Genomic DNA, 288,358 nt, shown 5'->3' with positions numbered 1-288,358 from the left:
TAAATATGTAGTTGTGGTCATCACATGGCATCAACATATATTTGAATTTTTTATTGTATATATTCAAAAAAATTATTATGCACATTTAACATTTCTATTGTACACATTTGGCATTTGTCGAGTATTCAAATTTTGTATTGTACTAATGAGACATAATATATTTTTGTAACTATATGATTTATATAACATAATATATAGTTCATTTTTATATACATTAAACTTAGATTTTTATCCAACTTGTTCAATGTGTGCATGCAAACTTGTATTTTAGCTTATTTTCTTGCAATTAATCAAACACATGAATGTTCATTATTTTATACTGAAAATGTAACAAGTTTATCAAATTCATTATAACATATAATCATATGCCACTTATTTTGATGTAATAAGACATGAAAAGTAAAAATATGTCATGATTTTTGTATTTGTGTCAAAGATCGCAGTCTGATAGTGCTTAGAGACCCTTAGGGACACTTCTATCCAATATGGTCGATACTATTAGAGGAATGTTGTGGCTCAAACAAGGTTGGTTCTAGGGTAAACCCAACCAACCAAATCTAATGGAGTAGACAATTCGATCCTAGGAGAAATGGTTTGAAATATTCACAACCTTGCTCATTTTAACTCATCAACATTGTAACTTTTGGTAATAGGAGAGATGTAGATGCCAAATCCAAACAAAGTCAAATCTCTAAAAACTAAGATAGGTTTTTGTAGGCCTAGATAATGTGGTCTTATAGCACTTGATAGATCATCAATACCTCACACGAGGTCAGAGAAATGCCTAATCAAATATCATGGCCCTATGGTGCTTAGAGACCCTTAGGGATGCTTCTATTCAGTGTGGTCAATACTGTCAGAGGTACATTATGGCTAAAACAAGGTTGGTCTTAGGTTGAACCTAACCAACCAAAGCTAATAGAGCAAAAAATTCAATCTTAGGACCAACAATTTGAAATATACACAACCTTGCTCATTTTAACTAAGCAACATTGCAACTTTTGGCAATAGGCAAGATACAAATGCCAAATCTTAAAAAAAATGAATCTCTAAAAACTCATGTTATTGTAGATCTAGATAATGTGATTTTGTAGCACCTAAAAAATTATCAATACCTTACACGAGTTTAGAGAAATATATGATTAAATATCACAGCCTAATGGTGCTTAGAGACCCTTAGAGATGCTTCCATTCAGTGTGGTCGATACCATCACAAAGACGTTGTGGCTAAAAATAGGTTGGTCCTAGGCTAAATCCAACCAACCAAAGCTAATGGAGCAGACAATTTGATCCTAGGACCAATGATTTGAAATATACACAACCTTGCACATTTTAACTAAGTAACATTGCAACTTTTGGCAACGAGTGAGATACAGATTCCAAATCCAAACAAAGTTGAATCTCTAAAAATTGAGATGGGTTTTTGTAGGCCTAGATAACGCAATCCTATAGCACCTGACAAATCATCAATACATTGCACAAGTTTAGAGAAATGCATGATCAAATATCATAGCTTGATCATGCTTAGAGACCCTTAGGGATGCTTTTGTTTAGTGTGGTTGATACTATTGGAGGGAATTTTTGGCTGAAATGAGGTTGGTCATAGGCTAAACCTAACCAACCAAGCTAACAAAGCATCCATGTATTGCTAAGAAAATCCAACATTGCTCATTAGGTCCTAAGTTGGTCAAAAGTTGTTTAATGAGACAAAAGTTTCTCAATAGGTTAAAAAAATTTAGGATGGATAACTAAGTTATTAGGTTACTTAATACATCCAAAGAATCTTAACTAGGGTCTTAGAATATTCTTGATGGACCCATATGAACAAAAGATGTCAAGAGAAAAAATTGCTCAAAAGTTGCAAAGTTCTTGCAAAATTTGCTTGAGCAACTTTTGCAATTTTTGCAAAAAGTTACAAACGAAGGTTTGGAAAGTTGTAACTACCCATGCTTGGGCATATGAGCACTGGGAACATATTTTGAAAGTTAGAAGGTTTCTAGTCAAATTCCACATCTACTAGAGAGATTGAGGGGTGGTGGGTTGGTTGGTTTGAAGGCAACCATAGAGCATGGGGCATGGTTGAATGCATGGATATAGAGATGAGGAAGAGGATTCAAGTTGTGGAGTCTAGTCAAGGTCATTTGGTCATTTCCCAACCAACTTTTGCAAGAAATTACAAAAATTGCACTTTGTGACTTTTTACTAATTTTGTCAAATCAGTTGAAGATAATTGAATATTTTGAAGATAATCCATATTCAAGAGACAAATCCATATAAATTGAAGATAAGTGAATTTTTTTTTAGTATATCATCAAATTCACAAAAATATAGTTCAAGAGTCAAATTTATAACAATAGTGCACAATCTTTACATCTCTTATCAATTTTATATACCAAATCTAGCATCTAAATATGCACATGTTCAACATCTCTTATCAAATTTTTATACAAAATATGGTATCTAAATATGCACATGTTACATGTCTTCTCTTTTTTACATACAAAATTTTGCATCTAAATATGCACATGTGACATCTCTTATCGGAATTTTATACAAAATATGGCATCTAAATATGCACATGTTACATCTCATATCAGATTTATATTCAAGATTTGGAATCTACATATGTATATCACTATGAAGTTGCAACATTTCACATAACATATATGCAAAATTTTCAATTATTCTACCATATGTAGAATGATTCAGCTATATATCACACAATCAATCAAGGGAACCTTTTGGATCATCTCTAACCCTTAATGTAACAAGTATTTCCTCGTGATCAGATTCACATACTTTCCACAACTTCTTGTTAAGAGTCCTACCACGATATAGTATCAATTGAATATTTTTCACGACAATAAGGTTAGAGTAATGAAGAATGTGTTTGTATATCTCAAAATTCTCAAATAACCACATGGTAGAATTCTTGATCAAGGACCTATATTTAATTGTAAAGGCAATTTAATGTCAAAATTGTTACATTATACATGACAAATTGACTTAAGAGATCTTCATGGTAGGGGACAAAAGTATAATACCTTCTAAGCCATGTGCATGTCACAACAACATATCCTATAAGGTACTCAATATTCTCACCATCTATGATTGTAGCTATCAGTTTCTTTTTGGGCTCAATACACTGACATAGAAAGTAATATGTTCCTTTATGATTATTCTCATATGCAATAACTGTATAAACATGACTTTCATTATATATAAGGATAAGTTAATGGAAAATTTGAAAATAATATATTTTAACCAAGTATTAAATTGATAACTTAGTACCTAGTTCAACTAGGTTAGATACATGCTCAAAATCTATTGACGCTTCAACTTAGTTGAGCTATAGTGTTGTAGAGAGTTGACATGAATCAATTGGATGAAAAGTTCTACAAGACCATTGGTCAATCCACTCTTTTGATTCACATTTATCCCATAAATGATGCATGCACAAAGATTAAAAGCATGCAAGCTTTCTAGTATGAATAGCTAGTGACACTACATTTGAACTTTGAAATGAATGCATCTCACTTGATCCCATAAATGTACAACAATCTTGTAAATTTTCAATGTTAGGTTCATGTATCAACCAAAACTATCTAGAAACCATAGACTTACCTATATTACCTAGTATCATCATAGAATTGCACCATTGGACAATTGTTTCAGCATTTTGTAATATTGTGCCACCTTCATACTTTAATTCCTCTCTACTAAGGGCCCTTTTCACACATGCTCCAGCACCATCATGCTATCCCTTTCCATTTCCTAACTCAATGAAATTCCAAAAATGTTTCACTCCACTTGTCACATGCATCATACTCAACCATTAAAACATCCTTGAGTTCTTGAATTGTGTAGTGCAATTGTCTGACCATATAATGTGTTGATTGTATCTTTCATCTCTTTCCCTCAAATTGTCATAGAAAACTCAACAAAATCCTTGCACAAATTCTTATGAATGAGTTTGATCATCGCTAATATAGAAGTGATATTCTCTTAATACTTTTATGTCATCATCTGTGCTATCATGTGCACAAATAAATGCTATGTGTACAAAGATTGACACTTGTATAGAGCTGTAAAATATTGGTTGCACTTCATTTTGAGGTTTTAGTGTATATTTTTTAGAAAAACCAACAAGCAACACAATCATACCCAAGGGAAAACTATCCTTACAAAACTTGAATTGCTCATCTAACCATCTAGCTCTATGTGTACGACATATGTAGTTATAAACTATTTTCTCTCGAAATAATTTCATAAAATCAGCTACACATACATCACTTTTCACTAATTTACACCTCTTTAATTCTTTTCCATCTTTAACACCATATATAACTGACTTTTACTTTCCAAGAGAAACTAGTGTCTTTCCAATTTCATGTGTGCTATCTAGATGTACGCATCTATGCAACTTTTGCAAACCACCACATTGAGGGCAAAAACATTTCAAACACATGGTCTTATAAAAAATGCACCCATCATCTTTTTTACATAGTACACTTGAAATAAATTCTCTTGGTGGTGTAGGAGGTAATCGTAGACCACATTCTTACAATATTTTGTCAATATGTATAGAAAACTCAAAATGAACCCTACAACAACATGTAGTACATGTATGATTTATCTTAACATAGAATGGTTTTGTCATTTCAAAAAACCTTTGGATAATTTTAATTTGAGGAAATATTTGAAGAAACATTTCATAAAATTGTGTATGAGTCATATCCAAAAAAATGCTTTGCATGTCGCTCATGGCTTATTTTTTCGATTTGTCTTTTGACAACATCTTTTTGGTTTGGTGAAATCCTTGTGTTGTCATGCCAAAAGTTTTCTATTAATGCTCTTAGTGCATCAAAAATAACATTATCCTTATGTGGGATTCTACCTTGGAATGACCAAAAAGTAGTCTCATTAGAATTCTCATTTTTCTCTCACCTCACTAAGGCTTTGACTAACATTGTTCTACTTATCCTTAATGATTTACTTGTTTTGCTTACCATATGAATTTTTGCCATTTCCTTTCCCATTATGGTTGATGTGAGGACCTATCAACTTGTATTAGCATCTTTAGTACATGATTTTGAACCAATAGATTGGTATGCATCATAGAGATTTCTAATAATGCTTCATTCACTACTATTTTCAGATGTTCTTAACCCAAAAATTCACATTGTCTCTCTAAATTTTAGACCTTTAAGCATTTCAAAAACAAGTTGGCATCTTCCACTTTGATTTAAACTTTTGAAATAGTTATTCCAAATCTTTTGAACAATTCTCCTACAATTTATTTTTGACATTTTATCATGTATTGGCTTCAAAATATTTTCATCAATGTCAATTAGAGACTTTGATTTTCTACAAATTATTCTAAGAGATGTTGATGTACACACATGGTCTATATTTTTATTACTTCCATCATGTGCATTCATCATTTCAACTTGAAATGTCTCAATAGGGGCATTAGCTGATGTAATTGTATTTATCATAATCATTTCAATTGGAGTATGTTGAACATTTTTTTTCCTTTGTGAAATCTTTGGTGTAGGGCATTACTAGCTAAATCATTTGAGTTGTCTGCTTGAATGATGGTGTCAAATTTTTCAAAATATTCCAATACAACCTCATCATCTTGTTTAGTTTCACCAAGAGACTGAATACCTACAACAATTTCTAATATTCTACCAACATAACTTCTTTTAGATTCATCTTCCATCATCATAGCATCTAGAAATGTGCAAATCAAATTTTACAATCTCGTTCTTCTTGCATGATCATCACCTTCAAAAGTAATTTCTAATGCTTTCTAGATTTCATGAGAAGTTTGAAATGTATTTACTTGATTTCATTTATACTCTAGAAGAGGTGATAGTAGAGCTTCTTTGCCTCTCATGTTACACATTAATAGATCTCTTTCTTGATCGTTGTATTCCTCTAGCTTTGATTCTTCAACAATTGCCTTCTTAGCTTTTGTCAAAATCTAATATCTTAGATCCATGCATAGTAGATGAGTCTTAATCTTTTCCTTCCAACTATCATAGTTTTCCCCATCAAATCTTGGACTATCTTTCCTAAACATATTCATCATTGATCTCCCAAAGTTGTTAAGCCTTATCTTCAAAGACCTGATGCTCTGATACCAATTGTTAGAATATGTAGTCCACTAATATAACTGAGAGAGGGGGGAGGTGAATCATTCATCGAACTATTATCATGATCATTAACTTTAAACAAACTTAACTATTTGATTAATATAAATTGAAACCACAACAAGATACTCATGTACATTTAACACCAGATATGTTGACTAGGGAAACCCTTGATCAGTGGGAAAACCCCAGTGAGAATGGTACCAACAAGATAATGTACTAACATAATAATCCTTGTTAGAGGATAGACCCTATTAGGAGTCTATTACAATATTCAGTACATATGACTCTCTGTTAAGAGACTTTTAATTTGTGTTAGGAGATTCCAACCCTATTAGAAGTTGTGGAAGACAATTAGACCCACTATCCAAATAGCTTCAAGGTTAAGATCAATGATCCGACTATCCAAATGATCTCTATATTATTCCTTGCAGAATAATACAACTAAAATGCACTTCCTTCCTCTATCTCTTTCATGTCAACTAGACTTCTACTCCTTAACATCTTGTAACTCAGATCTCATATTGCACATTAAACGATCCCTTGGATCACTTACACACATTCAATAAGCATTATGCTTCTTCTCTCACTGCACACTAATACTTCACATTCCACTTGATCTTCTTCTCCTACATGACTTAAAAATAAGGAAAAAAACTCTCCTTTATACCATATCTTCATAATAATTCCTTGAGTCAGCCCTGAGGCTTTCCCAATTAATCAAAATAAGATAGTTAATTAATTCACAATTGCAATAGCACTGTTAGCTCATAGTCTATACAAAAATTCACACATGGGTTACCACGTCTTGTGCACAATTGATGTCACCACATAAATGTCCTCTATCACTATGTGACTATGCATCTCTTCATACATCCCAATTGAAAGATAGTGATAGATCATCAAAGCATTATTTTCGAGTACTCTATTTTTATGCTACTTCTAGTAAATCAAGTGTAACTTTCATACACCATTGACTCAATCTTAGTTCTCTTAACCACATCATTAGGACAACCTTAGGAACATGTGCTTCACTACGCATCATCTAAACCTTCCTCATCTTCTATGCATCATAAGATCTATGGTTGATATTCTTCTAGTCTTTATAGAATTACAGCTATGTTGACATAAATGATAAATATAGTCATGAATGCAACATATTGATGTTCTTCAATTCTTAGGATACTCCTCCAATGTAGTATCATCAGCACTCATGCTAAAAATCTCCCCCTTTAGAATTGATGGAAACATAGAAAACTGTACTCTACTACTGTTGTTGACATCTTCTCAAATCCTCTTCATTAAGCTAAAATCTTCTAGCTACCAACACTGGCATCAGTTGTTCATAGTTGATGCAGGAGCATCCAGAGGTATAAGGGCAATCCCGTGTCACCCAAAAAAATGTACTTAGACTTAGTTTCTATTTCATGTTTTTTCATTTATGGATACCCATTTGGGTCAAATAAAGGTTCCAACTCTCACAGTTCCACTATTAGTGTTCTAGGTTAGAGTATTTGAGCACCATAGGATACGCGAAAATGCCTAAAAAATAGGAGTATGTAATTGAGCCATCATTTTGGTGAACTCAGGGGTGTAAATGTGTCAGATGATTGTAATTGTAATTTAGAGCATTCCAAAAAAAGAATCAGGTCAAAAGTCACCATGGTTTGAAAGTTACTGCAATTTTTCAATTTCTAGAGACCTCCTAAGAATGCTTCAAAGTCAAATTTAGGGCATTAAATGACCTTAAACAGGGCCAAAAAATGGGGGATGAGAAAAGCTGGTCCATAGGGCTATAGAGCACTTCAAGAGCTTTTTAAAAATGTAAATGGTTCATCAATCAAAGCTACGGTTCAAAAGTTATGCCTCCCAAAAGTTCGATTACCATTTTGGGATTCTTCTAATTTTGCACCGACTTCTAACGCAGATTCTAGAACCTTCTATTTGGTCAGTGGATGCCAACTATAACTTTCTAGAACATATTCCTAATCTTTAACCCTTTGGGATCTATTTAAGGACATTTCTGGTATTGTAAAAGGTAGTTGAAAGTGGAGTTTGAGAGAAGGTACTAGGAGAAGAATTTATCTCCAGATTTGTGCTATTGTAAGCCTATAGGGCATGTGTAGATGTCCATTTTCTCTATATTGCATGTAATAGCCTATTTTCATAGTAAATAAAATTTTCCCTTTCCTGTTGTGTCCATTCTGAGTTGGGTTGTGTCCCCATCACGTGGGGGACGAGCGGTTGTGTCCCCATCAATAGTGAACAACTTACAACACTTTTTTGGCTACATATCTTTCCAATAGAGATATTATTCCACACATTTACATTTCCTTCTATGCATTAACATATTCTTCTACACACTTACATGAATCTTTCTAAATCTCCATAAAGAGATAACACTCCCCCATTTATATCTGAACAGGTGCCTCTTTCCTATATTCTCTCCCCATTTCCTACAAAAAAAAAATCATGTACATATTCTCTCCTCCATTAACATCAATGTCAAATGTGTCAATACAAGTACAAAATATCAATTTTTATAATATAGTTCTTCCAAATCTTCAATCATCTCAAGTTTCCAAAGACACCATTTAATACAAAATACCAAATACCAAGAGTCCTCAATGACTCATTACATACCAAATATTCCCCCATACAAGAAGTATCAGCATTCAGTCTAGTATAACCAAAGTTCTATGTATCATTGAATTGATCCACTATTTACATCATCTACTCTAAATTAAGCAAGGGCATAACCAATAGCATACCTCTTAGGTACTCAAAAGTATCCTTAGGCAAAGGCTTCATAAATATATTTTCAATCTAATCTTTAGTACTTACATACTCCAACCTTATTTTATTTTCTCTAAAAACATGATACTTGATGGATATGTGCTTTGTTTTAGAATGCAATATTGGATTCTTAGACATACTTATTGTACTTGCATTATTACAGTAAATGATAACAGGTTTTGTAAATTCAATCCCAATACCCTTCAACATTTTCTTCATCCACATAACCTGATTACAGTTATTTGTTGTTGCAACATACTCAGCCTCAATTGTACTCTAAGATATATAGTCTTGTTTCTTGCTCAACTAGGAAACTAATCTACCCTATCTCTAAAAACATGATACTTGATGGATATGTTTTGTTTTAGAATGAAATACTGGATTCTTAGACATGCTTACTGTACTTGTGTTATTATGGTAAATGATAACAAGTTTTATAAACTCAATCCCATTATCCTTCAACATTTTCTTCATCCACATAACTTGATTACAGTAATTCGTTGTTGCAACATACTCAGCCTCAGTTGTAATTTGATATATATAGTCCTATTTCTTGCTCAACCAAGAAACAGATCTTCCTCTAAGAAATAATGCTCCACCATTGGTTCTCTTTCTATCATCCATACTACCTGCCCAATTTGCATTAGTACTTCTACATAATGATATTGCTTAGGATTGGCTTGAAATATTGCTACAATCCCAACTACATTTTCTATATCTGGTCTAGTGTGAGTTTGATATTACAATCCTTCAATCATAGATCTATACTTCTTCTGCTTAACTATAGGTGTCTCATCTTTATAACCTTTGACCAGTTATCATCGATGTACCACCAAGTTTGCAAATTTCTAAACCAAATCTTTTCAACAAGTCTTTCAAATATGTGGCTTGTGAAATAAATATCCCATCTCTACTCTACGCAATCTACAATCCTAGGAAAAACTTCATTTCTCATATCATGCTAATTCCAAATTCATTTATCATCTCTTCAACAAACTTATCACTTTATTTATCATATCCTCCAAATATTATGTCATCCACAAGTATTACAATAATAATAAAACCATCATCAATTTTCCTTAAGTACAGATTACAATTTGTTGTGCCTTTACTGAATCCAAGTTTAGACTCTATCCAACCTTTCATACTAGGTTCTAGATGCTTCCTTTAAACCATACAGTGCTTTCTTCAATTTGCATACAAAATATTTTCCCTCTATCAAAGGGAATCCATTAGGTTTCTCAATGTATACTTCTTCAAGTTCTCCATTTAGAAAAGCTAACTTGACATCCATCTGATAAACCTTGAAATTCTTGTTTGTTGCATAAGCCAAGAACATCCTTACTGCTTCCATTCTTTCCACAGGTGCATACGTTTCCTCATAATCTATGTCTCCTTCCTATGAGTAACCTTTGCAAACAAGTCTGGCCTTGTTTCTCATAACTTCTCCTTGCTCATTCATCTTATTTCTGAATACCCACTTCATTCCTATCACATTCTTTTCTTTAGCTCTAGGAACTAATTCCCTTGTCTCATTCTTCACAATTTGATCTAATTCTTCTTTCATTGCTTGCATCTAATGATCATCCTTACATGCCTCATTTGTGCTCTTAGGTTCTAATTAAGAAATCAAACATAATTCCTCATTCACTATGTTCCTTGTCATCACACCTTTATCCTTACTCTTAATTATTTTCTCTAGAGGGTGGTTCTTTGTCATGTTTCTATTGGAGGTAGGATTTGACATCTCAACTCTTATCTCTTTGCTTGGTTCAGATATTTTTTCTTCTCTATGCTCAATAGATACATCATTCCACAAGTTATTGTTAGTCTCAAAATGAACTTCAACATTTTATCTAACAATTCTAGAATTATCCTCTTCTTCATTAGAATTATAATCTACCATCTTCTCTTTAGTACCAAATTTTTTATCAATCCTTACATTTTTACACTCAACTATTGTCTTAGTTCTATAGTTAAAACATCTATATGTTTTACTTTTGAATGAGTAACCAAGAAATATACCTTCATCACTTCTAGGATCAAACTTACCAATATCATCATCTCTCTTTATGTAACACTTACTTCCAAATATTCAAAAATACCTTACTGATGATTAATGACCAAACCATAACTCATAGGTTATCTTTCTCATGCCTTTTTTGATCTATACTCTATTCAGAATATATACTATAGTGTTAACTGCTTCTCTCCAAAATGTCTTTGAGAAATCATTCTCAAATAGCATTGCTCTTGTTGCTTCTACTACTAACTTATTCCTTCTTTCAACAATCCCATTCTATTTAGGTTTTCTTGGTGAAGATAAATGTCTTTTGATTCCATTTTCTTCATAGAACATGTTGAACTCTCTAGAGGTGAACTATCCTCCTCTATCTGATCTCAAACATTTAATCTTGACACTAGATTCATTTTCAACTCTATTCTTAAATTTCTTAAATTTCTTAAAAGCTTCAGGCTTCTCTTTAAGAAATGCAACCCACATCATTCTAGTGGAATCATCAAAAAAAATTATAAAGTACCTTTCACCGTAGAATCCTCTAGTTCTTGCAAGATCACTCAGATCTATGTGAAAAATCTCCAATTTCTCTATAGTAGAGAACTTCTTGCTAGGAAAAGACACTTACCTCTACTTAACCAAAATACATTCCTTGTAGACAACATTAGTAGAATTAATAATCTTAGGCGAATCTCTCACTACAAATGTACTGCTAACCTTCACAATATTATCAAAGTTTGTATGATAGAACCTCCTATTCCATAACCAACTATTATCAACTCTTGTAACCAAACATGTTATTTCAGTAGGATTCAATCAAAATACATTACCTCTAGATCAAGTTCCAATACCAATCATCTTACCATCATTGTCTTTGATAATGCAAGTCTTCTCTATGAACTGCAATAGATATCCCTTGTCTACCAACTGTCCAACACTTAAAAAATGATGTTTCAAACCATCAACAAAGTAAACATCATTAGTGTTAGTTTTAGCATCAAGATTAATAGATCCAATTCATATTATATGATAGGTTGCATTGTTACCAACTCTAACAATACCTCCATCGTCATTTTTGAGCTTAAAAAACTTGTTCATATCATTAGTCATGTGATGTGAACATCCACTATCAATTATCCAATCTAATTTCTTCTCAACTTGGGTAAGTAGATCTCTTTCTTCTCAAATATCTCTATCAAGATCATCTTCCTTGATAACCACAAATCCTAATTTATCATCACTTTCACTCTAATCTCTTTCATCAGATTCTTCATCCTAATTAGCATATAAAAAATTTCTATCCTTATCTCTTTTAGGCTTAAATTTTCCTCTAAATGTTTTCTCTCTTTTAGGACATTTAGATGCATAATGAACATATTCATTACAAATCCAACACTTAAAGATTTTTTTACCATCTTTCTCTCTTCTTACTAGAAGCATTATTCCTTCTTCAATCTTCTTATCTTCTTCAAATCTTCTACTACTCAAAAAGTCTCCTCTTGCACTTACGCTTCTTGATAGATTAGGTCAAATGTTCAAAGCACTGAAATTTATTTCAACTCTAGCTAGTTCACCAGACTATCTTTATTCTACTTCTAGAAACTCTAACCTTCCAAGAAATGTTTCATGTGTGAAATCTTTAATGTAGGGTACTACTAGCTAAATCATTTGAGTTGTCTACTTGAATGGTGGTGTCAAACTTTTCAAGATCTTCCATATAACATCATCATCTTGTTTAGTTCCACCAAGAGACGAATACCTACAATAATTTCTAATATTCTACCAACATAACTTCTTATAGATTCATCTTCCATCATCTTAGCATCTTGAAATGTGCAAATCCAATTTTGCAATCTCATTCTTTTTGCACGATCATCACCTTCAAAAGTAACTTTTAATGATTTCCAAACTTCATGAGAAGTTTGAAGTGTCTTTACCTGATTGTATTCATTCTCTAGAAGTGGTGATAGTAGGGATTCTCTAGTTTTCATGTTACACATGAATAGATCTCTTTCTCCCTCATTGCATTCCTCTAGCTTTGATTCTTCAATAATTGCCTTCTTAGCTTTCTTCAAAAGCCAATATTCTGGACCCATGCATAGCAGATGAATCTTAATCTTTTCCTTCCAACTATTATAGTTGGCCCCATCAAATATGGACTATCTTTCCTAAACATATTCACCATCGATCTCCCAAAGTTGTTAAGCCTTATCATCAAGGACCTAATGCTCAAATACCAATTGTTAGAATATATAGTCCACTGATATAACTAAGTGGGGGGTTTTGATCTACTATCCAACTATTATCACAATAATTAACTTGAAACAAACTTAACCGTGTGAGTAATATAAACTGAGATCACAACAAGATACTCATGCACAATTAACACCAGATATCTCAACTAGGGAAACCTCATTGGGAATGATACCCACAAGATGATGTACTAATATAAATATTTTTTGTTAGATGATAGACCCTATTAGAAATCTATTACAACATTCAATACATATGAGTCCCTAATAGGAGACTTTGAATCCCTGTTTGGAGATTTCAACCCTATTAGGAGTTGTGCCAACCTTGTTAGGAATTGTGTAAGGTAGCTTGACCCACTACCCATATAGCTTCAAGGTTAAGATCAATGAAACCACTATCCAAATGATCTCTTTATTATTCCTTGAAAAATAATAGAACTAGAATGTACTTCCTTCCTCTATCTTTGTCCTATCAATCAAAAATTTTCTCCTTCAGATCTTGTAATCCAAATCTCATACTATGCATCTAATGATCCCTTGGATCACTTACACACATTTAGTAAGCATTCTAATCCTTCTTGCACTATGCACTAATACTTCACATTCCACTTGATCTTCTTCTCCTAGATGCCGTACAAATAAGGAAATCAACTTTCCTTTACACTATATCTTCATAACAATTCCTTGAGTCATCATTGAGGCTTTCCCAAGTAATTAAAACAAGACAATTAATTAATTCACAATTGCAATAGCATTGTTAGCTCACAGTCTATACAAAACTTCACACGTGTGATACCATGTCTTGCACACACACTGATATCACCACATGACTATCATCTATCAATATGTGACTGTGCATCTCTTCATTACATCTCAAATGAAAGATAGTGATAGATCATCAAAACACTATTTTCAAATACTCTATTTCTGTACTACTTTCAATAAATCAAGTGTAACTTCCATACACCATTGACTTAGACTTATTCCTATTAACCATATCATTAGGACAATCTTAGGAAAGTGTCCTTCACTATACATCATAAGATCTCCAACTTCTATTCTTCCAGCCTTTACAAATTACTACTATGTTGACATGAATGGCAAATATAGTCATGAATGCAACACATCAATATTCTCCAATACTTAGGATACTTCCCCAATTTTTTGATGAATAGCTTTCAATAACTCATTCATGTTATTAAGCTCTAACTATATTCTCCATATGGAAAAATAACCCAATTGGTTTTTTATAACCCAATCAGGTTATACAAAACACGATCTAGTTCTATAAATTACTGCTACACAAAGGTAAATTGAAGGAGGGAGGGAGTGATGGAGAGAATAAGAAAGAGGATGAGGTTAGGATAAAGAGATAGAAGGGGATAGAAGGAGAAAGAGAGAGAGTGAATGGAGTTGTGTGTGTGTGTGTGTGTGTGTGTGTGTGTGTGTGTGTGTGTGTGTGTGTGTGTGTGTGTGTGTGTGAGAGAGAGAGAGAGAGAGAGGAGAAAGAGAGAGAGGAGATATGAGAGAGAGATTAGGGGATAGGAGGGGGATATTAGAGTGAGTGAGTGAGAGAGAGATAAAGAAATTATGGGATATAATGGAAAGAGTGAGAAAGAAGTGGAGAGAATGAGTGAGAGAGAAGTGGATTGGAGAAAGAGAGAGAGAGGATATGAGACAGAGGGAGAGAGATTAGGGGAGACTATAGAAACTATGTGTGTGTGTGTGTGTGTGTGTGTGTGTGTGTGTGTGTGTGTGTGTGTGTGTGTGTGTGTGTGTGTGTGTGTGTGTGTGAGAGAGAGAGAGAGAGAGAGAGATTAGGGAATATGATATAAAGAGTTAGAGAGAAGGGGATAGGAGAAAACTCAGAGAGAGGGGATATGAGAGAGAGAGAGAGAGAGAGAGAAGAGGATAGGGAAAAGTCAAAGGGGATAGGATAAAGATAAAATGAGAGAGAGAGAGAGAGAGAGAGAGAGAGAGAGAGAGGATGGGATGGGATGGAGAGAAGAATTAGAGGATATGATAGAAAGAGTGAGAGAGATGGGGATAGGAGAAAGAGACAAGAGGATGTGAGAGAGAGAGAGATAGAGAGATTTGGGGAAAGGATAGAAAGAGTGTGAGAGAGAGAAGGGGATGGGAGAAAGAGGGAGGGAGGATAGGAGAGAGAGAGAGAGAGAGAGAGAGAGAGAGATTAATGGATATGATATAAAGAGAGAGAGAGAGAGAGAGAGAGAGAGAGAGAAGAGGATAGGAGAAAGAGAGACAAGGATAGGATAAAGAGTGAAGGGGATAGGGTAAAGAGTGAAAATAAGAGAGAGGATGGGATGGATACAAGGATTAGGCAACATGATAGACACTTGTTTAGTATAATATATAACTCGATCTCTCTCTCTATCTATCTCACTCCCTCCCTCAATTAAACCTTGTGAAGTAGTAATAAAAAATTGGATCAAGTTTTGTAGAACCTGATTAGGTTCTAAATTCATTTTTTATTTTCATAGCCCAATTGGGTTATTTAAATCCATAAAACCTGATCGGGTCATGGCATGGTTAGAGCCAAGGAAAATAACCCAAAGGCTTGGGAGACTATTTTCCCTCCATTTTTTTCCTTTAGGCATTTTTTCATCTTCTAAGATGAATTATCATCTTTGTCTTCATCAGGTACACTAATGGTGAAGTGGGTATCTCTAAAATCACCACCATAATCTTACATGTCTTCTTAGCTTTCTAACCATATAATTTTTTCTCTTTTTGGACAACATTAACATTGTAAACCTTAATTAGTTTTACCAATACCTTGGCATTCCTCACAGACATATGTCTACCATTTTTTTAATAACTTTTGATATACTTAACCAAATTCAAAATAAATTACATATTACTGTGCTATACTTGATTATATACACATTTTTTTTAAAAGTTTCAATTTTCAACAATTTTCATGTAAGTTATGCTTAGCACGTGAGTAGGTACTAGAATTTTAAGATGTAGTCTATTCAATAATTCATAACAAAATAATACTCATCATAAAATTATAAAAAAATACACAACTTCTAGATTGACTCTTAACTATCATCCTACCAAAGGGATATGCAAAATACTAAATATAAATATGTCTTTTGTGTTGCACACAAAAATGGCTATGTTACATTTTCTATAAAAATTAGGAACTATTTTTCATGTGTGCAGAGTTTGACCCACTTAATCTTATCCATTTGTAAAAACTCTAGTAGTTTAGAAAGTAGATTTAGAGTAATACAATTTATATGTTTTATGCATCTTGTCATTTTTATTGGATGACCCTCAAATTTCTCATCCAAGTTTAGGTAACTTACCTGATTTAAGAAATAGGTGTACACTTGTACCCCCCTTTTTGTACACCATCTTTGTGCACTCAACCTTAGCTCGCATACAAATCGACACCTAAAGAAACTTAGACTAGACTGAGCATTAGGGAAACTAAGCCAAGCATTAGCCAAACTAAAAGCATTTTCAAGCTCCTAGTGCATGTCGAGCTCCTAATACATATCGAGCATAGTGGTTGTCGAGAAACAGAAGATGTCAAGCTCCTAATACATGTTGAGAAATCAGAAGGTGTCAAGCTCCAACAATGACCAAGCCCCTTCAATGACCAAGCTCCTTGGACACCCTTTAGCGACTAAGCACCACTATTTGGTGACCAACTCCATAACTCCTAGCCAAAATACTTCCAACATGCAAGATTTCTAAAAACCCAAGGATGCTCCTATATCACTTTGACATCATTAATTTTTATTTGTATTTTTTCCTAAAATAAAAATATTTTTGCATTCTTGACACTTTGACATTCCTCCTTGGTTTTCCATCTTATCACATATTTTTTTACTCCATCTATGATTTTCTTCTCATTAAATTTATGCATATGGTTTTCTACGGTATCAATTTTTAGCTACAACCTCTCTTCCTTTTAATTTTTCCTTGTGTATATCTTACATCTACAGTCTACTAGAGTCTCACCTTCTTTTGGATTGCACACATGTTCAATTAATGGATACTTTGAGGCCCATTCTATTTGAAAATTTCTTACCAATAGATCCCAATTCCAACTTCTTTTTTTCATTTAGCATCATTTTTTTCTTTGTAAATCATTTTTCCCTTTCTTGCTAATGCACCATCACCATCTTTTGGATTTTCATCCAAGTTGATTATATGAATATTTTTATGGCTTCTTTAGAAATTTACCTCAAGATCTTGGCTACTCTAGGTATTTAATTGAAGATCTTCTTCAAGTTCATTGTGATAAGAGATATAAAGTTTTCTAACTTCTTGAATATGTGGGAGTGACACTAGAAGTGGATGGTAATCTTGTAAATATACTTGTGATGTTTTAGCTTCCTAATTTTGGCCACTAAAATGTGATGAAAAGGTTTTCCAAGTGTGTTTGGTTGGTTTTTCTTGGCTTCCACCACATGTAGAACTCTTACCCTTGTTCATGTTCGATGTCTCCAAATAAATATATGTTGCCAAAAAAAAATTAACATGATGAAGAAGTGATAGACAAATATAGCATATATTTACCTACACTAAAAAATATAGATGTCCTATAAGGTCTCCCTGGTTAGTGGGTGACTCAGTGGTCACTAATCCCAACTGATAACTAGCCACTAATAGTCTAACTTGTACCTACTAAATAAGAAAAAACTAAAATTACAAAGCCCAGACACATAGGGGTCTTAGTTACTCACCCTTACCTCAATTGCAATTTCCACTCACCAATGTTCTTCATAGTTTGAGAAATTGAGAATTTGTTATCGATCAAAAATTAAAGAACCTTCTATACTATAAATATATTTATACCATACCTTTTGGGAAAATTTCATGGGAATATTATAGAACATACAAAATATTTGGTGAAGCCCACATAATAATAAAAATATCTTGTATAATTTCCAAGGCAATTATGGTCTATCCAATATGTGACCATGCATATTATAGTTGAAAAAATTGTATTAGTGTGGGACACACATCTACAAAATTGTGTGGTGAATGTTGTCCCTCTCCTAAAGAATCCTTTCAAAACCATGGGTAAATTTAGGTCATCAAAAAATTTCCATTGGAAATCATAAGCGAATGTATTTAATGTGTCATGTGAAAATAATAATTTTGATTAGCTATAGTGCATGAAAAGGAGAGTTGATAGCATAAATCCTGCAACAATCGGCCCAAGGGTTTGACCTATTTTTTGTAAAATTGGGGTGACATGCTAATGGGCTCCTAAATTAGCCATCTTTCTCACCACTTTTTATCCTCTTTCTAAGACATCTGATTGCACATAGGCATATATTTATGGTTTTAAGCATGTGAACTTATGGTTTCTATGTATATGATTATATGTGTATGAGCATAAGATGGAATGTCGATATCTGTAAAGACACAATACCTACTTAATTTCATGGATAAGAATGGTGAATATAATAGTTATACATGTTAATGGATGCTTTCTCTCCTAAGCTATGTTTTGGCTAGTTACCTCCTATAGTTGTAGGTTTGCAAGAGTGATAATTAAGACTAACACCTTTTCCTAATATTGATGATGTGGAAATATATATGTGTAAATGGTTGAATGTGTGCGCATTAATTATATTGTAGGAGTTGAACATGGATATTCAAGGAGGGGCATACTAGCACAAGAGTTGTCAAAGCCAACTAGAATTGCAGAATCTTCATAAGCAAGTCAATGCCTTCTTTTTCATGCAACATGCAAATTTAGTGTGTGCTATATTTTGGGATTGTTCATGGTCAATCATATTTTTGTTATGAAACTTTATGAGTTGTAACCAATCCTCAAGTGTAATTGTTTTTTATGGATGAATAGAATGTTCAACTTGAGTTTGCAAATTTTATCATGATTGTACTTTTTATTCACTCATTCAAGGGTGGTGGTGGTGGGGGGGTCATGATGGGTCAAGGTTGAATGGCTTCTTGATCCATTTTATTGTCAACTAAATTATGTTCTTTTCTCTATGATTGATATCTACATGTTCATCCCTACCTATCTCTACATTCATGATTGGTCTATCAAATTTTTTTTGTGGTTGTGTAATGGGTCCAAGACATCTTTTGTGTCTTTTTTAATAAATTTGAGTGGGATCTTTATTTTAAGGCCATTTTTGCTAGATATAGTCATCCTATAATAATCCATTATTCATATATCATAGTCATCTATTGTGTTCATCCAATGGTCTTCTATGGCATCTTCATGCATAAACTACATCCGTGCAAAATGTTGAACTCTACCAATATTATCAAAATAAGGATGAGGGGAGTTGTAATCTTCTAAGGGATACTGATCCCACTCTGAGTCAAAGGTCATGATACCCTATTTTTGTTTGACCTCAAATGCACCGATGGTGATTGGCCATACCCATGTTTTCTTATGTTGCTTTCTCAATATGTCATATGCAGATGTGAGCTATCTAGCAATCTCCAATAAAATGAGTCTATTTGACAGATACCTTAGGAGTTTCTTTGGATTCACCTATGTACTATCTACCCTTAGATAAGTGAATGTTTTAAACTAGATGTAGTAGGTGTCAATATCTATGATCCTTTCTTCTACCTCTACTGACATCCTCTTAGCATAATCATCCTCTATAAATCAAATGATTGCAAATATGAAAGTATCATTTGCTATTTGGTACTCCTTACTTTGATCCAAGAGCTTTTTCTTCACCAATTGGGGATATACCACATAGGGTCAAGAGTTAGCATCTTGCATGCTCCCCTTCTTGTATAGTCCTAGATAGTCAGTTGTTCTTGCTACTAATAAGTACACCAAATATAATGTCATGTAAAAATTGGGATTGACTTTAACTCCTACCAGCTTTTCATCTAGATTTTCACTGAGGATCATGGCCCAATCAATTGGCATTTTGGTCATTATGAATTGGACCATCCAAATATTAAGATTTTCAACTATTGGTAAGCCCATGAGTCTGCTCTAAAGTACAATGGAATATCTGATGTTATCCTTCATATACCCTCTAGTCGTGTCTACATGTCTTGCTCTACATCCCACTATTGTTCTATCAATAAAAAATAATGATTGTATGATCTCTGTAGAATTCTTCTCATTCTTCCTATACCATATTTTAGATTGATCATAAGTTGTCTTCATGTACTAATTAGCCCTTGAGAGATGGAATAATTTCTCAATATTCCTATGTCTTAGGTCTAGGACTATCTCCCCTGTGATACTTTTGACAACTCTTTCTTTTGACACATAGGTTTCTAACAATGCCATGATAAGCTTAGAAGACTTCAAAGATGTGGGATGTGATGCAACATTCACCAATTTTGATCTGATAAGTGCTAACATCATCAGGGACCTCTCTTTAGGCTTATTGCATAGCACAAGGAATGTGTTCCAATCTATGTGTCCCAACACAACATCTCTAATCTTTGAATGTCCATCCTAAAAATATGATTTCTTTGGTGCACCTTGAAACATGAAGACAATGAGTTTTGGAGCAATCTTTTCAATAAGTGAGGATGATGAGGAAGCCATTTTATCTACACAAAATAGAAAATCATTAGTCTGGAGAAGAAAGTAAACCCTAAACAAACCCTAATTTCAAAAAAATAAAAACTAGAACATCAAAACCTAGTAAAACCAATTAAAATTCCCCTAATAGCTTTGGTATGCAATTTAATGCACCTTAATAGGTTTGATAGGTGCATTTAGTAATCTTTAAAAGGTCATTTTGTGCACAATTGCACATATGTGCAAGTGTGCACCCTAATGGGGTGTGCACATACACATGTGTGCTACTTTGCACATTATAGAAGGCATGTGCAATAGGGGGATTTTGAGTTATTTTTCAAAATGCTAAGGGTGCACACATGCACACCTTGATGGGGTGCACATCTATGCACCATTACTTCTAGGTATCTTAGGTTTTGTGATTCAAAGGTGCGCATATGCACTCCTTGGATAGGTGTGCATCTATGCAGCTTTGACTAAGGAGTTTTAAGTTTTTTTAGGTTCAATAGTTTCAAATAAAGTTTCCCATGTGCACACCTTGGATAGGTGCATATATGCACACCTTTATGGTTTCTTAACCCTTGTGTGTGTGTGTGTGTGTTCTTGTAGGTTTTTCACACCTTCAAAGGTGTAGACATGTGGTTCTTGAGGGTGCGAAGGAAACAAGGTGCACATATGTGCATCATTACCTCTAGGTGTCTTAGGTTTTTTGATTCAAAGGTGCACATATATGTACCTTTGACTTAGGAGTTTTAAGTTTGTTTAGGTTTAATAGTTGCAAATAAAGGTGTACATGTGATCACCTTGGATAGGTGCACACATGCACACCTTTAAAGTGTCTTAACCCTTGTGTGTGTGTGTGTGTGTGTGTGTGTGTCTATTCTTATAGGTTTTGTGCACCTTCAAAGGTGCAGACATGTAGCTCTTGAGGGCCTGAGGAAACAATGAAGAGAGGGTAGGGGTCCTAGGCTTTTATAGACCCAAGACAATGTACACCTTTTGGAGGTGTGCACCTGTGCATCTCCAAAGGAGAAAAGTGTGCACTAGTGCATGTAGCATACTTACACACCTTGGATAGGTGTGTATGTGCACTAGGTGGGCTAGTGTACCTTTTAGCACAAAATTCACCCTATCACTCACTTTTTCTCTATTTTGACATCTACGTTTCTCATTTTGAGGACTAGGGCTTGACCTAGACTCTAAGTGGAGTTCCAAAATTGACGTAGGCCCCAGACTAGGGGTTTGGGGGGAAAACATTACTAGGGGGTCCCCATTTCTAGGAAGAAATGGGGTGTGTGTTGTCAAACCACAACACAAAATATGATTAAAAATATAGAAATTGAAAATATATAACAGAATTCAAGGTAGTCGATCATTAATCTAGCACAAAAAAAAATTCCCTAACCAAGACCAAGTATTTATTCAAAATAAGTGACCAAAATTCTCTATTTGTGCAAGTTATATATATTTCATTGTGTAGAATCAAAGACAATTTCAGATTCAGTAGATGGGCAATAGAATGTTCTACATCAGTAGTCCAACAGTAGTGAAATGCTCCATGCATAGATAACCTTTGATAGGATTCATGGTTCTTATGCATTGAAGTGAGAAATAAGTAGGAGACTCTTGTAGTAACTAGTTTATTTGATGTAATTAAATAGTAGTTTCCTAATACTCAACAAACATTATCACTATCTTAGTGGCTATGGTTACTAATGAAACTAGAACACTTGTGGGGGCACAACCCAAGACAAATTGAACACAAAAGGAAAAGGAGAATTTTATTATTATAAATGATATTCTATTACATTTATTATAGAAAAAATATGCTCAACTACATGCCCTATGGGCTTACAATATTACCATATTCTAGAGAAAAACCCTTCTCATAGTACCTTCTCCCAAACTCCACAAGAATTGCCTTTACAATGCAAGAAATAACCTTAAGTAAAAAAAAATTAGGTTTAGGGTTAGTAATAAATTTTATAATATTCCATTTAGCATCCATCACCAAAGAAAAAGGTTGTAAAAGACATGTCAAAAGTTGGTTCAAAATTAGAAGAACCCAAAAATGGTACTCCAACTTTTGGGAGCCATAACTTTTGATCTGAGACTCTAATTGATGAACCATTTACATTTTTAGAAATATCTTTGAGCACTCTATAGCCTTAAATATGATATTATCTCATTTCAAAAAAATTAGTCCAGTACAAGGTTGTTAAGTACATCAAATCTAACCTTGAAGCATTCTTAGGAGGTCTTCGGGCAAATTAAAACTACCATAACTTTCAAACCATAGACTATTTTTACTTTATTATTTTTGTGAAGTTCTTGAAATGATAACTAAAATAATCCCTCTAATGTACACCCTCTTACACATCATAATTATGTCTCAATTACAAAAGAACCCAATTTTTGCATTGGCACATATCATGAGGTGCTCAAAAACACTAACCCAAAAATCTAATAGTGGAACTATGAGAGTTGAAATCTCTATTTGGCCCAAATGGATATCCAGAAACATAAACACATTAAATAGAAACTAACAGTAAGTATATTTTTGGGTGATATAGGATTTCCCTTACACCACTTGATGCTCCTACATCAGACACCTAGGGTAAATTGAAAAGTGACCCTATCAATTTATAGTTGGTTGAGGAAAACCCAAATGGAAAACCTCTATCTTGGATAGCTAAATTGAATCTTCCACTAGTCTTCCCTTCAACTTCACTAGGTAATCCTCATGCTACATGCTTTTGGTACTTCGGCCCATAAGACTATCCAAAATTTCTTCAATCTCCTCCTTCTCAAATGTAGGAATGGGACATGTCTCTAGTATCAACTCCTCCTTTGCACCATCCTCATAATATTATGTTGAGTCTGTTGGGTGATGCGACGCGCTCCCCTGCCCACAGGTGGTTAATTATGTGGTGTTCCATGTTCACTAACAGTCATGGCTTTTTGGTGCAATGGAAAATGGGCCCCACAATTGGTATCAGAGCCAGGTTGTCTTTCAGTTATCCTCTACAGGAAAGTCTCACGGTTAAGTGGGAGTCTCACAGTTGAGTGGGAGCAATGGAAGATGAGGGTAAGTTGAGGGTTGACAGGTTTAATGGGCAGAACTTCCAGTTATGGAAGATGCAAATGGAAGACTATTTATATCAGAAGGATTTATGGAAGCCGTTGGAAGGAAAAGCTAAGAATCAGGGAACTATGTCAGAGGCTAAATGGGATCTTTTGGACAGAAAGGCACTCGGAAGCATTCGGTTATGCTTGGCACCATCGGTGGCATTTAATATTACAAAAGCAAAGATGATAGAAGATTTGATGAAAACCCTAGCGACACTGTATGAAAAGCCTTCCGCTTCAAATAAGGTATTTCTCATGAAGCGTTTATTTAATATGAAAATGGCAGAAGGTGGATCTGTTGCAGATCAATTAAATGAGTTTAATACTATTACTAGTCAATTATCTTCTGTGGGTATCAATTTTGATGAAGAAATTAGGGCTCTCTTGATTTTGTGTTCTTTGCCTGAAAGCTGGAATGGCTTGGTAATGGCGGTGAGTAATTCTATTCCTGGATCTAGTACCCTAAAATACGATGATGTGATCGGTGTTATTTTAAGTGAGGAAACTCGTAGAAAATTCTCAGGTGGATCTACATCAGGAAGTGGTTTAAATGCACAAAGCAGGGGTAGAACGACTGAAAGAGGAAGTAACTCTGGAAATCGTGGGAAATCAAGAGGAAAGTCAAAGGGGAGGAGGTCTCAATCGAGAGGACCAAATGATTGCTGGTACTGTGGGAAACCAGGGCACAAAAAGAAAGATTGTTGGACTCAAAAGAAAAATGAAGGAGATAAATCAGATGGAGACAAAGAGGCAAATGGGCCCCACAATTGGTATCAGAGCCTGGTTTTGGCCTGGTCATGGGTTCAAATCTCCCGGTGCCTTCCCGACCCGCGTAAGCACCTGGTATGTACGTTGAGGGGGAGATTGTTGGGTGATGCGATGCGCTCCCCTGCCCACAAGTGGTTAATTATGTGGTGTTCCATGTTCACTAACAGTCATGGCTTTTTGGTGCAATGGCAAATGGGCCCCATAGAGTCTGCAATATTGAAAATAGGATAAAGATTGATCCCATCTATCAACTACACTTCATATGCATTCCTTGAATCATGCTTCTTCAAAATCTTGCAAGGAACAATTTTTTTTATTTTCAACTTATTGTAGGTGCCCACTAGAAATCATTTCTTTCTCAAGTACACCATAACCAAATCCCCAACTTGGAACTCCTTATGTCTCCCATTTTGATTTTCCCTAGCCTTATACTACAAGTTCATCTTAGTAATATGTGCATGCGCCTTCTTATGTAGGTTCTTGACATGTTCAACAAATTATTCTGCCTCATCACTAGTCCTATCTTCTTGCTCCACCTTCCTTAACTCTGGTGCATTTTTTGGAATACTCCCATACACAATTTAGAATGGTGACCTACCATTACTCTTATTCATAGAATTATTGTAAGCTAATTCCTCTTGTGGTAGTATCAAATCCCATCCCTTGGGCTTAACTCCTACTAAACACCTTAGCAAATTTTTTAGACTTCTATTCACCACTTCTATTTGATCATCAGTCTACAGATGATGTGCAAAATAGAACTTCAACTCTATCTTTAACTTCTTCCATAAATTTCTCTCAAAATACCCAACAAATTTAGTATCTCTATTACAAACAACACTTTTTGGGAGACCATGTAGCCTCATGACCTCTCCGAAAAATAAATCTGCAATATGCATTGCATCATGACTCTTGTGGAAATGAATGAAATGTGTCATCTTGGAGAACCTATCAACCACTATAAATATTGAGTCATTACCCCTTTTTTTCCTTGGAAACCCAAGAAATTAGTCCATACTTATGTCATCCTAGGGCTTTGATGGAACAGGCAATGGTTGATGGAGTCTAGTATTCTATCTAACTCATTTAGTTGTCTGATATACTCGAAAACTCTGCACAAACTTCTCCATTTCTTGTGAAAACTAAGACAAAAAACAATGCTTACTAATAATAGAAATGATATTATCTTGACCAAATTTTCATGCCATCCTTCCACTATGCTTCTCTTTGATCAATCTCTCCCTCATGTAACTCCCTGGAATACATAGCTAAATTCCCTTGAAAAACATACAATCTTGGATCATGTAATCCGACCATCTAGTCCTATATAGAGTAACAGGTTATTTACAAGCTTTCCAAGCCTCTTCAAAATTAGGATCCTCGGGGTATATATTCTTGAGTTTATTAAACCTATTGAATTGTCATTTTGGACGATGCTTAATGGAAAGAATCCTTTCAAACTCCTCTCTTGAAAAGTTGATCTAGGATCAACTCAGAGGTTCTGAGTGATCTTGCAACCTACTGGAATCCACTCAAATAAAGATAAATGTATTTATTCATAAAGAGGCTTTTGTTGGTTTGAAACAATTTTGGATAAGATGATCAATTTTCTTGTTGTTTCAAAATTAACCACAAAAGAGATATGGTTTTTTGGTATTTTCTATTTTTTTATGAATGCAATCTAAGAATGAAACTATATGAATTCCTAATTTAACCAAGGGTTAGCAAAGCAAATAAAAAATATAAGGTAACAAGAAATGAAAGTAAATAGCATAAAAGGGAAATTCCTAACAAATATGAATCATAGTAACAATATGTTTGCAAGTTAAATCATTGAAAAGAACAGGTAGGAAACCAATGAAAGTAGGAGCATCACTTCCTCAAATCCACTAATGTAATCACGAATGGGAATTCAGTAAAACTGAAAGATGTTTCACTTCTTATCAAATCGCAAGGCCGTGGAAAGTGTGATCATGGGAGACGAGAAGCTATGTAGGAACAATAGGGTGATCCCTTCTCAAACTCTATATGTTAGTGAAATTTGTCAACACTTGGCAAATACTAAAACTAAAATATTGCACAATCAAATCAACATAACAAAACTATTGGCTCCATTATTATAATGAACAAGAATCCACAAAAATAACACACTCCAGCAAGAATAACTGCACCCAAAATGAGAGCACCAAAAGCATATGTTATTGCATCAAAATAATAGCCTTGAATACAAATTACATTCCTCAAAGTATAAGAAATTCTATCCTCAAATTTTGTTGAGAGTGAAAGATCTCTTTATGCAAACATATGCTTCTAAACTAATAAAACAAATTCATTTATGTACAAACTAACTCTCTAAATGGTGCTAAGTAGGGCTCCACCCTTGTTTTAATAAATTAATGGGTGCATTAGCCTTTACATATCTTTTTTTCAAAAGTAGTAGATAAGAAGACGGAAGTTGTAAGAGGATCTAGGAGTCACTGGAAGCTCTGAAAATGGAAGCATAACCTTCTCTGCCTATTTCTAGGTGTTAAAATATCATCAAAATGCATTTCAAGTGCATGGAAAGCTCTGAATTTAGAACTGGAAGTTAACTATCGGTGCACCTCTAACTTCTTCAAAAAATTTAGTGCACCAGCACACCAGTGCACTTTTGGGGAATTTGTGCAAGGTGCTCAATTTCACCAAAAAAATCAAAGTTCTCTTTTTTGGAAATGGTTTTTGGGTTTTTCTCAAACAAAGTCTTGTGTACATATGTTGCCCTTTTTTGATGGTTTATACCCTCTTTATAGCCAAACACTTTCATAGTCTTGAACTCCTTCTATCTGAAATCCCAACGCACCTATGTTGAATCTTGTCATTAATAGTTGCATGAAATGAGGAACCTATTCTAGTTCATGTGTCCAACCTTAGTATCTTTGATCTTTAGTGTAAATTCATGAATCAAAACTTATGTTTGACTCCTTTGAGATCTCTATTGTTTTTGATAATGAAGATGCTATGATAATATGTGCACTTGCATGTTATGTACCGCACCTTCCTATTATGCACACTTGTGCATTGTGAAGTCAATTCCTTGATCTCTTCTTCTCTCCAACTACTCAATCCTTCTTGTTCAAAGACCAAGTGGTCTATATTATCCAAAATTATCAAATGTTTGAAACTTTTTCATATTTTTAAATACGATTTTCTAGGCATTTCTAACAGGCTTTTTCGGAGGTCTTTTGCTCAAAATTTAAAGTTGGAACTTTCGTTGGTTCCTAAAATTGGGTAGATGAAGGCTCGCTATTTTAGGGATTGAAATTAAATTTTTAGTTCTTCTTTCCAATAGTATAAATGGTTTTGAATTCTAAGCTCTGGGTCAAAAGTTATGACCCTGACAAGTTAAAGATGCCTTTTTATCTACACAAAGAAATAAACATTAGTTCAAAGAGTTGAAAATATAACCCAAAACAAACCCTAATTAACAAAAAACTAGCCCAAATGCTCCAAAATAGTGAAAAATCAATTGAATCCCACACTAAGCCCTAGAATGCAAAATAGCTCACCTAGCACACCTTGATAGGTATGCCACGTGCACTGAATGGTCATTTTAAAGCCATTTTAGTGCAGTTGTGCACGTGTGCACCATGAATAGGTGCACATGCACAACTGCAAACATACGAAGCACGTGCAAGGAGGGGAGGAACTTAGTCATTTTTTTAAGAAGGGTACGCACATGCACATCTTGATGGGGTGCACATGTGCACACCTTTAACATTGCCTCAAGGTTTTTTGAAAGGTGTGCATGTGCATACCTTAGGGAGGTGTACACATGCACACCTTTCCTTAGGTATTTTAGTTTTGGACCTAGTGTGTACCCTTTGGAGGTGCACATTTTCACATGTGCACAAGTTCCCATCTCCAAAAGGACATAAGTGTGTACTCGCGCATTCAACATGCCTTGGATAGGTGCACATGTGTGCTAGTGCATATTTATGCACTAAAACACTTAGAATATTCTAATATTTCTCAGTTATGACACCTCCTATCTATCTAGTCAGAGACTAGGACTTGATTCAGACTTAGGAAGAGTTCCAAAAATGACCGAGGCCCCAAACTAGAGGTGTAGGAAATAAAAAATTTACTAGGAGGTCCCCATTTCTAAGAGAAATGGGGCATGTGTTGTGAAACCACAAAAAAACCCAACACTTTACATGGATTTTTGTCAACAATAATTGTCTCCTACTTAATTCATCTGCAACCCTATTAGATCTTCCACTTATGTGTTTCAATACAAATGTATAGCTCTATAAGAACTCTACCCATTTCTAATATCTTTGATTCAATTTACCTTGGTTATGTAGGTACTACAATGCCTAAAGGTCAATGTACAAGACAAATTCTTTTGGAAACAAATAATGCCTCCATTTCTTTAAGGCCTAAACTATTGCATAGAACTCCTTATCATTAAAAAATAAAATTCTTTGCATCTATAAATTTCTCACTAAAATAGGAAATATTCTTACCTTCTTGGCTCAACACATCTCCAATAGAACTACCACTAGCATCACAATCCACCTAGTAAACTAAAAATGGTTGTTCAATTACCTTCTTCTTTAGTAACTCAAAATTCCTTGCAACTCATGTAGTCCACTTGAACTCTTTTCTATCCCCTCTCATTATTTTAGTTAGGGGTGCATAGATGCTACTGAAATTTCTAATGAACTTCCTATTAAAACTAGCCAAACCATGGAATGACCTCACCTCAATGATAGACCTTGGGGTTGGCCATTCCAAGATGACCTTCACCTTCTCTATGTCTATTTTAAGACATTCAATTGATACAAAAAACCCCAAACAGACTAACTCTTTTTTGATAAATTTACACTTCTTCAAATTAGTCAATAATTTCTCTTCCCTCAACCTCCCAAATACACTGTGTATGTGAAACAAGTGTTCATCTCAAGAATTACTAAAAATCAAAATATCTTCCAAATAGACAATTAAAAAATTTCGTACAAATTTCTTTGGTACCTCATCCACAAGCTGTATGTAGGTCTCTATGCATTGGTTAGTCCAAAGGGCATGACTAACCACTCATATATGCCATCCTTGGTATTGAATGAAATCTTCCACTCATCTCCCTCTCTTATTTGTATCTAGTGATAGCTACTCTTGAAATCTATCTTTGTAAAATACTAAGCTCCACTCAAGCAATCCATAAGATTAACCATCCTTGGCAAAGGATTTTGGTACTTGATGGTCATCTTTTTTATAGTGTGTGAGTCTATATCCATCCTCCACTCTCCATCCTTCTTTGGTGCTAGCAAAAAAAGTACTACATATGGACTCAAACTCTACTAAATCATACCTTTCCTCAATAGCTCCTAAACTTGTTTGTTCAACTCCTTAATCTTAGTAGGAGTCATCCTATGAGAAGCCTTGTTAGAAAAACTAGCTCTAGGGACTAAATCTATTTGATGAATGATTTTCCTTACTACTAGCAACCCTTATGGATCATTATAAAAATATTTTGTTTTTAGGTAGTTTGCTGTCTAGTTTACAACACTTTGTAAATAAAATGAGATAACTCACTATCCCACTGTAGGAATTGTAAACCTTTTGGGGATAGTGAGTTCACTCAATGTACTATATGAAGGAAAAATCAAGGCTCTTCAAAATGTTGGTAAGCATTTTTAATCTCTTACCCTAGGCGAGACAAAGCAAGCCCGATTAGGGAAGAGTTGCATAAATAAGCATTTTACATTGCAAGACTGTGGATTTTGTTGCAGGTTGCTGAAGGAGGTTGGAAGAGGAGTTAAAGAATATTCTTTGGGTGAAAGGATAGTTCTCCACCAATCCATTTGGTCAACAAACAAGATAGGGCAGTAGGTTGTCCTTTGATTCCTTGTAGCTCTATTTTGGAGCAATTTGGTGAAATTGATAAAGAAGAAGGCTTCAGCAACCTATTTTGACATGATAAAGGATTAAATTGCAAGGGTGTGAGACTCCTTCCATGATACTACAAGTGTTTGGTAAGATTGGTCAAGAAGACCTAGTTTGATTGAAGGTTTTGAATGATCTTCATTGAGAATGGCAGCCTGGCACGTAGCAAGAAGTGAAAAAATCTCAAGATAGTGGAGAAGGGTTTAGGATTGGGGGATCTTTTCTTGAAAAATATCCTATAAATCCATGTGTTGATCTTGGAGGACACCCCAAGTCTCAAAGGTAGACTGGAAACATGAATCAGTGATTGATTCATCCCTTCTCTCCCTATTAGTTGGGTGCAATAAAAATTCATGGAAGGCAAGAGTGGTGAGTAAAGGAAATTAATTCTAGAAGATTAGTCATTTAGAGTCCATTTGAGTGGTGGAAGGAAAAACCCTCTATATTCCTGTTCATACAAACAAGAAACCCTTGTAAATAGGCATATTTTTGGGAATCTCTTGTACGGATGACCTGGGTGTTGTAGACCTGAAAAATATTCAAGGGGAGCTAAAAGGGTACCCAAATCATAAATTTTTTTGATTTCTTTTTAAGGGTTTGAGGAGATATAAGCCAAAATTCAGTTTTGGGGGCCTAATTTGTTATTAGTCCTAGTAGCCCTCTTAACTATGCAATCTGCAAATCGATTGGAAACCCAATACTCCAATCCAATTAGTGATCCTAAAAACTATTGAATGAGACCTAATACAAGCCTTGTAATTCAATATAGCCAAGAATGCACTCTTGAAAGCTAGTTGTGAAGAACAGTGCAATGAGAGCACTAGGGAGACCCCATGGTGAAATAGAGTTTTCAGTTGATTGGTGAGGATTAGTGTAATAAGGGAATAGAGAGAAGATTCCCTTGGAACATGGTATAGGAGAAATACCCTAAGAGGCTAGGAGAAAGCCTGGAGTGAGTTCTAGTAGTTGAGGCTAGAACCTTGTTCAAGATCCTCCCCATCATTTGTCCTCCAACTCTAAACTATTTCCAATACCAAACTGAAACTAATTTTCTAGAACAATCAAAACTGACAACACCAGAAGGCTAGATTACCATGTACCATGCACCTAGTACATACCAACTATTATAAAGACTCAAAACTGGCTATTTCAGTCTGCTAACTAGGCCTAGTTTAAGGCCATTTACAAAGGAACTCACAATCCCTTGACTTTTGGAACTCTGATGACCCAAAATAGTCTTAAGAGATGACTCAAATGCAAAGATTCTTTTTTTTTTTCGTCTCATGATCAACTTTGCAATGGTTTTTATAAAACCCTCCTTTCTAGCCCCTTTACCCTAGGGCTTTCTAGAAATATTACTTTGCAATATCTCTAGAATCCCAAAATGGTTCAAACACCTTCACTTTGGTTATATTAGATGACTTCCCATGTAAAATGAAACTCTTGTTTAGAGAAAACACTAAATCCACCTTTGGAGCAATCAATTTCGACTACCCAAACTTGTCTCCAACACGTGGGAATGAGGTTTTAAACTCATTTATACACTCAAAACCAAATTAAACCTCCCTTTGGATCCTTTACATGACTTGATTAAGCCCATTTTGGCTTATATTGCCAATGTTAGCAATTTTACAAAATATTGCACTTTTAGTGCCTTTTACATCTTTTAGAGGCTTCGATAGCCTTATCACATTATTTAATACCTTTATAGGTCTTTTCTATCCACCCCTAACCTAGGATTAATCATGATGTAGAGGATAGGGTGATGGACTCAAGTAACAACCCAAAATGAGAAAATTTGTAACAATGTGCCAAGTGACCCTTCTAGTTCCCGATGGGCAAATCCTACAAACAGTCAACTCTAAGATGTTTTTAGGCTTTAATAGGTTTTTTCTACCCTATCTATAATGTTCCCATCAACACCTTTCAGTTTCCATAACCTCCAAGCCAAAATGCATAATTCACCCAAATGTTGTCAATGCAAAAATTGCAAAGTTGCATTAGCAACTTTTGCAACAATTTAGCAACTTTTAGGAAATAACCATAAAACTATCTATATTCCTATATTCCTTTGAGGTTTTACTATTTCCAGACCTTTTCTAAGTCATATAATTGGAATCAAGTGAAAAATGTAAAAATTGCACTTTTTGTGCAAAGTTGCATTGTTGAAAGTTGTAAAAGTTGCTCAAATTTGCAACTTAGTGGAAAAAAGGTCATGGGATCGAACTGTCTACTCCATTAGCTTCGAGTGGCCAAGTAAACTCTATCCTCAACCTTGTCCTGTCTGCTTCAGTGCTCGAACATTCTCGGGCACGTTGAACCAGAATGTCCCCAAGCGTCACTAAATGCCAAAGGGATGCGATCTTTGACAAGGCATATCTCGGAGCTCTTGTTAGGTATGCATGTGATTCTAGTTCCTACAAGACCATGTTGTAGAGACCTACAATAACCTCTCTCACTTTTTGGAGATCACATTTCATTTTCAGTTTACAACGCCATCTCGGGTGATGCTGAAACTTGCAATGTTGGCTAGTACAAAGCTGCCAACTGCCAAATCTCTCTCACCTTTCGTCGTGGGATCGAATTGTCTACTCAATTAGCTCCGAGTGGTAGGGTAAACCCTATCCTCAACCTCCTCCTATCCACTTCAGCGCTCGAACATTCTCAGGCACACCGAACCAAAATGTCCCTAAGGATCACTAAATGCCATGGGGCTGCGATCTTTGACAGGGCATATCTCGGAGCTCGTGTGAGGTATGGATGCAATTCTAATTCCTATAGGACCATGTTGTAGAGACCTACAATAACCTCTCTCTTTTTGGAGATCACATTTCATTTTCATTTTACAATGCCATCTCGGGTGATGCTGAAACTTGCAGTGTTGGCTAGTACATAGTTGCCAACTGCCAAATCTCTCTCACCTTTCATCGTGAGATCAAACTGTCTACTTTGTTAGCTCTGGGTGGCTGGATAAACCCTATCCTCAACCTCCTCCTATCCACTTCAGCACTCGAACATTCTCGGGCACACCGAACTAGAATGTCCCTAAGGGTCACTAAATGCCACGGGGCTACGATCTTTGACGTGGTATATCTTGGAGCTTGTGTGAGGTATGGATGCGATTCTAGTTCCTACAGGACCATGTTGTAGAGACCTACAATAACCTCTCTTTCTTTTTGGAGATCACATTCCATTTTCATTTTACAATGCCATCTCGGGTGATGCGAAAACTTGTAGTGTTGGCTAGTACAAAGTTGTCAACTACCAAATCTCTCTCACTTTTCGTTGTGGGATTGAATTGTCTTCTCTGTTAGCTTCGGGTGGCCGAGTAAACCCTATCCTCAACCTCATCCTGTCCCCTTCAGCACTCGAACATTCTTGAGCATGTCGAACCAAAATGTCCCCAAGGGTCACTAAATCCCATAGGGTTGCGATCTTTGATAGGGCATATCTTAGAGCTCGTGCGAGGTATGGATGTGATTCTAGTTCCTACAGGACCATGTTGCAGAGATCTACAATAACCTCTCTCACTTTTTCAAGATCACATTCTATTTTCATTTTACAATGCCATCTTGGGTGATGCTGAAACTTATAGTGTTGGCTAGTACAAAGTTGCCAATTGCCAAATCTCTCTCACCTTTCATCATGGGATCGAACTGTCTACTCTGTTAGCTCCAAGTAGATGGGTAAACCCTATCTAAGCTTCATGTGAAGCTGATACATTCTAGATTCCTTGACAAAAGGAGCAAACAACATTGGTTGAGTAGTGATAAGAAATCCAAGTGCCTAAACCACATATGCTTAAACTTAAAAAATGGTTTACTACCACTGGGACTCCCCTTAGATTCAATACATAGAGAAATGGAAAAATGATATGAAGCAACCAAAGTGAGGATTTCTAAATTAATATTAATATTTGAAAGAAATCAATCATGAGAAATAAGAAACCTATCAAGTCTCTAGTAATTTGGTGAAATTCTTGTCCCTTATTGGTCCATGTAAATGCCCCATTAGAAGGAGGGATATCAATGAGGGTGTTATTATTCACAAAATCAGAAAATTTATCATTTTATGAAGAGGGGGAATATACCTTCAATTTTCTCAACCCGAGATAGAATGCCATTGAAATCCCCAAGCACAATAAATTTATCATCTTGAATGCTGGAAATAGCCTAAGAATAGGAATCCAAAAGTTTTGTCTTATCAACACATGTAGAAGTAGGGCCATATAAATTGTGCACTATGAATGACATGCCATAATTAGTAACAACTACTTGCCTCTAGTTAGGAAAAGACTAAATATATAGCAGTGCAAGATTTATGGTTCAAAAGAATACATGAACCACCCAAAGCACCTACAACATGAACATGAAATGAGTTTCACTTAGTCAACTTTGCAATTATAGAAGAATATGATTATTGAGACAATTTTGTTTTTTGAAGCAAAATTACATCAGCACCACTTGCATCATGTTAGATTAGAGAGCAGATCTTTTGTCTGACACTTCACGAAAGGTCCCTCATTCGTCTAAGGAGTGCCTTTTGTACTCCTTTTCCTTTTTCTATCTGTCAAATTTTTTTCCAGAGTAGCTTGAATACCAAGGTCAATTTTCTCCTTAATCTTTTAAGCATTAGGTTTGCTTTGTTGTCTCTTACAAGTAGACACTTGAATTGAATCAATCATGGGAGTTTGATGTGGAGAATAGCTTTGCAAAGGATCAAAATTCTTCTTAGAGTCCTTATTCGCAAAATATGACTTACTAATAGGCACCTTATGCACAACCAAGTCAGAATTAGTTAAATCCTTATAGAAATTATCAACTATTATAGGACTGTAATGAATAAAAGGAAACATTATTGGGGTTACATGGATTAGTAACTATCACTATTCCCTTAAATAATAATTAACACTGTTGTATACGCATAGCCAAAACTAAACAAAATTGTTGTTTCAAATGTTGTTATAGGGACACTAGATAAATAGCCTAATATTTGCACAACAAAAAGTGGGTAAAGTAAGACAAACCTTTAATTGATGAGAAAAATAAGAAATCTAAGGAGGAGATGGCTTTAGTACAACCAATTATATCACCAAGTACAAGATCAATCACATTACAAGACAAGAAAAAGATGAAAAAGAGTAGAAGAGATAAGGTAATATTAGATGAAGGTATCATACTTTCAATCTATGATCATACAAAATTGGATTCTGATGCTATGATAAATTATGAAGAATTGTGAAGGGGAAAGATGCAAAAGAGAAAGATAGGAAGTGAAGTACAAACAAGTATTATAAGATGTGAAGGACATCTTATTACAAATTGTTCTAGATGCACTAGCCAATGACAAACCTCCAATGATTGATCAATTAAGTTTACTCATAAAATAGGTAAATGCACCTAATGTTGATGTTAATGAAAATTTGATACAATTAGAAGAGAAAAGAATAGAGAAGAATATTATGGAGAAACTAAATGAGTCCATTACTGCTCAACAAGTTGAACTTGGTGGTATTACAACCGAGCTAGAAAATATTCTTAAGGAGATAATCCACCTACTCCAATAGTTATATGATGTACTACATTTAACACAATATATTTTAAAGAAAGTTGAAAAATATTGATGAGGATTTAAAGAATAGTGTTTCTAAGTTAACTGAGGTACCTTAGTTAATCCAGGTTGATTTAAGTAAAGACATGGACAAGATGAGAAGACAAAGTCTTGAATTTCAAACACTCTTAATACCTTACTTGGAACTCATACAAAAGAATGTTAATAAGGTTAGATAACTTATTCTTACTCCTAAAATGTCTATTATTTAACATGTGATTGAACTTTGAATGGAGATACATCCACAACACTTGGCATTGGATGGCCACTTGGTAAATATTAAGTCTATCTCTCTAATATTTGTAGACCACTATTTTGTTGGATAGAGTAATTTCAAACTATTGATTTCTTTAATGGAGTTCCTAATAAATCTCAAGGTTCTCATTTAGGTGACCAATTGCTAGGAGGTCCACGAATATTGCCTGATAAAGTCTATTGCCAATAAATATTGTATCAAAAATTCAAACTAATTAGGTATTGAAATAAACTTGATAAATAAATGATAGAGAAGGAAAAATTTAAACATCAACAAGATCATAAATCATATGATGATGACACATTGCAAATGATTAACTTATGCTTAAACAATGATAGAGTTTATTGTTAATCAATATTCTATCAAATTTTTGAATGGATTAGGTATTGAATTTAATTTCATACATGCACATATCTAATTTCATTTCATACACGAACATATCTAATTTAATGTCATGCATGAACAAACATGAACAAACACATCATATCATATGTCGTATATGAACAAACATATCATATATTAACCAATAATGTCATAAGTCGAATAATGTCATACATCAAATAAATGTCATACATCAAATATAGAATGTCATATACATCAAATGTGTATCGAATATGTCCACTGATGCCTATATATATACATGTCTAGATCAACTACATCTTTTCCTTCCCACGAGGGGAAGGAAACAAGTCTCTCGACATCCTTTGCCGTCGTGTGGAGGGAGACAGTGGAGATAATGGGGCCCTCCTAACATGCTCACCCGACCTCTTGTTGAGGCTCTTCTCCAACTCCAACTGATACAAAGAAATTAGATAGGAATCAATATTTATTATACATTGAAATCAAATATATGTACACACAAAATTAATTATTTTCTTACTGCCACCAAATAGTCACTCTATAAGTTCACCTCAAATGCTCGTGGACGATCAGGCATGATGAGACCCTACAAAAATTTAATAAATATAATCACTTATAAATACACATATCACCAACAAAAATATTATACCCAAGTAAATATCACCAAAGTCATCTTATAGCCACCAATTCCAACCCAAGTTTTGATTGTGGGTCCAAGATATTTAGAGCATGTGAAATTTTATCTAACAACTTATTTTTGGGTTTAGAGAGAAAATACATGTCATAAATGGTAAGATAAGGTCCAATAAATGAAAGGAATTATTTGATTGAAGTTGAAATAGAGACGCACACTTATAGATAAGGGTAACCTTGAGTTTTTAAAGAAAATGAATCAATATAGGACTTAAATAATAATTTGAAGGTCCATTGAGTGTTAGGAGAGTGTGAAATCAATGTAGGAACCCATAATGTATATTAAAATGGGGCTAAAATTAATACCAAATAAGTGTTCTTACTTTTTCAAATGATACATGTAGTCCCCACTTTATTGGAAGCATGTGTCCACCTCATGTACACAATAAAGTAGAAGAAAAAAAGAGAAAGAGGTAAAGATTTTGGGAAAACTACGAGGAGATTAAATATCACCAAGTTGAAGGAAAAAAGTTCCCAAACCAAGAATATTAACTATTACATTCATTTGCAAGGATACATAAAAGAACAACAAAATCCTAAAGCTTACTAAGATTCCAAGTCAACTAGTTGAAGAGACCTCACTCAAGAAAATGTCTCAATCTCAAGCATTATGTTGTAAAAGCTATAGCAAAACCTCAAGTGGTCACTTGAGAAAAGAAAGAGAAAAAATAAAAGATAAGAAAATACTCAATGATTTATCCCACTAGCATAGCTATAAGAGTATGAAAAGAAGAGAGAAGGGCCATGAATCCAAAAGTCTAGTAAGTTATCTTATCCAAGTTTATTTTGTATGAGAGGAGGAGGAGGACAAGAATGAAAGAATGTAGAATTTTGTTATGCTAGTTCCATTCATCCCAAAGAAATAGTGAAGGAGAGTTGATGGTGTTGATTCCAAAAACTATAGCTTCTTTGAATCCTAAGGATATGCCTAGTTCTATTATCAAGTTCAACATTTGACTTTGACCTATGAATAATATTAATTTAAAACACAAATTCTCCTGCACTTATGACTCTACTAGACCAAGGTGAGTATATCTAATCACCAATTATATCTTTAAACTTGACTATTATTTATAGAAAACATATAACTTCCATCTTGTAGGTCCTACTCCTAGTTGCAATCAACTTGGAATACAACTAATCTTCTATTCCTATCTTTACTTTTAATTTCATTATCTCCTACTCTTAGTCCTCATGCCTTTATTTGACTTTCCTACTTCTTCTCTACTTCTAACTTCAATATGTGCTCCTAGTTCTTCTTTATCTAATTCTTTCACTGCCACTTCTACTTTCACTCCTAGTTTTTGAATTAAAAGTAGCCAAAACTAGGGGGCTGACCCTTTAACAAAAAACTAACCTACTATTAGCAGATAACCATTAAACAAAACTACCCCTTACCACATAGTAAAACAAAAACAAGGTTTCGATCCATAATTAAAAGAGTATCAGTAGGCCTAACATACATACTGCTTGTGTAAAAACCATAAAAGCTATAGTAATATATAAACAAAGGTTAACATTAGAAATTTTGAGATTAACTATTATAAACAACAACTAAAATGAAGAAAATTCTTTCATACCTCCATCAATGGCTATGAGCTAGCCACAACTGCAGCCACTCCACTATTAACAGACTGTCGCAAATGAGGAGATGTGTCTGACATCATGAGCTGCATGTCATACAATACACGTTACATCTAACATGAAACATAAAATAAATATAATCAAATGAATTAAATTAACATGAAACAATTGTACCTATGTGAAGCTCGTATGATGTCTATGCTCCGAGTTTATGGTAAAGGATGAGGGTCCTGTGGAGAATTGATGCACATGCATAATTTTTTTTGTCAATCCTTAATATGATTACGTAACAAATATATGTATTAATTAAAATGATTAAATCGATACATACCTCAGGACTCGTGGAAGGGACAAAAAATGGGCCTGGAGGATCGTTGCTAGGCCCAGCGACACTCTGACCCTGAATTTTGAACAATGTCAATAGATACTAATTAATTAATCATTCACTATACATATGAAATGTGATCAAATTAGTAAATTATAATTGTAATTTACTTGTGTGTCAATGCCAAATGTGTCGTTCAGGAACTGATCGGTGATAAGCCCATCATCTACACCATCTCTAGCATGAGTGCCAAATGTGCATAGGGATCCGCATGAAGTGCACATGTGAGCACGATGCACAAAAAGCTCTCCCTCAACTAATGGGCTCGTGGAATGGATGAGGGTCTACATCAAAGCATTAATGGTCCCTAGAGTGCTGGCCTCTACATTTTCCTTCACAACTAAAGGAATAGTCACATGCTCGCACTATGGCTTGACCACAGGTGCCCTAACTACATTAGGGTCACAACGTGCTCCCGACCTCTCAAATGATGACCGCCCACCTCTACCTTCGGAGTCCAATATATCAAAATAATTGGGGATCTCCCCAAGGACAAACTCACAATATAATTTCTTCAAAAAATACATGGGGACCTCGTGATTGTTGCAAGGAGGGGCATCAAAAACCATCCACCATCTATCCCAAAAATTATTTCTAATAGCATCGTGTATGCACCAATGGATGGGGAATTATTTAGTACCCTCTCTAACAGTATTTTGCTCACCGAGTTTTCTAAATAATGCACATATACTACCTTCTGGTATTTCTTTTGTTTTAACATCTTCATATGACAATTTATTTGCATAAAATCTTTTTTGTTCATCCCTCTTAACTCGCCAAATATCTAACTGACCACTAACTGAGGCTATCTGGGTGTTAATGGATTCGAGGGATGATGCCAATTGAGCCCTCATTGGATTGGTTTTTTCGAATTCTTTCAACCGAGCAATGAGTCTTTCTAATTCAATTTTGCCTCTCACTATTTCATTTATTATATTTTGTTGTGTGCCTGGTGGAGGTCTTGCAATTGGTTCAAGTTGTGGAATTTTTTGTTCTTCTTGAGGAGGGTTTTGATTTTGAGGTTCTTGAGGGTTTTGATGTTCTTGTGGATTTTTTGGTTGATTATGGACATTTCTTGATAAAAAATCAATTGAAATCCAAATAAATAAACAAATCTAAATGAAATTTGTAAAAACTTTACAAAACAATATAAAAAACCTACAAAACAATATGAAAAACATATCAAACAATGCAAAGTTAGGTTTATATCACTTACGACCTGGTCGTGGGTGTGCTTGTGGTCTTGGATTTTGTCGACGAGGAGGCATTTTGGAAAATGGTGGTGAAAATGTTAAGTTTTCAACTCCCGTACGTGATGCTCGCTATAGGAGTAGAAGAAAATATTGATGAAAATGATGGGCTACGGGTCTATAGCCCATCATATATACTTTTTATGTTTTTCTAATAGTGTATACGCACTATAGCGCGCACGCACTATGGCTTGGGTTATTGAAGCCATAGTGTGTGCGTGCTATAGTACGCACGCGCTATTTAAAATAGGAAAAAAAAACTACTTGTCACCTTTTTGGCACCACAACTCGATGCATATGCCCTAATATATCCATGAAAACTTAAATAATACCTCAAATATATTTACCACCCAACCACATGGAGCCATAAATGGTGCACTCCCCTGAGCTAGGAGATAATACCATGATCCATACATGTTCTAAGGTAATCTAAGAATTATACCCCAAAATGTAATTACCAAACAAATGGAAAACTAGAGTAAAATGTAGAGTGAGGGGTTCAACCATATCTAAGTGAGTGTCATCATGCATTCCTATAGTGTTGGGATCCTTCTCTTGAGCCAAAGACCATCTTGCAAAACAAATTGTCTTCTCCTTGGCTAATCCAATAGGATGTGTATGGTCATGTAGTGTTTGGATCATTTCCCTAAGACAAAGGCTATCCTACTACATAGAACATCTTTTCTCTAATTACTCCAACAATACATCCTTATTATCTTAATTAATTTGAATTCCCAAACCCCCATAACACATTAATTTTATAAATATTTCCACTTGATTACAAAAACTTACATGTAGAGCCAGCCTACATAGGGCCCTGGTCTCTAACACATAAGATCCTCTAGCGGCCACTTCCAAGCCCCAGCACCTATGGTGAGCCACTCACCTAGGGAATTTACCCTACTCACAAATTCAAAACCAAATCATAGATGAGTTTAGGTAATGTCATTTCCTAGGATCACATACACCTAGTTTAAACAAGGCCCTAGCTCATCATATAAGCATCACAATACATAAAAAAGTCATAAGGAAAAAATACTATAAGAACATTTATTTACAATCATCAATTTTATACATCACATAACAATTTGACAACAATTGGGAGCATGAAAAATCTAAGAGGCCAACTAGTTAAAATCCCCTAAATCATGCACATATAATCCCAAAACTTAGAATAAAAACATGTAGTATGTAAAAGAAAGCATAGATTAAAACACATGGAAGATATGATAACACATTATTCATTTCCTCTAGTTAGCGCCAACCCTCTATTAGGAGATAATATATCTCCAAAAACTAGTAGCTAAATACCATAGAAAAATACATGATCTATTTTCACAAAAAGGAACTCAAAGTCTTTAAATAACTATAGGAATTGAATATACAAATATTATACATCATAAGAACATATAAATAGACTCTTTTTTATCAGATAAATAATGCAATCAATAATTTTAGTTCATACCTCAAGTCTTAAGAAGATTTAGTGGAAGCAGGAGCAAGGAGACAAATAGAGTAAATAAATCCACTTGAAATGCATCATTCAAACCCACTCCAATTTCACAAAAACCCAAAGTTGAAGAAGCATAAATTTGACAAAAATAGGTCTCCATCTTTTCCTATAGTCATCCACTACCACTCTCTTTTTTTTTCCTTTTTTTTTCCTTTTTTTTATGGGCTTAAAGTTTAATCTCTAAGATTTCCATGTACAAGGTTTTAGGGGCCCTTCAAAACATGTTTTCTTAATGAAAAATAATTTGAACTTGTGATTTATTTTAAAATGATCCAAGATAACTATTAGATTTAGATAAATCAACAAGATAGATCTTCAATATATCTTTGAACCTAAAATAAATTATATTCTATCACTTATATTTTTTCCCATTAAATATTTATGTCTCTTCATTACAACACAATAAAAGATAGCTATCATCTTGTATCTTTCAAGATTATACTATTACTACAATTTTTGATGCAACAAATCTACCAAGAAACTTTAAGTTAAACAATTAGATCCTCTTTTAAGTTAGCTAAATATTAAATAGTTTGGGAGTTGTACTCTCCAAAAAAATTAGAGTGAATTCGTGTGTAAAATAAAATCATGTGGTATAAATATACATACCTATTTTAGTTATTCTTGAGATATGAAATTGCCATTAGAAAGGAAGGGAATGTCTTCCAAATTTTTATTTCTATCTTTATCACATGTTTATTTCAAAATATAAGCAAAATGTTACAAAAAAAAAACTAAGTATATATGATCCATTTTTCAAATGTTATAAGGGAATGATAGATCTTTCAATGTCAAATATGTAAAAGATCTATAATCCCAAACAATAACAAAATTCAAATGAAATTGTTCATACATGTGGTTGATTATTCTCTCTCCTTGTCAAATTGTCTTTGGAATATCTATCATATATTTCTTTTCTTTCTCATTCCTCTTTCAATGTCTAATCTAGATACAAAACAAAATTCAAAAGAAGAAAAAACCTACTCCATCTCCCTTGTCATATTCTTAACTGATGAATGAGAACTTGAGCATATTGTTCCTGCCATGACTCAATTTCTTTGACGTTAGGAGTAAATGATCAAACCATCAAATGTAACATCATAAAAGGAGGTTAGTGTTTACTAAATTATTTCATGAAGTCATAGATACAATAATGGTTTTAATTTTTTAGACTAAAATATAAATAAATAAATTATGTAATTATGTTTCATTCATAGAATAGATCTCTAGTTATCTCTATTAGCATAAAAATAGTTAGAAAAGATTCATGACATACATAAATTTTTGTGTTAGTTCATCTAGACAATAGTCGTCAAAGAGGGATATAAATAATTTTGTAAAGAACAAGATAGCATTGTTGAGTATATGATGAAAAATAGCAAGTTAGGATCATGTAAAAAAATATTTGTAATTGAATATCATACAATAAATATTAGGGACAAGAAAAGATTATTTTAAGAACTATAATTAATCTTCTCAAAATAATTATTTTCTCTTTGATTCACCTATGATTGTCACTTCTTTAATCAAACAAAAGCTTGAAGTTTATCATCTACATGGATAAGGGTCTCATCAAACATGTTAGCATAATTTTGGTTGATGATGTAGAACATGGTACACAATAAAGGGATAATCACATGTCATTTATATATTTAATCATTCTAAGAAAATGAGATTATACACAATAAAAGATAACCACCTTCCTTTTATTTATGATCATTCTATTAAAACATGATACAACACAAAAAAAATGTAAATATAATCATTTCTAGGATTTCATTATTATAAGAAAACAAGAAACTATATAATTAAAGACAATTATCTCAATTTTATCTATGTTCAGTCTAACAAAAAAATTGATTCTACAAAACAAAAGATAACCATCTCGGTCCCTTTTTTATTTATAACCAATCTACGAAAATTACATGCTACACAATAAAAGTTAAACTTCTCTCTTTTTCTTATGTTCATTCTATGAAAGTAAGATACTAGAGGCCAAAAAGTGACCATCTCTTTTTTATATTGAACGATTCTATAATTAAGTAGAGCCTAAACTTTAGATATATATCACACACTCTACAATATAAGAAAAAATATACTATACATGGACAACTAGATAATTTTACCACATAAGGATTCTCTAGCCTATAAACATAAACCATTATAACTGTATTTTACAAGTTCTGTAACATTTTTTTCAAACAAATACATCATAATTTTCACAATCTAATAAATCCCACCATATAAAACATAATTATATTATGATAATATTAAACATATAGTCTTCTTCTTTGTCTATAGCATAATAATAGATCATTTATCTTGACTGAAGTTCAGTGTGACACCAAAAATAGTGCCATTATTTTATCGTAATATATGACAACTAAAAACAGTAAACGTCTTACAAGCAAATTATAATAGAACATAGTTATTTTGAGAAAGTTGGAAGGAGCAAAAGTGTGATTGCAGCAAGTAAAGAGATTAGGAGCAATATCCGACTCCAGGACCACACAATCCGACTTGTAAACATGTATCATCTGGATATTCATCGGAGATACAATCAGCATCAGCGGTGCAGCGGTCACCCATGCAGGGATTACTCTCATCTACACAGCAATATCCGAGTAACTGACCGCACAAGCCGATCTCGCAGCATACAATTTGCCCACAATCCACATGAACCCGGCAGTTTGGATTGTCAGTGCAGGGGCCAGGCAGTGTTTGGGCTTCTGCAATACCTGCCATGCCAACTAAACAAATTAGTACTAAAACCACGCAGAACAATATCATTGCCTTTGCCATCTTCTTTTATCTTGTCAACGACTTACAATCCAATGCAATTTATAGAGTGAAGTCGCTGCCAGTTTGGATCAGCCATCCCAAGCATTGCTTCTAATTTGGTGACATAATCGAGGTTTACGGGACCAACCGTCCCAAACAATCCTTCCAATTTGATGACTTAATCGAGATAAATGGGACCAACCGTCCCATACATTCGTAACGAGGAATTCGACGTTATCGATGCACATTTGTCTAGGCACGGAATTTCAGAAGTCTGCCCACTTAAACATTGGTTTCTAAGCTAAAAGTGTTAAATAGTTAAAGTTTACTTATTTTCCAAAGCTTAATTTGTCTTAGTGTGCCTCACGCATATTTCCCATTCACATGTTCATGTCAAATATTTGTAGTTATACATTTATGTACAAACAAATTAGAAAAAATATATTGATATTTTAATAGATTTTATTATTTTATTATTACAAAAGAGAGTAATTAGCGATTAGACATGGAATATTATATCTTATGAATAAATAAATTAATAGTTGAACTAAGTATGTTTATAAGAAGTTAACATATCACATAAGCATAATAGGTTGACCTAAAAGACAAGACGAAACACGATTTTAGATATCACTCTTCCCTATGAATACTCAACCTTTACTCTAAATCTGAAGTCTTGAACACTTACAATTAATTAACACTTTCTAGACTAAAATGTTGTTGGCTGCATAGTCTCGTGAGAGTAACAAGGTATGCTTCTCCAACCAAGTCATTACCATTTAGTGAAACACCTCGTTATGTTATGAAAAGTAAATATTAGTTATTAGATTATTATGTAGTGCCAAACCTCTTAGTATCAGAGAAACACCATGAGTCTACAAGTCGTTTCACAACCTTTTTAAGTATGTGTTGACAAATAACATCATTCTTGATGTATTATGGGTCATTTCAAATAATCATGTCGTTTTGTATGGTAATTAAAATAGTTTGTGCAAAATACAAGTTCAAATTCTGTAAAAATGCAAAATAAGGCTAAGACTGATGTAATATGTCTTATTTGTTCGATTTTTATTGATGAGGGTGTCCATAAAAAGTTTTGTTCTGTTTTGAGTATAATTCATAGCAACATAAAAATTTGAATATCATTGTGTATAAATATTTGGTTCTTAAATTAGACCATGTTAAAAAATAATTGAATATTTTTTCTTATTCTATTAAATATATTAGAAGAAATGTCTTTATATTTAATGTTGTCAAACTAAAGACTTTTGTAAGTCCCAATAAATTAATATTTTTTGTGAGAAAAATGGATATACTACCAAACAACATGAACTTCTATGCAAATTTAGATATGCAAGCACTCTTGTTTGGCAAAAAAAAATATTGCAAAAGTGAACCACCTACAACTTCTAATGGATTCAAAGTTTTAAACTCTTTCTCTAAGCTCTCTAATGACCACACAGTGTTGCAGCTCTCCACTAGATTCTCCTATTTGGCTATTGAGTATGGAAACCAAGATGTGGATGAAGTCAATACAAAAGGCTAAAACTCATCAACCCTCAATCAAGAATGGAATGAATATTTCTATTCTAGGAATAAATGTACAAAAAATTAACATCCTAATACATAAGAAGATGACCTTGACTAGTTCATCATGAGTCAAAGGCTACATCTCTTAGGACAAGGAAATCTAGGGTTCAATTATCATATACAAAAAGGAATATTTCAGGACAAAAATGCTAGGCCAAAAGCTACTGATTGTGATGGTTCTAATGATGGCTAGCAAATAATGGTTAGAAAGAAAATTTGAAAAAGATCTAAAACTCAAAGAAGATCATCAAATAGGGATTCTTTCCCCAAAGGGTTGAACTAGTTATCTAAAGCTAGAATCCTTCTAGGAGAAAACCCTAAGACTAGATGAAGGGGGGCTTTCCAAAAAGTGGTATTTCAGTAATAGATTGTCTGGATGGGCACAATCTAAGAGATGTAGTACAGGAAAACCACAAAATAAAATTAATAAAGAATCACTACAAGTGCCACAAAATAAAAGAATCATTGATGTAAAATCCAATTTGAGCATCACAATTAAGTATACATCAAGATCCCCAATCTCAAAAGAAAATAATAGGAAAATTTCCAACAAAAATACACTAATCATTACCAATCACTTTAGTGAAGAATGTTTTCTATAATGTAAAGCATTAGTTCTCTTTGCATTTTGGATTGGCCCTAGAGAAAAGCAATCAAATTTTATGGAATGGCTAAAAGCAATGTTTGGAAATTCTCTGATTGTTTAGTTTATTTACATTGCAAAAATAAAGTACCTAGACATAAATTAACCAACAAATCTCTACATTTCTATAAAGGTTATGGAGTTAACTTTATATAATGGCCATCCAATTTTGATATACTAAGTGTTAATAATTTATTGCTTCCTACATGGGTAGCTATAAAAAATGTTAGAGTTGAACTATTTCACAACAAAATAGTAAAATGAAAAGGAAATTTGATAGGAAAAATCATAGATTTTGACCCCTATTATAAGGATTCCAATTAAATTAATATTATAGTCAATATTTTTGCTAATATTCAAGAGTTGGAACCTGTTAGAATCATCACAAATAGATCAATATATACCCTGCAAGCTAAACAATGTACTGTGTGCTTCAAGAACATAGCTTTATATGATTTAGAATCAAGAAATAATTTTGGGTATCACTCTATCTCTTATGTTTATAGGAAATCAAACCTAAAAAATTGGTATCCTATAATAGCTAGGCAAAATATTGCATTAGGGTAAATTGACTATAGTAAAAGCATGACACTTGAAAATATAGTGGTAGAGGAAGAACTGATCAAGGTGGGAAGTAACTCACAAAATCTCAGAGAAAGAGAAATTATAGAGGAAGATATAAACCAAAATCTAGAAGGTAGGCATTTGTACAAAAAAAAAACAAAGGAAACCCCAAGCTCAAGAAATTAAAGAAAATAGAAATAAGATCAAGTCGACCTCGTATAATCCCTAGGAAGTCAACAAATGTTATTCAATTAATACAAAACTGAAGGAAGGAGAATTTTTTAGAAAAGGGTATGGACCAATATCCGAAAGAAAATCTTCTCGCAAGTAGATTGATTAGAGAAGAATAGAGACAAGACAAATCTTTAATAAACATGGATAAAAAAGGCACCAACAACATAGTGTTAGCAGAAATCTTAGCCCAAAGCTTTGAAATTATGAAATGAATAATAACACATAAATTGAAGTTATTAGAAACAAAGAGGAAAGGGATAATATGATGGAATAGTGTGCAAAATAGCAACAACAGGAAGCCTATATTTGAAGAAACATAAAAAAATATAATGACCTATAGTCGTCTAATAAATAAAATTATTTTCATTCCCAATGATATTTGTGATCATCTCACATTATGGCATAACATGCATAGTGCCATATGCAACCAAATCAAGAAAGTATTGCTCCTAATCCAAGCATAATGCATATGTCTCTAAAAGAATTGAAGCCTACAAATGTAAATATAGTTTTTAATTCAACAAAAAACATGGTTTCAATGAAAAAATTATCTGCATCATTGCCTAAGGACACAACCAAATAAGGAATCAATGACAAAAGGAATACCCCAGATACATAGGGAAGTGAAATAGAGGGAAGAGATAAATCATGAATAGAGAATTCTAAATGAGATAAAAACAAACGAAAAATGATCTCATCCCAACAAAGGAATATGCATTTATTTAGTCACAAAAAGAAAAAATATATAGATTCATTAGTTGAGAAGAATGTTTCCATCAATAATAAAAATATAAAGTGAAGTTCAATAAAGATAGATTTGGAAATAAAGAATGAGGCAAAACCAAAAATAAATATTAGGAACAATATAAAAAGGAACTGGGTTAGGATAACTGTTCAAAACTACAATTGGAAAAATATTATGTTTTCATTGATGTCAAACCTTATTAGTGAGACAATTGCTACCTAAGTAGAGTGTCAAATCAGGATGATTGATGAAGAGGATTTGAAAATAAGAGACAACAAGAGGACCTAGTGGAAAGGTTGAGTTACGTGGAACTACAAGGGGCACTTGATCAGTTGGATTTTGAAAAGATAATATGTTTTTTAATCATCACAGTAAGTGGAGAATATAGTTGAGTTGAAGCCTAGAAGAGATGATCAATGAAGGACCAAATCTATATGTTAAACCAAGAATCAAAGCAAAAGATTAAGGAACTTATAGTTGAAGTCAAGTTGTGCTAGTATTGATCAACTGAACAATAGAAGCTAAGAAAATTTAGTGTTAGCTGAGCACCAGTAAAGATAGAGCACCAAAAAACTTGGACTGTGAAAATTTAGTGTAAGCCAAGCAAGAAAGTTAGTAGTGACTGAGTTATCTAGTGATTATTGAGGCCGAGGAACACAGTTTTGGCTAATTGTTAGCATTCATTATTGTGCAAAGGAATTGAGATTCTTGGGTGATAAGTTTTGAATTCTTGAAACATGTAAAGCATGTTGAAGATAAGGATTGATGAGCTAGAACATTCAATGAAAGAAAAACTATATTTGATCATTTCTAGGCATGGATTCAAAGATAAGTTTTTAGAATTTTCTAGGAGGAAACAAAATGATGGAAGGATTTGATGAATTTGACCTAAACCTAAGATGTGAATCAAGTCAATACAAAAGGCTAAAACTCATCAGCTCCAAATCAAGAATGGAAGGAATATTTCTATTCTAGGAATAAATATACAAATAAATAAAATCATGAAATATAGGAAGATGACCATGACTAATTCATCATGAATCAAAGATTACATCTCATAGGACAAGGAAAACTGGGGTTTAAGTATCATAAGAAAAAAGGAATATTTCAAGACAAAAATGTTAAGAAAAAAGCTATTTAGCCTGATAGTTTTGATGATGGTTGGAAAACAATGGTTAGTAAGAAAACTTGAAAAAGGACTAGAACTCAAATAAGATCATCAAATCAGGGTTCCTTCCACAAAAGGTTGAACCAAGTATCTAATGCGAACAAACACCTTCTAGATGGAAACCTTAGACTATATGAAGGGCAACTTTCTAAAATGTAGTATTTCAGAAATAGATTGGCTAGATGGGGACAATCTAAGAGATGCAGCATAGGAAAACCACATAATAACAACAATAAAGAGTAGTACTACAAGTGACACAAAATAATAAAAAGTCTTCGATGGAAAATCCAATTTGAGCATCACAGGTACTAATACATTAGGATCTCCAATATTAAAATAGAATAAGAGGAAAATATCCAACAAAAGTACACTAATCATTAGCAATCACTTTAGTGAAGATTAGTTAATGTTTAAATGTAAGGCATCAGGTCTCTTTGCATTTTGGATTGGCCCTAGAGAAAAGAAATCAAATTTTTTGGAATGGTTAAAAGCAATTTTTGGAATCTAGGCAAGTATCTCAACTTTCTCTGATTATTTAGTTTATTTACATTGCAAAAATTAAGTAGCTAGAAATAAATTAATCAACAAACCTTTGTGTTTAGAATAAAGGTTATAGAATTAATTTTATATAATGGACACCCAATTTTGATATAGAAAGTATTCATAATTTATTGCTTCCTACATGGGTAGCTATAAAGAATGTTCGATTCAAACTATTCTACAATAAAATAGTAAAATGAATAGGAAATTTGATAGGAAAAATTATAGGTTTTGATCCCTACTATAAGGATTCCAATGAAATCAAGATTTTAGTCAATATTTATGATAGCATTCAAGAGTTGTAACTCATTAGAATCATCACAAATAGATCAATATATACCCTACAAGCCAAATGGTATGGTGGGTACTTCTAGAACAAAACTTTATATGAATTGGAATCAAGAAATGATTATGGGTATTAGTTTATCTCTTATGTTCATAGGAAATCAAACCTCAAAAAAAATATCCCATAAGAACTAGGCAAAATATTTGATGGCGAGAAATTTACTGCAATAAAAGCTTGACCCTTGAAAATGTTGTGGTAGAGGAAGTGTTGATCAAGGTGGGAAGTAGCCCAAAAACTCTTAGAGAAGCTAGAGAAATTTTCATTTCATCCAAGGAAAAAAAAAAGAGAGAAATCATAGAGGAAGATCTAAACCAAAATCCAAGAGGTAGGCATTTACACAACAAAGAAAAATAAAGGAAACCTCAAGTTCAAGACAATGAATCAAATGGGAATAAGATCAAGTCCATCTTGTATAATCCCTAAGAATTTGACAAATTTTATTCATCTAATACAAGACTAGAGGAAGGAGAAATCTTAGAAAAGGGTACAGGCTGATATCAAAAATAAAATATTCTCACAAAGAGATTAGTTAGAGAAGAATAGAGGCAAGACAAATCTTTGATAAACGAAAATAAATAAGACACTAACAACATAGTGTTAGCAGAAATCTTAGCTCAAGAATTTGAAATTATGAAATGAACAGTAACACATATTCAAGTTATTAGAAACATAGTGGAAAGGGATAGTAGGATGGAATAGTGTGCCAAATGCCAATAGCGACAAGGTTATATTGAAGAAACCCAAGAAATTATAAGGACCTACAGTCATCTAATAAAAGAAATATTTATAATTCACAATGATTTTCATTATCATCTCACATTATTGCATAACATGCATAATGGCCATATGCAACCAAATGAGGAAAGTATTCCTAATCCAAGCATAATGCATATGTCAATTTTAAAAGAATTGGAGCCAGCAAATGTAAATATAGTTTTTGATTCAACAACAAATATGGACCAGCCACCACTTGTAGGTGAGTTGGTCTGTGCCTTGAGGTTTACTTCCATGAGGTCACAGGTTTGACTCCCCTTCATAGTGGAGAAGGGTTATAGGCCAGTTTCCCTTACAAGACTTTCATGCCAAGTACCTACTCCGCTAGCCTAGGGTATAGCAATGGACTTTTCCCCAAAAGTTTTAGCTCCTATGTTTCCCTACATTGCGCTACTCTCACTTCACTACTCCCAACATTGTCATGGATCCCAATTCCTTGGTGGACCCTATGGTTGCTGGTGTGGCATCTACTCATTTTGGCAGTAGAATGGGGGTTAGATCTTCTACTTCTATTCTAGGTGGAAAAGTTACATCTTTTACGAATGTGGCAGCTTTAGAAGCTGATGTCCATGGTTTGGGGGTTATGTCTGTGGAGTGTCCAACTTTTTCCTCAATTGTGACTCCTGTCTCAGTTAGCACTCCTATTCGATTGGTGTTGGAGGATGATATTGCCAAATAAATTGCTCATACAATTGTGGACTTCTATGAGAGGGCAGCTATTTTCAGATTGAGGCTTCTAACCTTCCCTTCAAGCTCTTCATGCTTGGATATCTAAGCACTACACCCCATTGATTTATGAATCTATCTAGATTTACCCTGTGGGTGGGGTTTTTTCATAGTAAAATTTGATGTTGTTGATGACAAGAGGGCTATTTTGTGTAGGTGCTTCAATTGGGAGGATCGTTACCCTTTTTTGGCCAAACCCTGGCATGAGGGTTTGGACCCTGCATCTAACTCTTTTTCTCATATGCCTCTTTGGGTCAGGCTTCTGAATCTTCCCCTTTACTTGTGGTCAGATTCAGTACTTGAAGCTATGGGAGATGTCATTGGTGACTTCTAAATGGTGGATTCTAAATCATCTAATATTTTTCTTACTACTTACACTCGCATCCTCATGGTGGTTGATACTTTGAATGCCTCCCTGAGAAGATCAAGCTTGAGGTCCCTAATGGTTCTTGGATTCACACTCTAAACTATGAAGGAATTCCTTTCCATTGTAGGGCCTACTTTGGGACTGGACATATTGTTGCATGTTGTCCTATAGAATTGAGGAAATCAAAGAATAGACCTTCTTGGCGGTATGGAGCTTTGGTTTAGCATTACTCTATCCTTAAAGACTCTATTCATAAGGATTACCCCCTATCTGTGGTTGTTGTTGGTGTTAGTAGCTTTGCTCCATATGACCAAGCTATTGATTTGATGTTCGATGTGGATGTTGTAATTGCCCCTTCCTTTGCTAGTCAGGTTCTAGTGGGCAGTGTGGTTTTGCTTGCTTCTTTGGTTGGGTCAAATGGTGATGCTTTGGTTTGGGAGAAGGAGGCTTCTCTGGTAGAGGAAGGTTGGACAAAGGTTAAAGGTAAAAAATGCAAATGTTCCCAATAGTCCTTTGATCGACTTCTTAGATCATACTTTTTTGGGACTAAGGGGTCCTAAATGGTTTTATTGAGTTTTGGTAGCAGATGTGTATTGTGTCATCTATGAGGTCACCTTGGTCACATTATTTTGGTTGGTGACCTATTTCACCTTTGGTCTGTTGTATCTTTTGTTCAGGCTTCATTGAAAATATTTTGATGTTTAAAGGGTTTCAGGCACCCTTCAAAACTTGTTTTCCTTAATCAAAAACAACAAACATGGACTCAAATGAAACATCATCTACATCATTACCTAAGGACACAACTAGAGAATGTATCGATGAAAAAAGCAATACCCCTGATACATAGGGGGGAAAAAAAGATAGAAGACACAAATCAAGAATAGAGAATTCTAAATGGGATAACAAAAAAGAGAAAATGATGGCATCCCAACAAAAGAATATGAATTTATTTAGTCATAAGAATAAAAAAGATATAGATTTAGTAGTGGAGAAGAATTTTTCCATCAACAATAACACTATAAAGAGTAGCTTAATAAGGATAGATTTGGAAATAGAGTGTGATGAAAAACCAAAAATAAATATTAGGAACAATATAAACAAGAATTAGGTTGGGATAACAATAGCATACAAGAAATGATTAAAATAGGTCTAGCAAAAAGATAGAAAAAAGAGGAAAGCATGTCTGAAGTTATTATATTTTGAAAGACAAAATTACACTTTAACAAATTTTCAAGAGGAAGAAGAGAAAAAGGATCGCAACCATAACCTCATTCCCATAGAAGTAGAGACCCTTTTTAAGTAGATTGGATCAGTAAGCTAGGCTAAAATCCCTACTAATTGGGCTAATGTTGGAATGGAGAAGACCAACATGGAGATAACTCAAAATTGGAAGGAATTCAAAGTCCAAGAAATGGCAAACAACCAACAAGAATATGAAAAGTTACTTGGAGACAAGGGCCATAAAATGGAAACAAAGACTTTACCTAATGTTGAAAATGATAGCTGTTAAGACCATGGAATCAGCAAAAATATAATACAAGAATTGGAAAAAGAATGGGAAGATGGAGAGGGAAATGATTCTATAGAAGCCAATGTGCAAAATGTAGCTAGAAATAAAGATAACCTAGGTATTGAGGAAGATTTTGAAGGTATAACACAGCCAATATATGGAAAACAAGTAAAAAAATGAGGTAGGAAGCCTCTAGTTGAACTTGGAGAAGCTATAGGCTTGGTTGGATATAAAATAAAGATTTAGGATTTACTTCATATAGGGAAGGAGAAGTTCCTTTCCAAGAAGCCATGAAGCTTACTACATGGAATTTTAGGGACCTAAATGCCCCTAACAAAATGCGCTTTCTAAAGTGCAATTTATTAGTTTTTGAATTTGACATAATTTAAATTCAAATAACTAAACTTAATAAAATAGAGGGAGAGAAATTCAATAATAAACTTGGAATTTTGAATTCTAAACTATTAAAATCAACTCAGACATCTAGCAACATAGAGATTCTTTGGGACTCTAGCAAGGTCAAATATATACCTCAAGTTTCTAATAGTGATTGGATGGGGGGGGATCAGTAACTCTTGAAGTGAGTTAAGGTTTTTGCTCATTACTGTCTACGAATCCATTCCAACAATGAAAAAGAAAGTAGTTTGGAATGAGATTAGTAATTTTATGGAGGTTGATTCTAGGGAAAATTTCTTCATGTGGGGAAATTTTTATTGCACTACTAATTTTAGTGGAAATTTATGATGGATCCAAGTTAATCATGCAGGTAATGATAGATTTCAATAATTGGTTTGCAAATTATTATTTAATAGATATTCCTATTAGATAACTCAAATGGATTTTAATTGATTATCCTTTTGTCCTTTCAATATAAAAATAATTCACTCTTCTAAAGTGAACTCAGTTAAGAACCAAATTTCCTAAACCTTACATACACATTTATTTGATGGGACCACATTAGGCAATTTTTTACCAAAGTTCATCTAGACCTTATGACCCTTCTATGAGTGGCCTATCTAAAGGACTTAGAATATGCACTAGAATGGCATATTTTTCTAATTGATTATGTTCAAGATGAATTGAAATGACTCAAGATTATGTTTGGACATGAAGGGAAGTGTCAATTCTAGAAAACCCTAGTTTTAGAGGCTATTTGGTGAAGGTTTAGTGGAGAAACCCTTAGAAGAGTTGATCTGAAAAAACTAAAGACAAACTCCTTAGTTCTAGATCTTATGGAGATAGTTTTTTGAGAAGAAATAAAGATCATTGTGATTCAAAAATTCAAGAAGAGGGTGATTTTTGGTGTTTCGGCGATCTAAGTTATCAATTTGTGGTGATTTCAAAGACAATTGTTGGTGTTTCAAGGGATAATGTCTAATTTTGTCCTCTTTGTTGGCCTGGTTATTTTAAGGCAATTCTTGGTCATTTTTATGTGCAATTGTGGTGTTTTGGTCTTAGAAGGTGTACAGAGGTAGGGTATAATGAGATGGAGAAGGAATTGGGTAGGATTGAAATAAATTATTGAGTTTATTTTTGTGTCCTACTTTTGTGCTTCCCATTTGTTTATTTTATGCAAGTTTTGAGATAGCACCTTATAGAAAGCATTCAGGACAAATAGGGTATCACAAGAGAAAAAATTATGATAACTTTTTAGATCAATTAAAGGAATAAACATGTGATAGATTTGAGTGAGAGAAATTATAGACCAAAAGAATCCTAGGTGAAGCATTAATCGATAAAGCATATATGATTGCAAATGTTGGGACTCCAATTTCGGGTTTAGACCTATTCATAATTTGGTTAGGAAAAATTTTGTATCAATACTTTGGTCTAGTGCTTCATAATTTGACCTAGGTAGTTTTGTGGTTCCTAGTGTATTTATGGATGTCAATTTATTAAGGGTTTTTGAAGATAGATATGATGATCATGTGTTGAGGACTAAAATAGATGTAAAGAGCAATTTTTTAGTGAAAATGCCAGGTTATGATATCAAAGATGTATTTGGGTTAAGTAATATCTTACCACTATTGAAACCCATAGATATGAATGACCTCACTAAGGAGTTAAAAAGAGTAAAATAATTGGAGAGAGGAAATCTACGATCCCATCATTTGGCATAAAGAAGAGGATCAAATTGTTGTATTGAGGGGAACTGTATTGTCCCATCATTTTGTACAGACAAGAGGATCAAACTATATTGGACAGAGTTCTACAAAGCCTTTTCTAGTTGAGGTATTTTCTTTGTCTTCTAAAAGAACTTTCTACTCATTGTGCCAAGTAATTGGTTATCACCACAAGGAATGGGTGCCTACAAGTTATATGCATATCATTATCCAAATTCAGCATCCTGGCTTCACTACAGTATATTATTTTGCAACTTACTTAGAGGAGGATTTGCATTATGGTCTACAACTCTTAAATAAGACACAAGGGCAGTAAAAGTTTTACCATTATTCTTCGTTGGTGTACATAATTTTGTATAAGCAAGAAAAATCATTTTGTCAAAGTCTGAAATTGTTGAGGATTGCTGGAAAGTGGACCTGTCATGAGATAGGAAGGAAGCTACTTTTGTAAGATTTGAGAATTTTTTGTATCTCAAATATAACCAAGATTCTTATAGACCTCCGTGCTTTTTTAGGCCTAAGGAGAAGAGACTGTAGTTGAATGTTTTGCATAATTGTGGTAATGTTATACCCTACCCTATTAGAATAATTATCCGAGTATATGGATTCAAAGGACCTCCCCATGTGTTTTCATTTGAGGTGCCTTTGAGGATGGGGTTTTCATAGGTTTTTTGGCAAATTTGACATATTGAGGAAGATGATCTAGAAGGGAAATAAAAGAGGACCATGTATTCTATTACCCTAAAGATGTTATTGCCAAATAGTTGATCTTAAGTTACAAGAGGAATAAAAGGAGAAATGGTTGGAATATAAGAAATTATTACATGTGTTAAATGAGAGGGATCCTACTTATAATGAGAGGGGTCTTACTTATAATAAACTAATAGATATCAATCCATTTTCCAATAAGATCATAGCACTCGTGGAGAATTTGGATGAGATTATGGAAGCTCTCGAGGATAAGAAGGCCTTGTTAGATAAAATGTACCAAGACATCCCAGCTACTAGGGTTGAAATAATCACTACTCCTATTTTAAAAGGAGAAACTATAGTTCAAAACTTGGTACACCCTTTTGTGTTTATTAAACTTGTAGAAGGAGAAGATGGGGGTCAGCCTTCATTATGTCCAATGTGTGGTGTTTTCATAAAAGGGTCACAGAAGAGTTAGAGTCTTCTAATGATGAAGAGATTTTGGATGTCCCTAGTTCCTCAAAGGAGGAAGTTGATGAATCAAGAAGAAAGGATAATGATGTTTCTACTATCGATGTCCCTACATTTGTACCACTCATTGGCTCTTTAGGAGGAACAGAGATTATTGAATATGGCGATTCTCCACTAGATGCACCCTAATCACCACTAAGGAAGAAAGAAAAAAGATTTCATGAAGCTAGTGGGAATAATGAGGGAGGAGTGATCAAAATAATAGAGAAGGAAATTCAAATGAGTGTTCATCCTATACCAGTTGCACTAGAGTTTGACTTCATTGCATTCGAACCTCAAGGTGTGGCATATATAGATTTAGAAGAGGCTTGTGATGGAACTAACGGTTATGATAACTTTGTGATAAGCAAATATTTTCTATGGTGGATCTAGAAAACAAGAGTTCATGATCATAGGAGGATATGTGAAGACAGGATAGCTTCTCAACCAGACAAGCCTTCACATGAATGTGACGAGGAAATCAAGGAAAAAATAATGAATAAATTTAAATCCTTGACACCAGAAGAAGGGAGAATATTGGTTGCAGAGGTTAATGTGTTGTTTCTTCTTGATCGGGATATTAATCATGTTGTGGCACTAGATGCCATTAGAAAGCCCAAATATCCCTTATAACAAATCTAAAGTGGGGGCAAGGAGGGAGCATATAGGGTCACCATGGAGCTCATGTTATGAAGCTTTGGTGATATGCTCTTTGTCTCAAGGGAGAATAAATCTTAGGCACTGGTGAGAATGATTTTGCTATGAGGGGTAGCCTGATAATTAGAAGAGCGATGCAGACATCAAATGTGGAGGTTGATACTCTCATTTTTCTCTTTCTTTGTTATCTAAGGAAATGTAAAAGAAGAAAGAGGTATAAATATTAGAATATAAGAGAAAATACAAATAATTTTTTGGTAATTATGGTCAACTCCACAAATGCTTTGTTTAATTGCAAACTGTTTATCATCTTTTGGAGAAAAAATTGAAGAATTTGGAGTCTAGTGCCTCTACTTCCATTATTGTTGTATCTACTTCTAGGGAAACTACTATTACCCATCCTGCTCAATTTTCCTAAGTAATAATTATTTATAATCCTCTAGTTTTACCACCATAGCCAATAATTGATGATCTTTCATATTATTCTATTGATCCAACAAAAGTGTGGTGTCTTGAAAAATTTAATGAAACAGAAAAGGAATTGAAGGATGTCAAGAAAGACTCAACTAATAAGAAAAAAGGAACTTATATCTACAATGTGGTGTCATCTTAATTATAAGTTGAAAAAATTTTGGCTCATGTACACAATTTATATTCTTTATTGTTCACTGCAGTCAAAAGTTGTTCAAGTGATAGAACCAATTTCACACAAAATATAGATAAATGGATAAGAGTGGTAGATAATCTTGAGACAATGGTCATTGCTTCAAGGTTCCACCAATAATAACCAAAGAAACTACAACCCACATGTTCCTTAGTGACTGAGGTCCATAATTTCTAGTTGTTCCCAGAGGGAATTGAGATAAAAGGGAGGGAACTTCTTGCTAGTTTCAATTATTCCAATGATACTCTTCTTTTTTAGGATCAAAGATGAGAATTGGAATGTGAAGACATTATAGGTGTGGAAAGACAAGCAAATCACGGAATTAGTTCAAGAGTTGATATTATTTGTGAAAACTTTAACAAATATGTTAGAAAATTGCATTAATAATATTATAGCTACTTACAATTTTCATGAGATCTTCGAGGGAGATGGCAACCAAGATGTTGTCAAGTACACAACTTACAAGTATAGGGTTGATGAAATTGTGAGTTTCCCATGTCCATGTAATGAAGACTTTGAACATTGGGTTAGCATACATGTTGCAAAGGTTTAGAAGGCTAGTGGTTAGGTCCTAACTATTATGGTGGTTATGAGTGGTTCCATTTTAAGTATTTTATGTTGCAATTAGCTTTTTTTTCTAGCTATCTATAGTCATCAACCCACTAAATCAAATCTTCAACAAATTGGACGTGATGCAAAGGAGAAGGTGAGGTAACTTAATTGCAAGTGGTTCAAATTGTCTTATACATAGAATCTTGTGACTAGTTTTGTATTTGTCAAGTAAAAGAGTGATGTGTGTCTCCTCTAACCCTTAGCTTCTAACAATTATACAAGGGAACTAGGAAAATTGGATAGTTGAAAAGATAGTTGAAAAAAATGTTATCAAAGAAGGTATCACCAAAGAGGAGTGGATAGAAATAAAAAGATAAAGCAAATTCCCCACTAGGACCAAGCTTGAAGGCACTAGTAGTGAGCCTAATAAAGAATCTATTATAGAGGCAAATGGTACTCTTGATGTTGCAAATGTGGAGATCACAATAGTGCAGGTTGCCCCTAAACCTCACAATCACCAAGAAGATCAATAAGAAAACCATCATTAGTGAAGACAATATAACAAGTAAAAAGTGAGCCTAAGAAGACACCTAGACATAAGGCAAAGCCCAAGGCCCTAATCCTAAAAAGCCTAAGGTCACACAAAGGAAGAATGTACAAAAAAGGAAGAAAACGGTGAAAATTGAACAAACACAAGCATCACCTAATACCACTGAGACACCTAATGAACCTGTGATAGACATTGAAGCAGAGAAGAAGTAGAACCCAGAAGACCATTGCAACAACAATTGAACATGATGAAAAATTGGATCAGATTAAAAAGCTTTACTGGAGATATGATGAAGAATGTCAAAGTATGATTGAAACTTCTACTATTAAGTATTTGATGAATTTCAAGAGGAATTTGGTAGAGATCAAGGGCATTATCCCTTATCACTTGCTCAATAAGTTGGATAAAAATAGAATAAGAGCTTTAGAGGAAGACAGGAAGATGAGAGAAGACAAGTTGTGTGAACTTTGCATACTTATCACTTATGAAGAATGAATGATGTATCGAAGAATGTGAAGCATAAATTAGGGACTAAGATGAGACTAGTTAAGCTTATGGTTGGCTTATATGATGAAGTGGGAGATGAAACAAAAAAGGCACTAATTGAAGTGTTGAAAGATCCAAATCTTAAGAAGGCTAAGCATAAGAAGGAATTGGTTGGAATAAGAATTAATGAGCCTACTGATGAGGATGGTAGAAATCAAATTTTTAGTGTAATTCGACAACTAGATTTCTTTGTGAGTGGAGTGCCAATTACTCTTGATGCTACACTAGAAGAGAAAGAGCTAGAGAAGGACAAATTTGAAGACATTTAGACAACACAACTGATATAGGTGACATTATGACAAAGGTAGTTGATATGGTAGGACAAATCAATAACAATGAAAATAATAAGTATCAAGAAGATAATCAGAATCAAGGAGAAGACCAACGTCAAAAAGATATGGATATTGATTAGCTAACCTCTATGGAAAATGAAGATAAATCTTCATTTCCCATATTAGATGATAGTAATAAAGTGGAAAATCGATAAACTATGCTTGAACAAAATCAGATGAGCAAAAAGGTGTCAAGGTTGAAGAGGTAATTGCTACACCTTCTACCCCTAGCACTTCATTTTCAGCATTGTTAACAAATAGTTTGAGTGAGGATATCACTAAGCTAGTAAAAGAGGATATGGATTAAGATGCATTAATATTTGCATATGCTACAATAAAAGAGCAATCAAAGAAGAAATCAAAGAAGCATGTAAGGATTCTTAAGAAGTCATTAAATAGATTACAGAAAATCCTACCTACCCCTACACCATTACCTAGAAACAATATTGCAGACAATTTAAGCATGGTAATTGATGATTTTGATTCTCATTGTGTTTTGTTATCATAATCACCTAGAGTTAGAGAATAAAGAGAATTTTAGTTTGCATAGTTCTGCAAAGTTTGTGCAAACATAACTGATGGCATCCAAGTAACAAATGAGTACATAAAGGATATTAGAGGATCCATTGAGAAAGAAATAAAGATTTGCATTGCTTGTATGAAGTCAAACAAGTCTGTAGAAGATGTGAAGTCAAACAAGTGTGTAGAAGATGTTACTAAGTGTATAAAAGAGGATGAGGAAAAGCAAGCGCAACTAACTATTTATTTTGAGAAGAAAGATACAAGTGTTATTTGAAATGGATAAGACAATCACTAAGACCTATGATACCATTGGTATACTTCAAATAGATAGGGACAAAATATTTGGGGAGATTTACTTTATTGAAGTATTATAACCCCTGAGTTTGATATATTGCAAAAGGAACATTAAACATTAGAATCTTCAAAGCAAAGTTATGAGTCGTTCACACCGTTGGGCTTTAATGGAGCAGAAAGCAACCTATGTTATTTGTGCAATCATTCAAGTAGCATAATCAATGAAGAAGATGTGGGATACATAGTACAAGACTCTCAGGAGAAACTTTGCAAACATATTAAGGTATGTGAATTAAGAGGATTGGAGCTACAAATTTGATTTGTAGCTAAGCAATTCATCTTTGCCATTGATTTAAAAGAGGACGTGAGTATATAGTGAAAAATATATTAAGAGGAATAAGTACTTATGGACAAAGGGGGAGTAAGAAGATAGAAAAGAGTAAGTCGAAAATGCATAAGATAAATTTTTGCTTAGTCATATTTTGAAGATTTCAAGATTTTGACACTCAGCCAATTTTTCACTAAGTGTTGTCATTAATGCCAAAGGGGGGAATTGTTGGCAAGTTGGCTAAGGTGAGTAATTAGTTGTTGTCATTAATGGCAACACTATGTGCAATTAAGATTTCTTAAGACTAAGATAAAGTTTTGGTGTTGTGTTGTGAAGATATTGTTTTGAGTATATTCAAGATTATCAAACAATAATCATATTGTTTGTGTCAGCAAGCTTCACTGGAAGCATATACAAGGGCATTAATTTAGATTATGAATGAATAGTGAATATATGTGATGTACTTATGTTCACTAATATTACTATCACAATTGGTATGAACTTTGGTTGATTAATTGAAAGGCAACCTGTTATCACAGAGGCGAAGTACATGGGATAGAATGGATAATTTTGCTAAGGTATTGAATTGTCTTGACAATTCAAGGACTTGGCAATGTAGGGACAACATCCTAGATGTTTACCCTTAATTAGTAGATTGTGATAACAAGTTTTGAAGATGTGTTAGTTTATCAGACTAACCAAACAAGAGTCAAAGGAAAAGGCTACATAAGAAAAACTTTTTGATATGTGAAGATATATATGATTATGTTGTTGTGACCTTTGTTTATGTTGGATAAAGTATGTTTTGATGGTTAGAGCATAACAGAAGTATTATGGGCATGATCAGATGCAAGGAACATTCAAGAGCTAATCGTATATAGAAGATATCAATATAGTCAAAATTGGTAAAGTCTTTATACTTGTATAAGTTTTATATTGTTGTAAGAGTTGTGAGTTTATTTTGTATTACAACTCCTAATAGAGTTGAGGCCTCTAACTAGGTCAAGTCCTCTAACAAGGACAAATGTACTATATGAAATTCCTAATAGGGTTGAGGTCTCTAACTAAGTCTGGTCATTTAACAAGGGTAAATGTACTATATGTGATGTAATAAACTCCTTACGAGGTCAAAGCCTCTTACAAGGGTTTTTTTTTACCAATGTGTCATTTTGTGAGTACCATCCCCAACAAAGTTTTCTCTTGATCGGAGTTTCCATAGTTGACAAAATATGATGTTACAAGTTTCTTTATGAGATATTCTTTATTTCTATAATTTATTCATTTATGCATATTTATGATTAATTGTTGAGGTCCAAAACGAAAATCTCATCATAAATGATCACAAGTGCACTTTCTTTTAAAATCTACAACATATTATCTTTTCTTTTAAAATCTACAACATGTTATCTTTTAAAATGATGTAAAATATATGAGTATATTGTTCAAATATACACTTCTCTTCTTTTCTTTTATCCAACTTGCACACTTTCTAAGTGATTTGTCTTCACTTTTAACGTCTTCAATATCGAAAGCATGTCACTTTTCAAGAATGAATGGATGTTCTTTTTATGACTTGATTTATATTTCCTTAATATCGATTATAACTTTAATTATATCATTTCATTAAATAGAGACAATACACTTGCTCGAACTCCAATGAATATATTTATTAACCAATCTCAACCTAACGAATTAAGGGCCCATTTGGCAAGCAGAATACAGGCAAAATTGGGTTTAATAAATTCCAAAAATATTTAATGTTGTGTTTGGGTGCATCAAATGGGTGTTAGGAATAGGGTTTCGTATTCCATTTTTGCCCCAAAAATGAGCTTATCGTATTCCAGCAAAATAGGTGGAATAGGAATAGATATTCCTATTCCAACCTTTACTTTATTGCATATTCCCATTGAGTCTGCCAATTTCGCCGCTAAAAATTGTAGGGTTTTCAAGCGCTCATTCTTCATTTTCCACACCTTGCTTCTTGAATAGGAATTGTGAGGGATATATTCTGACCGGCATGAATAAATAGGTTGGAATTTCATACTTGTCAGCCAGTGGCTGAACCTAGGAGGAACTGATTTTGCATAGGAAGTTGCCCATTTGAGGGTGTAGGAGGTCCCCGCAATCCAAGAGAGAAGCCAGATGTATGAGAAACATATGTTTGCTTTCATCGTTGGGCTCTCCATTTGCTATGTCTCGCATGGGGAGTTCCTCGAAATGAATGTTGAAGTTGCCAAGGTCCAAACCTTGGAAACGAGTGCAGACTTGTTGAATGTGAGTGGATGTGACCACGAATGATATGCTCAGTCCTCGCCCGACTATGGTTGTGCAAAAATGGAGCTGATTCATATGACTGTGCGAGGAGAGGCACCACCACAACATGGATTTTTGCGGAGCTTTTATCTGACTGGCATGAATACAATAGGAATAGAAAATTTTAATAATAATAAAAAATAATCTTATTCCATTTCTACTTTTGCACAACCAAACAAAGATTATACATAGAAGAGAATATGTATTCCAATTTTCTATTCCCAGATTAACAAACCCAGAATAAGTATTCCTATCCCTGTATTCCTATTCTGCTTGCCAAACGGAGCCTAAGGGATTTGGCTAATTAATCTAATCGATTAAAATTCATATGGTAGATGATGCAAAGATTTGATTTTTTATTTAATTGTTGTTGATTTCTCGTCTTCGATCAAAATATATATATCACATTGACTCTAATTTTTTGTATAATGTCATCACTCACGATAAGATACTTTGTTTGATCGTTGTTCTCCATTTCTGATTTCTTCCTTTTAACGGCATCACTGTTCATGAGTAGCATAGTCACCATCAATGATTATAGTTACTGTCAATTCCTTTTGTATCAATCAACGATCACCTTTCCTCATCGTTGACATAACATCGTTGCATTTAACCTCGTATTCATGGATATATGTTCATAAACTTTTACTTTAATTGTTGTGTACAGATCCGCTATGCATTATTCGTCTATTGTTGTTTAGTATTCTTCATTCCCTCAGTCATAGTCCCATTTCTTAATCCGAAACCATTGCAATCAGGTTGTTTTGCGAGTAAACTAGAAACCACAAACAACTTTCATGTTCTAGAGTGTCTTTCAATTGGAATACAAACACCATACCTCTTGTAAGGTTATCGGGTGTTTGAACAAGTTCACCCTTAACATCAGTTTTTGGTGGTACAGTTTAAACATCATACACTAAGCTTCATTCTTACACTAAAAGTGTTAAATAGTCAAAGTTGACTTATTTTTTCCAAGCTTAATTTTTTCCTTAGTGTGTGATGTTTAAGGGTGGTCGTTTTTTGTCATGTTACACTTTCTTCTCCATACAAATCTCTATCAACTTCTTTGTTCATATTAGTGTATCTGAGGAACAAAGAGGTTGTGTATTAACCTCGTGGTTGAGGATCTCATGCAAAAATGTGTATTAACCTCATGATTGAGGATCTCATGCAAATATAATTTTACCCTTGCACTTTCTATGAACATGTTCTTCAATAGTTTCTCATCATATTCAATATGATCAAGGACACAAACATCAACTTCTCAACATGAAATCAATGACAATTTTTCCAACATTTCCTTGATCTCCTTTATGATTCATTAAAATTATGCCTCAAACCCTCCTCGATAGTCCTTGGTTTCTAGTTAAAAATGGTTTATTCCTCAAAAGATTATCATTGGGTTTTTTATCTTAAGAATGAATACCCTCTCATAAATCAACAAATCACAAAGCTTTAGTTGAGTTGAAGTCTTATCATATACTAAACAAACACCAACGGTTAACTAAGAATTACTTGTTGAGATTAGGATAAAATGCAACTTTTTGAGAGGCGCTCAAGAGAGCACATCCTTACTGTTCCCTTTATTTTATATCAAGTTTGGGAACTAATTAAAAACAAACATGCGTAGAAGTCTAGACTTGTAATGGTCAGACCGGTATGTTTGGGATACACTTAAAAATACAATAACAAGATCAATGTCAAAGGAGATTGACAATCGATTCTAGAAAAAATCATTGTATATCAGAAGTGTAGACTGCAAGCTCATTATTAAAATTAAAAATCATTTCTTCGCAAGAAGATTGCAGAGCTCCACAATTCATTTGAATAAACTGGACTTAGAATGTTTTTTAATTAAAATTAAAATTAAAACTTCCATAAAGATGCAGAAATTTATACTTGTGTTTATTCATGAACGCAAACGTTATGGACTTGCAAAGGTCAAATACATGGTCAACTTTGTTTAACCAACAAAAACTCTTCTAAATAATTATGAGAAGTAGATTATATGACTGCATCATAGTTTTCAGTCCCTAAGCTAATAAAGGTTCAAATAGTTCTGACATGGATAGGTTTTCATTTAGAAATGTTGAAGAGTCCAAATTTAATATAAATGAGTAGCGTAAAAATTCCTCCGGTCATCTTAAGATAGGGCATGCATCCCCAAAATCTATTGAATATCAGGACTCTTGAAAAAATGAACATTCCCTTCAACTTGCATCAACATACCGGGCCATTAAAACATGTTCTTGATGTACATATACAACTAGAGTCCGTTGAATGCAAATGTGAACAATGTATATAAAATCAATTTATTTATACAATAAAACATAGGAACAAAGCACCCAACAGGGAATATGCACCAAAAACAAGTAAATGTATGTTGCACTCTGTGTAGACCATAAAACCTCGGTCCAATTCCATAAGTCTGCAATGCTGGGTTTGGAAAAGTCATCCAACAGAGCTCTAAGAGTAAGCATGGTAAAAGGTGGAAAAGCTAATATGATAAAGATTACACAAAAAAACATCAACAAGAACTTCCTGACATTTCCTGCTTTTAAAAAATATTTGTAAGGATGAACACTGAGGCACATAGGAACAAGGATGATTGCTCCCAGTAATGCAGCTGCACAATTGATAATTGACATTATCCCCAGGCCAATGGTTGTAGCACCAAGTGTAAATGCTTTTAGTGGGACCCAGCCTTCCATATGAACTTGATTAACTGCATCATGTTGCATGCCAAATCTAGTATAAGGAGAGCCTAAAATACTATTTCCTGCAAGCAAGGTTAGGCAAGACAAAAGAACCCATATTAACAACTTCATCTCAGAAGCCTGTATTGAGAATCTATATATCAGAGAAGGAAGCATGGCAACAACAGAAGCCCACAAGTAAACTAGCAGAACAACTTTTGCAGCAACAAACCATTGTTGTGACTGAAGGTTGAGACCTAAATTCATATTTAAATCTTGACCTGAAGTGAAGTTATTTGATGTTGCTGATTCTGAGGTATTTATATCAGTAACCTCTGGTTCATGGTGTCTCAAGGGCCCAGACTTAACATCAGACTTTGAAAATGTGGACAGACTATCATGTTTATGTGAGCATAATGATGCTGCGAGGATCATAAGGGGGACTATTAGGAGGGCAAAGGGTATCATGTAAACTCCAACAGAAACAAATCTACTAGAAGCAGTTAGGAAGTACAGAAAGAAAGACTGGTGAAACTTCTCGAGCAAGTTATTCACTGAGCGTACCACCCCTTCAAGAAGCCTGCATTAAAATAGCCAAAACCAAAGCTGTGATCAGTATCAATAAAATAAGTTCTTGAGAAAAAATACCATAGAAGTCACAATACTCCGTACCAAATAAGCGTCAACCACTACCAATTAAATGATGACACCACAACATATTGAAAGATTCATAAAGATATTGTCTGTCACATGTTCACACTGACAAAAAAAGTGCAAACAAGAAAAATAACATGCAATGTACCAATCTCAGTAAATTCATTTTATAGAGGTAACAAACAAAGAAAATGGTACCAAATAAATACACTTTGGGACAAATACAAAGCATTAACTTTGATTAATGAAATTGAACCAAATCACAATTATCCACTGGAAACAAGATCAATAGCTAATCATGAGCAACTTTATTTTTTCCGAGATTTTTTCCTGTTTGTTAGGCAACTACTAGTACACTTATGGTGGCTTAGAGCACCTGTGCTAAACAAGGAAATCCAAGGTTCACAAACCGAAGAACATATGAGCTGCTTCAGCTCTTTAAATTATATCAGCAGAAGCAGCACATTGGAACCTGATGTGTTGAGAACACACGTTCCATTGCAAATGGGGACCCCCACTTCTTTTCTTGGTAGTTGGATAGTTTGTTTAGTTTAGTTCTAGTTTGGTAGCAATTTTGAAGTCTCGGGTGTTGATAAGGTGAATTTTTTTGCGTAAGGTAGAGATGCAAGTCAACTCCTAGTTGCAAATCAAGATTTATGAGGGTGGGGAGTTTCAATTTTGAGCTCCAAAGTTCAAGTTTTGCCTTGAGATGTGGTCAGGATTTCAAGTCTTCAGAATGCAAGCGTAAATAAGTTTTAAGGATTTGAAGTCATTTATGTCAATATGCAAAAGTAGTAGAATTCCCAAGTGTCAGGATGCTTTGGTGAGTTAGTTTGTTCTCATGAGCATTAACTTTCCATCTTGTCTTTGAATTTGAGAAAAAAATATGGGACATTGTAAATTAAATCAATTAGTCCTGATGGAGGTCAATTTTCCACTCCTACGAAGAAAGAATGAATGGAATTGAAGTCAAAAACCCTACGGAAATCAAATCCGCACCAAGTGATCAAATCAAAAATCAAAGTCATGATGAAGGTCAATTTTCCACTTCGTCCCAATGGATGTGGATTTCCCACTTTGTCCTGATGGATTGTCCCTTTCAAGGGATTTTCCGCTTAGTCCCAACTGAGGCCAAATTTCAGATTTGTGATAAAATAAATGCAAAGGATTGAATTTGTCCCACGTGGTATGCATTAAGGCATCATTAATGGAAAATCAGAAACAGAAGGAAGTTAAAACCATGTTCTCAAAGATGTGAAAATATTTTTGCGTCTTTACTTCATAAATTTAACATATGTTTTTGCTCTTTTTTTGCAAGGATCAATGCATGGAGGGGAATTGGTGATGATCATAGAGGCTGATAATCAAGTGAATGCTTAGATACCAATGCGCCTGGGTTGGCTGTAGATTTGGAAGTGGGCACGGAAGCCCTGTGGATGCCTCTCCTGGAAGCATTATTTCTCCTCTATAATGTTTGTTTCCATGGTATCCATGTTGGTAATGTTGGTAATAAAACTTAAATTTCTCCTCTGTCACAATCTTCACTGTTGGATGCCACACGTTATTCCTGGCAGCATGTATATTCTCATGGGATATATTCCATAGCGGCCTTCCACTGCCAACCACCAATGTTTTTAATTTTATCATTTAGTGTTCAATATTTATTTATTTGATATTATATTTATTATTGATATGAATTATTATATTTTGCATCTTGTTATTTACATTTGTATTTAATTTATCTATATATTATAATACACATTTTATTTAAGTCGCACTAGATTTCAAATGCATGATAATTCATAAAATATAGTTTTGTACATTTCTTGCATTTCTGAATTGCACATATATATATATATATATACGCATCTGCATCCACCATAAAAAAGCATGCATCCTTGCACCCGATTCTCGCATACACCACCATATCCGCACCTGAATTGGCAACTTAGAGTGAATGCATTGAGGAAGGAGAGTTCAAGGCCAGGATGCCAAGACAGGTACAATTTTAAAAATGTTTTGATGAGAAGATTTCAAAAATGGAGAGGTGGGTTTAACAGATGATGAGCATAATGAGGTGATGCCCACTCATTTCCAACCAATTGGAAGATTCCAATCTCATGTGTCCTAGGTCATCCAATCAAGTTATTCCAAGTGGCATGTAGAATGCACTTAATGTATTCAACCCACGCGCCCACCCCCCTCCCCCCAATTGAATTTTCTCATTGGTCAGCATTTTATGCTTGTAAATGATAGTTGTATTAAGATTGTGTTGATTAATATGGACCTTGATCTTGGATAAATCTGAGCCATCCATTATAAATGAGACTCCTATATAAATCCTCCTCTCATTTGTAAAGGGAGTTTTTGGAGAATTGTCACTTTGATTCTGCTAAAATTGAAATAACTCATTGGATTTGGATGATTTTGTGCATTCTTGGAGTATTTGTGTGGTTCTTTGATTTCTCAAACATAATTTATAATTTGCTAAGTATTTTAGTTGGACAGAAGAAATCTTGAATGAACCGTTGTGAAACTCGCTTATCAATACTACTCATAGTTTTCTGATTGCAAATTGATTTGTGTGGTCCATTGGAATTTTAATATAAGCTCAAATTCAATTGTTACTCATTGGTATTCATCTTATTAATGGTGTTCACTGTTGGTGATGCAAGTAGCGATTCGAAGTTTGAACAACTGTTGTTTACCTTAGAAGATTGCAATAGGCTTCGTGGAGATATTCATTGCATGACAAAACTAAGCCTTGTAGAGTTCCATAAAGACATTCACTATCTCTTGCATTCTAGGATTAGAATAGAATCTCTAGACCGTTACATCTTTTTGCACTTTAATTCAAAAACCTTGTTAGAACTAGGTTCAAGCACTTGTATTTCCAAATCATTCACATAAAAAGTTGATATCACATTGAGTGAATAGCATAAGCCCCTCATGATTACCAGCAAACCACATCATAAAAGCTACGTTGTGTCTAACACCAAAGTAGCAAGTACACAATGTAAACCTTGGGTTTGCTTTATTTGATCATACAAATTTATATTACTTAGCACTTGAAGCTTCCTTGTTCAAGAGAGGGTCGAATACTTAGTATTCCTTTCTACATGTTGAGGTGGTCACAAACCTCACATCAAAAGAACCCAACCCCACAAGCTAAGATTTGGAAGATAACTATTTCATTGGACCCAAAATCATTATAGAATATGGCATATAATATAGCCGAGGAAAACACGTAATGCCTTGCAAGATGCTTACGTATAGACATGATAACAAAGAGGACTGGGCAGGCTTTCTAATCAAAGTCAATGTATTAGAGGGCTCATAGCTTCTATAAATGCACCTGAATAAGGCATTCATTAAACTAAAACTGGTTCATGCACAGAGTTGGCTTCTTTCCTATTGAACACACAGTACATGCTAGTAAAGGTTAAATGGTTTCTGAGAGGCAGTATTAGTTTCTTATTAGAAATATTCAACTGAGAAAAAGCCATAGGTCCCTCCAATTTAGAAGAATTTACCAGAAAAGTCTAGGGATGAGTCATTTATAAGAACCGCATCACACAATGCCGTTGCCCCAATGGACAGAGGTACATGGGTTCCAACTTATGTATATAAAAACTTTATAAATGCTACACTTCTGTTTTCATAAATAATGTTTGCGAATTTCATTTTTAAATCTGCATAGGTATGGTTGATGCCTATTAACTCATACCAGTCTGGTTGACACGTGACATCCCATGAAAAAATTAAGAACTAGTTAGTTGAATAGACAGTTACAAACTGGTTCCATTCATAATAATGCCGGTAATTGATACCTACGAGTTGTCGAATGGTAATAAGTAAGTATCCATCTTAGCAGGTATGCCACCTCCAAGTTAGTCATCAGACATATAAGCCATCCCTTTGTGATTGGTCCATGTTAATCATTCCATTAATATTCATTCCAAGGTTCACATATACATCCCATCATCATATATGACGATATTTGTAATCTGTCCCTTGAAGATGTCATAAGAATAGGCATCATTTCTTGAATGGATTTTATGAGTTTTATTGAACAGTTAGAAATCATGTTAAAGTCCTCAATTAGTCATACATTCAAAACTTCAAACGTCAAGGGACAACTTTCCTTGAATGCAAGTTGATGGTGGTCCTCAAAGACCCAAATAAACAGTACAATGGTTGCAAATAATAGAGAATGGGGTAACTTTCAGTTTGGCCACTTGCTACTTTGCTCTAAAAGACTAGAAGATCTATATAAATTTAGACAACAAAGACCCATATTGTGTCACTTAAAAAAAGATGTCTCTACTTTCAGCAAAGTTAGAGACAGTGTTAATGGGCGACTTTAATGCAAGAATAGTTAATCATCATTCTCCCAGCTGAGCAATGAACAGAGAGGGGAAAACAATCCATTATGGTTGGAGGAAGGTGGAGGTCAGCATTGGGAAAGAACATCACAAAACGCTAATGGTAGTGTGACTCAGTTTGGGCAGAATTGCTTGGACTCTGCAGTTTTTTTGGCTTGGATATTTGCAATGGCACAAGGAATTGAACAAGGTAAAGGGGTATCACATGCAAAACTTATAATGGTCAAAGAGTGCAGTAGACTACATGATTTCCTCCTAGAATTTTAATTCTAGATTGTTGAAGTTTGACATTGGAGAATGCCCTATTGAGATCAATCTGATTGTACGCCACTTCTTGTTAAGCTAAGCATCTCGCAAATCAGTCGATACAATAAACAAGTCCAACAAATGCAAATGAAAACCATTATCAAGGGTAAAATCCTCACGAAAAATGAAAATAGAGAATCTTTAGAGCTCTTCTTAAGCAGTGTTTTCATGGTCTGAAAAATAACATAAAGGATAAAGCAACCAATTAGATGGGTCTTCACATTCACTAAAGTTTGCAGATCCTGATGATTTGCAAGGCTTCAAGTGCATACAGGTCTCATCTCAAGATGGAAGCTACAAACACTTTCCCAACAAACCTGTGGTATGATGAAGAATGTAAGGCAGCCAAGAGATTGCTAAAAGGTTAAGGAATGGAAAGAAAACAGAAAAAGAATACAAAATATCAATGTGATCAAAAAAGCAAATTATGTAAATGAAAGAAGGAACTAATCTCTCTTGGAAAGCATACCCCAGAAGGTTTTTGGAAGAAACAAGAAAGGCCTTAGAACACTTTTGTCAAGAGGTTGGGATGCAAGAGAACATCACCAAAAAACAAAATCATGATTTACTCATTAATAGAAAAACAGAAAGATTTATTTTTTAAGGCAGCCGGCTGGAAATAGTGAAAGGATACAAATATCCTAGTATTGACTTCCACTACAAGCTTAGTTGGATAGAACGAAGAGGATACAAGGAGATTGGAAGACCTTATACTGCTTCAAAATAGGTGTAGAAAAGCTGAATTTTAGGATTGAGAAATGATGAAAACCATTTTTGTCTTACTAGTCACACCTGTTGTTTTATATGGTTGTGAAGTGTGGATTAATGGCATATCAAAGTGCAGTTAAAGGCAGATAGAAAGAATCCAAAATCATCTAGTCACAAGAAAACTCAATGTTAAAACTACAATCCCATGTGAAATTCTTTTGGCTGAATCTGGAACTTTTCCATTGGAAGTGCTGGCAATAACCCTGTTTGCAAATTATTTTAAAAACATTGAAAACATGGATAACCATTGTTGGCACAAAATGGTTAGGAAAGAGGTTCTAGAACATGGGAAGAAAACTTGGATGAAACAAAATCACAATTGGATGAACATGTGGGGATCAGCTTGCAAGAATTTCCTAACATGAATGGAGAACTAAAAGTTATGTAACTGAAATATTTAGAGCTGCCATGTGGACAAAGCAGATTGATCAAAAAATAGGATACTACATCAAAGAGTTTAATGATTAACCCAACTAAGGACCATGGGGAAAAAACATATTTAGAGACTTCTATTTAAGGGAAACCAAGGTTGTTAGTTGCATACTGGAGGATGGAATTGCACGTCTTAGGTGTGAGACTGGTAAGTGAAATATACCCGATGAAACTTGGAAAGAAAGAAACTGTGTATTTTGCAACAAAGGAGTAGTAGAAACGGAACAACACTGGATAAGGAATGCACATTTTATGAGGATATTTGTAATCAGCACGAAAAGGTTGGAAGATTCACCACATGCACCAGTTATTTGAGGTAGAAAAGATCGATCAAACAACCATCTATAGACACCAAACGATGGCCATTTTGCAAATGAACGATAAATTCACTAATTATTCTGCTATTAATTGATGGTTCTTTAATCATTATTAATCAGCTATTATTCCTATAAATCCAATATTTTAATTACCTAATCATGTCTTTAATATTGATTACATAATTAACTTTATTTAATTAATTGATCATTATTGATTAATTTAATTTAATTTTGATATTCCCTCTAGTTTAAATAATTATCATTAATTATTTATATTAGCTAGTTCATTCCATTTTTATTTTTTATGTTGGTCATCCACAAACAAGTTTTAGGTACCCAATACGGGCCCACGCATGCCTAAAACCTCTTTGGCTAAGAGCCAAGGACTAAAGAGCATCCACGCTGCCAAATTCACACAGGGCACAATCCCAGCCTCATCCCTTATGATGTCTTCGGGCCTTGCACTCAACAAGACTTGATCCCAAGTGGGCTCATTGTGAGTCATTCAACTTCACCAGTAGATCAAGGGCCCATTGACAGCTAGTACATTCTTCATTAAATTAAATTCTCAATTTGATTTAATGTTATGTTCTATTTAAATTCATGCTAATTTCATATTTCTCAATGATTGAATTTTTAATTCAACTAAATCTCTCAAAAATCTGAAAAATCAAAATTGAGAACAATTATAAATCTCAAAAAAATAATTAAGTCCTCACAAAGCAAAAAAATCAAAATTCTGAAGAATCATTATCTATCAAAAACAAAAATATAACAGAATTAAATCATAATCTTTCCTTTTAAAATTTTTGAGGACTTTTCTTTTGATAATGAGAAATATCTTCACATTCTTTTCTCTCTACGTTTCCAGTTTAAAATGGAAATTTGTTAATTTCTTCTCCAGTCTTATCTCCTCTTGTCTATCAATCTCGATTTTCTCTAATTAATCTTGATTATCAGTTTTAACCAGAAATTCTATAGAAGCAACCCTCATTCCTTCACATTTTGATTACTCAAATCTGCATGAAATTTGTGCAAGTTTTTCAAGAAGTCTCTTATAACCAAATAATCAATTTCTCGGAACTTTGAGTTAGGATGCTGCCGAAATCACAGTTGAGTTTTCAACAAAGCAAAGAGAAGCAACAAAAGCTTGGATTGTTTGTCAATTTACATGCATTCATTTGTTTGTTTGATTTCTGATAATAACGCTTCTCATTTTGTTGTTTGTAGGGCTAGGTTTGGTTAGTTCTTGTTTTTAAGATATTGCTAATCTCCCTGCTTAGCTTATTGCAGATTTACCCCTACGACATTTGGTGAACCTGACGTGAAGCACCTGGCTTCTTAAATCTACTTGCATGCATGTGTGGGTTGAATTAGATATTTCATTTTCAACAAGTTGCTGCTAATACAAAAGGGACTTCAGAGAAAAATTCAGATTTTTGCGGATTTTTTTATTTTTTAATATATTTTATGATTTTCAGGAAAAAAATGGGTGCAAAACAATGAGTTTCTCTCAGAATTTTACTTTTTTGGAAAGGTCTTAAAATTCTGCAGGGGATCTGTTCCCTGTGATTTTGGTTTTGATGAACAATATTTTCTTAAAAAGATGATCTTTCAAAAACTTATATGTTCTACTAAAATAGGTTCTTAGGGCACAAACGAAGGATTTTTCAACGAAATTATCTTTGCAAGTTGGCATTGATATAAGGAAGCTACAGTCCAGTGCTCAGATTTTTCTGATCAATTTTGTGTGATATATAATTTGTTTTTAAATTTTCATAAAAAAATAAGATCTGGGTGCAAATCAATGAATTTCTCTACAAATTTTACATTTTTGGAAAGGTCTTAAAATTCTACAAGGGGTTTGTTCTTTGTGATTTTGATTTTTGTGAACAATATTTACCAAAAAATATATATTTGAAAACTAATCTGATCTAATAAAAAGGGTTCCCAGAGCACAAATTAAGGAATTTTTTAAAAATTCTTGCATTTTTGGAAAGCTTACTATTTTGAGCAGGGATTACTTCTTTCTACTTCTCTAGTTTCAAGCCATCAATATGTCTAAAAATAGATCTTGGTGACTAGGTCAAAAGCGAAAAATCAGGCCAAAAAAATGGAGTATTTTAACTTTAAAAGCAGAAAATGGATCTTGGTGACTAGGTCCAATTTCAATTGATTTGTATGATCATCCTTGATTTTGCTAACCATGTCAATTTTCTTTCACCTCGGATTATTTCTGTCAGACTAACGTTTAGGGCACCTGTTGTGGATGCTCAAGAGCTAGAACAATCGCCTAGGTACTAGGCCTATGCTCTTACCTTTCAAAGTGATCAAAATGTCAAACATGTCAGATTTGTCAATAGTTACCTATGCTCTTACCTTTTAAGGTGATCAAAATGTCAAACATGTCAGATTTGTCAATAGTTACCTGTGCTCTTACCTTTTACGGTGATCAAAATGTCAAACATGTCAGATTTGTCAATAGAAATGTTGGTCAAGGAATTTACAAACACATAATCTAAAAGCCTCTCTATTTGTCTAGTAGATTAAAGGCTTGGAAACAAACAAATCATGTTTGTTGTGTTTAAAAATTAAAAGTAGTAGGTATGCTCTCATCCTTCTTAGGATGATTAGACTCCCGTACCTTATTTTGGTTTCATTTACTATGCTTTCTTCAGGTAAATTAATCTAAGCCTCAAGGGCAATACCTCATGAGACTTGCCTTAGCGAGGTGGGTAAGAGGGAAAGCCCAAAGTGGGATACAACTGCTTTAGTCACAGTATTTCAACCCGCTATAAAAGGAAATGGCTTCATCCTTAATGGGGTGAAGGGCAAAGAGCGTGTAATAGCCTTCCTCTAGTAGTCTTCACAGAGTGCACAAAACCTCATTGGCATTGGTGGGAAACTCTTAAAAGACATGTCAAAGCAAGCCTTTTGAACAGAATCTTGACTATATCCTAGATAATTAGCAGCCATGTTTAACCAAAATTGACCTTGGGTACACTGTTTGGAATCTCTTCTTGTGCAAGACTTGTAAAAACATTCTGGAACATACACTCAATAAGAGCTAGTAAATTTCCACAATCCATAAGATCTGCCAATCCAGAAACTACGTTGGCAAAACATACACTCAATGTCTAGCTCTTGGGACTATTGGTTGAACTGAATAATGTGCTTGTTTCTTGTATGATTGAATTCGAACTCTATGTTGTAAAAGTCATTAAATAGCCTTAGTTTCGGATTTTGAAAGTTTGTGATCAATGACATAAGCTCCTTAAAACCAAGAAATCTAAATCAACATGAACACTCTCAATCATAGAGATAAATTTTTCTCTATCAGGCTACATCACGAAGATACACTTCCATTTTGGAATCATTCCAACAACATTTTGGAAAGCACTCCAAGCACATCAAATCAATGGCAATATGTCTCTTCCACACCCTTTTGGTTGTAAAGCAATAACCAAATCTCAAACAAGGAACAACCCAAATGACATGTATGTTGCTCCATTTCCCACTACAAAGAGGAAAGAGATCTTAACTACTATGATGTCATTGAAAGGAGGCCAAAGTGCGGAAATGCTTCCAAATGCTAATCTAATAGGAGAGATGATGCTGAAATTTATCTCACAAAACCTTAAACTATTGCAAGCTAAATAATCACATACAAAAAATGGATTATACACAAACACAAAATATACATGGGAAACCCTTTCGGGAAAATCCCACCACTCCAAAGCCAAACCCAATTGTATTATCAGCAACAAAGTTACAATACAATCTCCTGAGCCACAACTCTCCAAGAGTAATCCGCTATGACATCTCAATCCAGAATAATTCCGGCAATATAACAATGCTCTTTTCTCTGTCTCATAATTCTCTACAACAATGCCTTGTACTTATAGAATTTTCGTAAAAGAGGAAACAATTTCTAAAGCATCTATATATTCAACGCATCTATAAATTATTTTATTAACTTCCTTGCCTAAAAAACAAAGCAAAGAGAATAAATCAGAGAAAACAAGAAAATTTATGTTTTCTTCTCCAAGTCCATCCTTGTGGAAGATTTTGTCTTTATTTAGCATCTTTCTAAAAAGAATAAATAAAACGGTAAATCATGATAAGGTTGAGTCACTTTATCCCAAAAATCTCCCACTTGACGAAGAAGTTTCAGGTGTTACGGTATCATAGCATAGGCCCCAAGAACCAACACCATCATCTGAAATTCTCAGTGCTCATTGGCTTTGTCAATGCACCTGCAACATTCTCCAAATAGTAACCTTTTCCAAGTTCACATTTCCATCTTCCACCATATCACGAACAAAATGATATTGTACATCAATGTGCTTTGTTTTGGCATGGAAAGTAGCATTCTTTGCTAAACAAATAGCACTCTGGCTATCACAACAGATAGTAATATTTCCTACATCAAAACCAATAACAGAACATAATCTCTTAAGCCAAAAGGCATCTTTAGAAGCATGAGTAGCTGCCATGTACTCTGCTTCCAAAGCAGACAAAGCAACTGCAGCCTATCGCTTACTCATCTAGCTAATTGCACCACCAAACATCATGAAAACATATCCATTGGTGGATCTTTTGTTGTCAATGTCACCTACCCAATCTGAATCCACATATCCATGAATGCAAGCAAAATTTCGGGATACAATAGGATTACCATGAAAACATAAGCAATACTCAGATGTGCTTCTCAAATATCTAAACAATCTCTTCACTACATCCCAATGCACCCCTCTAGGATTAACCAGATACCGACTAAGGACTCCCACTACTTGGGCAATGTTTGGCCTTGTACAAGCCATAGCATACATCAAGCTACAAATAGCACTCGCATAGAATACTCAAGACATGTCCTTCATCTCTGTGGGAGATTTTGGACAATCCTCCTTGGAAAGCTTCATTCCATGCAACATTGGAACAACTTCCTGCAAGATGTCATGCTGAATTTCTCCAACACAAAGTTAACATACCTCCTCTAGCTCATATATAGCTTTCGGCTAGCTCTATCTCTAATGATCTCAATCCGAAGAATATATCTAGTTGCACCTAGATCTTTCATTTCGAATTGTGTTGCTAACTGAGACTTCAAATCTGAAATCATTCTTTCACTATTCCCAATAAACAACATATCATCCACATACAGACTACGATAAGAATGTGACCATTTTTAGATTTATAATATAGTAATATACACAATGGTCAGATTTAGATCTCAAAAATCCCAAGGACAACACATAGGTGTCAAACTTTTGATACCACATTCTAGAGACTATTTCAAACCATATAAAGATATTTTCAACTTACAAACAAGATTTTCTTTACCTTTCTCAACAAAATGCTCTGGTTGTGACATACACAACCTTTTCCTCCTTCAAATCACCATGAAGGAATGTTGTCTTCACATCCATTTTCTCAACTTCAAAATCATAAGCTGTTGCAAGTGATAACAACAATCGAATGGATGTTAGCTTTGCTACAGGACAGAATATTTCACCATAATCAATTCCCTCCACCTGTGAATACCCCTTCGCAACCAACTGTGTTGTATACTTCTCAACACTATCATCTGGACCCACTTTCTTCTTGAACACCCATTTACATCCAAAACGATTTTGTCCTACAAGAAAAGGTACCAAATCCCATGTAGCATTTTCCTTCAAGATTGTCATCTCTTCATTCATGGCTTCCATCTAGGAATCTGCATCATTCATACCCATAGCCTCTCTAACAGTCCTAGGCTCATCAGTGTTAGAAATCAAAGCGAATATACAACTGGAATCCAACAAAGAATATCCAAACCTCTCAGGTGAATAACCAAATCTATTAGGACATTGTCTATCACGAGTAGACCTCAAAGTTTGAGGTTCAGGTTCTTGCTCTTCTTAAGAACTTTCAGAGCTGCTTAGGCTCCCCTAATTATCAAATCCATCAGGAGCTCGTAGTTCTTCCTTAGAGGTTGTAGGAATAAGAGCTACTTCCTTTTTCTACTTCCCTTCTCTAGCTGCAAATCAACTGTGGAAGGTTTCAGCTCACAAAATATCACACTTCCACTATAAAGCACCTTCTCTACAACTAGATCCCAAAGCTTGTAACCTTTCACACCAGCACCATAGCCAATGAAGACACACTTAACTGCCTTATTCTCCAACTTTGATCTTTTCTCACTTGGCACATGAGCATATGCTTCACAACCACAAGATGTCTCAATGAGGGCTTCTTGCTAGACCGCACCTCCATGCATGTCTTCTCAACAAGTGCTGAAGTAGGAGACCTATTAATTAAATAACATATAGTGGCTACAGCTTCAGCCCAAAAAATTTGTTCAAGGCCAGCACCACTTGACATACTCCTAGCCCTCTCCATCAATGTTCTATTCATCCTCTCTACAACTCCATTTTGTTGTGGAGTGTATACAGTTGTCTTATGTCTCTCAATTCCATGATCCTTACAAAACTTGTCAAATTTTGCTGAACAAAACTCACAGCCATTATCAATCCTCAAACACTTAATTTTTCTACCAGTCTGATATTCAACCAAGAATTTATATTCCTTAAACCAACTAAAAACTTCAAATTTACTTCTAAGGAAATACGCAAATGTCCTTCTACTATAATCATCTATGGATGAGACAAAATACAAAGATCTAGATATCAAAGAAACATTAACTGGACCAAACACATCTGAATGAATATAATTCAAAACCCCAGAAGAGTTATGAGAATTGGAATAAAAAGAAACACAATGTTGTTTACCATAAATACAATGTTCACAGAAGTCAAACTCCATATTAGAATCATCAAGGCCCTCAACATGCCTCTTATTTTTCAAGGCTCTAAGACCCTTCTCACCAATGTGATCAAGTCTTTGGTGCCATAACATTGTCTTCTCGGCAGGGAGCTTCATCTTCAAATTATTAGCACTCTTAGGTACCCAAAAAGCACAGCCATCAAATGTAAAAACAATAGTTTTCTTCTTTTGTTGATCTACCAGTGAGGATAAAGAATCTAAAGCCCTTTTCTTGGACTTCACAAAAGCACTATTGTACTGAATCGTGCAAGCATCCAGCCTATACAAGGTGCCAATGCTAACACCCTTAGCAAGCACCATAGTGCCTCTTGTCATCTTGCATCCATCACTCAAGAAAACAATCTGCACACCCACATCACTAAGCTTGCTGACTGAAAGTAGGATTCTTTCCAATCTAGGGACACGTAATACACGATCAATCCCTTTCACTGTACCATCAAAGAATCTGATCTTGACTCTACCACAACCAACAATATTCAAGAGAATTATCACCCAAATACAACTTTCCACCATCAAACTATTCATACTTTGAACACCAATCTATGTTAGATGTCATGTGCAAAGAAGCAGCTAAACATATCAACCACACATCCCCTAATGCATGTGTTACCAAGGCTGCAATAAAAGCATCTATATCATCTTGAGAAGATTTATCAATGTCAAAATCAGAGAAATCCTTTTTACCTTTCTTTTTGTTCTCCTCTTTGTAGTCTTTTCGAAGATGACCAGGTTTGCCATAGTTCCAACATTTTGCCTTGGATTTTTAACCAGGAGACTTGGATTTTACCTTGCTTTTTTTTTCTTGATTTTCTTCATTGTTCTACCACGAGCAACTAGGGCCTCCCTAGCCATTTCAGAAGATTTTCTTTGCATCTCTTCATATAACAACGAACCAACCACATCCTCCAATTTGAAATTGGTTGTTGTGCTTCCAATAGCCATAACAAGGTGATCCCATGTGTCTGGTAAAGAACATAACATAAGCATGAATTTATCTTGATCATTAATCTTATCACCAACAGTATTCGACTAAGGAATTAGCATATTAAATGCATTCAAGTGATCAACAATTGAACCCCCTTCCTCCATTCTCAAAAAATACAACTTTCTCAGAATAACTTATTTACCAAGGATATCCCTTGATAAATATCACCAAGCTTCTTCCAAAGAATAGTTGCAGTGTTCTCTTTATGAACATTCAAGAGTACAAAATCAACCAAACAGAATCTTATCAAACCCTTGGCTTTTCGATCTATCTTATCCCATTCTTCCTGCAATGTAGTTTGGGGTTTTGTTGAAGAAACCACAGCCCATAGATCTCTATCTACAAGCACTTCCTCCATTTTAAGTTTCCACAACTCAAAATTGATGCCATTAAACTTATCCATCTCTACCCTGTTGGATCTGCTTGCCATATCTACCCTACAATAAGATTATGAAAAAACACCACTGCAAAACTCCCACTGAAACTAGATCAGCACAAAAAACCCGTCTACCCAACAACAATAACAAAGCTAGCCAGGCTTTGATACCAATTGAAAGGAAGCCAAAGTGCAGAAATGCTTCCAAATGTTAATCTAACAAAAGAAATGATGCTGAAATTTATCTCACAAAACCTTAAACTATTGCAAGCTAAATAAACACATAAAGAAAATAGATTATACACAAACACAAAACATACGTGCGAAACCCTGTCGAGAAAAACCCACCACTCCAAAGCTAGACCCAATTGTATTATCAACAACAAAGTTACAATATAACCTCCAGAGCCACAACTCTTCAAGAGTAATCAGTTGTGATATCTCAATCTAGAATAATTCTGGCAACATAACAACACTCTTTTCTCTGTCTCATAATTCTCTACAACAATGCCTTGTACTTATAGAGTTTTTGTACAAGAGGAAAAAATTTCTAAAGCATCTACATTCAAAGCATCTATAAATTATTTTAGAAACTTCCTTTATGCACAACTCTTGCCTTAAAAACAAAGCAAAAAGAGTAAATCAGAGTAAACAAGAAACTTTTTGTTTTCTTCTCCAAGTCCATCCTTGTGGAAGATTTTGTCTTTGTTTAGCATCTCTCCAAAAAGAATAAATAAAATAGTAAATCATGATAAAGCTGAGTCACCTTATCCCAATAGTCATAAACCCTTTTGTCTATGTACAATGCTTTTCCGAGATGACACAATAACAATCGCAAATTGATATCCTCATGCAACAACTTCAAGACATGCAAACCCATTTAGATGATCCTCAAAATCAGAAGCAACCAAAGTATTACACCATAATCAACTTATATCCCTACCCTACTAATCAATTGATTACGTAGTGCCTCTCGTGTTTGCAGTCTGCACCTTGTTAAAATTTTATTCGAGAGATACTTGATACTCTTATTATGTTTCATTTGAGATTGTTACATCCCAAAGTTCGCCCTAATTTTTAATTTGATCATAATTGTTGGTTCAACGAATTATTTCTTTTTCTAATCATGTGAAACAAGTTAGTTAATTATATACATTATATCAACTATTAACAGACTATTTCCTTTTCCTGATCATGTGAAACAAGTTAGTTAATTATATACATTGTACCAACTAATAACGAATTATTTCTTCCATGATCATGTGAAATGAATTAGTTATTATAGACGTTGATAAAAATAATCAAGCAACCTATAATTGTCAATTGTTTGATTGGAATTAACGATCAATATATTTTTGAATTAATGTCTTCGCAAGAATGTTTTGCTTGGGTGATTGCAAGAAGAAGACTGAAGAGAGGGAAAGCATTGCTAAACGGATCATCGGAAGGGGATGGTCAATTAGTCCAGTCATCAAGATCGACAAGTATGACCTAAGACTACCTTAGAAAGGATAGGAAGACTTGACCACAGATTGCATTATAGGACCGCATGAACATTAAGAAAACAATATAATAAAACTTAAATAATCTAAATTAAAAATATAAAATTCATACCTTTAAAGATTTATTATTGAAATCTCTTATTTAATCATTATTATACACCCTTAAAATACGAACATATATATATAAAAATGAAGTGACACCAATAAATTATAACTTTATAATCTAATGATGTCGTTTCACCAATCTATACACATAAACGTATATAAGAGCGCATAATAATAATAATAAAATATAAATTAAAACTCTTCAACTCCTTATTCTTTTTCCCTCTTTATTTCTTTCTTCTATATTTCGAATTCGGATGCATTTGAATGCCCTTCTTGATAACCGAAGGTAGCTGAAGAGCCAAGGCCGGCCAATTAATAGCATATCATGGATCGTATTTGACACAACCTTTCTTCATACTGCATTATTTTTTTCCTTACGTCTGCCCAAAGCTAATCAAGCCGAGTTAGTCTCAGCTTGACACCGAAATTCACATCATACCATTTCGAATTGAATCCCTTATTTCTCTTCATCATCCGTCAACCAGTTAAGAGCAAGGAAGCCATGGCAGTTCATTTAATCTGGCCACGGGAGGAAGGATTACCTTGCTAGTTCATTTAATCTGGCCGCGGGAGGAAGGATCACCTTACTACAGGTCACGCTAAGTTCATTTCGTTATAGCCTGCTCTGTCTCTTTTCCTCTTTACTCAATGCTACACCAAGTCTGAGTTCTGTTATTATTCATCTATCCTTGTTAATTTTATTACTATTGTCGGATCAGAATACTGGGCTGAATGTATTAAGACATAGTTTCCTTAGTTGGAACTTTACAAGAAACCGATATCATGTGACTCGTTTATTATCAATAATCATGAGACTATCTTAGTTATATGGAGGATGGAAAACTGTAACAAAATCCATGAGATAAAGATCCTATCAGTAATATTACATTTCTTTTCATATATTTAGTAGAAGTGCGAATGACGTCATAATGATCAAGCACCAAGGAATTCACCGGCAAAGACGCCATCAATGGTGAAGAGCTATAAATCAAGATAGAGTGGATATAATCTCTCATGCACCTAGGATTCACTGGCATGGAAGCCATAAATGGTGAAGAGGTGAAGATAACCTGCAAAAATCAAGATTGAAATCAGATAACTAAGTAACAAACACATATGATAGCTCATGCATATCCTAATGATGAAACCTGTTGTCAAGTCAAGTGGTGGAGATCGGGTTTACGAACCCAATTTGAAATCCTTGGCCAGGGTAGATATAGGCAGATGTGCCGATCATGAGATCTTTTTTGTTTGTCCAGAAGCTTTAGTTATTTAGGAATAACTGATGGGACACTCAGACCACCGGGTAACTCGGATGGCTGGACTTAAGAATATTCCAAGCCCGATCCTGAGGTAGGGAGAGTCGTTCTATTAAGTTAGGATGTGTGAGGATAAGTATGGTCCGCAGTTGGGAGGTTAAGCCTATGTCAATGCTTCTCCTCTCACCAATGTTGAGGCTCAAACAACCTAACAAAGGGATTTCTCCATTAATTCTGTATGTTCTTTGCACCTACCTTTAGATTCCTAAAAGATTAAATAGATAGTTGTTATTGTAGATAGTTGTTACTTTACTTTCAGCTGAACATGTTATCAGTTAGATTAAAGATATTAGTTGATAGTTGTACTTTACTTTCAGCTGAACATGTTATCAGTTAGAATGATTAAAAATGTTAGCAGCATATTAATTTATTTAATTTCATTAGATGATTATAATTTGTAAACTGAATAGGAAGTAGTTACTACCTTCTAGTTAAAATAGTTAAAGGAAGTCTTTTTCATGTGAAATGGAATCAGTTATTAGATCATTAGGAGTTTTAAATTTGTTAGGAAAATTTGTTTGTTACATATGGCATCAGACCGCTGGGTTCGACACTGAACCTAGGGCACCCTACCTTCTTAAAACCTAAAAGAATTTTGGACTGAATACAGGATGCAAGTACATAAAACACCCCGCAAGAAGACTCGACACATCTTTCCCTATCTCATTAAAAACATGACTAAATATGACTACACCTGTTGTTCTATACCCCAAGATAATGAAACTCTGAATCAGGCAATTCAACGGATGAAGAAGGAAAAGTCAAGTGGACTCCTGCTAACAAAGCAACATATAGAAGCAAGCTGATTCAAAGCTGGAACGCTCAGCAAAGCAATCCTCTCTTACACTGTCATAGATCCTAGATGGTGTGGGATATGTACCAAATTGAACCAAAATTAAGTGTTGCAAAGCAAGATTAAATGTTATGTTGATGTAAACATCCTCAATAGAGGAAATTTTGTAAATAAGATAGCTCTAAGTGATGCAACAAAATAATAAATTAAATTAAGTTATTTGAAAATCATGTGTTTGTAAGACTTTTCTTTTTGTAAAGATCTCTTTTTTTTTGACATAATTAACACAACTATAAATTAACAGGTGGGAACCATAAACATAAAAAATGAACAGCAACGAGAACAACGTAAATCAAAATATAATACGTGAGAACCCTCAATCTCTTAATGAATTGTTACTCCAGATCTTGCAAGAAACACAACTAAAGTTAGAAACCATGGAAAAGAGAATGAATAAAATAGCAACCCAAATAGGGCAGAACCGCAAGGAAACTCAAACCTCACCACCTCCTAGAGCGGAGATAGAAGTCTCTGAGCATAACAAAACTCCCTCTCCCAAGCAATCGGAGAAACAAAAGAAGAGATAGTGGCTGATTTATCAGCAAACATTAAGAAAATAAAACCACCTAAATTTTCCGGTTCCGAGTCCGGGGAGGAAGCAGAAGCATGGTTAACTAAAATGGAACAATATTTTGAGATTAAGAATTTCTTTGAAACCTCAAAAGTAGTTTGGGGAATATATCATTTTACCGAAGAAGCTACAACTTGGTGGGGAAACACCAAGATTGAACTGAACATTACAACCACTGAGATCACCTAGGAAAAGTTTGTGAACATATTCCAAAAACGTTGGCTATCTCAAACCTTTTATGATTAGAAGCTTTTAGACTTCCAAAACTTAAAACAAGGAGACATGTCGGTACATAAGTAATGGGAAAAGTTCACCCGATTGCTAAATTACGTACCACCATATCAGCAAGACACCAATTTGAAGGTGAGAAAATTCATCATGGGTTTGAACAATAGGATAGGAGGAGCTATTGATGTTCTCGCTCTCCAAACCATGGAAGAAACCTTAGAGAAGGTTGTTCGGCAAGAACACAAGATCAGAAAGGATGACTCCATCGGAGACAACAAGAGGAAGACAACCTAGAATTCAAATGGTGCTAATTTCGGGCCTCATTAAAAGCAATTTAAGGACTACAAATACAAAAAACCAAAGTTAAAGGGCCATGGACCTAAGGATGCCAAAAGCAATTATAATATGAGTAAAAACAACAAGAATAATGAAAAGAGAGGGCCACCAGGAGGATGTTTTAACTATGGAGGAGATCATTATGTAAACCGGTGCCCCAATAAAACCAACACCAGCCAGCCACAACGACCACCTTTACCGCAACAACAACAAGTCTTTCAGTAGAGGATTCACACAGCTCTAGATAATAGACAGGCAGAACAACAGATAGGCCCCATTGAAACTCCTGGTTAGATCTACGAAAACCCTGTGTCCATTTTAATTAATACTGGAGCCTCTGAATGTTTTATATCACCTAGACTATTAAGTAGGTTTCCAAAAAGATCTAGTTTTATGGCAAAACCATGGATAGTCGAATATGCGAACCAGTCAAGGCCAAGGTAGAGTAGTGCCTGTTTGAAGCTCAGGTTGACTTTCTGAAGTTCACAACGGAATTGAACTTATATGTAGCACCCCTTGGGTCATACGATATTATCATAGGAATCAATTGGCTTAGTGAACATAAGGCCGAAGTAGATTGTCTTGCCAAAACTGTAAACTGTGTGAATGATCAAGGTAGACCAACAAGCATTTCAGGGATTAAGCATGAAATTAGATCTAAACAGATTTCTGCAATGCAACTTAAAAGATATGGGAGAAAGGGCTGTGAGATTTTTGCAATTAGGATCGAGGACACAAGGAAACCAAAATCCACCACTTACGGAGATGATTACCTTTATGAAGATGGGGAAATCAGAGAAAAGTTAAGAGTCCTTTGAGGAAAAATACCCTTATTTGAAGAATTATCAAGACACGTTTCCTGAAGAACTTCCTAGACTACCCCCTTCCCGAGCATTTGATTTCACCATAGACTTGATACCAAGAGTAGAATCCATATCTCAGGCACCATATAGGATGACAAATAAAGAATTAATAGAATTACAGATCCAACTTCAGGATATGTTAGATAAGAAACTGATCTGACCTAGTGTTTCACCATGGGGAGCCCCAGTGCTATTTGTAAGGAAGAAGGATGGAACCATGAGATTATGCTTAGATTACAGGATGCTCAATAAAGTCACCATCAAAAACTGATACCCATTGCCAAGGATAGATGATTTTTTTTATCAAATGAAGGGTGCGACAATATTTTCAAAAATTGACTTGAGGTCCGAATACCATCAACTTCGAATAAAGGATGAGGATATACATAAAACCGCACTCAGAACCAAGTATGGACATTACGAGTTTACAATGTTGCCATTCATGTTAACCAATGCCCTAGCAGCTTTCATGAATTTAATGAACAGCATATTTCAGGATTGTCTAGATAAGTTTGTGTTGCTCTTTATAGATGACATCTTAATATATTCTAATAACGAGGAAGAACATCAAAAGCATTTAGAAATAGTTTTGCAAAGATTAAGAGAACACAAACTATATGGGAAATTATCTAAGTGTGCTTTCTACCAAAAGGAAATTCAGTATCTAGGGCACATTATATCAGCTCAGGGTATAGCAGTGGATCCGTCAAAGATAAAAGCAATTAAGGAATGGCCCATACCTAAGAATGTATCTGAAGTTAGGAGCTTTATGGGGTTAGCGGGGTTATATAGAAAGTTTGTCAGAAATTTCTCAAGGATAGCCTATCCGATCACTTCGCTTCAAAGGAAGGGAAAGAAATTCATCTGGACAGAGAAGTGTCAATCAACCTTCGAGTTTTTGAAAGAAAAATTGACTACAGCACCTATTCTAAAGGTATCTGATCCACAAAAGCAGTTCGTAGTTATAACAAATGCATCTAGAGAAGGATTAGGGGGTGTGTTAATGCAGGATAAACAGGTCATTGCTTATGAATCTAGAAAACTGAAAAACTATGAACAAAACTATGCACCCCATGATCTCGAATTAGCAGCAATTGTGCATGCTTTGCAAATGTGTAGACATTACTCAATCGGAAAACCTTTTGAGCTTAGATCTGATCATCACAGTTTGAAGTATATTTTAACTCAACCAAATCTTAATGCTAGACAAAGGAGGTGGCTAGAATTTTTAGCAAATTATGAGTTCGACATAAGTTATATTAAAGGTAAGGAAAACAAGGTGGCAAATGTCCTAAGCAGAAGAAGACACATTTCAGCAATAACTACTATAGACTTCAAGTTAAGAGATCAGATTTTACAACACTTGAAGCATAACGAATTTTATGGAGAAATCAATCTAGCCATTATCAGAGACCCACAAGATCCTAAGTATTCAAAGTTTAGCTTAGAAGAGGATGGATTATTAAGATATCACCACAGAATCTATGTGCCCAACGACCCTGAACTCCGAAGAGTCATTTTAGGTGAATTTCATTCAACCCCATATTCAGGACATTCAGGAGTGACAAAAATGTTATTTGATATAAAACCTCTATATTTCTGGAAGGGGATGAAAAGGGAGATAATTGAGTTTGTCATAAGATGTTTGGAATTCCAGAGAGTAAAAGCAGAACATCAATACCCAACAGGCCTGTTACACCCAAATGAAGTACTCGAGTGGAAATGGCGGGTATTATCCATGGATTTCATACAAGGGTTGCTTATAACACGAAATCGACACAACACTATTTTGGTCGTGGTTGACAGATTGACAATGGTTGCTCATTTTATACCAAGGAACTTAACTGATGGAGCACCCAAGATTGCACATAAGTTCATGAAAGAGATTTTCAGGTTGCACGGAATTCCAAAGCAAATTATTTCAGATAGGAATGCTAGGATAACTTTCAGGTTCTAGCAAACATTATTTACAGCCTTAGGTACTAAATTAAACATTAGCTCAACCTATCATCCTGAGACAAATAGTCAAACAAAACGGATAAATCAAGTATTAGAAGATCTTCTAAGAGTGTACTGTATGGATCAACAGTACAAATGGGAAACATACTTACCCTTAGTAGAATTTGCATATAATAACTCCTATCAGTCCACCATTAGAATAGCTCCCTTTGAGGCATTGTATGGTCGTAAATGCAAAACCCCAATAACTTGGAATCAGTTGGAAGATAGAATCATTGTTGGGCCTTAAATGCTTCAAGAGATGGAGGAACAGGTAACCCAGATTTGTCAAAAGTTAAAGGAAGCAAACGACAAATAAAAGAGTATGCTGATGGAAAAAGAACACCTAGAGAATTCTCGGTAAGGGACAAGGTATTACTAAGGGTTAAAGCTTAGAAAAGTACTATCAAGTTTGGCAAAATCGTTAAGTCAGCCCTGCGATATGTGGGACCCTTTGAAGCTCTGAAAGTTGTGAACCCAGTAGCTTACAGGATTGCTTTACCACCAGCCCTTGCCAGGATGCATGACATCTTCCATGTGTCATACCTTAAAAAGTATATTTCCCACCATGAACATATGATTGATTGGAAATTACTGCAAGTGCGAGAACCAGGAGTGGTAGAGGTAAGACCACTCAGAATACTCAAGTTACGTAAGCTACGCTTACGAAATCAGGAAGTGACGCAGTGCAAGGTCCAGTGGAACCAATATGTTGAGGATAATGCCACCTGGGAGGATTATCATGACATTTTACAAAGATACCCCAATCTTTTCACTGAAACTGAGAATTGAATATTTCTTTTCTTCTTGCATACACTATTTAAGTATTGCTTAAATTTTGTCATTATGGTCATCGAGGACGATGAAAAATCTATGGGGGTGGGTATATTAGATCCCAAATTTTGCCCTAATTTTTTATTTGATCATAACAATTGGTTCAATGAATTATTTCTTTTCCTAATCATGTGAAACAAGTTAGTTAATTATATACATTGTATCAATTGTTAACAAACTATTTCTTTTTCCTGATCATGTGAAACAAGTTAGTTAATTACATACGTTGTATCAACTGATAACGAATTATTTCTTTCATGATCATGTGAAATGAGTCAATTATTATAGATGTTGATAAAAATAATCAAGAAACCTATAATTGTCAATTGTTTGATTGGAATTAACGATCAATATTTTTTGAATTAATGTCTTGGCGAGAATGTTTTGCTTGGGTGATTGTAGGAAGAAAACTGAAGAGAGGGGAAGCTTTGCTAAATAGGATCATTGGAAGGGGATGGTCGATTGGTCCAGTCATCAGGATTGATAGGTATGACCTAAGACTACCTTGGAAAGGATACGAAGACTTAACCACAGATTGCATTATAGGACCGAATGAGCTATTAAGAAAACAATATAACAGAGCTTAAATAATCTAAATTAAAAATATAAAATTCATACCTTTAAAGATTTATTATTGAAATCTCTTATTTAATCATTATTATACACCCTTATACAAACACACACACACACATATATATATAAATGAAGTGACACCAATAAATTATAACTTTATAATCTAACGATGTCATTTCACCAATCTATACACATGAACATATGTAAGAGTGCATAATAATGATAAAATAAAAATTAAAACTTTTCAACTCCTTATTCTTTTTCCCTCTTTATTCCTTTCTTCTATATTTCGAATTTGGATGCATTAAAATGGCCTTCTTGATAACCGAAGGTAGCCGAAAAGCCAAGACCGGCCAATTAATAGCATATCATGGATCGTATTTGACACAACCTTTCTTCATACTGCGTTATCCTTTTCCTTACGTCTGCCCGGAGCTAAGCAAGCCGAGTTAGTCTCAGCTCAACACCGAAATTCACATCATACCATTTCGAATTGAATTCCTTATTTCTCTTCATCATTCGTCAACCAGTTAAGAGCAAGGAAGCCATGGAAGTTCATTTAATCCGGCCGCGGGAGGAAGGATTACCTCGCTACAAGTCACGCTAAGTTCATTTTGTTATTGCCTACTCTGTCTCTTTTCCTCTTTACTCAATGTTACACCAAGTCTGAGTTATGTTATTGTTCATCTATCCTTGTTAATTTTATTACTGTTGTCGGATCAGAATACTGGGCTGAATGTATTAAGACATAGTTTCCTTGGTCGAAACTTTACAAGAAATCGATATCACGTCACTCGCTTATTATCAATAATCATGAGACTATCTTAGTTATATGGAGGATGGAAAACTGTAATAAAATCCATGAGATAAAGATCCTGTCAGTAATATTACATTTCTTTTCATATATTTAGTAGAAGTGTGAATGATGTCATAATGATCAAGCACCGAGGAATTCACCGCCAAAGACACCATCAATGGTGAAGAGGTGTAAATCAAGATAGAGTGGATATAATCTCTCATGCACCTAAGATTCACCGGCATGGAAGCCATTAATGGTGAAGAGGTGAAGATAGCTTACAAAAATCAAGATTGAAATCAGATAACTAAGTAACAAACACATATAATAGCTCATGCATGTCCTAATGATGAAACTTGTTGTCAAGTCGAGTGGTGGAGATCGGGTTTACGAACCCAATTTGAAATCCTTGGCCAGGGTAGATATAGGCAGATGTGTCGATCATGAGATCTTTTTTGTTTGTCCAAAAGCTTCAATTATTTAGGAATAACTGATGGGACACTCAAACCACCAAGTAACTCAGATGGTTGTACTTAATAACATCTCAACCCTGATCTCGAGGTAGGGAGAGTCGTTCTATTAAGTTAGGATGTGTGGGGATAAGTATGGTCCGCAATTGGGAGGTTAAGCCTATGTCAATGCTTCTCCTCTCACCAATGACGAGGCTTGAACAACCTAACAAATGAATTTCTCCATTAATTTTGTATGTTCTTTGCACCTACCTTTAGATTCCTAAAAGATTAAATAGATAGTTGCTACTATAGATAGTTGTTACTTTACTTTCAGCTGAACATGTTATCAGTTAGATTAAAGATATTAGTTGATAGTTGTACTTTACTTTCAGCTGAACATGTTATCAGTTAGAATGATTAAAAATGCTAGCAGCATATTCATTTATTTAATTTCATTAGATGATTATAATTTGTAAACTAAATAGGAAGCAGTTACTACCTTCTAGTTAAAATAGTTAAAGGAAGTCTTTTTCATGTGAAATGGAATCAGTTATTAGATCGTTAAGAGTTTTAAATTTGTTAGGAAAATTCGTTTGTTACAGAGATGAACTGAGGGTCGGATGTTATACTTTGATTTCAATAACATAGATGTTGTTCAATTTATCATATTTGCATGTTGATGCCATTTTGAGATGACAGTAGCTCTATGTTGATATCTGGTTATTCGGTATTTTGGACATATCTCTGATTTGTTTATGTGGATTTATGCTATGGTGATTTACTTCATTCTTGTTTCATTATGCTTTATGTGAACGTGAGTGATGTAAATGGATTATTTCAATATAATGGAATAAATGGTTAAATTAGGTATTTAATGCATTTATTGCTTCGGCTATGTTATTATATGCAATTGCAATTGATCGTGTGTTTTATTGTGTAGGATTTATATCCCTGGCAGTGGCACGTGGACTTAGTGATTCAGCTATTCATATTTTACCAATGTTGTACCTACATGTTTGACATATCTTATTTAAATGTTTAATTAAACCCTCCAGTGATTTGTTAAATCTGGACTCATTTGCATTATGTGATTAAACCAACGAGCATGTCCGTGCATTTAAAGTTTCGCATTGTTGCGGAGTTGTTAAGGCCTTGTATGATTTTGGTTTCAGGTTTTTCGAGCTTTATTTAATTGATTTTTAATTTCTAGCAGCTTTGCCATAGAGGAATTCCAATTACTTGGAATAGTCTATTTTCGTTTGGGTCGATTCAGAGTCAAGCTAGTCTAACTAGCTATTTACCCTAATCAATTATCCACTCGAAAAGTGAGTAAATATTGAAAGAGGAATTTAATTTCTCACTTCTCACTTTTGCAATTTGGAAAATTGAGAGCTTTTTCTGAAGGATTAATTTTCTATTCGTTGTGAGAGCTACAGGCATGGGATTTTCACAAGGACGGACTCGTTGGATCCAACTCAGGGAGACCTTACTTTGTCGTCATTTTCAGTTGTATCTACAGATTATTTATTTTACCTAGTTGTTTTTCGTTTTAGTCCTTTTGGCTGTTAGGTAGGGCTTTCTCGTTTTCATGTTTTAGCTCCGTTTCTGGTTTTGTTTCTGGGAGCTATTTGTTTGGAGGCTGAGAACTAGTGTTCCCCTCCATTTTTGTTTGTTGATTCTGCCCAGTTGGTCGGGTATGAACATTTTCCTAGTTTTTGGGATGGGGGTTTGGGATTTCACACCGTTATGCTAGTCATTTTTGCATCTGTCTCCGAACCCAAATTTTATTGGATTTTCGGGGCTTTTGTGCCCTAAGACCAAATGGGTTTTTATTTCGAAGTTTTCCAGTTTTAGGGTTTTTACCTCATTTCTCGTGCCGCCCTATTTTCTCGGGTTTTCTTGGCATGATGTTGGTCATTGACTTGGATCATTCGTTTGGATGTCAGTCAGACCATTGTTGCTCTTTTATGTTGCATCCATCCTCCCGAGCTTGTTTTTGATTGAGTGATATTTTGCCTGTGTTCTCATCCAGTCCTTATGATCTTCGTGATGGTGGTGCGCCACACACAAGTACGTGCACATACATTGTCGAGTGACTTGCGAGGCACGATCTCCCGTTATACTTCGGTGGAGTTATGATAATTTGAGGTTGGGTTGGGAATATGCATGCCTATGGGCACTCATCATTGGATGAGCATGGGTAAGGTAGGGTAGCACATGGAGAGGCTTCTATCTCGCAGCCTAGTGACTATTTCTTGTGGGTTGGCAGTGCAAGTTTTAAATAATTGATACGTAAATAAAAATACTGAGTGGAAATAAATTTAAGATAATTAAAGTGGATTGTGCGCCTTCCGTTGGGAAGAGTTCTTGCCTAGATTGTGCACCTTTCATTGGGGAGAGCAGCTGCCAATACTAGCTTGGGCTTTTTGATGCCAATCGACTCCATGATGTTAGCCCCTACATAGTGGCCCATTGAGTGTCTAATCAGGACCTGTTGTACTTGCATTGTCTCATGATCTTGGTTTCGGTCATCATTACTATCTAGCATGAGTGTTAGCCATGGACGTTTGCTTTATGCGTGTTTTGGATTGGATCATTATTTCCATCAGCACAACGGGAGTGGACCTACGGGTTTCACGTGGTTGGGAGGCGTAGCTACCTATACCACTGTTGGGTACTAGTGTACAAAAGCGATCTATTACCCCAATACGACTGTTGCTAGATGTTTTCACTTGGTACTTCGGGTTCCAGAGTATGCTTTCTTGCGATTTATGCTTTCATTGGAATGTTTGTATATCATGATTAGATGATGTTAGTTTATTGACGCACTCCCTTATTATGATGTTATTGTATGATTAGATGATATTATCTGCTTAGTTGGAGTCTCTATTGCTTTTGGTTTAGCATCTTAGATTTCCTATTCTTATGATGTTATTACACTTTAGTAGTGATGTCCTTATAAGACAACTCCGACTATCTAGTTGACAGTTGGGATGTTACGCACAAGGGATGGCTAGGACCTTCAAGGTTTCATGATGCTATTATGGTTGGGAGGAATTGCGCACTTAGCTTGTTATTTCAGTACATTGCGATGTTGCTTTTAGTTCTTTCCCTTCACTGCTATGTTAGATGGTTAGATGCAATTTCCATCTTGTAGTTATTGTTCGAGTGTCTATACCTTAATTGTGGATCTGGTACTCCCCAATGTGGAGGTTTTGACTTCTTGTTTTATCCCTTTGTTTGTCCTTGGAGCGTTTCTTGCTTTTCCTAGGCGACCATGTGTCAGCATTGGGCGGTACTTTAGAGTATTGCACGCCCATTGAAGAAAGATCGTACGATACTTATGAAGTATCGCACGGCTTCAAGAAAAGTGTCACCCAAACCCTGAAAGTATCGCACGCCTTCTTTAGAAAGGTCATACGATACTGGAAAGTATTGCAGAGTGCTGAATTAAAGTATCACCTAGGTCTTAGGAAAACCTATCCGGGCGGACAGCGGGCACTTTTCGGATTGACCAGAAGTTTTTGGGAGGTGATTTGACTACCCTCTACGGTGTTCTTAAATACCTTGGAATTGCATTTTGATTTTGGAATGTTTCAGATTCGAAATCGTCTGTTTCCTTCAATGGTTCGTCATTTTTGGTCAGTAGTGGCATTTGGAGATCCACGTTTGGATGTTTGTTTAGTCTTCCATTGCAATTTCTGTGATCCTTGTATGTTGTATGTCATGTGCATCCATACTTGTTTTAAAAAAAATTATCTTTGCTTATATTTATCCTTGTTCCAAGGATCTCTAGGCAGGGCATTACAAATTAACATACCTTTGATCAAATCACATGTCAATGAACAGCATCTTGTTTCCTCAAATCCATCACCAAGGATTTCCCAAATAAACAAAATTGAAAATATGTTATGCTTTGGACAAATCAAGTATGATGAATAAGAAACCTATTGTACCGCAATGGAGAATGTGATGGTGTATCAATGAATTCCTTTGGTTCATACATTTAATGTTTTAGTGATTGTAAATCATAGTGCAAAGTTAGCCTAAACCCCTTTAATGCATATGTTTAACTTCTATCATTCATATACATTGTTCTTTATGATGGTGTATGTGGTTGTATGAAAATCCTCGGCACAATCATTGAGGATTGCACCAGCTCACGTGTAGTTGTAGTATAACTTGGCAAGGCGGAGCTTGGTAAATTGAGGAATTTGTCCACCAGAGTATTATTTGTTGCCATCACTTCCCTTAGAAATAAATTAGAATCTCTATACCCTATCCCATTTTATTTCCGTATACTTTGTGAAAATCAAAAAAAAGTACTTCATTGCAAAACCTTTAGATAACTCCCACATCCATTATGGCTTGGAATGAATTTAAGTAAACACGTGTAAGGCCCCTTGTGATCGTTAGCAAATCACATCCACCACCGAGATTATCCACAATCAAGACTTGATGTTGAAGAAAACTTGAAGTCATCGTATGGTCTCCTAGCAATCTTAGCATACACGAGACTTTATTCAAGAGAGGATAAGATGTTTCGGTATTTTTTTCTACTGTTCGGTGAGTCATAAAACACACATCAACAGTATGATTTATTATAATCGTACTATAATATTATATTGCTATTAAATATATGAGAATTAAATTTAGATTAATAATTTACACAGTAAATATATTAGGCAATAATATTAAAAATATTATTAATAAGAAATATAATTTAATCTATATTATTAATATTATATATATAATTAATATAATTATATTAATACTATAATATAATTACTATTTATGAAAGGACATGATTCTAGGTATTAGAAACTATATATATAGAATATTATCATTGAGAAATGATCATCCAGAGAATGAGAAATACAGAAAATATATGAAAAACAATTGGTATCAGAGCTGGTTTTTCTGCCAGCCTGTGAAGTTTTTATTAGTGATAAAGACAATTTAAGTTTGAGGATTGTTTGCCAAAAGAAAAGAAAATAGAGTTTTTTCTAAGTATTGCCAGAGAAAATAAATGTTTTATAATATGTCAATTACATGACATTATCTGGGTCTCGTATCGTCACTATCACTGAATTCTTTTTGAAGTTCATAGCTTTGGCACATAACATTTAACAGTGGTTTGCATACTCTATAGTTGGCTGGAGACTATGAGAGCTTAAAAATATGACCAGGAATAAGAAACAGAGGTACTTATTATTAGTCGACCTGTAATATTGCAAGGATTAATTTAAATCTACAGATCTGTTCTTTGCCATGGAGACCAAACTCGGAAGATATGACAATGTTAAAATGTGGACCTATATATCTGGGCATTTAACCTTTGAAGAAAAATATATTTCTGCAGAGCTATAAGTGATTATATTTATCTGGCTGCAAAGTAGTATTAAACCAACTTTATTATAAGGTTTATGCATGCTTGATTATTGTGGGCAGTAATTAAAGTTTGGTATATTGCTAATATGAACGAGAAACAAGTAGAAGATCTTGGTTCTATTCCCAAGTTTGGGTATATATTTGCTCGGTGAACTTTTAAGTTATACAGTTTAGCCTCAAATATAATTGCTATGGTGACCAAATATAAAAAGCAGATAAATGAAAGGCTGGAATTAATAGTAGTGAAGTTTGCCATGAAAAAGTGCATCATGGAATCGTCTTCCTTGAGCCGCATGTTTCCTTTGTGGATAAATAGCTGTGGAAGCTTGCAGGTGCATTACTGTTTCTAAGGCCCCTATAATAGATAAGAAAATCGATAACAATGTTAGTCGGTGGAGTATTGAAATAATAATTCCCTTGCCTATGTGATTAAAAATATTCAGAGGCGGAAATGTTCTTTAGGCGTTATTCTGTAACAAGTGGTTACAAGAAACAACAGTGGTCGAAGAAGATACTTAGCAGTTGGACAGTTATGTCTATACCCGCATACTCAGAATAGTGTTTTGGAGGTGCAGTAAATCTATTCAAAGCCTTCTCAGGCCTAAATCTCCATCAAGCTCAGAATCGAGTTTCCAGAGGAAGTGAGATTTCAAATTTTTAAGAGACCATAAAGACCCGCCAGCCTATAGGAGTCATGTTTAAAGTTATTTTATTTGAAGGGATTTATAAAAGAAGCATATATAAGGCAATAAAAACTGAAGATAGGATAGCAGCAATTTAAAGAGGACATCAAATGAGTTTAGAATTTGAAATATAAAAATCCGTGATAAGATAGATATTAAAAAAAATTATTAGCAGCCTCGAGAATCCCATTAATAAACAAGAAAGTACTTCAAGAGTAAAGGAAGTCATATATTGCAGCCGATAAGGAAAATGCATCAACCATTATCAGGAACTTGAGAAAGTCTGGGATTCAGTTGGTGATTGGCAACACTATTTTAAAAAGTGTGATCTACAGCAACCAAAAAACAAAGAAAACTCAGGTGAACATCTTGCAGATCCATAGCAAGGGCATGAGCTTACAGCAGAAATTCTTATCTGCAGTTATTTTTAGCTGGTCAATTGAATAGCAATTTTTTTAAGTTAAATTAACACAGAAAATCAAAACATTGCATAAAATATCAGAACTGGAGAAAAATGGTCCGCAGCCAAAGAATTTAAACACTGTTATTATTAAATAGAGACAAGAAAATCAGACATCCAATAACAAGAACTCAACTCTTCCATGAGTACCATTCGGGCAATACATGATAACTCTACGAACTATACAATCAAGCATTCAGTGGTTACATTTATGAGCATAAATCTCTGCAGTGACGTTGAACCAGTCAAGGGCAATTTAGAAATAATAATTTTATTTGGAACATTTGGGCAGTGTGTCAAGGCAAGTCAGTTGACACCGAATAGGGCCCAAAATCAAAATATGAATTAGTGGAATGTATCATATAATATTTAGCCAAGCCACAGAGGATGGCTGCAACAGCAGTGGAATATTGACAAGCAGTGATATGGTCCCTAAGTGGGCATGAAATGAGGACCAGAACAAATATCATTAAAAATATTACTTCATATAATTTTGATACGTATCTTTGAGGTAAGTATGTTATTTATCAATCAATTCATATAATATCCATGCTGAGTCCCATTATAAAATCTAAGCTAGAAAGAAGCAGGGATACAATATCGAGAAGGCCTGTACAAATCCAGCCAATGAGTTGTCCAAAGATGGGTAAAGGATCAGTGTCCCTGTAATATGCCTTAAGGATTAACCAAGCTGGGATCAAATTGCCTTGAGGTTACTCCAAGATGGGATTAAGGTCTTGAATCACAGAAACCTTGAGGGAGATCATCGAGTGTGGTGTCAATGTGACCTATTGTATCTCATCAATCCTTCTAGACCAGAGTTATAATCAGAATAGCTTGACTATTTCGATTCACATATAATTTATTGCGTACCTATTAAGGTAACCTTAGAAGAGAGAATAAAGGTGTATTCAGGCTAGTACAACCAATCGGTTATTACGAGATGGGTAGGATCAGCATCCCCATAGTCACCTTGAGGTTTGATCAAGATGGGATCAAGTTGCCTTGAGGTCATTCCAAGATGGGATCGTGGGCTAAGATCCACAGAAACCTTGAGTAAGACCGTTGAGTTTGGTGCCTAAGCAATCTGTTTACATCCTATGTGTTCTTCTCAACTAAAGAATGATAATAAATGCAAAACAAAACAAGCATCCCCCTAAGTAAGCCACCTTGTGAGGAAGAATTGATTGGCTCGGAATAAATTATCTTGACACATTTTCTTGAAACTTATACATACACATATGTCCTAATGATCATATGTGGTTGCAGGATTCTATTAAAGAAGTAAATTTTGTAAATCATCTTCTTGACTCTAGTGAACTGTAAGGCAATAATCAAGAATGCATGTATCATGCGTCAACATCGTATCTGCTTCGTGTTTTCATGCACTCATGTGTCTACCTAGTGTATACTTCACGTTTTCATACATTAAGGTGTATACTTCACGTTTTCATACAATAAGGTGTATACACCATAAATCTCTTATGTCTTCTTGCATCCGATTATATGCTTTGTATGATGGTTATACATAAATGATTTTTTTATTAAGGACAAGTAAAATCTAAGAGGAGAGGATTCTGATATCCCTGTCAAAATAAACATAATTAAAATATAGAGAAATAATAAATCAATAAAATAATAATAATGTAAATAATGATATAGGTATGATTTATTATAAGCGTACTATAATATTATATTGCTATTAAAGATGAGAATTAATTTAGATTAATAATATACACAATAAATATATTAGCCAATAATATTAAAAATATTACTAATAAGAAATATAATTTAATTTCTATTATTAATATAATATAGATAATTAATATAATATATATAATTAATATAATATAATTATTATTTATGAAAGGACATGACTCTAGGTATGAGAAGCTATTTATATAGAATATTATCATTGAGAAATGATCATCTAGAGAATGAGAAATACAAAGAATATATGAAATAGTTCTGCAAAAAGCATAAGGAGAAATAATTAAATTAAAGTCCTAACAGGGGACATTACACTAAACTTGAAATTACATTGAAATATCGGAAGCTAATCCTGTGAGTTGAGGATATAATTTATTTCAGATTGAAGACTTGAAGTTGGTAAAGAACAGTTTGTTTAATGGAGACATTAAATGAAATAATTTGTCAAAGGTTTTCTCCTTCTTTATTTTGGTTTCTTGAAGGTATAATATTTTATCTAGGGCTCTAGAAGCTCAAGGAGGAGGATGTTCCCTAGATAGTGGATTGACACTCATTCACATTCTTGACATTTCAGTTCTATACCATCTTGCTGTAGTTGAAAGGATGTAGACATTTAGTATCTTGAGTAGTTTAGGTTTCTGAAGACAGTTTGTGTTTACAGGATTACAATTTTGATTTGATTTACTTGGTAAAATAAATCTATTTAGCAAGGCTAGGCTTTAAAAATTGAGATTCTTTACCAGATTTAATTATAAGAGGGGGTTCAGTTTTAAGTCAACAACTAGATAACTTACCTTAAAGACACGTGGTATTTACCACAATTTTCTGAAGAAGTAGGTTCAGTCACTTTCTATTAGTAGTGAGATCTAGTCACCTTAAATTTTAGTTTAAGGAGACAATATATATTAAAAAGTATTTTCTGATAGGAGATTAGTTCTTTTGGGTTTTCATGTGTTTTTTAAGTCATTTGAATAAGATCTCATTAAGTACCCATTACAGAAGTTGCATTGCTTCAATGCATGTTAACAAGAACCAATGCAGATATCTTTAGAAGTTAAAAAACAGACATTTGTTAAATTCTCACCGCACCAACCTCAAGGCACCTATTTCAGATGTTGGGTTTACGTATTACACGCTGAAATTAAAATGATATTGTTGGGTTTACCCTTACTAGTATCACAGGCGATTGGAAAAATGATATTGCTGCAGAATATGCTAAGGACCCAAGAACTAATGAGATCATGGAGGGAAATATACTCAATGATGAATTCAAAATAATTGAAGAACTCATACTATACAGGGGAAGAATACTGCTTGCAGCAAATTCCAAGGTTAAAGGAAAAATTATGAAGGAATGCCATGACAACCCTCTATCTGAACACACTGGGTTCTACAAGACTTACAAGGAGATAAGAGAGAGGTACTCTTGGAAAGGCCAAAAGAAGGACATTATGAAATATGTCCAAGAATGTATCACATGCCAAAAGAATAAGTCTGAACAGAACTATCCAGCTGGTATATTGCAACCATTACCCATCCCAAACCAAAAGTGGGAAAGTGTTTCCATGGATTTCATTACAGGGTTACCAAAAGTGCAAGAAAGAGATTCCATCTTTGTAGTGGTAGATAGGTTAACCAAATATGCACATTTCTTTCCAATATCCATACATTATAAGGTGCCACAGATAGCAAAGTTATTCTTCAAAGAAATTTTAAGGCTACACGGGTTACCAAAGAATATTATTAGTGACAGGGATAGCAAGTTTCTCAGCCTATTTTGGAAAGAACTTTTCCGGTTGGCAGGAACTGAGTTAACTCCCAGCACCAGTTATCATCCCCAAACGGATGGACAAACCAAAATTGTTAATAAATGGATAGAAGGTTATCTCAGAAACTATCTGACAGGACAACAAAATGCATGGATAAAATGGTTATACTTAAGAGAATACTACTATAATAACACCCATCACATGTCAATTGGGATGAGTCCATTTAAAGCATTATATGGATATGAGGCCACTACATTCGGAGATCTGATTATTCAAGAGAGCAAGGTACCAAGAGCCAAGGATTTCATCCAACAAAGCATTGATATTATGAAAACTCTAAAGGATAATCTCCACCATGCTCAAAACCAACAGAAGATATATGCTGATCGAAAGCGAGTGGAAAGGACGTTCGAAGTTGGAGATCTGGTATTCTTAAGACTACAGCCCTACAAATAATCTTCACTCGAGGTCAGCGGAGCAAAGAAATTAAAACCACGTTTCTATGGACCAGAGAAATTATAAAAATTACATTACAAATATTTTGCTAATCCAAATACAATAAACAAAATAATAATAATTATAACACTATCACTCTTATCATATTACAATATCTTTACCATAAACTATTTAATACCTTTCAAATAAATATAATATAAACTATTAATACTTTCCAGATAAGTATAATATAAACTATACTAAAGCAATACTTAAACATGAATCCAACTAAAACATAACATTCAATAAACTATGACAAAACCTATATTAGGACACGACTTTTCAATCATGTCTACCCTAAGCTATATTTATTAGGGTTAGGGTTAATTCAAAAAGGCAGAATGATAAAACCAACAGAAGATATATGCTGATCGAAAGCGAGTGGAAAGGACGTTCGAAGTTGGAGATCCGGTATTCTTAAAACTACAGCCCTACAAATAATCTTCACTCGAGGTCAGCGGAGCAGAGAAATTAAAACCACGTTTCTATGGACCATATCGGATATTAAGAAGGGTAGGAGAAGTAGCCTACGAAATAGAATTACCTGAGAACAGCAAGATTCATAATATCTTTCATGTATCCAAACTTAAGAAAGTCCTCGGGAGACATATAAGCCCTTGTATTGATCTGCCACCACTAGACAATGAAGGAAAACTCATCTTGGAGCTTGAGGTTATTCTTGAAAGGCGTGACAAGAGACTGAGGAACAGGACTATTCCAGAATACTTAGTGAAATGGAAAAATCTACTCAGGGAAGAGGCTACATGGGTGGGAGAAGAAGTCATTTCTCACTCAACATTGCTTGGGGACAAGCAAATTCTGGAAAGGGGGGACTGTCGTGAGCCAAGATTAATGTATTTTTTCTTTATCAAACATATGTTGTATTTTTTTAATTATTTGAGTTAATATCTTCAATACATCATTGTAATAACACTACTGTTGAATTATATCAGTCAATAGCATAAAAATTATAATTAATAATATTAAGATTAAACTAATGGTCACCGAACAAAAAGTGTTGGTCATTCATAAGTACATTACAAATATTTTGCTAATCCAAATACAATAAACAAAATAATAATAATTATAACACTATCACTCTTATCATATTACAATATCTTTACCATAAACTATTTAATACCTTTCAAATAAATATAATATAAACTATTAATACTTTCCAGATAAGTATAATATAAACTATACTAAAGCAATACTTAAACATGAATCCAATTAAAACATAACATTCAATAAACTATGACAAAACCTATATTAGGACACGACTTTTCAATCATGTCTACCCTAAGCTATATTTATTAGGGTTAGGGTTAATTCAAAAAGGCAGAATGATAAAAAACAGGATATGAAGAAGGAAAAACATATACAAAATATACAAATAATAATAAGAGTGCAGATCGTACACCAGAGATAAGGAAGTATGAACGAAGCAAACAATACCAAGGACATGAAGCATCGAATCATGCCATAAGGAAAGAAAGACAATATACCTAGCATCATGGTCAGAATTAATAAAGGAGTGGAACTTATAAAGTAGAGATATTCGGCAGTGTTTCAACATACCCATATTTGTATCATGGATCACATCTCAGCAGAACGACACCACGGAGAACTAAACTATCATGTATATGAGAGTATAAATGGATGCTTCAGTCTTGGAGCCACCATTGAACCAGAAATGATTAAGGAGGTCGTGAGTTCAAGTCGTCTGATTATAGCTTAAATAATGAACAGCAACTTTTAAAATGGCAATTCAGAATTAATCAGAGAAGAAAATCGGAAGAACGAAAACTTCATCCATATTTGAGAATGAATATAAATAACAATAGTCATGTTAGCAAGATGAGGTGTTTGAAAATGAATACAATCAATGTAGCACATTCAAGGAAACCCCCATGATATGGTGGTAATAGCACCGTCAAAAAACTATATTAAAGATTATTTCTTTATCAAAGAGATTTGTATATAGTGATTTAAATACATAATCAATATACCAATAACAAGGTCTTAGAGAAAGAAGTATCCTGAAATGAAAGTTATAAGTAAATAGTACTAAAATATTAAGAGGTCGATAAAAGGCTCATTACAAAAATATATATAACTTTTTGGGGGTCATTCATTTATTTACAACTTTTTCTTTTATTTGTATCCTTTTGCCATATTTTCTCCGATAATATTCAGAAAATAGGGACAATTAAGTCACAAAATCCAATTGCAAAGACTTGTTTCCAAAAATCCTGTAATAACACTTAGAATCATTATTAATTGATGCTAATTTATTGCACGAGTGATAGATTATAAAGTCACATATTGTACAATGTTAAATTATATATATGATAAAGTTTCACTGCTCTCCCTGATATGTATTTGACGTGTGCAAGAATGATCTCTGATCTGAGCAATCAATATTGTTGTTAGATGTCTCTGATATGGCAATGAAAAATATACTTCTATCACTTATAGCAATGAGGTGTCTCACTGTTCCACACTGCTCCTGATTTATCTTTTTAGGTATGTAATGTATTTAATATTGCTTACAGTGATGCCACTGTTATTTCTCATTTGTCTGAACAAGTATGCTATTATATTCAATATCACATAAAGCGATGTTATTGCTGTTTCTAATCGTGATCCTCAAATGTATGCAATTGTCTTGAGTATTGCTGTGTCTGATCTGACCTTGGGAAATATGCAATGGTGGTGCTCTTCCTGATTTCTTTCCTTAATTATATGCAAACTGATTTGTGAAGAGGCCAACGCTCAATAGAGTGATCTAATAAGGATGTATATGAAAAAAAAAAGTAATTGATTATGTAATTTGTTATATCTATGTATCTATCTATAGACACACACACACACACACACACACACACACACACACACGTGATTTTGTTAAGCTACTGATATTCAATTGACTGTGCAGGAAAGTTACCATGAAAATTTTTGGAGAAACAATAACCAACCATATGCGCAAACCGTAAAGCCAAGGTTGAATCTAACGAAGAGATTCGAACATCGGTGTTGAGTGATTTAATTTGTGATAGTAATCTGTATGTACATATTAGGTGATTTCACTATGTGATTAGTGACATGTCAAATATTGTGTAATGTGATTTAAAATGTCAATTGACACTTTCTACGTGTATGTGCAACAAAATTTCTACTAAGGTTGGCAATGTAATCCTAAACCAGACCGACTTATTAGGAACCTACATAAACCCCTTTGGTTTGGAGATACTTGTAAAGTCTCACCAATTAAGTTAATTGGATTCAAAAATATATATATACATTAAATAACTTGTATCATGTAATTATTCAATGTTTAATTAATAACTTGTGATTCAATGTCTATTCCTTTATGTCAGAAATTAATATCGATTGCTAATTATTTGATTTCATTAATCACTTTCATTTCACTACATCTATATTCCTAAGAATTGAATAGAACGAATATATATATATATATATATATATATATATATATATATATATATATAAACCCGCGTACTACGGACCAATTTAATGACAACTATATTCTTAAGCATTGTATTGGATGAGTATATATTTGAAAGGAAAATAAATATTCTATTCATACCTTAAACAATATCCGCCTGCGTCCTTTTGATGTAAATGTGGACAAGACTGATGTTCAATCCTTTTACGTGGAGAATGATGTTACCTAGCTGCAAGTACCCGACTACACATTTTGGGACGCAGAAGTTGACTGAATGTAGCGTAGAGCTATTTGTACTTTGGCGCGGAAGCTATTGGTACAGTACACATAGATTATTTATAACCTTGTTCCTGTTTCTACCTGCACATGTGGAGGATACTGTGACTTCGTTTCCTATTTCTCACTGCACTTTTTATCATTTTGCCTTTTCGAATTAACCCTAACCCTAATAAATATAGCTTAAGGTAGACATGATTGAAAAGTCATGTCCCAATATAGGTTTTGTCATAGTTTATTGAATGTTATGCTTTAATCGGATTCATGTTTAAGTATTGCTTTAGTATAGTTTATATTATACTTCTCTGGAAAGTATTAATAGTTTATATTATATTTATTTGAAAGGTATTAAATAGTTTATGGTAAAGATATTGTAATATAATAAGAGTGATAGTGTTATAATTATTATTATTTTGCTTATTGTATTTGGATTAGCAAAATATTTGTAATGTACTTATGAATGACCAACACCTTTTGTTTGGCGACCATTAGTTTAATCTTAATATTATTAATTATAATTTTTATGCTATTGACTGATATAATTCAACAGTAGTGTTATTACAATGATGTATTGAAGATATTAACTCAAATTATTAAACAAATACAACATATGTTTGATAAAGAAAAAATAGATTAATCTTAGCTCATGGCAGTCCCCCCCTTCCAGAATTTGCTTGTCCCCAAGCAATGTTGAGTGAGAAATGACTTCTTCTCCCACCCATGTAGCCTCTTCCCTAGGTAGATTTTTCCATTTCACTAAGTATTCTGGAATAGTCTTGTTCCTCAGTCTCCTGTCACGCCTTTCAAGAATAACCTCAGGGTCCAAGATGAGTTTTCCTTCATTGTCTAGTGGTGGCAGATCAATACAAGGGCTTATATGTTTTCGAGGACTTTCTTAAGTCTAGATACATGAAAGATATTATGAATCCTATTGTTCTTAGGTAATTCTATTTAGTAGGCTACTTCTCCTACCCTTCTTAATATCCGATATGGTCCATAGAAACGTGGTTTTAATTTCTTTGCTCCGCTGACCTTGAGTGAAGATTGTTTGTAGGGTTGTAGCCTTAAGAATACCAGATCTCCAACTTCGAACGTCCTTTCCACTCGCTTTCGATCAGCATGTATCTTTTGTTGGTTTTGAGCATGGTGGAGATTATCCTTCAGAGTTTTCATAATATCAATGCTTTGTTGGATGAAATACTTGGCTCCTGGTACCTTGCTCTCTTGAATAATCAAATCTCCAAATGCAGTGGCCTCATATCCATATAATGCTTTAAACGGACTCATCCCAATTGACATGTGATGGGTGTTATTATAGCAGTATTCTCCTAAGTATAACCATTTGATCCATGCATTTTGTTGTCCTGTCACATAGTGTCTGAAATAACCTTCTATCCATTTATTAACAATTTTGGTTTGTCCATCCGTTTGGGGATGATAATTGGTGCTGGGAGTTAACTCAATTCCTGCTAACCAGAAAAGTTCTTTCCAAAATAGGCTGAGAAACTTGCTATCCCTGTCACTAATAATATTCTTTGGTAACCCGTGTAGCCTAAAAAAAATTTTGAAGAATAACTCTGTTATCTGTGGCGCCTTATAATTTATGGATATTAGAAAGAAATGTGCATATTGGTTAACCTATCTACCAATACAAAGATGGAATCTCTTTCTTGCACTTTTGGTAACCCTGTAATGAAATCCATGGAAACGCTTTCCCACTTTTGGTTTGGGATGGGTAATGGTTGTAATAAACTAGCTGGATAGTTCTGTTCAGACTTATTCTTTTGGCATGTGATACATTCTTGGACATATTTCATAATGTCCTTCTTTTGGCCTTTCCAAGAGTACCTCTCTCTTATCTTCTTGTAAGTCTTGTAGAACCTAATGTGTCCAAATAGAGGGTTGTCGTGGTATTCCTTCATAATTTTTCCTTTAACCTTGGAATTTGTCGCAAGCAGTATTCTTCCCCTGTATAGTATGAGTTCTTCAATTATTTTGAATTCATCATTGGGCATATTTCCCTCCATGATCTCATTAGTTCTTGGGTCCTTAGCATATTCTGCAACAATATCATTTTTCCAATCACCTGTGATACTAGTAAGGGTGTTCAATTGGCCTTGCCGAGATAAAGCATCTGCTACCACATTATTGGTTCCTTTGACATACTCAATATCAAAATTATAGGCTTGGATCTTGCTTACCCATTTCCGTTGGCGATCATTAAGGTCTTTCTGATTCATGAAGAAACTTAAGCTGTTATGGTCTGTCTTAGTATTGAACCTTCCACATACTAGGTATTGTCTGAATTTTGCCAATGCGTGCATGATAGCCAACATTTCCTTATCATAGACTGAGTAGTGTCTTTCTATCTTTGAAAGTTTCCGGCTCTCGAAAGCAATAGGGTGTTTGTTTTGCATTAGTACTGCCCCAATTCCTTCACCAAAAGCATCACACTATAACTCAAAAGGCAGTGTAAAATATGGAACAGCTAAGACTGGACAAGAGCTCATTTTTTCCTTTAACTCTTCAAAAGCTCCCTGTGCTACCTCATTCCATCCAAAATTTCCCTTTTTTGTTAAATCTATCAAAGGGTATGCTAACTTGGAAAAATTCTTCACAAATCGTCTGTACTAGCTGCATAAGCCCAAAAATCCCCTAAGTTGAGTTAAGGTTTTGGGTTTTGGCCATTCCCTTATTGCTTTAACTTTTTTTCATCCATGCTTACACCCTTGGCACTGATTTTATGACCCAGGTAGAGAATTTCTTCTAACCCAAATTCACACTTTCATGCTTTTGCAAATAAGGATTCAAATTCTAATATGCTTAGGACTTCTTCAATGTGTTGGAGATGCTCCGACCATGACTTACTATAGATAAGAAGGTCGTCAAAGAAAATAAGGAGAAATTTCTTGAGTTGTTTCCAGAAGTTATGATTCATGCCTGATTGGAAAGTGGTCGAGGTATTAGTGAGGCCAAAGGGTAGAACTAGAAACTCGAAATGTCCATAATGACATCTAAATGCTGTCTTGGGAACATCCTCCTTCCTCATTCTGATTTGGTGGTATCCCGATCGTAAATCAATCTTAGAAAAATACACTGCTCCATGAAGTTCGTATATGAGTTCATCCACCCTAGGAATGGGATAGCGATTTTTAATAGTTTTCTTATTTAGTGCTCAATAATCTATACACATCCTCATTGTCCCATCTTTCTTTTTCACAAGTACCATCGATGATGCAAAAGCATTGGAACTAGGTTGAATATGTCCCATTACTCGAAGTTCTTGAATGGATTTTTCAATTTCATCTTTATATTTTTGAGGATGTCGATAACGGGTGGTAATTACTGGTTTAGCATCCTTTTCCAATTCTATAATGTGTTCAAATCCTCTTTTGGGTGGTAATCCTAGTGGAATTTCTTCAAACACCCTTTGATGCTTCTTAATAATGGGTTCAATATCTATATGGATGGCTGATTCTTGTGGAGTAGATTTGTTTAGTACTAAGCATTGTGCAACCCACTCTCCTTGACCATGCCGTAATATTCTTTCTATTTGTTTGCATGAAACTAGTTTCGCATAACTATCAGGTATTCCTTCCAATGTTATTTCTTCCCCTTTGTGCTCAAAATGAATCTTCAAGTTTGGAAGGTCAAACTTAAAACATCCCAAAGAAAATATCCATAGAGCCCCCAAAATTATATCTAAATATAGTGGAACCACATGCAAGTCCTCTTTGATGGTGTGTTTTCTTCCTAATGTGATTTCTTGTTGTGGAATCACCTTTGTACATCGTACCATTGATCCTGTGGCTTGAACCGCAGTAAATCCCTTGAACTTTTCAGTTTTTAATTTCATTTTGTTAACGAGTTTTCATCAATGTAGTTATGGGATGCTCCACTATCAACTAGTGCAATGACTTTCTATCCATTAAGAGTGATCCTAATTCTTAAGACTTGATGCTTAGAGGGTTGAGTAATAGTGGCTATCACTCCATATTCTTCTCCTTCTTCCTCTTCTTCATTGTTTTTTTCACATTTTGCCTTTTTGTTGGTATTTTCTTCCTCAGGATCCTCTTCTATTCTTCGGAGGCGACCTCTCTTTTAACATTTATGTCCTGGTACCCAATCTTCACTGCAATTGTGACAACGGTTTCTCTTTTGGTTGCAACTATGACCTGGCCCCCATGGTTCTTGGCATTTGAAGCATAAATTCTTTTTCTTTAGCTCCTCTCATTCTTTTGTAGGTTTGAACTTTTTGTATAATTTATCTTTTTTGTGAGATTTTGCATTGGGCTTATTCCATGACTTGTTATTCGTGGTTGAGACCTCCAGTCTTAGTGCTATTTCAAAAGCATCGTCTAAGGATGAGGGCTTTAGGGCACTTACTAGACCCTTTAATGAGGCTTTTAATCCTTCTATGAACAAGTTGGTAGAGCGTTCGTCATCTACTCCTATGACTTGGACTGAAATCTTTTGGAATTCTTTAATATAATCCTCTACTATTCCTTGCTGCCTTATTTGAGTCAATTTCTTAAAATTCTCTTGGGGATGCCTCCTATCAAATCTCTTAATGAGTTTTTGAGGGAATTCTTCATAAGAAGTGATATTTTGATGCCCTTGAGTAACAAGGCCATTGTGCCACCAATTGTGTGTCGTGCCCTCTAAGTGAAGAATCGCGAATTGAAGTGCATCTTCTTCCGTCATCTGACTAAGGGTAAGATAACTGTTCAATTTTTGTAGCCAAGCGCGTGCAGTAGTCTTTTTTGATCCATCAAAATTTGGAAGTGTTACTTTATTTACTTTGCATTTAAAATCTTGATTTTGATGTCTTCTTTCTCTCCTAGAAGTTTCTTGCTTGTTGGCTTCACAGAATTCTCTAAATGTTACTAGCTCTCTGATTTCTAGTTCAAGGCTGGCATAAGCTCTTGCATTCTCAATAGCATTATTGGTTGTTTGTCCCTCTCCTTCCATCGAGGGGCCCTCCCTAGGTAAGAAAGGGGGTTTGGGTACCTGAGATGATAAAGCTCCATTACCGAGGAATAAGTTCATAGCACTGATTACTAGATTCCATGCGTACGAGGCAAGGAAGGAAGGAAGTTTCTTCTCTTAAGCTCGAAGGACTCGGCAGCGTCGTGAGCCCCACAAAAAACATCATTTAGAATCTCCCAATTTAACTATTCGTGAGCCCCACAAATTATTCTAGAGGTTGGAGGCGACAAAACAGCAGAAACGATTTTTAATTCGTGCTTCTGCAAACATTCTATTTGCAACCAGATTTCATGTTCAGGGAAGTGTGGGGTCACAGCAAAGACAAGGCACTACGCAGCTAACGAACACAGTGGGACCAGGGCATCACACCGGAGCATCACAGTGGGACGAGGGCAGCAGAAACAATACCAAACAGGGTTCAGATCCCAAACAGGCTCATTTCCAAGGGCAAAACGAAGACTGGGCCCAGCCCACAGCAAGATAGTGGTAGGCCTTTAAGCAAGGGGTTTCAAAGTGCACTTTCCGGTTTTTTTTTGTTTTATATATTTGCTCTTGTTAGTTTTTGTTTCGTCCTTCTTTCCTTTGATCAATGGAAAAACAAATTGTGGATACACAAACAATGGGAAAACAAACAGTGGATATGCAAGCTATGGGAAAACAAACCATCTCATTGGTCAAAAACGGTCAAGAAATTCTAGTGCAGTTTGAAACTAACCATTTAGGTCAAGTCAAAATGGCATCACTCGGCAAGATAGGGAAATATATTTGGGTCAACGTTAAACAATTCAAGGGCATTTTAAAACGTAGACTTGCTCGCTTGAAAGGGTCACATGAAAAGCAGAAACACAGTCAAAAATTGCATAAACTAGAGAAGAAACAGAAAGATGTTGTCAAAATGTGTCGTCCTCCACACTTAGATAGTGACAGTCATTTGTGTGGTAGCAGCAACTTTGTTGATTCTGTCACTTACAGCCCTACCTCCACACCTCTTGCTTGGTGCCCAGATCTTTATGTGCAAGAACTTTTGAGGGCCAAGAGGAGGTTGGAACTCCTAGAGGCTAAGGAGCAAGAAAGTTACCGTAATATGCATGTGTTAATTGCAGCAAATAAAACTCTTGCAAATAATAACAACATTTTAAAAACTCAAATCTCAAGGGTGCAAGAAACACTTTTAGCAAGGAAGCTTGAATGGCAGAATATGAAGGATGAATGGAAAAACCTGAATGCTACACTGGAAACAAACAAGGTCACAGCAAATACCGAGTCATCTCATTATAAGGAGAGAACGATTCTTCACACTAATTCGCTAGGAAAGGCAGAGGTTGAAGAGGAGAGGAGAAGTTTTTCAGAAGTCACCAAAACTTGGGACAAAAAGAGCAAACACCTTGATATGGCAAGAGAAGAGGCAAAGATTCGTGTGAACATACAAGGCGAAGAGGTCAAGGAAAGGTAGCGTAGGGCATCCAATTTAATTATCAAAGGGATAAAAGATTATGGGGAAGGCGAACACACCCTTGACTTAACAAGGGATTTCCTACAAGATGTGTTGTTGTGGCAAGAACAAATTTGTCAAGCTTGGAGGGTTGGCAAACCACACGCTAAGAGAAATAGGCCAATTAAGGTGGTCATGCCTAGCATTAGCGACAAACAAAATCTACTTAACAAAAAACAGCTCTTGAGGGGTTCTCGCTTTGTTTTAGAGGAGGATTTAACCATGAGACAACAAGTAGAAAGAAGAATGGAAATGGAAAAAATCAGAACAGCTAGAAATGAAGGCAAAAGAGCTTGGATGTTCAAGGGAAAAGCAATTATTGCTCATTTTGGCCACCGCTCCAATGAAGGGCAGCAAGAAGGCAACAAAGGTATGACAACAAACACTTTAGCATGCAGCGATACAACAAAATCAGCAATCACGCTTAGCGATAGTAACTCAACTTCGAGTCTTTCACATCAAAACAAATAGCAATCAACCTTAACCCAGGCGTCCTTAAGTTTAGTTTGTTGGAATTGCAGAAGTTATCCATGGAGACGTGGTCCTAGGTTAGGGCCTATTGCAGAAGGCAAAGACATTATTTATCTCATAGAGACACATGAGCATGAGCGATGTAAGACCCCATTGTTTGAAGGCTACTGAAAGATGGCAGTGTGGAATGAGGCAACGGGAAATGGTAAAGGTCATGGAGGTATAATGGTTCTAGTAAAAGAAAGAGAAGTTCGTGCCATTCAGTTGGAAAAAACTGATTCTAATAAACAATTTATATAGCTCAAAATCGTGAAAAAGAACACTCTTCTCAGGATTGCAACCTGGTACTTTGCTCCACAAGTATCTAAAACTTATAAAAAGTGTGGCTTAGATCACAATGACCCCTATGCTGCGTTAAAGAAAGATGTTGCTATTTTTGCAGCGTGGGGATGTTCTTGTTGGAGATTTCAATGCTAGGACAGCAAATTGGCAAGCAAGTATTTTCAGCTCCAAAGTAAATGATAACCCTATTTGGCTCACAAAAGAAAGAAATCATCAATGGGAAAGAATATCCGAAGATGCTAAAGGCTGCAATTATTTTGGGGAAGAATTGATTACTCTATGTGGCACATTTGATCTCATAATTTGTAATGGTTTGGCTAGATGGGCTAAGTCAGGCAATTTCACTTGCAACACATACAACGGGGCGAGTGTGGTAGATTATATAATTTGTTCGCAGAATTTGTATGAAAATATTGAACTTAAAATTGGAGAGCACATTTGGGATCTCAAATCAGATCATAGACCGCTGTACGTAAATTTGTATTGGGCAAAGGATAGGCGGATTGGGGCAAAAATCCAAGGCCCTCAATATCCCCCTTCTCAGGGAAAAATTTTGTTAACTTTAGAAAATAGTAACACTTTCAGAGCTACTCTTGAGGAACTTTGTATGGGACACCCTATGTATAAACATGGTATTAACAGTCATGATTTATCAAATCTGATTCATGAGGCTCTTTCAAAATGCAAGAGAGCAAAAAATAGAAAATCTGAAACTAATTGTTTTCCAGCCAATGCTTGGTTTGATAAGGAATGCAATAGTGCTAGGAGAAACCTAAGGGAGTCAAATAAAACTAACCTTGACATTAAGGCCTACAAACAGATCCTAAAGAAGAAAAAAACCGATTCTATGTTCACAAGGAGAGAGGCGCTAATTTTCTTGGGCAGAAATAACCCCAAACGTTTTTGGAAAGAACTGCAACCAAGGAGAAAGCAAACTGAAAATAATATTACTGCCACCCAATGGTTTGAATATGCTAAGAAACTTTATGAACAAGAGGGTGGAGTGGGACAGCCACCTTTGGTCAACGATGATACAAATCTTTTCACTGTGCAAGAGATAGAGACAAGGATTAAGAAGTTAGGTGGAGGTAAAGCAAAAGATCTTGGTGCGCTCCGAGCAGAATATCTGAAGTGGGGTATGAAAACTCTTGCACTGCACATCACTGAAATTTTCAACAAAATCTGCCAATAAGGGTTTCTGAAAGATTGGACAATCAGCCTTGCAATACCACTTTTTAAGAGTGGTGATGTTAACAATCCCTCCAACTACAGGACTATAATGATCAATCCCCTCTTTGCTAAACTTTTTGGCAGCATGATAGAAACTAGGATCAGCAAATGGGTAGAAGAAAACCATTAACGTGCTAAAGGGCAAGCTGGTTTTAGGCCAAAGCACTCGACAGTGGATCACTGTGTCACTTTGAGACACATTATTGAAAAAGAGTGGGAGAAAAAGGAAGAGGTTTTTTGTTGCTTTGTTGACTTTAAAAAGGCTTTTGACACCGTCCTGAGAGACAAGCTTTGGTTCAGGATGGAAGAATTGGGGATTCCTATGCATCTCAAAGCTGCTGTTCATAGGATGTACGAAGAGGTGAAAGTCAAAATCAGAACTTCAGATGGCATTTCAGAATGTTTTAGGAGTGATATCGAGGTCAAACAGGGCTGTCCTTTATCTCTTACTTTGTTTGGTTTATATATTGACAAATTGGAAGACTGGTTAAACATGCAAAAGGGTGAAGGCATTCAGCTAGGTGAATTTGTTATAAAGCTGCTCTTATATGTGGACGATCTCATTGTAATTGCCAAATCTGCTGGTGGTTTGCAAGATCATCTATCTTCTCTTGAGCGCTTTTGCGGAATGGTGGGGATGCAGGTCAATATCAGCAAGACTAAAGTTATGATTTTCTCTAATAATAAAAAGCAGCATCAACATGAACTTTATTACAATGGAAGTGTTTTTGAAGAAGTTGCGGAGTATAAATACCTTGGCATCGATTTCAACAAAAAACTAAGTTGGTCTAGCTGCAGGTATAAAAGGATATTAGGTGGGTGGAAGGCTTTTTATGCTCTTCAAAATAGGTGTCGTGAAGCGGAGTTGTGAGATTGGAAAACTATTCAAACCTTGTTCGGTCTTCTTGTGCTGCTAGTTGTTCTTCTCGGGTGTGAATTATGGGCCAGCAACACTACTATAGCACAATGGAAACAAATCGAAGGAATCCAAAAGCGCTTGATCACAAGCAAGTTTAAAATCAAAAGAACTGTTCCATACGATATCATGCTAAGTGAAATGGGGGCTGCTCCTATTGAGGCACTTGCTATGGTTCGCCTTCTAAGCTATTTAAAAAGAATCAAAAAAATGGAAGAGGATAGATGGCCTAAAGTTGTCTTTAGTGACACACTATGTAAGCAAAAAAGGACATGGATGCAACAAAACATCAAATGGATGAGTAAATGGAATATTCAATTCAATATGTGCCCCACAAATAATAAAGAAATAAAGGTCTTTGTTATGGAGAAATTCTACAAGAGAAATTGGGGAAGCGAGATCGGGAGGAAAAAACTATATTATATAAATGAGTTCAAACCCACTTGTGATCAACTACAAAAAGCATACATAGGAGCCAACATTTCTTGGAGGGCTAAAATTCTTATTGCTCAGCTGAGAACCAACTTTCACCAACTTCGGTGTGAGACCAGGCGTTGGAAAAGGCCAAAGGAGGCTTGGGAAGAGAGAATTTGCAAATTCTGCAATTCTGGGAAAGTGGAAACTGAACAACACTTTATTTTAGAATGTGAGGCCTACAAGAGTAGCAGAGATAAATTTGCGGATACTATATGTGACAGTTCTTGGCATAATTTATTCAATGAAGAGTACATTGAGCAATTGGGTGGACTCATCATCATCCTGCACAAGAAGCGAACAGTGCTACTTAAGTCTGCTTGAGTTGTCTTGCTGTCCCATAGGTTATTTTTAGCCTCGTGGACGTTAAAATTTTATCTATCTATCTATCTTATTTTCTGAGTGGTTTGAACTTATATCTCTTCCACCAAAATTATTGTTTTTAAGATTGTTTATGGAATTTCCCATGTTTTGCAATGCTTGGAGAAGTGCTTGGTTTGATCTCTCTATTTGCTCTGCTAAAGTTTAGTTTGTCTATTCCATAATATTCCTAAGTTCATTAGATAATTGTTCGCTCATTTTTGCTCCTTTTCTCATTTACTATATTTTCAGGATGTCAGGATCATGCTCTGATACTACTTGTGACGATCCCTTTTTAACCCCTTGACCTTAAATTCAAAATTTAGGCATAAGTTAGGGAATCATCCAAAATTTAGCAAACCTATGACCATCATTATTATTAAGGTGTTTGAGGAGATAAATATTTAATCTAATGAACATGCTAATTTGGAAGATTTCTTCATATAAGACACAGGAACCTTCTTCTCTCCTCATTATGATCATCAAAAGGGTGCGTGAAACAGACTACAAGCGGCTCCCTAGAGGATATCCGTCATGTGCCCGAAATTACTCTGCCTCTCCCTCCACAAACTCCCTACCTTAAGATATCAGAATGTGGGCGAGAATCGACCCCTATATACTATAATTGAAACACATTCCTAATGCTATTTTAATTCCTTAGGAATATATCTTGATATACTATACATGTATTCTTTAATTCACTATTTATTTATATTCTATATATTCATCTATACTTGTATGTGTGTGTGTGTGTGTGTGTGTGTACATTAAATAACTTGTATCATGTAATTATTCAATGTTTAATAAATAACTTGTGATTCAATGTTGAGATTTGGAGGAGAAAAAATAAAAATGGCGAGAGGGAGCGGTGAGAGTTCGGGTGGGAATAGGATTTTGAATCCCCCTATACCTGGAGAACAGTCTAGGAATCTCCCTATCAAATCTGGGGATGATGCCGAATCTGGGGATGCGGATAATGGCAGGTTCCTAGCGGATCCAAGGGGGGGAAATAGAATAAAAAATGGTCTAGCTTGTTTGGGATTCGTCCCACAGGAAAATCTGCTTTTCCGCCGATTAAAGACATTTCAACGAAGGAGAAAGGTAAGTTTTCTATTGAAATTCCTAATCAGATTATTGATAGAAACATCTCTTGTATAGAGTCTACTCTAGTTGGGCGTTTCATTGGTGCACGACCTAATATTGAAGATGTGCGGGCTTTTGTGTGGGGAAAATGGTGTTTGAAGGGTCAAGTGGATATTTCTGCTATGGCTAAAGGTTGTCTTTCTTTTTGTTTCTCTTGTGATGAGGATAAGAGAGATATTTTGTGTAGTAGTCCTTGGGTTATGGGGAAGCATACCATGCTTTTAGAGAAATGGGCCCCCAATCTTTACTCTCTGGATGATTCAACTATTCAAGCTCCTGTATGGGTGAAACTTCATGGTCTCCCTCTTGGTTTCTGGATGGAAGATGTTTTCAAAGGCACAGCCAAAACCTTCGGGGAACTTCTCTCTTTAGATCCGATGACGGTTTCTAGGAGGAGATTGAACTTTGCCAGGTTTTGTGTTGGAGTATCCCGTGGGATAGACCTCCCGGAATCTATTGCTCTAAAATCTAAACTTGGGGTTTGGGACCAAAAGATTGAATGTGAATCTATCCCTTTTGCATGCTTCCATTGCAAGAAAGTGGGTCACTGGGCTAAGAAATGTCCTTTATTGAAAGGAAAAGCTAAAAAGAATGCTAAGAAGAGTAAGAAAATCTGGGTCAAAAAAGCCCAACCTAAAGAGAGAGTGGCAGAAGTCAAGGGGCCTGTTCCTCCTAAGGACCTTGCCCATTTGGATAGTAGCAATTCTTCACTGGGGGAAAAAAAAGATCTATCTAAAGAGTCTTTTGTGGTGACAGTTGAGGTGCTTTCTCCTACTAAGAACCAAGCTCATTTGGAAATCTCCAAGGAAGGTCATAAGGAAGTTGTCGGGACTATTCCTTCAAAAGACCTTGCTCATTTGGATAGAAGAAGCACTTTAGTAGGGGAAAAGAATGTTGTACCCAGAGTAACGAGAATCGTGCTGAAATCGCGTGAATCGCCAATTCAGCGATCAGATTCATGCATGCCGATTTTTTTGGTGTCGAAAATCATGATCGGCGATTTCATCGAGTGAATCATCTGAATCGCATGTATTGGCGATTCATTCAAAAAATTGCCTAAATCGCCATTAGAAATCACCAAAAATCGACTGGCAGCAGCATGTTTAGTTGGAAATAATAAAAAAATCACTTATGTTTTTTGCTTTTTTTTTACCTTTCCTCTTTGTTATAACCCTAAAGGGCCTTCTAATTGTTAAGCATGACTAGAGGAGAGAAGAAGAGAAAAGAAAAACCATAGATTATAAAATAAAATTTAAAAAAAAAACGACGACAAATAAAAAATGTTTAGAATGCATAACGGATGATGCCCAAGGGAAGGGAAAGACATAATCAGGTAGTAAAACATCAGCAGTTCCCAGAAAGAGTGTGGGATCAGAAGAAAATCACAAAAACACTGTGTTCCATGTAGTTTTGTGTGGGTTTCAGAGTGCTAATTTGGTCTTGGCGGCGGGGGCGCTGCCCCTCGACCCCGCTGGGGGCGTTGCCCCCTAAACCCCCAGTCACTGCGGTTATCAATCGTGGGAAGTCTGACCAATTGATGAGACCTGAAGCTGTTGCAAGCATGGAGTGTCTATGGTGGAGAGAACAACAGAGCAAGCCTTTCGAGAGGGGTGATATGCTTTGAAGCACTTGGAGTAGATGTTGGATGTGAAGTTGTCTTATAAAAACTCTTTACCCCATGTGGTAAACACAAACTTCCATGTTTATATATGTTAAGTTTCAACTTCTATTTGATGATGTTATAGTGTGTTTAAGTTATATTCAATAAAGGGTGCATGAAATAAGTCTTAAATTGTTAAAATCTCTAAATTTAAAGGGTTTTTTCAAATTTGCCGATTCATCACCGATTCACTAGCGATTCACCCCCGATTCACGATTCGATTCGGCCGTGCCGATTCCGATACGATTCTAATTCTCGTTACTTTGGTTCTACCTATAGAGGTTGTTGTGGCGACTGCTGAGGTACCTTCTCCTACTAAGAACCAAGCTCATAAGGAAATTTCTAGCAATCTAGAGATTGTAGTGGATACGGCTGGTCTGGATGTTGTTTCCCACCAAGATACCCCAGTATTGCATGATATTTCAAAGGAGAATGGGGAGATATCTGACTTGAGAAATCAAGATGGGGAGGATATTGTTTTGTCAGGTCCCTCAAAGGATCTTAGTTCTGCCTTACCTTTGACAACGGTGGCTGATTTGGCTACCCCTTCCCTAGATCCTTCAAAGGTTCCAGATTTGGAGATTCCTTTTACAGAGGATAGGATTAAGGTTTCTGATGGATAATTCCTTTGTTAGTGGAGTGGTTGAGGACATTTTCACTATATCCCATGTTGAGGAAGTAGCTATGAAAAAGGATAGTTCTGGGACCTATGGGACAGTAGGAGGGAAGAAATCTAGAGGTAGAAGGATTAAAGATGGAGAGAACTTTACCCCAATGAATAACAACAAGAAGGGAGCCAAAGTTGATCCCAAGCCTTCTAAGGGTAAGTCTGGTCTATCTAAGAATGGTAGTGCCGCCATCAAGAATGGTGATGTTGGGTCTTCGCCATTAAGATCCTAGTTTTAATCATCGAGCCGAGCTACACAACCTTCACTGGTTGGAACCATTAAGATATGAATGTAACTCTATCGAAAAGATCACACAATCATCATTAATCACCAAAGTAATCTGAAGATATGAATGTGATTGAAAGCCTCCCACAATCATCACTAGTTATCAAAGCAACTATGATGATATGAATGAGATTCAATAGTGTTAAAAACGTTGCAAGTCTTGAGATCGAAACCACACAAGCAAGAAATCAACCAAAAACGTGTCTCATGGTCCATAGTTCTCTCAATATGCATCCAAAGAGAACCACATAGACTCATCGAAAATCAATACTAATCAAATCACTTATAAAAAAATAAACATGTGCCTAGTGCAAAAAAGACTAGGGAGGGAATAAAAAAACATGCACATATAGTGCAGTAAACATGTATATATAGAAATGAACAATCGGCATACAAAGAGAGATCAAAGCATAGCTCAACATTAATTATAAACTAAAGTGTGATAATCAACACCGAGTTCCAAGGAAAAGGTCAAGATCTCACAACTAGGCAAGGATCACAAGACAAGACTCCCGGGGTAATGTTGAGAAACATTGTTTTGGTGTTTAAGATATTTAAGGAACACCATTGTTGATATTGAAAAATAACGTTTTCTTTTCTTTTTTCTTTTATAATTTTTTTGTATTTTTGGAATATATCACTTTTTTGAATATTTTTTTTTAGGACCTATAAATATGTACAGATGTCCCCAGGAAGAACAGACATCAAGGATAGAACTTTTTCAAATGAAGCACATTGATAGGATCAGGGAGCTGATCTCCCTCAGGTGTAGACAACAAATAGGCACCCAATCTAAAAGCATCTTTAAAAACAGAAGGACCCAACCAATTAGGCTCACATTTTCCTTTTTGAGCTCTATTTTGCTGATTCTTAGGATTCTCACAAAGAACAAGGCCTCCCACTAAAACATCTCTAGGGCGAACCTTCTTGTTATAAGTCTTAGACAATCTTTTTTTATCGACTCTCATGTGATCAAAAGTAACTTTTCTCTTCTCATCAAGTAACTCAAGTTCTTGTAATCTCATAAATTTGTAGTCTTCATTTGTCACAAATCCGTTAAGGGTAACCCTCAATGGTGGAATCTCAACCTCTAAAGACTCGAGATTGTAAATATGAATAACATCCTTGCTGGCAACTGAAGAATCAGAGTCTATCAAGTTCCTCTTAATTTCTCTTGAATCATAAAGTTGTCCAATAACTGGAGAATCTGGGTCATAAGGAATATGTGAGTTCAAAATCTCATTAATTGTACTGGGTTGAGCATCATAAGCATGAATCACATCAATACCCAAATCAACTGTAGAAGGCTCTAAAAATAAATCCAATTCATACTTATTTGAATATGTTCTTTCATCATTGTTTTCTATATCTGAATCATTTTGAATTTTTGAAGTAGAAGCTTCATTAACCAAACCATGTCTGTCTCCCCAAAGATGATTAGTAAAAGGGATCAAATCATCACATTTATCATGTTGATCAAGTATATACACTTCCTCATCATCATCTTCATAAACATCAAAGATGGGTTGTTATATCCCAAATTTTTGCCCTAATTTTTTTTATCATAACTATTGGTTTAACGAATTATTTCTTTTCATGATCTTGTGAAATGAGTTAGTTATTTATATTTGTTGTACTAATTGTTGATGATATGGTCGATAACGAATTATTTCTTTTCATGATCATGTTAAATGGGTTAGTTATTTATATACGTTGTACTAATTGTTGATTAGCAGTTGTTCAATTTAAATTAGCGATTATTATGTTTTATTTTGAATTACTATGGAATTATTATTATAGCAAAAGTGTTTTCATGGGTGATTGCAAGAGAAGATTGAAGAGAGGGGAAGCATTGCTGAATGGGATCATCAGAATGGGATGTTCATTTGGTTCAGTCATCAAGATCGGCAGGTATGACCTTAGACTTCCTTAGAAGGGATACGATGACTTGTCCACAAGTTACATTATGAGACCCACATCAGCTATTAAGGAAACAATATAGGAAAGACATAAAATAATCTAATTTAAAATATAATACATACCTCAAGAGATTGTTTATTAATTTTGTATCATATCATTATAATAAACACTTACATACAAACACATAAATATAAAAATGAAATGGCACCAATAAATTGTAATAACATAATCTAATGATGTCACCTCATCAATATACTTATGTGAACATATATAAGAATGTATTATATTAATATAGGATGAAATTATAATCTCTTCAACTCCTCCTTTTCTTTATTTTTTTCCTTCTTCATTTTCTTCTTTTTTTTTAAATTGAATCATAATTTGGAATTCGAATGGACTTCTTGAAGAGAATAGAAGTAGAGGAGCCACAACTAGCCTTTAAGAGAAGTCGTGAATCAACCAAGACAACATCTCCCTTTTTCCATTGTCTGCTATGTTTTCCATTCAAGCCGAGTGTATACATTCCCAGCCGAAACCATTCATTTCGTCTACATAAACCAATACTATTTTGTTCTTTCCTTGTTTGCCAGCGTCTGTAATATGCAAATCGAGCTCAATAAAGTAGGCGAAACAAGTAAGCCAAACAAGAGTTCCGGCCGAGGACAGAAAGAGCCACATTCAACTGAAACCTCAAGCACATACAATCTCAGGTCATGAATGCATGCCTTCGTATTTCATATTCCTTCTTTTCTGAGTATAAGTCCGACTGCAAACGGCTATACAATGTTAGGACTTAGATTACTACACAATACCTTGTTGTTGGTCTCTTGCATTTTCATAGAATTTCATTAAAGATCTTGTTAGTATTATCATTGTGATTGAAAACATCAATTATGAAATCAAATGGTAGCTATAGGAACTTTAAATGATTGTATGAACCATTATCAATAACCATGCTATCATCCCCGAAATAAAGAACAAAATGCTCTTAAATTCTCTAACACCTAGGATTCACCGTCGATGAAGCCATGGAATGGTGAAGAGGTGTAAATAAAAATAGAATATTCATAATCTTACAAACACCTAGGATTCACCGGCAATGAAGCCATGAAATGGTGAAGAGGTGAACATAAAATAGAATAATCATAATCTCTCAGGCACCTAGGATTCACCGGCAAAGAAGCCATGAAATGGTGAAGAGGTGGAGCTAACCTGCAAGAACCAAGAATGGAATCGGATATGAATATCTAAGTAATGAAATACTTAATAGCTCATGCTTGTCCCTGTAATGGAATCTGTTGTCAAGTCGAGTGGTGGTGATCGAGTCCATGCACCCATCAGAAATCCTTGGCCAAGGTAGTTTATAGGCATATGTGTCATTCTATGATCACTTGATGTTCGTAGACATTAGTTATATAGGTATAACTGATTGGGCACTCAAACCACCCGATAGCTTGGATGGTTGGACTGAAGAACATCCCAAGCCCGATCTCAAGGTGGGGAGGGTCATTCTAATATGTTAGGATCTGTGGGGATAAGTATGGTCCAAGGTTGGGAGGTTAAGCCTATGTCAATGCTTCTCCTCTCACCAATGCCAAAGCTTGCCCAACTAGATAAAGTATCCTCCATTAATACTGTATGTTTTTCACTCTTTTACTTGTTAATCTTTTAGCATGAATAATTAGATAGTCTTTTACTTCAATTAGAGTAGTTGGTTGCCACCTAAATTTGAATAAGAATATGTATACCTTCAGTTAAGCATGATTTCAGTTAAAAAAGATAGTGGTTGCTTTATTTTTTCAGCTAAACATGATTTCAGTTAGGAATGGTTAGATTGTTTACAATGTATATATTTCTCGTTATATCAGTTGAACATGGAAATACAGTTGGATTAGTAATAGTCGTTTTTACCAAATATTAATGCAGTTATTTTATGTTATTGTTAAAAGAAGTCATTGTCATGTGAAATGGAATCGGTTACTTATAAAGTTAGAAGATATTAGAACTATAGGTGTCTTTAAATTGGTTATGAATATTCGTTTGTTACATGGGTCCATCATCATTTTCTTCTTTGTAAATCCAATTTATAACAACAATTTCTTCTTCCTCTTCTTCCATAGGAAGTCTAGGTTCAATCAAAGTATCACACTCAATCTTAGTAAAAGAAGAAGGTTTCGTCTCATGTGAAGGTAACTCATAGGAATGAGGTGAAAATGGAAGAGTATCAATATAATCCATCCTATATTCTCCCTTTCTTGTGTCACGATATTTAATTCCATCTTTACAAAGTCTGAAATCAGTATATATCTCATTTGATAATTTTGAAGAAACAACCTCACATCCCTCTGTTTCACTGTTAAGTGTCTTGGATTTTGTCAAACATGCTACAAATTCTTCAACTGTCTCATCTGAAACTCTATCCAAAGGTATATGTGATTCTACTGAAATATTATTGATAGCAAAAGTATTACTCCTGAAATACACATCTCGCTCCCATTATGTGGAAATGTAACACATTGATGATATGCGGAAGGAACGGCTTTCATTTCATGTATCCAAGGTCTACCCAATAAAATGTTATAAGCAAGGGTACCAGTATCAACCACATGAAACAAAATATCTCTCTCAAATGACTCAATCTAAATAGGTAAAACAACCAATCCTTTAGATTGTCTTTCACTGCCATCATAAGCTCTGATAGCAATCTTTTGTCGAGTATCAATATCTTGTTCTGAATATCCCAACTTTTCAAGTATGCTGAAAGGACAAATATTCAACCCGGCACCCCCATCTATCAACACACGTCTAACTAGAGTTTTTTGAATCATGACTTCAATATGTAAGGAAAGATTATGTGGATGATTCAAATCCTTATCATTTTCCTTAATTGCAACCATGTTGGTAACATTGTCTGCATTAGAATATCCATAATTTTGATTGGAATAAGTATAATTCACCTAAGCTTTCCCATTCTTAGATGATTCACCATTTTCATACTTAGGCAATTGATCCTTATAAGCTTGATGATCGTTATTAGTAGCATGACTAACACCATCAATTGTTAACTTTCCATTATCAATCAAATTCTGAATATCATGTTTTAACCTTTGACAATTTTCTGTAGTATGACCAGTTTTGCTCTGATGATATTTACAATAGGCATTATCATTCCAACGTGGACCCTTTACAAGAGGTGGTTGCCAATTCTCAATCAAAGTTTATATCTTGCTATCAACTGACTCTTTCAAAACATCCTCATAAGGTCTACTAGTCTTTGAAAAAGTTCTTCTCTCTTGAGGGTTTCTATTATTGGAGTAGAATTGCCTCTATTATTTTGTTGAGAAGGTGCTTGAAGTTTCAAAGCATGGACACCATCTGATAATCTGAAAACAGCTTGACCACTAGACTTGGAGGTGTCAACTACAACATCATTAACCACATGTTGATTTCCTTTATAAGAAGTACTCCTATTCTTATTTCCATTTTTGTGGTTACTCTTGTTGCTATTACGGTTGATAATTCCTTGATTCTTCAAAACATCCTCAATACGGAAAGTTGTTTCTACCAAATTATGAAAAGTCTCAAACAACCATTTGTCAATTTCATTTCTCAATTCAGGAACCAAATTACTCACAAGTATATCAATTTTCTCTTTTTCTGGAATTTCTCTAGAGTAACGAGAACATAAGTTTCTCCATCTTTGTAAAAAGGTAACAAAAGGTTCTCCTTGATCTTGTAGGAACACTCTATTGAGTTTCATTGTTTGCAAACTTGATTCAAAATCTACCCATCTTTTTTTGCCTAGCTTGGGGCAGATGATTATTGTACCTGGGGCAAGTCAATGTGTGATTTTTCATTTTTTCTGGGTGTTGATATTTGTCTTTCGCCTTTATATATATATATATATATATATATATATATATATTTCATGAATTTTATATTTGCCGAAAACTCTTTCGGCAGACCTACAATTATAAGACCCGTAATGGCATATTGTGTTCCAGGCACTATAAGACCCTTGATAGCATGTTGAGGGAACAAGAGTTGGATGCTTAATATTTTTATTTTTATTTTCATAAATCAATCTTTATACACACTTTATCTTATGGTTCTGACTTAATGCACTTGTCATGTAAGTGGACACACATTAGTCAAAGAGGGGCAAATGTAAGTACACAAAAATGGTCACCTTGACTATGTGCCCCGGTTTCATAACTTATGTCAAGCTTGAATCGATATTTGCATCATCATTTCTTTTCATTAAATTAAATTATTTGAATTTTTCAATCTATTTGAATTATTTAATTAATCATTATTATTTTACATCAATTTCCTTGATTAAATTGGAATTCATTTATTTAATTGTTTTAAATAAATGGTTTGATCATCTTGATTTTTGTATTATTTAATTAAAGGAGCTTGTTCCCTTTTAATTAAATAAAACCCCTCCTCACTTAATTTTATGTGCAACAATTATTATTTTAAAAGAAATAATTAAATAAATGTCACATACTTTATTTTATTAGAAAAGGGATTATTTTACATTTAAATTAGATTAAAACACCCCTCATCTTATAATTTTTATGGAGTGTTACACTCCACATCTCTTAATTAAATGCTAATTGCACATTCTCTTATGTGGGTCGTACACTTTCATTTAATTTTCATTTTCCCTCCAATTTGGGAATGCCTCTTTGGATTGATATATAAAGAAGACCTCCTCCATCATTTTGACAAGATGATTTCTTATGCTACCATCACAATGATTTCTTATGCTACGATCATGATGATTTCTTATGCTACGGTTATTACAAACATTTTTTAAGCTTTCTTGAAGACTTAGAGATATCTGGCATGCTTGTGATAATTTTGAATCTTCCGTTCATTGGATGTACTTGCAAAGATCAAGACCGATGTTCATATGAAAGCCACCACTTCAAACCTTTGAAGGTATTTGCACATTGATGATAGGAAGTTATTTGTCGATTCTTGAGATCTTGCATTTTTATGGTGTTATTTTGAAGGATTTCGAGTGTAAGGATTCATAGAAGTGTGTTTGCTATTTGTCTACATTTTTTAGAACACAAATATTAATTCATATAAATTAATATTAGCCTTTTTTCATATAGAAACAATTTATGACACGTAAAAGCAAGCAAAAGAAAACTAATAAAACACATGGTCACCAACCTGCCAAGCTTTAGGAGAAATGATATCCTCGAAATTTCGTTCTCAAGAGAAAACCGTGGGGACATTTCAAGAGTAATTGCATCCACTTGGTAATCCCGAAACGCTCCATGAGCACCAGTAGGTACACCCAAGGCCTAAAACAATATATGCCTAGGTATAAGATATCTGAATCAACTGAGTGCATTCCATTGCACTAGATTCACTAACAAGTATTACGAACTTTGAAAATTAAGAAACAAATCTGAAAGGAAATAGATTCAAAAGAACCATATAAGAAGACAAAGTACCTACAATAGTATTTTCCAAATTTAATTGAACAATGTTACAAAAACACCAGCCATTTTCTGATGCTTAGAAGAAATACAAAAGAGGTTGGAGTCATGATCTACTATCATAGATGACAGAAATAAGAATCAAAAATAATATTCTAGGACTTAGAAAAAGAAGACAAGATACAGCAGTGAAAGAATACCACAAATGGATTACCTGGTGATAGATAGAGCTGGCAAGGGTGGCAGCACCATGGAGATACTCAAAAGCAGGGAGACCAAATTTCCAATCAGGGTTCAGGCCACCCACTACATTACCCAACCATTCCAATATCTCACCTAATAAAGAAAGCCATTTCCATCTAAGCATCTGAGATATTAAATCCACTCTCACCTGTAAACCTTGTCTGTGAACTGCCAAAAAATTCACCACATTAATCAGATCTAAATTTGGCATCTGTCCATTACATCCCTCAGCATAAACACCCAGCCCATCTTTATCAATTTTGATCTTAGTTTCCTTCACTTGAAAAACCAAGCCAGCAGCAATAGTTCCAGCACGCTGAAAGTCACCTGCTTTCATAATCTGTTCAAAAATAAGTTTTTCTTTCTCAACAGGATGTGGATTGCTAATAGGTGAGGAAGACTTCATAAATGCAGACGAATAATGAAATTCAGGCTCATGGTAGTCTTTAAGCCATGCAGCAACAGCTGCATGAGCCCCATACTTTGAATCTGCAGCCACCCAAACAATATCTTTGGCAAGCCAGATTGCTCTACTAAACATATGGAATAATGAAAATCCCAGCCCTAAGGACACAGCATCACCTATATCAACATTGTCAGAGCGGAAAGGTGTAACCAAAACAATTGCTTCTTTACCATCGCCGCGTGGTGCTCTTATTATACCAACTACATTTACACCTAGGGCAGATGAGTTTATGCTATTAAACTCTCTTTTCTTGGAGTAAGAAGAATCTATGAAAAAACTGGACGGTTCAAAAGTATTAACTGGAGGTAGAAATTTGTGAAAATACACATCTCCACCAGTTTCATACATGTATTGCATTAACAAGCTTTGGATTGCCCTGCATCAATAGGAAATGATTAACCCATATATTCTGTGTAGCTAAAAGATCAGTAATTTACTTTAAACATTAAATAATAATAATCAAGATAAAATTGAAAAACATATTTACCACAAAAGCAAGGAATATAAGTCGTAAAGAAATGCCCAAACCACATATGCATTTACAAATAAAAATACAAAAAGCAAGAACTGGTAATTCCCTTCATGGGAGGCCAACAAGAATGAGAAAAGGGACTGAGATGCAGTTTGAAGAAGAGATAGAGAAGCGAAATGCATTGGGGACTGATTATCTCCAAGGTCACAATATAAAGCATAGATGGACTACTGGCAGAGTGCTCTCTGAGTTGCAAAAACTGGCCAAGTTTTCTGGCTTGGTGAGTTTTTAGACTTTTTCTGGCACCAAAAACTTGCAGAATTTTTTGCAAGAACTTGTCGAGTACTTGCTGAGTTTTTGTTGAAACCCGGTCATAGTTTTACAACAGCGGTTAAGGCAAAAAATGGCCCAAATCAGTTTCATTTCTCATTCCTTCACTTGTATTTTGCTGAGATGAGAAAGTCTTCCAAACACTTGCAATGATTTCTATCAATTTGAAGCGGACTTGAGGCAGGTCTAAAGCACAATTGCAACAAGTTTGGAGCATTGTTTTTGAAGAGGGTGACATCAATTATTTGAAGAGGCAGGCTACGCAGTAAGGTGTGGATTTGGTTTCACACTAGATGACACTGAGTTGAATGTGTAGTCACTGCTAGTGCCACGAGAAGCTAGAGGCAGAGCTATATCTAGGATTGAGGACAAGCCAAAAACTGAGTTAGACACACCGAGCAAGAAGACAATCATGGCCAGTGCAGACTTCTAAGATTAGATCCTTGGTGAGTTTCCCCAAATTTATTTTGCAGATCTTGGCGAGTTTTTGGCTTTGGCAAATTTTCCAACTATGATTTAAAGAACTAAATCCATTGGATGGGATACTAGACAAGGAGATCCCAGTCCTTGTCAAAACAGAGGAGCCTAAAACCATTTAATTGAATAATATGAGTCACCAAGTATACCGTTTTCAACTTTTTATGCTTATAAAATTAGTGAACCAAATAAATATATAAAGAATGGCATCCGATGAGGCATGCACTATAGTGAGTAAATTACTGAATGCAAGAAGTGAAAGTGTTTTAGGTGACTCTGATAATTTATGATCAGAATGTCAATAGTACCCTACGAATACCATTTCAGAGAGGTTTGATGTAGGTCCAGTATTATCAAATTTGGTAGTGAATATTAATTTCTGTTTCTAGAAGTAAATGGCCAAAAGGTGATGGGCATGGTTTTAATGATATTTTGTCTCCTGATATATAATTTTAAAACAACAATTGGTGCATCTTGTGATGCACTATTTTCAGTTCTAAATTAAAATGTGCATCAACTGCAAATGGACCTTCAATGCTCTTGATGGTTATAAGCCCTCAAAAGTGTTGATTACAAACAATTTGGCTTTGTCCAAGCCAAAAATAGGCAAACTGTGGGACTCCTTGTTGAGAGTGTTGACTTGGTAGTCAGCACCTCCTTGGAGATTCATGTTGTCGATCCATGTAAGTCTCAGCAATTGTATCAGGCATTAACAGTTTGAGTTTTTGGTGCAACGGAAAACACTACCTACAATTGGTATTGTTGTGTTTTTGAGGATCACTGCAAATGTACTAAGCACTGCCATAATATTTGGTATGTGTTTTACAAATGGCAGCGACCTCTTATTTAAATTGAGAATAAGCCATGAATAGACATGTCCCATGTCCCATGGGACATGTCTACTCGTTAATCAGATATTTAATATAATAAAAATTTAATCATTGTAATATATATATATATATATATATATATACACGTCTCTCATATAATAAACTTATATCTCATATGTAATTATATATATTCATAGTTTATCCGACTGAAGCTACCAAACATCAACATTCCTTAGCTAGGGAGGATAAACACGAGACAAATTTTACACCACTGGCGATATCAACATACAATATTCACCGAATACTCTGAGTAATGGTCCCTAGAATGTTAACACTTGATATTCACCATGTACTCAATAAGGTAATGGTCTGCAAAATATCAACATATGATATTCACCATTTTGATATCACATTTGAGTATTGGTCTACCGAATATCAACATATGATATTCACCAAATACTCTTTGAGTAATGGCCTCCAAAATGAGATGCAAGATATTCACCAAGTACTATGAGTAATGGTGTCCAGAACATCAAGTTGCATGTATCTAAAAGTACTTCGTATAATGGCCTCCAAAACATCAATTTGCATTACATTCACCATGTACTCAAAAATGTTTACAAGGTATGTGCACACGCATTCTCATAATGCTTACCATATAAACATCCACCATCCAAGGTATAATCTATCATGATCTGCATAGACATCGTAAGATATCCATCATTATAGAAAATTAAGTTATTCTAAGATCATCGCCTTTCAATAACTTATGTAAATTCAAGTGACATCATTTGGAAGTCGCCATGATGTACACCAAGGGTAGGCCCCTTAAAATTATAGTCCTCTTGACTGCTACAATTTATTGATCACTGGAGAATCCATCTCAACAAGGTTTACTCCCTCTGAATCAATATGATCGAGATCACCGAAGGTTGATATCCTCTATTTGCTCTCTTTTAAGGTTGCCTCTAATGAAATGTCAAACTCCCTCTTTCTACAATAACATTCTCGAAGGAAAAGATCAAGGCAAAGAGCTCTAATATATAATTTCAAATAAGAGAGACTACAATGAGTAGATATATCTAAAATGCTTAAGAGTAACAAATACATATCTTCATAGGTTGCTCCAATGAATGTCTTTTGGTAATAGACATCTCTAATGTCTTTTATGTACACTTGCCTCTTCATTAGACACATCGTGCCACTTAATGTATATGTCCCATTAATAACTCAAACTTTGGAAATTACTCTTTAATTGTTATTATAAACATGATCATTTATTCATTCATTGCCAATATGATGTGGATGACACACCATTAATATCGACAATAAAAAATATTTCTTATTGCACTTCCAAAATATCGAGCGCCTTTAGATGTTTAGCAACCCACTTAATACCCGTCAAGGATTTTCTCTATGGATGCATAGATATGTATTACCCTAATATTTTGCTATTATTCATGAATTTGTCTTCTTATGTTGTCGTGGGAATCATTTTAACTTTAGTGAAGTCACGACTATCACGACTATCCACATCACCACTCCTGAGTTCGTACACCTTCGCTTTACCATGTTTATGTGGTCTATAGAATGACAAGGATCCCTTCCTCTTATACGCTCCACGAGAATGGCTGAGATAGATATCCCGATAACTTCCAAACTTCTCTGACCATATGAATTGTTGTTCAACCTAGAGCCCACAATGTCTTTATGGTCAATGTATACAAACAAAAATTGCGATCAATAGTAATAGCCTATGGATGGCATATGGACCTCAAGCATGGTAATGGGAATTGGCAGTATTAGTTTTGAGTGTCCTCCAAATATCTTTCCATGCAATTAGTATATCTGTTATTGCATCGTGTACTATCTCTGTTGATTGGTATTTCAATTCGCTATGGTATGTGTATGGTCTTCGCCATGTCACGGGTAGCTTGGAAGTCATTAAGTTTGATTTGTTCTATTTTTATTATTCGATGACTTGAAACGTGATTAAACTATATTATTTCTTTGATTTGTGTCTCCATCTAACCTAGTTGTCATGATTTGCAATATATAAGTCTATTAGACTAGAAGGAGATCACATTATCTGATCTCTCAATTATGCCCACAATTTTTTATTTTCTTTATTTCCAACTACTCTCTCTCTGATCGATATTTTCTTTGTACTAATGCCTTATGCATTTGCTCATTCACCACATGGAATTTTAGGAACAAAAGAATTATTCCAGGCACACATAATAAGATGGTATTGAACAATATCTTGTCTAACATTACACATCTCCCTGTTCAATCTGCCACTCATTCCAAGTGAATTCTCATAATTCTCTCCAAATAGGACAGTGTTATGAATATCTAAAAAAATTGTAGAAGTTTTCATCAATTTATTAAAGTACAAGTAAATCTTTTTCAAAACAAATCAATTCAATTTTTAGCTATTTGTGGGGAACCCTAAAGCTTTAAAGCCGAGCTGAAAGGAATTGTGTTGTACTTTATGAATCTCTAAATTCCTATTGTGAATATTTAAATTATAGGTTTGAATCTTTCAAAGTCTTGTGAAAACTGAACCTTTAAATGCTTACAAACATTTAATTTCTTGTCTCCACAAGCTGGCATTGACACTTGCAAGGCCGCTCAAATCCCTATCCATTCCACACAAGCTAGTCAGTAGCTAGAGAGATTAATTTCAAGCACCACAGCATTAAATGAATTCCAAAACCTTAGAAACTTCTATCAACCCGATAAAGTGTTACTTCTCCCAAACATTTTGTTAATTCCATTATTCAATGCCTTTTACTACTGCCATTTATGTTTGCTATTATTTTTATACATTTGCACTCTGGCTCTAATACCATGTTGTGCTTTTGAGGATCGCTGCAAATGTACTAAGCACTGCCATAATATTTGGTTTGTGTTTTCCAAATGGCAGTGACCTCTTATTTAAATTGAGAATAAGCCATGAACTGAACATGCCTATATATATATATATATATATATATATATATATATATATATATATATATATATATATAATAAACTTAAATCTCATATGTGATTATATATAGCCATAGTTTTATCTAACTAAAGCTACCAAACATCAACAGGTATCAAAGCCCTTGGGTCACGGGTTCGAGGCACTCTTCAGTTGGAGCTGAAGGCTCAATCGATGCTAAGGGGGAGATTGTTCAAACTGTTAACTTGGTAGTCAGCACCTCCTTGGAGATTCATGTCGTGGATCTGGGTAAGGCTCAGTATTTTGTATCGAGCATTAACAGTTCGAGCTTTTGGTGCAACAGCAAATTCTACCTACACTCTTTACACATTCATGACATCTTCTTAAGTTAGTTTGAGATTAGAAACTTTGGCTTGGCTGTTTTATCAACTTTTCGGAAGACATGGAATAAAGTTAGACTCTTGGTTCCAAATAGGGATGTGTTCATGTGAGTTTTGTTCTACTACAACATGCAGAAACGAGTACTTGGTATTCCAAGATGAAAGACCCAATCTCCAACTCTCACTTGAATAAGGATGTTCATATGCTAAACAATGTATATGGATTGTGTGATCAAATGAAACAACCTAAAGCTTCCTTCTTAATCATGGATTTTCACTCAGTTTTATGATGTGATATTTATTACAATAATAAATAAGCTTCTATTATTAGTTAATGGTTATCTATTTGTAATCTATTTTAAATATTAGAATGTTTCTGATATTAGTTAATCTATAGTTATCTGTTAGCTTTCTTTAGATTTCTTTTAGCTAGAATAGAACATTTCTATTCTTTACGATTGTTTCCCAAGGAAACATTGTTTTATTCTTTTGTATATATTGACCTCTCAGTCTCTGTTAATAACAAGCAAATATTTACCAATTACTTTGTATTATGGTATCAGAGCCAATTCTTTGAATATTTTTTTGAAAAATATTATAATTTCTTGTTCAAAATTATCAGAGCAATATTTTTCGAAATTATTTTCTGTGATATATACTTCTTATGGCCATTTTTCTACAACTGCCTTCTTTTTTTCTGCACATTTCCGCCATTTTTGTGGTTTTTTTTGCAGCAAGGTCATTTTTGTTCAAAACCCTAATTTTCTATATCAGATCACAAAAAAGGTAAATTTTTGGAGGATTTTTTGAGATCTCAACTGGATTGTCATCTATTTTTTCTGAGCGCTTTGATTTTCAAGCCAGTAAATCCAGAAACCAATAATATATTCTTTCTAGGTTTTTCGAGCTCTCTTCTAGGTACCCCTTGTCTTCAATATTTTTTGCCTCGAAGTACATGCCTTCATAGATTTTCACATTTTTTCATTGAAAAACATGCTATGGCATCTTTGACTAATATTATGCTCGAGAGCAATTCAAAATTCAATGGTCGAAATTATGGCACTTGGAAGCAATGGATAATAGTAGTTTTTGAATATCAGAATATTGATCAAATTGTTTTGGGTGTTACGCAGCCTCCAACTGCCCCTGTTACTGATCAAGATACATAGTATCTGAATAATCGGGAGGCGGTGATGCTTATCAAATTATCCGTAGATGATGATCAGCTCTCTCAAATTTCATTCGACAAGACAGCTACCAAGATATGGGCACATCTCAAAAATCTTCATAAGACTTCTGACAAAAGCAAAGCTTTCTTCTTGAATAACAATTTGTTTTCTCTTATCATGGATGAGCGAACATCGCTCCAAGCTCACCTAAATAGGATTCAAGAAATCCATAATCAATTGCTTGCCATTGGTTATAAGATGGAGGAAGAAGACACTGTGGTCATCACTCTTAGGAGTTTACTTAAGTCCTATGAGCATTTTATTGAGACTCTCAACATCACTTCTTCTGGTGTTGATCTGAAATTCATAGATCTCTGCACACTCCTGCTTCAACAAGATCGATGGAAACAACAGTTCGGTAGCAATTCTAACTCCACCTCCTCAGAGCAAGCCTTTGCTACTAAATCTTTTCAGAAGGATAAAGGCAAGTCTCAACAATCTTCTCAGCAAAATTCCTTTGCTCCAAACTCAGAAGGCTCCCAGAAGAAGAACATTCAATGCAACTATTGTCACAAGTTTGATCACATGAAAGTTGAATGTCGGAAACGCTTAACTGTACAATCTAAGCAATCAAGTTCGCAACCCAAAGAAAACAGTGCAGACCACACTAAGCAAACAAAATATGTCATTCACGCTTTCATGGCTAAAAGACCTACAAATCATGTGAAGTTGTCTGCCTGGTACATTGATTCAGGTGTCTCTTCATTTCACCCACCGCAAAGACTCGTTCACTAACTACCAACCTTATTCAGATTCTGTTACTTTTGGTGGCGGAGAAGAGTGCATTGTTGTCGGCAAAGTCAACATTTAGATTTAATCTACTGGGAAGAATATCATTTTCCTCGATGTGTACTAAATTCCAAGGATGGAACTAAATGTACTCCAAGTCGATCAGTTGCTGCAACAATCTCCACAGTTGGATGTCACCTTCAGTTCACATCAATGTACCATCACTAATAGGGCAACTCAGTCTATTGTTGTAGTGGATCTTGAGGATCATGGTCTTTTCCGACTTACTGATTCTAGTGATTCTCGAGATTTAGTTGTGGCTTCTCAACGGTCTTCTATTAGCACACTTTGGCATCAACGGTATGGGCACTTAAATGTGCATTATCTCTCTAAGCTTGCTTGGGAAGAGCTTGTCCTCGGTTTGCCAGAGATTCAGACTCAGCAGCTTAGAGTTTGTGATGCATGCCAGGCTGGGAAACAAAATAGCACACCTTTCACCAATGGTGATTCATGGCAAGCTTCTCAAGTACTTCAACTTGTTCATGTCAACATCTATAGCCCTATGGCCACTCCTTCTATTCTTGCGTTCAGTACTTTATGTTGTTTGTTGATGATTTCAATAGAAAAAAGTGGGTATATTTTCTTAAAAAGAAATTAGACGCATTTCCTATCTTTCAGAAGTTTGAACCTTTAGTTGAAAAAGTGTCTAGGAAATCTATTATTACTCTTAGGTCAAACAATGGGGAGGAATTTTGTTCTAATGAATTCTCTAGCTTCTTGGATACTCATGGCATCGAACGCCAGTTAATCACACCCCACACACCACAACAGAATAGTGTAGTTGAACATCAAAACAGAACAATCACCAAGATGGCTCGCTCCATGCTCGAACACAAACATGTTCTAAAGAAATTCTGGGCAAAAGCAGTTAACACTGCAATTTATCTTTTGAATCGGTCACCCACAGTGGTGGTCAAAGGTAAGACTGGCCTGGTCAGGTCAGAAGCCCAAAATCAATCACCTGAAATTTTTTGGCTCCCTTGCTTTTGTTTGGATCCCTGATGTGTCCCGCACCAAGTTGTTAGCCAAGAGTTAGAATGCTTGTTGGATACAGTAGTTATCACAAAGCCTACCGCTTGATTGACACTGAGACATCTCGTCTTTTGTATAGTGGCTTAACCTCCCAACCACAGACCTTAAACTTATCCCCACACTTTCTCTAACTAGAAAGGTCCTCCCTACCCAGAATGGACATGGAACACCTTGTCTAGCCACTGCACATCCTGGTACTTAATTCCACCACTCAACTTGACAACAAAGTATATGAATTGGACAACATGATCTATTATATAGTTCTTTAAAAGTAGTAAATTAATAGATTTATCGTATAAAATCTGATTCTAGTTTCTTGTTCTTGCAGAACTTTCTCTCACCTCTTCACCCTCTTTCTTGGCCAACCAGTCAGGTGAGTCCTGGGTGTCTAATCTCAGAGTATATCAACTCTTTTGTTGAAACTCGGCCGATGGGAAAAATAATATAAAATCAATACTGTCACACTACAGTTCTTAAGACTCGAGAACTTCACTTAAGGAACTTCAGAGAATTAAAACTTGAATCTAGAAAACTCACTAAAACAAAGAGGTATCTTAGCATAACATATGTAATTGGTTTAGACTTAACATGGCGAGATAGCTTCATCGAATGTACTATTCAATATCACAGTGTTATGTCCCCCTATTTTTCTCTAATAGAGTTTTGAAATAAATTAAAATGATAATAAAATAATAATATAAGGAATAAATGAATAATAATATAATTTATTATAAGTAAATAAATAAATAAATACACATATATAATTGATTTTATAAAGTCAACTTAGCTTTATTTATATACACATATTTATAATTTAATAAACAATAAATATGAAATAATTAGTAAGTAAATTATATGATGCAAACCAATAAATAACCAAATATTTATGAATAAATAAAATTCCCAACAAAGAGACGTGACCTTTGCTAAGCAACACTTCCCCACCAACTATATACAGAAATGATAGGATAAATTATGGGGGATAGATTAGATATGGAGGAGGGAGCATTGAAGAGAATATGGAAAGAGAGGAGTGCAGAAGTCAGTAACTAAAGTTTGAAAAATAGTGCACAACCAGTCGCCGATCATAGAAGAACAAATATTCAGCGAAGCATCAGATGATGCATGGAGCAATGGTTGTTACAATAAATATATAATAGGTTGCAGAACTATACACATAACAAGAGGGGAGGAATACCAAATAATATACAGAGGGGATACAAGTATTGAAGATAATCTTCACACACAGGACTCATTATTCTATTTCCTTCAATCATTCGAGAGGCACGTCAATCACAGACCAAAAGTAAAGTCAGAAAATATTCAAACTGCTTGAAGATTAGTAAAGATATTGAAAACATAAATTTCATATAATGGAGATTACCCACATGGACAGATAGCTGAGGAATTAGCAGAGGAACAGAGAGTTAAATGCTTGAACATGCAGCGAATAACAGAGGTAATTATCATAGAAGTGTTCAGAAATCTGATACAATCAATAGAATATCCAGATTGGGGATTTTCACAAAAGAATAGTAGGGATGATATAGTGTTTGGGCTGCTCTGAACATTTGGGTGATTGATAAGCATACAAACACATCAACACCTAAGCAATAACATCGATGCCAGAAAGAGAAAAAAGGAAGAGTGCTACTTCCTTATCCATTTATGTGAATCCACCTTGGAGCATTTTTTTCCTATTCAGTTAATCGATGTTTCTCTCATATAAAATAGAAGTGACCATCAGACAACTATAGCAATAAAACTTCTAGCGACTTCGGGATAGAGTCAACCCTAGATAAAATACTAGTGAGTACGTAAGTTGCACCCAACATTATTGGTTCAAAGAAATATGGAGGCATAGATAGACATATGTAAGAAAATATATATATCATGAAGAAAATCTAAACTATTTAGGAATGATTTCAGACATTATTATCTTCAACTGATATTCATAACAGAAGTTCATAATTATAAATTTCTATCATATTCTCACTTGGAATTCAGTTAGACAATCTTCAAATAAAGGATATCATACAAATTAGTTTCCGAAGATACTACAAACCAAAGTTATAATTGAACTTAAGAGGAAAATTGAGGAAGTTCCCACCAGGAACATCACAGTGGTATCAGAGCATGATCTTGCCATCCTGTGGGAAAAATTTCAAGACAAGGAGATGCGAAATCTTCCTTTGAGATTAAAGTATCAATGTATGCTATTACAAAGCTATTTCAAATTAATGATTATTACAAAAGCCTATATTATATCTGCAAATGTAAGGGAAGATGATGCTAGTTCAAATGAGAAGCACAAAGAGGATAACAAAAATATATATAAAAGGAATAACACATTGGAAGACGTTGATGAACCATGTAAGAGAGCACCATAGTCTAAAAAAGGAAACACCAAAATGCGTGAATGGTATTGACAATTTTATGGCATGAAAGTAGAAAAAACTTAAGGAGAATTGTATGACGAATTGTATGACACTAAGCCATTATGAGATTTGGGAGGAGATAAAGTCTCTCCCAACAATTATAGAGATGGATAATCCTAAAGGGATATCCATAGAGGCCTTAGGATGAGATAAAGTCTCTCCTAAGGATTACAAAGAGGGATAATCCTAAAGGGATATCCATAGAGGCCTTAGGATGAGATAAAGTCTCTCCTAAGGATTCCAAAGAGAGATAATCCTAAAGGGATATCCATAGAGGCCTTAGGACGAGATAAAGTCTCTCCTAAGGATTAAATAGAGAGGGATAATTCTAAAGGAATATCCCTAGTGACCTCGGATGAGATAAAGTCTCTCCTAGGGATCATAGAGATAAGTACGTCCCAAAAGGATACTCATTGAGGCCTAAAGGAAAGATAAAGTCTTCCTTAAGGATTTTGAAGAAAAAGAAAAAAGGGTATCCATAAGGATTTGGAAGAGATAAAGTCTCTACCAATACTTATGAGGATTACTAATCAAGACTAATCAAGACTTGTCATGGGTCAAAGAAAGGAAAAGGAAGGATCATGAAGTACACACTATATAAAGATAAGTTCCTCTTTCAAAATTGATCTTAGTAATTTAAAATCTGATCTTGTGATATTTAAATTTGTATCTAATCCCAAATTAAAATTGTTGTTCCAGGACTATTGATCAAATCACAAGGAGTGAATATTGAATTGCTTGAGGACAAGCCATTTGAGGAAGGGTGGACTGTTATGTCCCCTATTTTTCTCTAATAGAGTTTTGAAATAAATTAAAATGATAATAAAATAATAATATAAGGAATAAATAAATAAATACACATATATAATTGATTTGATAAAGTCAACTTAGCTTTATTTATATACACATATTTATAATTTAATAAACAATAAATATGAAATAATTAGTAAAAAAATTATATGATGCAAATCAATAAATAACCAAATATTTATGAATAAATAAAATTCCTAACAAAGAGAAATGACCTTTACTAAGCAACACTTCCCCACCAAATATATACAGAAATGATTGGATAAATTATGGGGGAATAGATTAGATATAGAGGAGGGAGCATTGAAGAGAATATGGAAAGAGAGAAGTGCAGAAGTCAGTAACTAAAGTTTGAAAAACAGTGCACAACCAGTCGCCGATCATAGAAGAACAAATATTCAGCGAAGCATCAGATGATGCATGGAGCAATGGTTATTACAATAAATATATAATAGGTTGCAGAACTATACACATAACAAGGGGGGAGGAATACTGAATAATATACAGAGGGGATACAAGTATGGAAGATAATCTTCACACACAGAACTCATTATTCTATTTCCTTCAATCATTCGAGAGGCACGTCAATCACAGACCAAAAGTAAAGTCAAAAAATATTCAAAATGCTTGAAGATTAGTAAAGATATTGAAAACATAAATTTCATATAATGGAGATTACCCACATGGACAGACAGCTGAGGAATCAGCAGAGGAATGGAGAGTTAAATGCTTGAACATGCAGCGAATAACAGAGGTCATTATCATAGAGAAGTGTTCAGAAATCCGATACAATCAATAGAATATCCAGATTGGGGATTTTCACAAAAGAATAGTAGGAATGATATAGTGTTTGGGCTGCTCTGAACGTTTGGGTGATTGATAAGCATACAAACACATCAACACCTAAGCAATAAAATCGATGCCAGAAAAAAAAAGAACGGAACAGTGCTAGTTCCTTATCCATTTATGTGAATCCACCTTGGAGCATTTTTTTCCTATTCAGTTCATCAATGTTTCTCTCATATAAAATAGAAGTAACCATCAGACAACTATAGCAATAAAACTTCTAGCAACTTTGGGATAGAGTCAACCCTAGATAAAATACTAGTGAGTACGTAAGTTGCACCCAACATTATTGGTTCAAAGAAATATGCAGGCATAGATAGACATATGTAAGAAAATATATATATCGTGAAGAAAATCTAAACTATTTAGGAATGATTTCAGACATTATTATCTTCAACTGATATTCATAACAGAAGTTCATAATTATAAATTTCTATCATAGTCTCACTTGGTATTCAGTTAGACAATCTTCAAATGAAGGATATCATACAAATTAGTTTCCAAAGATACTACAAACCAAAGTTATAATTGAACTTAAGAGGAAAATTGAGGAAGATCCCACCAGGGACATCACACACAGTCAAACATTGATACTTAGAAATCATTGACACCATCCTTGCATTTGTACTATCAAATGCATAGCATATATCAAACAAAATTTGGGAAAGTTGATCACATAACCTGATCAAGAAAGATATGGAGTTTTTGTGCTTGATTCCGTACAGCCGGCTCTTGAAGTTTGTGTTTCAAATGTAGAGCTCAAAATCGAAGATCCTTCAAAGAAAATCAATGACTCGAATTCATCTTCAATCCAATCGCAGAAATAAGGAAGAGAAGAAAGATGAGGGAGCAGAGGTAGAGCTCCGAACTCGGGGTTGGTTCTCAAACTTATATCCCACAAGAAGACATACAGAAAAATATAAAGGCTTAGAAGAAGCCATGGCTTTTGCAGCAGTTATAAAAAGAAAGTTGGCTTCTTGGTTCACCGATAAAAAGAGAAGCCAAGTGCACTCCTCGTCTCTTATAGAGACTTATAAATATGAGGAAAGAATTCGAAAGTTTTCTAAACAAAAGAATTTTATATATATATATATATATATATATATATATATATATATATATTTGCACATATATATATTATTTCGAGATGTGGCATCATATTATAATTATTTTGTCCAAGGTTATTAGGGTACACATATCTAAATATGTGTATACTTGGAAGATTATTTTATCTTCATATCTTCTCAAGGTATACACATATTTAGGTATACGTATATTAATAGATATGAGCTTGTATAATTTAATACTATGGTGGCACCATACTTTTACACTTATGTGCACATACATATATATGTATTAATTTGAAGTGATAAGAATGTCAACATAAACCATTAAAGGTACGAAGTTTGATTATGTTTAAATATTTAATGTTTTATTGATTGTCCAAATAGCTCATGGTATTGTCCAACATACACTCTTGCTTGCCTAGTCATTTACCCTTCGCCATGGTGATTCAAGATTCATACTTATTTGCCAAGTGATGGTAGTGCTCCTATGCCCCATTCTTTTCTGACAATGCTCCCACCCCTTTGACGTGCTCCCTACAAGGAAATTCTCCACAGTTAAACCATATTACCATAACAAGTTATTAATCATAAATGATCATAACGGCTAACCACCTTTCCAATTCCCATGAATTCATCATAAATAACCAACTATCTGAAATAGCTTTAAAATAGCATCATAAAGGTTAACTAGCATGTTATCTACATATGAAATTATAAAGACTAACCATCTTACCATTTCCCATGATTATAACAAATTTCAACTGTAAACTAACTTTACAGGAGCCTCAACGGCTATATGAACATTTTTAATTGGGTCAAAAACTGGGAAGTAACAAGTGTTTTCCTGAATGGTGATCTCCACGAAGAGGTCTACATGACACAACCTCTTGGTTTCAAGGTTCCCGGTAAAGAACATCAAGTTCTTAGTTTAGTGAAAGCTCTTTATGGCTTGAAGCAGGCCCCTAGGGCATGGTACATGAAAATTGATAAGTACCTCAATGATCAAAGCTTCCAGTGAAGTTCTTCGTACTCAAATTTGTACATCAAGACTAGTAACAATGACATCATCCTTCTAGTTATTTATGTGGATGATTTGATCATTACTGGTAGTTCAATATCTTTGCTTCAAGGAATCAAACAAAATTTATGTCAATCTTTTAATATGACTAACCTTGGGCTCACGCACTATTGCCTAAGTGTTGAGGTTTGGCAACAGTCTTCTGGTATACTCATCTCTCAGTCCAAATATGCCAATGCTCTGTTAGACAAATTTTGTATGCAAAATTGCAAGCCTGCACCTACACCCATGGAGAAAGGTCTCAAGTTATCAACCAAGTCTAATTCTCATCCCGTTGATGAAACTACATACAGGCAAATAGTAGGCAGCCTCATCTACCTCTCTACTACTAGGCTTGATATTAGCTTCACAATCAGCTACATCTCACATTTTATGACAGCTCCTAAGGATGATCATTGGATGTACTTTGTTATGTGAAGGGCACTACAAATTTTGGACTTCTTTACTCTCGAAGTTCTAATCCTAGACTCAATGGATTCACAGATTCAGATTGGGCATGCTCTATTGACGATAAAAAGTCAACTTTTGGATATGTGTTCAGTTTGGGATTCAGTGTCGTCACATGGACCAATAAGGAGTAGGCAGTTTCTCTCTCCTCTAAAGAGATTGAATACAAAGGGACAGTCAAGGCAAGTTGTGAAGTTGTTTGGCTTTGTCGGATGCCTGAGAATATGCAAATGTCACCAGCAGGATTGACCACTTTGTTTGTTGATAACGAAGGCGTTATCAAATTAGCATGGAATCCAATCTTCCATGAACGAACCAAGCATGTGGATGTTCATTGTCACTACATACGGCAGCTGGTTGAAGATGGGACAATAGACTTGCAGTATGTTCCTACCACAGATCAGACTGCAGAAATTCTCACCAAGCCTCTTGGTCTTGATAAGTTTGTTAAATTCAGAGGACAACTTGGTGTTGTGGATAGATTAACCATTAAGGGAGGGTATTATGATAATAGATTAATTTCTATTTGTCATATCCCCTATTTTGTATCCTAATCATTTAAATAAATTAAATAACACATAATAATAAATCTTATAGTAGAACAAATATATAAAGAAATAAAGAAAACAAAAAAAAAGAATACATACCACTAATATATTATACACTAATGACATATTATAAAGAAGAATTAATAAAATAAATAATAGTATAATTATAACACAGATAAGAGGGTGAACATATAAATAATAATATCATCATTAAAAGAAAATATGATATATTAATATAATATTAATAAGAAGTATATTTAATACTTGATCAATATATCACAATCTATAATCAATAAACATAAAAGTGAATATTTATATATAAAATGATGGACTAAAGTGTAGTAATTATTTTCTAATACAAATCTCACATATACTAATATAATTACTCATTTTAAATATAACAAATAAGAAATATATTATTTAACATATATCTTATACTTTTAACAAAAAGACATGTCTAAAAGTCACAATTTTTGGGCTGATATTTAGAGGCAATCACCGAACTAGAAAAATAATCGGATTGAATAGAAGAATGGAGAGAAAATAATGACTAAGTCAAGATCATTACACTATTATTAGTTAATGGTTATCTATTTGTAATCTATTGTAAATATTAAAATGTTTCTAATATTAGTTACTTTGTAGTTATCTATTAGCTTTCTTTAGCTTTCTTTTCGCTAGATTAGAATGTTTCTATCTTTACAATGTTTCCTTGGTTTGTATATATTGACCTCTTGGTCTCTGTTAATAACAAGCAAATATTTACCAATTACTTCGTAATAATATTTTGGTTAGCACAAAGGGGCTAACGTTGTTCATTCAATGGATATCAATTTGACTTTAACTTCTTCTCACCAAACAAACTGCAAAGAAAGGATTAAGGAAGCTAATCTACTCCTAGAAAGTAAGAAACTATGGATATCTTTGTGACTCTACTAGACTTAGTCTAGCCAGCGACATCAACCAAGCTAGTGCAATCTCCTAAGATACATGTAAGATGTTCAAACCACCACCATTCCATTAACACCATCTATCGATGCATACCAATGTGCAAGGAATGATCGAAGTTTAGTTCATATAAATGTAATTCCACCGCGCAAGGCAAAATTACAATCAGCAAGTACCTAGTGGTTTGGTCTGAGCAAGTTCACCAAAGAAATATCCAAAATCACTTCCATTCAACTAAATGCTACTTCTAATTAACATGAGAAAATGAGGAAACCATGCAACACTTCCAAAGCAGCACAAGTAATCCACCATGAAGACCAATAATGAATCAACAATTACCTTGATAGTATTATGGCAACAATTTCAACAAGTCTCCTCTCCTACTCTACCTCTACTATTACATCTAATCTCCTCTCTAATGAATCTAAAATCTAACCCCTTACAAATGAGGAGGCCTTGGCTTTTTATGGTTTCTCAATTACAATGAAGGGCCAAGGTTGACTCAAGATTAAGGGCCAAGATTAATTCATTAAAAATCCCAAATAGAGTTGCCACTCTATCATCCAATTACACGAAGGCACCACCATGTGGGCCAATAAGAAAATTACAATTCTTTTAAAAGCCAATGGGAAACTATGTACTCTTAGCAAACTATGATTAAATGTGCTTAGACAAATGTAACTAGAATTTTCTGATTGGTTGAAGACAAGTGGGTGCCACATCAGAATCCTTATCTTGTAAACTTGATCAAATTCTTTTGTGATGAGAAAATATCTCTTGACACTCAACATTATCAAGCCTACAATTTTGATGACCTATTGCCAAATTGCTTCATCTTCTCAATTTTTCTCCATCTCCATTCTTGGAAATTTCCTCATTGCCATGATTTTTAACTTGCTTGTACTCCATGTACTTGAACCTTGAACTTCTTAAAGTGATTGAATTCTAAAGATGCAAACTCGAGCATTCAAAGACAATTCAAAATCAGATGCAAAGCCAAATAGAATCAGAGTTAGGCCAAATCTGATGTAGGAGCATCCAGAGGTATAAGGGCAATCCTGTGTCACCCAAAAAAATGTACTTAGACTTAGTTTCTGTTTCATGTGTTTTCATTTTTGGACACCCATTTGGGTCAAATAAAGGTTCCAACTCTCACAGTTCCACTATCAGTGTGTTAGAAAATCCCGAAAAAATAGGAGCATGTAATTGGGCCATCATTTTGGTGAACTAGAAGGTGTGAATTGGCTAGATGAATGTAATTGTAATTTAGAGCATTCCAGAAAAAGAATCAGGTCAAAAGGCCCCACGGTTTGAAAGTTATTGCAGTTTTTCGAATTTTGGAGACCTCCTGAGCATGCTTCAAAGTCAGGTTAGGGGCATTAAATGACCTTGAAAAGGGCTGAAAAATGGAGGACGAGCGAAGCTTGTCCATAGGGCTATAGAGCGCTTCAAGAGCTTTCCGAAAATGTAAACAGTTCGTCAATCGAAGCTACGGTTCAAAAGTTATGCCTCCCGGAAGTTCGGTTATCGTTTCTGGATTCTTCTAGATTTGCACCGACTTCTAATGCAGCTTCTGGAACCTTCTATTTGGTCGGTGGATGCCTACTAGCACTTTCTAGAATGTACTCCTAGTCCTTAACCCTCCGGGGTCTATTTAAGGAGATTTCTGGCATTGTAAAAGGCAGTTCGGAGTGGAGTTTGAGAGGAGGTACTGAAAAGAGAAATTATCTCCACATTTATGCTATTGTAAGCCCTTAGGGCATGTTTTGAAGTTTATTTTCTCTGTACTGAATGTACTAGATTATTTTTCAGTTAATACAATTTTCCTTTTCTGTTGTGTCCATTCTGTTCTTGGGTTGTGTCCCCATCAAGATCATAGCAAATACAGGCAGAATTTCCAAAGATAAGAGCAAATTATAAGGAGGACTGGGGTGAATTTCCTAGCAGAGGTACAAAACAGATCAGAATAAAGGCGAATTAGAATCAGAAATAACGCAATCTTTGCCCTAAGAAGAGCAGATTTATTCAGTTTTAAGGGATGATTTCGATTAAGTTTAAGGGAGAATTTCAAGATTTAAAAAGTGTAGATCAGAATCAAAAGAAGACAAAACCCATCATTCTGGGACAAACCAAATATTAGATCAGATTTGAGCCAGTTTCATGAGCAAAGGATGCATTTCCAGATGTGTTGATAAGCACTGCAAATACTGTGACGAATTCATTAAGGATAAAACCAAGGTTCAAAACTCCAATTCGAAATCGTCAACTTATGTTCCAGTCACAATTTCTTTGAAGAGTTGTTTACCATGAAAGTCACTTTAAGTTCTTCAAACTTGCTTTTCATTCTTATTTATGATTTTGACCCAAAATCTTTTATTTTTTCAGGATTGATGACAGCACTAATGCATAACAATCAATTTGTCGAAGTATAGCATCAGTCGAAGTGATATACTCATTACATTGAGTATTTGTATTCAGGATTTATATGAACATTGTTTTATGTCTCATGTCTCATATTACTGATAAGAATATATATGTGTGTGTGTGTGTGTGTGTATGTATGTATGTATGTATGTATGTCTATGACTTACATAAGCTACGGGACATGACTTTGTTGTAGCCTCTATTGGATTGATTTTATTAAAGCTACCTCATTGATGATAAATTGTCCTTAAAATAAGTATTTTATATATATAATATATATTATATATGTAATATAAGCATTATATATGATATATATGTAATGTTCCTGTCCCCGTGACAATACCAAATAATCTCTCCTGTGTTTTTGTATGGGCCGTACGATGAGATGGAATAGTGTGCAGATGGCAGTCGAAGCCGTACGGGGGCAAAACAGGGAAGGTGATACCCGTATGCTACAATGAGAGGTGCAGTCCGTATGGAATAAAGGTCGTACGGCAAGAGCAAACACAAGGAGAAGGCCATACATCAGGGAAGAAGGGTCGTACGGTGGCCAAAAGTTCGTACGGTGAGGGAGAAGTATAAGCAATACAGTGAGTAATGAAGGTGTACGATGATAACTAAGATGTCGTATGGGAATGACAAAGAGGTTGTACGGTTCAGGAAAGTGAGTACGGTGTAGGCAAAATAGAGTGTACGAGGAGGTGAAGTTATATGGTTAAATTGGCCGTACAATGCAATTATGTGAGAATAGGATTTCGTACAAGGAGATGAGGAGGGAGTATGAAAGGTGTTGTCGGAGATGAAGTCGTACAGTGTATAGAAACACAATGATGCATTCAAACACAGAACGTTAATAGCACAACACTGAAGATTTCGAACACTAAATGACGCCTGAACATGTATGGAGAATAGTCACCAGATTGATAAGAATTGCCAATAATGAGAGCACTCCAATTTTTCGGATACAGACCAGTCGAACACCGACAGAATAGGGTGAGAGTTGAATCCCACCGAAACCGTGCAAGCGAAATAGGGAAGATCTTTCACTTCCGAAATGGAAAACAATGTTGAACTCCAACAAGAATCTGCAGTACAGAGAATTATAATCCAAAGCATACCTATAGACTACCTACAAGCAGTGCTTAAATAGCCGTCGGAAACTTTCCGAGGGTGTACAAAGATAGCCGATGGTGACACAAACTACGAAGACAAAATAAATGAGTCCGAGATAAATTAAATCAATCAGCCCGTTACACAGATAATTAAATACATTTATTTTATGACGGGGACATTACAGTCCTCCCATCCCAAAATTTGCTTGTCCTCAAGCAAATGCAAACCCTGTTCTAAACTTTCCGTAATCAGCTCCTTTAGTTACGAGTAAGTACTAAGTAGATCTTCCCATCAAAGTAAATGATGTCATCAATAACTTTGTACCTTTCATTGCGTACATAACCATCCATCAACTCACATGCAAAAGTGTTCTTGGAATACTTGGCCAATAGATGGGCCCGCCAACTATCCACGAAATGCAGTGAGGTGTTGATTATCTTGTTTTTACTTGCAACTTCTGGAGCCAAATCCTGTTTAAAAATTGCCTCCATCTTTTTGATTGTGACTTCCCTCAATCCTTTGTTTGACATTCCTCTTAGCAACACCACCTTGCCATCCGTCTCAAATGAAAAGTCCATCCTTTTGAAACTTTGAGTGTACTAGTCAAGAGTTTCCAACCACTGGATGCCCAAAATGACATCAATATCAACCAAATCTATGACAAAGAAATCATCTACGAGGGTATAGTTTCCCATGGAAATTTGTAGCCGTGGGACCACGAGTGTAATGTAACAAGGTTCCTCCTACAACCTTAACCTCAAGTACTCCATGCTCAACTGCGCGCAAGCCTTTACTAGTGACCAAAGATGAATTGATGAAATTGAGTGTGGCGTCACTATCAATCATAATTGGGACTCGTTTTCCGTGAAGTGTGTCACGAACTCTGAAGATACCCCCTCCAGTCGGTGTAGTGAGGGTAGCAATGGAACCCCCTTTTTGTATCACGGCATTTATTCTCTCCTGTTGGGTAATTTCTCCGTCAGTCGCTGCAAGTGTTTGTTCTTTGTTGTCATCAAGCATCACCTCAATGTAATGAATCTTTCCCTTCCCGAGGCAGTGATGACCAGGACCCCATGGTTCTGTGCATGTGAAACAGAGCTTTTTCCTCCGGAGTTCTTGCCGAGAATCTTCATCAAATTGAGGTTTTTTGAATTGGCTCTTTGTCTTTGTCTTCCTATGGGGATGGTGTTGGTGTAATTGCTTGAGTTTTGGAGGAAGATGCGGCCATGTCGCGTACCTTCTTAATAGCTTCGTTGAGCGTACACGAGTTGAACCCTTTGATCCAGCCTCTCAAAGGCTCTCTCAGCCCATCCATGAATAACACAATCCAACATCTTTCAAAGATGTCTATGACTAATACTGACAGCCTTTGGAACTCCATGACGTAGTTGTCTACTGTGCCCATTTGCTTCAGCTGAGCTAGATCTTTGAAGTTTAGCTCAGGATCCTTCCCGTCAAAACAATCAATGAGTCTCTCAATGAACTCGATATAAGAGGTCACTTGCTTGTGTTTGAGAGTGACCAGCCCATGATGCCACCACTCGTGTGCCACTCCTTCCAAATGAAGTGCTGCGAACTTGATTGCTTCCTCTTCGACAATTGGATTGAGTTGGAAATACGTATCTACCTTTAGGACCCACAATTGTGCGATAATGACTCCAGATCCATCAAAGGGCAATAAGTTTACCTTTCTAATCTTTCTCCTAAGATCATCATTAAAATAACTGCGATTTCCTCTACCAGAATATCTCATTCTTAGATCAACATAGTCTCTGTAAGATATATCTCCTTCCATATTTGCGTTCCATCAATCTTCCCAAAGTTTTTCTTGCATTTCCTCAAAAGTAGGCTCTCTTCCTTTGTGTGGTGCTTTCGTCCTTGGAAGAAAGATGGGTATCAAGGGTCCAGAGTGAGAGGGTTGAAAGTTTGTCCTTCCAGAAACAGAATCGTCACTATGCTCATTTTGTTCTCCTGTTGTTTTTTTCTCGGCCAATTTTTGTAGAGTTTCCTGCATAAGCCTTTGGGTTTCGTTGATTTGCATTTGATTTCTGTTCAACTCTCTTAAAAGATTTATGAGTTCTGTCATAGGATCCTGATGATCTACCATTCTATCAATAGGGTTATTTCATCTTCTCCTCTGAGAGTAAACTTGCATTCACTTCCACAGGCAGGCAAGATCAAAAGCTTTGATACCACTGTAATGTTCCTGCCCCCGTAACAATACCAAATAATCTCTCTTGCATTTCTGTATGGACTGTACGGTAAGATGGAATAGTGTGCAGATGCCAGTCGAAGCCGTACCGTGGCAAAACAAGGAAGGTGATACCCGTATGCTACAATGAGAGGTGCAGTCCGTATGGAATAAAGGTCGTACGGCAAGAGAAGACACAAGGAGAAGGCCATACGTCAGGGAAGAAGGGTCGTACGGTAGCCAGAAGTCCATACGGTGAGGGAGAAGTATAAGCCGTACGGTGAGTAATGAAGGTGTACGATGATAACTAAGATGCCGTACGGGAATGACAAAGAGGCCGTACGGTTCAGGAAAGTGAGTACAATGTAGGCAAAATAGAGTGTACGGGGAGGTGAAGTTATATGGTTAAAATGGTCGTACGGTGCAATTATGTGAGAATAGGATTCCATAAAAGTAGATGAGGAGGGAGTATGAAGGGTGTTGTCGAAGATGAAGTCGTACAATGTATAGAAACACAATGATGCATTCAAACACAAAACGTTAATGGCACAACACTGAAGATTTCGAACACTAAATGACACCTAAACATGTATGGAGAATAGTCACCGGATTGATAAGAATTGCCAATAACGAGAGCACTCCAATTTGTCGATACAAACCAATCGAACACTGACGGAATAGGGTGAGGGTTGAATCCCATCGAAACCGTGCAAGCCAAATAGGGAAGATTTTTCACTTTTGAAATGGTGAACAATATCAAACTCCAATAGGAATCTGCAATACAGAGAATTATAATCCAAAGCATACCTACAAACTACCTACAAGCAGTGCTTAAATACCCGTCGAAAACTTTCCAAGGGTGTACAAAGATAGCCGACGGTAACACAAACTACGAAGACAAAATAAATATGGGTCCGAGATAAATTAAATCAATCGGCCCGTTACACAGATTAATTAAATACATTTATTTTATGACAGGGACATTACAATATATATGATATATGTAATATAATATGTATTATATATATTATGCATTATATATTATTATATAATAATATAATAATATTATATTATATTACATATATGGTTAATATATTAATATTATATATGTTAAAGGTGAGTTATACATATAGTTATTTATAAACTAAATGGTGATTAACTATAGAGACATGTCTCTTCATGACTCTTGAAGAGACATGTCTCATGAAGAGACATGTCTCCTCAATGAGACATGTCTCCTCTCATATTTATATGAAATCCAAATCTGCATTTGGAAATCATCAATTACAATGGCAATGATTGTTACTTTAACATGGTATCAGAGCCAACTGCAAATGTAAGACAAGACATGCTGAATAAGTGACTATCCGATAACCAAAATAAAACACAAGAGAGACATACACAGGGAGAAAAATAACCCTAAAGTAGATGTTTCGAACGTGGAGGAGAGGAAATTTAATATGCGATCATCCTCCTTTAACATGGTATCACAGTTTAAATTAATTTAATGAGAGAAGTCTGGAATATGAACCTGAACAATGATAAGATGTAAATACTCAAGTCAATCCCTGTGATCTTTGGAGAAGGAAATATTAAGTACAGATTGCTTATTAATCCCTGTAGTCTTCGGTAGCTGACAATGAACCAATTATTAATACATTCATCCCTCTATACATGTTGACCAGCTTGTGTACTTGACTGCAACACCTCTTACCTGTGATGGCAACATTAATGAATTGAATGTGCAAGTATGAGCCACTTTCAAATGGGTGTTTCTTCTGCATGCAGCATACCATAGCATTCATTGGTAGTGTTGGAGGAATCTTTTATTTCTACATTAATGGAAGTTTGCCGGTCTTCTATTTTTATTTGTGTCGTATACAATATGGTGGTCATCTCCTAGATGGCTGAAGGTGAAATGACTTGTATGATAACCGTCGCCACTCCTCCTCATTCCTAGAATCACAGTGTGGGAGTCCTTCGTTTTGTTGGCAGCAGTCTCGTTGAGTATATCTACTATCTTCATCAGAATTTATTATACCAGCAATAATACAAGTCCATCATGCATCAAGTTTTGTAGAGATATTGGTCTTCGCTGACAATGTTCATCTATCCATATTGTTTTATGCTAAAGGATTAGTAATAGAAAGGGACAGTGTGTCTGGTGAAATGATATGACAGACTTGTAACTACTGACAGTTTTTTTTGAAATAAGCATTCTATCTGTATGATTGATCTGGTGGAAGTTTGCTGTTCTGAGGGACCAAGCATAGCTCTTTTCTGTCAAATTGAACAAGAGATGTTTATATGAACCAAACCACGCACATAGTAGCAGCAGTTTGCAGGTCAAGGGCCGGTCTTGTCCTGGAAGCAGTTTTAACAGACTTTGATTTATTCTTCACTTTTCTGGCTCTGTTTTTCCCCAGTCCTATCCTTAGATAGAGTATATAAAAATAGAGACCATGGACAACTCTTTTCTTATTATCATGAATTAGAGGGTTGTTATCATGTCTTCTTCAAGCATCACATCCGATTTTTCTGTCTGCTTCAGATTAATATATGATCAATGTGAGATCACTCTTGGTGTAGTAATCACCTATATGTAGTTATTTGTCAGTTACCTTCTGTATGACAACAAATGAAATCAATGTTTCATTTTTCAAGTATTGAAGAATTAGGAAGGCCGTTTGTTTTTTTACATCACCCGCACAACTTGCTTCCCATGTCAGCAACCCTGACTAGAGAAAAGTCTAGGAAGATTATTTGTGGCTTATAATGCCTACATGGATTCTCCTTAACCGATGCCTATTAAATCACACAACACACAAGCATAATATGTAAGTTATAAACACCTTGATCATGGAGAGATGTCACACGTGGACCGATACGTGAGTAAAGGTTCTTAAACAAATAAATTAGAGGACACGTATGCATCATAATGTCAGAAGAAGTAAATTCATGTGTCGTTTGACTTACTCCAAAGGCAGTCAAACTCCAAGGTTAGGTAATTTAGTCCAAAGTGATATAAATGGATGTGGATAAAGAAGTGTAAAAGAGGAAAATAGATAAATAACAAGATAAGTATCTTTTATATTCAATGTTACTTTTAATCATTTTCTTATAAGTGATCTTTACAAGGAAATAATATAGATTTAGAAGTTTGAACATATGCATACATGTTCAACATATATTTTATTGGAATGGTTTTATTATGTAAATTTATTATTCTTATTTCTATACGAGCTATATACCTTGATCTTTTCCTCCAAGAATGTTATTGCAGGAAGAGGGAAATTGAGATTCAGAGGGAGACTAACATTTCATTAAAGGCAACCTTGAAAGAGAGAGAGAAAATAGAGGATATGACTCAATCAACCTTCGATGATCTCGATCTTAAATTTGGAATACACAAATTGCAAAGAATTCATTCATGTGGCACAACCATAATCACTCAAGATATTGTCGTATTGTGGGCGAGTTTGAGAAAATGGAAGGACATGTTAGTTTCTACTATTAAGCTTAATGAATGTTTGGAGCTTCAATGGATAAAAAGAGCAAGTTGGGACTTAGAAAGAAGTTGTCAAATTTTACGTGAAATAAAAGTGTTCAACGATATAAGAGTGGGAATTTTTCATTGAGGGGGGGAATAATAGGCAATGTTTCATTCTCACTTGAGCCATCCTTAGAAAAGGAGATATTCCATGACCCTCACAGGTAGATAAGTACTTGTATCTTTTACATTTATCTATTCATTCATTTGTAATTCTATACATACTATAAGGGTTATTTGCTTTGATCTTTTCCTTTATGTTTGAGGATATTCTTACAAGAAAAGAAGGTTGGTACTTCACATATGCTACCAGATATTGTGCAGACTAAATCTAATGATAGTAGTTCCAAAGACCCTAATGATTAAGATGGATAAAGTGAGGCTCTTGAAGAATACATCTTTGATGATTAAGATTATGAGATTTTTCTACATTAAGAGGGAGTATGACACTTCTTCGAAGGCAATGCTGCGGCTTAGAAGATTGATACTCAGAGGGAGTCTAGAAATACATGTGGGTGACTACATGATGTTGATGGGCCTACTCCTACATATATCATGAGGGAGTGATGAGTTTGACAGGCATCCTTGGGTAAAGAGAGTTTCTAAGGAAGTAACAAGAAGACCTGACTTCCCAGGATCGATGTTCAGAGGAAGAAATTTTTTAGATGCAATCCTTTGTGGATGATATCTCCTCTATGAGGAGAAGTTCTAAGAGAAATTCTTTATAATGTGCTCTCCTCTATGAGAGAGAAATATAAGGTGGAAACCCTTTGTACCACCCTATGACTAGGTTCATGGTAGTTACTATTTCACATATGATTTGTAATGAAAGGTGACAATCTTTCATTGACATATATAAATAGAAGGTAACAATTATAAGATGACGATCTTACAAATGGTAGACTTGTTATTATGGTTCTTTGGGCCGGATTTTGCCGGACACCATGATAACAAACAAACAAAAGGTAATCTTTGTAAGATGACGATCTTACAAATGATAGGCCTGTTATCATGGACAATTAGAGATCATAGATAACGAATCCATTATGATTACTCTAGATATTGTTTCGGGACAATTAGAGATCATAATATATGTTATGATAGTGTTCGTAACATTGTGATTGTAGTTATTTGACAAGTCACTATTTCAGAGTGTTAAAGTCGAATAATATGTTGTGTATAGATATCCTTGATTCTAATGTCTCATAAAATGTTTTTGTTACTTCTCCCTTGCTAAGAGGGAGTGTTAAAGTATAGCATCAATCGAAGTGATATACTCATTACATTGAGTATTTGTATTCATGATTTAAATGAACATTGTTTTATGTCTCATCTTACTGATAAGAATATGTGTGTGTGTGTGTGTGTCTATGACTTACATAAGCTACGGGACATGACTTTGTTGTAGCCTCTGTTAGATTGATTTTATTAAAGCTACCTCATTGATGATAAATTGTCTTTAAGATAAGTATTTTATATATATAATATATATTATATATGTAATATAATATATATTATATATTATCCATTATATATCTTATATATATAATATATATGATATATGTAATATAATATGTATTATATATATTATGCATTATATATTATTATATAATAATATTATATTATATTACATATATGGTTAATATATAAATATTATATACATGTTAAAGGTGAGTTGAAGTTATTTATAAACTAAATGGTGATTAACTATAGAGACATGTCTCCTCCTCTCATATTTATATGAGGTCCAATGAAATCATCAATTACAATGGCAATGATTATACATTTGCAGAAATGATCTTAGTTACTTTAACACAATTATGGAACGGGGACAATCAAAAAGGATGAAGAGGACTAGCTCAAGATATTCAAGTCATGCGAGGAGGTAAAAGGAATTCAAGCTCGAGGAAAGGAATTGTTTTATAATCGAAAGATGCCACACAATCTTGTATTTCCTTTGAAAATCCACAAATCAACATAAAGGTGAATATTAAGTACTACATAATGGACTCAACAAACCCAAAAGGAAAGAATATGTTATCCGAATTCATTAAGGAGGCTTATCAACATAAGTGAAGAATAAGATTAAGATCAAGCGGATGATATCGAAAGATGGAAATGAAAATACACGTGCAAAGGTCCAAGACAACAACCACATGAGAGAGATCAAGGCTAAGGATATTCAAGATGGAAAAACATGAAGAAGACAAGATCAACAGATAAAGGAAGGTGATAGCAAAGAAGATACCTCAACAATGCAAAGGTTGCCATGGAAGAAGACCAACATCATGGAAGTGGACAGCAAAAATACGAGGATTAAGATTGAAATGCAAATGAAATGATCAAGGACTAGACAACATAGTTTCTAAAGAGTTAATCAAAGTTAGAAGACTAATGTTGAGCATCAAGATATATCTCTCTTTGTAACAAAGTATCAAGTTTACAAGAGATACAAGTTGAGGTGGTGCCTTCTCATCTTCAACCAATCAAATTAACATGTCTAAGTTCAACAAATCGGACTCATCAAAAATTAGAGATTTGGAAGGCATTTAAAGCATACTACATTCAAATTTCTCATTAATCTATCCTTGAAAGGACATGTACTTACGTTTTGATATCTCCTCATTGGATGACATTAAGTGTATGAAGGTGGTAGTTGTAACTACTCAATTAGGGTTTTCATTAAATTATCTCAGCCATTGATTTAGAAACACAATCTAGGCCCTTCATTTGTAATTGAGAGGTCTATAAAAGGCTTGGCATTCTCATTTGTAGATTTATTAGAAGATTAGAACTAGAAGTAGATGTTAAAGTGTATAGTAGGAGGAGATCAGAAATTGTTTCAAAGACTATGGTGGGTCTTTATGTGTTGTTTCAACATTTTACATGGTTTTAACTTCTCAAGTTTTAGTTGAAGTTCATTGATTTTGATGGAGAAATGAGGAGATATTTGATGAATTCCCCAGTTCATACCATTTGTGGTTTGTTGATTGCGAATTGCACTGTACGATTAGTTTGATTGTGTATTTGAATTGTAACAATATTGGGTATAGATGAATGTTTACACTATGAAAGTTATTTGTTACCTTTGAAAATTGCATCCATTTTGTGTAGATGTTTCCTCATGGCAAAGCAAAGCTTGATTAAGGAACTCATTTATCAAAATATTATCCATTATCATCATTGTCCTTCGGTGTTAAATTAGATTTCTCTAAACCATCATCCTTTTTTATCATTTTGTTTTAGTTCAAGTTAGTTTGTCTTTACAATGTGAAATTGTGTGATCAAATAAGGCAACCCCATGGTTTACACTCTGAACATGTGACTTTGTGTTGGATCTAAGTCAATGAATTGATGTGACATTGCTAGTAACACACAAAAGGACTTACACTATTCTTCCTGGATTTATCAACTTTTTCCCTTAGGGCCCATTTGGTTCATGGATTTGAATAGGAATTGCCATTTGTAATTCCTAAAAAATTCTAATCCACCGTTTGGGTGCGCAAAATCGGAATTGGAATTGAAAAAAATTAGAATTTGGTATTCTAAATAGGTGGAATTCCTCCAATTCCCATTTTAATTCCAATTTTTCAAAAACAAGCATTAGATCTAATTAAGATGAACAAATTTTGAGGTTCGGTATTTTGAAATTTAATCTTTAACCAAAAATGTGAGATTTTGTTTGATTTTGAAGCTCCTTCAGGGGGCGTGTGAGCATTGAGATTTGTTGTTTGATCACCTTTTGAAGGGCCTTTTCAATCTCCTCCTAGCTCTGCCTTTATTTTCACTTTCTTCTCTAAGATATTCCTGCCTATGTTTCAAACCTCCGACCTACTCTTACAAACCCTCGCCTTTCGCTCTAAACCCCCTTGAATTGTCCTGGCACCAATACAAACCCGTGACCTTTGAAACCGCAAATTCTTTTTCTACCATTGAAGGATTTAAACAAAATTGTTGGACTTGGGGGTATTTATTGTATAAGAAAGTGTTAGATCCAATAAAAACGAGGATTGGATTTACCGTTTTCACTGCAAGATAAGGAAGATCAACATCTCAAGGTTCTCAATCTTGTTTTTGAGCATCTTTGTTACTGAATTTTGATTGTGGTGTTTGCATATTTTAATTATTACAATCCGATTATGATTAGCCAATTGATATATTGTTGAATCGTCTTTGTCAATCACTCCAAGATTACATAATGCCAAATCGTTTTTTCGATTCCTTCATTTCACCGACATTCATTCTTATCAGCCATGATTGGCAGTCGAAATGGGTTATAATTTTGAATGAGGGAGACTTCAGTATTTACTGGCCAATATTTTATATTTTATTATTTGAAGTTCATCCAGAACAATATAGAGAGAATAATATAGTTAATTGAAATGATTTGTTGTAGAGAGTATTTTGTAATATCTGGAAGAAGAATGATATGTTATAGAAAGAATAATATAGTTAATAGAAATGAACAAAAATTTGAAATAAACAATTTGTCAAAAATGATCATTACATATTAATTGAAATATGCTTATTCTAGTTGGAATTCCAACTCTAGAAATGTATAATCAAATGGAGGAAATGTGTATTCTCATAATGAATTCTTGGTGAGCCAAACGGTCCCAAACCAAATCCCATAATTGCAATTTGGATTTCAAGTTCTAGAATTCCAAATCCAGAATTTTAAATTCCAATTCCCAAATCATATTCCCACAACCAAACAAACCCTTAAAGTAGTTGGAACATAATTAGCTATTCAAGTTTCCTTCTTCAAAAGAGGATAGAATACTTGGTATTTTATTCTATGTTTGCAGGTGTCACAAAACATAGATCAACAATCACCACCTTTCATTAGAACTGAGTCACCACTTTTCATTATTGCCTTTGAAAATATTATATTATTTCCCAAATTGTTCTCCCTTGGATATCCTCCTCAAATGAAACATTCTTCCCTTTATATCTTCCATTGTGGTAGTGAATCACACCTCTTCATCACGGTTGCGCTTTGCAAAGGTCACAACTTTCCACAATTACCATCCTTTGAGCAAGTCACAACCCTTCATTATTCATGCCCTTTGAAAGAGTCACAAACCTTCATAATTACCACCCTTTCAAAAAGTCACAACCCTTCATGACTTTTTCCTTTTGAAGGAGTCACTTATTTTCTTCTCATTTATTTTTTCTTTCCTATTAATTCTTCCTTACTTCACACCTTCCATTTTCTCTTCATCACTCTCTCCCCCTTTCAAATGAAATTCTCTTCTCAATTTTTTATATCTCATTTTTGAGAGGGTGATGACTTTTCATATCAAGCCTTTTGACCCCTTGTAACTTAACTAACTTTAGTTGTATTATATTCTAATTCTATTACTTGATGTTATTATTCTTTTATAGTTTGATAATTTAATTTCATTATTATTTATAACTGAATCATATTTCAAAAGAGGGATATTACACAACCTCACATAATTGAATTCCATCTACACTTGTGCCACACCATGCCAATAGAGTGCTACTAAGGTTCAAATACCTGCACATTCATTCCTCTCAATTATTAATTTGTTTTCATTTGTGTTGGTTATAATGAATTCCCTAATCCTTCATATGAATTCCTTGGTTGCTTCTCTGTGAATGTCTTGTCCATTTTTATTCAAGTCAAAGTGTTGATTAATCACTCACGTTAATGATTCATCTCTAAGCACATTCATTCTTTTACATAATTCGGTCAAATTATATATATTTACTACAATTTTAATGAGAAGGTATTGGTCGAAAGTATTTCACACTCTTTATTTTGTCTTCAAATTTAATTAACTGTAAAATTTACTTGTAATTAAGAACTGCATCAGCCTAAAAAGTCAGCCCCCTTTATTAGGTGCTCATTTTTAGGCCCATTTTAGTATGTGGGTTCCCATATTTTAATCATGTTCTTCTAGCACTTATTAGACCTTTAAATTAACATTAAGCATCACATATTGACTCAATTTCCTAAAAACTCATAGTTATCCCTTATTTTCTAAGGGTGCTCCTCCATTTTCCCTCGAAACAAATAACTAATTTCCTCACATAGGACCTATTCATTTATTTTCAGCTTTTGGGATCCTTTCCAACCTCACAGCAACTTGTATTTTCTTCCCCCACTTCTTTTCACCTTCTTCAACATCCTCGTAAAATTTGAGCTCATTCTGTTTGGTGACTTGTCCCTCGCATTTTGCAAAAAAATTTGCCTAAGACCTGATGGCAGGGTTTTCTTCCGAGATTTAGATTTGTAGTCTCTAGAATTAAATTTGAGCATCGATGTTACATACCAATTTTTGGCTCAATTTTAAATAGTTCTTTATAGTTGTTGAGGCTTCATGAGAGGTTGAATAATTGGTTAAGTTAGTTATTCGTTATAGTTTCATGTGAAAATGAAATGTTGGTTATTTGTTATGATTACATGGGAAAATGAAATATTGGTCAATCGTTATGACAATATAAGAATTGGAAATGGATGGCTAAGATGATCATATGCTATGATAATTTTGACTTCGTAAAATGATGAGCAATATTTTGTTACCATGATAAATTTTCACTTGCACGAACGCAATGAAGGGGGAAAAGCATTGCCAGAGAAGGGATTGGGCACGGGGGCACCACCTATCATTGGGCAAATAGGTATGAATCCTAAACCACCATGGCTAAAGGTAAACGGCTAGGCAAGCAAGAGTATACTTTGACAAACATGAGCTAACTCGGTCAATATGTACATATCTTTAAATAATAAAAGTTTTCAGGTGAACATGAAATGAACTAAGAACAATTGTAGTATATGTAAATATAGTAGGTATCATTATAATAAAGTATAAAGAGTAAAATTATTGTTTTCCACCTTATGTGAATGATTTAATTATTATTTTCATCCTGAAGGCAGTGTCTTATAAAGCTATTATAATTATTATTTTTCCACCTTGGCAATAGTTTTATTATTTCAACTTGAGTGGCCATATTTCTATACTTACTTTCAGTGGCCTTATATTTTTTTTTTCGGTGGCCACATTAATATTTTTGCCACATTGAACCGATGGCCTTTTATTTTGTAACTCCTTGCCACCTTTACAATCTTGCTCATAATTGAGCATGTAGCCAAGAAGAAAAAGTTTATGCTCATTAAGACTACAACATTCCTACCTTTAGCAGAAAAACATACCACCGTGATCAGAATTCCCTCTCTTTCTTGCTCTCTTTCTTGCTAAAAAAATTGTCTTTGTGAGCTCTATACACACCTTCTACAGGCATTGAGCCAATCATAGTCAATATTTTGTTGCCTAATCAAAACGACAATAGTCGATTATTGCTCCCTTGCTTCCATAGCCTTTGGTGATTGGGCATTCCAAGCATTATTAAAAAATTATTCAGGCCTGAACAAAGACGACCTTGAGTCAAGTCATAATATCACCACTATTTAGCTTATGTTTTATTTTTCAGATGATATAGTGACGCATAGTTGAAGCCTGCTTGGAAAGTTTAAGTAAAGTTGATTAGAATCAATCATGATATGAACCAATGTAACGTATACAGGGATATTTGAAATATATTCCTCGAGATAAGAAAATTGCACCTTGCGAATCAAGAATAGTTTCTTTTTGAATTCAAAATTTCCTTTTATAGTGCCAAGGTCAAAACGACAGATGTGTTGGTTGTGATTATAAATGTTTAGACATTCAAATTATCTTTTATAATGCCAAGGCTAGATCGGCGGATACAATGGCAGTGAATATAAATGCTTAAACATTCAAATTATCTTTTATGATGCCAAGGCCAAATCAGCAAATACAATGGCAATGAATATATAAATGCTTAAACATTAAGATTATCTTTTATAATGCCAAGCCCAGGTTGGCGAATACATTAGCTGTGATTACAAATGTTCATATGTCCACCCAATGAATCATCTAGGAAGAACGGCATGGTTGAGCTGAAGGGTGTGAAATGGCAATCATTGAACTATGGTTTATGTCTACATGATAAAAGAAAAGAACAATCAGTAACATAAGCAAGTACTAAACGATGTTTCAATCCGTGTCAGCTCATGGTAATCCATTGTATAAGGCTGATTGTTTGGTCGAGCAGTGGGTTGATACTCTAGCACCAGGATGCTCAGTGGTTGGACACTGGTGTCCTAGGCCTAATTCTGGGTAGGGAGGGCCTTTCTCAGTAGACATTGTGTGAGGATATTTAAGGGTCCGTGGTTGGGAGGTTAAACCCCTAACAATGCTTCTCCTCTCCGTTAGATGCCAAGGCTTGCACAAGACAAAGATATGATCTACATTCAAATATCTTCTAGTAACGGATACGCTACCTTTATAAATTTGCAATTTCAAGTTGAAGATATGTTAGATGATTAATATCATTTATTCAGTTATTTTCTTTTCAATTATATTGTTATAGTCGTTGGTTCTCTTCCATCTGAATATGTGAAGTACTTGTAAAGATGTCTTCATATGAATACTAAAAGTAACGTATCTTATTTCCATTAAGTAATGGTTAGTTATGATTGCAACTATATATATTGCATTTGTTGGTTAAATGCTCTTCCAAATGTTGGTTAAGGCAATGCTTTTAATCTGTTATAACCGTTGATCTCCTTCACATGAACATGTAAAATAGCTGTTATAAACACCTTCTCATGCTCATGAATAGGAAAGGTAACTGTGTTCAATAATATGATAGTTGATTTTTAAGGCCGAGAAAAAGGGGTCAGTACACTCAAAGTGGAGGGAGTTAAGTACAAAACAACATCCTCTCCCCTCATTTGATAAATCTCACTCAAGTGCAAGCTATCCAGAAGCAACCCACAATTTCACACCATCAATCAAGCAATCAAGCATATCATCAAGATCTTCAAGGCATTCTTCTTCCTTTCCATCAAGCATTGTGGCAAATTACAACATCCATCCAAGGCTTTGGTTTCATGATTTCCTATAAGGTTCTTGTGGAGTTCAAGCTATTGTATCAACACTTGTGATCACATCCAAAGAGGCATTGCATCATCAAGTTATAAGGTCATTTATGTTTCTGATCTAGCTTCCATTCATCTTTCCTTATGCAATTTTAATTCAATTTCAGCATTGATTCCTAAACAGGGGTTTGATCAAGGCAAACCTCTTTCTCCTTTTTTTGTGTGCAGGAACAGGTTGTGGAACTGCAATTTCAGATCTGAGTAGTGTAAGTGTAGCCCCAAGATCCGGGAAACTTTCATCAGTTTTTACCAGGAACAAGTCATCATTGGTGACTTCTCCACAGAAATTTGACTTGTCCCTGCCATTTTTCAGTGAAAATTTCAGAACAAAAAGATTCGGCCCCTACTTCCAGATCCGCAGTTACTGCTGATTCCAGGATTCCAATGGCAGTCATTCAGATTCAAAGTCCTATATTCCCCATCTTTTTCGAGGTGCATTCAAATGCTCCTTCATTCCCATTTTCATCAGTTTTCCAATTAGATTAAATCAGATTTGTGCTTATTTAGTCTTTTGCATGACCAATAGCAATCCTCTCCTTTCAATTCTAAAGGAATCAAAACCCCTCAAGCGTAGGTATTGCATTAGCATCTTATCAATTGGTGTTGATCATACTTGTCATGAATTGGTTTTGTATTCCAATGTATGTATGAATTGGTAAGTAATCTACATCTTAGCATTGCTTATCATTTTCTATTATACAAGAAAAATATTGGAGCTTTAAGCCAAATAAGCTAATATATGTTCGCAGTGTGTCTGTACCATGGTCTAGTATTTAGTTAGACCTGAAGCAGAAGAATTCCATAATGTCTTCAACAGTCTTAGTCACTAACGACCATGGCTTAATTCTTATGGACTGCTACCTTTTGAGCTAAGGAACTCCACTCTCAAAGTTGTCCTTATCCATCTCAACGTTAAATGCATGTCCAGCATAAAACATGCTCGTGAACAAACATGAGCGCTCTACATCTCAACCCATGTCCACCATATCCATTCAGGAAAATAAATATTTAATATTTATGTTTTCCAAGTCGTGTTCCTCAAAATATTATGCAACTGGTGAAAGACTATGAAACTTTTTCATAACAATAAAGTTCTTGGAAAAGGAATCGAAATGAACTTTATCATTTGTATAAATGGTAAATAATTTTTATTAATGTAAAAAAGAGGATATAAATTTTGTTGGATGAAATTCTGCATTCTACAATATTTCCCTACAATGACACAGCATTTTTTGCAACAAACTTTCTTCCCCTAATGGTTAAGTTCCTAATTTGGGTTCCAGTTTGGGTACAAGTGTGTGATTTGGGTACACAGTTATGGCAATTTTTTTCTTAGGGACAGGTTCTAGTTTGGGTACGCATTTATGTACATACATACATAGTTCAAAATATCGTTATCGGCAACTTATCGCTGAGGCCAAAAAATTAAATCGATAAATATCAGAGATAAGTCAAAAAGTTCTTGGGGGAACTTCTTAGGAACTTTAAAATGGCTTAAATTTAATTAGAAATGCATTTGTTTACAAAATTCAATTAGGAGATGCATCTATTTAGTAAATGAGTAAACAAACCAAACAAGCTCATCTAGAGATACATAAATGCAAATATGTAACAAAATCACATCCTCACGTGGAATGTTGGTGGTTACTAGCCATAGTCTAATAATCTGACCTTTGAAGCAAACTATAAAATAGAAAATTGTCTTTGTAAAACTATAAGAAAATACGAGTGTCAAGTAAAAATATCAAACACTACAAAAGATCACTTATCTCCTCCAAAATCTTTTTGACCTCTCCAAACCTCAACTAGCATACCAAAAAATCATTTTGGCCCTTTGTTGGGCCGTCTTGTTTTAACTGTCACGCAAGCCTCTGTTGTGTGATAAGTTCCTTACTTATCATGATAAATAGTCGATATATCGACAATAAACTTGCACCTTCTTCGCGATAATTTGAAAGATATCAGCATGACAACTAGACGTAGTCTCTTGGGAGCATAAACTATCATGTCTCATGTCTGACTAGCAAAGTCATGAGAGTTGGCCTAATATTGGAGTCTCGTAGGCTAACAGTGGTGGATAGAGACTCATATTGGATACTCAGTGACCAGAGTTGGTTCTAAAATCAAACTGAGAGCCAGTCGGGGCAATTCATTAATCATATAATAATTATAAATATAATACCTCATATATCATATTTGTAATTTCCAATAATGGAAATACTCAAGTCTCAAAATCTCAGTACGCAATGAAAATTATAATTAGAATTGACATTTATTATTCATAGTAATGGAAATACTCAAGTCTCAAAATCTCAGTACACAATGAAAATTATAATTAGAAATGACATTTATTATTCATACTTTCTACATCAGATGCATCATGCACAGTCTTGGGTACTTCATAGTTTTCTTCTAAATATTCAAAGTCTTGATACAGAGATTTGCTTGGTCTATTCTAACAGAGGTTTGACGAGAATCTAAAAGTAAAGCATTATTTCATATGCATGGCCTTATTTTGGTATTTTTTCTTAGGTACCACCCTCTATTCCTTGGTGCCTGGGTTCATTGTGGATCCTCCACAGAGAACCCAAGCACACAGGAAGAACCTAGAAAGAAATAGTATTCTCAGAATAAATCATTGTTCACTAAATGATTGTTCACTATCCCTCTTAAGCAACATATCATTCAAGCCCCCACTCCGATCAAGATACCATGGTATGTCATATAGCCATAATTATTAATCACCAAAATATTCAGTTGCCTTTTCCAAACTCAGTAAATGAAAAAATACAAATATGTAATCTAATGGCTTGTTTTCAGTTTAAAAACAGGAATCTCATGAACAAGATGCCTGGTAATTATAAAGAGTATTCAGAAAGAGTTTTTGTAACCCCTGTTGGAAACTAAAGACAACTTAAATCTCAAACATTTCTTCATTTCAAAGACCATACTGTTTGGCAAAAATGTTGTATACTGTCATGAAATATTCAAGAAAGTATCATTCAGCATTCTTTTCTTTAGAAATTGCACGAGAAACTTACGGTACAAGACCAGTTGCAAGCTTTCCTTTTTGATGTGAAACTGAATATATAGCATTGAATATTTATAAGGAAAGAATGTTTGAGACAAAATGTTTTATGTTCCCTATAAACTATATGCATGAAAGTTGTGTGGATCAAATTCAGTGGATATTCAAAAGAACAATCAAGTTCAATATTATTAATGAGTAAAGGAATACATACACAGGATTTTGTGAAAGCTTCAAGGCTAAAATCTCTTTGGCCAAATCATTTGCCTCCTTTGCCCCCTGAGTTGAATATCGGGCATTTGAAGAACCTGAAGAATACTAATTAGTTAAGACAAAAACTTTAAGGAAAAAACAATTGGAAGTTGAAACAACATGATAGATATACACACTACATCACATCACTTCCAGAAATGTCTGAAACATCGTTCAGGATAACATTTAGAGCACTGTTGTTAGACATCTATTACTGCAGTTCATGGAATTGAGAAAACACAGTTACCATGTGGAGCAAATTTAACCAGATCCTAAATATCCTGACGCAAATATTCACCCACTCGATCATTAAACTCTGATATAACCCACCTCAGAATAAGAATTCGATTTGAAAAGTTTCACCTTTAATGTCATATGTTGGTGGCTTTGAGTGGAAAATTGCAAATATGCATAAATATATGATGGGTGGTTTTTAAGGTTCAATCATGGATGAGAAAACAGGGCATTTCTTTACCAATTTTTTGCTCTAGAATTTGTTTCCCCTTGTCTAAACTTTAAACACTATAAATGATAGATAAATTGGTTGTATTGCTATATCCTATGAAGCTAGTTTTTTCCTGAAAACCCTGGCCAAAGCTGGACCAGTTATTGACTGTAGTAAAACAAATATTTTTTGTTAAGGATTTTTTTTACTTTTCAAGTTCAATATGACCCCGGTATAACATGTTAGGATTAAAGGGACAGAAATAACAATTACATGCAAATATAACCAATATCAAGAAATAATAAACCACACAGAAGAAAACACAAGACACAAAGATTTAACATGGTTCACCCAATCCCTAGGCTACATCTACCAACAGCAAGTCCAATATTATTATTATCCAATGATTTCAACCTGATTACTGTTGATGTCAATTTTATACCACTACATAACATATAGCAATCGAATACTTGATATAGAATACCAAACACTCAACCCTCTCTTCAAAAGTAAATACTCATGAAGATCATGAGAAAACTCCAAGGTTCCTTACACTTGTGGATACTAACTCAGTTATATTAATGTGATTTTCTAATTAATCACGTAGGCAGACTTACGTTGTTCTTTCAAGGATGTCGAACTTTTGTTGTGATGGTGATGAAATAATGTTGATGCCAATGATGGAGGATTTGCACATCACCAATGTTCAAATCTTCTAACTTTGCTCTTCAAAACTCCAACTACTACACTACTTGTTGCTTTACTTCTACTCCTACGAATGGAAAGATTAGCAAATGGACAGGGATCAAATCTGATGAAAGCTTGCCAGCGGCACCACCTCCATAGATGCAATGATTCAAGGGGAAAAAGACTAGATTACCACGCAATGCTTCCTAACAAGCCGCTAGGATGCTAGTGGCCTAGTTTATAGATCCCTATGAAACATCCACTAATATTACCATACAACTATCCATCTATTCTTACTCTTGCTTAACAACTTTTTTGAAATAAAATCTATTTTAACAACTTCAATGGAATTTAACTTTAACCATTGGAAGTAGAAACCATGCAATAACACCAAGTGTTCTTAATCACCATGCAAGACACCAATAATAAGAGAAGCAATTTTGGTATTATCTAAGCAACGATTTTCTACAACCATTGGAAGTAGAAACCAGGCAATAACACCAAATGTTCTTAATCACCATGCAAGACACAACAATGTGTTAGTGAACAGATTATCCTCCGAAGAAATAAATATAAATTAACTCTAAATGCCCAGATAGGAAGATTGAATCAGCACTAACAGTTGGATAGGTTATCATTGGATTGATAACCTTCCTCTGAATTTTATCGGGTACAGCTCCCCGTACATGATTTACAATGAATTTAAATATGGATGCTTTTAACCAGAAAGCACAAAAGGTTTACAAACATCCACTCATAAACACGAACAGATGCAAAAGATTAACTAATTGAAAGAAATTGAATAGCAAATAACACAAAGTTCATTTGCCAAGATGCTGCATTACAAAGCAAAAACAAAGAATGTATCTTCCATACTCTTGAGAAAATGAAAAATCGGAGCTTTTAAAGATATCTTGAAATGATGATATAATCAGAAAACAGTGACATGAAAATTTATTTTAGAGAAAGCTAAAAACAATACAAAGATCGTGATCAATGGAAAGAAACTGCCTCATAATCAAAGTTTTGATGCAATTATCCTCCAGTCTCCCTTCTCTAAAGTGTAAAAGACAACAAAGATCCTCTTACACATTTACAGTCAAAGTCACTATCTAAAGAAAACTGAAACTTTTCCCTTGCATTACATAAAACAAATCAAAATTTATCCTTTTCTCTAACACAGTTCAGAAACAAGCTCTGCTTCCCTCCCTCACAAGGAATGAAATAATCTGGAACAACTCTTTCCCTCTTGCTATAGCACACAGTCTGCAGTCTCGAGAAGAAGTGGAACTCCCAGTGGTTTGAAAATGCCTTCATAAATAGCCAATTGATGTGTATTTTCAGTTTGCATAACTGATTCTTGGAATCACATAACTCTTATTTGACTACCCCCTTTGCTCTTCTTATGTTCTCTCATTTATATTTTGATAACCTTATAAAACATTGATGTAAACGTTTTATAAGAATAATTTGACATATTAAATGGGACTTGGACAAGTGGCACATTACTACATTATTCCAATATAAAAATATTCTTGATGCTAGGCGGATTTAAAATAACTCTGACAACAAAAATAGGTCTTGGTACGGGAGGCATAACTAATTATCCCATCATTGGATCTTGCTGAATTTTGGATATGTTGTCAAAATCCTAGTTTTCCACATTCTCACTGAAGTGATTTTGAAAATAATGTCTAAGTCAAAAGTTACAAGTCACTGTTTGAGGGTTTATATGACTGTCAGAAAATCCAATTTGCTGAAGTGAAATTCCCAGCCATTGATCATTAGAGTTTAAGAACCTTGCTGAACATTTGATTTGCAATCAATGAGAGGTGAGTATTCTGATAAGGAATGAGACATGTGAAATGGAATACCCGTGCTCATCACATCACTCTTCTACCTATGTATGCGGGCCTTTTATCAAACATACTTTGTGTCTGATATGCACGAGTTATGGCAAACGAAAACATTTGGTGTGTGTTCGATTTTGCATCCTTCAGATGCCCGATGCCTTTTCATTGTGTTTCCTGACTCAATGTCCACATTCTTATATATGAAGCTTGCATGCCAAATCGGGGTGATCATGTAGAGTGCCAATTGGAAGATTATCATTCCTTTGCCTTTTCAAATAGACCTATGTCATGATTATTTTGATATTTCTTTTGTTACTGCTTTGAGACTTTAGTTTTATGCCTTATGCATTGATGACTCATGACGGTTTGCAAAGTATCTCTACATGCCTACTAAGTTCGAGAAATCTCCCAGATACTTGTAAGTGTATTCCATCAGGAATATCACACACCTCCTTTGCAGATTCCTTGTTAAAATTTCAATTTGGGAACCTTGAAATTTGAACAATTCAAGTATGGTATCTCTGAAAGTGGAATTTATTAGAATGATTGGTTCCAAGATCATATTATCGAACCACCAAACATAAACTCAGCAAATTGTACTTTAGAACCTGAATTGGTGAACTTATACCTCAAAATTTGCATTTGGACCATGGATTTGAACTTCGCTTGTACCGATCTTGCAAGATGGACCATTTGAACCACTTCGAACTACTTTGAACCTTGGTTCAGAGAGGTTCAAAACCATAAATTAAAAAATTTACATACTAGGACCATATTGGGTACCACCACAATGATAAGAGAAGCAATTTTGGTACTATGTAAGCAACAATTTTCTTCAACCCTTTACAAACGAGGGCAAATGGCCTTATATAGGGGCCAAAAATACAACCAATGGTAGAGATTAAGAGGCAAAATCAAGGATCCAGATCAAATCCCAAAAACCCTAACTAGGGTTGCCACCCCATCGGTCAATGAGAAGACGCCACCTCATCAACAAACCAATGAAAAAAAGGAAAAGTGGCAACCAATGAGAAGGCACCAAAATGGTGGCCAATCAGAATCAAACACTATTCCTACCCAAGAAGAAAGGAGAATTTGCCACTTGGGCTTACTTCAAATGATCATTCAATATAATTATACCCTTTTCTTTCTTCTTAGCCAAGGCAATGACCTTGGCTAGCCTGTCGTTGACTTCCTTCATGGGAGGGCAACGCATGTGCTTCATCTTGAGCTCAGCAGAATTCATCATGTTGCTCGTTGCTTGCAATGTCTTCTCATGATCCTTCTCATATTCTTTCGCATATCCAATAAAGGCATTGAGGGAGGCAAGGGTGCACAAATGCTTCTTCCTGATGATAACCTTCCCCAACTCATCCAATCTCGATCCAAACTCTGTCTCATTGACATTCTCCTCTTTGATATCTTCAAAATCAAGTGCAACCCCAACATCGCTCATCATGGTTGAAATGGAAGTGTCGATGCCTAGGTTGTGTTGTACAATCTCATTCTATATCTCTTCAAGTATCCTCAATCTGATGGTCAAGGCAACATACCAAGACTCCACTGTACTCATTCCTCCTTCATCCACAAACTTTGATCTCTCCAAATATCTTTCCGGTAGCCCCAATAACTTTTTGTAGCCTGGGAATGGCTAAAGCCTTGACTGGAAGGAAATCCTTCCATTCCTCTTCAAATGTTCTAAATTTGTCTCTAATAGCCACTCATGACCTGACTGTCGAGATAAAGGAAGGCAAGAAATTTCGCCCATCGTGAATTATCTCACTGATCTAATATTTTATTTCATGCAACTAAATCGATATCTCTTCTATGTTGCTCTCGTTGTCTTGCAGAAGGATTGCCTGATGCAAGTGTTGGATAGGCTGGCAATCTCTCCAATACTTGTTTTCGGCCTCCAACTTTACAATCCTCTCGTTTGCCTTCCTCAACCTTTCTCTAATTGAAACCATGCTTTCCTGGATCTCCTCACACTCCATGTCATCCGTGATTCTTCCCAAGTCATGCTCTACTATCTCATACTCCTGGGCTACAATCTCATCCACTGCCTTGCTAACCTTTGGTATAGCAATCTGAACTTTTCGGTGACCCTCATCATCGCTCCTGATTACCTTTGCCACTATTTCTACAATTTGTTTTTGTTTCTCACTATCTTCCTTTTCCACTAACCCTTGAATATCTTCAACTGTTTGGACAGTCACCACCTCACCTCTTGGCATAAGCATTTGCCTTAACCATAGTGGTGCAGTGCATCTCCCCAAAATCTGGATTCAATTTGACTAGCAAAGCATTAGCACCAGCCTCAGGCACTTGGCCTACTTCTTCAATATCAATTGGCCTATCCTCTTCTTCACTAGTGACTATCATATCATCTCCATGTTGGTTCTCCGAGAGAGGAGAGTATTCAGTACTATCACTGTAATCACTTGATTCCGAATCAGAGCTCACCTCTACCGCGACCCTTTGTCCACTTGTATTAACCTCTTGCCTCCTAGCCTCAATTATGCTCTCCCTTGACGGTGCTGCATTCTATCTCTTTGCTGGAGGCTCATATTGTTCTTTACTTTTCTCAACCTCCAAATTTCTCTTCTTGCTCTTTGTTGCTGTCTCCTAGCCCCACCTTTCTGTCTGACTGACTCCGCTAGACCTTCTTCCTCTGGTTTCATCTTCTCATAAGGCGTACCTTCCGACTTTGTAATTGCCTTAACTTCTCATTGTACCATGACTCGGTGTGTCGACCAACTATCATTGTAACTGCCTCTAAGGAAGGATCTTGATAATCATCCCTATCCACTGAACCCAATTTTGTTTCATCCACTGTATCATAATCTTACCTTAGCACATTTTCATCATCTTCCAGTTGATCGAGAATATCAAGGCCTCTCCATCTGATTGCCCTCGTCATGCTCACTGACAATCTTGAGAAAGCTAGCTTCCTCACATGAAAGTCATCCTATGCATTAGCCCAAAAATCTTCTATAGTAGGAATATCTTTGAATGTGTTCTCATGAGATGCCTTGATAAGACCATTAGGATCGAATCCCTGTCTTGCCCTATACCATTCTAGATGATACCGTTCTAACTCCTCCGCAACTGCAAAGGCGATAGGATTGGGGCAAGTATCATTGCCTATTCCAAATTAGAATGTAATCCCTATCTCACCTTTAAGTTTCATCATCTTGTCATAATGTTCAAGTTGCCTGGTCAACTCCATCAAAACTATTTTGTCGGGTGGGTACCTTGGAAGTCTCTTGGGACAAACTGTACTTCCTGCCACTCTAATATATGTGAATTGCAGAAATTGGATGAACCAACTCCCATACTTCTTAACTTTTGCTTCCGCTTCCAATGAGAGCCTCCTAGTAGGTGTCCCTTGTAATATCCTTACCGTCTTCATGGCAAAGGCGTCATAAAACATCTTATAATCTTTAGTGTTGTGCAAATGAAGCTGTGGATAACACTCATGCACCAAACATTGCCCCAGCCCATTGCCAATCACTCCTAAGGCCTTAAGTCCAAGATGTTCATATAGTCTCACAATCAAATAGAAAAGATAGGATCCCATGTAGAATTGCTTTTGAATTTGTATTGTCTTTAGTTGCAACTTTAAATTTTCACTTATAATTCTAGCCCAATCAAATTTTCTCTTTCCATTTTCAATTTCGTCAATAAAATAGTACATCCAGCTCTCAAATTGCATACCTTGAGCCACGCCCATGATTCAGCTGAGAAGCACAATAAGGTCATCATACTCTTGATTTGAAATCTGACCTGGTGAGCCTTGACGACTTGGTAACTCCCTTCTTGTCTTCGTGTAACCAATTCTACTTTAGATGAATAAAGTAGGCATCCTGATTATCCTAAAAGAACTTGGATGTTTGATCCATCATTACCGCTGTCATGCCTTTATGCTTGGGAATATTGAATACTTGTTCAATCACTTGTCTACTGATGTTAGCCAACACTCTCTTCCCTTCATCAAAAACGATGAACTTGGTCACAATATCAAACCAAGATGCACACTCCATTACCAATTTCGAACAAGGCAAGGTAGGAGGGAAAGCCTCCGCGTGTACAATTCCGCTCTTGTAGACCTTCTTTACCATAGGGGATTGTCCTTCCTTCAATCTATCCTTCGACTATACCATGTTCACCGTGTTGATATTTGTGTCACTTAATCACCTCACTTTCGAGAAGACGGTGGTCTAAGGCATCATGTCTTCTTTGTCTTTTTTGGCATTCATTCCCTTTGGATTCTTGCTTGTACTAACATCACCATCCTAAACAATTATTTCTACCTCTTCGTTCTAAATGATATGGACTACGCTTATAAATCTCTCAACTTCTTTCTATCGATGGAATCTAGCTTATTTCTGCCTCTCCAAATGTCCTATCTCTACACTTATAATTGACTCTACAGCCTAGGGGTGCGACTACCACTTATTTCTGCCTCTTCATTACCTTAGAATGGACTACACTTATATCTCCCAACTTTAATCCTAGGGTGGTTTAGCTTATTTTTGCCTCTCTAATTGTCTTATCATGAAATCTACACTTATATCTCCCAACTTCAGCCTATTAATGGAGATGATGAAATGGTGGATGAATAGTGCAAGAAGAAGATAAGAGAAAAGAAACAAGCAAGAACAAGGAACAAAATCGGCTTTTAAAACCAATCTTCACCTCTAAAGATGAATGAAAATCTTACCTTAAATCTATCTTCTACCAACAATCGGACCTCTTCAAATTCAGAACTGATCTCAAAAATTTCAGTCCTCCAAAATGTGATGCCCTAGCAAATGGATTACTTGCAAAAATCTGCTCCTTTCACCAAATTTCAACGTCCTTGCCAAAATCACCCAACTAAAAGAAAAATCGCTGCCCTAGGGCAGAAAAGTCTGCTCCAAATCAGAATTTTGGCCTTCTAAATTCACCCACACTTGCAAAAATCAGACCTCAAAGCACCTTGTCTCTCCACCAAACAAAAACGCCCCAGCTTAACGAAAAACTCGCTGCCCTAGGACGAAAATCAGACCTCCAAAACAGCTCAATCTTGCCTAAAATCAGGTCTTCACTCACAAATTTGCTTTAGGGCAGAAATCACCCAGCCTCTAGGAAGATATTCGCTGTCCAAAAAATGAAATCCTCAAGTCAAAATCGCTGCCAAAGGAGAAATTCGCCCAGCTAGAAGAAATCGCTCAACATCAAGCAAGAGGAGTGGAAATGGAATGAGGAAATAAGAGTGGGGAAGCCCCTTATTATATCCTCCTAATGATCTCTAAAGTGGGCCGACCGACTTGGAGGGAAACAAAATCTTAAACCCCCCAAAATGGCCCAATTTTAAATAAAACATGAAAATAAGTAAGCCCCATAGCGAAATTGACTCATTTAATTGCCCATTTGACCCAGAATTGCAAAATAGAAATAAAGTAAGCCTAGGAGATGTGAAAATTTTCATTTAACCACATGTTGGCAATTAAAATATCATTAAAATCGAATCTAGCAAGCCAAAAATCAAATTTCAATTCCAAATTACCAATTTCCTTTACATTTCTAAAATCCTCTAAGCAAATATATCAACCAAATTAATGAGATTTTGCAATTTAATCCAATTTCAATTTTGCAATACAATTTCAAAATGTTCAAGCTTGTTCAATTTAATCAAATTTTCAAAATCCGTCTAAGTCCAAAATTTGCAATTTTATCCTCCCTGATATCGTTTTAGCCATCAAAAAAATGTTGTTGTTGAAACCTGTTAGGCCTAAAAACAAAATTACATGTTCCAGAAAATCAAACTCCGCACTACATGAAAACAAACCATATCCCCTCCTGGCCCAAAGGCTTCTAAGGTGTAAAATCGCCAATTCAAAAACCACTAAACAACTCCAAATTTTGTCAAGGCAACCGAAAAATTCCCAACACCCGCAAAAATTGCCAAGGCTTGCCTAAAAAAAGGGGTCCCCAAAAATTTTGGGGCGATGGTGTGAAAACCTCACAACAATTACAATCTGCAATCCCTTATTGCTCAATACCACTGCATGAAGCTACTAAATCACCATATCATGAAATCCCTAACCGTAAGCCATTTTATACAAGGTTTTTGCTGCTTACAAAATTAGGGCGAGAATAAGTCGTCCAATAGAAAAATAGCTCCCGACGCCTTTGACAATAATAAAGTCATTTGAGCTCTACCCCTTGATTCTATCTTGAGGGCGCTACCCCCAAACCCCCATAGAAAAATATGGGGGGAAACCACGTCGAATGAAGTAGGGAAAAATTAACCTCTAAGTCTGATTAGACTCCACACAACAACATAACGAATATGTTTTGCAAATTTTTTCTTTTCAAGATCCATAAGAACTTTTAAGGAAAAAAAACAAGCTTATAATTGTGTTTCAAACTCTTGCTCATATTCTAAAAAGTAATGGTAGCCTAGGGTTATCATATACTTTTCCCCAATATTTGTCTGTGCCAAAATGTGTAGGAGCGGGACTAATCTACTACCACTATGAATTCTAGCTCTAAGCGAAGTTTGGGTAGGTCTTTAAAATTCAGTCAGTTTCCCCCACTTTAGCAACACGTGACAATGATTGAGTAGATTACCTTAGGCAGAGATTACCTTGGGCATTGTAATGAGCATTAGAATGAATATAGGAGCTCTTGCAATCAAGTGAAGATCCATGGGTGTGTTGTCCACCAAAGGTATTAGAGCTTGTGGTGAGGTAACCCAAAAATGGGTTTTTCAAAGGAGTTTTTTTCTTTATATCAATTACCAAGGGAATGTAGACAATGTCACCAACAAATCTATATCAAAATCTAATCCTTTGGCCTAAAAAGGACCTGTAAACTACTTAAGATACTATATTCAAGTACTCAATAGTGACAACAACCCATCCATTTCTTTCAACATTGTTTTTTGAAGAAAATAATGCACAAAAACCCCTAGCACTTGAAAGAGCAAATATTCATCACAAAATAGGTCAAATACCTAATTTTCCCCTTAAGTGATAAAATTGTGAAAATGGTGTGCAACATGATGTTTTGTGTGGATTCAAAGGCCTTAATCTGGGCTTGGTGGTAGGAATTTTGCACCTCAACCTTACCTTGTATTTCAACAAGGAATGTGCCAAGGGCAGCACCCCCAAACACTATAAGATGCCCCCTTGGCCCCATTAGGAATTGCCCCTAAACCCCCACAAGGGGTATTGTGAAATGTCCCTTTTCTGATTTTATATGATATTTCAAGCTTCTAATCAGATCTTTAAGATCAAACAACCAATCTTTCAAAGATCCACCAATTTCTCAATAAACCTCAATCGGGTGTGCCGGAAATAGTGCCAAAAACTTCACAGCTTCACATATTATTAGTAAATCTAAAAGTGGACATTTTTTAAAGAAATTTCAGCAGCATAACAGCCTACAAAATGACATTTTCAGATCTGTATAACATTTACACAACAGCTCCCAAACGGAGGATAAAAAAAATGCTCATCGGGCTCCCGAAAACAACATAGAACAGCCCGGAAACACCACAAAAACACTAATAATCTATCACAGAAGTATAATCACGACCAAATACATATATTCAGCTCTATTTTAACATCTAAAAGTCTGAAATACAGCAGCAACCCAAACTGATATGAAATACTCAACCGGAAACACCAAACTCTTACAAAAAAACACACCCAAAATCTCACAAATCTGCACTGTTCAGCACAAAGGCAAACTCTGTATGAGCATGCACATGGAATGGCTTCAAACTCCCGTCCTTAGCCTTTCTAGAAACCTGCAAACTCCCGTTCTTGGGTCTCCTTCTCCACAGGTTTGGCAGCCTCTGAAGAACAACAAAGAAATGAGCAAAAATCAAGTTCTGGAATGAGCCAAAAATGCCTCCAAACCCCTTAAAAGAGGGCATAACCCTAACTCACGTCCAAGAGGGGTTAATAAAACATATTTTAATAATAATTTTCATTTATTAGTCCATTCGCTTCCAAAGATTATCCCCTTTTGCTAAAACTTCACCTTTTTGGGCCTGCCTGCCTTAGCAAAGATTATTATTTTTAATTATTTGAAAAGGGGACATGACAAGTCCTCCCCTCCCAAATATTGCTTGTCCTCAAGCAATGGCTGAACAATAAACCAATCAATCCACCTGGGTCCCAAATGTAGTCATGAATTATACTACTGCCAATTAACACAGGCTCTTGCAATATCCTCTGCAATATGACCAAGAGGAATCCATAATCAAACTGACAATTACAGCTCAACCAAACTCCAAAATCACAACTTCCACAGTCAGAAACCCACGAGACACAAACTCTTAGAACATCAAAACCCAAGTAAAGTGGACAAATCAAACTACCAACACAGTAAATACCATCAACGCATCCCACTGGCCTATACGGAATGTACAATCCAACTCTGCAACAATGGTTAATGCTCCCGAATGAAACTGTACCAAGTATGGAGAATCCACACACTGTACAACTCCTGCACTCAACACAACTCTGCAAATCATCGGCCACTGTCTCATAACCATAACTCCCATGCACCCCTGATGGTGAAAAGCCATCACAAGATAAACAGCAAGAAATGGAACCCAAACCAAATTTGCCATGAACAAGTGATACAACCCACTGTGACTGATCATGAGCTAAGTGAGGAGATTTCATAGCCAAAGGAGTAGAATCAATAACAACACTCGCTGAAGCATCACTCCAAAACTCCTGCTCTAAGTCATGTATTATCAAGCTATCAACTGCAAAACCCATCACCATGTCATGCCCATCACAACTCTCATCCCGAGACGTCAAACTATCCCATATCTGATGATAAGCACTAGGAACCAAAGTACATCTCTGTATCATCATCTCGCCAACATGGTCATCAAAGGTAAATTGATGAGCATACCTCACAATGTAATGTCGATAGAATGCGCCAATCTCAGTCAATGGCTTAGGCTGCAATCCAGATGTAACTAACTGCAATCGATCACTAATCAAGTTGGAACTGACTACTACCTCTGAAGACATCGCCAAGGGAGTAGTATTACTAGCAGGAACCATGCCAACTGTCAGTTCACCAACATCACACATGGTCTTTGATACAACATCTCTAGTCTTCATGCCATTAGTACTAGAGGTCACCACCATGTTAGGCATACCACAACAATCTGCTGCAGCACCCAACTCAACTGATCCTGACTCTAGTGGGGACGAACCCGATATGCCAATGTTAGTATCAAGGATGGATGCATCCCCATCTCCACTGTCTTTGACAATCTCGACCATGGACATCCTCAGATCACTAGACACCACAGCTTGTGACTGTACAGAATCTGGTAAAGACTGTAGTTGCTCTAGCTCCATGGTCACCTTAGCCAAATGAAATTGTGACTCCTTGAAAGCCAACTGTGTACTCTCAAGAATCTCAGAAGTCACCTCAAGCTGCTGAGTAAGCTCACTCGCCTCATCCTCCTTGGCCAACAATGCATCGTATGCTGTACTTCCCCACTCCATAAGATAATCTCTGTCGGCTACCAACTGCATATAATCCTGTCTCAGAATCTGGATAGCCTCCCATAAAGAGTGGAACTCTGTCAAGGAAAGATAACAACCTCCCTGCTCATCACTAGTAGGAGAACCCCATCCATAAACTGCTAATAATTGACGAGCAGCATCAAAATGTTGGCAAGCAATAGCAATGTCTCGCTCACTAACTCTCAACTGACTAGACACATGATGGCACTGGCTAGACTGTATCCTACAAACCTCCTCTGACGCACTATCTAAAGGAGTATCCTCAAGGTTACTAGTCTCTAGAGTATTACCATCCATATCATGCAAATCAACTCCAAAGCTCATATCAACATACGGAGTATCAAAAACTGTAGCACTATTATCCAACTCCTCTGTACCAAAGAAACCACCAAGGAAACTAAGTCTTCAAAACTGTCCGTTGCATCCTCCTGGATGTCATCAATGCCAATATGGTCCTAGGACTCATCTGTACACACTGCCAAATATGAAAGATCAACACATTCCAGCAAGTATGGTCGACTGGATATATGAACAAAGCCCAACACCGATGTATAAAAACTAATACCAACGTCGGACAAGCTGCTAGCACAAGAAAAGACAACACCGTGCAATCTGCTAATCAAATCCATGATAGCACTCAAACAAACACTGCTACCAAAAAGTGTTAAAGATCTCCAGTCAACTGAATCCCAAACGCCAATGTAATAATCTCGAGTCCATATCCGTAAACTAGAATCAGTTGGTAACTCAAGCAAACTCCTCACCTAAGTAATATAACCAATACCAACTAACTCCACATACCTGTCATGATGAGATAATGAAGTCACAATACTATCTTTGTTCACTTTCAGCTGGCTAGACAAATCATGTGAAGTACTACTAGCCTCAACCTCATGTGACGAAGCATCTAACTGTGCCTGGTACTTTTTCTCAGCAAAGTCATGAATGCTCAATGTCTGCTCATCTCTACCAAGTATCTCACCATCATGCACAACAACATCCTCATAATCATCATCTGAACCCACTAAGTTGTAGTCACTACCTGTTGTAACTATACCATCATGAATACCTGTGACATCACCCTTTGACGACCTGTATACAATTGTCTCAATTTGAGTATCAAGTTGACCATTACTATCAATCTGCGTAATATCCTTTCTCACTGCCTCTTGTGGTGGAGTAGAATCTGAGACCTCATCCTGGCTATAAGCTAGTTTCTCAAACTCCTCATGCAAATTCTTGGTAATTGTGTCATCTGCCCTGTGAGAAAATCTGCCAAATAGAAATCTAGTCAACTTATCCACCTTAGCTGGGTCGGACAACATGTCATTCATTATACGGTGGTGCTCAACCAACTGTTCAGACATGTCATGGCTTATTTTCCTAAATTTATCTCGAATGTCTAAATAACCATCCTTTCTACTGTTCTGACTCTGGATATCAATTGTCCAAGATCGTGTCCTCTGAGACTCTGTATTATACCTGTCCATTCTGGATAAAGTAGAGTGTAACCCCAATAGGTTATAACTTCTTCAAACACCAAGAACTAACATGTAATTGATTAGAAGTAGCATGCAACCATAGATTTTGACATGCAGCTGATTAGAAGCAACATGCAACCACCAAATTCACCAAGAATTAACATACAAATGATTAGAAGTAGTATGCAATCATAGATTTTGACATGTAGCTGATTAGAAGCAGCATGCAACCACCAAATTCACCAAGAACTAACATGCAAATGATTAGAAGTAGCATGCAACCATAAATTTTGACATGCAGCTGATTAGAAGCAACATGCAACCATAAATTATGTCATGCAAGATTTGGGTAGTTGTCAAAACTGACATGCACACTTCTACAAACCCTCAGGCTGGCAAGATCATAGCTCTGATACCACTAAAATGTCCCTTTTCTGATTTTATATGATATTTCAAGCCTCTAATCAGATCTTTAAGATCAACCAACCAATCTTTCAAAGATCCACCAATTTCTCAATGAACCCCAAATCGGGTATGCCGAAAATAGTGCCAAAAACTTCACAGCTTCACATATTATTAGTAAATCTGAAAGTGGACATTTTTTAAAGAAATTTTAGCAGCATAACAACCTACAAAATGACATTTTCAGATCTGTATAACGTTTACACAACAGCTCCCAAACGGAGGATAAAAAACAATACTCATCGGGCTCCCGAAAACAACATAGAATAGCTTGGAAACACCACAAAAACACTAATAATCTATCACAGAAGTATAATCACGACCAAATACATATATTCAGCTCTATTTTAACATCTAAAAGTCTAAAATACAGCAGCAACCCAAACTGATATGAAATACTCAACCGGAAACACCAAACTCTTACAAAATACACACCCGAAATCCCACAAATCTGCACTGTTCAGCACAAAGGCAAACTCTGTATGAGCATGCACATGGAATGGCTTCAAACTCCCGTCCTTAACCTTCCTGGAAACTTGCAAACTCCCGTTCTTGGGTCTCCTTCTCCACAGGTTTGGCAGCCTCTGAAGAACAACAAAGAAACAAGCAAAAATCAAGTTCTGGAATGAGCAAAAAATGCCTCCAAACCCTTTAAAAGAGGGCATAACCCTAACTCACGTCTAAAAGGGGTTAATAAAACATATTTTAATAATAATTTTCATTTATTAGTCCATTTGCTTCCAAAGATTATCCCCTTTTGCTAAAACTTCACCTTTTTGGGCCTGCTTGCCTTAGCAAAGATTATTATTTTTAATTATTTGAAAAGGGGACATGACATATTGTCTCTTGTCGCATTGGAAGTGTTAACCCCACAAGGGGTACTACCCCTTGAGCCCACTGGTGGCATCCCTTCTGGACCCCCATGAGGGGCACTACCCCTCAACTACATTTGAATCTTTGCTCCCATAGCCCCACTAGTTATTGGGACCGTATAATGAGGGGTTTGAGATTGGAGACCAAAATTAATAACTTCAACAATTAATTTTATCACTATCATAATCATAGTTGGAAACCTTGAACTCAGCATCCCAAAAATTCTAACTCAAACTCAGACTTAGCAAAATCTTGGGAAAGGAATCAGCGATGACTTGGCAAAAGAAAAGAAAAGACGTAGTTTTACAAGAAAAATAGAAAGAAATTAATGCATTTAGAGAACTAAGAGCCATGACTGAAAAATTAGACATGTCATATGATATCCAAACACACAATATTTGAAATTTCATAATTCATAATCATAGTTTCAAACTTTAAAATATATAACAGCAGCATAAGTTTATAAATGTTTACAAAATTACATATAATGATATGTCCAAATGTGGAAAACAACAAACTAAAGACTGCATCTTTCTCTTTCCTCTCCTAATATAACTCATTTTTTCACCAGCGATTTTTTTAGTGGCAAATCTTCGCCAATTGGCGATTCCGTCTCCTCGGGCAATTGTCATTTGGCGAATAAAACAAATATAGTTGGTCAACCACATCGCCGAAAAATTACATAATTTGGGTCCAAAGCCCAAGCCAGTCGCCCATTAGTTTACATGTAATTGATCCAAATTCTCAGTCTGATTGCCAATGTAATATATAATTAGAATACAATTATTTTACAATTTTCACCAGCCTATACCTAATGTTTTCTTATTGAACACAGTTATTTCTCCCTTCGCATAACAAAATATCTTTCCTAGGGTTGAGTGCCACCAACCATTTTACTGTTATGGACCAGCGCATCAAGTATTTTCTAAATATCCATCATTGCTTGGACTATTCCACTCTATGCGAGACAAGTTTCCTCGGCTCTATTCGACTTTAACTAATGTTAAGATACTCTTAACTTTAACAACTCTTCTCTCCATGCTAGAGGAAATGAGAAATGTTATGAAAAAGGTTCAACAAAGACCTATGTACATTGCAGAATATGCTAAACAACGTAAATTCACATGTCTAAACTTGGATAGTCTGTATCGAATACAACCATTAGATGAATCAAAGTTTGCAAAGTGGATAGGAATCATAGATTTGAACAATACTAAAAACCTTTTACATATTGTTGCAAAAGACGTATGTGCCAAGGTACGTGGAGTTGGCATACCAATGCAGTACTATGCCTGCGTCGACCTCAAGTCCCATGATGACGAATCAGTAAGCGAACCAAAGAAGGTACTTTCACATGTTAAAACTGAAGACTTCAAGAAGATCATTGACTGTATCATTGAGTCTGTCAAGTGAGTTTGCTACAATCTTTCCTCACAAACTAGAATCAGATTCCCTCCAAAGGAACTGCTTGAGGCAATGTCTATTGCTTTTCTTCAACTTTGGAGTTTGAGCAATCCAAATGATTTTCAAAGAAGGATGATGACTTTGATTAAGCATTTTTTCAAAAGTACAATAAGCAATAGAATAACTATAAATGGAATTTTAGATGAAACTCGATTGAGAAATCAATCATTTTGTTTTGCAAACATAATGAGGGAACAATATGATCTTATGGAGAACCCAAATGAAGAGGGAGTAGTAACAAAGCTTTGGAAAAACCTTGGTCGAAGCGATCAATTGAGAGAGTCAATATCAAAATATTTCAAGCTTGTCGATTTATGTTTGACAATGATATTGGGTCCAGTAGAGGATGAGAGAGTTTCCAATACATTGAGCTTCCTGAAGTCAAAGGTTAGAAACAAATTAGACAGAAATTGGATAATTGTTTGAGGCTCTATACTTCTAGGTATGAGGTAGATAATTTCCCTTATGACGGGACTTTGAGCATTTGGAGAAACAAATGTCAAAGAAGAGGATTGGCAAACATTTAAAACCCAAGTGGCAGTGGCAGAATCACAAATAATAGCCCTAGCAATGGCTCTTGTCCTGATATTGAAAGCAATGATGATGAAGTTGACTTTGGCATGCATACTAACAATGAATCTAAAGAGAGCACAACGAACAATCAAATGGTATATGAAGTAGATGGCGAGAATTTTGATGATAGTGATGATGAGCTGGTGTGGCAACTATAGCAACTTCTCTGTGAATCATGCAGTAGGCTAGTAGCTCTGGTCTTACCAATTTCAATTCAAATTAATTTATGTGCTTTGGTCTTACCAATGTCTAGGTTATACATATCTATAGACTAAGGCTATCTACTAGTTAATTATGTTTGTAGAAGTCAATTTATACCCTTATATGTGTTGTTGTAGATGTTTAAAACTATTTTAAACATGTTGAGATTTTCATTGATTCTAGTTTCTTAAATAAATTGTAACATAATACATTTAACATTATTTTCTCTATGTAGAAATCTTAGATAGTAGAATTATACAAATTTAGAGGCTATGGCCCTAGAGAAGTAGAATACTAAAACCCTTTGCAAATGTCCCTGAATTCCCTTTTATAGATGCAAGGGAGCAACAAAAGCTATAGGACAATTTGTACAAAAGCAACAATTAGTACTACATTATGCTGATGCGTGTACATTGACAATTGTACAATTTTTTCAAGTAGAAGTCTGGACTAGGAACAAAAAATCCAACTGCTCTAGGCTGAGGGCTCCAGCTATCCTGATTCCTGATTCTTGTAATAATAAACAAAGTTGAAATTAAATTAAAATTATAAAGATCAACATGTAACAAAACATTTATATTAATATCACTTACTAAGTACTTAGAACTTAGTACTATGATTGAGTGGATGACCCAAGGAGGTTTTTTAGGGCACTCCATTCTGCATCATTTGGAAGCTCCATCTTATTTAGGTTGTAGATAAATAGTTGTAACCTCATCAATAGTGCATACTTCGAAGAGATATTATTATATGAATCGAACAATTTATCCATAGTTGCATTCAATGTTGAAATGAATTGATGCAGCATGCAATTCTTTCTAGAGTGGTTTCATTAGGCAAGTTGCCTTATTTAGAGTTAATGATGTTCTGCAACCTTTTCATGTAATCTTCTCTTCCAATGAATTTGCTTTTTGAGTCAATAATCCAGCATTTAGCGCGCAGAGTATGTTGTAATTCATCTTCATCAAGTCTTTAGAAGCACTTTTCATAGCTTCCTCTATTTCCATTACTTTCTCACAATTTTGGATGACAGTTAAGGCCATTACAAAGGCATTGATGCAGTTGTTTATTCCTCGGCTTGCCAATTCCCTATCCCTGGATCTATGCACTTTATGCAAAATTTGTTTCCTAATATTTTGTATGGGACTGGGGAAGATCTCTTTTTTATCCTCAAGAATTTTTATTAGATTATCAAAGAACTCTCTAATATTGTCATTTAATTCAAGCCATTCAAACAAGCTATCAGTATTCCGCATTATTTTCCCCCAAATTTCTTGTTTGATATGCTTGACCGCATTTCTTAATATATCCTTGACATGGTCTTCAGTAGATGTAGTCATATCTTGTGCAATTTTATTCTCCATGTCTTTTTTCATTTCAGACATCTCCATTTCACTCTTTTTTCTTATTTCCTCTACTTTCCCTTGTCAATTACTTGTTCTTTTCCTCTCATCCTCCGATTCCTTATTTCCTCTGCTTTCCCTTGTCAATTACTTGTTCTTTTCCTCTCATCCTCCAATTCCTTATTCAAATCATGTATTGTCTTTACACTAGACTCCTCTTTTTCCTTCTCATCCTCCAATTTCTTCTTCAAACTATGAATTGTTTTTGCACTAGACTCCTCTTTTTTCTTCTCATTCTCCAATCCCTTCTTCAAATCATGGATTATCTTTCCAGTAGACTCTACTTTTTTCTTCGCCTTCTCCAATCCCTTCTTCAAATCATGGATTATCTTTGCAGTAGACTCCACTGAACAGATCATCTACACTCTCCATCTAGCACACATATTCCAATGCAAAAACCCTCTCTGTCACATGCATTGGCAATTTGCATAGTTCAACCGCAAAACCATAAAACCTTAACACAATATCATCTTCCCTGAAGAGCCAATCAGCCAATTGAATTTGACTTCCCAGTTGAATGCAATCTAAGCATTGGAGTGTCTGTAATTTAATGGTAAATTGGTGCCAAAAAGAAGTCTACAAAATGCTTGAAGTTATTATTGTTATCATTGGCACTCATCCTCATCTTATGTGTCCACTCATATAGTGGATTTGGAGTCTCTGATTTCTTCTAGGTTTTCACATCAAACTTATAGACCTCAATATCAAGCTTGTTGTTCTGAGTCTTAAATATTGGGTGATGCTTTGCTCAAATAAAGTAGCACTTGTGAGCCTAATTGTCTTGCGTTTACCTTGTTTAATCATTACTAGTTGTTCTTGCATAGATTCAACAATATGCCAAACATAATTATATCTTACTTCTACCTTGTCAAGTGAATCACCTCGACAATGGATATTATAAATGATTTCAAGAACATTGGTGCCCACTTCCTTGTTACTGTCCAATCCCAGGCAAAATGCCAACAATGAATTAGTATTCTGAACCCATGGCACAAAAATATCATATTCATAAAGAGGCTTATGATCTCTATCCAATTTAAAACTAACACTAGTATTATCAGTAGATGACTCTGAGCTTATTAAACCCTTAATATAGGAATCTTGAAAACTCTTTCCAGTTTGTCATAATCTTGTGCTAGTTTATCCAACTCAATGTGCGCGTTAAAGTTATCTGCTTTAAACCCTAGGTCAAACAGAGTGCAAAATCCACCCTCAATTATGGATAAAATTTCCTCCTAAGTGTTTTAGTTTACAATTGCCTTTCTATTTTCATCATAATTTTGAACGCATAGCATTATAATTTCTGGGCAAGGAAATACTTGGGGTACCACCAAGTGTGCTAATCCACTAACCAACGTAGCCAGTTTATTTGTATGTGCACCAATACTTAATTCCCATGATTCCCATATCTCCATGGATAACAGGATCAAAAATATCATCATATCCATCAATGAAACCTAGGGTTTTTACCAGTTTCATGAGGTCTATTATGTCTTCATTTTGCGTCTGTTATGTCTTTGTTTTGGGTTGCACTCGTAATGCAGGTTTTTGACTTTGTTTTGCCCATGCCTGCTATTGGCATTACACAAACTTCAAGCCCTAATTTACAAATTATAGACCTAAGACTTCTACTGTTGCACTGCAAAAAAAAAAATTAGAAATTTAAATACCCAGAATCGAGAATCGGGATTCAATTATTCCAATTTGAATTTGAGTTGCTTCGGACCAGTGCTAGCAAAGACAACGGGTACTCTCTTGTGATCCTCAAGTTTCAATCTTCAGAACAAAGTTCAATCACAGTCTTTGAAAATCCTACAATCTTGACTCTCAAACTCTCGAAACATCATAGACTAAAAGCATTAAAAGCAAAAGTTTAAAAGTTTAAACCTAAGTAATTAATAATTATTAATGGTTTAGAGTATTGTACAATATACATGTAGGTTGTAACAGGAAACTTAAAAGTTAAGTTAAAACTACCAAGCAGTAAGTTACTAAAATTACTAATAGTAACAATGATGTACATAATAAGACAAGAGCCTATAACACAATGACAGCTTGTAAGCCTCTCACCAGAGAGGTCTTGAGTTCAAATCCACTCAAGTTAACACATAATAATAATTAATCTCAACAAATAATAATAATTAATCTACGCTTCAGCCCATTACCTATCAAAAAAACCAATAATGTATACAACAATTAATACATTGGTACAATTCTTAAATTAATTAAATAATAAAAATCGAACTTATAAATCAACGGCCCGATATGAATTTGGGGTCTATTTGGGGAATCTTATCATTGTTGCCTAGAGTCATCAAGAATCATGACACGTGTCATCCAGTATAGGTAGTGAGATGACATGTGTCATTATTTCGGATGACTCTAGGCAACAGTGATAACATTCCCCAAGACGACCTAAAATTCATCCTAGGTTGTCAATCTTTCTTTTAATCAACAGTCGGACATAACTATTAACAATGACTAAGAGTGCAGCGGTCATCACTAATCACAGTGAGTGAATTTGGGACACGACAACACGTGTCCTAATTTTGGGAAGAAATTAACTTCATGTTATAACTTTTAAAATTAGGCCCAAAATAGAGCCGAGACCATTGATCTATCTTACATTTGACGGTTTGAGGTCCAAATAAATTCCTCTCACAATAAGTCATAACACTTATCACTGTCAACACGTAATTTGCAAAGTGTAAGTGACACTTAATCAAGCACTGAGTGGACATGTGTCACGATTCAAGATGAATCTAGGCAAAAGGGAAAACATTCCCCAAATCAACCCGAAATTCATCTCGAGTCATCGATCTTTCTTTTAATCAATGGTCGGACATAAGACAAACTTCAGCTTTCATCAGTGATCACTTTGACTCTCCAGTGAATTTGGGACGTGTCCTAATTTCAAGAAGAAATAGACTTTTTTGTTATAACTTTTAAAATTAGGCCCAAAATAGAGTCGCAGTCGTTGATCTATCTTACATTTGACGGTCCAGATCAATTCCTCTCACATAACAAATATTAAATTGTCAAATTGTTGCAGCCAATATGCTAAGTACTATTGCAATGAAATAATTGCATTACTAATTATTTTCTCAAATTTACTATATTAACTAGTATTTAAAACAAGTTATATAGTGAATTTCAGGGAGTCAAAACATCACTACTTTAAAAGTTTTGTTGAAACGTCTGAACATTTTTTAAGTAAGATTTTCATTTGAGGGTATAATTAAATTTAAACTTCAAAGAATTACAATTTGGATTAGAATAAAATTAAACATGAAAAAAACGAAAATATAAAATTATAATTGCTTGATAATTATAATATTTATACAATTAATGATAAACATGATAAAAAATTCTCATCATATTTAAATAAATTTAGATTTGAAAATACGAATTAATTCAGTATTCAATATTTTATATGTACATTTATATAAGTTATAATTTGAACTTTTTATTTTAAAATCAATATAATTTATAAAATTCAAATTGCATGATGCATCATAACTTTATCTTTAACAAACTATTTTTTATTTATTTAATATTTTTAACTAAATTATTATTAATTAAAATTATTATAACTATTAACTAAAATAATTTATTATTATTATTATATAACTGGAACTACATAGCAATAGCCTAGCCCTACATTCATCTGCCATCAATTATCGAAGTTTACCGAAGTTCAAGCCATACAAAATTTTCAGTCGAATATTCTTTGACTATAATTCATGAATCAATTATGAAACCCTAAATGGAAAGTTAAAACCCTTTTTATGTTTTTAACAGACTAACAATTAAATTTTTATAAAGGAGTCACAGAATAACAATTTAACAATGCATTTGAAAAATTCATTACTCTTTAACAATTACAGTTGAAACCAAAAAGTTTAATTTTTAGAAACAACAGCTCACACATTTACAGGAACAGCGAATTGAACAGCCAAAAACTAGTGTTTTCATTAATTATATTCGAGATTGCTTACATATTCATAGCATAAATATTCAAAATAGTTGATTGAATCAACCTGATTTTATTGTTTACATGCAAGGGCAAGGCCCAGTCGAAAACTCAACTTCGAGTAGTTACTAGTTATAGTTTTTATCAAAAAACATATATTCTTTTTAGCATTGTTCATTGGTTTTCATACTTTCTATCACCATTTTTCTTGTAGGCATACCTGATGGTGATCAGGAGCTTTGTTAGCTTTGGTATGTCTTTTCTATTCAATGCCCATGTATTTGTATATGACTATACGTCACTAAGAATCCTCCTGTCATATATATATATATATGCTAGAGTTGACCTTTACTTGTTAACATTGTCATTTCACATCATGTCATTGCTTATTGCCGTGCATGAGATATGATAATCAGTGTTCCACAGGGACGCATCCCTATGGTTTTAGGGTCGTAACCAAGGACGAAACAAGGACAGATTTTGGTTGTCCCCTAAGTCATCCCCTTTTTGGCAAATTTGGAAATGTTTCTGAAGCAGCCTTTTTTTTTTGGTTGGAAACTTGAGGACGGCCATTAGTACCGGGGACGATTTCACCATCCCCTATCCGTCCCCAAAACTATTTGTCATCCCCTTTTTTCCAACCAATCTAGTAAAGGCAAAACATCCCCAAAAAGACTTTTTTTTCTAACTTCTATTGTCCACAAGGCCCCTAGTCATCTTAAAAGACATAATAAAAATATGCAACCCATATTTGGTCCATTAAAACACTAATACTTCTAATCATTTTTAGATTTGACATACTTGCTAAGAGGAAGAAAACTAACATAAGAGCAATAGCAGCAGTGAGGAAAGCTTGCATTTAGTATTTACTAAATATTTTAGTTGGACTTCTCTTCATTTCATTCTGATTTCCGCATGATACTTGGAGCCTTTAGGCATTTTATTTTTGCTATATATGTATGTGATATTGTTATAATGGAAGTACTTAGTATTTGTCATTTGATAATATTCCATGTATTGATCTTCTAAAATGTCTATGGTGAATGGTTTATCAATGTTAGATATGCATATTTGAATTTTGTCTCTATATATAAAAAAATTCCCTATGTTTTTAATTGACGTCCCCTGAGGTCTCGTCCCCTAAATTTTGGCTTCGACCCGTATCCGTACTGGAAACACGTTCCCATCCCCTAAAACGTCCCTATCCTAGAAACTCCATGGAGCAGAGATGGTAATCCATCATGGCATTAGTAATTTCTGAGTCTGAATTGCAACATCAAAATAATGTTTATGCTTTCATCATACTTATTGCAGCCTTCTTTAGTACAGCGTTCTTCAGTATATGCCAAACTTTCAGTGACTTTGGTGTGGGAATTATTGTCATTTATTTACTAGTATTGCTATGACATCTTTGTCTTATTATCATATACTACCATATCATTGAATGGTACTTATTGCTGGCTTTTTGCAGATTTCATGGCAATGTGTATCTTTGCATCTGTAAACTCTATTGCTGATGTGGATCAGCATATCATCAACTGTATGTCATTTTGACTTTCAAACAAACCATTTATCATGCCTCATTGCAGACCATCACAGACTGAAACATACAATAACTATGGACATCAAACCTGATGGTGTTTCTGTAGTATTTGTTCGATGCTCTCAATTAATTAAAATCAATGCAGTCACTCTTAAGTTGTTCAAAATACTCTGCCAAACAGTCATTTTTGAATAATTATATTTAGTTGCTCTGTATATGATTGTGGTAATCATACAATCATCATTGACTTGTCAACCACTTCTATTTTTTTATGCTTTCATAGTTTCTTTATATAGGCATGTTTTTGTTCATTCAAGACTCGATTTTGTCTTCTATATGCATGACCACCGTAGCTTTATCTTCTATATGTATTCCTCATCTTTTCTATTTTTCATATTATATCTTCTATTGTAACTGGTCTAATATTATTGAATTGGATTATAGACTTCATATATTCCCTCTTGATTGCTTTCTTGACTTCAATCAAGATCATACCTTTGACATTGATGATGCTAAGTGTTTTGTCCATCTTTGTAACCCTTTGACATTAATGACAATATCTTCATCAATCTCCCCCTTTGTCATCGATGGCAATCTCATCTCTATTGGTTCTCCTTTCTTTATCTCTCCCCCTTTGATATCAATGGCAAAGGGCTAACTATCAAAACAAGTCATCAAATGCTCCCCCTGTGAAAGTTCACTCGTACTCCCCCTCAAAAGGATGCTCCTGCACTATGCTTACATTTCATGTATTTGCTTCTTTAAAGTTTCCCCTTTCAAACTTTGACATCAATGTAATCAGTTTTCTGTCTTCTAAATATGGCCTTCAAAACATCAACTTACTTTGAATCATCTCACTCATTTCTCCAAGGGTTTAATGAATACTTTTGCTTGTATCAACCCCTGAATTTATGCTTCTTCTTCTAAACTAGGAAGTGTATGAACTGCAAGTTGCACTTGCATTTATTTCTCCTTTTACTTTGGTTATCTTCTTTCTCCATACTTTTGTAGTTCTTCTCTTTTGATAATTTTGCCCCAAAGTCCATAAGGTTTCATTCTCTTCTTTATCTTTGTTAAGTTTCTTTCTCCATACAAACATAGGCCATTTTTGTTTGATCTTTGTATAATTTGTCTTGTATCCTTTGTGTGATTTCATGCACCCATATCTGCAATACCGCACTAAGTGCCCATATTGACTTCTACTTCTCCATCCATCAAAGTTTTCACTTCATGTTTTGCAAATTCTCTCGCTCTATGACCGAAGTGACAATATCCATAGAAATCATGTTGGAGTTCAGATTTATGCTCTTGAGGAGGAAAACTTTCCTAATTCTATCCTTCTTATCCTTTGAAGATGTGTTTGACTTTTGTTCCTTCTTTCTATCTTCATCTCTAATAGGATTTATCAACACTTCAATATATCTTTCGAGTTCTTCATCTTTCTTAGATGAATCTACCATACTACTTCCTTTTTTGATGAAGCCTTTGAAATTATACTCATGATTGTTCCAACCTCTTTGATAACCTATCCCTATCTTGCTGGAAGATGGGTCTTTGGCTGTAAATCATATTAGTAAGAGTTTCAGAACTCTTTTCAAACTTAAGACTAGTATTCAACTTGACAGTAGTTTTCTCTAAGTCACATTTCAACATGGTGACTTCTTCCTCTAATTTGGCATAATCTGCTTCTTTTACATTTATCTTACTCATCATCTCATCCTGAAATTGTTTGGCTTCTTCTAATTGTTCTTTCAAAGTTTCAATTACTTTGCTTGATTCCTTTTGGGATTTATATAATTCTCAAATTTGTACTTTCAATTTCACATTCTTTTTCTTCAGCTTTCCATTTCCTTGGTAATGTTGCTTACTCAGCTGATGATATAATCTTTTTATAACACTCCTCTTTTATTTATTCTTCTATATCAGCACATACATCCTTTTTATTTGCACAAATCTTCTTTTTACATCTGTATATGCTCCTCTATATTTTATTCACCATTGATATACTTTTCCTTGCCCAATGCATACTTGACGTTCTCACACTTCTGATTTTGCTTCTTATTACTTACACTCACATCTTCTTTTTCTTCATTTCTCTCTATTTAAAAAATGAGACTTATCTACCCTATATATATGTCTCTCTATTCAAAAATCATACATTTTGAAATAAAACATGTCTCATGACCCTTCACACGATAATCTATTTTACTATTAACAAAATAAACTGCCACTTTATAATCCGACTTTTTCTTATTGTAATCATAACTATTCTTTTGGCCTTCTAACTGCATCAAGTAAACTTATGTTTTGTTTATTGAATCACTCTCTTTAAGCAAATCCTTACTTCTTTAATCACTTCTTATGTTATCAGAATTCGTAGTCAACCTATCTTCCCTATTCCTGATTGCTCTCTTAAATATATTGATAGGTTAGTTGCCGATGAAGCTGCCTACACATGATTTGAAATATTTGCACATTCAACTCTCTTGGACTGATGTCGTGTCTCCTTGTGTTTCTTTATGCTCTCCATTTTGTTTTGTTTTTAGACACTTGCGAACATATATAACCTTCGTCAGGGAGACGCATGCTATATGACCATTTCTTGGTATACATTGTGTCTGTCAAATATTTAATGCTTCTTTGAGGCTTCGCTGCACTCCAGATTTGATATTTGCTTGTATTTGACTAGAACACCACCATCTTATCTTTATTTTATTGGGTCATTGCTGTACAAATATATGTATATTCTTTTTAGCATTGTTCGTTGGTTTTCATACTTTCCATCGCCATTTTTCTTGCAGGCATACCTGATGGTGATCTTAGAGTTGTTTTAGCTCTGGTATGTCTTTTATATTCGATGCCCATGTATTTGTATATGACTGTACGTCACTAAGAATCCTCCCGTCATTTTATATATATATATATATATATATATATAACAGATGCTAGTGTCGACCTTTACTTGTTGACGTAGTCATTTCACGTCATGTCATTGCTTATTGCCATACATGAGATATGATAATCCATCGTGGCATTAGTAATTTCTGAGTCTGAATCACAACATCAAAATAATGTGTATGCTTTCATCATACTTATCGAAGCCTTCTTTATTACAGCATTCTTCAGTATATGCCAAACTTTCGGTGACTTTGGTGTTGGAATTATTGCCATTTATTCACTGGTATTGCTATGAAGCGAAAGCCTTCTTTAGTACAACGTTCTTCAGTATATGCCAAACTTTCGGTGACTTTGGTGTTGGAATTATTGCTGTTTACTCACTGGTATTGCTATGACATCTTTGTCTTATTATCAGTTTTACCATATCATTGAATGATACTTATTGCTGGCTTTTGCAGATTTCATGGCAACGTGTATCATTGCATCTGTAAACTATATTGCTGATGTGAATCAGCATATCACCAACTGTATGTCATTTTGACTTTCAAACTAACCATTTATCGTGCCTCGCAGACCATCACAGACTGAAACATACAATGACTATGCACATCAAACGCAATGGTTTTTCTGTAGTATTTGTTCGATGCTTTCAATTAAATATCATCACTGCAGTCACTCTTAAGTTGTTCAAAATACTCTGTCAAACAGTCATTTTTTAATAATTATATTTAGCTGCTCTGTATATGATTATGGTAATCATACAGTCATCATTGACTTGTCAACCGCTTCTATTTTTGTATGCTTTCATTGTTTCTTTATTTAGGCATGTTTCTGTTCATTCAATACTCTCGCTTCTGTCTGCTGTATGCATGACCACTGTATCTTTATCTTCCATATGTATTCCTCATCTTTCCTAAACTCATCTTCTTTTCTATTTTTCATATTATATCTTTTATTGTAACTGGTCTAATTTTATTGGATTGGATTATAGACTTCATATATTCCCTCTTGATTGCTTTCTTGGTCATTCACGATTTTCTACTTCATACCTTTGACATTGACGATGCTAAGTGTTTTGTCCATCTTTGTAACCCTTTGACATCAATGACAATATCCCCATCACTATTGTCGAGTCCTGAGGTCATTGATGGTGAAATCATAGCTGTTTCCTCTACAACCCATTGTGAGTTATGTATAATCATTGTTGGTATCCAAAGGTAGATGTGGTCTCTTAAAGAAGAATGGGTTGAGAGGCAACAACCCCCAAAGAATAGGTTAACACAAAGCTCCAAATTACTACTATAGCGATGACACAAAACTCCCACCCTTCACAATAATTGAGCCTTGGAAGGATCTATTGAGTGTAGTAGTTTCCAACATCAAGGTCCTTTTAATGGTTACTTGCAATAAATCTAGTCCTAAGGCCTTGAATAAGTGTATGGGAGCATTTTCAACCCTTCCACAAAAACGAATGTTAGACACCTCTCTTACACATCAAGCACCATCACAATTAAGCCTCAATGCCATAACTAAGCCAACTGTCCAAATTGCTTCTCTAGATCTTGCCTTTCAAATCTATCAGTCAACCTCTTGTAGAACTCCTAGTAGGTTGTGCTAAGGGAATCATGATACCACCACCACTCAAGTGCATTGTGCAAACCCCTCCTAGTGAACGATAGCAAATTTGATCGCTTCCTCCTTATTCATAGGGCTCAATGAAAAGCATGTGTTTATTTTTTGGATCCAAGAGTCCATCAAATTAGGGGCAGGCCAATTTTCCTAGCTTGTTTGCAAATATGTACCAGATCAATTCGTAGTAGTGACTTCCATTCTTGATTTTAGTATTTTACTTTAGTGCGATAAGTTAGTAAAGGACATTTTTACTCAAATTTTAGCAATTTTTGCCCCATATTCAACATGGACAGCATTCATGTCCTACTCCCACTACTCATCCATATCTTCCTCCTATGACATGAATTCTCTTTACATAAATGTGACTCTTGGTAATCCAACACCAATTATTAATTTCACTAAGGTATTTTAGTTTGCTACTAAAGTTGAAGATTCCAATAGTGGTATGATTTATTTCCTTGGTTTCCTTGCCCTATTGACTCTAGATGACAAGTTCAATAAGTTGTCACCACCCTTTAAAGATCTCATCACAACAAAGAATTAATGATCTTTATCCTCGTGAATTTTTGCTTCCTTTAGTCTATCTATTGATACCTCCTTTCTTTGTCACTTTTTGACATGCAATATAGAAGTTTGAATGTTTCTATTTCTTCTATTTTTTTATTGTTTTGTTTTGTTCTAGAAAAACTAGTGTATTTCACAAGTCGGCAAGATCACAACTCTAATCCCACCATAAAATCCCATATAAAGTCGAAATATCAAACATGGGAAAACTCTTGCAACAATCTTGTATTTTTCGATAGTGTCTTTAGCAAAATACACTCCAATATCCAAACTATAGACCACTGTTGATCCTATTGACATTCTTAAACTCATATTGCACCCTAAGGATTTTCATTCTCACAATGATTCATATCTACACCTGAAGAATTTCATCTCCAAGCCACAACAATTGAAACCTTGCATCTAGCCCAGCAAAGAAATGGTTTATATTTGCAATATTCAATGATGTCTTTCTCGTCTTCTCCAGCACTGCATACACTCTTCAACTCAAGGGATCTGATATCAATGGCAAATAATTCCACAATTGGTGGTTTATAATTGACAAACATAATTTGCTAAGAGCTACCTAAATCATTGCCACCTACTTTTGCTAAGAATATCTATAGATACATGAAATTATCAGATCACTACAAATCCATCAACTAACTAACTAGCAAACAAAATCATCCCAGCACAAAGATTTGATTATTATACTCTAACAAAAAGACTCATTTTCTAACTATCAATAGGGACTCATCCAAGACTTAAATATCAAACTATCAACAAACTTAGCTCTGTGAATCTAATCAAACAGGGGGCATTACATGAAGTAGTTAATTTCAGTCATTATTGTTAAGTTAAAGAGAAGTTGGCAGACCTAATCCTCAAAAAAGGCAACCAAATGAATATAATCACTCAATGTTGGTTGGCAATTCAATCTGCGCTAATTATATTGCATCTACACGCATACCACTTGGAATGAATCAAGAGGGGCAATCCAAACCCATCCCTATCCAATCACCTTTTCTATTGAACCATTCTAGAAAGGATACACTAAAAAATCACTACACATGATTATTGCATTCCAATACTTACAGCACGTTACCAAGTCAAATTGCAAGGTTGTATTTGATGGCTAGGAGAAGACCTGCAAACTAGAAGAAGATAGCAGTGTATAAACTCACTTATTTTACTACCTTGTTGCTTTCCAATAGGCCATCCACTAAAAAGCTCACCTTGTGTTGATTCATGACTCTATATAATTGCAAAAGATAGACATAATGCTAACAAGCTTACCCTTGAAGCAATCAAAACTCTCATTGATGTGTATTTTGAGTTTTTTTATAGGCACAAACCTTTCAATCCATTCAAATCCCTTCCAAGATTAATTCAATTTCTCAATGGAATGCCAATTCCCACAATCTAGATTGTTGATCCAAAGTCAAATCCATTAACTGATAAAAGAAGGCAGTGAAAGTGATAACCCATCACATCTCCTTGCAGAATCCTATTCCAATAGTGTTAAATAAGAATAAAATGGGACGTGATTAGTTATGTCCCAAATAGATTACTGATCTCCTATATAATATCCAAGGCAGCAAGCATTTCAATAGGCTTAACTAATATGTATCACAAAGTTCGCATGGTAACATGTATGTCTAAGATAGATCTCTAAACAAGCTTGGTCATCCCTTTTGACCCTACTAATCCACTTACCACAGTCATGTGTGTCCATCACTAATGTTTCAAACCCCATGCTAGCAATTTATTTTCTTCCATTTTGATGAGATCTTGATTTAGCACCTAGACCATGTGTAAACATTAATGTATATTTGCAAAGACAAGATGGCCATTTCAATAAACCTAGGTCAACATTTTGAGCTTCCTTGTTGATTAGCATGGAACCCAAGCAAATCCAAATAAAGTCACAATTGTTCTTTAGCCAATGACTCTATCTAAATTTCACATGTTTAGGAATTTTAAGAGATCATATTCCCAAATGCACAAGTTTGTCCACCCACATTATTGGATTCTAACCAATAAGCTTTTATATTTAGTCCATGTAACACTCAAGCCTTTAGTTCTTTGAAACAGACATTTTTTCTCTATCGTTGGGCTTTAACCTAAACTTGCAACAATCAGTTGAGCTTAAGACTAACACTTCATCATATGCTATGGTCTATAGGTATGACTCTTGTGCAAGAGAATGCAAGAGGACATCTAGTGGTTCATCATTCTAAGTCCTTCTCAAGCTTAATTATAGCACCTCCAGCAAAGAATTATGTTTGGTCCAAGTAGTTAATCATTGCATCACTCTCTTCTTAATACCAACGTCATTTTGCATGCTAATCAGTAATCACCAACTGCTTTATTTTTTATTTTTCAATCCAAGATGCAGAAACATCAACATTTGAAGTTAGCATCTCGCATTCAATAATTTCATTTACTGTCAAAGTATAAGAAGGGTGCCACCAACAATTTCCTTCTTGAATGCTTGAAATATTGCTTAACCTGTACTCAGCCTATGACGTGTGGAAAGGTCTTTACTCATAGATCCGTAATTTGTTCCAGTTGTTGATACTTTGTACCAGCCCACAATGGTCAATTACAACAAGCCGTGATTAACACACAAACACTTAGTTCTATTAATAGAAACAGTAATTTGTCAAGTATTTTTGAATGAAATGCGTCTTATATTATGCAAATTAGCAGGAAACTATTCGGAGAGGATGCCATGCAACAGTCGGGAAATTTTCTAAAGAGTTTGCAAGTAGATTGTTTTGGAAAAATTTCTAAACTGGAATGCACCTTTGAGTAATATATAATTAATTTGAAGAGGTGAACCATCGTCGATGAATGTGCGCTGCCAAGTCAAAAGCAACCATGGTTCACACCGACATATAATCTAGCAGGGCACATGAGACTCCAGCTCGTTAAATATGAAAGTCTAATAAAATACTTTGAGGGAATATCGAAATTCAGCTCATTGAATATAAAATCTAGTTAGATTGGAATAGATATCTCATCTGTGAACACCCTTTCTTGCCAACCACAAAATACTAAATCCAGTTATGTTGCTAAGCAAACCGCGAAATACAAACCCGATTTTTCAGATTTTATCTGGATCTTCTTTAAAGACACGGATATATGCTAAAAGTGCTTCGAAAGTGCATGTACTGAGTAGTAATAAACTAAAATGCTGCGATAACCTTGTGCCACATTGAATTATAAAATACGGACGTTAGGTTAAATAAAAAATTGAATAATAACAAGTGAGCTTTTCTTACCAGGTATGAGTGCATTCTCTGAAATGTAAGTATTCTTGGCAAGAAGAGGCAGAAAAAGAAGAGCGATCAGCCCTGCCAAACAGCTCAAGACACTGTTCGAAGCATGTATTAGCTCAGGGACATCCACTCGTGATGTGGAAAACAATATTTTAAAAAAAATTACCTGAGGGGATAGGCATAGCGGATGAGCAAAGTGGCCAATCGTGCTATTAATCGGCCTCTTTCTGTTGTCTTCTCCTCTGCTAGCACTGACATTGCCACTTCCTTTGCCTTCTTCGCACACTACTCTCAAGGACTTGAGATGAGTTTCAGCATTTTGCGCACAAGTGCTAACTATTGTGCTGCAAGATCAATAAGAAACACCTTGCAGGGGCTCCTTTGTACGCCATACGATTCCATGGAATGTAGGCGCCATCATTTGTCAGCTGGGCTCCTGGGCAGACGTCCCGTCCACGCCTAAATCGGATAATTTGGAATTAAAATTTTTAAGTTGAGTTAGACTAATAAGTCATGGGATGGATAGTTTTAAAATATTTCTTGAGAAGGATCCCAATCTTAGGGCGCTGTCTAGGGGCAACATGTATATTTCCATTAGTTGTGATATTGCTATGAGGATTTAATTATGATTTTGAGTCAAATTCATTGACCTATTATTTAACACTTGGGAGGGGTGCATATATGTTATCCTTATCTGGCTAATCTTAGGTTGAGTTCCAAAGCCTTTGTGATCTATTTTTTAAATAAATTTTGTGAAGTTAAAAAACAAAAATATTTATTTAAGAAAATGTTTTATAATTATTTCAATTTTTTATTTTATTTTTTTTATTTGTATTTTTTTAAATAGTTTTGGTTTTATTTGTTTAGAATTTGTTTCTACTTGTCAATCATATTAAGTTTCTTAAATTTTATTCTTTAAACTTATTAAATTTCCACATTCTATGAATAATAGCTTAAATATTTTTAGATTTCAATTGTATGCAAATTGTTTGTATCAATATTTGGGATCAATCATATAGTATTTTTAGAATGAATGTGAGCAATTGTAGGAGAAAGATGATGATAAATCATATAGTATGTTAAAATGTTACTCGATTTCATCTTAAGATAGATTTCCAAGAGTGTTCGAAAAGGTTAATGAAAAATATTTACACATTGTTAAATATAAAAATATTTAAGCTATAGTTTTATTTCTATTTTATATGTATTTATTCTATTAAATTGAATTGTTACATAATAAATTTATGAGATCATGAATTTAAATTATTTTCATAACTTGAACTTTTCAGCTTAAATTGCACTATGAAATTCATGTAATTACCCACTTAAAAATGATTCTAAAAATTTCAAAATTACCCACTTAAATTCCTTAAGAAGCTCCCTTATAAGGTGTAAGCCTTAAAAACTATGAATCTTCTCCATTCAGTTATTACGCTTAAGGTGTTTCCTTATATAAAGTGGAAGATGTGTTTGGTGGTTAAGGCAATAGATGGACATAAGATGGTGTAATCAATCTTAGTCATCATAGTAAAGTGATTATTCCAATTTCTATGTCTTCTAAAATTAAATAAATGATTAATTTATTTAATTTATCATTTTCCTAGTGCAAACTTGTTCTTCTAAAAATAAATAGATTATATGATTTATTTATTCTCATTCATGCATGATAAATTACCTTTTAAAGGTATTCAATGCTAATTATTCCTCCAGTTATATCCTTCTAATTATCACTAACTAATATTTCCATTTTTCGATCAATTCAATTTTGACTAGTCCATCAATTTAGTCTTCTTAATCATGCAACCAATATTTTGATCAATCAATTTGATCTACATATAATTAGTCAAGTTAACTATTTAATTATCTTTGTCATGCATCAAGTCATCTATCGATTTGTCTCATAAAATTGTCCAATCTATCTTATTTAAATAATCCTAGCCTTGCATTTTCAGTCATTGACCTTAATTTGAACTATTCACTGAAGTTCAGGCTTTTATAAAAGAAGGTAAATTCTCACAATTATAACAGCCATATAATTCTTGGATTCTTGAGTTGTCATACTATTGTGGTTTCATAACGCACTCCCTATTTCTCCTAGAAATTGGGACCCCCTAGTAAATGTTTGTCTCTCAAACCCCTAGTCTAGGGCCTGGGTCATTTTTGGACTCCCCCAGGAGTCCAGGTCAAGCCTTAGTTTCTGACTGGGAGAGTCCAGAGTGTCAGATATGGAGAGAAAATCAAACTTTTGTATTTTTAGTGCAAAAGTGCGCACTAGCACACCTTATAGAGGTGCGCAAGTGCGCACTCATCTCCCTCGAAAGATGTGCACTTATGCATGTGCGCACTCGAGGCCCAGATCTATATAAACCTTAGACGCCCCCTCCATTTCTTCATTCTTCTCCTGCACTCTCCCGACTTCCACACCCTCACACCTCTAGACATGCGCTTCTAATCACCTGCACCTACATACACCAAGACCAAGGTTAGCAAAACACAAGAAGGTGTGCACGTGCACACCTTCTTTTGCCCTTGAAACTAAAACCTAACTAAACCTAAAAAGAACAAGCTTAAGTCATAAAGAAGGGGCGCACATGTGCAACTCCTCGAGGTGTGCATGTGCACACCTTTTTTATGCTTTCCAATGCACTTAAGGCATGGTAGGGTGCGCACATGCGCTCCCCATCAAGGTACACATGTGTGCACCCTCTTGGACAATTAAAAAGCATCATCAAAAAACTAAGTCCCCCCACCCTCACTATGAGTACTTGCCACTATGCATGTGTGCAATTGTGCACATGCGCATGTGCGCACCTTACTAAGGTGTGCATGTGCATAAATGCGCATAAATTATCAATTAAGGACCATTTAGCACGCCTAATGCACCTGTAAGGGTGTGCTAGGTGTGCTAAGATGCATAATAGGGCTTGTGGGGGCAAATTGATTATTTTTAACTATTTTGGGTGGATTTGTGCCAGGTTTTAATGTGTTAGGGTTTTAATGTGTTAGGGTTTGGTTTTAGCTTTTTGGATTAATGTCTTCTCTTTTGTACAGATAAAATGGTGTCATCATCCTCCTTAATAGCAGAAAAGATAGGTCCCAAACCTGTTGTTTTCAAATACCAAGGTGCACCGAAAAAATCTCGTTTTCAAAATGGACATGCTAAGATCAGAGATACCGAACTTGGCCACATTGATAGGAATGCATTCCTCACCATTTGCAACACGTTGAAAGAACCATCTGTAATGGTGCCAGCTATGATTAGATCAGGTATTGTAAATGTAGCATCACATTCCAAATATGTGCAATCTTTAAAACTCATAATGGCTCTCATAGAGAACTACATGACTGAAGAAAAGGTCATCAAAAGTGTCACAAGAGAGATAGTACTGGACCTCCGACCCAAGAATATCGAGAAAGTGATCCATCTTCCAAGATTCGATCAATATGTGAAGATAACCTATGACTAGGCATAAAGATGGTATTAGGAGAATGAAAAGGAAGCCAAAGAAATAATTCAATCCTCCTTTCTAATAGATAGAAAACTAGTAGGCCATAGAGTCACTAAAGTGGACATGACCCAGGGATATACAAAAGATGATATTGGGTACACAATTGTCCTTTTGAGTAGGATTATGGGACTACCAACAGTGGGGCATCTTCACACATGGATGGTCCATTTTATTGATACCATCAAGACAATAAGAAAGCCAATAAACTGGGCTACTATCCTCAATGATAATCTGCGTAAGCAACTCATAGCCATGAAATTTGATCCAAGATTCTATATGACATCATACATGTTGTACTTATTGGTGGCAAGGACTACATACTACCCAGGACTTTACAAGAAGGGAAGCATGCAAGATGCTAATGCCTAGCCTTATGTGGTGTACCCTCAATTGGTAAAGAAGAAACTCATAGAGCAAAGCATAGAATACAGGGTGGTGAATGACAGTTTCATATTTGCAATCATCTGATTCATAGGGAGTGATAATGCCAAAAGGATGTTAGTAAAAGCAGCGACCAACATCACAGAGGTCAGCACATACTATATCTAATTCAAAACATTCACCTACCTAAGGGTGGTTGGTACATTAAAGAATCCAAAGAAACTCCCAAGGTATCCATCGGGTAGGCTCATTTTGTTGGAGATTATTGGACAACTCACATTTGCATATGACAAAGTGAGAAAATGACATAAGAAGACTTAGGTATGGCCTATGATAATTGGTCCTTTTGAAGCTAAACAAAAGCAAGATATTGCTACTTTTGATTCAGAGTGGGATCAATATCCACTAGAAGAGTACAACTCCCCTTGCCCCTATTTCAACAATATTAGGATGGTGCAACATCTAGCAAGGTAGCAATTTGTACATGAAGATGCATTGGAAGACCAATGGATGAATGCAACATATGACTATGATATCTGCATAAGGGATCATTGTAGGATGACTCTATATTTGGCAAAAAATGTATTCAAGATGAAGATCATGTTAAAGGCTATCGAGAAAGACACAGAAGACATCTTGGATCCTCTATACAATAGGGACAAGATTTATGACAGGCCTATTATGAATGCAGAGATAGGAAGAGATGAAAACACAAACATCAATCATAGAGCCAGTCACATAATTCAATTAATGAAGGACTATATCAAGAAAAATTTCAAACTTGATCCAATTCCTCAGGCTATTCCTCTTCAAGCCACAACACACTTAGTAAAGGGTAAAGGTGCAAAAGTTAAAGTACCAACCTTCCCTGCTCAATCACCAATGAGGCCAGAAATGGTACATCAAAATGAGAGGGAGGTTGAGTACTTTAGGGTGGATAAAGGGGGAAAAAAAAAGGAAGAGAGTGTCTACCAAGGAATAAGAGCCACAAGCTCATCCTAAAGCTCAAGAGCTCGAACAAGAGCCTGTCCAATAACCACAAGCACCCCCACACGAAGAACAGGTGTAGAAAGAATAGGTGCAAGATGAATAGGTAAAAGAAGAGTATCTAGAAGAGAAAAGGGTGCCTCCAGCAGCTGCACTAGAGGAAGAAGCCTCCCCATCACTCTAAAAAGAGCAAGGATTGAATCAACTATGGTGGGAACACGAAAGAGAAGACTGAAGAAGAAGAACACTTCACCCTCACAAGTCCCAGAAATGATCCCAAAAGTTGAAGCTGAAGAAGAACGGGGTGAGAAAATTGAATATTTCCCCTTGAGTCAAAGGACTCGCTCAACTTGGTTAACAGAAGAATAAAGGAGAAGAAACTCAACCTTGACCCCTCCATCTGCTCAAAAGGAGCATATTCACGTTTCAACATCAGAGGATGAACAAAAACAATGGATAGATGATATGGAGGGGCAATAAACAAATGCCTTTAATCTCTTTGATTATGACTCCATGCCGGTAGGCACTAAGATGGTGGGTGAAAAGATTAGAGACACTCCCACAAATGAATCCCTAGGAGAGGAATGGAATCAATTGTTACCTCTACCTCAAGGACCTCTGGGTATACCACCACGACCATCTCAAGATTTGTCATTCTTAGACAAAGGTTCAATAACTTTTCTTCTTCTCACTATAGAAATAGAAGAAAAAGTAGTGGAGGAAGAAGAGCCCGAAAAACTACAAGTTGATGAAGTATCGAAGGAGAGGAAAATACCTAAAGAGCCTCAACAAACTCCTCGTGATACAGAGGATAGGACCTTAGCCCAAATGGATAAAGAGATTCCAATTGTTTATCTTTCTCAAAGGGAGAAGACTCTAGAGATGGCTAATAAGGGGAAGGGCTTGTAATAGAGACCACGTCTTCAGTCAAGTATATGTCTCTAATGGGCACCACACCAACATGGCTGAAGAGGGAGGTTGTGTTTTGGAAAAATAAATACTTGGATCTAAATACCAAGGAGGGAATGAGAGAGCTAGTAAAAGCCATCAAGAAACCTAAGACACCTACAGGCGATGCACAAGCATTGGCCTTCATAATGAAGAACCAAGATCATGACTTGTTGGTGCATATCGTTATTCATCCTTCGCACTACAAAAGTGATAATCATTATGGGCATGAAAGAGGTGTTCAGACATATGGACCAAGATGAGTTTGAGTTGCTGATGTTGCAGAAACAAAACAAGCTTTTGAGAGGCTATTTGCATGGAGTTGTGGGCTCGATAGACCTGGATAATCTAGAGATCACTCTTGTTGTGGCATGAGAGAGAAAGGAGAAGGGGAGTGTGTAGTTAGATTCATTTTTGGGAGCATGTCAACAATGATGTGACCACTTTGAGGGAAAGGTGTTAAGATAATAAAGGGGAACTTGAACCTATTACACCATATTTAGTCAAGTGTGGATAAGTTGGTGTCCATAGCGAACCAGGATTTTGGATTAATATATGAGGTACATACTTAGGCAAAAGACTTATAGGCCTTGACATCAATAAAAGGTCAAAGGTATCATGCACTCACGGAAGTGTTCATTGCTGAGGAGCTTGATAAGCTTGATGATTGGATCAAAAAAATATTTGTTGGCAATAAAGTCATGGAAGGACTACATATAGATATTCAGAAGATAAGGGACCAAACTCAGGAACAAATTTTGGAAGTGGAAAGGTATTATAACATTGCTTGTCTTGAGATTTTTGAAGATGAGTCAAAGACCAAGCTCAACACGGTGCAATCAATGGTCCAACATTTCTGAGGAACCTTCAAAGATGCTTCCTCAGATGAAGATATTAGGTAAGCATTCAAGACTAAAGAGGTATTGTTGTGTTGGACACCAAACTTGAGGATTTTGCAGCAACCCAAATAGAGGTCAGTAATTACTAACAATTAGTAAAGGATAAGTATGGAGCTTTGGATTTTTTGGAAGCTTCCCAAGTAATGGAAATAATAGATAAATTCAAGAGCAAACATCCAAACAATTTTTTTGTATAAAGGGGAAGAAAACCCAAATGTTGGAAATTCAATTTTGACACTTGGGGGATAATTTTGAATTTTCGGAATCTATCATCAAGATGTATAGGTGTGCAGGTGCGCTATTCGTAGAGGTGCATCGATAATTTTGAAGAAGTAGTAGTGCACTAATAGTTAACTACCAATTGCTATTTTAAGAGCATTCCATGCATCAGAAACACATTTTGATGGCAGTTCAACTCCTAGAAACATTTAGAAAAGGTCAAGCTTCCATTTTTAGAGCTTCTAGTGACTCTTAGATCCTCTTGTAACTTCCTTCTTCTGATCTACTTCTTCTTTCATTGCTTTAAGTCATCTAAAGTCTCATGCACCCATTAATTGATATAAACAAGGTGGAGACCTACTTAGCACCATGTAGAGAGTCAGTTTGTATATAATTAAATTTGTTTTATCAATTTTTAGCATGAGTTGCATTTTAAGAACTCTCTCTCCCCTGGCACAAAAGGGAGGAGATGATTTCTTATAAATACATGGATGTAATATGTACTCTAGGGTATTATTTTGATGCAATAATATATGCTATTGGTGCTCTCATTCTGAGTGTAGTTATTCTTTTTGGAGTGTGTTATTTTTGTGAATGCATGTTCATGAATAATAATGAATCCAATGGTTTTGTTGTGTTGTTATTATTGTGCAACCTTTTAATTTTGGCTTTTGCCTCATGTTAATGAATTTCGCTGACATATTGAGTTAGAGAAAAGATCACCCATTGTTCCTGCATAGCTTATTGTATCGCATGAGCGCACTTTTCATGGCCTTGCTATTTGATGAGAAGTGAAACATCTTTTGGTCATTATTGAGTTCTCATTAACGATTGCATCAGTGGAATTGAGGAAGCGTTGCTTCTATTATCATTGGTTTCCTACTTGATCTTTTCGATGATTTAACTTGTAGACATGTTGTTACCATGGTTTATGTCTATTACGAATTTCCCTTTCAAGTTATTTGTTTGAATATCACATTACCTTATATTTGTTATTTTCTTTGCTAATACTTGGTTAAAATAAGAATTCATATAGTTGCATCGATAAATTGCATCATCATAAAATAGAAAATACCAAAAAAAATCTCTTTTGTGGTTTCTTTTCAAACAACATATCAAAGATATTATCCAAAATTGGTCGAGCCAGCAAAGGCCTCCTCGTGAACATACACATTTATCTTCAATTGAATAGATTCTAGTAGGTTGCAAGATCGTTGGAAACCTTGGAGTTGATCCTAGATTAGCTTTTCAAGAGAGAAGTTCGAAAGGATTCTTGTTGTTAAGCATCATGCAAAATGACATCTCAATACATACTTGAGAAAATTTGAGAGCCAACATTGCATAAGGAGGGAGACAAGGGAGATCTTGTGATTTTAAATTTTGCAATTGATTTGACTTGGTTTGTTTATTTTGCAATGCATGTAATTATATTATTCTACTTTGAATAGGTGTGGGATAGTGATAAGATTAAATATTTCATGATTAGATTCATTAATTTTGATATAGGTTGTTCATCTAGAAAAAAAAATTTATGCATTCCGATGAATCTAAAATGAACTACTTTTATCGTTGATTTTCAAAGTTATTTTAGATATGTGCAAGTTCAAATTGATTTGATGTGCCTACAAATCAAATGTTGCAATTGCATATTTTTGACATGTAATTGCAATTTGTTTATATGGAAACATTATGTTATCTCACATGGTTCTATTTTTTTCTATTTTGCAAGGTATTTGATGCAGTTGGTTCCCCAAATGATGCAATTGGGGTAAGAAAAGATGTAATTATTCAACCAAAAGCCGCTTCTGTCCATTTTAGAGTCATAATCATAGATGAAGAAATGCATCTGCCCATTAAATATTGTCTAGACTACTAAAAGAAAAGAAGGTTGTTGTAATGAGTATGCTTGAATACAAAAGGAAGATAAAGGAAAGGCAACTCAATAATAACTCCAAGTGTATAATAATAGTTGAAGAAGATTGCTTAGAAATATTGAAGCAAGAATCCATGAATGGGTTTTGTAACATTGTGATAGGTTATTGTCAAGGGTATAACTTGGTTATTAATCTTAACAACCTTTATTTATATGATTTTTAATGCTTAGATTTAAGGGTTGTTATTACTTATTTTTTAGTTGTAGTGTGTGATGAAGCATCTTTTGTTTGTATTGGAATTTATCACACTTCATTTGGTGCTTAAAATTAATCTTTGTTTAATTTCTATTTGTTGGTAGATTAAATCATACTTTGATTTGGGCTTTAAAATGATCAATTTATCTAGTGTGTTTGGTGCACTTGCACAATCTCTAGTAAAGCCCCATTTTTTATTTTATTTAGAGAGGATTACTTGAGTATTTTATCACTATAATAAATGACCTCAAACAAATAAATCCCTTTGGTTTCTATATAAATGAGACTTTGTAGAAACCCTAATCTTATACTCAAACTATCTTGGGTTCAGTGTGTTAGAGCTAACTTTCAAGATAAGGGAAGAGTACTTAAGGAATTGGCATGGATGATTAGAGACATAAGTGTCTCACCTTGAATCATGTTAGGCAAGCACCACATATCTTACTAGATGCTTTATTTTAGAGGCCACCCTTTTCTATCTAATGATTACATTAATAATTAAGTACAAGGGAAGGGAAGAGTTTTCCTTCGAGATATTCACCATATATGTTTCCAAGTAGCTTGACTTAAGAGAAGATAATTCTTCTTTGACTAAACTATAGCAAAATATTTTTAAAATGGGCACACCCTAGGATACAAAAAGGTTGTTTGTGTTGACAAAAATCCAATTTATGTTATGAAATATTGTAATGAAGCTTTGACCTTAGGCTAGGACTTGTTGAAACAATTGATTAATTATGTATTGTCTTTGATGTTACACAAAATGTCATATCATTATCAATCAGTGCATGCCATCACTCGAGCATTGAAGAAAGTTCTATGTGACTATCGAGAATTCCAAGGTTTGTTTAGTTCAGAAGGTAGTGTCTACCAAGTTAACTCGGGCATCAAAGGAAAGATTGCTAAAGTTGAGTGGTAACCGAGCTCACTCGGTTAATGAAGGAATGTTGGATGGAACTAGTTCCAACCAAGCTCACTTGGTTACCAAAGGATCTACATGAGTATGCATTGTTAATCGAGTTCACTTGGTTAACATACGAAAATCATTGCTAAGTTAGTATCTATCGAGCATGGTTGACTAACGAAGGATTTTTTCTTGTTTTGGCATATTAAGTTCAATTGATTTATCTATTGGTTCTAGCTAACACAGAAGATGAATATTAATTATTCTAAGTTGTATTTGAGCTGACATGACAAAAAGAAAGATATAAACAAAAGGTCAAGTTGAGGGATAGAAAGTGTGAAGTGTGTGAATGTATGGAATATTTTTGAAGATCTAACGAGGCTAAGAGGAATAAAAATATATATTTGATTAGGAAGGATCAATTACAAACCAAAATTGAGATCTATAATCAGCAATTTAGTTGCATTCAAATCAGGTCATGTCATTATTACTCTCTAACCATTGTAGCAGTGATCTAAATCTCTTAACAGAGTTGGTTTAAGAACCATTTGTAAATCCTCTAACAAGGTGGTAGCTCTATCAAATTGTCTAAAGACCTCTTACAAGGCCACTCCTAATAGGGTGATTAAATCCTCTAATAGGGTCACACCTAACAGTGTTTTTTCTAACCTTTAACAAGGTTGGCTCCTAACAGAGCTCACTTTAGAAGAGTGAAAAACAATAACTAGTTGTAATTGATGGTTTTTAACATATTGGGTCTCCATGTTAAATCTTTGTGTCATATGTATTCATGCTATTTGTTTTATGTGTTTGCAACTAAGTTAAAGTAATGATAACCATAGATAACATCTAAAAAATTTCATGTTAAGTGTTTACTGAGCATATTCAGTATTTACTGAGTTACAACATTTCTTTGTTTACCGGGCATCAATAGAATTTAAGTTTTGATAGAATTATTGTGTACTAACATCTAAGGGATCTAGTATTTGTTTTGTAGTAACTAATTCACCCATCCCCTCTCAGTTACTCCTATTATATTTCCAACAATTGGTATCAGAGCTTTTTGTGCTTGCAGAGAAAGTTTCAAGGACCTAAGCTAAAGACCAGGATGTCTCATAGAAGAGAGATTCCCAAGTTGAACAGAGACAATTTTGCAACATGGCAAGGACTTATGAGATTACATCTAGTGACTATGGGTAATTTAGGTTGTAAATATCTTGATGTTGAATACAAGACTCCTTCTGGAACATTATCAGTTGAAGACATTGCTAAAAAGAAGAATCATAACATCATGATGATTGATATTGCATATGCTCTTAGTTATGCTGAATTTGATGAAGTAAAAGACTGCAAAATAGCTCATGAAATGTGGACCAAACTAAGACATTTATGGAGGAGATGAAAATGTAAAAAGAATGAAAGTAGAAAGCCTTAGAGGTCAATTTGATCAGATGAAAATGAGAAAAGATGAAAACATTGCAAAACATGTGGAAAGAATCAAAGCAAGTGTGAGTGCAATCAAAACATCTAGAGGAGACATTGATGACAAAATAGTTGTAAGCAAGTTACTCATAACTCTTCTCCTATTTATGCAATTAGAGTTCAACTATTCAAGAAATGAGATGTGATCCAAATAACAAAATAACTTTGGATGCTCTAGTTGGGAGATAGACAGTTTTTGAGTTGGATAACTATGATAAGTATGTTCCTAGTTCCAAAGGTATTGAGCCTACATTTGAAGCCAAACTCTCACTCAAAAAAAAGATTATGAAATTAAAGGCCAATCAATCAAGAAGTGAAGAAGAAACTGAAGAAAGTTCTGACAGTGATCTTGAAGTTTTTGAAGCCCTATTTGCAAAGAAATACTCCAAAGGTAGAGAAAAGTACAAAGGAAAGATTCCTCTTATCTGCTTTTCTTGTGAAGAAATTTGTCACACTACTACTAGGTGCCCAAACAGAGAAAACCAAGATGAAAAGAAAAGTAAAAGTACAAAGGCAAGAAGGAATTCAAGAACTACAAGGACCACAAGGACAAAGGTAAGAAATCTTGTTTTATGGCTAAAGATTCTAATAAAAGTGAAGATGAAATGGTATATATTGTTGTAAAAGATGAATCTGATGATCAAAGAAATGAGATGGAACTTATCTCTCATATTAGCAAAAATGATACATGGATTATTGACAGTGGCTACTCACATCATATGACTGGAGATTAAACAAAGATTAAACACATAAAATATTATGATGGTGGTAGTGTGAGATTTGGAAACAATGAATCTTGTAACATAAAAGGAAGAGGATGTATCTCTTTGACTAATGAGCTTGTATGTGATAATGATTATTGGGTTGAAGGACTAAAGCATAATCTACTAAGTGTGGCACAATTGAATACCGTTAGATTCAAGGTAGAATTCATGAATGGGAAGGCCAAACTATAGGATGGAAAAGCAAATATGGTTAGATCTAGCAAACAAACAAAAGGTAATCTATTTTATCTTGATCTCAGTGAAAGTTCATGTTTTATTGCTCAAGCAGAAGAAAGTTGGTTGTGGAACAAAAGATTATGTCATGTAAACTTTGATAATCTATTTAAGATAAGAAAACATAAACGAGTAAGAGTTATTCCTAGCTTGAGGAAAACTGATATGGATCTATGTAAAAATTGCCAAATTGGTAAAATGAGAAAGACTAGTTTCAAAAGTAATAACTATCATTCTAAAGAAGTCTTAGAGCTTGTGCATACAGACTTATGTGGACCTATTGGAATAGAGAGTTATAGTGGAGATAAGTTTTTCATTCTTTTTGTTGATGATTATTATAGAATGATGACTATAATGTATCTAAAAGAAAAATTAGAAGCTTTTCAAAAATTCAAGTGGTATTTGACAAGAGTAGAAAAAGAAACTAGAAAGAAGTTAAAATGTTTGAGATCAGACAGAGGTGGTGAATTCATCTTCAATGAATTAAATGAATTCTATATTGAAAAAGGAATTAAAAGATGAGTATTGGTCCCTAGTACACCAAAGCAAAATGGTATAGCTGAAAGAAGAAACAAATCCATCATAGATTGTGCAAGAACATTGATGATAGAAAAGAATGTTGCAATCAAACACTGGAATGAAGCTATTAGCACTACAATTCATACCTTGAACAAAGCATAGTTGAAGAAAGACTCAAACCAAACTCCCTATGAACTATGGTATGGCTACAAACCTAATGTAAGTTACTTCAAAGAACTTGGTAGCAAATGTTACATCTTGAAAGAATCTTAAAAGGGAAAATTTGATGTCAAAGGTGATGAAGGCATATTTGTAAGATACTCTTGTAGAAGTAAAGCATAAAAATATTTGAATTTGTCTACTCATAAAATTATAGAAAGTGCACATGTGAGAATTGATGAGTTTGTAGAAAAGAGTGAAGAAGAAAGCAACAAAGAGCCTAAGGGTTATAGAAGATTTGTCTACTATGAACCTGATACCTTGCCAAATCTATCTGAAAGAAAGGAGGCTTCACCTCTCGAGTCCCCAAAATCTCCAATAGCTACCGAGTTGTAGACAGTGCAATCTGAGTCATAGTTTGAAGGACCCAAGTCAGAGGCTACCGACTTAGAGCAAACTAAGTTTGATGGACCCGAGTCACAGACAATTGAACCCAAGCCTGATACTAAAATTCATGATGAAATTAGTGAAATTCATTCCAAATCTAAAGAACCTATGTTAGAAAGATATGTTAGAAGGCATCATGCACCTGATTAGATCATTGGAGAAAAATTAGATGGAACAATGACAATAAACAAATTGAAAGGTACTTGTTGACTTGCTAAATTTGAACCTAGAAGTGTTAAAGATGCTTTGGAAAATCAAAGTTGAATTGAAGAAATGAATGAAGAAATAAAACAGATAAAGAAGAACAAAAATTAGACTCTTGTTCCTAGACCCAAGGATAGAAATGTAATTGGCACAAAGTGGGTGTTCAGAAACAAGTTAAATGAAGATGGAAAAATATTTAGAAATAAAGAAAGGTTGGTATGTAAAGGATATTCTCAAGAAGAAGGTATTGATTATGGTGAAACTTTTGCTCTTGTTACAAGATTAGGTGTTAGAACTTTACTAGCATATGTAGCTTACAGAGGATTTAAATTTTATCATATGAATGTAAAATTTGCATTCTTGAATGGAATTCTTGATGAGGAAGTCTACATTGAACAACCTGAAGGTTTTGAAGATCCTAGCAAAAAGGACATGGTCTGCAAATTGCATAAGGCATTATATGACCTCTCAAGCAAGCTACCAAAGCTTGGTATGAAAATTTTCATAACTACTTGATACAAATTGATTTTCAAAGAACAAATGATAACAACAATCTATACATAAAAGAAGGACCATATAAGAAGATTGTGTTGGTAGAAATATTTGTTGATGACACTTTATTCATAGGAAATGATGACTTGTGCAAGGCATTTTCAGAAGAAATGAGTAAAGAATTTGAAATGTCAATGTTTGGTGAGATAAAATTCTTTGTTGGATTGTAGATTCAGTAGAAGAAAGATGGTATCTACATTACTCAATCTAAATATATCAAGAAAATTCTAAAGAAATTTGGAATGGAAGAGTCAAGACCAGTTGGAACCCCTATGTCTACTACACATAAGCTTTCCAAAAATGATGATTCCAAAGAGGTAGATCAGACCACATATAAATCAATGATTGAAAATTTGTAGTATGTAGTACATACAAGGCCTGATATTCCATTACTAGTTAGTATGGTGGCAAGATTCTCAACAAATCCCAAAGAAAATCACATGATGATGGTCAAAAGAATCATGAGATATCTGAAAGGTACTGAAGAATATGGTTTATGGTACAAAATAGGAGGCAATTTGGACTTAAAAGTATTTATAGATGTTGATTGCGCAGGAAGTATTGATGACAGAAAGAGCATTAGTGGTGGATCATTCTTTCTTGGAAAAAGATTAGTGTCTTGGACAAGCAAGAAACAAAATTGTATCTCTCAGTCTACAATAGAGACAGAATATGTGGCATCGACAATTAATTGTTGTAACATTGTTTGGTTCAAACAACCGATGACAGGTATGAAGGTAGAGATCAAGGATCCAATAATCATATACTATAATAACACTAGTGCAATCAATATATCAAGGAATCCAGTGATGCATACCAAAACAAAGCACATTGCTATAAAAAATCACTTCTTAAGAGAGTTGGTGCAAGATAAAGAAGTCAGATTGGAATATGTAAATACAAAAGAACAAACTACAAACACATTCACCAAGCCATTACCTAAGGATACATTTCTGTATCTAAGAGGTAAGCTAGGGGCCATTCTCGTATTTGAAGCTCACTAAATGAAGTTTAGTGATGCATCAACCTGAGCATGTTGAAGATCAATCAATTGATGCAGAATTGGCAAAGGCATATTGCAATTGAATCAATACTTGAGGTACATTGATATTCATCGAGTATTGTATTTGGCATGAGATGTCAAAGAGGGAGAAGTTTACTATCATATCTCATAGAATTTTTGTTGAATAAAGAGAGAAGTTTGTTGTCATAAAGAGAATTGTCAAAGAAGGAGAATGAACTTGGTAGAAGTTCTAGTAGACAGAAGCTTTTTGATTGAGGGAGAAAAGGCAGAAAGAGTTCACACTGACAAAGGGAATTCTCATGGGTGAAAATTAGAATGAAGCTAAGGATATGTTCCTTACTTTATTCTTGCTCCAAAATTTTCATTATGTTATGACATGTTGCCATCAATGCCAAAGAGGGAGATTGTTGAAACAATTGATTAATTGTGTATTGTCTTTGATGTTACACAAAATGTCATATCATTATCAATTAGTGCATGTCAAGCTCACTCGAGTATTGAAGATAGTTTTCTGTGACTATCAAGCATTGTAGGGTTTGTTTAGTTTAGAAGGTAGTGTCTACCAAGTTCACTTGGGTGTCAAAGGAAAGATCACTAAAGTTGAGTGTTAACTAAGCTTACTTAGTTAATGAAGGAATGTTGGATGGAACAATGCTAACCGAGCTCACTGTTAGAGTAAATAATTTATTATTTATTATTTATTCTATTACTTAAGCTTACTTAGGTTAATGCATTTATTTAATATTTTGTATGTAGTGGTTAGTTGTTGACAACATGGGAGTTTGTTCCCTTCTAGTTGTCACACTTATCTCCCAGCACCTTCCAGCTTGTTCTACAAGCTTCCATGAGCTCTTTATAAGCGGGCTCTTCTCATTGTATTTTCATAACATTATAACATATCATAAGGCATTGTGCATATTGTAAATACATTTTCTTCTTGTGTTTGCACATATTGTCTCTCATGTCCGTTTAGGGTTTTTCCCTTGCTCCATGCTCTTCCTCTTCATGGCTTCTCTTTGACAGGTTCTCGCATGCAGGTGATCTTGGGCGTCTTCGGAGTTGGCTTTCCTCAACTCCAACACTCACTTGGTTACCAAAGGATCTATGTGAGTATGCAATGTTAATCGAGTTCACTTGGTTAACATAGAAAAATCATTTCTGAGTTAGTGTCTACTGAGCATGGTAAGCTAACGAAGGATTTTCTTGTTTTGGCATATTGAGTTCAATTGATTTATTTATTGGTTCTAGCCAACTTAGAAGATGAATATTAATTATTCTAAGTTGTATTTGAGCCGACTTGACAAAAATAAAGATATAAATAAAAGGTCAAGTTAAGGGATAAAAAGTGTGAAGTGTGTGAATGTATGGAAGATTTTTGAAGATCTAATGATGCTAAGAGGAAGCGAATCAGAAGGATAAGCAGAATCTCCTTGAGAAGCTGAAAAAATATATTTGATTAGGAAGGATCAAGTACAAGCCAGAATTGAGATCAATTGCATTCAAATTAGGTCACGTCATTGTTACTCTCTAACCATTATAGCAATGATCTAAATCTCTTAACAAAGTTGGTTTAACAACCATTTGCAAATCCGCTAACAAGGTGACAGTTCTATTGAATTGTCTAAAGACCTCTAACAAGGCCACTCCTGATAGGGTGATTAAATCCTCTAATAGGGTCATACCTAATAGTGTGTTTTTCAATCTTTAACAAGGCTGGCTCCTAATAGGGCTCACTTCATAAGAGTGAAATACAGTAACTAGTTGCAATTGGTGGTTTTTCCCAAATTGGGCCATGTTAAATCTTGGTGTCATATGTGTCCATGCTATTTTTTTATGTGTTTGCAACTAAGTTAAAGTAATGATAACCACATATAACATCTAAAAATTTTCATGTTGAGTGATTATCGAGCATATTCAGTATTTATTGAGTTACAGTATTTCTTTATTTCTCAAGCATCAACAGAATTAAGTTTTGACAGAATTATTTGTACTGAAATCTAAGGGATCTGGGATTTGTTTTGTAGTAAATGATTCACCCCTCCCCTCTTTGTTACTCCTCTTATATTTCCAGCTAGGACTATGTTTAAGTTTTTCATTTGTGATAAGACACGTGGAAATCTTAGGGCTTGAAAAAGTACATAAACATACACAAAGTATGAAAGTGAAAAGTCTATTAACATCCATATTGTCTTATGTGTGTAATCATCATGTTTTCCAAATTGATTGATAGTTAGACATTCAAAAATAGAAAAACACAATTGGCATTTTCTACTATATATTTGTTTCCTAATCTACATGCATACTAGTTATAATTTTTTAGTTAAAATTTCATGCCAATTATTGCATGTTGCCACACAATTGTCAGAATTAGATACACATTTGATACATTCTAGTGTGTAATACACACCTATAATTTTTCTATTAGTCACATTTTGATTTGCATACTGAGTGCCTAGAGACATTCTAATTCATGTCATTTCATTTGTCACAATTGCATTTTCCTCATATGTATTTGTTAATAGAAAGTTGCAATTTTTACTATTATGCAATGTGGTTTCATATCCATACTATACATCTACAAAATTTAGTAACATATATAAAGTATTACTACAATAAAATTGCCTACCATACCTTGTATAAGAAACTTGCAAATAAGACAAAATTAGGGTTACTAGTTAGACCTCTAAGATGTATTCTGAACATAATCATAGTGATTCCACCCTAAATTATTTAGGGCATCCTTTCACATATATCATTTAGGGTTTCCATTTTGCATGCATCACTAAATTTAACCTTGCATGTTCAAAAAATTCCAAAAAATAAGTATTGCATCCGATTGGGTTGGAGTTTTTACCTTTAGGGTCATCTTTTGGAAACTAGAAAATACACTTTTTAAATCTTTCCATAATAATTATTGGAATACTTTTGACCTCCTTAAATCTAATTATCCTTTTTTTCATAATCAATACTTTGTCAATGTTTTGATTTTTACTCAACTTGAAGGTCAAGGGAATTCTCACAATCATCTTGAAGATGGATCTCAAAGTGTGATCCAAAAGGTTAATGAAAAACATTTACATGCAATTAAATCCAAAAATATTTAAGTTATAACTATGTTTCTATTTTATATGTGTTTATTCTATTAAATTGAATTATTTCATAACAAATTTATGAGATCATGAATTTATATAATTTTCATTGTTTCAACTTTAAGCTTAAATTGCACTATGCAATTCATGTAATCACCCACTTAAAAATAATATAAAAAATCTCAATATTGCCCACTTAAATGTTGAGATGATGGGTGTTGCACACATAGCATAATATTGTTATATTGTATTATTTTATTTTATTATGTAATGTTGCACCTAGGACCACCTAGATGGATTTGCAACATGTAAAAATTCCCATGGGATATACTTGATGAGCTATATTATAACATTGTGATAATATTTGATGTAATTATTTAATATTGGGGAAAAAATAAATGTCTAATATTAAGTGTGGGGTCAAGGGGTTAGGTAGTACATGGCTTATGTAATACCACTTGGTGGTTTTATGGGACTTGCTACTATATAAGCAGCCACAAGTGTAGTTGTAGAGACAAGTCAAGAAAAGACAAAAAGAAAAGTCAAGCAAGAAAATGCTTGATAGGTTAGCCAAGGGAGCATTTGTGAAGGTTGAAAGAATGACATGGGATGTGCGGATTCATGCTTATTCACATGGATTTCCTGGTGGTGGCTATGGCTTTGAAGACTTCCATGGTTGTATTGCAATGATGTTTTGTTGAACAATATATGGTGATGGATTCTTTTGGAGGCTAGATTTTTTCTCAATAAGAATTTATCAAGGTATATCTTGTGTCACATTTTTGTGGGTATGTTGTCTATTCTCTTGTATGTGGATTTTAATTTACATATTTGTTTATATTTATTATGGGTTATGTGGAAATAGCTATATTTTTCTTGCAAGTTTCCTTACAAGTGGTATCAAAGCATGGTTTTTTTGTTGTAACCATAGATTGAATCCATGAGAATGCATGAGAGGATAAAATATAGAGCAAGATACATGTATTTTGTAGGTTGCTTACTGCAAATGTGAGGGTTTTAAGTTTTTTTTTTATAGATTTCTATATATTTTTTTTATGATGATATGTTGGTAGATTTTGGGCATGTGAAATTATTGGTCAAATTGATTTTTTGGATGTTTCATTTAAATGAGGGTTTTAGGGGGGAGCTTGTAGAAATGTTCTCCTGGGCAAAAATAAACCTCGCCATTGGATCCGGGTCAATGTTTCCATAATTTTTTTATATAGATAATATGCCCTAGTTTGGCCATGTTGATAGAAAAATACAAAGATTTTTAGTTGTAGCCTGTGATGGCTATCAAATTTAATCTCTTCTGAATTTTTGTCACCAAAAAAAATATTGTAGTGAAAATGGTAAAAGGACTATCTTAATAAAATGACCACAACTTTCTCTTAGGATATCAGATTTTGGACTTCTTACAATCATTTGAAAGCTAATTCAAATACTATAATTTGGTATAGGTTTTATTTTATGATTTTGACATTTTGTCAGGTTTTAAGAACCTGAAAGTTAAATTTTATTTATTTCAAACACATATTAGGGTATAGCTTGGGCATATAGAGTCAGATTTTGGACTTTGAGTAGTGAATATAAATCCCTTGGAGATCTCTACACATTGGTTCAAATTTAGTGCTGGTTTAACATAGTTTGTTTGGTGATATATTGATCTAAACAACTTATGATATATATTGACTATGGTAACATTGTGGGTTTATGAAATTATATGTTTTGGAGATTTAAATTTGATGTCATTGTATACTTGGTTAATAATTTGGATTAGTCTCATGATTATATGATTATTAGTGTTTGATTTGGATATGTATGATGACTTGTTGGGTCTACAAGTTGTGCAGGGTTGTTAGTGGTCTATACTTATTGGTTGCATTTATGGCTTGAATATGGGTTGTATGTGCCCACTGATCTTTCATTATTGATGTATATTTATATTAGTGGCTTGGATTTGGGTTTTCTATGCCCTAAGTCACATGATTCATTGATTTATTTTCATGTAGAGGGGATGAGATATTACTAGGTACAATCATGGTAGAAAATTGTGGTAGACAATTTTATGCTAATAGGTTGGACACTTTGAGAGTTAGTTGCTCAGTTCATGGGTGTAATCATGGTGTCATAGATTTTGGCATGGCATGATTGGATACACAAGTACATCTTTGATATTTATTGGTTTAGATTCCTAGTTTGGTTATGGCGGTATATCTTCTTAGTTGACGATCATGGTTATTTGGTATCTTTTAGGAGCTCATGATGTGCATTTTGAGTTCTTTGATGGTTTGATTCCTTGGTTGATTCTCATGGTTAGAGGATGGTTTTTAATCATGATGTCATGGATAACTTGGATACATGGTTTAGTGGGAGCTTTTGACAATGATGAGGTGACAGTGTAGGATTAGTTCCTAGTTTAGTTTGTATTTTCTTGGTTTGGAGATCTTGGTTTCACTTGGTATTGATACTTTTGTCATGTGTGTCTAGACCTAAAGGGTAGGAGATGAATATCATCATGTCATGGGTGATTCGATACCACAGTTGAGTGGGAGTTGTTGGAATTGATATAATTATTAAGTGTTTATAGATGTTGAAGGTTTGTCTTAGATCCTATTATTGCAAAAACACCTTTGACATTTGCATAGTGCACTTGTTATCTTCATGGTGTGTGAAGATGGTTGGATCTTGAAGACTCATGGAGTTCTTGGTTATCTTCATGGTGTGTGGAGATGGTTATCTTCATAGTGTGTGGAGATGGTTGCATCTTGAGGACTCATGTGGTTCATGGTAAAGGCGTGGGTTATGCTTTCATTTGACATGTCATCCTTGGCATTAGGATGGTTTCATGATTATGTCATGTTATATTCTTAATACATGTTTAGAGTCTTGACATGTTATGGTATGGTCATATGGAGCATGTTATCTCTTTGGTTGAGATGGTTAGATCATGTTGTCATGTTTATGTTCCTGAGGCCATCTTGGTTTAGTTTCTTAGTATTGAGTGCATTGATCATTTGCTAGATACTTCATGATATTGGTGTGTTGCATTTGGAGTTGGTATGGATTCATTAGTTACAAGTGCTCATGGATACTTAGAGAAAATGGTGATGTTGATTTATCTTGTGATTAGAGAAGTATTTGTTGGGATAGTTGATGGTTTCAGCAGGAAGTCTTAGGGGCATTCACCTATGTTGGTGTAAATAAGTATTTACTTATTAAACTTTACTTAAGTCTACTTAGGTAAATGCATTATTTTATTATTTCTTAGGCGAGAAACTTAGGAGTTTGCGTACTCTTATGAGTTATCATGTTGACAACACTGGAGTAAGGAACTCTAATTCAACACATGGTGTCTACAATACTAGAGTTTGCATAATTAACTGAGTTGTCATGTAGACAACATAGTTATTCACACTCCTAATTTAACACATGTTGTCTACAACATTATTTTGCATGCTATACCTTTGTAGGCTTATCCTCTCATTATCACACTTACTCCTATGCTTAATGAAGGATAACCCATATCTGGTGGACATGTGCTTGGTTGTATGACTTATCATGTTACTGATTCCTATGCATTCTAGAAGCATTCCAAAGGCCTTTATATACAGACACTCTTAGTGTACTTTCATCGAATATTGAATGAATATATCATTATTCTAATCATACACTTTTTGGTCTACAGTTGTGCTTGTGCTTGAGTTCCTTGGTCTTGGGTGAATTTTGCCCTAAGGAAAATTCTTACATGGTATCAGAGCTCGGGGAGATTCTCTTCACATAGTCATTTGAGACCATTCTTGCTTCAGTACCCCGACCCAGATCCAAAGAATCTGTAGATATTGGGAGTGTCTAGAGCTAAAGTGGACCTCACCATTGTGTCTGAAATGTCAATTCGGTAAAAATCGACTATAAATTTGCCCATATTGGGCCATAATCAAATTTGAGGCAAATTTTTTTGCAAACCAACACCCGGAGATTGGATTTGTAGAATCGGTATGATCATTTCAGATCTCTGAATTTAGATTTCAAATTTGCATATTTTATCATTTGAATCTTTGCTACTTTTTTTGGGATTTGCATTATTTTCCAAATTTTTTTTGGCCATCAAGCTAGTAGGAGAGATTTTTGTAGGTGAAGATTCAAGCTTGCTAGTGCAAATTAGATATTTGCATTACATTCAAAAGGTCAAAAAACCCCCAAATCAGATTTTGTTTCATCCAAATTGGACATATGAGGCAAAATCTAGAGCCATTTGTTTTTTAGAGATGCGATGACGATGATTTAGGAAAAATAATTACATCAGCAATTTTCAAACACTGATATCTCCCTCATATGGACTCCTTTTTGTGAGCAATGTTTTTTTGTTTTGGGGTAGAATTTCATGATCTACACATTGGTGTAGGTGGTTTGAGATCTCTATTCTTGAATCTTTTTGCAACTCACAAATCTCGATTTTTGCCACTTCAAATGATTAGTACGGGCTCATCTGGACACATAATCAGGTTTTTTTTTTTTTGAAAGTTCATTTTTTTTGTCTACTTTCCAAATCTGCAATCAAATTATAAGTTCTGTGGACAGAAATACTACTTTTAGAAATAAGCCCTAAATTGGCTATTGTAATTGCAGTAAGTATAAAGTTCCTAAATCATACATTAGGGGGGGTTGATTGAATATTTTTGCATTTTGGGAGGTGCATACATTCACTGATCTCATGGAGGAGTTTTGTTTCACATGTCAGTTTGGAATTAGACCACCATTGACAAAAATGAACTATAAAAAATGGAGTGCTTTAGTCATTGATCATCTAAGAAGTGAGCATAAGGAAGTATTTCCTTATTTATGTTCCAACGAACTAATCTCTAACACTGAAACACAACCACTTGTTAATAGACTCTTGGATGATATTATATTGAATATGAGTTCTGATACTAAGCATGTCATTAATAAGCTCATTCATCTGTATGATATGTGGATGGCTCTTTGAAAAAAATATGGAGATCCCACAGTTCCTCCTTTTCTAGATGACATTCTATCCTTTGTTGCTTAAATAATGGTTCCTCCAACTCCAAATGAGATCACACCTCCTGATGCTCCTGTTGATAGTACTGATTCAGTTCTAGCCCTAGATGCTCCTGATTCAGTGCAGTAGGAAATTACATGTCTTCCTACTTCAGCTTCATGGGATGACTTCCTTCCAGATATTGCAAGGCTGTTCATGGAGAGTCACATTGAAGATGTGGGAGACATTATCAATGATATTCATCTTCTCTTTGTTGAGGCAAATCCTTCATCCATTGCCACAATGATAGATCCAACATAGTAGGGTACACTTTGTCTTCCAGCTCCAACATCAATGGATGACTTCTTGATAGACATTTCAGGTTTATTTGTGGAGTCACACATAACAGATTTGGGGGACATCATTGATGATATACCACTTCTCTTTGATGAGGAAGATCCTTCTTCAGTTGTTGCAAGGGCTCACTCTGACCCTCTTGTCCATTCTCTACATGATCAGTCTTCACAGGTTGATGTGATTGTGGACTTTTATGTACAACAGTTGCATGAGGTCTCTTTATCATTTGAGGAGATAGATGGTTCTTTGGCACAAGTTCTACATACATCCTTGCTAGATCTACACTTCTTCTTTTTAGCAGTATTGGAAGGGGTGACCATCAGTATCGACACAAGGACAGTTGAGAAAGTTTCAGAGACACCATTCATCATCAAGATTCTTTCTACACATAGGGGAAACATCTCATATGTACCTTTTCCATTGTTTCTTCCAAAAGGGAGGAACATCATTCAACACTCATGGATCAGCTTCTACATTGGAGCAACTATCACTGACTAGCACACTGCATTTAGGGGGGACTAGCTTGTCTCCTTCTCTTTTTTGGGGGGGGATTTTTTCCTTCTCCCATTTCTCTATTGTACATATCTCTCTTTTTGGGGGAGGCTTTTTCCCACATTGTTTTCCCTCTTTCCCTATTTGCAAAGAGATTGCATGACATTGTGTGTTCAACATTGCATTATGTACATGGGTACCTAACATGGCCTAATAGCCAGGACCAATTATGCATTTCATCCTAGCTTTCGTAAGCTTAAGTGCATTCCCCTAAGTTGCACTTAAGGGGGGGTGTTGGTGTAAATAAGTATTTACTTATTACACTTTACTTAAGTTTACTTAGGTCAATGCATTATTTTATTATTTTGCATTATTTTATTATTTCCTAGGTGAGACAGTTAGGATTTTGTTTACTCTTATGAGTTGTCATGTTGACAACACTAGAGTAAGCAACTCTAATTCAACACATGGTGTCTACAACACTGGAGTTTGCATAATTAACTGAATTTTCATGTAGATAACATAGTTATTCACACTCCTAATTTAGCACATGGTGTCTACAACATTATTTTGCATGCTACACCTTTGTAGGCTTATCCTCTCATCATTACATTTACTCCTGTGCTTAATGGAGGATAACCCATATTTGGTGGACATGTGCCTGGTTGTATGAATTATCATGTTGCTGATTCCTATGCATTCTAAAAGCATTCTAGAGGCCTTTATATACAAGCACTCCTAGTGTAATTTCATCAAATATTGAATGAATATATCGTCATTCTGATTATACTCTCTTTGGTCTACAGTTGTGCTTATGCTTGAGTTCCTTGGTCTTGGGTGAATTTTTCCCTAAGGAAAATTCTTACAAACTGATATGACTTGAGAGGAGATTATTCTTAGATGAGTCTTGGTTGGAGACTTGGATATCTTTATGACCATTCACATTCCCCACTCTTGGTCTACTTAGTAGTTTATTACTTGAGAGGAATAGCTCATTGTTTCTCTCAGGTGCATTATATTTATGCTTGTCTTTCATTGATATGAATCTTGAGCTATGGTACATGAGTTAGTTCTGGAGGGTTCTTTTGAAAGATGGTTTAGTGGTTATCTCCATGTGCATATGTTTTTGGTATGTTGGTTGAATTTTTTGAGAGATGGTTTTATATTGGGCATATTCCTTGTGTTAGGAATAGTTTATGAGTTTGATCTTCTTGTGAGAAGCTTACGCCTATGATTAGTTAAATGATATGTTTTAGGTGTTGTTGTGGCTTCTTGTTGGGGTTTTATAAAGGAGGTCATACTTTCATAGTTTACATCTAGAGTTGTCTAAAGGACATGATAAAGGTTATGATTTGTATGGTTTCTCTTTAGCATTGGTTATTTCCTTGAATGTTTGGATTCACTTATGTTGGATTTGAGATTGGTTAAAGATTTTGATCACTTGTTTGCGTTCATGTATGTAATATGAGAGATGACATGGTTATTCTTTTATTTCTTTCCTTTGTTGGTTGTGGAGAACTTGGGAGAGCATTGGAGACTTTTTATGAAAGTTTTCAGACTTTTTATCAGAGTTGTTCTTGCATATTATTAGTTTATGTGTTGTGAATGTCCTTAATACTACATGGATTCAGTGTTGAGATAATGGGTGTTGCACACATTGCATAATATTGTTATATTTTATTATGTAATGTTCTGCCTAGATGGACGTGCAACATGTAAAGATTCCCATGAAATATTTTTGATGAGTTGTATTGTAACATTGTGATAATATTTCATGTAATTATTTAATATTGGGGAAAATAATTAAATGCCCAATATTAAATGTGGGGTCAGTGGGTTAGGTAGCACATGGTTTTAGCACATGGTTTATATAATACCACTTAGTGGTTTTGTGGGACTTGCTACTATATAAGCAGCCACAAGGGTAGTTGTTGTAGAGAGAGTAAGAGTGAGTGACAAGGAGAAGACAAAAGAAAAGAGTCGAGCGGGACAAGGCTTGACAGGTTAGCCAAGGGAGCATTTGTGAAGGTTGAAAGCATGGCATGGGATGTGTGGATTCATTCTTGTTTACATAGTTTGCTCAGTTGTGGCTATGGCCATGAAGGCTTCCATGGTTGTATGACAATGGTATTTTTGTTGAATAATACATGGTGATGGATGCTTTTGGAGGCTGGGTTTTTCCCTCAATGAGGGTTTCCCAGGGTATATCTTGTGTCACAATTTTGTGGGTATGTTGTCTATTCTCTTGCATGTGGATTTTAATTTCATGTTTATTTTAGATCTATTATGGGTTATGTGGAAATGGTTATATTATTTTTTGTCAAGTTTCCTTACAAGTGGTATCAGAGCTATGGTTTTATTATTGTAACCCTAGATTGAGTCCATGGGAATGCATGAGAGGATAAAAGAAAGGGCAAGATATATGAATGATTTATTGCAGATCTAAGGACTTTGGATTTGTTGTTATTATGGGATGTTAAAATATTTTGGGCATGTGAAATTGTTGGACAAAAATATTTTTCGGATGTTTCATTTAAATGAGGGTTTTGAGGGGTAGCTTGCAAAAATGACCTCCTGGGTAAAAACAGACCTCACCATTGGATCCGAGTCAACATTTCCAAAATTTTTGATAGATAATATGCCCTAGTTTGGCCATGTTTGGAAGAAATGAAAGAGTTTTTTGGTTTCAGCCCATGATGGCCGTCAAATTTAATCCCGTTGGAATTTTCGTCACTGAAAAAAAATAAAAAATGAAAAATCGTACTGAAAATGGTAAAAAGACTGTCTTAGTAAAATAGCCATAACTTTCTCTCAGAATATCGAATTTCAGAGTTCTTATAAGCGTTGGAAAGCTAATTTAGAGCACTACAAGATGTTGTAGGTTTGGTTCTATGATTTTGAATTTTTTTTAGGTTTTAAGAGCCCTAAATTCAGATGTTATTTATTTTGAGCACGGATTAGGGCATAACTTGGGCATACGGAGTCGGATTTTGGACTTCGAGTAGTCAACGGAAAGCTCTTAGAGAGGTCTACACATTGGTTCAGATTTGGTGTAGGTTTGGTATGATTTATTTGTTGATATATTGATCTGAATAGTTTATAGATATATTTTGACTATGGTAACATTGTGAGTTTATGGCATTGGAGATTTAAGATTTGATGTCATTGTATACTCAGTTCATATTTCAGATTGGTCTCATGATGATATGGTTATCAATGTTTGGTTTAGATATGCATGATGACTTGTTGGATCTACAAGTTGTGCAGTGTTGTAAGCGGTCTATACTTATAGGTTGCATTTATGGCTTGGTTATGGGTTGTCTTTGCCCATTGATCTTTCATTTTTAAAGCATATTCAGATTGGTGGCTTGGATTTGGGTTGTCTATGCCCTAAGTCACATGATTTTATCTTCATGTTGAAAGGATGAGATGTTGTTACCAGGTACAGTCATGGCAGAGGATTATGGTTGACTATGTTGACAGGTTGGACATATTGAGAACCAGATGCTCAGTTCATGGATGTGATCATGGTGCCATGGATTTTGGCAAGACATGATTGGATATACAAGTACATCCTTGATGTTCATTAGCTTGGATTTTCTGATTTGGTTATGGTGGTATATCTTCTTGGTTGAGGATCATGATTATTTGGTTTTCTTTTAAGGAGCTCATGATGTGCACTTTGAGTTCTTTGATGGTTTGATGCCTTGGTTGATTGTCATGGTTAGAGGATGGTTATTTTTTCATCATGATGTCATGGATAGCTTGGATACACGATTTAGTGGGAGCTTGTGACAGTGATGGGGTGACAGTGTAGGATTAGTTTCTGATTTAGTTTGGATCTTCATGTAGGAGATGGATTTTATGATGCCATAGGTGACTTAGTACCACGGTTGAGTGGGAGTTGTTGGCATTGATATATTTATTGAGTGTTTGCAGATGTTGGAGGTTTGTCTTAGATCCTGTTGCTGCAGAAGCGTCTTTGACATTTGCATGGTGCACTTGTTATCTTCATGGTGTGAAGATGGTTAGATCTTGAGGACTCATGGAGTTCTTGGTTATCTTCATGGTGTGTGGAGATGGTTCTTTCTAGTATGTGGAGATGGTTTTCTTCATGGTGTGTGGAGATGGTTGCATCTTGAGGACTCACAGGGTTCTTGGCAAAGGTGTGGTTTATATTTTTATTTGGCATGTTATCCTTGGTATGAGGATGGTTTCATTATTATGTCATGGTATACTCTTGATACACGTTTAGAGTTGTGACATGTTATAGTATGTTCATGTGGAGCATGTTATCTCTTTGGTTGAGATGGTTAGATCATGTTGTCATGTTTATGTTCCTGAGGCCATGGTTGGAACTTTGACATTGATCTTGGTTTAGTTTCTTAGTATTGAGTACACTGATCATAAGTTGGATACTTCATGTTATTGCTATGTTGCATTTGGAGTTGGCATGGATTGATTGGTTACAGGTGCTCATGGATACTTTGAGACGGTGGTGACGTTGATTTCTCTTGGATTAGAGAAGTATTTGTTGGGACGGTTGATGGTTTCAATAGGAAGTCTGAGGGGCAGTCACCTAATATGGACTTGAGAGGAGATTGTTCTTAGATGAGTCTTGGTTGGAGACTTGGGTATCTTGATGAGCATTCTCATTCCCCGCTCTTGGTCTACTCGGCGGTTTGCTACTTGAGAGGTATAGCCCATTCTTTCTCTCAGTTGCATTATATTTATGCTTGTCTTTCATGGATATGGATCTTGAGCTATGGTACATGAGTTAGTTCTGGAGGGTTCATTTGAGAGATGGTTTAGCATTGGTTATCTCCATGTGCATATGTTGTTATGCTGGTTGAATTTGGGAGATGGTTTTATATTGGGCATTTTCCTTGGATTAGGAATGGTTATTCCTTGGTTTAGAAATGGTTTTATTGAGTTTGATCTTCTTGTGAGAGGCTTACATCCATGATTAGCTATATGGTATGGTTTGGGTGTTGTTGAGGCTTCTTGTTGGGGTTTAATGGAGGAGATCATACTTGCACAATTTACATCTAGAGGTGTGTGTAGAAGGACATGATATATGTTATGATTTGCATGGTTTCTCCGATCTTGGTTATCTTCTTGGATGTTCAGTTTTGCCTACATTGGATTTGAGATTGGTTAGAGATTGTGATCATTGGTTTGTGCTCATGTATGTCACGTGAGAGATGACATGGTTATTTCTTTCTCTTTCCTCTGTTGGTTGTGGTGAATTTGAGAGCATTGGAGATTTGTTACGAGAGTTGTTCTTGTAGGATATTAGTTTATGTATTGTGGATGTCCTTGATACTACATGGATTCACTTCTTTGAGATGTGTTGAGTGGATTGGTTATAGATTTGACATTATCTTTTGCAGTGGGAGCTTCTTGGTATATATGTGGTAGGTATTGCTCTTGAAGCTTGTGATTGCAGGTTGTAGATTGGATATGGCAGTGATATAAGATTCACTTGTTATACCTTTGAGGTATGGATAGTTGGATGGGTTTGGCACTTTGCTGTGGGTGCTATTCCAACTATGGATATTTTGACAACTACGGATACATGTGATTACCTTTGGATCAGGTTTTTTGTGCTTGAAATTTTAGTTGGTATAGGATTTTATGATCTTCTAATGCGATAGGTTGGGTGGCTTTCTCTTTGGATGGCTTCTATGTATGTCTAGTGGGAGTGGCATAATAGGAGGTGAGATCATTCATGTTTGAGATGTTGGATACTTTGATTTTGTTGCGGGTACCAGGATGGAGCACTTGGTGTATTTTGATCCATGATGGTGGATGTGCTGGGAGGGATTGTTCCCTTATTCATTTATGTGGCTACAGATTGACCCTATGCAATGTATACAACAAGTGGGAGATTGTTGAGATAATGGGTGTTGCACACATTGCATAATATTGTTATATTTTATTATTTTATTTTATTATGTAATGTTCTGCCTAGATGGACGTGCAACATGTAAAGATTCCCATGGAATATTTTTGATGAGTTGTATTGTAACATTGTGATAATATTTCATGTAATTATTTAATATTAGGGAAAAGAATTAAATGCCCAATATTAAATGTGGGGTTAGTGGGTTAGGTAGCACATGGTTTTAGCACATGGTTTATGTAATACCACTTAGTGGTTTTGTGGGACTTGCTACTATATAAGCAGCCACAAGGGTAGTTGTTGTAGAGAGAGTAAGAGTGAGTGACAAGGAGAAGACAAAAGGCAAGAGTCGAGCGGGACAAGGCTTGACAGGTTAGCCAAGGGAGCATTTGTGAAAGTTGAAAGCATGGCATGGGATGTGTGGATTCATGCTTGTTTACATAGTTTGCTCAGTTCTGGCTATGGCCATGAAGGCTTCCATGGTTGTATGGCAATGGTATTTTTGTTGAATAATACATGGTGATGGATGCTTTTGGAGGTTGGGTTTTTCCCTCAATGAGGGTTTCCCAGGGTATATCTTGTGTCACAATTTTGTGGGTATGTTGTCTATTCTCTTTCATGTGGATTTTAATTTCGTGTTTATTTTAGATCTATTATGGGTTATGTGGAAACGGTTATATTATTTGTCGTCAAGTTTCCTTACATTCAGTTCTTTGAGATGTTGTGAGTGGATTGGTTACATATTTGACATCATCTTTTGCAATGGGAGATTCTTATTATATATGTGGCAAGTATTTCTCTTGAGGCTTGTTCACAAGGATTGCTCCCTATGCAATTTATACACCAAGTGGGAGATTTTTGAGATAATGGGTGTTGCACACATTGCATAATAAAATGCAAACATGTAACAATGATTGTGATGTGAATATCAGGATTTAATTGTGTGATTTTGAGTCAAACTCGATGACCCATGTTTCATGAGTAGTGATTCAACATGAATCCATCTCTCATGAGAATAAATGGAACACTTAGCACTCATTGGATTTAGGTGATGCTCACAGGGGTGAAGCACCGGGACTTCCCGGGAGGTCACCCATCCCAGTACTACTCCAGCCTGAGCGCGCTTAACTACGGAGTTTCCTCCACAGTTAAACCCAAAGCTTGCAACCCCATTTGCAAAACCTTCACCAAGTGTTGTGCCTTATGAACCATTCATTAGAAAGCCCCTTAAGCTCATCAATTGATAAGTAGGAGATGATTTCCACAGCTAGTCAAATTGTGATGTGAATATCAGGATTTAACTGTGTGATTTTGAGTCAAACTCGATGACCCATGTTTCATGAGTAGTGATTCAACATGAATCCATCTCTCATGAGAATAAATGGAACACTTAGCACTCATTGGATCTAGGTGATGCTCACAGGGGTGAAGCACCGGGACTTCCCGGGAGGTCACCCATCCCAGTACTACTCCAGCCTGAGCGCGCTTAACTACGGAGTTTCCTCCACAGTTAAACCCAAAGCTTGCAACCCCATTTGCAATGAATGGTTCATAAGGCACAACACTTGGTGAAGGTTTTGCAAATGGGGTTGCAAGCTTTGGGTTTAACTGTGGAGGAAACTCCGTAGTTAAGCGCGCTCAGGCTGGAGTAGTATTGGGATGGGTGACCTCCCGGGAAGTCCCGGTGCTTCACCCCTGTGAGCATCACCTAGATCCAATGAGTGCTAAGTGTTCCATTTATTCTCATGAGAGATGGATTCATGTTGAATCACTACTCATGAAACATGGGTCATCGAGTTTGACTCAAAATCACACAGTTAAATCCTGATATTCACATCACAATTTGACTAGCTATGGAAATCATCTCCTACTTATCAATGTAACAATGATATTATGTAAACCTCTATATTTGATTTGAATATTTTTATGTGATTATACATATAGTTGTGTACATTATTTGGGTGAAAAATGGATGGTGATTGAGTTTACCTTTGATCAAGATGTGAATATTATTATGATTAAATGAATACAAGTGTATGGAAATTCACAAGGTAGTGAAAGATTCTAGTATATCATGAGGAATTCAAAAGGATATTATTTTGTGCTCCCTCATACATGTGAACAACTAATACCAGTGGTTATTTTGTGTGTATGTATAACATGTATATATTGGATGGTCATTTTACACTAATTTTATAATTCTGAGTATGGATAAATGAATAAATATTCCAAAGGATTAATATTTAAAAGGAAAAGAACAAAGTGAGATTTTTTTATGAATCAATGACAACCAATGTGTTGATGCACTTATTTTGTATGCCAGAAAGGAAATATAGTTTTGCATGAGGAAAGTGAGATTGTTTTGTTAAGAAGAAATAAATGGTAAAGTAGGAAAAAGAACCTTGGTTTCTTCTTCAAGTGACTGCTAAGTTAGAATTCTAACCTTTGATTCTCAATTTTGGTGAGATTGTACCCATATCTTGTCTTTCAATGTTGTACAAGGATTATTGTTCATGAAGTATTCATTCTTGGTATACTGCAAAAATTATATATCTTATATGTCTTGTAAATGTGTTGTGATGTATGTTAATGTGAGTAAATGTTCTTGTGCCTTGGGGAAATTTTTGAATTCTTATTTTATTTTCTTTTTGTATGGGTGTTTACAAGGTGAGCCTCACCCTTGGGAGGGAAGAGAACCTTGTTGGGTGAAGGGTGCATGAGAAATGCATTTGGGTGGAGAATCTCACCTTGTAAAGAAGAGGGATGTCATATGGGTGTTATGGGCCCCATATGCCACATTTTTGGGGGTCATAAGGGGAGCTATACTTGGGGGTCATAAGGATAGGGAATAAACAACCTTGAGAAGGCTTGTGATATTATTTGTCACCATGTAGATGCGTGTTTCCATTTGCAAAGTGGAATTCTCCCCATATGTTCAGTTCCACCTTCCTCCTTTTTGGATGAAGGGTGTATAGGGAATTCATTTGGGTGGAGTGTCTCTCCTTGTAGAGGAGAGGGATTCCATATGGGTGTTATGGGCCCCATATGCCACATTTTCTTGGGATCATAAGGGGAGTTATACTTGGGGGGCATAAGGGTTGTGATGGAGCAAACAAAGGCATATGAGATTGTGTGGAATTTCCTTGTGAAGGCATGTGATGAGATGCATATTTATAGCCTTGTGAAAGCATATGTGATTATATTGCAATGTGAATTCTCCCCATTTGTCCATTTCCACCTTCACCCTTGTCTATATTATGTTGTGTTAAGGAATTATACTAAATTTAAATTTCTTGTAATATGCTTATGAGAACATAATTTTGTTCATCATTTCTTTTCATAAAATACTTAAAAGTAGATAATTATGGGAATGATTCAAATATTGTGGAAATCTGAAATGCTTAATTTGACACTATGGTATTTCTCCTTAACTTTTGGAGTTATTAAAGGTTAGATGATTTGGGTTAATATTCCATTAAGAATATGTGATAAATGGTTCTATGCATGTCCTTGCAAATGTAAATTAATAAATGTAGAAATGATCACTTTCCTAAGTATGAAGTGATGGATGGAAAAATAATTATATACCCTCATATATTGGTGACTTCCAAGAGGAAGTCAAAGACTAGGGGAGGGGAATGTAAGGTCCCGCTCAATTAAGGACTTGTAAGGTCATTGAACATTATGTGTTTTATGCTGCTACCAGTTGATGGTCCATTCTTCATAACTAATAACATGATTAAGGAAAGTTCATTTATGATTACTATAATTGAATTCAAAAATCATTGTTCAATTGAATAGGTTTGGCTTAGTGTATGCAACCACCTAAATACTATATGGAAGTAATAAATCATGATATGTTTCATGTTTGATGGATTATCAAATATGTGTTGACATAATTGTGTGTATACCTTAGTTGGCTAGCATGATCAACTTTATGCATCATCAACTTGTTTTATTATGTGATGGTAAATAAATAAATACTCTGACTAATCATGTCATTCCTAGTTGAATAGATAAATAGGTTTAATGAATATATTCTAGCTCTATTTAGCCCATGTTATGTGATGATGGTTTTGAAGTTGAATTATGCACATTAGTATTTCCCAATATTAGAAATAACAAATTGATTTATTGAAACATGAGATGGAGTCATGTTAATGACGTGAGTTATTTACAATTTTAATATGTCTGAATTACTAATAATCAAATCTAAATGTGTAGGATAATCTACATACTTTAGAAAGCCAAGAAATGCATATGGATAATAGCCTACAATACCTTGTTTTGAAATAACTTATTTGCAAATGGAGGCACTAGGTTCCTAAAAAATGAATAATTGAATTTCTAATTATGTAATTCCATGGAAATTCCATGTGTAAAGTGTGATGTGGTAATGACATGTACAACTAAGGAACCTAAGGGTAATCTTGTCAAATCTTGAGTGGGGAATAGTGATTTATGGAGTTAGGTGAGTTTGTCCCCCATTCAAATTAGAATGTGCACTTTAAGTGAGTTTTTGAAGGGTCATAATAACCCCTATAACTAGAATAGGACCCCTATTTAAGGTCCACTTGGTATATAATGGAGTTAGGTCTATTTTAAAACCTTTTTCCCATCCCTAGACACCTAGGAGAGCACTCAAAAGTTTGGTTCTCCAAGCTAGTCAAATTTGGAAGGGAACTGGGGAACATCTTGGGAAAAGGAAATGAAGGGAATTTCTTGTGTATTGTGTGGGTGGGGAACCAAAAACTAAGGGAATCTTCTTTGTATTGTGTGAGTGGGGAAAGGAACCCAAGGACACTCACATCATTTCCAAGGAGGTGGAAAGGTGGGGGAGAAGGAGAAGATTTTAAGAAGATTATAAATTATTTGGGGGGGGGGGGGGGGGGAGGGGCAGGCATCATGCTTAAGAATTTAGCTAAGGAATAGAATTGCAAAAAAATAAGAGGGAGAAGAGAGGAAGACAAGTCATGGAGTTAAGAGAATGTAGGAGAAGGAAGAAGACGAAGGATGAAGATCAAGAAGATACACCTTAGTAGGAAGATAAGTGGATTCTTCCATGTTTTCTTTCCTTTGCAATAGAGTCTCATGTAATGTAATATATGGATATGTATTGAATTTTTATTATAGAAGGGGATCTCTTGTAGAAACACCATGATCTTCTTGGTGTATAGAGATCTCTTGCCCAAGGGTATGACTAGGGCCCAAAGGCCTCATGATGCCATTATGGTAGGGTGGAAATGGGCAAGTATGCAATTGGTTTAGAAATCAATCTTGAAATATTGTACTAAATATTGATGTATTTTTAAAATCCATTCATTTGTTATTTGGTTGTTAAATTTTGCTATTAGATGGATAAATATGAAATATGATAGGTTATGGTGTATACCTTGCTTTAATGTGAAATTTTAAATGAAACCCCTAGTTGTATTATGTGTTTAATTCCTTTATGTTCTTTCTGAAAGAAATATCTTTATATGTACAACTACAATTTGAAAAGGAATTTATATTTTATCATGATAGCATATATGTGTGTGTAAGTGTACTCTTCTTAGTAATGGAAATCTTGCAACTTGTAATATTATCTAAAGTAAAGATTTCAGATAGGTTAATGAAATAACTAGATCTAAATAGATAGAACTAAACTAATTAGAAAAAAAATAAATTAGTGGTAGTCTTTGGGTAAATTTTTAGGACATGACAAAATAATACATGGTGATTGATGCTTTTGGAAGTTGGGTTTTACCCTCAATGAGGGTTTCCTACGATATATCTTGTGTCACATTTTTGTGGGTATGTTGTCTATTATCTTGGATGTGGATCTTAATTTGCATATTTGTTTAAGATCTATTATAGGTTATGTGGAAATGGTTATATTTTTCTTCCATTAAATTCCTTAAGAAGCCCCCTTCTAAGGTGTAAACCTTAAAAACAAAAATCTTCTCCATTAAGTTATTATGCCCAAGGTGTTTAATTTCCTTATGTATAGTGGAAGATATGTTTTTTTACAACCATAAGTGGTTAAGGCAAAAAATAGATGTAAGATGATGTAATCAATCTTAGTCATCACAGATAAGTGATTATTCCAATTACCATGTCTTCTAAAATTAAATAAATGATTAATTTATTTAATTTATCATTTCCCTAGTGGAAACTTATTCATCTAAAAATAAATATATTATATTATTTATTTATTCTCATTCTTGCATGATAATGTACCTTTTAAAGGTATTTAATGCTAATTATTCCTCCAGTTCTACCCTTCTAACTGTCACTAATTAATAGTTCCCTTTTTCAATCAATTCAATTTGACTAGTCCATCAATTTAGTTTTCTCAATCATACAACCAATATTTTGATCAATCAATTTGATCTACTCATAATTAGTCAAGTTAACCACTCAATTATCTTTGTCATGCATTGAGTCATTTATCAATTTGTCTCATAAATTTGTCCAATTAATTAATATTGTACTTTCATTATCAGTAATTGGCCTTAATCTAAAGTATTCATTGAAGTTCAGGCTTCTATAAAAGAAGGTAAATTTGTATAATTATAACAACCATATAATTCTTGGATTCTTGAGTTGTCATACTTGAGCAAATCTGAGAGCCAATATTGCATAAGGAGGGAGACAAGTGAGATCTTTTCATTTAAATGTTTGCAACTAATTTGGTTTGGTTTGTTTATTTTGCAATGCCTAAAATCATATTATTCTAGTTTGAATAGGTGTAGGATAGTGATAAGATTAAACCTTTTGTGATTAGATTCATTAATTTTGTTATAGGTTGTTCATCCAAAAAAAATAGCTTATACATTCTCGTGAATCTAACATGAACTAGTTTTATTGTTGATTATCAAAGTTATTTTAGATATGTCAAAGTTCAGATTGATTCAACGTGACTACAAATAAAATGTTGTGATTGCTTATTTTTGACCCATAATTACAATTTGTTTATATGCAATCATTATGTTATCTTACATATTTCTATTTTTATTTTCTATTTTGCAAGACATTTGATGTAGTTGCTTCCCTAAATGATGCAATTGGAGTAAGAAAAGATGCAATTATTCAACCAAAAGCTACATATATCCATTTTAGAGTTGTAATCATAAATCAAGAAATGCATCTTCCCATTAAATATTGTCTAGAATACTAAAAGAAAAGAAGGTTTTTGTAACAAGTATGCTTGAATACAAAAGGAAGATAAAGGAAAGGCAATTTAACAAGAACTCCAAGTGTATAGTAATAGCTGAAGGAGATCACTAATAAATATTGAAGCAAGAACCCATGAATGGGTTTTGTAACATCATGATGGGTTATTGTAAAGGGTATAACTTGGTTATCAATCTCAACAACCTTTATTTATGTGATTTTTAATTCTTAGATTTAAGGCTTGTTATTACTAATTTTTTTAGTTCTAGCGTGTGGTGAAACAACTTTTGTTTGACTTGGAATGTATCACACTTTATTTGGTGCTTAAAATTAATATTTTCTAAAGGAAAGAGCATATAGCACATCGATAAATTGTGAGCCTTTCATCGAAGAGGTCTTGGGTTCGAATCTACTCAAGATTAACACATAATAATAATAAATCTTAATAATAAAAATAAATGGATAATAAATAATCTAGGCTTCGATGGATTACCTATTAAACAAAAAATTAATCTTTTTTTTTTTTTCAATTTCTATTTGTTGGTAGATTAAATCATACTTTGATTTGGGCTTAAAAAATGATCAATTTATCTAGCGTGTTTGGTGCACTTGCATAATCTATAGTAGATACCCATTTTTCATTTTCTTTAGAGATGATTACTTGAGGATTTTATCACCACAATAAATGAACTCAAATTAATGAATCCCTTTGGTTTCTATATAAATGAGAATTTGGGAAAACCCTAATCTTATACTCAAACTATCTTAGGTTTAGTGTGTTATTGGTAGTTCAAGATGAGGGGAGAGTACTTAAGGAATTGCCATGGATGATTAGAGATGTAAGTGTCTCACCTTGAATCATGCTAGGAAAGCACTACATATCTTACTAGATGCCTTATTTTAGAGGCCACCCTTTTCTATCTGAACATTACATTTATAATTGAGTGCAAGGGAAGGGAAGAGTTTTCCCCTGAGATACTCACCATATTTTTCCTAGTAGGTTAACTTAAGAGAAGATAATTATTCATTAACTAAAATCTAGGAACAATTTTTAAAAATGAGCACACCTTAGGCTATGACAAGGTTTTTTGAGTTGACAAAAATCCAATCTATGGGCTAGAATTGTAATGAAGCTTTGTCCTTGGGCTAGGACTATGTTTAATTTTTTTATTTGTGATAAGACATGTGGAAAACTTAGGGCTTGAAAAAGTCCTTGAATATACATAAAGTATGATAGTGAAAAGTCTATTAACATCCATATTGTCTTATGTGTGTAACTTCATGTTTGCAAAATTGATTGATAGTTAGACATTCAAAAATAGAAAAACACAATTGACATTTCCTACTATATATTTGTTTCCTGAAATGCATGCATACTACTCATAAATTTTTAGCAAAATTTTCATGCCAATTATTGCATGTTGCTACACAATTGCCAGAATTAGATACACAATTGATACATTCTATTGTGCTATACACACCTATAATTTTTCAATTAATCACCTTTTAATTTGGATACCTAGTGCATAGAGCCATTCTAATTCATGTCATTTTATTTGTCACAATTGCATTTTCCTCATATGTATTCGTTAACAAAAAGTTGCAAATTCTATTGCTATGTAATGTGATTGCATACCCCTAGTCTACATCTGCAAAATTTCGTAACATATTTGAAGTATTGTTACAATAAAATTTCCTACCATACCTTGTCTAAAAAACTTGCAAATCAAACACAATTAGGGTTACTAGTCAGACCTCTAAGACCTATTCTAACCATAATCATAGTGATTTCCACCCTACATTATTTAGGGTCTCTTTCACATATATCATTTAGGGTTTCCATTTTGCATGCGTCATTAAGGGTAACCTTGTATGTTCAATTTTTTTTGAAAAAATAAGTATTGCATCCCATAGGGTTGGACCTTTTACCTTTAGGGTCATCTTTTGGAAACTAGAAAATACACCTTTTGTATCTTTCCACAATGATTATTGGAATACTTTTGACCTCCTTAAATCCAATTATCCTTTTTTCATAATCAATACTTTGTCAATGTTTTAATTTTTACCTAACTTGGAGTTCAAGAGAATTCTCACAATCATCTTAAAGATGGATCTCAAAGTGTGATCCAAAAGGTTAATGAAACATTTACACATAGTTGAATCCAAATATATTTAAGCTATAACTTTATATTTATATTTTATGTGTTTTATTCTATCAAATTGAATTGTAACATAATAAATTTATGAGACCGTGAATTTATATAATTTTCATAGTTTAAGCTTTTAAGCTTAAATTGTAATATGAAATTCATGTACTTACCCACTTAAAAAATAATTCTAAAAATCTAAATATTGCCCACTTAAATTCCTTAAGAAGTTCCCTTCTAAGGTGTACGCCTTAAAAACTAAAAACCTTCTCCATTAAGTTATTATGCCCAAGGTGTTTCCTTATATATAGTGGAAGATATGTTTTTAACAACCATTAGTGGTTAAGGCAATAGATGGATGTAAGATGATGTAATCAATTTAGTCATCATAGTTAAGTGATTATTCCAATAAGTATGTCTTCTAAAATTAAATAAATGATTAATTTATTTAATTTATCATTTCCTAGTGCAAACTTATTCTACTAAAAATAAATAGATTATTTGATTTATTTATTCTCATTCATACACGACAAATCACCTTTTAAAGGTATTTAATGCTAATTATTCCTCTAGTTCAACCCTTTTAGCTGTCACTGACTAATAGTTCCCTTTTTTAATCAATTCAATCTGACTGGTGCATCAATTTACTCTTCTCAATCATGCAACTGCTATTTTGATCAATTAATTCAGTTTACTCATAATTAGTCAAATTAACTATTCAGTTAGCTCTGTCATGCATCAAGTCATTTATCAAATTGTCTCATAAATTTATCCAATTGATCTTATTTGAATAAATTATACCCTTGCATTATCAGTCATTGAACTTAATCTAAACTATTCTTTGAAGTCCAAGCTTCTATAAAAGAAGGTAAATTCTTACAAATTTAACAACCATAGTTCTTGAATTCTTCTATTGTCATGCTTGAGAAAATCTACCAGCCAATATTGCATAAGGAGAGAGACCAGGGATATATTTTAATTTAAATGTTTGCATTTGATTAGATTTGGTTTGTCTACTTTGCAATGCATGCAATTATATTATTCTCTTTTGAATAGGTGTTGGATAGTGATAAGATTAAACCTTTTGTAGTTAGATTCATTAATTTTGCTATAGGTTGTTCATCCCCAAAAAATAACTTATACATTATGGTGAATTTGACACAAACTTCTTTTATTGTTGATTTTCTAAGTTATTTTAGGTATGCTCAAATTTAGATTGATTCAATGTGAGTATAAATCAAACATTGCAATTACATTTTTTGACCCATAATTGTAATTTTTTAATATGCAATCATATGTTATTTCCCATGTTTCTATTTTGTAATATATTTGATGCAATTGCTTCCCCAAACGATGTAGTTGGAGTAAGAAAAGATATAATTATTCAACCAAAAGCCACATCTGTCCATTTTAGTTTTGTAATCATAGATCAAGAAGTCCACTAAATGTGTAGACTAGTAAAAAAAAAGAAGGTTGTTGTAAGGTGTGTGCTTGAGTACAAAAGGAAGAAAAAGAAAAGGTTGATTAAGAAGAACTCCAAGTGTATAGTGACAGTTGAAGAAGATCACAATGAAACATTGAAGCAATAATCCATGAATGGGTTTTGTAATATTGTGATGGGTTATTGTAAAAGTTATATCTTGGTTATCAATCTCAACAACCTTTATTGATATAATTTCTAATTTTTAGATTTAAGGCTTTTATTACTGATTTTTTAGTTGCAATGTGTGGTGAAGTAGCTTTTATTTGTCATGAAATAGGTCACACTTCATTTGGTGCTTAAAATTAATCTTTTTTCAATTTCTATTTATTGGTAGATTAAACCATACTTTGATTTGGGCTTAAAAATGATCAATTTATCTAGCGTGTTTGGTGTACTTGCACAATCTTTAGCAGAGCCCCATTTTTAATTTTATTTAAAGTGGATTAATTGAGGATTTTATAATTGTAATGAATGACCTCAAGGAAATAAATCCATTTGGTTTCTATATGATAAGACTTTGGAAAAACCTTGATCTTACACTTAAAGTATCTTGGGTTTAGTGTGTAAGTGATAGTTCAAGATGAGGGGAGAGTACTTAAGGAATTGGCATGGATGATTAGAGATGTAAGTGTCTCACCTTGAATTATGCTAGGCGAGAACCAAATGTCTTACTAGATGCCTTATTTAGAGGTCACCCTTTTTTATTAGAACATTACATTTATAACTAAGTACAAGGGAAGCTAAGAGAATTCCCCTGAGATACTCACCATATGTTTCCTAGTAGGTTGACTTATGAGAATATAATTCTTCTTTTACTAAAATCTAGCAAAATATTTTTAAATATGGCCACACCCTAGGTTATGACAAAGTTATTTGAACTTACAAATATTCAATCTATGTGATGAAATATTGTAATGAAGCTTTGTCCTTAGTCTAAGACTATTTTTAAGTTTTTTCATTATAATAAGGCATGTGGAAATCTTAGGGCTTGAAAAAATCCTTCAACATACATAAAGTATTCTTAGAGTAATTAAATATTTTCTACTTAACTCTATTTTACATAAGCTAAACCTTAGGCATCTAATAATTAATTATTTTATTAATTATTATAATGCAACTTAGGTTTTACCTTTTAGGGTTTGGATCTCCTTTATAAGGATGGTTTCTCTTTGTAAACTTATTCATTCAATACAATTTACAATTCTTTTTTGCAAACCAAGAATGTCTCATCTTATGTGAATCTCTGAATTTGAGCTTCCATAGCTTTGCTCCTCTCTTTCTATGACAGGCATTTGAATGCACTGATTCTTGGGAGGTGTGGGGGTTGAGCTTTCATCAACTTTAACATGGTATTAGAGCTTTAAAATTTCATGGTCTTGTTGACTTCATAAGAGGTTTGGCTTTAGTTTTTAGATCTATTATTTTTTAAAGGTTTTTGTATTGGATGTGGGGGTCACTTTTTTTGGTGCACTTTGAACCAAAATGAACCTTACCGTTGGATTCATAGCTCCCAAAAACCCCTATTTTTATATAAAGTTGTTCCAATTTGGATACATTTGAAATTTGAGGCAAAAAATTGCCTCTACATCGAACACAAAATTCGATGTGGTAATTTTTTATTTTAAAAAAATATCCGAAAAAAATTTTCAAAAAATTTATTAAAAAATTTTCATGTTCTTTAAAAAAGAAAAAATGATGCATGACTATTTTTTTTATAAAAGTTTGAAAAGGGACTCTTTTGCAAAGTCCATGCACTTTTGAAAAGTGTGTTGCATTTAAAACAAAAGAGAATGTACAATGAGTTTTCCATGTAGTTCATGCATGTTAAAGTGTCACATCAACCTCCTTTCGGTCCATGTAGGCACAATGACTTTCCTATTGATGTCTTCACCTATGTAAGTCCCATGTAGGTTCTTCCATGTCAGCTACTTTTGGTCTATGCCACCTCATTAGCCATAATGTACAATTATCTACCACATCAACAAAGGTTTTTTTATTGCCTATGATGTCCATATGGGCATCAAATTTAGGCCATCAAAATTGATTACATCATCATTTCATGTCCTTGAATGCCCTTTTGCCCCTAAGGGAGCACCTTGTGGTTTTTTGGTCGTAACTTGCTTATACAGACTCTATTTTTTTCAAACGAGAGATCTCTAGAAAGTTGTTTCTGAGCCCATCACAATGGTGTAGGTAGTTTTATGTTTAAATGATACTTTTTTATAGCATATTTTTTTGTCAAAGTAAGGAGTTTATTTTTTCACTTTGGGAGACATATCCTTTGCCTTTGATCTCCAATTTGGGAATTCTTTATATTGTTAGAAAGATCTTTCAGAGCCCTTTCTAGTGATGCTAGTTGTTTTTGCAAATTCTTCTCCAGGTACATTCTATTTAGTCTTTTTCATTTTTGCACTTTGGTAGAAATATTGGTTGTTTTAGGTCTGGGGATCAATTTCATTGCTTCAGATGATTCTTCATGGGTTGAACTATCTTTTGTAATAGCCTTTCATCTCTTATAGTCTTTGTAGACATCTTTTGTATGCATTTTCGTAAACACACTAAGATAAACTGCCATATTCCATCTATTTATTTTGTTTAGGTTATTTTGTCTTGTTTTTCCTTCTTATTTGAGTAATGTAATATGAGGATAGTCATGTAGATTATTGTATTCTTGAGATTTACCATATCTTGTGCCTTATTGTGGATGCACTACTCTGATTAAAGTGACATGGGGGGCTTGATGTTTTGCCTTTGTTTGCCATCTTCTTTTGCTAGTGAGTATTCCATCCATGAAATTAGCCCCATGATGTGTCTAAGCTTTATCACCTTAGTACACACATATGTATTCTTTTGTGCATCTTGATCATGATTCCTTAACATGTAGTTCTTTTGGCTCACTTTTCCAGTTACCTGTCACCTCACCCTTGTTTGCATTAGGGGGGTTATTCAATTGATTCTTATGCATTCTTGGTTCAATGGAGTAAGCTATGTATTCATTATTTGTTCCTATGTAATAGGATGATGTAGTGGCTGGGTACCTATGCATTTCAGTGAGACAAATCATTTATCATATAAAGACTCTTCTTTTCATTCCTACTTTGGATGCAACCTTCCATGTTTGATTGATCAACTCTTTAGGCTTTATTGTTTTATGTCATCTATATCTTCAAGTTTATTTATTTTCCTATGTGTGCCTCCTAATTCAAGTAGTATCTTCTGAGAGAACTCATGTAGATTATAGTCTTCTGTACCTAGTTAGGTTCTATTTCAGTGGAGGTTCTTCAAATCATCAGTTACTTTTTTACTAAGCTTTGCAGTGTCTACATGCTTTAGTGATGTTCTTCATGATCATCCTTTTGTTCCTATATTCTATGACATTCTCTAGTTTGGAGGCTTCTTCAGTCCATCACTAGTCTTTCATCATTTTTTCTATCTCTTCTTGGAGTAGGGTTTTTCCCACGTGATTTTCTTGATTTCTCCTCTTTATAGAGATTTGGTTGTCCTTGGGTACCTCATTAGGCTTTGTTATTGAGACCCAAATATACTTTTCATAGTAGTTTCTATTTTTTTAACTACTCCCTAAGTTTATCTTAAGGGGGGGGGGTGGTTAGAGTAATTAGATATTTTCTAATTAACTCTATTTCAATTAAGCTAAAATTTAGGCATCTGATAATTAATTCTTTCATTAATTATTATAATGCAACCTAGGTTTTAACTTTTAGGGTCTGGATCTCCTTTATAAGGATAATCTCTCTTTGTAATCTTTTTCATTCAATACAATTTGTAATTCTTTTTTGCACATCAAGAATGTCCCATCTTTTGTGGATATTTGAATTTGACCCTCCATAGCTTTGCTCCTCTCTTTATGTGATAAGTGTTTGCATGCAATGATTCTTGGGAGTTGTGGGGTTTAACTTTCATCAACTTCAACAAGTATGATAGTTTAAAGTCTATTAACATCTATATTGTATTATGTGTGTAATCTTTATTCTTTAAAAATTGATTAACAATCAAACATTCAAAAAATAGAAAAACACTATTTCCATTTCCTACTACATATTTGTTTCTTGATTTGCATGCGTAGTGCTCATAATTTTTTAGCAATTTTTTCATGCCAATCACTACATGTTGGTACACAATTTCTAGAATTAGATACATATTTGATACATTTTGTTGTGCAATACACACCTATAATTTTTCTATTAATCATGTTTTAATTTGCACACCTATTGTCTAGAGCCATTCTAATTCATGTCATTCCATTTGTCGCCATCAAATTTTCCTCATATGTACTCATTAACAAAAAGTTACAATTTCTATTGTTATGTAATGTAATTGCATATCCCTACTATACATCTACCAAATTTAGTAACATTGTTAAAGTATTACTATAGTAAAATTGCCTACCATACCTTGTCTTAGAAACTTACAAATCAAACAAAATTAGGGTTACTAGTTAGACCTTTAAGATCTAAGCTGGCCATAATCATAGTGATTTCCACCCTACATTATTAGGGTCACCTTTCACATATATCATTTAGGGTTTCCATTTTGCATACATCATTAAGGTTAACCTTGCATGTTCAAAAAATTCCAAAAAATAAGTATTACATCCCTTAGGGTTGAACCTTTTACCTTTAGGATCATCTTTTAGAAAATAGAAAATAAACCTTTTGGATCTTTTCATAGTGATTATTGGAATACTTTTGACCTCCTTAAATCTAATTATCATTTTTTTACACAATTAGTGATTTGTCAATTTTTTACTTTTCACTCAACTTGGAGGTCAAGAGAATTCTCTCAACCACTTATGTCTTATAGTTTTGTTCTCAAAAGTTCCCACAAGATTTCCCTTGGGGTGTCTTTTTTATTTCCTTATTTATCAATAGTGTGATATCTATCCATCTTAATTGTCACTTTTACATTTACCTTAGCTTCATACCTTAGTCATTATTTTATGTTTTTGCATTATCATTAGTATGATATCTAGTTATTATTGTATCATCTTAAAATGGAAGAACTTACCTTGGAATACCATTTATAACTCCCTTTAATGATCTCTTGGGTTGATTAATTCACTTATGCCCAAAATGCTACTTGTATTTGAAATTTTGCCTATTTTTGATGACCATTTTGCATCTCTAAGACCTTGAAAGGCATCCTAAGGCTCAAATTCCTCAAGGTTAGCATTGAGGTTTTCCCTGACCCTCTAATAAGGGAAATGTGCATCCCCAACCCTTTGGTAAGTAATGAGAGCACAATCCAAGACAAAAATGAACACAATTGGAAAGGGGAAATATTGTTATCAGAAATGATATGCTATTACATTCAGTACAACAAAAAAGACTCCACAAAATGCCCTATGGGCTTATAGTGTTATCAGATTATGGAGAAAACCCTTCTTACAGTACCTTCTCGTAAACTCCACCAAAAAATTGCCTTTACAATGCTAGAAGTGACCTTAAGTAACTTGAATTAGGTTTAGGGTTAGGAATACATTTTAGAATATGCTATTTTGCATCCACTGCCAAAATAGACTTGGTTCTAGAAAACATGTTAGAATTTGATGTTAAATTAGAAGAATCCAAAAATGGTAGTCCAATTTTTGGAAGGCATAACTTTTGATCCGGGACTCCGATTGATGAATTGTTTACATTTTTGGAAATCTCTCCAAGCACTTTATAGCCATATTGACAAGCTATGCTTGTCTCCCATTTTTTGGGCCTGTACAAGGCCATTTAGTGCCTCAAATATGACTTTGAAGCTCTCTTAGGAGGTCTCCAGACAACTTAAAACTATGATAACTTTCAAACCGTAAAGCCTTTTGACCTGATTCTTTTTTTGAAGTGATTTAAATTACAAGTATAATCATCCCTCCAACTCATCATAATTATGGCTCAATCACAAAATAACCTATTTGAGAGTTGGAATACTCTGATACACAATTTGAAATTGTGATCTACCAATACTCCTATTCAAAGAATTATCGTAAACAAATTCTACTTGTGGTAGAATCAAATCCCACCCCTTGGGCTTATCTCCTACTAAACACCTCAAAAAATTGCCCAAACTTCTATTCACTACTTCTATTTGTCCATCATTCTGCGAATGATGTGCAAGACTAAACTTCAATTCTATCTTTAACTTCTTCAACAAAGTCCTCCAGAAATACCCAACAAATTTAGTATCCCTGTTAGAAACAATACTTTTTGGGAGACCATGTAGCCTCACCACCTCTCTGAAAAACAAATTTTCAATATGTACTGCATCATGAGCCTTGTGACATGGAATGAAATGTGCCATATTGGAGAACCTATCAACCACCACACATACTGAGTAATTACCCCTTTGTGTCCTTGGCAATCCAAGAACAAAATCCATACTTATGTCCTCCCAAGACTTTGATGGAATATGCAATGATTGATAGAGTCCAATATTTTGACTAAATCCTTTGGCTATTTGACATACTTGACAACTTTGCACAAACTTCTTCACATCCTGTAACAATTGAGGCCAAAAATAATGCTCTCTAATAAAGGCAATGGTCTTATCTCGACCAAAGTGTCCTATCATCCTAACATTGTGCTTCTCCTTGATCAAGCTCTCCCTCATGGAACTCCTTGGAATACATAATTGACTTCCCTTGAACAACATACCATCCTAAATCATGTAATCTAGCCACTTGATCCTATCTAGAGTAACAAGTTCTTTACAAGCCTTTCAAGCCTCTAAAAAGTTAGGATCCTTAGGGTATAGATTCTTGAGTTCATCAAACCTAACCACTTCAACCTCCATTACTATCAGCAACAACTATCTCCTACTTAATGCATCTGCAACCCTATTAGACCTTCTGCTTCTATTTTTTAATACAAATGTATAGCTTTTCATGATCTCTACCCATTTTAAATGTCTCTGATTCAATTTACCTTGGCTATTTAGGTATTGTAATGCATGGTGATCAATATACAAAATAAATTCTGTTGGCAATAAATAATGCCTCCATTTTTTAAAGGCCTAAACTATTGCATAAAACTCCTGATCATAAATAGAATACTACTTCTTTACATCATTCAAGTTTTCACTAAAATAGGCAATAGGCTTACCTTCTTGGCTCAACACAGCCCCAAGAACACTACCACTAGCATCGCAATCCACCTGGAACACTTTGTTAAAATTAAGTAGTACTAACGTTGCTCTGTCACCTTCTTCTTCAGCAATTCAAAACTCCTTGCAGCTCCTGTAGTCCACTTGAACTCTTTTCTATATCCCCTCATTGTCTCAGTTAGGGGTGCATATATACTACTAAAATTTCTAATGAACTTCCTGTAAAAACTAGCTAGACCATGGAATGACCTCACCTCAGTGGTAGACCTTGGAGTAAGCCATTCCAGGATGACCTTCAGCTTCTCTGGGTCCATTCTGAGACCTTTAGCAGATACAACAAACCCCAAATAGACTAGCTTCCTTTTGAAAAGGCTACACTTCTTCAAATTAATCAACAATTTCTCCTCTAACACCAAGTTGTTAGTGCTTCCACCATCAACAATCACATCACAAAATTTACCCTTGCACTTGCACCTAGTACGAAACAAAATCCTCCTTTGTCTAAGTTCAATCTCATCGCTCAGTAAGACCCTTTCATTAACTAGAAGCTCTCCTCTTTCTGCACCCTTTGAATGTGATGATTGTGCATCATCATCTACATGAGTAACCCTTTCTTGACCATTATCTCTTCTATTTGTCCTTCCTTGGTATTCAGGGCATTAGAAGGCATGATGACCTTCTTCATTATAATGAAAATAGGTACCACAGAAGCCTCCTCTTCTTGAACCTTGTCCACGTCCTCTACCTCTTCCTCTTTGATCTCCAAAGTTTTGATCATGGGAGCAGTTGAAACCCTTGCTCCTCTAATTTTGGCTAGTACCGACATCTTCATTTTTCTTCTGGTTCTCATTTCAACCTCCAAATGACCTGCCACCACCCCTTCCTCCTTGACTATGACCTCTTTTCCATCCACCAAAATTTTTGTTTAGCTTCTCCTCAACTTGCAAGGCAAACTTGTATGCCTCTTCAATTCTAGTCATGCTAACCAAACTTAACTCCTCCTAATGCTAGGTCTTAACCCACTAAGGTAACAAGCAACCTTCTCCTTGTTTGCTTCTGCCTGCCTCACCCTAATAAGGACTTGGTAAAATTCCTCCATGTATTCCTGGATAGATTTTCCCACTTGCTTTAACCATTGCATCTTTTTGAACAAATCAAGCTTGTAATCAACATGAATGAACTACTTCTTTAGTTTGTCCACAATGCGATCCCATCTTGTGATTTTCTCCTTTCCTCTTCTATTTCTTTCCAACTAAATCTCTTGCCACTAGATTTTGACATGGCCTTCACAAACTTAACCCTATCAAGGTCCTTGATATCTGCACACTCAAAATATTCCTCCAACTCATTGATCTAGTTGATCAACTCATCCGAGTTTAGATTTCTTGAAAACATGTCAATGTCAATTTTAGGTCTTTTTCCAAGCTTGGAAATGGCCCTAGAAAGCCTCTCCTCTGACTAGTTTAGGATTTCTCCATCTCCTTCCCCTTCGTGCCCAATATTTCCTTCTTCATTTTCTTCCTCACTTTCATTGCCTACGACAACATTCATCCCTCTATGAATCTCCTCCTGCAATGCCTGGACTTGTCTCTAGAGGGCTCTAACCTTAGGAGTAACAACTTTGACCCTTCCACCATGCTCTCTTTGTGGAGGAATATTTTTGTATCAAAATCCACAACCACATAGTCCTGGTGCAAATTGCCTCATAGTCGGCACTTTGTCTATACTCTTAGAAAAACTTGCTCTGATACCACTTGATGAGGGCACAATCCAAGACAAAAATGAACACAACTGGAAAGGGAAAATATTATTATAAAAAATGATATGCTATTAAATTTAATACAAAAAAAATAGACTCCATGACATGCCCTATGGGCTTACAATATTATCAGATTCTTGAGAAAACCCTTCTAACAGTAGCTTCCCACAAACTCCACCAAAAAACTGCCTTTACAATGCCAGAAGTGACCTTAAGTAACCCAAATTAGGTTTAGGGTTAGGAATAAATTTTAGAATATTCCATTTGGAATCCACTACCAAAATAGAAGGTTCTAGAAAATATTTCAGAAGTTGGTGTAAAATTAGAAGAATCTAGAAATGGTAGTCCAACTTTCGAGAGGCATAACTTTTGATCCAGGACTCTGATTGATAAATTTTTTACATTTTTGGAAAGATATCCAAGTGCTATATATCCCTATGAACAAGAATATATTTTCCCCCATTTTTTGGACCTATACAAGGCCATTTAGTGCCTCAAATATGACTTTGAAGTGCTCTTAAGAGGTCTCTAGACAACTTAAAACTGTAATAACTTTCAAACCGTAAAGCCTTTTGACTTGATTCTTTTTTTGGAGTGATTTAAATTATAAGTATAATCATACCTCAAACTAAAACCATTTAAATCATTGTAATTATGGATCAATACAAAATAACCTCTTTTTTGCATTAGTACATAACCCAAGGTGCTCAAAAACTCATCTTTATTTGACCCAAATGGGTATCCAGAAATGAAAACACATTAAATAGAAACTAAAAATAAGAATATTTTTGGGTGATATAGGATTTCTCTTATACCACTAGATGCTCTTGCATTAGTAAGGGTGAGGTCATCCCTTACTTGAGGGATTCCCCTTGATTTTTGTGCTAATTTTGGGGCTTGCAATTCAGTTTCATGCCCAGTTTAGTCCATGCTTTCAATTTTGATTATGAAATTGGTATAAAAGGAGGATAAATCACTCCATTTTTCTATTGAATACATCCATGATGTTTAAATAAAGTCCTTTGGTACCCAATTAGATGTCCATTTGAAAGAAAGATTCACCTGAAGCATCACAAATTCAAGCAAGCATTCAAGGAGAACTCAAGAGTTCAATCCTTCAAGGCTTCAAGAGCATGTATATATTCATAGATCTATGATTTTTTATTAGTGGATTTATTTGTATTTTTGGAGACATCATAATCTTCATACAAGCATCAATTCATCTTTGTAGACAACAAATTTGAATCCTTTCATGGAGGTTTGACAAGTAAGATGAATATTTACATTTGTCTCATTTTTGATAGGCTTTATCTCTTCAAGGTTGAATCCTCAACTAGGGCTTGACCAAGGAAATACTCTTCCCTCCAATAAAATACCTTTTCCTCAATTGCAAGTGAAAATTTACAAGTTTTAACATTGTGGGACTCAAATTCGCAAATTAGGATTTTAGATTATAAGTTTTATTTTGGATCTTTGAACTTCATTTAAATAAGGTAAGGGAAAACCTCATTCCTTACCCAAGTTATCTCTAACCTCTAGGTCATCCCTATCTAGTGACTTGTAGATTTGAATTTTTTTGAAACATCAGTTTATAGAGCCAAGATCCAAAATAGTTTTAGATTATGACAATTCTTTACAAAAAAAATTCTAGATTTGAGTGGATCCTCCTCATTGGCACCCAAGGCATTTTTTTACTTCATTTTCTTTCCAAAATGTGTCTCTTGATGATATAGATCTGATCTTTTTGTGCCTTTTACTATCATACTAGTGTACTCATTATTTGCATCTCATTTGGTCAATTTACTTGCACTTAATATTACATAATCAAATCAACATTATAAATAAGGGAAAGTATCTTGTTATAAAGTTTTCTTTTCAATATAGATGTTGATAAGGGATTTAAATTTGGCATTGGAATCCTTTGTACCTCTCTAGGGTTGTGTTGGTCTAGTTTGAGCCACTTTGATAGATTGCGCCTAAAGGTCCTTCTTCCACTTTCCCTAATTTCGCATAAAATTTAAAAGAAAACAAACACACTAAAAAAAATGTTATATTTTGGTGAACCTACCTTTTTCACACTTTATACCTTTATGGTATTGGTGTTAGATCTCACTTTGCATAATTGGGTGTTTACCTTCATCATACATTTTGGTGAACCCACCCCTTTATGCTTTATGCCTTTTTGATATTGGTGTTAGATCTGACTTTGCAAAATTGGGTGTTCACCTTTATCATACATTTTATTGAATCTAACACCTTTTTTCCTTATATATCTTTTCAATCGAGTAGTTAGATTTTCCTTCTTAGGTTGGTTGTTAGGTCTTGCATTTATTTTCATTATTCTTGCATTCAATTAAAGATAAAAAAGTTTGTATATCTCATTTATTACTTAGCATTATCTCTAGCATTATCTTATATTTTAATCAAAGAAGAAAAAAAATACAAAAAAAAAATTGCATTCCATTTTGTGTATTTTGTACTTTCATTTGCTAGATCTACTTTGTATGCTTTTTGATCTCGTGCATTATGAGTTGCTTCTTTGTGAATGAGATTTATCGCTTTGAGTCCCACCTTTGGTATTCTAGTTAGAAAAATTCATAGACTCATGGCTTCATTTGGTCTTGAATCCTTCTTCTTTCCTAGGAATCTTGATGAGATCACCACTCTTCCTTGTGATCCTAATCCTATCATGGAGCATAACTCCTGTCATTCTTCCCATAACAATGATGAGACCTTATGTCTTCCTCCTACTCAAGTCCAAAAGCTTACTGATAAATAAGAGAAAATGAAAAATTGGATAGTGCAAGAGAATCACAATCACAAAGTCATTTCCACTATAGAAGCCATAAGAAAGCTTATTTGAAATTATGAACATGACATTAACCTTTTGCATAGAATTTCCCATCTTGTCAATTCTAATGTTAAATCTCTAACATATAGTGTGAAGGAGATAGTATATGTTTTGTTAAGCATGAATGCTTGATGTTTTTGTATAGGGGAGATTTCCAATATCTAATAAAGATGTTTGAGTGCTTATGTGTTGCATTCATGACTATGTCTATCATTGGTGTTAACATATCAATTTTCTAGATAGTTTAATTAGAGTTGCAAAGGAAGATTTGTTTGGTGAGGTTCATGGTCAAAGATTTATGTTTTGCATGCTTAAAGGAGTATTCAAGAATTTTTTCTCATGGTGTGTCTATGTTTGTAGAAAGAGATATGCAAATTTGCATGAGTTACAGATGAATTTGTGGAGACTTCTCTAAGAGTGAGTTTCTGGAAAGCAATTTTTGGTAATTGTGCTATACCTTTTTGGTAAGGTAGAATATTATTCAATGTGTTTGGATTATGGTAGAAGACATGTTCAAGATTCTATGGTTAATGTGGTAGAATCAAAATATTCATTATGAGATGAGTTGTGAAGTGTACTCAATATTTTGTTCCTAGGAAGTTGGCTATTGTTAGTATCATTATTAGTTGAAGTGTTATTTTCAATGTAATACATAAATGTAATATCTTTGCGTGGCTCTAGATTACTCATTATAAACTAAGAAAGCCTTAAGGCCAACTCAATACTTTTTTTAGGACTTGATTTAAAGGAAAGCCTTTTTCCTTGGTTGTAAGAGTGATGTGGGTCCAATATACATGTTTATTCTTTATGCAAGCTTGAATGTGAATTTGACTAAGATTGAAGTAGAGATTGATTTTGAGGATGTACCATGAGATTCAAGGGAGCTGTATTGGAAAAGGAGTTGTTTAGTTAGTTCAAGATCTTGGATATGTTATCTTGAAGATTTTTGAGTGAAGACAATCTTGATGAAATTTGAATAGCGGGTTCAGTTTTCTTTCTTCCTACTCTTAATAGGGCTGGAATCTCCTAATAGATACTCAAAGTCTCCTAATAGAGACTCACATGTCTTGATTGTATTTTATTGCCTCCTAACAAAGTCTATCCTTTTACAAGGAACTTTCTCTATTTGTACATCATCTTATGGGAATCATTCTCACTGGGGTTTTCCCTTTATCAAGGGTTTTCTTAGTTAAAAAATCTTGTGTTATTGTGTGTGGTTATCTTTCTATGGTTGTTTCATCAATTGGTTACATGTTTATGATTTGATAAATTAATTAAAAGTTGTTTTAAGCACATAATAGATTCATCCCCCCTCTTAGTTATCTTGGTGGACTTTACTTTATAGAATCTTAAAAAAAACATTATCATTTGATTTTGATTAAGGTAGTTAGATATACACCTACTTCTTATTTTTTTCTTGAAATTTTTGTACTATTGCATTAAAATTCAACATTTTGACCATTCAAATTTTCTTTGTTTAGATAAGGCCTAGTAGTTCAGAAGCTGAATTCAATTTCCTACAGGTTCTTTTCTAACAAATTTTTGATTGAAAGTTCATAAAAAGTTTAAAATTGCACATCAAATTGACATAAACCTGATTTGTGAATTTTCATTACCACTTAAGGGCATATTTTGGTTGACCATGATATTGCACATACCCCATCATTCTTTGACAATTTATGTCTAGTCATCATAGGTGTTCCAATTGGTCTTGAGTCTTCCATACCAAAAGTCTTCAAAATTTCTTTGATATGCTTAGATTGAGTAATGAAAATACCCTTAGTTATCTGATACAATTTCAATCCAACAAATAATTTAATCTCTCCAAACATTGACATCTCAAACTCCTTTTTCATTTGATTAACAAATGACTTACTCAATGAATCTTTTCCTCCAAATATGATGCCATCAACAAAAATCTCAACTAGAAATATCTTATTTTCAACTTCACTTTTTATATACAGATTACTATTGTCATTAGTTCTTGCAAAACTAATTTTCACCAAATAATTATGTAACCTTTCATACCATTCTCTAGGGGCTTAATTTAAACAATATAAAGCTCTTTGTAGCTTACATACCATATCCTTTTTGTTTGGATAATAAATCTTTTAGGTTGTTGAATGTAGACTTCTTCCTCCAAAATTCTATTTAGAAGTGCAAATTTTACATCTATTTGGTACACTTTGAATCCTTTGTAAGCAACATATGCAAGAAAAATTCTCACTCCTTCCAACCTTGCAGCTAGGGAAAAAGTTTCACCATATTCAACTCCTTCCTCTTGTGCATATCCCTTACAAGCTAGTCATGCCTTGTTCCTTGTGACTGTACCTTTCTCATTCATCTTGTTTCTGAAAGCCCACTTAGTTCCAATCACATTCTTATCCTTTGGTTTGAATAACAGTATTTAAGTCTTGTTCTTCTCAAATTATTCAATTTCTTCATTGATTTCCTTGATCCAATATTCATTCTCCAAAGCATCTTTTATAGATTTAGGCTCAAACTCACATAGTAGGCATTTATCATTCTTCAATCAGCTTCTTGTCATAACTCCTGAATCTTTATCTCCAATAATTTGATCTGTTGCTTGATGTCTTCTCAAATACTTTGCTAATATAGGTTTAGGTCTTGGTTCCTCTTGCTGTTGTTCACTAAATTCTACATGTTCAATTTCTTTAATTATTTTTGGTTACAACTTAACTTCCACTGTCTGATGGTCGACAGTCTCTGTCTATGACTCGACTCATGTATCCTGATGGTTGGTGGAACTCTGCTGCAAAACCTCAATAGTGCCTGGATTTCAATGCTTGGTAGAAACCTTTTTTGGTTTAGGTAAGGTGCAAGGTTCACCTTCATAGAATATACAAACTTTCTATAGTCTTCAAGTTCTTTCTTGCATTCTTCTTCATTCTTCTTTGCACATTTATCAACTCTAACATTTGCACTTCCCACAATTTTGTTAATGTTATAATTCAAACAAATATAATATTTTCTCTTAGTGGAATAACCCAAAAATATACCTTCATCACTTTTTGCATTAAGTTTATCTTTTCTTGCATCTTTCAGAATGTAACACTCTCTTCCAAAAACCTTAAAATAATTCACATTCCATGCATATCCATATCAAAGTTTAAAAGGTGTTTTGTTTCTTTCTTCCTTCACTTGAACTCAGTTGAGAGTATAGACTACAGTAATTGCAACCTCTCTCCAGTACTTCTCTGAAACATCCTTCTCCATCATTAGTGTTCTTGCATAATGCATAGTTGATCTATTTTTTTCTTTCAACTATACCATTATGTGGTGAGTTCCTTGGTGCACTCATTTGCCTCTTGATTCCTTTATCATTGCAAAATATGTTGAACTCATCTAAAATGAATTCACCACCTCTATCTGATCTCAAGCATTTATGACTCTTTCCTAGATTTATTTTTCAACTCTATCCAATTACCACTTAAACATTTGAAATGCATCAAGTTTTTTCTTAAGAAACATCACAATCATCATTCTAGAAAAGTCATCAACAAAGAAAACGAAATATTTATCACCATAGTATCTTTGCACTCTAATAGGACCACATAAGTCACTATGAACCAACTCCAAAATATCATCAGAAGAATTGATCTTTCTCTTGAAACTAGACTTTGTCATTTTATCCATTTGACATTTTTTGCACATCACTTTATTAGGTTTTCTTAGTCTTGTTAACCCTTTAACTCTTTTGATCTTACTAATGCTGACCAAATTATCAAAGTTCAAATGACATAGTCTCTTATGCCATAACCAAAAATTTTCACATTATAGAAATAGACAAGTATCTTCAAATAGGTCTAGATAGAACAAGTAACCTCTTATTTGTTCTCTACTTCCAACTAGTTCACTAGTAGAATCATAGATCTCTGCCTTATTGTTCTAGAAATAAACTCTTTAGTAAGAACTTAAATCAACTATGGCATACTTAATAAGTTATATTTTAAACCATCAACACAATATGAATCGTCAAACTTTATCTTATCATTCAGTTTTGATCCTTTACCTTACACATAACACAATGCATCATTACCAAACTTAACACTACTATTATAATGATCTAGCTTCTCAAACTTACTTGTATCACTAGTCATATGATGTGAGAAACCATTATCAATTATCAATCTATCATTCTTACTCACATGTGAGATCAATGCACTTTTCTTATCTTCATCAAAATCATCTTTCATAGAAACATAAACAACTTTATCATTATGATCATCAAAATTACTGTCATAACCATCTTCTTCAATAATATAGCAAGATTTCTTACCTTTATCCTTGTAGTCTCTTCTATCTTTGTTACTTCTATTATCTAAAGTTTCTCCTTCCTTTGCACTTGAAATATTTCCTTTCATCCTTGTCATCTCTATCAGGACATATAACAACAATATGACCAATTTTCTTAAATGTAAAATAGAAAATAGAAAGTCTACCTTTGTATTTTCCTTTTCCTCTAGGAAGTCTTCTAGCTAATAAGGTCATCATCAGATCCACTGTCACTTTCTACGTACTTACTCTTATTCTTTTTCTTAGATCCATAAAGGGTTAGTTGTTCTTTGAATATAGATTCATCACTAGTAGGGAAATAACTATCAAAATTTGATAATTCAAATGTAGTAAGTCTATGAATCAGACTATCCAAGGTCAGATCGTTATGAGACGTACATCACAACTCTTAAATTTTAGATACTCTAATCACATAGATAGGAAGTAAAGTCTTCAATAACTTTCTTATCATAGTTTTATTAGTTGTTTTCTCTTCATCTCCTCTGATAAAATTCACCACTTCTTTGATTTGGCCACAATAGTGTGCAACAATTTCACCTTATTTCATTCCCATGTCATCAAACTTTCCTCTCAAGCTTTTTGATTTAGCTCTCAACACATTTTTGTCTCCTCCATGAATTTTTGCGAACTTGTCCCACATTTTCTTATTATTAGTGCATTCCTTCACATCATCAAATTTAGCATAACTTAGGGTTGCTGCAAGTTCAATCATCATCTGTTATACTCATTCTTCTCTTTCATTTGCTCGACAGTCATAGGTCTAGGGACCTCAATCTATTCATTGTCTAAATAATAAGATGTAGAATCTCCAATACGAAATAAGTGCAATCTCATTAACTTTTTCCTTGCTGGGAAGTTCTCCTTGTTCAACTTAGGTATCTCTCTGTTCTACATTGATATTTGGCTCAAGAGTCCCTTCGAACTTTCCGTACAAGAACCTGTTAGATTGTGGTGACTGATCAGGAAAGTACTGTACATACTTCATAAATAGTGGGGTTGCCCCGAAATTTTTTTTTTGAGAAGTAGCCGACATATTATGGCCGACATATGGCCGACATGTTATAACCCTAAAGCGGTTTAATACTTGTATAAAAAGGGCTTAGGGTTGGGTATTTTTTCATATGTGGTGATACAAAATTGGTTCTTGCGGCAGTATTGAGCTGTAAGGGATTACGGATTGTAATCAGGTTGTAATCACTGGATTGTAATAAGATCGGACTTGCTGTTTGGTGGACGTAGCCCAGGGATTGGGTGAACCACGTTAAATCTTGGTGCCTTGTGTTCATTTCTGTGTGTTCTATTATTTTTGTTATTGGTTATATTTGCATGTAGTTTTTATTTCTGTTCGTGGTTTATCCTAACAGAACCAAAGCTCAGATACCAATTTTTATATTTATTTAGAACAACTAGGGGGTGGGTGGGTGGTGAATTAGTTATCCTTAGGCCTAGATACATACCAATTCAACTTTTTCTTACTTCAAATAACTTAATCAATATTAGATACCCACTCAATCTATATAGCATATCATCAACAATTTAACATTTTATACAATAACTTAGCTCTTTGTCTCTATATGTGCCGACTAACAATAAATAAAATACTATAGAGTATAGCATGAATAAAAACATCCACACATAAAAATAACACTTTGACACTAGGATTTAATGTGGAATCCCAATTTGGAAAAATCACCAAGTAACATGCTACCAATTTTTCACTCTTCTAAAGTGAGCTTGGTTAAGAGACAACCTTGTTAAAGGTTATACAACACACTGGTAAATGAGACATTGTTAAAGGATTTAATCACCTTGTTAGGAGTGGCCTTATTAGAGGACTTTAGAACATTCCAATAGAATGTCACATTGATTAAAGGATTTACAAAATGACTATTAGGTCAACCTTGATTAAAAGGATTTTGACTAATACAATGGTTAGAGTATAATAGTAGGGTTGATCTATAAAGTACAACACACTTTGCAAATTCAGATCTCCATTTGCTCATTTTTTGGTTCATTAACTGACCTTCATTGACATCTCCATCATTGATCTTCTTAGAATCTCCTCAAGCAATCACTCTTCACCAGACTCTTCAATAATCACTTGAACTATTATGCTCTTCACAAATTCTCCTTAAGATCGCCAATCAATAATGAACCAACCTTATAAAACATCTCTTATGTCTCCTTAAATAGGAAATTTTGATCTTTTGTCACTTAAACATCATAATTGATCTTAGGGTTAGGTTAAATTCATCAAATCCTTCCATCTTTTTGTTCTCTTTCTTTTATAAACTTTTGATCAAATCCTTTCCATTGATTGCATAAAAAAATCTCCTCGTGCATCAAATATGCTAGCTCATCAATCCTTATCTTCCACACACTTTGACTACTTCAAAATCCCGATTGTGCCAGCCTCAAATTAAATTCTTTCTCTAAATATAACTTTTGTTGTCACTCGACAATCACTGTGTTCTTCTACCCAGTCATCACTTTGTATCTCAACACACACTATACTTTCTAACTCAACATAAAGAGATTCACTCAACTATTACTATGCTCAGTCACTTCCAATACTTTTCAATATATTTTCTTGGCAATAACTAACACTTGGCTTGAACTATTTTGTTTGGCTTTTACTTAAGTTCTTTAATCTTTTGTTTTGGCTCCTTCATTGAATGACCAATGCTGATACTTAGTCAAGCTTATCCTTTTGACTTGTTTCAACTCTAAGCTTCATCTAACTATCATGTATTGATTGAAAAATATATATCTTGTCAAGGACTAACTTATCAATTTCCCATTGTATTTTCATGATACTTAATACATCTCAACTCAACCTTTCACTAGGTCATCTCATGATCTCTTCTTTTCATATCCTCTTCATCAATCAAATGATATGGCACTCTACACAGTTAGTAAATATTTATTTCCTTCCTCTACATCTTGAGATATTTATTGTAAGCTACTTAAAACTTCTCAAATCAAGGAACCAATTCTCTAATACCAATTATAGGTATAGGATTGATTATTGGGTATAGGGGAGGGGGGGTGTGAATCAGTAATCACCAATCTAATAAAACTTAGAGGCCCAAAAAACTTACCAAACAAATTAATCTTTAAACTTCTTTAACCTATTATCAAGATTATTGGTAAACTTAATATAACATGAAGCACATAAAAGCATCCACACAAGTATAAAAATAGATATATCTTATGGAAACACAACTTGGGTGAAAAATATGATGTAAGAATGATTCTCACAAATTTTGTACTCTTTTGGAATACACCCTCATGTTAGGAGCTTTCTCAATTAAGGGTTATAACAACATTGTTAGGTGCTATTTGATTAAGGAATTTCCATAGAGACCTATTAAAGTCTTGTACCCTTTTAGTATTAACCTTGTTAAAGGATTTTGAACATACTTTTTATAATGTTACATGGTTAGAGAGTTTTACAAAGATCCATTAGGGCCACCTGATTAAGGGATTTTTTTGATACAATGGTTAGATAGTAATAGATTAGTGTCTATAGTTTGCACTATCTCTTCTTAGTTAGATTTAGTAATGCTCTATAACACATCAATATACCATAATTCATCCTCTATGGTTGCAACCTTTTTTAATATTCATTTCTTTGTCATGATATTCAACCATGATCATCAAATTTTTCTTTTTCCTTTCTTAAGTAGAATTCCTTTGATCACAAAACCTTATAAATCATATGATTTAAATTAACCATAATAAATCTTACTATTCATATTTCTTCCAAATATTCATATTTCTTCCTTTCTAACCATGTTGGCCTTCTAATAAACCTTTTCCTTGAAATTCTTTCCAATTCCATAAGCAATTTTGACCTTGTAGAAAACTTAGTGAAGAATATTCCTCAAATGTATTAACTTAATCATTGTGTCATCACCCCTTTCCTTAAATCAGGCCTTATCCTTCAATCTATCTAGTATAAATCACACTTTCTAGTGATAATTAAAACTTTATGATTATGCCACAAACCTTTATTAATTATTCTTCATCCTCTGATAAGATAGATTTCCAATATGTCCTTACTATTCTCCTATTTACCTATCATCCCTTTGTATCTAGATAAGATTTCACTTTATCCTTTGTATTTATTCACCCTGGTCTATTCAGTTTCTATTTTATCCATAAGACTTAATCTACTGATAAGACCTTCCTTTTACCTATCCACTATCCAGTTTACCTATTATCTTTTCCTATGTGTATCAAATTCAAATGCTCAAATCATCTTTACCTTTACTTATAATAGGGTGCTATCCTAATCATTTTATCTTAACATCTTCATGAATTATATCCATCAATTAAATTTACTAATTCCTTTACAAATTTTCCAAACAATTTAAATCATTCAAATGTTCATCATTGGGTGTCTCAACCATTACCTAGTTTGATTCCCATCTCCATAACTTACTACAATATTTTCATAAATGGGTGCTATCATAAAATTAGTATCTATACTCATGATTTAACATCTCTATTCAATAATAACACATAATTCATTAGGTAAATCACCCTTTCTTCTCATGAATAGGTGGTAACAAGTAGAAACAATTAGTTAAATATCCTAATATCAATGACAACACTATAAAAAATTATCTTGTGATCAAATCATGTTCCAATCTATATTGTAACATCATGAGCATCATTTCAACAAAATCCATCATCTAATAAATATCATTACTCAGTTATGCAAACGATTGGTTGATGCAATATATGATTTATTGCCATGTTCAAATAGGTAAACCTTGGAAATTTGATAGAGGAGCTATCTACTATTATAGGATAAAATTTATCACAAAAGGGAAGGATGAATATAAATTTACATTGGTTCCCTTGAAGAAGGAAGATTGGATAAGTGCAAGGAATTGTAGGATTGTTAAAAATTATTATTTAGAGAAGTTAAAAGCATAGGTTGATATGGACCAGAATTAGGATCTTTGATGTAGATTTGAGAACAAGTTGGCATTAGATAGAAAGAAGGATAAAGGGATCCAGAAGAAGACCTTCATTTTTTATTAGATCAAAACTTGTAGAAGAATTAAATTAGATATCCCAAAGAGGAGAAAGAGTGGTAAAAGTTCATTATTACCTTGTAAATATATGAGGCCTAAAAGAAAGAATGTAGAGCATGATAAGTTCATTGATCTTGTTATCTCTTGATTTGATAGGATTTGAAATACCTTTTTGGAAAGTGGAAAAAACCTAGGAGTTAGTTACAAACCATTACAAGTATAACCAATCAAACCAAAAGGACCAACTGATAAGACAAATACAATCTTCTCTCCTTTGAATTCTACTAGATCTAGGCCAGAGTACCCAAGACTAATCTATATTTCTCTTTCTATAACCTTTGAACATTAATCCTCATTAAAGAAGAACGTGACCTTTAAATCTTCTAGCTTAGAGACAAAAAAAGAGACATAGGATAGCTAATCTTCCCTCTTTAGTATTTCTTAAGTCAAGTATACACCAAATTTCTTGGATCTACAAAATAACATGAATTTATAAAAAAGTTTTGATTAAAATAATTTATCATTGTGCACCCTTTCATGCCCATTCAAAATTTAATATGACAATGCTTTATCCATCATATTCGGATTTACAAATTTGACTCCATATACTATGATCAATTCCCTTATCTTATAAGTGAAATCAATATACCATTTAAATCTCATACTTATCATAATCTTTCTATAACCCTTTGATCTTCTCACACCATCTCAAGTGATTACTTAACCCATCAAATTAATAGTAAGATACAATATGAGATATTATTTAGAATGAATTACAATTGTAAATTCACGTTAAACTTGATGTTAAATTTAAACGATCAAAGACCAAAACACAAAGAGACAATGATTATTTTGGTACTTTAATCTAAATTAATGAATAAGTTATGTTATCTCATGATGTGTGATGCTTTACTTTCAGATATTTGACTTTGTCATTTAATGCTTTATGAACGTGTACAATGATGAAGTGAATGAATGCAGAACTAACACTTTGATTTTTTTTTCCAATTTTAATGAATAGAATTAAATAAACAATTGATTATTAAAAAATAAATGCTTTAATTTGTATGATTTTTCTAATACGTAATTTACATAATGCATGTGATTTCTTGACCTACTGATGTGTGCAATGAGTGTGCAAGAAATTTAGCTGAGAAAACCCAATGGAAAGATGAAACTAAACCACTTGATAATTTTGTGCTATCTTTGTATTGTAATTCTTTAAGGTTGTAATTGGTCTTAAAATCCTCTTAGCTTTTGTTGGGTTCTATTAATTCTTTAAGGCCTAAAAATATTAAATTTAAGTACCCTAGGGGTAAGGGTATGGGTGGGGAGTACTTTCCACCCCTTTAGCCTCCTTGATTGACTTTTAGGGTCACTCAAAAACCCTACTTTTGGTTGGTTGCGAAAATTGATTGTCTTCTACTTGAGTTGGACTCAAAACTCCATCTTGAGGTTACTTGAAGCCTAGTTGAGTTAAAGATCATACTTAGAGGCATTTTGGAGTAGTTTTGGGGTTGTTACCCAATCTCTAGTATTGGAGAAAGTTTGAAGATTGAAGGAAGAAAAGGGAAAAGCTCTTCTCAACTTACCATTTGCCATAACATTTTGTGAAGGTAGGAGTTCTTCACTCTTTTGGATTTGTTCTTCATGTTGTTAATGCTTGAATCATGCATAATGCATTGAGTTGTCCTTTGTATTGCTTGCTTGTGTGTTGGGTTTGATTTGGAGGGATTTTATCTTGTTCTTGATGTATTCTCATGCTTGTCTTGAGGTTTTGTTTTTGAGGGGATTTCATGGGGATTGTTTTGGCATTACTCACCCTTGGATAGAGAAGAAGTGGCCATGTATGAGGAAAGGGCCTTAGTTGGACTTCAATAGTGTAGAGTCTCCTCTCATGGTGAGAGGAGAGAAATAGGGTAGGGTGTATGGGCCCCTACTTGTCATCACATACCTTGTTTGATATTGTGAATTCTTGAATATGGAAAGGAATGAAAATCCTTGTGGAAATAGCCTCGAAAGGGCCTTGTAGAAGAATAGAAGTTCTTGAAGTTTTAGCCCCGAAAGGGCTATGTTATGGTATGGTGATTGATGTCTCCCATTGGAAAAATCCACCTTTCCCCTAGTCAGGTTCTATGTTTGGACCTATTGTGTAAAATTGGGTTTGGGTGTATGCTTGAATTGCTCTTGATGTTGTGATGTTCCACCCCGGGTGAGGTCTTGTCTTCTCTTTGTTTTCCTTGAAGAATTGACGACATTGGAAGAGAGCACTTGTGAAGGATTTTGAAGAGATTTCATTTGAATTGTAATATTATGTAAAATGTATTTGAATTTTGATGTAATTGCAAAGACATAAGGTTTTCTTATTGGTTCTTTCCCGATGGAGCCTTGAACCAGGATGAATAATAAAGAAAGAAAAAGATTGCGAAAACCTCCTTGTATTGCTCTCATGTGATTTCAAATTTTCCTTATGTAAGTGAGAAAATAGAATGATAGATAATGTCTTGGAATTATGAATTTTCAAGTTTTCAATTGTGTCAATGAAAAGCAATTTGATAACATGTTGAAATATAATCTTGCAAATTATAAGTTCAAACTAGGTTAAGAAAATTCATATTGAATTGGATCTTCATTAGAATCATCATGAATCAACTCTAGAAGGAAAATGAATAATATAGTTGTTCATGTATTTGATTTGATTGGCTTAAAACCTAATTAGGAAGTAATATAACGCCCCCCCCATTCAAAATAAAAAGAAGTAGTAGATGCTCTCAAGAATTTAACACTTAAGAGCAATGTGGTTTTTAAAAAAAAATATAACTCCCAGGAGCAAAAACACTCTCTGGAGTTTGTATGGAGAAAATTTAATCTCCCTTTTGTTGAGACAAAGAATCTTAAAAGATTCTCTCAAATATCCTTCTCAACTTGTTAAATATTCTATTTTTTTAATATAGTAATAAATAAAATTAAAAAAGAAAGAAAGGAAGGAAACGTGTGTTAAACTATTATCCTAAGTATTATCCACTTAACTTTTTATCATAACTCTTTTTCCTACCAATAAATCTTATAAAAAATTAAAAACTCTAACCCTCCCTACTTCTAGGCATTGACAAATCCTTGAGGCTTGATGGCTCACACATCCCCATGACAATCTTGTCATAAGGGAAATGAGTTTTGGTTGGAGGGGCAAGCTATATTAAAGGAATGACAAAATAAACCTTCTTTCCAAACTCCCTTTAGCCAGTGAATTCTCTTGAGAAGCCATCATTATTACTATCTTGGGGTCACATGGCATGGGCAGGAGGAGAGTCTTCTCTCCCTTATAGGCGTACTTTCTCCATCCACTTGAATTGGGGGTAGATTGAAATTATGCATAGTGGTGTCAATGCATAGGAATTTTCATCTTGTTTAATTCTTACCTTTATCCCATGTTAATGAAGCACTCCATGTATGGTATGTGAGTGGTAAGGGAGTAGGGCCTGTGAGTTGGCAATATGGGACTACGTGATGACAGCTTGGGTAGCGTGAGCCTTGGGGACCGCCCAAGGGGTGTGGGAGAGTGCGCAGTTTTAAAGTGTTTCAAAGCAAATTAAAATTTCAATCAACATCAACTCTTTCTTCCCCCCCAGTGAAATTTTCATAGCACTTGGATCGCATGTTGTATTGGTCTACATGTGTAGACATGGGGCCACGTGTGGGTAGGTGTTTTGGGTAGCTAGGGTTAGTTAGGAGAGTCAGGGGTTAGTAGAGTTAAATGTTAGTAAGGTTAGTGTTTTAGGAGAGTTAGTAGTATTGTGTGTTTAGTAGTTTTTCACTAAATAAATTTATATGTTAGAAAGTTAGCTTGAAGCATTAGTGTTAGGTATTATATAGTGTTAGTGGACTTTTAAATTAGTGTAGTTAATAAGTTTGGGAGCTTAGTTTGTATAAATGTAAAGTTAGTTTGAATGTAGTTTAGTATTGTTTTAAATTATGTTTTTTTTTTGTGTGTTAATAATGTTTTTAAATTAATGTTAGTATTTTCATAATTGTTTTACTTTGTTTTAAGTACCTTTTTAAATGTTAGCATGTAATAAATGTTAGATTTTTCTATAGTTAAGATGGTGTGTATTGTTAGTAGTTTAATTTTGCTCAAATTTTAAATTGATATAATGGAATTCAACATTTTAGATTAATAGATTTGTTGTTTAGAGTTTAGTTGTAGTTAAATTAAGTTTTGTGAGTTAGTTTTAATATTGATATTTTAAAAGGTTTTAGAGTTAGTTAGTAAATTCAAGTAAATGAAATTTAATTGGTTTTAATTTTTATTATTATTTATATTAGTTGGGACTTTTAATGTTAGTATTATGATAGTTAGTTAGTATTAGGAAGTTTAACATTATAGACTTTAGTAATGTTAATACTTGTATTTCCTTTGAATTAGTAAAAGTTATTTAATTAGTTTAGTTAGTTTAATGCTGGGTGTTAGTTTCAATAGTTAGTTCTATGATTGTGATTTCTATATAATTAAGAGTTATAATTACTTAAATTGTTATTAAAAGAAATCAATTATATTGGTTACTAACATTCTAATTAGTTAACGTCATAGTGGATAATAATAAATATTTTAAATCTATTGAGTCTTCCTCATTTTTTGATAGTAAGTTGTTGAGATGGTTAGAAAGTTAATTTAGTAATTAGTAAAGTTCTATCATTATTGGTTAATATGTTGTCTAAATTAGACACTAACATATTCATGATAGCAAAGGAAAAGTCATTATAGAATGCAACATAACTAGAATAAGGGTAGATTCTATTCCATAGATGTATAGGGAGTGGTTCTCCCATCTCATTCTTCTCAATGAAAACTAGGCTGATGTGACCAATGTTTGTATACAATATCAAATGCATAAGTAAAGAGTAATGATGTAACTTAGAATTGCTCAAATCTTCCTCCTGTGCAATCACAATTTCATTATAAATAACAAAAAAATGTGTTTCACATAGTCATACCCAACATTGGTGTAGTAGTCCTATATATTAATGGTCATCACTAAGGATGCACCAGATGCACTCATTGTTCCATCAAAACCTAACACCTTGTTCACACCAAAAACTATATATTGAAAGTATTTGCAAAAAAATTCCAGTGGCATGAGCTTGTTAACCTTCTTGGGAATTTTCCCCATTTCTTTATTACTCCTTCAGATATGTATCTTCATAACCTTACCAATCAAGAAAATCTTTTGTGACTCAAAAGTATTCTCAAACTTTTCCAAATCAATTTCAAGACCAATTGGCCCCTGAAGGTTGAATGCTTCAATGTATGCATCTTTGTCTAGTCAATATAATATGGTCACGTCCCTCTTGTGAAATGAATGATAGTAGGATTATTATCTTTTATCAGATCTTTTACCATGTCCACATCAAAAAACACTTCTAGTATGATTAATTTTCCCAAATTCCTCTCCCATGGGTTTGATGTAGGAGGGTTTTTTTACTCTGTTGTTGTAGACAAACTAGAATAATTCACTCCCAATTGTGTTAGGAATTGTAACATCTCTAAAAAATGAGTATGTATCCCTCAATTTATGTGCATTCACTCGTTATGCATTTGATGAACTAGGTAAAAATTCTAACTAGTCCTCTACATAAGGGCTTGACTTATTTTTCTTAGCTTGACTGGAAGACATCAAAACCTCCTCTACTTATACTCCATTATTTGGAGACCCTTGCTCTACCATCTCAAATTTGAACACTCACTTCTGCAACTTTCATTGGAATTCTCTTCTCTACAAGTTCTTTAGCTTTGAAATTTTTTTACAATGGAAATTTTTATGAACTATTCAATAGTGCTTTAAAAAAAGTTAGAGCTAACATTTATGTCATTAAAATTTTGCATGCACAAGTTCCTTTCAAAACTCTCAAAGTTATTTCATCAAAGATTTGGTGGTGTTTGTATAATTGGATATCAAATTTCCCCTGTCAACAATGACATTAATTCATTGGAAGAGTTGTAATCCATTCTCAAAAGGAGTTATCACTAGCTTGCAACACTTTAATGATACTTTGACTAACCACTACAATGTGATGCCAAGGAATGAAATACTTTGATCACACCATCACAAGTCTTTTTTATTACCTTTTCTTGATTGCAGAGAAGTTACACTTCCTTTGTAAACTAGCCATTGCAACATTGCAACATAAGAATAGTTAAGCAATAGAATGAAATAGGATAAAACCCTTCATGTGCATAATTCAACCATTTCAATTCTAAGCCATTTTTTTAATCTATTGAAAATAGGGCTAACATATATGACAAAAAAGAGCATAGACATGCAAAGAAAGAAAGTTTCTAATAAAGATGACATTTGGATAAAAAATGAGCATTGGGTTTATGTATCAAATCCTCTAGCATGTTTATTTATTTTTTATTAATAATTTTAAAAATTAGATGTATTAAGCTTGAGTAGACTTGAACCCAAGACCTTTCACATGAAAGGCTCACAAGCTACTGTTGTATTGTAGGCTCTTGCCTAAATCCTTTAAGATTTCTATAAGTTCTTGCTATGGAATATCTTTAGAACAAGAGTGTTTGATGTAGAAGCATCATAGATTAGTGATGTAATCATGCATCATCCAATAATATCCCTTTTCACTTTTGTTCATATTTTATAACATTTTTTTTTTTTTGACATTGCTTTCAATTGGATCATTTGTGGTCGTAGACCTCGAGGATTATTTTGGACATCATATTTTACTTTTGTCTAGGTTCACACCATATCTTCATACTTTGTATACAAGAGATATTCTATATTCTTTTTTAGTTCTATGTGTCCTTGGTTTTCTAATGATCAAATAGAGTTTTCCAATCTCGCAAAATCTTCCCAATAAATGAATCTTTGAGACTCATATAATAATGTTGCTTGATCTATGACCAATCTTCCTTCTGGATCACACCTTAATTCAACAACTTTACATCAAGATCCTTATGATTTCAATCTTGACCTATATTTTTGTATTACATTTTCTTATTCTTGGATAATATGATTAATTCTAACTGATATATTTGTTGTAAAGACTCTATTTATTGAGGCAATTAATATGTTTTTAGGGAGTTCTAGTAGACTATCTCTCAAATGTTAGATTTAGGGTTTAGGTTTGAATTTCTACTATAATTGGGCATGTAGGCCTAAGAATGCAAGATACATATTTTAGGCCAATTTGACGTAGATCTATGATTCTATTATAATGCAAAGATCTATTATAGCATGTTGACTATTAATTCTTGTCTTTGTTGTTGATTTTTTATGCTATGTGAATCAAGTTTCATGCTTTGAATCATCTCCATTGGGGAAACACCAACCATGATTGTGTTAGAAAGTAACTCTTGGATCGATAATTTAATAAGATAATTTTTACTAAATCTGCATTTACTAGTGAAACTATAGAAATCTCACTAAGGCTATGATGTATGTAATTATTTGAAAGAACTATTTATGTTGTATTTTGATACACACTTTATATGTGACCTAAAAAATAAGATTTGGACATAGATGAAATTTGGTAAGTAACAAAGAGGCCACCTTCGACCTTTTTTTCTTTATGAGCTTCCTAGCATGGGTAGCAACCATAGAGATGTTGTTTGGGACATGGACCCTAAAGGGTCACATACCCACCATATAATTTAGACCAAACCTGGTTAAAACTGGAACTACAAATGCCTTGGTACTATTTTGAAGTGTTGTATGTAGGTTATTTAGAGATTAAGTTGCCTCTTATATCAAAGTCATTAGGGATGGGGCTTTAGGAAGGTAAAGAATCAATAAAACACAAAATTATTAGTTTTAAGATAAATTGGTAGAGTGAGAGAATGAGGATTAAAATCTCTAACATAAAGTTAAGATTAAACATACTTGTATACCCAAAGAGAATGACAAATAGATTTTCTTGTCTCCTCAAGAGTGTAGGCAAAATCCAAAGGAAAGACTCAAGAAAATTATACACACTCATAATGATGGCAAGATTGATTCACTCCAATTTGGAGGGTGTAGTATCTAAGAGCTTAGTACGATGGGTCATCCCTATTTATAAGACTCTAACCAAGGTAATATGTCACACAACCTATTTAAAATATTGATTTCTATTATTGATGTAGGAGCATCTTGGGGTGCATTATAATCTTTCTCATTTTGTTCACTCTGTCAATTAATGCCAAGTTCTAGTGGATGCCTAGTTCATTTATGTGCCAAGCTATCCAATATTGGCTGAGCATTTCTATATGTGCTAAGTTGTTCAGTATTGGCTGAGCATTCCTTCGTGTGTCGAGTGAACTTGCTTTTTTTGATGCTTAGTTCCTTCTTTGATCGAGTTTTTCTATGATTGGTTCTTAGTTTGAGCCACTTATGTATTAAATTAGGATTATGAATTTAATGTAAGGATCTGTTAGGATAAACCATGGATAGAAATAAAAACTACATGCAAATATAACCAATAACAAAAAAAAATAGATCACACAAAAATGAACACAAGGCACCAAGATTTAATGTGGTTCACCCAATCCCTGGGCTACGTCCACCAAACAACAAGTTCGATCTTATTAAAATCCAGTGATTACAACCTGATTACAGTCCGTAATCCCTTACAGCTCAATACTGCCACAAGAAGCAATTTTGCATCACAACATAATGAAAATGCCCAATCCTAAACCCTTTTATACAAGTATTAAACTACTTTAGGGTTATAACATGTCGGCCATAAATTAGCCATAACTTTAGTGGCGAATCTACGAATAGTACCAATTTTTTTTTTGAGGCGATGCCCTAAACCCCACTAATTTTGGAGTATATACAGTACTTTCTTGATCAGTCACCATAATCTAACAATCTCCCACTTGGGGACTTATCAGGCTCCACACTAAACAAAAATCTTCCACTTGGAGACTGATCCTGTAGCAATACCACTACCACATGGGGCTCCCACTAGATCAAAGCACCCTGGACTCTACTGTTCTTTTATGCATGTTCAGTCTAGAAGACCAACTGAAGCTGAAGAGGAGTTCAAATTCTCCCTTGTTACAACCTTTGTCAACATATCTACTGGATTGTCATTGGTATGTATCTTCTCCAGCTTTAATTGTCCATCCTCCAAAACTGACCGAATGAAATGGTACCGCAACTGTATGTGTTTGGTCTTAGAATGTAGAGCTGATTTCTTTGCAAGATGAATGTCACTTTGACTATCTGTGAACAAATAATTATCCTTTTGAGGATGTCACAATTCTTCCAAGAAGAACTAAAGCCATATCATCTCCTTGGATGCCTCTATAGTAGCAACATACTCTTCTTCTGCAGTGGATAGAGCATTAATCTTCTGTAACCTAGAGACCTAGCTCACAGCTACCCCACCAACAGTAAAGACATAACCTGTAGTACTTCGCTTGGTATCAATATCCCCTGCCGAATCTGAGTCAACATAGCCCTGTAAATCAGTAGTAGAGCCCCCAAAGTGTAAAAAATTATTGGATGTTCCTCTCAAATATATGAGAATCCACTTGATAGCATTCCAATGCTCAAATCTTGGATGACTCATATACCTGCTAACGACTCCCACTGCATGTGCAATATCTGGCCTAGTACATACCATAGCATAAATCAAGGTTCCTACAGCTGAAGCATAGGGTACCTTGGATATCTTATCCTCCTCTTCTTGTGTCTTAGGAAGCATCTCCTTACTCAATTTCAAATGACCAGGTAAAGGTGTGTTGACAGCTTTAGCATTCTCCATAGAGAAACATTGCAACACCTTCTCAACATAATCAGCCTGAGATAGCGTTAATGTTTTGTTCTTCCTATCTCTGTAAATCTTCATACCAAGGATTTTTTTCGCTGCCCCCAAATCCTTCATAACAAATGCATGTGCTAACTGGCATTTTAGCCCCTTAATATGATCCATGTTAGACCTAGCTACAAGCATATCATCAGCATATAAACATAAAATAATGTAGCTATCATCATCCAACCTCTTAAAATAAACACAGTAATTTGAATGATACCTATGATATCCATGCTCATGCATAAAACTATCAAATTTTAGATACCATTGCCGAGGTGCTTGCTTCAATTCATATAAACTTTTCTTCAATTTGCACACTAAGTTCTCCTTACCTTTGACCTCAAATCCCCGTGGCTGAGCCATATATATTTCTTCATCCAAATTACCATGAAGGAAGGTTGTTTTAACATCCAGCTACTCTAAATGCAAATCTTCAATAGCCACAAGACTTAAAACAGTACGGATAGAAGTCATTTTAACAACAGGAGAAAATATCTCATCAAAATCAATTCCCTTTTTCTATGCAAATCCTTTTACAACTAACCTAGCCTTAAATCTTTTCTTACCTCCTTCCTCTTCTTTCAACCTGTAAACCCACTTATTCTGTAAAGCCTTTTTACCTATAGGCAACTTGCACAAATCCCATGTCTTATTCTTCAACAAAGAGTCCATTTCATCTTTCATTGCAAACTCCCACTGAATCTTAGTATCCACCTGCACAACTTTATCATAACTTTTAGGTTCACCAGCATTAGTAAGTAAAATAGAATACAAAGAGGGAGAAAATCTTTGTGGAGGTCTAATTTGCCTCGTTGACTGTCTAAGATTCACTGGTGTGTGTGGTATTTTTTGTTGCGGTTGTTGCACATCATGAGGAATGGCTAGAACATTAGCTTTTGGAGTATCATCCAACACTACATAATCATCTTCTTTCTTCTCATGTTGCTGCAACAGATCTTTGTACAACACTTTCTTATTGAATATGACATCCCGACTTCTAACAATTTTATGATTTTCAAAATCGCAAAACCTATAACCAAATTCATTAATGCCATATCCAAAAAAAACACATTTCTTTGATTTAGCTTCTAGCTTGGTTATATTTTCAGAGTCTACATGAGCAAAAGCTTCACAACTGAAGGTCTTGAGAAAAGAATAACTCACCTTCTTTCCAGTCCATGCCTCCTCTGGAATACCACAACCCAAAGGAGTAGAGGGACCTCTATTAATCAAATATACTGTAGTATTGATAGCTTCTACCCACATGTGTAAGGGCAACCCATCATGCAACCTCATGCTCCTTGCACACTCCATTATAGTCCTATTCATGCGTTCAACCACTCCATTTTCCTGTGGAGTCCTTGGAATAGTTTTATGTCTACGAATACCATTAGTGGATCAATAATCTTCAAATTCATGACTGCAATACTCACCACCATTATCAGATCTAAGACATTTTAATTTCTTACCAGTCTCATTTTCAACCAAGCATTTCCATTTCTTAAAAGTTTGAAATACATCAGATTTATGTCTAAGGAAATAAACCCATACTTTTCTAGTTGCGTCATCAATAAATGTAACATAATAATGAGATCCACCAAGGGAAGATACCTGAGCTGGTCCCCATACATCTATATGCACAAGCTCTAATTTCTCCTTTTTGTTTTCCTTCCCAGTCTTTACAAAACTCATTCTCTTTTATTTTCCATACACACAACTTTCACAGAAATCCATATTAACACATTTCAGACAGGTAAAAATTTCTTTGAATAAAGTACTTTCATACCTTTCTCACTCATGTGCCCAAGTTTGTTGTGCCACAGCGCTACATCATAATTTACAGCAGCTATTTTTTCTCCCTGCTCAACTACAACAATTGTTCCTGAACATTCATTTTTCTTTGAAACAATCAAAGTAGAAGGAACAATATAACTTGTACAAAGATATAAGGTGCCTACTTTTACACCTTTTGCTACTACAAGGGAACCTTTTGAAACCTTCCAATTTTTATCATTAAAAGTAACTACACAACCCTCATCACCAAGTTGCCTCGCTGATATTAAATTCCTACTCAGCCTTGGAACATGTCTTACCTCATGTAGTAGCCAATGATTCCCATTCTGCAACTTAATCTTAATTTTTCCCTTTCCAACAATTTGATAGGGTTCATTATCCCCCAAATAAACAAGCCCAAAATCCCCTTGGACATAATCAATAAAATAACCTCTATGAGGTGTAGCATGAAATGAAGCACCAGAATCTAAAACCCATGAATCATCAACACTTTCTAAAGATAGAAGCAAAGCATCCTCTTCGAATTTGTTACTTACCACATTTGCCTCCTTGTCTCCATCCGATTTATCTCCTTCATTTTTCTTTCAATTCCAACAATCTTTCTGTTTGTGCCCTCATTTCCCACAGTACCGGCAATCGTTTGGTCCTCTCGATTGAGACCTTTTCCCCTTTGACTTTCCTCTTAATTTCCCACGATTTCCAGAGTTACTTCCTCTCTCAGTTGTTCTGCCCCCGCTTTGTGCATTCAAAGCACTTTCTGATGTAGATCCACTTGAGAATTTCCTATGAGTTTCCTCACTAAAAACAACACTGATCACATCTTCACATTTTAGGGTAATAGATCTAGGAACAGAATTACTCACAACCATTACCAAGCCATTTCAGTTTTCAGGCAAAGAACACAAAATCAAGAGAGCCCTAATTTCTTCATCAAAATTGATACCCACAGAAGATAACTGACTAGTAATAGTATTAAACTCATTTAAATGATCTACAACAGATCCAACTTCTGCCATTTTTATATTAAATAAACGCTTCATGAGAAATACCTTGTTTGAAGCGGAGGGCTTTTCATACAGTTTTGCTAGGGTTTTTATCAACTCTTCTGTAGTCTTCACTTTTGTAATATTAGATGCCACCAATGGTGCTAGGCATAACCGAATGCTTCCAAGTGCCTTTCTGTCTAAAAGATCCCATTCAACATCTGACATAGATCCTTGATTCTTGGCTTTGCCTTCCAACAACTTCCATAAATCCTTCTGATATAGATAGTCTTCCATTTGCATCTTCCATAACTAGAAGTTCTTCCCATTAAACCTATCAACCCTCAGCTTACCCTCATCTGCCATTGCTCCCACTCAACCGTGAGACTTTCCTACAGAGGATAACTGAAAGACAACCTCGCTCTGATACCACTTTTTATGATAAACCACAAACAGAAATAAAAACTAAATGCAAATATAACCAATAACAAAAAAATAATAGATCACACAGAAATGAACACAAGGCATCGAGATTTAATGTGGTTCACCCAATCCCTGGGCTACGTCCACCAAACAGCAAGTCCGATCTTATTACAATCTAGTGATTACAACTTGATTACAGTCCGTAATCCCTTATAGCTGAATATCGCCACAAGAAGCAATTTCACATCACAACATAATGAAAATACCCAACCCTAAACCCTTTTATACAAGTATTAAATCGCTTTAGGGTTATAACATGTCGGCCATAAATTAGCCATAACTTTAGAGGCGAATCTACGAATAGTACCAAATTTTTTTTTCGGGGTGATGCCCCGAACCCCACTAATTTTGGAGTATGTACAATACTTTCTTGATCAGTCACCATAATCTAGCAGGATCTTGTCTTGGGATGTGTGTAGACCATTTTAAGGTCAATCTTCTATTATGTAATGCTCTAGAAACTTGTATAAGTCACTTTGGCAAGTATGAACAAGGATGTTTAGGTTTAGGTTAGGTATCACTTAGAGAGTCTGGATGGGAATACGAACTAGAAGAATTAGAAGTTTGAATTAAGGACCTATGAAAATTCTAAGTTTGAAATTTTGTAAATCTTGTTGGCCATAACTTGGAAGGCCTCATAGCCATGCATGTATGCTAAGAATTTGATGAATCAATAAAGTATTTGTTATTCTCTCTCCTTGGTGTTGTTCTTTGTGTTATTTTCTTCCATTGTGTTTACTCAGTAAGGTGATTGGATGATTAGGTGTGCCTTTGGCCCCGTCTGTTCAATTCGTCCATGTGTCAATCACATTAATATATGGATGCCCATCACCTTGGTAAATACCTGTCTACCATATATGGATAGATGAATGTTTATCCCATATGAATAGGTGGGTGCCTAATTATACAAACAATTGAACACTTTAACTTAAAAGCCAATAATTAATTGAAATAAAAAATAAGTATTTTATAGTATGGAAGGATAATAATAGATTTTTCCACAAGTATTTTTTTAAGTGATTTTCATCATTTATGCCTAAATATACAAACAACTGACCACTTTAGTAATTAAAAGATAATAATATATTAAAATAAATAAAGTGGGCATTTCATAGTATGGGAGGGTAATAGTGTTTTTTTAAAGTAGTTTTAATTTTCAATAGGCCTTTGGTTAGTTGGTGAAGTTGAAAGCTTCTTAAAGAGCCCACCAAAAATTAAGTATTGCTAAATGGTTTTAATCATGTGACTATTTGATTTAAATATGGTTTCTTTGATTTATAAGTTAGTAGCACATTAGTGTGCATCTGCAAAACTACCTTTGAATGTCTTTAGAAATCTAAAACAAGCTCATAGTATGCCTCTGCAAATTCCCTATTTAAATATGTGGCTTTCACTTTTTATTTCTTTTCAATGAACCCATGGTTAGTGTGCATATGTAGAACAACCTTTTGAATGTCTTCAAAAATTCAGTCTTTTAAGACAAGAGGAAACAAGCTCATGGTATGCCTCTGCAAATTCCCTATTTAAGCCTTTGACTTTCATTTTTTCTTTCTTTTTAATGAACCCGTGGTTAGATACAATCTTCTCTGTACCGTGAAAAGTCCACAAACATTGCCCTATTTAGGTTTGTGAGATTCTTAGTGATTAGGGCTTTATTTGATCTAATTAGAGAGGTTTTATCCCTTCCTTGTATGCAGATAAGGCGATTACTTTACAAAAGTGTTAATATTCATGATTTAGTAATTTAGAAGGTGCTCGACATAAGTGGCATGTAGGCATGAATCTCTCTGATCAAATTAGGGAAAACAATATTTTTGTTAAGAAGGCAAGGATGAGCCGTGAATCTACAAAGCATAACACTAACTAGTAATGTCCTAGACTATTACAGCCAAGTAGCGACCTAGAACAAAACTGGTCATTACAACTTAATGACATACCTTCCAACAAATTAATAAAAAAGTGCCATATTTGCAGAATTACTACTACATAAACTTCTAACATAAAATGAGAAAGCTAACCAGTCTAATAAAATGCTAGGGCCAAGGTCCGTACTTTAAGAAAACAATAACAACCCATCTTATCTAGGACAATATAGAAAACACACAAATTAATCCAGTAACCCCAATAGGATCAGTAAACAGAGTCATAGAAGCAAACATTAAAAATAAAATAACAGGGCCCAAGTTGTTAGGCCTTCATAATAGCTTCCCAGTCATTCATGAGGTTAAGGACTTCAGTCGAGTCCTCGGGATCTCCTGTGCCCTGCTCATCCTCGAGCTTGTCCTCCTCTCTCTTTCCTATTATCACTAAATAAATTATTTATTTGAACAATTAGAAATTTTAATAGTTATTCCGCAGACCCAGATTTACGGTACGAGGTATGCAAACACATTGCAACAACATATGAAGTGACTGATTTTTTAAATTTAAAACTCTTCGAAGATAAGATGCATTCTAGGCTCTAAAACACTAGAGCTGCCATAAATGTATTCTAGTGGCGTGGTAACGGAACTAAACAATTCCATCTTCTTCACAATTTCTCAAACTCTTGCCGCAATCCACCCTGCAATTCAGAGAAAAGAAAGGGTTTATATCGTCGTAGATTATCTTCGTTCACAAACGCCTGTGGAGCTGAGATCTGAGCCTCATCTGCACAGCTTAAAAAAAATGGAACCGATAATCGATTTTGCCACCCTTTATAAATCACGCGGTGAACTGCGCACCTGTATCTACCATTGCTCCATGCCTGCAATTACATATTATTAACAACTACACTCTAAGAAAAATAGATAAACTATATACTAACGGCAAAGACAGAAAGGACTGATTTGTACCGTAAGGCAGATCCCTAAATTTACAATAAGCGAATTTGGTGAAGGTTTGATGTTGATCCACTCCCCTTGTTTCGATCGAACCTGAAGCCCTTCCTCTTCATCATTGTGAAGGATTGTCACGCAACCCCGATCTGCGTGAGCAATCAGAGCTTCCTCCCCATTAGATTTCCCATGCGATGAATACCCATTTATTCGCAACAAGGCTTTACAATTCTCAAAATCAGAGCGATAAAAAGTCTCAACGTCTAAACCCAAGCTCGCAACTATGAGTTTGATAATCTTCTGTGCAAGATCTGACAGAAATAAACTGAAAACAGGCATCGCCTCACTGAAATAGAAAAACACCAGAATTTCATAAATGAAAAGAGTAGTAATGCGAGAATTTTATACACGAGAATTAGGAACAAAAACGAAACACGGATAGATATACCAGAAGTTTGAATTGCCTTCCTGGGGCCATATCTTTCGGGACAATTCAAGTATTGAATCTGGATTGGGCATATCAACCAAGCCAAATGTTTCAAAAGGAATCGGAATACCGGCTTTGCGTGTCTAACTCTTCGAAGGATCAGAAGTTGTGACTGTGTCTTTTACCTCCATGGACATCGACACCAAATCCTGGCTAACAGATGAAACCTTTTGCAGAAGATCTTGTGGAACTCCATGATTTACTATCCTGAAAGCCCCCCATTCTTCACAAGCCTTTCCGAGTTTCACAACCTCCGGATGATATTGAAGATTGTCTCCTTCGATTCTATTTGGAAATTGTGAGATGTCAATCACAGGGAACCCATCTTCCAGAGGAGATGGTATCAAGGAGTTCATGCTGCATTTGGGACTGGCAATTAGGGGAAAATTAGTACGGCAGAATTTTCAGGCTATATTCAATGAGAAATAGACATCCTATATAATACTGATCTTATATCTGAAAGGATTAAACAGAGAATGAAAATGTTGCAATAAGAAGAAATACACAACACCGGGATTTATCCTGGTTCACCACAATAGTGGCTACATCCAGACTGCAGAGTATTGAATTAATAAGAAAAAGTTAAGTTACAAATGAGCAGGAGCAGCATATAAAAGGGCTCCAATAATATTACAAATGAAGAGTCTTTGAAAACCAAGAGACTCGATTATTGGAGGGAAAAGAAGACTTGACTGTTGGCCTTCACAATATCAACAAACTCCCACCTGAAAGACAATCAATGCTGCAACTGATCACCCAATACCTTGCTCAAAGAATGATCTATCTTTTCTTCACAAGCCCAAGAGAAGTTCTAGCACATTCGAACTTCTCTTTGGCAACAACCTTCGTGAATATATCAGCCGGATTTATCTTGGTGTCAATCTTGACAACATTCAGCTTGCCCTCTTCGACTGCATGACGAACAAAGTGAGCATGTGCATCAACATGCTTGGAGCAACATTGTGATGACTGATTATGTGCCATGAAGATCACACTACGGCTGTCACAAAACAAATTATATTCATTTTGATGAACTTTCAATTCACCAAGTAACCGCTGAAGCCAAATCATTTCCCTTGCACCTTCGGAAAGAGCTAAGTATTCAGCTTCAGCTGAAGAAAGAGCAATGCAATGTTGCAATCGTGAAGCCCAACTGATCGTAGCTCTAGCAAATGTGAAGGTGTAACCAGTGGTAGACCTTCGTTTGTCCAAGTCTCCGGCAAGATCAAAATCAGTGTAACCTTGTAGTTGAACTTTGTTTCCGCCAAAACATAAAACATAATTTGAAGTATCTTTTAGATACCTTAGTATCCATTTGATGGCTTCCCAATGAGCTTTGCCGGGATTGCTCATGAACCTGCTCACAACTCCCACCACATGAGCAATGTCGGGGTGAGTAGAAACCATAGCATACATAATACTACCAATGGCTGATTTGTATGGAATTTTCTCCATAAATTCTTTTTCTTCCTGTGTTTGAGGACATAATTCAGAACTTAATCGAAAATGACCAGCAAGAGGAATAGGAGTTACTTTTGATTCAGCCATGCCAAATCTTTCAACAACTTTGTCAATGTATTGTTTTTGAGACAAAGTGATTTCCCTCTTTTTCCTATCCCTTGTGATTGTCATGCCAAGAATCTTTTTAGCCGCCCCTAAGTCTTTCATTGCAAACTTGCTTGCCAATTTTTGTTTCAACTCATTAACTATTCTTTTGTTTGAGCCAGCTACTAACATATCATCGACATAAAGAAGAAGGATGACAAACTCTCCACTTGGAAGTTTCTTGAAGTAGAGACATGGGTCTGATTCACATCTTGTGAAATTATGCTCAGCTATGAAGCGATCAAATTTTACATACCACTGTCTTGGGGCTTGTTTCAGGCCATACAAGCTCCGATTTAATTTGCAATAAAGGTGTTCATGTCCCTTCTTTACGAACCCTTGTGGCTGCTCCATGTACAGTTCTTCTTCTACATCACCATGTAGGAAAGCTGTTTTCACATCAAGTTGTTCTAATTCAAGATCCCATGTAGCTGCTAATCCTAGAACAGTTCAGATAGTTGTCATTTTGACAACTGGTGAGAAGATTTCATTGAAATCTATCCCTTGTTTTTGATCAAATCCCTTTACCACCAATCTGGCTTTGAAGCGTTTATTGCCTTCCGCTTCATCTTTCACATGATATATCCACTTGTTTCTAAGTGGTCTTCGATTAGGCGGAAGAGATACCAAATCCCAGGTTCGATTCTTGAGTAAAGAATCCATTTCTTCACTCATCGCTGTTTGCCATTTATCACTATTGACATCTTTGAGAGCTGCTTTGAATGTAGACAGTTCTGAAAATTCTGAAACTAGAATTGAAGGCTCTGCTTCTTCAACGTACAATAATTCATAATCAGAGAATTTAGCCGGCATTCTTCATTCTCTAGTGGATCTTCTCATTTGGGGTTCTCTGTTCTCTGGTTGAACCAATTCAAATGGAGAACCGGTTACACTACTTCGCTGGTTTAAATGTTGAATGCCCTCTCTGCTGCTTGAGAATAGATTATTATGAAGTGTGCCTTCTCCTTGTGATATATTTGTATTGGGTGCCTCAAAACTGGTATTACCAAGATGCTGGTCTGTGCTCCCACCATGATTACCCTGCACATTAACGTCCTGCAAATCAATTTGTAGACCTTGTGAAACAACTCTAACACATTGCGGATGGAGTTCTGCACCCTGTACATTCACCTCTGTTACGTGCGTTTGAACCTGGTTTTCATTTGCCCCTTGCGGATTATGTGTAGGCTGCGGATTAGTTGGACCTACACTCTGAAATTGCCCACGTTTATTGCCAAGATTGTGGCTTGAGTTTCCACCGTGCTCAAATGGATATAGTGACATACATTTACTGTGAGTACTCTGTATATAGATGGGATTGCCATGGATATCAATTGGCACAGCCTGCGAATTACTCTCATCCTCCAGATTGATGTCCTGTAGTTCTATTTGCCCACCCTGCATTGGTGGATGAGCATTATAGTCCTTTGACTGATAGCCCATTGTAGTAAGAGGATCCCTTGTGCTTTGGTTTGAAAAACTTTCACAAGCTTGATCGTGATGGAGAGACAAATTCCTGTCATGAGAAGAGATATCAGAAAACTCTTGTGTAGAACTATCATCATGTCCTGTGTTCCCAGGAGTGGAAGAAGATGAAAAATTTGGAAATAGTACAGAGGTGGGACTATATGAAATAGTGTTAGAAACTATTTGTGGATTCAATCCAACATTCCTTTGTGCAGCGATTGGCACAAATTCTTTTTCAGACATTTCCTGAGAATTTAATGCTGGAAAGGTTTTCTCATTGAAGACAACGTCTCTGCTTCTAATAATCTTCTTATCAGTTAAGCTCCAAAGCCTGAAGCCAAACTAATCCTCTCCATAGCCAACGAATATGCAAGGCTCAGATTTAGGATGCAACTTGCTTCTTTTTTCTTTGGGCACATGTGCAAAAGCCTGACAACCAAAAACTTTAAGATGAGAATAAGAGAGTCTTCTACCTTGCCATTCCTCTTCTGGAATTTCGACGTTCAACCTTGAAGAAGGACATCAATTAATGAGATATACGGCTGTATTACATGCCTCAGCCCAGAATTCTTTTCCCAATCCTGCATTAGAAAGCATACACCGAGCTTTCTCCATTATTGTCCTTTTGAGTCTTTCCGCTGCCCCATTTTCTTGAGGGGTATAGGGCACAACTTTCACCCTACGAATACCATTATCTGCACAATAATTGTCGAACTCCAGCGAACAAAACTCACCTCCATTATCCATTTTTAAACATTTGATCTTATGGCCCCTTTGGTTTTCAACAAGAGCTTTGAAAACTTTAAATTTAGAAAAGACTTCAGATTTATTTGCCATCATATATATCCATACTTTCCTAGTACAGTCATCAAGGAATGTAACAAAAAAATTTGAACCTCCTAAAGAGCTTACCTCAACCGGACCAAAGACATCCGAGTGTACAAGTTCCAATGGTTTCTCCTTGAGATCATGTCCATCTTTCAAGAAGCTGACCCGCTTTTGCTTTCCGTAAAGGCAATGTTCACAAAATTCCAAATTTGCTGATTGTAGACCTGGTAGTTGATCCCTTTTGAGCATTATCTCAAGGCCCTTTTTGCTCATGTGGCCTAATCTTTGATGCCAAAGTGTTGCATCGCTGCCCATGACTGTCATAGCAGCCCCTATTTCAGTAGGCTTCTCAAGAAGATAAAGATTACCAACTTTGTTTCCCTTGGAAATTAATCTCGAACCCTTGGTAACTTTCCAAGTATCTGGAGATAAGAATGGATAATATCCTTGGGCAAAGAGCTGACTAATTGAAATTAGATTTCACTTTAATTTGGGAACATGGCGAACATCTTTTAACAACCATTTCCCTCCATTTTCCAACGGTAACAAAATGTCACCTTTGCCAACTATTTCACAGGATTTTTTGTCTCCAAGAAATACCTCTCCAAATTGACCACCATGGTAGTTTGTGAAACAATCCTTACATGAAGTAGCATGGTAAGAAGCTCCGGAATCTATCACCCAAGAATCTGATTTTGTATCACTTGTAGAAAGAACTAAAGCACATTCATCTTTCTCATAGGCTGTATTTGCTTCCATGTTTCTCACATTTTCTTGTGCTTTCTTGTAAGCCCGACAATTTCTCTTTGTGTGGCCAGGCTTACCACAAAACCAGCATTCACCATTCCTACCTCTTGACCTTGAACGATTGGGTGACTTTGATCTTCGCTGATAGTAATTATTATTTCCTCTATGATGGCTTCTTCCTCTTCTCTCAGTGCTGACCATAGTGAGAGCATCACCGGATGAGGAGTCTTTGTTACTCCTTTTCATGTCTTCACTTAATAAAGTGGCAACAACTTCATCATAGGCCAGCTTTGACTTTGTAGAGCTTGAAGTACTTACAGCTGTAACTACGGGATCCCAACTATCAGGTAAAGAACATAACAAGATGATTGCTTTGGATTCGTCATCTTGAGTCATACCAACCGAGCTTGCTTGACATAATAGGGTGTTCAAATCATTTATATGATTTGACATTGCAATCCCTTCCTTCATTTTCAGTTTGTAGAGTTTCTTCATAATGAAGATTTTGTTTGCAGCCGACGCCGTTTGATACATATTCTGAAGTTTGTCCCAAACATCTTTTGTTGACGTCTCATTTGAGACATTGAACAAGACATTTTTCACTAGTGAGAGAAAAATGGATGCCATTGCCTTGTCATCCATCTTTTGCCAATCTTCATCAGTCATTGTAGACGGTTTCTTAGACTTTCCTTCGATTGCAAGAGCCAAGTCTTGCTTAACCAACAAGGAACGCATCTGCACTTTCCACAGGCTGTAATTCTTGCTTGTAAATTTCTCTATTTTCAAGTCCTCCATCTTTTCGAAAAATTCAACACTGATTTTCCAACCTGCACACCTCGTGCTCTGATACCAATTGAAAGGATTAAACAGAGAATGAAAATGTTGCAATAAGAAGAAATACACAACACCGGATTTATCCTGGTTCACCACAATAGTGGCTACGTCCAGACTGCAGAGTATTGAATTAATAAGAAAAAGTTAAGTTACAAATGAGCAGGAGCAGCATTTAAAAGGGCTCCAATAATATTACAAATGAAGAGTCTTTGGAAACCAAGAGACTCGATTATTGGAGGGAAAAGAAGACTTGACTGTTGGCCTTCACAATATCAACAATATCTCTTCGACCAATACTTCATCCATTCAAAGCTTGGCCACCAAGCAAACTAGACGTAAGCACGACACAAGTGTCAATGAGAGAATGATGGGCCGCCCTACAAAAGTTTCTTCGGTCACCACGAGACATTTCTTTTTGACTCGGAAATATAATAATAACAACAATGTATCGAGTCTTGCACGGAAAGCCAGAACTTTTAAACCTACGCCCACAAGCACTTTCATGTGTATTTTCTGTAGGACACATCTGTTTCCTTATTGAGTGGCTGAAAATTATACAAATGCATTGAAATCATGTTTGATTGATTGAATCTATACCTTACATGTTTCCTCGAATATACAAATGATCTCTATATTTAGTTCCTGCCGACAGGCAGCAAACTAGAGCATCTGGGGTATGCTTAACTTGAACTTTTGTTTAGTTAATCAAATTTTTGAATTTTCACATTTGTCTATTTAAAGATAATGTTTCTTTATTATTTTATTTTAAAAAAAATTATTTATTTATAATTTTATTTGTCAGTAAAGTGAACAATTAGTGTTCCATTTTAAAAAAATCTATCAATTGATCAAACAATGAAATTTTTCACCATGCACATGGATAGCACAACAATAGATATTATTTTCAAATCTGAGAGACACAGAAGAGATTATAAATATATACGAAAAGTCTAGATATTTGGCATGTCTATTTTAGCATTTAATGTAGCTTCAGAAGAAAGTTATTCGCATTGAATGTATTTCATCCATTGGAATTTAAATTGGAGAAAGTCTAAAATCTAGAACACTCATCTATTGTATATGGTAATCTATCTTTTCAGAATCTCTTCCAAATGAATTTGCAAAGCAAGCTGTGTGAAGCTTTCAGTATTATGTTACCTCCATTATTGTAACAAATATTAAGGTAAGAAATTGTCTCTGTTCAAGTTTTACTTTGTTCTTCTATCATCTTCTCTTATTTTAATTTCTAATTTGTGCAAGCATTGTTTGTTCTTTTGTAAATAGTATTTTTCATTATTTTGTAATTTTTCTTTTGGCCAATTTAGATGGTTCTCTGTAGCTTCCCCCTCTTAAATATTTGACATTCTAGAGCTGGGTTGTGATTACAATTTCCAAATTTTCTAAAGGAAGCCAAATAAAAACAAGAAGACATTGTTATTGTTTAGCAGCAACTTGTTTTTATTTTTAAATATTTTTTGTGCGCTACTCTGTCAAATGAGAATCCAATATTCTTGTACACAATGTGCTTATCTGTCCTACCTTCAAACATATCTAATTTTTGTCTTGAACACCAAACCCAACAATGGAGCCATCGGTAATGTATTTGACCACATTTCTATTTTACTTTTTGAATTGTATTGGTGGATTTCTTCCCGAAGGCTTCTTGTTGATAGCTTTGAATATTCTTGTAGGTGTATAGTGAGAGTGATTTTCATTGAGGCACTGTTGTAGAGTTGAGACTTTTAAATTTTTAGGTTTTTTCTTCTTTTCAGATGTTATATAAATTACATCGCATTTACAGAGTCTCAGAAGATTAGAAAAACTCTATTCTAAGCATATTTATTTGAAATTTTGTTTGTTTTTGATAAAAAAAATGAAATGGATTGATATTGGGGTTAAATGGTGAGCAGAAAGTTGTTTCCCTCTATGGATTTGTAAATTGAGTGGTCAACAAACAAACTTTAGAGAGGTAGTCAAATCCAGAAACAAAAATCAAACACTCCATTACAAGTCATTAAATATTGAAACAAACACATTGTCTCCAAAAGACCAAAATTGGGTAAATCAAAGCTTACTATTGGGAAAAAAAGCCTAGACCTATTTTTGAAAATTAAAATTTATCAACATTTAAAATATGTACATCTTATCCTAAAAGATGGAATTTTTAAGAGGAGTTCTATTTAAAATGTGTACACTTAGTTATCAAAAACTGATTAAATATATTTTGAATTGCATATATCTATTTTTGAATGTATTGAAATTTATCTTAAAAAATTTACAATTGTACATCAAGAATTGTCTTTCAAATTTATAATTTAGATCGAACAATTTTTTTCTCTTTAATTAATCAATATTAGTCATATTTTTAACATTTGTAAATTACTATTTTTATCATTTATAAATTACTCAATCAATCTATCGAAGTCTATATCAAATCATGATTAGTAGTCATTAATGTTAATTTTCTATTTTTGTCCTTGCCTCCATCTTTTGGCAATTCCACCAAAATTTGGTTGACCAAGGCTCGCCAAATGTCCCTAAGTCGTTGTTTCCTTGCATCTCCATTAGCTATAAATAGAGGGAGAATCTCTAACCTGACATTATGGTCGAGATCACTATTTGCATAACACTCGTTCTAGAGGTGTTTCAACTTTGTGGTTTTACAATTACATGCGCAGATATAATTTTTACCAAAACTTTTGGACTAGGACAATAAAAAGTCATAGTGAAACAATTTTCAATATTTTTTTGATCAACATCAAATTTTTGTTCACCATTATCTTTTTACAAATTTTTGGTTAATAATAATAATATAATATTACTATTATTACTCTCCATATTACTATGGGTAGGAACTAGACGCTATGCATCCTTGTCGATATCTGTCACTTTACATCATACTGAAACTATGAGCCTTTTCCTTTTCCTTATTTGATGTGTAATATGAGTCATTCTCTCCATCATTACCTTGTAATATTAGTGATTAGCACCATAACAAGGTGCAATGGTCATGTCTACAAAAAGATGGAGGGCAAGGAAATATATTTGAGTGCGAGGAGACAATTTTGAGCAATTTTAATCTAATCTAAGATAACAATTAGTTAAATCTTACATAAACTGATCATAATAAATACATTTGTTGGTGTTCATGAACTATTTTTGTCTCTATTTTTCTTCCATATCCCTTGACATTGCCTTGTGCACTGCACACAATCTTTCTTGGCTTGGAATATTTCTAACACTTTACTACACATTAATAATTCATATTTCTTTAGATTACAAAATCCAATAACACAGATTGCCAACCTATATGAAATCATGTTGAAGATAATATTTATAAAATGCACATTAATACACTCATCATTAAACTTGATATATATTAATAAAATCATTATAATAGTATCTAGGACTATTGTGTTTTTCTATGCATCCTATAACAAATTACATAACTCTTCTTTTTTCTTCTTAAATACTTAATACAAGCATGTGATCAATTTCAAAATAATTCACATGTAATATTTGTCATGTGCATAAATTTTAAGGGCCTACATGTTCCATATTGTTGGCATAATTGCTCTTCAAAAATAGGTCACAAGTTCAAATCATGTAAGGGTTAGGGTATGCAAACTTCATTTGTAATACAATTAGGTACCTCTTACATGAATTAGAAGCTGCTAGTCTCAATGATGTAAGGACAAGTCTTGCTCTCCAACCCTACCTTCTCTTAGGGTATTCTCTAGGCCACTACTCTAGCCTATTAGGGTTCTTCCACTAACCCTAGCTTAGGAGGATCCTATTCCCAACCCTCCACCTCTTCAACTTTTCCACACCAATAATGAAGCCAATTCAACTCAAACATGCTCCATGAATGTCTTCTTGGATCATCCACACTAAGTGCTCAAACATGATCAAAACTAACCAATAATGGAGAGGAAGGTTCATTTCTAGGGCATTGGATCCATTCCAATTCTCATCAACTTAAAATTCAAAGAAATCCCTATCAATTTCAAGAATTTGTTCCAAACTAGGCCTAATAGGGCTAGCTACAAGGAATTGGGCCATAAAACACCCTTTTCGGTTTATAACTCAAAACTTGCTTAACAAAGAGGCCAATAAACTCCATATTCTGACACCATTTTGGAAGACCTTCCAAATTTACCTAGTCTCACTTGCTCAACTTGTCCGTATAATTGGATGCTAAAATCAAGCCCAAAAAGAAGGGTTTTGCACAATTTTGTCAACATTCACAAGGGATTGATCAACCACATAGAAAAACCTATTACCATGACCTCTCATTTGCTATGAGGCTTCTCCACACTCATTCCCTCCTCTCCACATGCTTTTATTGAAGTAATGAATGCATTCGACCCATCCAAATGCTGCTACAATCACTGTGATCCTTAATCATGCCCCACTAGCTTTCCTAGGGCATCACTACAAAAATAGAAGGTGTGCTATCTAGGGCCCAATATTTTACACACCTAATGTACA

The 288,358-nt window shown here is 34.7% G+C and overlaps 1 protein-coding gene and 1 pseudogene across 2 annotated transcripts; both read right to left on the bottom strand.

The window, feature by feature from the left end:
- Positions 1 to 66,360: 66,360 nt before the first annotated feature.
- Positions 66,361 to 200,592, bottom strand: LOC149543738 (GPI transamidase component family protein / Gaa1-like family protein). 2 transcript variants are annotated; one of them, XM_089798442.1, is made up of 7 exons: positions 200,104 to 200,418; positions 199,941 to 200,032; positions 167,031 to 167,124; positions 128,347 to 129,217; positions 127,861 to 127,994; positions 67,265 to 67,563; positions 66,361 to 67,066 (listed from the first exon to the last, which is right to left on the bottom strand). In XM_089798442.1, the coding sequence occupies exons 1-7, from the start codon at positions 200,193 to 200,195 to the stop codon at positions 66,600 to 66,602; spliced, it is 2,049 nt and encodes a 682-aa protein (XP_089654568.1). In that variant the 5' UTR covers positions 200,196 to 200,418; the 3' UTR covers positions 66,361 to 66,599. The 2 variants fall into 2 exon arrangements, with proteins under 2 accessions (XP_089654568.1, XP_089654567.1); XM_089798441.1 differs by having other exon boundaries at positions 66,361 to 67,563; positions 200,104 to 200,592.
- Positions 200,593 to 277,533: 76,941 nt separating this feature from the next.
- LOC149543737 (C4-beta,C20-epoxidase-like) lies at positions 277,534 to 278,742 on the bottom strand (annotated as a pseudogene).
- Between the last annotated feature and the right edge of the window lie 9,616 nt (positions 278,743 to 288,358).

Source organism: Cupressus sempervirens, chromosome 8 (genome assembly GCF_028749045.1).
Source record: "Cupressus sempervirens isolate cs-2001-9-10 chromosome 8, ASM2874904v1, whole genome shotgun sequence".
Lineage (NCBI taxonomy): Eukaryota > Viridiplantae > Streptophyta > Pinopsida > Cupressales > Cupressaceae > Cupressus > Cupressus sempervirens.
This window is presented reverse-complemented; position numbering and strand designations above follow the sequence as displayed.

Excerpts from the sequence above, each read along its gene's own strand:
- LOC149543738 (XM_089798441.1), bottom strand. The coding sequence starts at position 200,195 with ATGTCAGTGCTAGCAGAGGAGAAGACAACAGAAAGAGGCCGATTAATA. Across the intron at positions 200,033-200,103 it reads CGCTATGCCTATCCCCTCAG|TGTCTTGAGCTGTTTGGCAG; the intron begins GTAATTTTTTTT and ends TGCTTCGAACAG. Across the intron at positions 167,125-199,940 it reads AGAGAATGCACTCATACCTG|GTTCTTCAAATGCCCGATAT; the intron begins GTAAGAAAAGCT and ends AGTATTCTTCAG.